The sequence below is a fragment of the Tachypleus tridentatus genome, chromosome 1 (assembly GCF_004210375.1).
Source record: "Tachypleus tridentatus isolate NWPU-2018 chromosome 1, ASM421037v1, whole genome shotgun sequence".
NCBI classification, from domain to species: domain Eukaryota; kingdom Metazoa; phylum Arthropoda; class Merostomata; order Xiphosura; family Limulidae; genus Tachypleus; species Tachypleus tridentatus.
Window position 1 is genome coordinate 111,112,370 of NC_134825.1, and position 288,358 is coordinate 111,400,727.

Below are 288,358 nucleotides of genomic sequence, written 5' to 3' on the forward strand. Positions count from 1 at the left end.
GAGTTATTCCTGCTATAAACTAAAATACGAGAAACTGTTCATGGTTTGTTCGAGTTAAAGTGAACTGATGCTATTGAGGTTAAAAGGTGATATGAAACATGGATGATGAACCAAGAACCAACGATAGCGGACGGACGCTACAGAATGAGCTATTATTTTCAAGTTATTCGCTAATAAAGAAACATAGAAGTTCGTACACAAGAATGAAACCTTGAACATTTGATACTCGTCAGTATGAACTATCAGTAACCAATGTGCTTAGGAATTCATATAGAAAAAGGCAACTGGAGCTTTGAACTATGAATAGGCTCACAAATGCCCCCTCCACTGGCATAAAAGGACCTGAAATAGACGATAGAATTAGAATACATATCTCAGATCTGATTTTCGTCAGAAGAAGAAGGGATCTCGGAACAAGTTTTGAAGACGTCTTTTATTGTTGGTAAAAATCAGGTCATTTCACGTTCAAGGTCTTTGTCAGTATTTTTAGTACCATTATTCCTTTACATCAGTCACCGTGTCAACAGAATTAAAAGGATTATCTGTGATAAATATTAATTATTTAAATTAAATATATATTTCAGGTGACAACAAGTGGAATCAGTCGAAACTCCAACGACTGAGACGGAACAATCCCCTTGGCCTGTCCGCAAAGTCTGCCCACTACCGTCACAAAAACACATTCTACATTGGAATTAAATTTAAAAACGGAGAAACTTTTAAATTAAATTTTGTAACACAGTCCGTACGTTATATTCTGTTTTCGTTTTTAAAAAGTAATAATGTACAGAACAATGAAAACCTAAAGACAACTGTGCATAAACAAAGGAACTGCAATTGAGAGGTTTCAAGTCACCAATGTCTGTGAGAGTCAGATGCGTAAGATTTCTTTAAACAGCATATGTCACGACCTTTTACAGATTCTTAAAAATACTTCCAAGTATTCAAAAGTCGATCCCACGAAATCTTATCTTCACCTTGTGCTACAGGAATCAATAATAACCCGAAACTCATGAGAAAACACGATTATGTTTTTGGATTTATAGTATTCCCAATTCTCAGTAATCTGCTGTGTTTAGACGTCTACTGGGTGGATCGCCGAATTGTATACATCAGCAGTATGTATTTACATAATTAATTGTCACGACATCAAACAATTTATACAAAGGTAAAACCCAACATCGAACCAGTACTAAGCTGTGTTGTACATTGTACGTCGGTTTCATATCACAAATTATTCAATACGAATGTTAACATAATAACCAGCATACACATTATCCATATAATTAAAATATGCTGTAAGTGTAATGTTTAGAACTTCTACTTTTTTTTTTTTTTCATTTCTGTTGGTGATGTCAGCCAACAACTTAGAAGAAAGAATGTTGAGAGAGATTAAAGGTAATTAAAATGGAACGTGTCATCTAAGTCGTATTTATTACAGCGTTTAAATTTGATGCCTGATTCTATCGAGTCTAAAACAACGTTTTTATGGTATATTTATCACAATGATTCATCTGATAGCGACTCCAGTATTTACGTTGTCAATTTTCATCACAGCAAATTTTTTATACGAATTTAGAAAACAGAAACAACATCGAACCGGTACTAAAGTTTATTGTCCATAATGTGTTTGTTTCTTATAATTCTGTAAATATTCATTACAGGCATGGTCGCTGTTAGAATAAACAATCAGATAAACATATCAAATATTCTCTACAGATCTTATTTTGGTCTTCATGAAATAAAACAGCTTTGTGTCTTTCTGTACTATAGTCAGGATTGTTACCAAGTTTGTCTCCGAACTTGTAGGCCCGGCATGGCCAAGCGTGTTAAGGCGTGCGACTCGTAATCTGAGGGTCGCGGGTTCGCATCCCGGTCGGGCCAAACATGCTCGCCCTTTCAGCCGTGGGGGCGTTATAATGTGACGGTCAATCCCACTATTCGTTGGTAAAAGAGTAGCCCAAAAGTTGGCGGTGGGTGCTGATGACAAAATGCCTTCCCTCTAGTCTTACACTGCTACATTAGAGATGGCTAGCAGAGATAGCCCTCGGCGTAGCTTTGTGCGAAATTTCAAAACAAACAAACAAACCGTACTTGTAATACTAACATCCAGGTTTCGATTCAGTGCAGATGGCAAATAGTTCAACTATTTTCACTATATGATGACTTCATAATTACCAATAAAGAAAGCGTTTTTAATGCTCATTTAGCAAATTAGTATGGTAAAAAAATGCAACATGTTAAGGTACAAATTCCACAAATCTTTGGTATTGCTTTAATATATCTTTCAAACATGCACTTTACATATATGTTCTAAATGTATAAACTTAAAATAGTTAAAAAACTCTAAAATGAGCGACATCTATCAAATAGTAATGAAATACCTCACGTGCGTTACTCTGAGGGAAAAGTACCGAATTAGGCCGAGCAAAATAATTTAATATTTTCTTGGAAGAGATAATGTTCTACAATGTTTATACATATGTCTAATTATCCAAATGTATAACTTGCTTAAGACTAATTTATCAATTTAACTTCACACAGTTTCAAAGTTTCATACTTCTCGTCCTTCTAATAGCATGAAATGATATCGAATGTCTCAAAATGAATTTAAAATATAATATTGCAGTTGTACCGTTACATTCTACATCAGTTTGCAGGCCTACTGTAAAGGGGGATTCCCTAATAGAAACTCGGGGACGTCCCGTCTCTTGTAAAATAAATAAGCTGACAACTACGATACCTCGATAATGAAGCATTCGCACCGTGGTTTTGTTTCGTTTAAAAGTTTCCAAAGTAAGTAGTTTCAGTTGTTATTATTGTTATCATAATAAATTACCGAAAGTGTAAATGCTGTGACAAAAGAGCTGACGTTTTATATTTCTCATCTTTGCGGTTAAAATTAAAGTTTTTAAAATTTGACAATGCTCGCTTTAGAAAATATGACTTAGATTCTTACCAAGACTTGCATTATAAGTTGGTCAGTGGCTTGCTTCGTTTTCGTGCTATTTTAACTGTGCTGATTAAATGTGTTTATTTATACGTGCATCGTTTGATACTTCATATTTAACGAATTTGTGACTAATGTGCTTTAGGTTTTATGAAGGTTTTGACAAATTTCTGTATTCACGCTTTTGTAAGTTGTATAAGTGAAAACGTTTAGTTCTAACGTCTTCTACATTTGAAACGTGTATTCCTATTGCACTTTAACTTTTCATGCATGTACACTCGGAGGGTTTCAATATACCATACACGTTAGAATACATATCACGCATTTAAGTTATAGTAATTCGGCTATAAGTACACAGTAACATACGGTTTAGGTTTAACATATAATAATTTCTAGTTTTCATCTTTGCTACAAACTGTGCCTGATTTTTCAACATAAAAAATTACTAGGTTGTGCACTGTGTCATGTTTTTCATATGACAAATATGCATTTTAGAAATGTAGATAAAAGGACGTAATATACTTTATATGATTGTAATTGACTGTTTGAAGCTTTAGGGTTCTTAGCCAAATTTAATAATCACTCTCAATGGACATCTACACTTTTATGTATTTATCAAAATTAAAATGTCACTATGAGTTAACATTTGAAGTACTGTTTAGTGGTTGCTTTATGCCAACGAACTTTATGGATTTTTGTTGTTTCTTTGTAACCTTTTTGTTTATTATTGACAGTTTATAAGTTCTCTTTGTAATAGTGCACACTAAGTTTAGAAAGTGAAAGGTGTAGAATATGATGGAACCTGTGTATATTCATAATTGACTGTACTAAAGTTTGTGTTGGTTTCTATTTGGTATTGTGACTTTGATCCTAAAGTCTGTAGTATTAATATACTTTTCCATTTCTACAGTTTAGCCTGTGATTGAGAATTCATTGAATTTTAATTTTTTCAGATGTGTGGAAAAGGACTGTATTTCCTGGATGATTTTATTATTCCATCTCTTGACAGCAAACGGTTCCCTTGTCTGAGTTGGATAGATAGAGATGAGAAACTTTATAAGGTCAAGTGGCTTCATAAAGGATCTCGCACTTGGAGAGAAAATGACTTTGATATATTTAGTGTAAGTTCTTGAGCACTTTGAAGTAGTGAAATTTTTTAAAATATTTATTCAAGTGTTATAATAAATTGAAATAGGTGAAACAGTTCTATCAACTTGGATGTGAACCTTGGGCAACTAATACACACAAGTTATTTTAGACCAAGACTGTGACTAATGAACTTCTGTGGTACAAACCTTAAAATAATCATAACTCATTCCAAATAACTTATTACATTCCTATCCATTTTTCACTACTTCTTAGGGATACCTTTGTTCTGTGTAACTTTATATTCCATGTAAAACATAATAGACTTACTATATTTAGTAATTTGCTTGCAAGATTAATGGAGAAAAGTGAATGTGTTTTTGTGTCCATCTTTCTTAATTTAAAGGTTTTTGGTAATCTTGCTATTACTATAACTTTGTCACATCCTTAGGTTGGATGAAATAAGTAGTTTCACATTTTGTGAAAATAATTTTTGTTTGTGATATGTTACAAACTACACAGCTGATTTATGGAATACATCTTATGAATTTAGCACATCAAGTTTTGTAAACATAAAAAAGTAATTTTGGTGATGATTGAAGAAACCATGAAAGTTGGATATTGACAGTATATTAACAAACACTTTCATCTTTTGTAACTGAAGAGTTAATCTGTATTTAATATAATTCTCATTCTTTACTGTAGGAATGGGACAGAATGAAGGGACATCACAACCCACAAATCCCTGGATACTGGACCTTAGCAAAACAAAGGTTTAGAAATGCTCATTCCAAACTGGAAAAGATTGGAAGAGTTAAGAGAGACAAATTAAAAGAATCGAAGGGATTTCGAGTGTATAGAATAACCGGTAAGTTTTAAATATAATGGAATATGTTTAATTTCACTTTCATGTATACACATTATTGTAGACACTTTTGTTGGTAAATGGTTTACATTAAGAAACAGAGAGACTGTCTCTCTGTAATTAATGGAGATATGGAAATTCATACTTATGTGATCTCTATATTTCTAAAACACTTAATTATTCACTTCTATTATCTAGAATTAACATATTACAAATAAGAAACTGAAACAGTTGTGATTTATGAACATGATGTAAAGAATAGAGTTCTATAGTCAAGGTTAAAACCTATTGTTGGGTTAGTTGTAACTTTGTATCAGGTAATTTAATTGGGTTACAAAATAGTTTAGAAGGAGACTGTATAATTTATGAAACTTTAGAAAGATATATATAAGTAGTTTGGGAATGCACAATGTTTTATCTGTCATTTTCATTACCCAGTTGGCAACACATGTATTCTTCTCTTCATTTGTTGTAATTTTATTCATAAAGTGTGAGTATTCACCTTCCCACTTATCTTACTTACTGCAGACATGCACGTTTAGCTCAGGAGTTCAACCCTTCTGTACCTATGTTCCCTGCACTTTTAAAAGAATTAATTTACAATGTTTGAAAACTACATTAATTGGTATTGAAGGAACCCGAGTTTTAAAAGAAAACAACTGTAGACTAGCTTTTGTCATCATTAGGAACAGAAAGTTTACATAGACAAATAATCATGTATACTGCATGGAACAGTGTGTTTGCATGATTATTGAATGCTTAACCACAAGGTAAAGTTATCTCAGTCATACAGTATTTTTAATAGATATACTGTTATTTTAAAGGAAGAACTGAATATAACCAAATGCAAAATGAAAGAATCTATCTTATTGGAACAAAATAAGTCTATCATAAACCCTGAGGTAACAAGATATATTTACTTAGCTGTAAAACAGTCGAGTCATATCACCTCTTTCTTCCATTAAGTCCATGCATTCCTTTTGTTTATTGTAATAACGTTTCTTGAATTATTTGTTCGAACCATCTCCAAACTTTATTTTCAATGAGTGAATTCCTGTGATTAAAACCAAACTTAGTTAAGTTCTTCTAGAACTCTGGGGTTTTATTTAAAATTCAAAACAATCCATTTTTAACCTCTTCCTAAGGTTACAATTTCTACTACGAAATGTCTTTTAAAAAGACGTATAATACTGAAAATAACTCGCTGATATTTTCGAGCTGACATACTAATAACCATGTTTACTTCCAGGTTCATTTGATCCACTACCACAACAAACTTACTGTAATTCACCTGACCTGCTCACTAAGGACAGTGAGAGTGATGTATATGTTAATATACTGTCCACTTTCCAACATGGAGAGTTATATTTTGCATGTCAAGATGGAATTTTTCCAGTTAAACTGGAATCTACTGAGATTGTGATTGACACTGGAATGATTTCCACAGAGATTTTGGAGGATTCTCACATACAGAATTCTGATGGGTTAATGAAAGAAGAATGTCTTGAGAAAAATGAATTTGGAGATGTTGATTGTGACCTGGTCATGCCCACTGGATATGAAGATGTCCTCTGTGACCCGGTCTTGCCCACTGGATATGATGATGTCGACTGCGACCCGGTCGTGCCCACTAGATATGATGTCGACTGCGACCCGGTCGTGCCCACTAGATATGAAGATGTCTGTGATCCAGTCTTACCCACTAAATATGAAGTTGATTTCAATACCAAGTACATAAATCCAAACCTTATCTTTCAAACTTCTGAACCAAATATCGTACAACAGAGCAACTGTAAAGATGATGTTTTAGATATAGATTCTGAAACTCTATCATTCTATAATTTTATGAATGATGAAAGAGAAAACTGGCAGTTATCTTTAGATTTAGGCTCTCTGGGGGATATATTAGATACAGAGGTGAGTTTATTTACAGCATGAATTGTCTCAACATACAAAATAACCTATATTTAAGATCAAATATATTATTAATGTTTAATAATTCATATTGTTATTATTTGTATTTTAAACTTCTGTATAAAATGTTAAAAATTTGATTAAATTAGTGGACTTGGTCTATTATTTTACTGAACCAAAATCAACTTTTGGAAGGTCAACTAATATAAATAAAATCTAGTTTTTGTTTTATGTTTAAAATGAAAGTTAAGACAACTTCTTGACATTAAATCAGATTTCTACCTTCATATACTCAGAGTATTATTTCCTAATGATTTGTAACTTGTGAGAAATCAATTACTTATTGTTATATTGAATATAAGATTTGTAACAATATCAACAAACACTTGAAATTGAATAAAGTTTTAAAATTCTGAAGTTTATTCTCTTTTGTACATATATTTGTTTATATTTTAGACACTTATAAAAATTATGTGTCTGACTATTCTACTTCTGAATGGATCTCTTTCTTCTTGATGTGTTTCTTACAATTCTTCATTTACTTTTACAGAACATGATGGAGGTTTTTGGTGATTTAAAAACTATGGCAATGAATGAGAAATAGAAGTTGGAAAGAAGACTAATTTAAGGGCCTACAGTAAATAAGCAATTGGAAATGTAGTGCATAGTAGTCTCACAAAAGAATTAAGATGAGTTTCCAACCTGTAATACAGAAATATGTATGTATCTGAAACTAATATTAAACATTGAAATGTTTTTATTTTATGATGAAACTTTGTAGAATGGACGGCAACTGCCTGTACTGGAGACACAAGTGTAGAGAACGACATTTTGAAAGTCTTCTGCATTTTGAAACTTTGTCCTCTTCACAACAGGCAGTTGCCATCCATTCCACAAAGATTCCATCATGAGTAATCTGCCAAAATAATCCATCAAAGCATTTATTATATGATTGCTGAAGCAAGTTGGTCTTTATGTTATGGAGAAATAAACAAATAAAATTGTTTTAGTATCTCCTAAACAATAACCCCAAGTCATGGGAGATTGTGCAGCGCAAGGACTGAGAAAACCACTGGTAAGTTGTCTGTAAAGGTAGAGTAAAAATGTTGTTAAAATTGTTACCATATTACCTTTTACTCTTCAAACATCATTTACATTTATATTTAATCTAGTCTTCACATGTCGTGTCTGCAGTTCTTAATATACCAAAGAAAAAAATTTTTTTTTCTGTTAATATTCAAGGAGATAGAAATTTTTAATGTAACAGAAAACTTATTAACACATTAAATTAAAATGAGTTGGTCAAATAAGAATTGATAGCTTTTGTTTGGAATTGGAAGACAATTTTCTGTGTTTTTGTTTCTCAGTCCTCGAATAGCGGTACCAGTGCTCTAAAGAAAGCACAGGTGAAATTTGAAGACACAGTTTGTAAGGATTTAAAATCCCTAAAATCTGTGGCTTTCCACTGTGTACTTATTTTAAATAAGTACAAGTATTTCTGTGAAGTGGATATATATTTTACTTCCATGAAAATTATATAGAAATTGTGAGTTTTAAAAGATTCATGGAGGAATACATCTTGGTTCATTCTGATGTTAGAGTTAACTAAACTAGTGAAACTAACAATCACCTTGTACAAATTATTAACGTGTACAAAATTATAATTGAGTTCATGGCTCAAGAAAGTTTTATGAAATATGTATGGCTATTTGATACTTCAAAATGAATGTTTGGTTAGTTAATTCCTTTGAAGGTGAAGTTATAACTCACAATTTTAATGAAGTGAATACATATATTTGTATGAATATATGTGTACTTTAGACCAACAGCTTGGGCAACATGAATTATTAATATTTCTCATGTCTCAACATGTATAAACACCGGGTATTTATCATCTCGAAAGTAACCCTGGACCTCTTATCTGATATCCTTAATTTGTGTACAATGATTGTTATAAATAATATCTTAAGCAACATGAGATTTTGTGTCAACTGATCTTTCAATTTATTATAGTTTTGAAAAGATAAAATATTCTTTGTTCTGTAGATGGCTGGTATTGATACACAACTTTAATTAAAATAAAATATAGAACAACATTTCAACCTTCTTAGTTCGTATTCAGGCTAACATCACAAATCCATTGTATCTGTATTAAACGTAGAATAATCTAGATACAGCTTTGTATTGTTCATTTGATGGTTTTTGTTGAATGAAAATTTGCCATTTTAATTGAAAATGAACTATACAGTGTGGTTGATTACTGACAAGAAATAATTCATTTTGTCTTGACATTTAAGGTGTTGTGCCTTGGTTTTAACCTTTGAAATGTATGTATTGAAGGAAGTACTGTTATTTGTGTTAAATAAGAGTTTTGCACTTACACACAAGAAAATATAACTTTTGTAGAATCTGTGAATTATTAGAAAGTTATTCATGTAGTCAGTCGTCTTTGCTAATGATGATGGAGAAATATCAAATTAATTAGGCTAGTTAATAATCGATTTTAGAAAGAGCAAAATTTACAAAATCATGTTCTTGTATGTGTGCTACATTGTGGTGTGTGCGAAAAATACATTTTAACCGTACAGTGTTTATCATTCACAAAATATGTAATTTAAAAACATTTTTATATTCATTTATGATTATCCACAATAATCTTTTAGGTCTTTAGACTATTATAATTATGAATTTCTAGTCACTTGAGGAAATTTTAACAATTATTGTGGAGCCTTAAATTATCCAGAATACAAAAGTATTTGTAGTAAATACTCGAAAAATACTGTAGCGTCACAAAATAAAATTGATTTTCAATGAAATTGAAGTTTCTGTTTATACGATAGATAGTCATGTGTTTGTAAAAAGATAAAAATAATGTAAGAGAAATAAAAAGTTTATTTTGTGTTGTATTGCTTAAAATATGTTATTTCGTTATATAAGAATTTACAAATAAATAATTATCTAATTATTGAACAAAAAGTTATATCCAAGATTTATATTCATTGTTTGAACTTTTGTATGTTCTAAGGACGGCTTTATTAATAAAAAAGAGAAGAACGTTTCGACCTTCCTAGTTCATTTTGTGAGGGAAAATTTATTTTATCGTTCAGTTATGGATATGCCAGATCAATGGTAATTTTGAGATATCGTATTCAAATGAAGTCTTATCACCAGTTTAGGTATGTTTTAAACTTATAGCAGAGTAACATGTATGATATATCATCATTTTGTTTTTTCTTAAGCAGTCTATGACCTTTGAGTACATTTTCCCTTTACATTTAGAAGAATGTGTTGTTGTTGTTTTCGTCTGTAATAAGATTTAATAAATTTTGATTTATTGAAATTCTTTCGTGTTATCTTTTTGTGTTTTATTGTTCACAAGGAAGTCAAACACAATATTTATACATTTCTCTGGTATTATCAATGCACGATTATTTCTAGTGGGTCTGAGGCATCGTTAGATATATTAATGCGTCGTATAACTATGTCTACTAAGAAGTGTGACACAGGATATGTAAAGTACAAATACACATGTATATAAAACGATGATTATAGAACGACAATGGCTCCAGAAAACACGCCGAGAAACTTACCGCCGTATGTTTAGTTTGTCTATTTTACGAAGAGCTGATGCTATCGCGGAAAATAAAGAGATTTATGGATTAAGAGAAACCTGCTAAGAAACTTCCTTCCTTTGTTTAGATTGGAACAAATAAACGCTATCAAGTTTGAAAGGAGTTATTCCTGCTATAAACTAAAATACGAGAAACTGTTCATGGTTTGTTCGAGTTAAAGTGAACTGATGCTATTGAGGTTAAAAGGTGATATGAAACATGGATGATGAACCAAGAACCAACGATAGCGGACGGACGCTACAGAATGAGCTATTATTTTCAAGTTATTCACTAATAAAGAAACATAGAAGTTCGTACACAAGAATGAAACCTTGAACATTTGATACTCGTCAGTATGAACTATTAGTAACCAATGTGCTTAGGAATTCATATAGAAAAAGGCAACTGGAGCTTTGAACTATGAATAGGCTCACAAATGCCCCCTCCACTGGCATAAAAGGACCTGAAATAGATGATAGAATTAGAATACATATCTCAGATCTGATTTTCGTCAGAAGAAGAAGGGATCTCGGAACAAGTTTTGAAGACGTCTCTTATTGTTGGTAAAAATCAGGTCATTTCACGTTCAAGGTCTTTGTCAGTATTTTTAATACCATTATTCCTTTACATCAGTCACCGTGTCAACAGAATTAAAAGGATTATCTGTGATAAATATTAATTATTTAAATTAAATATATATTTCAGGTGACAACAAGTGGAATCAGTCGAAACTCCAACGACTGAGACGGAACAATCCCCTTGGCCTGTCCGCAAAGTCTGCCCACTACCGTCACAAAAACACATTCTACATTGGAATTAAATTTAAAAACGGAGAAACTTTTAAATTAAATTTTGTAACACAGTCCGTACGTTATATTCTGTTTTCGTTTTTAAAAAGTAATAATGTACAGAACAATGAAAACCTAAAGACAACTGTGCATAAACAAAGGAATTGCAATTGAGAGGTTTCAAGTCACCAATGTCTGTGAGAGTCAGATGCGTAAGATTTCTTTAAACAGCATATGTCACGACCTTTTACAGATTCTTAAAAATACTTCCAAGTATTCAAAAGTCGATCCCACGAAATCTTATCTTCACCTTGTGCTACAGGAATCAATAATAACCCGAAACTCATGAGAAAACACGATTATGTTTTTGGATTTATAGTATTCCCAATTCTCAGTAATCTGCTGTGTTTTGACGTCTACTGGGTGGATCGCCGAATTGTATACATCAGCAGTATGTATTTACATAATTAATTGTCACGACATCAAACAATTTATACAAAGGTAAAACCCAACATCGAACCAGTACTAAGCTGTGTCGTACATTGTACGTTGGTTTCATATCACAAATTATTCAATACGAATGTTAACATAATAACCAGCATACACATTATCCATATAATTAAAATATGCTGTAAGTGTAATGTTTAGAACTTCTACTTTTTTTTTTTTTTTCATTTCTGTTGGTGATGTCAGCCAACAACTTAGAAGAAAGAATGTTGAGAGAGATTAAAGGTAATTAAAATGGAACGTGTCATCTAAGTCGTGTTTATTACAGCGTTTAAATTTGATGCCTGATTCTATCGAGTCTAAAACAACGTTTTTATGGTATATTTATCACAATGATTCATCTGATAGCGACTCCAGTATTTTCATCACAGCAAATTTTTTATACGAATTTAGAACACAGAAACAACATCGAACCGGTACTAAAGTTTATTGTCCATAATGTGTTTGTTTCTTATAATTCTGTAAATATTCATTACAGGCATGGTCGCTGTTAGAATAAACAATCAGATAAACATATCAAATATTCTCTACAGATCTTATTTTGGTCTTCATGATATAAAACAGCTTTGTGTCTTTCTATACTATAGTCAGGATTGTTACCAAGTTTGTCTCCGAACTTGTAGGCCCGGCATGGCCAAGCGTGTTAACACTGCTACATTAGAGATGGCTAGCAGAGATAGCCCTCGAGTAGCTTTGTGCGAAATTTCGAAACAAACAAACAAACCGTACTTGTAATACTAACATCCAGGTTTCGATTCAGTGCAGATGGCAAATAGTTCCACTTCTTTCACTATATGATGACTTCATAATTACCAATAAAGAAAGCGTTTTTAATGCTCATTTAGCAAATTAGTATGGTAAAAAAAAATGCAACATGTTAAGGTACAAATTCCACAAATCTTTGGTATTGCTTTAATATATCTTTCAAACATGCACTTTACATATATGTTCTAAATGTATTTAAACAACATGTTTTAATACCAGGGTATTTATTATCTGAGAAAGTAACCCTGGACCTCTTATCTGATATCCTTAATTTGTGTACAATGATTGTTATAAATAATATCTTAAGCAACATGAGATTTTGTGTCAAGTGGTCTTTCAAATTATTATAGGTTTGAAAAGATAAAATATTCTTTGTTTCTGTGGATGGCTGGTATTGATACACAACTTTAAAGTAATATATAGAACAACGTTTCAACCTTCTTAGTTCGTGTTCAGGCTAACACCATAAATCCCTTATATCTGTATTAAATGTAGAAGGATCTAGATATAGCTTTGTATTGTTCAGTTGATGGTTTTTGTTGAAAATTTACAATTTTAATTGGAAATAAACGATACAGTGTGGTTGGTTACTGACAAGAAATAATTTATTTTGTCTTGACATTTATTGTTTTTGGCATTGTTATCGTAATCTTTGAAATGTATGTATTGAAGGAAGTACTATTGTTTGTGTGAAATAAATAGTTATTGAACTTACAAGAACATATATATAACTTTTAAAGAATCTGTGAGTTATAAGAAATTTGTTCATTGTCACTAATGATAATAGAAAATACTATTACTACTAAAATAATTAGGGTAGTTAATAATCGATTTTAGAAAGAGCAAAATTTACAAAATCATGTTCTTGTATGTGTGCTGCATAGTGGTGTGTGCGAAAAATACATTTTAACCATACAGTGTTTATTATTCAGAAAATATGTAAATTAAAAACATTTTTATATTCATTTATGATTGTCCACAATAAGCTTTTAGGTCTTTAGACTATTATAATTATGAATTACTAGTCACTTGAAGACATTTTTAACTATAATTGTGGAGCCTTTAATTAACCAGAATACATAGGTATTTGTAGTAAACTCTCCAGAAATACTGTAGCGTCACAAAACAAAATTAATTTTCAATGAAATTGAAGTTTTTGCTTGTATGTTATTCAGTCATGTATGTGTAATAGATAAAAATAATTTAAGAGAAATAATAAGCTTATTTTGTGTTGTATTGTTTAAACTGTGTTATTTCGTTATATAAGAATTTACAAATAAATAATAATGTAATTATTGAACAAAGGTTTTATCCAAGATTAATATGCATTGAGTGAAGAGAACAATGTTTCGACCTTCTTTGGTCATTATTTGAGGGAACTTTTCTTCTCTCGTTTTGTTTTGGATATGTTAGATCAATAGTAAATATGAAATATCCTTATTCAAATGAAGTCTTATCACCAGTTTAGGTATATTTTAAACTTAAATCATTGGAACGTGTATGATATTTCATTTTGGTTTTTTTCTTAAGCAGTCTATGACCATTAAGGGAATTTTCTTTGTACATTTAAAAGAATGTGTTGTTGTTGTTTTCTTCTGTAATAACATTTAATAAAATTGTGATTTATTGAAATTCTTTTCTGTCTTTTAACATTCAAAAGGAAGGCAAAAACAGGACCTGAAATAGAGAATAAAACACATCTCAGATCTTATTTTCATCAGAAGAAGAAATATACGAAGAAGTATAGAAGATGTTTCTTGTTGTTAGTAAAAACCAGGTCATTTCACGCTCAAGCTTTTTGTAATGTCATTATTCCACGACATCTGTCCTCATGTTAATAGAATTAAAAAGATTATCTGTGACAGCAAGTAGCATTAGTTGAAACTCCAACGACTAAGCCATAATAACCCACTAGGTCTACCTGCTGGTCAGCCCATTACCATCAGAAAAACACGTAGAACACTGGACTTAAACTTAAAAACAGAAAAACTTAAGTTTTTCAATAAATTGGAAACCTTTTTTGTCAAAAACTTGTATTACACTCAGTACGATAGATTACAGATTAAAAAAAAATAGTATACATGTCATTGACAACGTAACAAAACTGTGCAAAAACCATGGGACAGTGTCAAATGTCTAGGAGAATCAGATGCATAAGCCTTCTTTAAAGAGCACATATCACCACTTTCTACAGATTTTTAAAATTGTTTCCGAGTATACAAAGGCTCGATCCCACGAAATCTTCCAATTCTAGAGATAAAAACTGACCACGCACTTAGTTCATCATAACACTTGGACATAACAGACTTACTACATTTAGTAATTTGCTTACGAGATTAATTGAGAACAGTGAATGTGTTTTTGTGTCCATCTTTCTTAATTCTTTTCAAGGTTTTAAGATATATCTTTGTTACTCTAACGTTGTGACAGTTTGATAAAGGATGAAATAAGTTAATTCACATTTTGTTGAAATAATTTCTTTGTTAAATGTTGCACAGTGCACAGTAATGTATGAAATACATTTTATGAATTTAGCACATCAAGGTTTGTAAACATAAAAAAGTTATTTTGGTGATGATTGAATAAACCATGACAGGTGGATATTGACAGTATGTTAACAAACACTTTCATCATTTGTAAGTGAAGAGTTAATATCTATTTAATATAATAATAATTGTTTACTGTAGGAATGGGACGGAATGAAGGGACATCACAACCCACAAATCCCTGGATACTGGACCTTAGCAAAACAACAGTTGACTGTGACCCAATCATGATCACTTGATACGAAGATTTTGACTCTGATCTGGTCATGACCATTCGATATGAAGATTTTGTCTGTGACCTAGTCATGCCCACTAAATATGAAGATTATGACTGTGATTTAGTTATGCCCACTGAATATGAAATTGATTCAAATATCCAGTACATGAATCCAAGCATCCTCTTTCAAACTTTTGAACCAAATAACATACAGCAGAACAACTGTAAAGATGATTTTTTAGATATAGATTCTGAAACTTTGTCATTATATAATTTTATGAATGATGAAGGAAAAAATTGGCAGTTACCTCTAGATTTATGACCTCTGGAAGATCTATTAGATACAGAGGTAACTCAATTTATTTACAACATGAATTGTCTCAGAATGCAAAATAAATTATCTTTAGGATCAAATATATTATTAATTTTTAAAAATTCAAATTATTATTTGTATTTTCATATTCTGTATAAAAATATGTTAAAAATGTGATTACAAATTGGTGGACTTGGTCTAGATTTAGGCTCTTATTTCATAAGTTTGTTTCTACTAAAACATCTTTTTCAGAATCCTATCATATGTTCTCCTGGATAAAACCATATTTAGCATATGGGCAACATAAAGAGCTTTCACAGATAGTGTAACATTAAGCCTAACTGCCACTGTTAGATCTGTCACGTCCACTGATAGCGTGTAGTAAAATATCTGTCAATTTTGGGATAGAGTCTGCGTCATTTATTACTCAGTAGTGATACTGATTTTAAGTGTCAACACAGCGCACAGAAACATTTACACAAAGTTTTTTGAGCTCTTCAGACATCTGTGTTAACTGCTGGGCAGAAATAATGTAAAGTTGACATAAACTCCGAAGTAATTTTATGTTATTATTTTAAAAATTATCTTTTCTGTCCCATGAGCCTATAAACTTGGCATAGCTTTCTACCTCAGTCTACAGATGCAGATCAATAAAATGAAACTATTTGTTAGGCTTATTATATCTTCCTTTTTTACTTAACCTGTTCAGTGCCGTAGACGAGATAACTCGTCCAAGCCAATCGGTAACACAGTGCCATGAACGAGTTAATTCGTTCTCAATAATACCTAACTTCAACACTCGATGTCAGCACCGTACATGCATTTGACCTACTTAGAAATTGTTTCACTTTCGATCCAAAATGGCGTCATGAAAAAGTTACAAAATGAAGAAACATTAGAGTTGTATATTGTAGCAGCTGAAATACTTGGCAGTCAACAGGTTAAATATAATTTTTTAGACGTTTCAAGGTCATAAGTTAGTAAAATATATGCTCTTTCAGGCTTACTCAAGTACCGTAACTGTTGTATTTGTTGCTTTAAGATTTAAAAGATTCTGTTGAATATAGCATATATCTAATTTGGCTGTTACTATGACTACAATTCTTATTAATATATATAACAATGCAACAGCACCTAACAGTTAACCTTACCAATAGTAGTTCAGCACCACTAAACCTTACACGAATAATTTCGTACTGATACAATAGGTTTAGCAGTAATATACTACTAGTATTAACTAGTACAATCTATTTTAATAATTTAAGGCCTTACTGTTAACATTATTAGATCTAGTTCTGCGTTAGTTCTACTTCTTGGCCATTTAAGGATGTTTTTGATGGCTGTTAACTCTGAAAGTACAGTTGTCATATGGTTTGTTTACATTTTCGAAAACAGTGAAGGTGTTTCCAAAACTTATTTTGAATTGTTTAATGCCAATATGGCATCACTTATTTCTTTACTTTGGTGAAAACTAGGGTAATATGTGCGAAGTAGCTGTACAAATGTTAAAGTAATGTTTTGATATTGGCTTCTGATGTAGTCCACTTAATGTGAAATCATGCACACTCAAGCGTATATAAGATGTGTGAGCAAATGTTTTTGCCACCAAAATACTATAAAAGCTGCCATGATTAGCTATTTTTTCAAATATTCTCATGAAGTTATCGTTTTGCATTCTATAAATAATACTGTAGTAGTTTTCCTTGTTTGTTCATTTCAAAGGTTCTATTCTTTCTACCATGATTCATGATTTTGAATTCCTGACCACAGAGTTGCACCTTCAACACGAAGTGTTGAGTTTCTAATTGTGAGCTTGCCTTACAAGTAGGCCTAAAAGTGTAACTGGTTGCTGCTATTAGCTGCAAAAATATAATTATGACAAAATAACTGATTAACCCTTAAACAGTAGCCATCATCAACTGACGCTGCTACCTACAACATTCCCACTGTTTAACAGTTGCCAATAACTTCAACATACCAGCTATTAAGTCTATCTGCTGATGTCACTCCTTTTGAACCACTCATCAGAGGGAAGGTGCTCAGTAAGCAACAATCAAGCGAGTGATTGTCATAGCTATAATGAACCCATAGCTTAAAGGGTAAGACTAATTTTGTATTATGGCCTGAAGTTTCTGTACAGAAGCTAATAAAAGCGAAAAAGATAATAAAATATGCAAATTCTTAAAGAAAACTCAGTGATAAAAATATACAACTCATAGGTTGTTTAGGGAAAGTTAATTGCTTCGTTTCCTGAACAATTTTAAGTAAATCATGAACCCATTCATCAGATCAAACATTCACGTGATACAAAACTTACTTTATTTGTTGGATACCTAATTGTTACTAATGAGACAAAGAAAAGAAAATCAGATTTATTTCTACGTATTAAAAGTAAGATAACCATCTTTTGCTAATCATTCTTCAAAATATGTTGTGATATTAGTTATGAATATGTGAAATTAATGTTTGTGTGTTTTAGAGCCACGTTGGGGCATCTTCTGAGTCCATCGTGGGGAATTGATTCTTGGATTTTAGCTTTGGAAGTCCTTAAACTTGCCGTTGTCCAATCAGAGTACATTAAATGTGAGTAAAATATTTTCAACAGTCCATGTCATGTTATAATTGAAAAGTTTATTTGAGATAGCCGGTTGTTTTTGTGATGGAGCAACCGACAGTAAGTCCACTACATTCCAATAGTAAGTCCATTACATGTGATTCATTTATGAGTTTTTCAAAATTCTGTCCCAATAGTAGATATCTTTATGGTAATAAAAAATATTTAAATGTACTACAGTGATATTTGGGTTAAAAATAAAATGGATTTCTAGGTCAGTATTTAGCTAAACTTATAACAAACCAAGGTGACAAATATGTCAAGAAAATGTGGAATAAGTGATATTTCACGATGAGATTCAGAATATGAAAAACATCGTAAAAATTTTCAAAGAGTCACAATTTTTACAACATTCTTGTATAATGTAGTTTATTTATTTTTATTATCACTATTTTAAACATCCATTCTTTATAAATCTACAGTTAATGAGATTGCTAATTTCAATGAAGTTGGACTTTAATTCTGAGATAGTACAGTATATCTTGGAACATTTGTTACAGGGTAGACATAATATGATAAGATAATTATTGTAAGATGATACTGAGTTACAAAAACCTATGGCTACAGGCCTAAAATATTCATATCTGTACACACTCACATATTATTTGAATAATACAAGTTATGTGTACTAGAAGTCGGAGTACTTGAACATTTACTTTGAATTACACATCCAAGTGCATTTTATGTATAAACTCCTGTTAAATTCAGTTCTTCAGTTATTTTAAACTTGTACTTACGTCTACTGTCACCACCACCTAGTGAATAAGTTTTATAATCACCTTTTAAGTGGAAAACTCTTTGGTTCTTGTTTTCTCTTTTTATTACAACTTGTATTATTTCCACATGTATAGTATAAAAATGCAGGGGCAAAAATATTAAATATTGATACAAAATTTGACTTGCAGTGTTCGAAAACGTGTGAAGGTGACTTTCTGTATTTTTTGAATCATCATTACTTGGGACTCAGCACATGAAACAAAACAAAAACTCAACATAGTAAGAAACCAAATAAACACAGACATAAAACTATGCTCACCAGATAAAATTAACGATGAATTAGACAAAAGAAAACAATACTTCATCAACATCAATAAGTTTCCTCCACAAACCGTAGAAAACATTATACACACACACCTAGACATAAAGCAAAATCAACCAACAGAAGTAAATATATCTCACGAATCAAAATATCACGAAGTCATATACTGATGCATACCATATATTCCCAACATCAGCAGAAAAATAACCAACATTTGGCAAAAACTAGTAACAAAATATGACATTCCAGTTAATACAAAATTTATTTTAAAACCATACACAAAACTGAGGTCTATACTATGTAAAAACTACACTGACAAACACCACACCAACATTATTTATAAAATACAATGTGATAACTACCACGACTTCTATATTGGAGAAACAAATAGAAAAATGGAAACCAGATTTAAAGAACATAAAAAGTCACCTCGACACGTTCCGAACAATGCAAGTCAAATAAATACAACATAACCACAGAAAACACTCAAATACTAAATAAAGAAACAAACATAAATGCAAAATTAAAGAAGCCTTACTTATATAACACCTCAAGCCCAAAATAAACCAATAAAAAGGAACACCTTTATACCTATATTAATAAATATAATCAAACATCTAAGCACGCCCTCTACATTCCTAAACTCAGTTACACAATCCCCTTCAAACATGCGGTCAGCTAACGGTCAGTTACCTCTTTTTTTCTTTGTGAACCTGACAATGACTGAAGAAGGTCGAAATATTTTTCGCTCCTTTACATAGTTTTCTCTATCCATACCAGTTGTTTTTACATTATATACATATATATTTCTTTACAAGTCATCATGAAATTTTAAAAATATGTTAATTTGAAAAGTGAGTTCACACAGAGTCACACAGAAGATATTACTTTTAAGAATCATTGTATACAACTTTAGGATACCAGAAAAGAGGCCCAGGGTTATTTACTAAGATAGTTTATATCTTTGTGAATATATATATCTTTACATAAAAAAATATGAGTACCTCATCTATTACTACAAGCTGATATAAAAGAACACCCTAAGAATATGACATAAAAGTTAAAACTTGTATCATACCACTATGGATTTTTAATGAAACTAATTATATATTTGATCCTACAGGAAACGGATTTTACTTCTGTTAAATTTTAAATCAAGTTTTTCAGGTAAATTCTATTGTTTGATACAAGTCATACACATAGTCCATACATAATTTGACCAAAAATTCTCAGTTGTAAGATGCAAAACTTTCTACTACGAAACAATGTATCACATGTGAACTTTGTACTCTTATAAGTGAAATTATCTCATTAAAATGTCAAATTGCTGCCAAAAATTACTTCTGGTGGACAAAAAGTGGAAGACAAATTCCAAGACACTCAAAAATGACCAAACCAATAGTTTTAAAACTAAATTACTAATTTTGCAGTGAAAATAAAACAAATAACTTTGAAACAACTTTTATGTAAGTAAATAAACTGACCTACTTCTGTATCTTATAGATTCTCCAGAAAGCCTAAATCCAGAAATAACTGCCAGTTTTCTTCATCATTCATAAAATTATAGAATGATAGAGTTTCAGAATCTATATCTAAAACATCATCTTTACAGTTGTTCTGTTGTACGTTATTTGGTTCATCTTCATATCCAATGGGCATGACCAGGTCACAGTCGACATCATATACAGTGGGCACGACTGGGTCACAGTTGACATCATATCCAGTGGACACGATCGAGTCACAGTCGACATCATATCCAGTGGGCACGACCGGGTCACAGTCGACATCATCACGTTCAGTGGGCATGACTAGGTCACAGGCAAAATCTTCATATCGAGTGGTCATTATCAGATCACAGTCCAAATCTTCATATCAAGTGATCATGACCAGATCAGAGTCAAAATCTTCATATCATGTGTTCATAACTGGGTCACAGTCAACTGTTGTTTGGCTAGAGTCCAGTATCCAAGTGTTTCATGGATTTACCTTCATTCTGTCCCTACAGTAAAGAAAGAGAATTATATTAAATAGATATTAACTCTTCAGTTACAAATGATGAAAGTGTCTGTTAATATCTGTTAATATACTGTCAATATTTAACTATCATGCCTTCTTCAATCATCACCAAAATTCTTTTTTATGTTTACAAAACTTGATGTGCTAAATTCATAAAATGTATTCCATAAATCAGCTATGTAGTTTATAACATTTCACAAACAAAAATTATTTTCACAAAATGTGAAACTACTTCTTTCATCCAACCTAAAGATGTGACAAAGTTATAGTAATAGAAAGATTACCTGAAACCTTGAAGTGAATTATTGATGGGTATAATCAGTCTATACAAAATTTAAAAATCATATTAATCTCTGTCTATCTTGTAAGGATTTTTTTTGAAAATATGGAACAAAAAACTTTAGATCAATGAATATTTTGTTTACCACAATGAATATTTTTATTATGCTTGTTGAAAAAAATACAAACAAATTGAAGAAAATTGAAGAACATTGATATCAAATGGATCATCGTTCATCCTGATTTTTGTGTGTAAAATTCACGTCTTTTAGACTTAAAACTACGTCTTGTGGTCCTTTTATGTACTGTATCTGGAGGATCTCGTTTCCATGACGAGCGGTAATCAGCCATCTTGCTGATGTTCCACCTTCCCTATTACATCCTCTCCATTTCTCTGATGTCTTTCTTCAGTGATGGCACCGAGATGTTTAGGGAAATAGTCGATATATGAGAGTAAGAAATGAACTTTCAAGTTTATATTTGGATTTATCCAACATGTTATTGACAATATTTTCATAATACAGATCTTTGTTTACTAACATTTATCAGTAATATCTTTAAAGGCAATCTACGTTTCGTTTCCAACCTTCCTCATTGTCTTCTTGAACTGTTTGTCCAAAATCAATGACCTAATCAGAGGCACAACAAAAATCCCTTGTTTAAATATCACTTCTGAAAAAGCTGAGAATTGCCACCATAGATACTTGAAACAGTCACTATCTTTGTTAAGGAGCTTTAGAAACTGCTCCTTCTAGCCCAGTTTTAGATTAAGTGGTGGTAATAGAACTTTTAGTGTTAACCAAAATTTAACATTCAATGTTTTCAATGTATGAGGTCGATTTTGTGCAGCCATTGCTTCTTTATTCAGTGCTGATTTTATGGTCTGCTATCCCATTCACATAAAAGGCATAAAAACTTTGTATAACTAGATTGTTGACAAGAACATACAAAGGACTTTTCAGTTTCAACAAAGTAGCCTATCATATTCCTCGTATTCGACAGTTTTAAGAAGTTTTTATAAGTTTCCTTCAAGTAAACTGACTGAGTAATAAAAACAGATGCACATGTTTTACCATTGTGAAGGTAAATACCTTTTATTAGATTTCTTTCTTTAGGAACCAATGAACAATCGTGGCTCACTTGACTTATAGACAGCAGGTCCTGGTATCGGTATTAATTTAGCAATATTGTTTCTATAAACCAGTGAACCTTCTTCGTGAAACGAATGGCACAGACTCTTTCTAACGATTTCTGTACCATTGAAATGATGTCCTTGCAGAAAGTAAGTTTATACCGAAGTGTGAACCCTAAAAATTCTTTGGAAATCCCAAATCTCTTTCTAAATCATTTAAGTTTACTCTGTGTGAAACTTTGAGGTTCACCGGACGTTTCAGGTTGAAAACAGTTTCTGGTGACATCAAATTCAGAATCAGATGAACCGAATGAAGAGTCTGCAGTGACGCAAGTACAGGTCCATCAGGTCTTACAGGAGAAGAAGGTTCGGATAAGAAACGTACTTTTTAGTTCAAGTGTTGTAGCCTTGTACGTTACGTGAGCAAAAATAGCGGTCATATTTTAGGTTTCCAGGCTCACAACAGACAATTGGATTTCCAAAAGGGAAATATTTGTTCTTACTTTCAGTACATTGTCTCGTCTCTTAGACACAAATGGTGCAAACTGTGTGCAGAGCACATGATTGGCCCCCAAGTTTTATTCCAAAATACACGTCATACCATCTTCGCTTATTGGATTAAACTGTTTTGAACGAAATGTTTTATTTCTTTGCTTGGTCCCCTGGTTTTGTAGTTTAATATCTGTCGGTAAATTGGAATGTCAAGAAATACTTAAAAAATACCAACAATAATTTTTATTGTTGGGAATAGAATAGTTAGTGTAGAAAATACTAAATAAATAAATAAATTTAATGTGACTTACGATGAAAGAAATAAACTGTTCTAAATGATTTTATTTTTTTAAATAACTATATTTAGAGTTACAAGCTAACACAGTAGTTGTATATTTGTAAACACGAATTTAAACTAATAATTACGTTATCCACAAATTATAAACTTGTATATAATTACAGCCTTCATTTATTCTATTATACACTTAGACACTATATTTAAATGTATAGTTATACCAGAGGCTATCTGCACCGTTCCTACCACAGGTAATTTTTAGTGTATGAATTCTCAAGCATACCTATAAGAGCCTGATGGTTAGGGACTCACAATCTCTGGTTTATGGGCTTGAATCTCCGTCACATATCGATTGTGCCGTTTTAGTCAAATTTAAACGAATTTTGCAGTTCAGTTTTGTAAAAGAGTTGGCTGGTGGTAGTATTGACTAGCTGTATTCCTTCTAGTAAAAGAGTTGGCTGGTGGTAGTATTGACTAGCTGTATTCCATCTAGTAAAAGAGTTGGCTGGTGGTAGTATTGACTAGCTGTATTCCTTCTAGTAAAAGAGTTAGATGGTGGTAATATTGACAAGCAGTATTCCTTCTAGTGAAAGAGTTGGCTGGTGGTAGTATTGACAAGCAGTATTCCTTCTAGTGAAAGAGTTGGCTGGTGGTAGTATTGCCTAGCTGTATTCTTTATAGTAAAAGAGTTAGCTGGTGGTAGTATTGACTAGCTGTATTCTTTCTAGTAAAAGAGATAGCTGGTGGTAGTATTGACTGGCTGTATTCCTTCTAGTAAAAGAGTTGGCTGGTGGTAGTATTGACTGGCTGTATTCCTTCTAGTAAAAGAGTTGGCTGGTGGTAGTATTGACTAACTGTATTCCTTCTACTAAAAGAGTTGGCTGGTGGCAGTATTGACTAGCTGTATTCCTTCTAGTAAAAGAGTTGGCTGGTGGTAGGATTGACTAACTGTATTCCTTCTAGTAAAAGAGTTGGCTGGTGGTAGTGTTGACTAGCTGTATTCCTTCATGTAAAAGAGTTGGCTGATGGTAGTATTGACTAGCTGTATTCCTTCTAGTAAAAGAGTTAGCTGGTGGTAGTATTGACTGGCTGTATTCCTTGTAGTAAAAGAGTTGGCTGGTGGTAATATTGACTAGTTGTATTCCTTCTAGTAAAAAAGTTGGCTGGTGGTAGTATTGACTAGCTGTATTTCTTCTAGTAAAAGAGTTGGCTGGTGGTAATGTTGACTAGCTGTATTCCTTCTAGTAAAAGAGCTGGCTGGTGGTAATATTGACTAGCTGTATTCCTTCTGGTCTGTTTCTGCTAAATTATAAACGGCTACTGCAGATAGTCTTTGTGTAGCTTTGAAAATGAATAATCAACCAGACATGGCATGGTCCATGTGTTAGTGTTTTAGTCTTTAGATGAATGATCAACCAGACATTACATGGTCCATGTGTTAGTGTTGTAGTCTTTAGATGAATGATCAACCAGACATGACATGGTCCATGTGTTGGCGTTGCAGTCTTTAGTTCGAATCCCATTACAGTTAAAACGCACACTTGATGACGACAGTATGCCATAACATTGACGGTAGAATTCTACTCTTCAGTTCCTGAGGGCTGTTGATGATCTGTATCTTAAGACAGCTGGTATGAGTATTGAAACTTTTATTAAAATAAAATAGAGAGCAACGTTTCGATCTTCTTCGGTCATCTTCAGGTTAATAAAGAGCGAAATAAAAGGTTTAATACCCATACCAAACGTCTTGATATATATTTTTACTTCAAGTCAGTTTCTCGTCATTACAAATGTTGACCATCTGGTTTCCTATAACGAATCAATTCAAAAATAGGCCTAGCTCAGATAACCCTTATATATATATTTGTGCGAGTTTCCAAAATAGACGAACAATTCTTCAACGTAAGCTTTCCTTTAAGAAATATGAAAAATGCTTTAATACATCAATACCGCTTGAAAACTAATTATTTCAAATTGAGCTTATGAATACTTATTATATTACAATTCAATATTGAGGATTTATGCAAGGCCTGACCTATCGATATTTAGAGGTTTACATGGAATTTAAGAGTAAATGCTGGCTTAACAACGCAAAAAGGTTTTTTTATTACTTAAAAGACTCGTACAGCGAGATAATTAATAAAATAATTCACCTTTTTAACACTAGATGGTGCCACTATGCAATATTACGATAATATAACAGGATATCCCTAAGATAGCTGAAATATATTTCAAAATTTGGTGCAGTAAAGTTCGTTTGCTTGTAGTTAAGCACAAACCTACACAGTGGGCCAGCTGTGCTTTGCCCAACACGGGTATGGGAAACCCAGTTTCTAGCGACATAATTCAGAAAATTTTCCACTGTGCCACGAGGGTAAGGAATATACGCCATAATTCACTATTCCTATCAGCTTTGAGACTATTTCATATTGTGAAGCACTACTACGTTTTATACACGTATAAAAGGCACAACTCGGAATATCATCTTTGTTTTTTAACTGCAAAGCTACACAATGGTCTATTTGAGCTACATCTAGCACGGCCATTAAGAAAGAGGGTTTTAACGTTGTAAGCTTTGTCTTATCGCAGAACCACTTGGTGGTGAAATATATATGTGGCGTGGTTTATTTTCAATTTCGCGCAATGCTACACGAAGACTATTTGCGCTAGCCATTCCTAATTTAGCAGAAGAGGGAAGGTAGCTAGTCATCACCACCCAACACCAACTCTTGGGCTACTCTTTTTACAAACGAATAATTGGATTGACCGTAACATTATAATGCTCCCCCGGCTGAAAGGGCAAGCATGTTTGGTGCAACGGGGATTCGAACCCACGACCCTCAGATTACGAGTCGAGTGTCTTACTCACTTGGCCATCAGGGGGCCTGTCTATATATGTGTATAAAACGTAGTAGTGCTTCACAATATGAAATAGTCTCAAAGCTGATAGGAAGAGTGAATTATGACGTATATTCCAGTTCTTTAAAACTTTGAATATCTGCCTGTAATATTTGTGTATAGTTAGTTTGATTTAACTTGTTCAGGCCTGGTTGGTAGGGCGCAAGACTCGCAATCTACAGGTTGAATATCTTCATTGAATGTCTCACCCGTTCAGCCGTTGGGGTGTCATAATATTACAGCCAATCTCATTTTTTGCATCCCAAGAGTTGGCGATGGGTTGTTATTGACTAGTTGCCTTCCTTCTAGCTTATAATTTTCAAATTAGATGTGGTTTGTGCAGATAACTGTCGAGGAGCTTTGCGTAAAATCCAAGAAACAAAATAATTCGTCTAACCTTAGGTTTCAGACTAAATGGTTTTTCCTTCATCACTGCCAAAGTCGAGTTCTTAAAACAATAAGCAGAGAAGAGAAATTAAAACAAAACATTCAAGTGTTTGTTTTTGAATTTCGCACAAAGCTACTCGAAAGCTATCTGCGCTAGCAGTCCCTAATTTAGCAGTGTAAGACAAGATGGAATGCAGCTAGACGTCACCACCCACTGCCAACTCTTGGGCTACTCTTTTAACAATGAATACTGGGATTGATCGTTACATTATAACGCCCCCACGGCTGAAAGGGCGAGCATGTTTGGTGCGACCGGGACTCGAACCCACGACCCTTGGATTACGAGTCGAACGCCTTAACACACTTGGATACTGTGATCCCTGTTTTTAAAAAAAATTAAACAAAATATCGTGGTAAGCTCTACTGTTTGTCACCAGGGGATTTCGGCATTAGAAAATAAATGAATTTATATCATTGTTTCGGCGTAAAATTAGATCGAGTCGTAAAAAGACACGAATGTAAATGACGAATTTTCATAACCTAGAATAATAACGAGGTAAAATGATAGCAGACGTCAGACTCTGCAAGTGAGTTTAATTTGTTATGCTGATTCAAAACCCTGTGATTAAAGCTAAAAAAACACATTTCTTTTGTTGACCAGTTTAATGAACAGCATAAAACTGCTTGTGAAATAAACACTCGTGTATGATTTTAGTCATATTATTGGGACGATAAATTTTAGCTGAGGGACATTAGGAGCTATGACACACACGTAACTACTAAGTATTGTTATCACACCTGTTTTTGAACAGTGCTCTCAACAACATGACCTGAATCATGAACAATTATATAATTCTGTCCGTATAACATGCGTATTACACCGTTGCACGCACGAAAGGGGAACGTGTCCAGGTCGTATTTTTGAGTGGTGGCAGTCACGAGCGAAAACATCGCGGTAACTTCCATGCTCTGTGAAAATGATAAACACATACATGTGTTATCACATAACCATGGACTGTGACCATTTTATACAGAACGTAACATAAAAATGCTTCTATTGATAATGGCCATGCCGAAGATGAAAGCACTGTATCATTTTAAATTCATATTTCTATATTATAAATATTTTTTATTGTCTCGTATCATAACTGTATGTGACACCAAAACCTAAAGGCCAACGTAGCACACACATGACTTTTTATTGACTCAGGATCGGCACCACGCTTTTCAAACGTGCTATTTGTTAAGTGAACCAGTCATAGCTGAATGATAAAATGATAAACAGTCATAGCGAAACTCTGTACAATTCGAATTACAAGTAACATTTTAGGTTATAGGAGTCACAGTTAAAAATTCCACCTGAAACAAAACAAAAAAAGCATAAAATCCATTTAGCTCGAAGATGTCAAAGTTCATTTCCCAATGATCCGGCTTCGCCAGGTGGTTAGGGCGCTTGACTCTCAATCTTAGAGTCGCGGGTTCGAATCCCTGTCCAACCAAACATGCTTTCCCCTTCAGCAGTGGGTGCGTTATTACGTTTCGATCAATCCCACTATTTATTGGAAAAAGAGTTGCCCAAGGATTGGCCTTCCCTCTAGTGCCTTGCTGCAAAATCATGGACAGATGGCCCTCGTGTGACTTTGCGCGAAATTCAAAACAAACCAAACTCAAAACTTCCTAATAGTACGAACCAGTTTTTAAAAAGAAGGGAAAACAGTTAGGATACTATATTTAATAATATAATGTTGTATGTGTGTGTGTGTTTGGACTGTTTTACATCTGAAAATCCCACTCATTTTCTAACTAGTATATTGTAAGTGCAAAAAAAAAAATTATACACCTTAAAAAAATTTCAGAGTTGTGCTTTAAAATTTAAGTTACCAGATCTAGTTTAGTAAGGCTTAGCTACACCTTAAATACTTTCAATGCTGTACCGAATTTAGTAAGGCTTAGGTGCACCTTGAATGCTGCCATGTCAGAACGAGTTAATAAAAGTTATATTTTTAAAATTATTTTAGATCGTAAAGCTTAGCTATACCTTAAATACTGTCATATCAGACCGAGTTTAGTAAGGCTTAACTAGGTCTTAAATATTGCCATGTCAGAATGAGTTTTTAAGGCCTAGCTCTATCTCAAGAACTGGTATGACAGATCGAGCTAAGTAAGGCTTAACTTTTTGTATTTACAATCTGGCTTTTTTGTGCAGGTCTTCTAGGTTCATTTGTGGGCGAAATGTTTGTTTTGAATTTCGCGCAAAGCTACAAGAGGGTTATCTTCGCTGGGTAAAATACAAGTAATAATATTTGCTTTAGTACACCTCTAACACTAATGTCATACTCCAATGGCTATAATATTTGCTTTAGTACACCCCTAACACTAATGTCATACTCCACTAGCCATTTAAGAGAGATTTCACTTGTTTAGCAAAATTTCTGTGTCATGCTCCAATGTAAGGGGTGGCCCAGAGTTTTGTACATGTAGAAAACTGAAATTTTAACTCTCCCTTAAATATGTGTAATGAAAATTGACAATTTAGGATTGTGGGATACCGACTAGGACTTGGCAATATGAGACACAACACGTGTTGCAAAATATTCTTCCTTTCGAACATTACCTGACTAAATATTTATTATCTGTTGACTCCAGTTTTACAACACCTTAAGAGGCCCGGTATGGTCAGGTTGTTAAGGCGTTCGACTAGTAATCTGATGGTCACGGGTTCGAATCTCCGTCGCACCAAACATACTCGCTCTTTCAGCTGTGGGAGCGTTATAATGTTACGGTCAATCCCACTATTCGTTGTTAAAGGAGTAGCCAAAGGTTTGGCGGTGGGTGGTGATGACTAGCTGCCTTCCCTCTAGTCTTACACTGCTAAATTAGTGATGACTGGCGCAGATAGCCCTCGTGTAGCTTTGCGCGAAATTCAAAACAAACCAAACCAATTCTTCGTGAGAAAAGCAGTCGTTTGCTAAGATATTTCCCAATAGAGTTTCATACATTAAGGGGAAATGGGGCGAATCACTCATTTTCAGACCCCAAGTGACACATACGTATGCGGACTGACACCGCTAAAATTCGGATTTCGATACCTGTGGTGGGCAGAGCACACATATCCCGTTGTTTAGTTTTATGTTTAATTCAATACAAAGCAAACGGAACACTTATTTTCTTCACGGATTTACAATGCTAAAATCAGGGATTCGATTCCCCTTGGTGGACTCAGCAGATAGCCTGATGTGGCTTTGCTATAAGAAAACACTCACTCACATTTTCATCAAAATAAGTTCATGGTGAAAGGTTAACAAATAATTTTTATTGCGCTTGCGTGTCATAGTATAAGTTAAACCTTTTTTATGTTTCGGAGGGTTTTCCGTTAGAAAGACAGATCAGAACTAAAAACTTAACCCAGTAATGAGTGAAGCTAAACGTACAATGATTAGAATACATCGAGTCATCAGTTGGATACTCTCGCATTTAGCGGTTTTCGGTCGTAATCCCAGAAGTAACAATACTAAGACAGCGATTCTGTATGGACGTGGTGTCAGCGAGTTAAGACTTGAGTGCGTACATCATAAATCTGTGATGTGAAGCTTTTGAGTTATAGAAGTAAAGAAGTAATATTGATATATTCATAATGTTGTCTTGATATATATATAGATATTATAGTGAGCAACTTCTTGGTGTGACATGACTAAGGTGTTAACTGGTACGCTTGATGCGACCTTAAAAACACCTTATAATTATAAAGATATGTGAACATGTGGTTTGTTTTTACAATTTCATTTTTAGGGATTAACGAATATGCACATCAGTGTTTTGTTTTAAAAAACAGACCTCCATAAAAATGTGTGGTCAGATTATTATCTTTGTTACAACAGCACAGATCTGCAGAGTAATACAAAATAATTCTAATTGCAGACACCGACATCTTCAAGTCCACTTGTCTTAGGCTTAACATCAGTTAAGCCTTTTGCAAAGCATGTCCCACGTTTGATAGAAAGATAAATTAACATTGAAACTTTTGTACGGCTTTCATTTTAGTTTACTTAGGGCTGAACTTTATCGTACTTAATATTATCTGTAAATAAAGTTAAAAGTTGTAATATTACTCTATGGCTTGACGTTACACCTTTTTAAAAAACTTTTATAAGCGTTTAATATATTGTTGTACAAAATGTCTATTGAAATATATTTGCACCCGTCTTCTGTTGAAATGAAATGCCTGCGCATATGCATTTAGATAGCAAGGTACGTGTGCATCTTTAGGACTAAAAAATAACTGAATATTATTATATTGGGTTGTCCAGAAATAAATGTTGGAATTCTCATGATGACATTTAGAAACTGAATATTGAGCAGCTTGTCGTTGGTTGGTTGGTTTAATCTAACGTTTGCTACTTACAATGTGTCTTAATCGGCTGCTGTTTAAACTTCACTCAGAGTACGTTTTGCAATTCGCAAGGCAGCATGGACAAGAAGGACTTTCGTCTGATTTTCCTCTACGATTTCAAACTTAGACGAAAAGCTACCGAAACTACACGGAGCACGAACCAAGTATTCAGCCATAGATCTGTTACTGAACGCACAGTTCAGCTTTGGTTCCAAAAGATTTGGACATGGAAATGAAAATCGTGAAGACTACGAAGGTCGTGAAAGGAAGGTATCCTCAGATGAAAACACATTAAGGGAAGCAGTTGAGACAAACCCTCACACAACAGTACGTGAGCTTGTAGAAAAGCTAGGCACAAGCAAATAGCATTGCCAACTACCTGAGTGTGATTGCAAAAACGAAAAAGTTGTATAAGTGGGTTTTGCATAAGCTGACTGAAGATCATCAAAATTGATGTTATAAGACCTGTCAAGGATGACACTCCAAAAATTGAATGAGTTGGGAATCGAGATTCTACCTCATTCACTTTATTTTCCAGGCTTTTTTCCTACAGATTTTCATTTTCTCTAGCACTTTGACGACTTTTGAACAATAAACGCTTTCAAAACCAGACAGTTGCAGTTCACTGACCACAGAAACTCTGATTTCTACAGTAGGGACATGAACAGCGTCGCTACACGTTGGCAGAGGTGTGTTGAAACAAGTGGTGCTTACTTTGATTAAAGCCTGTTTTACAACACTGGTTTATACTTTTCCAAACTTTGCAGCTCAAAAACATTTATTTCTGGACAACTTAATAGTAGCTATATTAATGATGTTAGAAAAACAGGTAAGTTCAAGAAGTCATGATAGACATGAAATAAAAACCCCCTAACCCGAGCGCTTTCAAAATGTGGACCTTTCTTCTTCAGGGGCACATTTTGATCACTCCCCTTTTGCCCTTGAAGAAGAAAGGTCCACCTTTTGAAAGCACTCGGGTTAGGGTTTTTTTATTCATTATAGTAGGCTCCCCAAGTGGCTCAGCGGTATGTCCGCGGAGTTACAAAGCAAAAATTGTGGTTTTGATACCCATGGTGGGCAGAGCACAGATAGCCTATTGAGTAGATTTGTGCTTAATTCAAGACAACAACAACATCATTATAGTAGATATTGTATTCTATAATATATTGGCCATTTATTGTATATTTAGTATCCTGAATTAACTTATTAATAGATATTATAATAAATTAATCAAAATGTTTACTTGTATGTTTTATAATAAGTTTATTAAACATTTACTGTTTACCAATACATGCACGTATGCATGAAATGGTTTGAGAGGGTTCACCAGAACCTCTGCTTTTGTGAGGTAAACAACTTAAGCTTCTGTAGCTATAGTACACTTGTTCATGTTATCTAACGTTTTGGTCAGGTGGGTTAAGGCGTTCGACTCGTGATCCGAGGGTCGCGGGTTCGAATTAAGGTCGCACCAAAAATGCTCGCCCTTTCAGCCGTGGGGGCGTTACAATGTGACGGTCAATCCCACTATTCGTTGGTAAAAGAGTAGCCCAAGAGTTCGCAGTGGGTGGTGGTGACTAGCTGCCTTCCCTCAAGTCTTACACTGATAAATTAGGGACGGCTAGCGTAGGTAGCCCTCGTGTAGCTTTGCGCGAAATTCAAAAACAAATACTCCTTGGATGGGTCAGTGATAAATTTACGGACTTACAACACTAAACTTAAAGGTGTGATTCTCTGCAGCAAACAGACCACAGATGACCTATTGTGTAGCTTTGTGCTGAAGGTAAAGAAACAAAAAACTTCAAATCAACAAAAATATTTTTTTCTTTTTCAAACTAGTAACAAAGTCTGGATGTTTCAAAACGTATACTTAAGTTTTCCACACAGTTATCAAAACTGGTCTGAATTCAGCTGGTTGGATTGTCGTTTCTGATAGTTTTAATTAATCGATAATTCCAGAGTTATCGTTATGTGGGCTTCACCCCATGGCCTTAGTGTATTACACAGAAGTATACTGTAACTTGTTTTTTGTTGTTGAACGTGCATTATGAGAGTCGTGCATGTAAAATGTGTCTTATTGAATGAAGCCCTAAGAAAAGATGGATTTGTTTTATACTTTAGGAGAATAAAAAATTGTGGAACAGCCACTGTTTCGAGTTGTTTATTGGCAGGTAAAGCCCCCAGTGGCTCAGCGGTATGTCTGCGGACTTGTAACGCTAAAATACAGGTTTCGATACCCGTGGTGGGCAGAGCACAGATAGCCCATTGTGTAACTTCGTGCTTAATTCAAAACAACAATTGGCAAGTAGAATCACATGATTGGTGCAATCCTCCACAGGGAAGCAACACTGCCCAGAGAACTGTTTTAGCAACATTACTTTTGCTCTGCTTCATTCTTCATGAACAGTAACCTTAATAAAAGACAAACCGATTGCTTTCCACTGAAAGTAGATCAAATTTCGAGGAAGCACACCGTGAAGCTTCATGCCCACCTAGCGACAGAGGCGAGAATGAGATCAGTGACGGACCATCCGTGACAGAAACGAGCTGATGTTGACAGGAGAACCACTCTTTAATTAAGTACTTTTTGCTGATGTTGACAGAAGAACCACTCTTTAATTAAGAACTTGGCTGTTTTGCTGATGTTGACAGAAGAACCACTCTTTAATTAAGTACTTGGCTGTTTTGCTGATGTTGACAGAAGAACCACTCTTTAATTAAGAACTTGGCTGTTTTGCTGATGTTGACAGAAGAACCACTCTTTAATTAAGAACTTAGCTGTTTTGCTGATGTTGACAGAAGAACCACTCTTTAATTAAGTACTTGGCTGTTTTGCTGATGTTGACAGAAGAATCACTCTTTAATTACGTACTGGGCTGTTTTGCTGATGTTGACAGGAGAACCACTCTTTAATTAAGAACTTGGCTGTTTTGCTGATGTTGACAGAAGAACCACTCTTTAATAAAGAACTTAGCTGTTTTGTTGATGTTGACAGAAGAACCACTTTTTAATTAAGAACTTGGCTGTTTTTCTTGGTTGTCTCATTTCAAGTTTCTTCTAAAGTAAAATTTTCAAATGTTTCATCTCTCGTGCTGTTTTTGTTTTAAACTTTTGGTTTGGTCGTGCAAACGTAAGCCTAAGCCGTAATTAGTAAAGCCTAGTAGCAAAAATTAATATTGTTAATAGCTATCCATTAATTGGAAGGATGTGATTAATGTTGTTAACACCTATCCATTAATTCGAAGGATGTGATTAATATTGTTAACACTTATCCATTAATTCGAAGGATGTGATTAATATTGTTAACACTTATCCATTAATTGGAAAGATGGGGTTATTTTTCTGGTACAGTCGAAGAATATAGGATGCGATTTATGCCAGTTAGAAGGAAAGAGAACACTAGAAGTGTTATTACAAAGAAGGCTTATTACACAATTTTTGAATTTTTAAATTACTATTTTTGTGTAGTGCCAACATTAGCTTTGTGTACTACAGTCTGAGAATTACAGTTCTGTATTATTTTGAAACCTGTTAACATAAACTTTGTCCGGAAATAATAATACTCTCTTATCTACTGGCGCTTGAGTATGTTAAAATGAGAGTTTATTAGAATTTCCCAGTCTGTGTTACACAGCCTATCTTTCCTAAGTATTGTACCTTTAGATTGATATAAAATAAACTAGAATTTTCTTCTTTTATCAAATGGTTTTTTTTTTATGGTAACTGTGCAGTAGTCTCTTCAAAAGACTGATTGGTTTTCTGACACACTTCTGTAGGTGATTACTTGATTTTGAAACTTTTGGTTTCTTAGCTTATTACTTTAATTTATTTGTAACTATTACACCTGGATCATTTGGATTACTTGAACTTTGGTGTCCTGCATGTGCAAATACGACAAAATAATTTTTGATGTGTCCGAAAGATTCCTCTTAATTTAACTCCAATGTGCATTCAACAGCCTGGTGATAAGATACACCAAAAGAAGATTCTGTGTGTCTGAAAAGCTTTAAGTATACTCTTGTAGCCAAGTTCCGTAGTGGCAGTAAGTTTTTAAATTCAGTTTTATTCAAAATAAAACAGACGTTACTAGACCCTGTAAAATCTTTTCAAGTTTTGGATATTTATAAATATGATTTTGTTCAGACTTTCGTCCATCTGTCTCATTCGTTTCTCTTCGGTGGATTCAGTAGACGGCCCGATGTGGCTTTCCTTAAAAAAAAAAAAAAACAGCAAAAAAAAACACCTTCTGTCTCTACATCGCCTGAGAGACTGCGTGTAATAATATTTAGTTATTTGTCAGAATATCGTATAACAACCTGGGTGTGAGAATATTTTAGTTATTTGTCTATACACTAACTAACAACCTGGGTGTGAGAATATTTTAGTTATTTGTCTGTACACTAACTAACAACCTGGGTGTGAGAATATTTTAGTTATTTGTCTGTACACTAAATAACAACCTGGGTGTGAGAATATTTTAGTTATTTGTCTGTACACTAGCTAACAACCTGGGTGTGAGAATATTTTAGTTATTTGTCTGTACACTAGCTAACAACCTGGGTGTGAGAATATTTTAGTTATTTGTCTGTACACTAGCTAACAACCTGGGTGTGAAAATATTTTAGTTATTCTAAAATAATATGAATAATTTTATATTATTTTATTTTATTCAAAATAAAACAGACGTTACTAGTCCCTCTAAAATCTTTTCAAGTTTTGGATATTTATAAATATGATTTTGTTCAGACTTTCGTCCATCTGTCTCATTCGTTTCTCTTCGGTGGATTCAGTAGACGGCCCGATGTGGCTTTCCTTAAAAAAAAAAAAAAAACAGCAAAAAAAAACACCTTCTGTCTCTACATCGCCTGAGAGACTGCGTGTAATAATATTTAGTTATTTGTCAGAATATCGTATAACAACCTGGGTGTGAGAATATTTTAGTTATTTGTCTATACACTAACTAACAACCTGGGTGTGAGAATATTTTAGTTATTTGTCTGTACACTAACTAACAACCTGGGTGTGAGAATATTTTAGTTATTTGTCTGTACACTAAATAACAACCTGGGTGTGAGAATATTTTAGTTATTTGTCTGTACACTAGCTAACAACCTGGGTGTGAGAATATTTTAGTTATTTGTCTGTACACTAGCTAACAACCTGGGTGTGAGAATATTTTAGTTATTTGTCTGTACACTAGCTAACAACCTGGGTGTGAAAATATTTTAGTTATTCTAAAATAATATGAATAATTTTATATTATTTTATTTTATTCAAAATAAAACAGACGTTACTAGTCCCTCTAAAATCTTTTCAAGTTTTGGATATTTATAAATATGATTTTGTTCAGACTTTCGTCCATCTGTCTCATTCGTTTCTCTTCGGTGGATTCAGTAGACGGCCCGATGTGGCTTTCCTTAAAAAAAAAAAAAACAGCAAAAAAACACACCTTCTGTCTCTACATCGCCTGAGAGACTGCGTGTAATAATATTTAGTTATTTGTCAGAATATCGTATAACAACCTGGGTGTGAGAATATTTTAGTTATTTGTCTATACACTAACTAACAACCTGGGTGTGAGAATATTTTAGTTATTTGTCTGTACACTAACTAACATCCTGGGTGTGAGAATATTTTAGTTATTTGTCTGTACACTAACTAACAACCTGGGTGTGAGAATATTTTAGTTATTTGTCTGTACACTAGCTAACAACCTGGGTGTGAGAATATTTTAGTTGTTTGTCTGTACACTAGCTAACAACCTGGGTGTGAGAATATTTTAGTTATTTGTCTATACACTAACTAACAACCTGGGTGTGAGAATATTTTAGTTATTTGTCTGTACACTAACTAACAACCTGGGTGTGAGAATATTTTAGTTATTTGTCTGTACACTAACTAACAACCTGGGTGTGAGAATATTTTAGTTATTTGTCTGTACACTAACTAACAACCTGGGTGTGAGAATATTTTAATCATTCTACGACTCCTTTTTACCATCTCGTCGAGTCTATCAGATGCTGCAGAATCATTCAGGTAAATCTTCATAACAGGATAAGAGCAACTGTACCGAAAGAACTTTACATTGCCGTAACTATCACGCACTCAAGACTTCACATATCCATTGTTACGGTCGAAAAGGTATAACTTGCATTATGTTTTTAAATTTAGAGAAAGAATTATGTACATCTTTTATCTGAGATGGGCGCCATGTTTGTTTGTTGTGTTTTTTTGGCGGGACGACTTCCTTGCCCTCTAGTGACCGAAGGCATACTTATATATATATGTGTAAAATTGCGGTGCCTATGACGTTTTATTTTCGGATGAGTAATTGTAGCACGTTCTCTACAATTATTATATTTTAAAACGTCGTGAAAAGAAATAATAAATTGAAGTTTCATGCCCTAGTTATTTTCAAAATGTTTGATATATAAAAAATAGCAGCCATATTTATATGTCTGTCTTCACTGGGCTACTGTTATTCATTTTGGATTATTTTAATAATTATATATCTTTATTCTAAGTTCTCTTTATCTATCGCACTTTAACTCGGATAAAGAGTTTAATTGAGTTTATTTTATAAAGAATACGCTCACGCAAATTATCAAACACAGTGTTGTTTATTGTTACTATTTGAGAATATAGTTTTCCAAGAAAAGATACACAACGCTCAGACAGTAATTGCCAGAGAACTCGCTCTTCTAGCGACGAAAGATTTTTTCGACATGTTCCACACAAGGAGCTGATTACGATTTGATTGTTTGCTTTCGCTTTATGAGCAAATAATGGAGGAATAAACCACTTGCAATGACTTTTCTTTCAAATCTTATTAAAATTATTTTATTTTTATGATCTGATTGTGCGATATTTAATCTAAAAGGCTAGTTTAGAATACTAGAGTTCGAATAGAACTGTCTCTAATTTAGAACTGTTGATCAGAAAGAAGGCAACCAATCAAGAGTACCCGCCGCATAGTGTGTGGGTACTCTTAACTGAATAATTGCATTGACTGCCATGGCTGTAATTCCTCAAAATATGAAAGCACGTTCAGTGATATATTACAGCTCGAACCTTGGACCTTCGATACGCAGTCCGGTACACTAACCACCAGGCTACTCTCCAGCGTCTCTTTGTACAACCTTTGTAAGGTAAACTTACGCGTTATCACTAAATATGTGTGTGTGTTTTCTTATAGCAAAGCCATATCAAGCTATCTGCCGAGCCCACCGAGGGAGATCGAACCCCTGATTTTAGCGTTGTACATCATAGTCTTACCGCTGTACTAGCGGGGGGGGGGCTCATCACTAAATGAAGTGTCTTTACGAATATAATTTATTTTATATTTTTCATAAAAAAATCGAATTCCTAAAGTTTTGTCCGGTTTGTTTGCAGTGCCATTTTTGGTATCGTAGTTTAAATGCAGTTTTGTTGTAAGTAAATTCTATTACAAGTGTACGAGTTTCAAAAACTTAGAATCACCAAGAAACATCGAGAAAAACGTAACTCACTGTGAGAGTCCTCTTTTGTCGGATGGTCGAACTGGTCGCAGACACGACTGTTTAACTTTCTCAGCTGAACTAGAAATATACATTCTTGCAAAGTTTCCTTTTGTTGAACAAGTTATTTTCGGTAAAACGATTAAGGTAAAGTCCAGCTCACTTAATGATGACAAAACAATTGTAGGATGTGACATGACCTCGTCGTTAGAGCACCTGACTTGCCAACTTGTCGCAGGTTGAAATCCCCGTCACCGAACATAGTCGCTCTTTCAGCCGTGATTGCTTGTTTTGAATTAAGCACAAGGCTACACAATGGGCTATCTGTGCTCTGACCAACACGGGTATCGAAACCCGGTTTCTAGCAGTCTAAGTCTGTAGACATACCGCTATGCCACTGAGCGGCTTTCAGCCGTGAGGGCGTTATAATGTGATGTTCAATCCTACTGTTAGTTGATAAAATAGTAGCCCAAGAGTTGACGGTGAGTGGTGATGACTAGCTGCCTTCCCTCTACTCTAGTCCTACACTGCTAGAGCAGATACCAATCGTGTAGCTTTGCGCAAAATTCAAGCAAGCCAAACTCTTTATATGCTAAATATACTTCAACACTGTGGCAGCTTTTAGGTCACGTTTACAAATTATGCTAACTACTCTGCACTAACATTAAAAATAAAATTGATTTACATGTATAAAGTAACTCAGTATGTGGTAACAAAAATCAAAACGTAGTATTTCACTAAGACACTGATTGATTAAATGTACAGACCAGAAGACAATTCTCTATCTTAATAACTCTGTTCTCGTTTCACTGATACATTCTGTAAGCTTACATAGCTTACGACTGACTAGCCCATATATATATATATATATATATATATAATCCTCGTTCTCGATATTTCGCAAAGTTACTAGGTGTTCATGATAACAGTTTAGAATTTTCGAGGCCTATACTGAAAAAAACGTAACTTCAGACGTGCTGTAGCTAACATCTAAATACAACATAAAAATATAGCTTATAACAGTGCGTGTAGGAATTCTGATTTTTTGTTGTAATGGATAAACACCTACAAACCACTCAAATATAAATACTAATAAGAATATCGATATGTAATCAATAAACATCTGAAAATACACCCACAGTTGTACCACAGCTGTTTTTACTTTTTTACATCCATTCGTTCTCAGAATTTTAAACGCAACCTTGTGTACGTAAGAGATGTTAAATTAAAATTGATGCTATTCTCAGAGGCCTGGCATGGCCTAGCGCGTTAAGGCGTGCACTTCGTAATCTGAGGGTCGCGGGGTCGCGCCCGAGTCGCGCCAAGCATGCTCGCCCTCCCAGCCGTGGGGGCGTTATAATGTGACGGTCAATCCCACTATTCGTTGGTAAAAGAGTAGCCCAAGAGTTGGCGGTGGGTGGTGATGACTAGCTGCCTTCCTTCTGGTCTTACACTGCTAAATTAGGGACGGCTAGCACAGATAGCCCTCGAGTAGCTTTGTGCGAAATTCCAAAACAAGCTATTCTCAGGCATATAATACATTATGTAACACTAATTAAAAATATCTTGCAGCGAAACATCTTGTGAAAAAAACAACAAAGATATAATTTTTTAAAGAATATACAGCATTCCTGGTGCGTCAACTGTAAGTTTGTTGAATTACAAGCTGTCATGATATAAAAGACTGTTTTGAATAGATATTATTAATTAATTTATTTTATTTTATTATTATTCAATTTTGTTCATAACAAGAGAGTTATAAGCAATTATTTTTAAAGTAAGCGTTATGGCAAGTTTGGTCACTTAACTCGGTAAGAGTCGTACGTTGTGTTTATAACTCATTGATGTAGAGATTTTAGAACGTCGCGTGAAATGTGTTAATGTCGAGGATACAGCAAGCAGACGAATAAGTAATGAACAGTGTGAGATGAGCATACGAGAGACAAAATAAGTTTACGTATGAGAGACGTTCGGACAAAAAAGGAAGGCCTAACTGTCGATATAAACATTAGATTGAAACTAATGGTGTTAAAAGAGATTAGAAGAAAAGTTTGTTTCGTTCTAAAGAAAATGAACCACCTGTGTGAACTTTGACACAATACAGACGTTTTTTGGATGTAGACCTTGTAACGAAAAAGGAGTAGAATATGTAGGAGTCTTGGATATAACCATGGTTACTCGACGAAACGTAAATAAACTATGCTTGGATAGTTTGATGACAGAAATAGAGAAAAATAATTTGGTTTGTCAACTGAAATTCTAAGCAATTAAATAGGCCTAAGCGAACATTCGACAAGAAGAAGGAAACTATATAGTGTTTATGATGTACCTGCGATCATCTATAGTGTAAGGAACATTATTTTGAAAACAAGTGAAGTGAGTGCTCTTCGTTTATTTTTACGACTTTATCGCCAACAGATCACAGACACTTCCTAGAGGAGAATCCTGAGCCCAGCAACGACACCCATATTATTCAGTCTACTTATTAAATATTACCACTATATATATATATATATTTATTGTATTAAGAAGAATAAACTTCATTATTTAGACAAACACTAAAATCCGGGGTTCGCTTTTCTGTGGTGGATAGAGCGCAGATGCCCATTATGCATATTATTACACTTAAAACAGGCAACAACAATATAAAAGGGGAATTCTCGAAAAAGTGATTTCAGTTTATTTTCATAAAACTCGAAAACAACTAAGAGTAAACACCTGAAAATATAGTCTCTGTCGTAAACGATTCACACTTCTGACATCCGTAGTTATTTATACATCGTATAAAAGGAGACAGACGCAGCTTTTTGTTGTTGTTATCTTTTTCAATAAACAAATACACTATGCGATGTGAAATGTGATTGGCTATTTCGATCAGGTGTTGAGTTAATACGTTATGAACCTCTTAGCTATCGATTTACAGGGCCATAAGCAATGTGGAGGCGTCATGTGACTGAAAACTGATTTCTTTGGTTTGTTCAGCAATTTGATTTTCGAAGGAGTTCGTTGTTATCCATTTATGTTATGTCATTTACATAACAGTGATTAAAACATAAGGCAGAAATCGCTGTCCCAGTACAAATCGTAACAAAAAGATTTGTTTATAAACTGGTTTCAACATGTTTTCTACTGCTTTTTGTTTTCTAAATGTAAACATCCGGTTCTAAGTGTGCAACGTTTGATTTTTTTAAACTTTGTTAAAACAATATTATCTTCAATATAAAACACTTTAGCATTTCTTGATGAAGAGAAACCCACTTGAAATAAAAATGCGTCTCAGAACGGCTGGTATGGGCATTAACACTTTTATTGATCCAACTGAAACGCCCCCTACAATACCGTACTCTTATACTCTCGTTCTAAAGACGTGTGCCCGGCAACGGTCAGTTGCAAACTCTCTCTTTGTTAAGCTGAAGCTGTCCTATGAAGGTCGAAACGTTGTTCTCTGTTTGTCAATAATGTTTTAAAGCTTTCTGCAACGCCTTTGTATCTGCTATTGTGTAGGAAGATCTTTAAACCTAACGAAGAAAGTTCAGTTTGATGTGTAAGAGAGGAACGTGTGTTTGATGTGTAGGAAAGGAACGTGTCCATCTTTTAGTGATAGTAAAGTTTGGAAAAAAATAAGAAAGGTCATAGGTTGAGATGTGTAAATAATATGGAAGTTTAGCTGAACCCTTAAGGTCAAAAGACGACCATTGAACCTGCTTTTGAAAGAGTCGCGGATAAAATACAAAGCCGTTCCTAATTTAGTAAAGACGAGAGGAAAGGCAACTAGCCATCACAACCCACCGCCAACTCTCGGGCTACTCTTTTACCATCGAATAGTGGGATTGACCGTCACATTATAACTCCCCCACGACTGAAAGGGCAAGCATGTTTGATGCGACGGGGATTCGAACCCGCGACCCTCGGGTTACGAGTCGAGTGCCTTAGCCACCGGGTCATTGAGAGAAGAAAAAGAGAGTTTGTTTTATGTATTTTATAGTTTACGGCAAAGCTATTAAAACTATCTGGCGTTGTCCTTTTGAACTGCTGAACAGTACGTATGTTCAGGGATCGTCTGTCATCCTTATAACACACCCACAGTTTAAATTGCGACAAAAGTTATGTGGATCGCCAGCTCCGAAATATAGTTATATTACAAAGCCATCTGTGCCCAAATTAGCTTTCTCGTCGTCCACCATTTGTAGTTATCACCAAGTCTTGGGATATTCTTTCACAAGCGAACAGTAGGATTGCCCGAAACTTTATAACGCCCCCACGACTGAAAGGGTGATCATCTTTGGTACATATGGGATTCGAACCCCCGATCCTCTGAGTGCGAATCAAGAGCCCTAATCACCAGAGAATTTTGTATATAACTAAAATGTTATAGAGAACTTATATCAAGGACAGTAACAACAATGATATGACAACGAACTTTCCTACGAAGTTTCATAAAAATAACACACTATCAGTTTGTTTTGAATTTCGCGTAAAACTACTCGAGGGCTATCTGCGCTAGCCGTTCCTCATTTAGCAGTGTTAAACTAGAGGGAAGGCAGCTAATCATCACCACCCACCGCCAATTCTTGGGCTATTCTTTTACAAACGAATAGTGGGATTGACCGTAACATTGTAACGCTCCCACGGCTGAAAGAGCGAGCATGTTTGGTGCCACACTATCAGAGCTAACGTTTAAATATACTGTTTTATCTAATATATGAATGTATAAACACGTACCTAAAACAATAAGAAGACACCCCGCCTTGCGGAAGGATGGATATAATTAGATTATCATATAATTTATTTTGATACTTTTAACGCGAAGTTTCTCCACACATAAATATGCTCCTAATTTCAAATGTTAGTCCAGAGGGAAAACATCCAACGAAGAGCACCGCGAACTCTTTCATGACTGAATCGTGGGATTTGACCATTTCTCTTATAACGCACCCATGGTTCCAATGTTTTGACAATGTAACGCTGACCATGAACCTTCAGATTGATAGTGTGGACAATGTAATCACCGGACCACGGTGGACCTGACATTTGTGACTTTTCGTATTTTATTGTGCCTATATTATTTTTATCTCTGACGTAAACAATTCAAAGTTGAGTTAGGTTAAAGCCCTGTTTTTAAATACTCGAGAAATACCTATCGTGAAACACAAGGCCAATTTGGTTTGTGTGCAACAAACGTTAGAAATTATTCCGTTTCGTTCAGCTGGTGGACCATCGCAAGGCTCCCGTTACATCATAATGTGGCGGGATGCTCCCCTATAGGCGAGATTAACAAGTTACGCCTCCAAGAAAACAATGAAATGTATGAGTACTTTGAGTCACACTACTAGCGCCCTCAGACGTCCTCCCCCGCCATTAAACGAAACTTCCTACCCTTCGTGATTGCCAGTATCTCCGAGCTACAAAGAGTGTAGGAAGTTTACATAACCAATTCGTAACAACAATCCAGATGTGTGATTAGGAAAGGTTATTCCAGGTAAGACCTTATTTTACTTTACTATTGATTTGGTTAATCTTGGATCGTAGGTAAACAAGAAAAACGTGTGGCAAAAAAAAACAAAAAAAAACACGTGTTCACTAATAAGGGTGTGTTTTTCTTCTTTGATTTTTATCCATCTTATTTCTTCGACAATTACCTGATATTTGATGCTGTCTGGAAGAACAGAGATGACAAGATAAAACGTTTTATTTTATCTGTTTATTTGTTAGAAGTTTTCCCTAAGGTGCGACCTCAGAATTATAATTTTATAGATGCACAAATTGGGTTTAACTAAACTAAATAAAGTTAGTAGAAATGTGTTTGTTATTAGTACAGGATTTGGCAGAATGTTGAGAATAGGATGTGTACAATTTTATTCGTTTTAGGCTTAGCTGTTTCAATTTTTTTTGAAACGTGTTGTTTGCGCTTTATTTCTAGACGGTCTTGTGTTCTATAAACCAGAAATATGGTGATCGAGTGACACCGTGTTAAGCAGCTCCACTGTTACTCCAGGCTGTGTTCTGGGTGGTTGAATTTCACTATAAAATTAGGTTAGATTATTTTAAATGTATCAATGATGACTAAAATACTCATGTCATTGTGTATTTTCTGATAGCAAAGCCACATCAGGCTAGCTGCTGAGTCCACTGAGGGTAATCGAACCCTTGATTTTAGCGTTGTAACTTCGTAGATTTACCGCCGTACTAGCGGGAGGACGTATGTCATTGTAGTACATGGCTTTCTTAAGAATTAAAATGTACTCTTGTTTTAGGATCCGGTTTTAGGACTCGTGCACCCCTAGTGTAAGTTTTGTTTTAACGTCGCCTATGTGTCGACAAATTGCGTTTCGGAAACACCTGTCGGAATATCTTAGTTGACATGCGTGACGGCGCACGTGCCTGTGACTGAACATAACCGTTCTGAATGAGTTTCTAATATCTATAAAAATCATAATTGTGGGTATAGACGTGGGACAAGTTTCGAAATAGAAATCACATTGAAACCTCAGACTGCATTTTAGAGAAGACGTGTCAGTAAACTCTCGCATAAATAATACGAAAATTTTTTCTCGTGCAAAAGTCTGTGCGTGTAAACTGAACTTTTGCGGGGGTCGGGCATAGCTTAACAGTCAGCGTGCTTGGACTGTGATTCCGAGAATACGTGGCTCGCGGACTGGTGCGTTATAAGAGTGACGGTGAAATCCAACTGTTCGGTCAGACAACAGCTGACGATAGGGTGTTGTTTGTTGCCTACTTGTCGTCAGAGTAGTTCTTGTCTATCAGTTCAAAGTTTTGCGAAGAATGAAACCCTGGACATAATAATTAATTTTATGCACAATGACGTGCCCCTTAGTGGTATATTTGTTGAATTACACTGCTACACACCGGGTTTCCTTGTTCTTTATACAGCTTTTGTGCTTAACTACAAACAAGCACAATAAAGTACCTGCTCGTGCGTGCTAACACTACTTCTGACTTGTTTTGGCCCCTTTTAGAACTTGAGCTTCTAAGCTGAAGGGGTTTACAGCCCCTCCACTCCCGTCTTGAAAGGGTTTCAGTACCATCACGTTGAATCTTCATACTGTAAGATACAGTGTTAGCAGCTTAAAGAAGTCTGTTTTAGTTGCCACTTCGTGATATAGTTTAGCCCTAAATCTCGCGAATTCACGTTTCACAAACATCATCATTGTTTCTTACTCGCAACGTGCGATGGAAACTTTTCAGTGGATGCCTAGTTCATTGGAAAAGTTGGTAGTTTGCATTTAACGTAGCGAAACAAAACAAAAAGATTAGGAATAGAAGTGATTTCAGTTTCTTAGAAGAGAAAGTACAATCAGTGACATAGTTTAAGAAGGAAGGTGGACACGTGTTTTAGGTTTTAAAGTGTTTTTCAGACAGTCTTTTGGAATCCCTCGACGGATCTGTGTCCAGTTAGGGCTAAATTAATTTAACAGTAGTTCCTGTTGTGTGCTGTTAGAACATTCACTTGGTGTCTTTGCCATCTTCTTACTCATTCTTTTCAGCTTGCTGGACGTAGATCACCGGAGTTTAAAAAAAAAAAAAAGTGAGAGATGTATAATCATGCTTCTGACGTCACGAGGGCTATTAAGTGGTCAGAAGTAGCCTCTCTGTCTCTATTAAAAGTTCAGTTTTACCGGTTAGATGATTTGTCATAAGAGGGGTGTGGCTATCTTCGGAGCGTTTAACGCCGTAAAGCATTGTGGGTTGGAGTGTAAGAAACTCACTTCCAACACCTCTCTCAATTAATCTGTGGGAAGGACATATTGGTAGATCCGGGAGTAGAGAGGGAGTGAGTGGGTTCTAAGTTAAACTCCTAGATACTGTGAGGCTTCATTGTATTGTGGTGAAGCCTGCTTTATTCAAACGTATTTCCAACATGCAATCCTTAACATGTTACTAACTTTGTAACCCATACTCTATAACACTTAGATATTATACATTTCGACAGCAAGCATTTATGGACCGTCCACACTTGTAATTATTTGCACAACATAGACAACGGAACACATTTATATTTCATAATGTGGAAGGTAACAGCAGTTAGGGTCACTTTATTTGTTGTGTTAACCGTAACTGTTGAATTCAAACCTGAAGCGGCGACTTTCACTACAGTTATATAGACGTCTCTATTCCCCATTCAAAATCAGAGGAACACTTCGCTACGAGGTTAAAATTTAGGGCAAATCGCCCCTCTGTGACGTCACTTATGCACGATGAATTGTACAAAGTATTCACAAGGGGGGACCGTTTTATATTTCCGCCCGATTTACTGGACTTCAGAAAATTAGATGACAATAGAATTTTCGAACACAACCAGGATGTACCAGTATATATTGTTGATGGGGTATTGTTACGACTACATTATATATTGTTGATGGGGTATTGTTAAGACTACATTATATATTGTTGATGGGGTATTGTTGAGACTACATTATATATAGTTGATGGGGTATTGTTGAGACTACATTATATATTGTTGATGGGGTATTGTTAAGACTACATTATATATAGTTGATGGGGTATTGTTAAGACTACATTATATATTGTTGATGGGGTATTGTTAAGACTACATTATATATTGTTGATGGGGTATTGTTAAGACTACATTATATATTGTTGATGGGGTATTGTTAAGCCTACATTATATATTGTTGATGGGCTATTGTTAAGACCTATTGTACTATGTATTTTTGATGATGTTTTTTTATTGTTGCCGTCGTATTATTGACTATACGTTTGTGGTTGATGAACAGTTTTAACATTACACGTCAGTGGTTGATAAATCATCTTTTCTAAGTGTGCAGCCTTCGAGTTTTATAGATGATACATCTTAGGAACGACTGATTCTAGAAAGCCTGTTTATTTGTTTGTGCGTGTGAAACTATATTTGTAAGTGCTTCTGACTGTGAGATTATTTATTTAGCACGAGTTTCCGGTTATAAGAGCGACCTTCAGTTTTGTTTTGTCGGATGTTATGTGTTCTTACGGCAAAGTGACTTTGATTCATCTACTGTGACCACCGACGAGAATCGAACCCTTGATTTTAGCGCTGTAAATCTGAAGACTTACCACTATCTCATCGTCGGAGGGAGGTCCTCTGGTGCAGACTGCATTATGGTGAGTAATGGTCAATCCGTACCACTGGCAGAGACCATATTATAGTAGGTAATGGTCAGTATGAAACCCATGGTGTATACCGTATTGTGGTAGGTAATGGTCAGTATGAAACCCCTGGTGTAGATCATATTATGGTAGGTAATGGTCAGTATGAAACCCCTGGTGTAGACCATATTATGGTATGTAATGGTCAGTGTTTTTCTTTACAACATTGTGTTGAGTAGAGTGTAACGGTTTCATACAAATTGAACTTTTTTGTTCTTAAGATATTTAGCAGTTTACACCTTGCTTGTTTGTTTGTTTGTATCATAACGTTTGTGCAAACCTACTCGGGAGTTTACTGTTCGCAATCATCTCTGGTTTTGAACTACTGAACAAGAGAGGTAGAAGCAGCTAGTAACCTACCTTCGACTCTTATCTCATCGAAAAGTAAGGTTTGACTGTCACTCTTATAACGTCTTGAATGTACAGAGTTTTTTTTCTTCATGTTTTTTTCCAGCCACGGGTCAAGAATCTCGAACCCTACAATTTACAATCCGGCCACAAGGCCACGCCTTGTTCATCCGTACTGTGTTGGTTTTGTGTCCGTCGCGCTAAAATGTAAGATTTTATGTGGTGCCATGAATATATTAAATTTATCGTGACTAACGTAAGAATGCCTCGTGACTCTTGTGACGTCAATGTGATGATACACAGAGTACAGTATTATTACAAAGTTATACTGTGTCGTGATATTACCAAAGAAAATTGTAAATACATTCATTGAGGTCAGTTTATTTAAATTAGAAAATATCCCGTTTCAGATCTTCTCCGTTTGATTGGTCCGCGCTAATCATCTGAGTCAAAAACACGACGGCAAGCGGCTGATGTTCTTTTAGGTTCTGATGTTAAACCTGTTGACGAAAGTCTGGGAAAGTGTAAAACTGTTTCAAGGAGCCAGCATGTTTCAAGGCTTTTTCACTCCACTCATCCACTTAGTCATTTAAACAGAGTGTATACGTATTAGCTTCATTTGTTGTGATGGACTGACTTCCTGTAATATTGTTATTGTATAGATTTCATTTTTCGTGTCCATCAAACAGCTAAGTGTTGTTAAAAGGCAATTGCACATTTTTTTAAAATATTTGATTTGTTTTTTAATGCATTCCAGTTGTGACGTTTGTGCTGGATAAATCTCTCTGTCTGTCCCTCTGTTATTTACTCTTATTTTTTGTACATTGTATTTCTGTTTATCCGTTTATCGAGGGGTTCTCAACTACTTCCAATCGCCGAAACAAGGTGTTGTTTTTTTTTTTTACTTTATTATAAGCACGTGATTTCGAGCACCAGCACATGTGCTTGTTTCTCTCTCTATTTGAACATCTCTAATGAGATTTAGTATCCATATCTGGTAGTTCCATTGGCGACAGGTTCATAAGAAGCATCTTATGTTGGAAACACAATCACGAAATTCACAAGTTAAACATAGTTAATTGTGAAACTGTTTTATACTTACTGTCTACATTTTAAAACGTTCAAAAACTATGTATCAGGAACCTAGGAAGAAAACTGTTAAAAGTGTGGGGGGGGGACTTTTGCAAATAATTAAGAGGCGAATCCGTGATGTGAATTCCGGGGAGCATGTCCCCTTGAATTTGTTTTTTATTTTCAATGACAGTTGTAGGTATTAGTGTGATTTGTAAATATTATTAAACTTCTAAAATATGTCTTACACACACGCAAGTTAAAAACATGCGTCGAAATTTGTCCCTTACTGAATGTACCAAATAGTACCACATACACGTTACCAAAAGTGATACCAAGTAGTACAACATACACGTTTCTAAACGTGATACCAAATAGTACCATATACACGTTACTAAACGTGATACCAAGTAGTACCACATACACGTTACTAAATGTGATGCCAAATAGTACCATATACACATTACTAAACGTGATATCTAATCATATCTTATATACGTTACTAAATGTTACACCAAACAGTACCATATATACGTTACTAAATCTGACAATCACTTGTTTGTTTTTGAATTTCACGCAAAGCTACACGAGGGCTATCTGTGCGAGTCGTTCCCAATTTAGTAGTGTAAAGCTAAAAGGAAGGTAGCTAGCCATCACCACCAACCGCCAATTCTTGGGATACTCCTTTTACCAACGAATAATGGGATTGACCGTCACGTTATAACACCCCCACGGCTGAAATGGCGAGCATATTTGGTGTGACGGAGATTCGAACCTGTGACCATCTTACACTACTAAATTAGGGACGGCTAGCGCAGATAGCCCTTTGCGAGAAATTCAAAAACAAACAAACAATTTTTGTAACTGGTTAAGTTGTTTTTTTTTTTGTTAGATTCACGTATAAAACGTTCAGTAACGCACACAAAGTGAAAATATATGCATTTATTGAATTTGTATTTTAAAGACGGCTTGTATTGATGTTAAAACTTAATTAAAATCAAGTACAAAAGAACGTTTTCACCTACTTAGATCGTCTTCAGGTTAATACATTTTTACTTCAAGTGAGTTTCTTGTTATCAAGAATTTATTGAACTTATTTCTGATGTTTTTACTCTCTATCAGATGATCTTGAGGATCTTTTTGACCGACTTCAAACATTCTCAAGCCCAGACAACATTCAACAGGGTCGTTATAGTTTAAACCCTTTCATTCACTGTTGTTATTGTAATGGAAGAACTGCGCATGGTTAAGCCATCTGGTGAGTGCGATGAGGTACGTAGCGAGATAACAGATGTTAATGGCGCCTTAACCTCTTCCATCGGTTCTGGACTGGAGAAGAAATATCGGTCTAATTACAGAATTCTTTGTGCCAAAAAGACCTTCTTTAACAACTGTACCAAGACGACCAAAAAAGGTATCGCTAAACCTTTTCAAGGTCATGACCATTGCTCATCTGAAAAGAGGTTGGATAGTTTATCTATCAGGCTAAAACTGGACAACTGGAGATTAGAAGAGTGTAGATCAAGAATCCCTGTCCAGCATATCACCACAAAATCAACATTCGTGTACACAGCAGAAGACGAATACCAGGGGTTAGAAAATCTACGAATCTGTAGTTTCATCACTGTGAGTAACTTCTCTTGATTTATTTAAAAAGTAGTAAGAATAATATATATATTTTTTTACTTTTGTATGTAGAGTTTAATCGCTACATCTGTCGGAAACATTCCCACTTTCTATTCTTATTAAGTACTCGTAAATTATTTTCATTAGTGAGAAACAATAAGCTTTGAAAAAATGGCCACCATAAAGCATGTTTATTACAGAGCCCTCTATGAAAGGTGTATAGAGAGCACTAGGCTTATTAATATGTGTTTATAGGAATAAGTAGAAAAATGAACAAGCAATAAGTCCATCGGTTCATACACTTACTGTAGGACTACGTCCCTGAAAAGACAATTTTTTCGTCTTTTTGCTAACTGACCCCTAACCGAAAGTTGTTTGGAAATTTACATCATCAGATGTCGCTGTTTCACCGATTGAATCTGTTTTGCTGAAAGTGAAGGCAGGGAAAGATCTGAAGCTGTGTCTGGTTATGTTTAGAACTTCAAATCATGTGCTAGGAATATAATTGTTGTAATTCTGTTATTCCAAAAATACATTTGGAATATTGGTTGGAATTAGAAAAATGGTTATATTCTGGTGAGGGTAATGTTGACATATTGGCTAGACTGTGGTAGGGAAAGATTAGACTTATTGGTGGAAAACTCGAGAGGTGGTTAGATCTTACTGTTTGGCTGTGGTAATGAAACATTTGTTTCAGTTGGAAACTTGAGAACTGGTTGTATATTTGGTAAGGAAACATTTGGTTTAGTTGGAATGTTGATAACTGGTTTATCTTTGGTAAGGAAACATTTCGTTTTATTAGAAACTTGATAACTGGTTGTATCTTTGGTAAGGAAACATTTGATATGAAGATCATAGGTCTAGAAATGTTGGACAGTATTTCACCAATAAGATACGAATTTATTTTTCTTATTTCTTTCAGATCTTTTACTAAGAAGTAAAATCTTAGTTATTGTAATATTTCAGCAATAATTATTTATTATTGTATATACACTAATGTTTTGTTTTTGAAGGTACTTCTATGAGTTATTACTTGATTTGTGTTAGTGACGATTCACACCCGACAGCCAAAAGGATTATATTAAAAGTAGGAGAAAATCACTGTGCATTGTTTAAACTTCTTCTATAAATATTTCTAATTTTGGTAGCCTTTCATCCAGTGTTGGATGTTGCAATATTTACAACAACTGTACTTTCTCTTTTCATTGAAGTTAGGCACAAAGCTTCTCGATTGTGGATTCCTGTACGTGGTGAGGGGACCTCCCAGAGAAGGTTCCGTTCTTTCAGTATACCTCCTCTGGGATTTAACATCCATCCACATGTTTGCTGTGTGTGAAGGGGAGGAGAGGATCCTGGTGGTTGAGGGGTCTAACCCCAATACACCACTTTGGCCTTAAGTTCCTGTAAACGGTGGTCCCCAGGGTCAATCGGCTAATCCACTTGAGCTAGGGTCAACCAAGTACCAGTGTTGGATGTTCTCAACAGGTTTTTGGACATTGTGTCTGATGTTGGTGTTTGGATATAGTGCTCACGAACTATTAGTTCGTGCATGACATTGTAGTGCGTCCCCTCATGGGGCTCAATTGTGGGTGGGATTGTAGTACGTCCTCTCATAGGGTTCCATTGTGGGTGGGATCAGTTGTCACCAAAATATTCTTTCTATGTTATGGATCCCCAAATAAAAATAAAGTAATGAAAAAACAGATTATAGGTAAACGACCATGTCTTAAAGATTCTGAATAGCAATTTTCAACTTTTCAAAACCTGTACCTCATTTTCTGATATTACATTCTTTATCAGACAAATCTTTAGGGCAAATATCTCCCTTTTTATTCAGAAGGGGCTTGTTGTCTCTCCTAAGTCAGTCAAAAAGTTACGTTCTGGAGGAATTTTGGTAGAAACATCCACTCCAAAACACAGTGAACTCCTCTTGTATTTGAAGGCTATTGGGGATATGAGATTACTCCCCATGCTACTTTGAATTCATCATGAGTAGATACTGTTAAGAAGGATTTGAGGAACATATCCGAGTCAGAGATCCTCGCTGGTTTCTCTACCCAAGGAGTTTCTCCATTCGCAGAGATGGAATTATGATGCTGACCAGTGACCTCATTCTCACATGTACATCACAACGTTCACCTCCTACCATCAAGGCAGGTTATCTAAATTGCAAAGTATGGTCATACATTTCAAACCCTCTCAGATGTTTCCAATGTCAACAGTTCAGTTACTCAAAGACAACATGTCGTGGTTTCTTCGCGTGTGCTCGTTATGATGACAAGGATCATAATGGTTACGAGTACAAAATGGACCATACTTGTGTTAACTGTAGTAACTTTCATTCATACCCTAGGTGGGTGGAGGTAAAAGAGATATAGCGTTTGAAAATGGTTCACAACATTTCTTACCCCGAGACTCGAAAGTTTCTGTCCACCATTCCATCTCGGACGTATGCTGCTGCACTTCGTTCCACTGTTGTAGTGAAAGTGCCGACATATCTCTCCATGCCTCCAACAGAGTCCTTTTCTAACTATGTGAAAAGTCTTTTGCCCTTTGTTGGGGGCCATAGCCATCCATATTTCCTTGGACTGCACCATCACTGTCTGTTCTTTCTACCTATCTCGTGGAGAGACCTATGATCAATCAGGCCTAAAAGCTCTTATTGAACAGTTGTTGTCTCCTTTTTTAATCATAGGGGAATTTGTATGGATGTAATCCCCTCTGGGGATATGCTGATATTGATGGGAGGGGTTTTTCCATAGAGCATATACTCTCAAATCACAACCTTTCTCTCTTCAATACTGGTGTTCATACATGTTTTCATGCACCTAGTCAGTCATTTACTGCTATTGATCCCTTTGTCTACTCCCCTTCACTTTTACCTCACTTTTCTTTGAAGGTTGACAGTGACCCACGGGGCAATCATTTTTCTATCATTTTGAGTTAAACTAGCTGTGGCCCATGCCACCCGACCCGTCTCGTTAGGTGGAAGCTGGACCAGGCCAACTGGTCTTCTTTCACTGCCCTCCTGGAACTTGATCCCGCTGTCATCTGGAAGCCATCGATTGACAACTGTGTGTATAGTTCTTTTCTCCTTTTGATCTTGCTCTCTGATGGCCAGGAAGTAGCTGATACTCTCGGTGAAAGCTTTTGCCGGGTATCTAGCACTTCTGCTTCATTCCCCACCTTTTTAGCCATCAAGACTCTGGCAAAGTGATCGCCTCTTTTATTTTGGGCTGATCGTCTTTATGACTATAATCGTCCCTTTACACTGGTGGAACTCAAACTGGCCCTTTATCTGTCTGGCAGTGCATCAACTGGACCTAACGATATAGATTATGAAATGTTGCGCCATCTCTCACCTGTTTCTCTTGCTATTCTTCTGGTTGTTTTTAACTGGATCTGGCAGGAGAATGTCTTTCCTGATGCCTGGCGCCAGGCTATTGTCCTACCTTTCTCTAAGTCTGGGAAGGATCCCAATATTTCTTCAAACTACCATCCAATTGCTTTGACGACCTGTCTCTGTAAGATCTCAGAGAGGATGGAGCTCGTCTTGTTTGATTCCTTGAATTAAACAACCTCCTGATGACAGCTGTCCATCATGGACCACCTGATTCGACTTGAAACGTCAATCAGAGAAGCCTTTCTCAAATGACATCTTGTATCAATACTCTTCGACATTGAGAAGGCTTAGGATACAATATGGAAGTATGACATTTTGTGAGACCTCCATATATATGGATTACGTGTCTATTTGCCTATTTTTATTTAAAATGCTTAATGGACAGGCGATTCCAGATTTGTGTGGGTTCGACACTTTTCCCTTCTATCCTTAAGGAACTTAAGAGTTCTTTACGACTGAGTCTTAAGTGTTACACCTTCCATCACAAATAGTAATGCCTTTACTGAACAATTCCCTTCTACTGTTGCAAACAGGCTCTATGTCGACAACTTACACATCTCGTGTAAGTAGTCGAGCATGAGGTATATTGAGCGGCAGCTAAAGAATGCCCTCAATCGTTTACTGAAGTGGACCGCAGCAAACGGTCTAACTTCTCTCTCTCTAAAACCGATTGCGTGCACTTTTGCAACTAAAGAGGTATTCACTCTGAACCCAAACTCCGTATCAGTGAAGTTGTGTTTCCCATGGTCCATGAAGCAGGGTTCTTGTGGCTTATCTTTGACCATAAGCTGATCTTAGTACCACACATCAAGCAGCTATGAGTCAAGTGTACAAGGGCACAGAATATCTTCCATGTCCTCTCTTCCACCTCTCTGGGAGTGTATCGATATTCTGTGCTAAAGATCTATTTGATCAAATTGAATTATGGGTCTTTGGTCTATGGCTCTTCCAGGACCTCAGCCTTGAAGATGTTGGACCCTGTTCACCATCAGAGGCTTTTCAAAGTCCAGAGTTTGTACTTTGAGTCTCATGAACCTCCTCTGCACCTATGCTATTTGCAATCAACTTTAATGTATGTGGCATAACTTCAATTCTTACAACAGCATCCCATCTGGTATTGTTTTCCCTCCTCAGTGAGCCATGTTTTCTCAGAAGAGACAGTCTGTCATTGCTTATTTTGGCCTTCATTTCCAGGTGCAGGTGAATTAATTGGATCTGTTCTTGGATGAACATTGCTGTGTCCACTGGTCAACTCATCTCTCCATGGCTTATTATAATCCACAAATGTGACCTTTCTTTGTATAATCTCATTGCAAGTACCGTCTTCTATTTGCAGAACGTCTTTTTAACAATTCTTCCATTCCTATTTTATACAGATGGTTCGAAATTAGGTGACTGTGTGGGCTCTGCTATGGTTTGTTGTGATTTGATGGCTGCACACAGAATCCTCTCTACAGCTTCTGTGTTTACTGCTGAACTGTATGCCATTTCTCTTGCCCTGGATCACATAGAAGCTAAGCAGTACACAAATTGTACTATTTATAGTGACTCACTTAGTTCTCTACTGATCCTGTAATCGCTTCACATTAGTTCACATCCTGTTCTCGCTGATATTCAAAACCGACTGGCCCATTTCTCATTAACATCTACTTCTATCCAGTTTTTTCTGGATACCAGGCCACGTTGGTATTTGCGGGAACGAGCTCGCCAACACCGCAGTTAAATCGATCTGCTCTGGCACTATCACTACTGTGCCTGTTCCATACATGGACTATGGTCCTATATTCAAGACTCGGTTCCGTGCCAGCTGGCTGTAGACTTGGAGTGAGCAACGTGAAAACAAGCTTTTCCAAATAAAACCCTATATTGGACTTTGGCCATCTTGTTACCATAAGGATCTGAAGGAGGAAGTTGTTCTAACTAAAATACACATTGGTTACAGTTTTCCAACTCATCGTTTTATTTTATCTGAAACTGATGCACCAGTGTGTACTATGTGTAACACTCAGATCACAATAAACCACATTTTACTTTGTTGTCATCGTTGGAAATCTCAACGACGGCACAATTTTAAACATGTTCTGTCCCAAGGTTTGTCCATAACATTAGACAGTGTTATTGGTGATGGTGACACTGTGTCCACCTTGGTAATGTTTTTACTTTTCTTAAGAGCCATTAGCCCTTAATTTAAAAATTGGACTAAGTTTTTTAACATGATTCGTTTTTACTAATTTTACACCATTTTTACTTTTTTACCTATTGTTTGATGCTGAAAACCTAATTGCTTCACGCTATATGAAACGCCAAACAAACAACCAATCAATCTTTTTTTCCATTGACTCAACTCTTCGACACAAATAGTGAAAACTCTGCGTGGAGCACATGATTTGTTCCCCCACGTTGTATTTCTTTTTCTATTTTATTCTGGTTTCTTTTATCCGAGACTGATGCACCAATGTGTTGTCTGTTACGAGCGTTAACAACGGCACTACTTCAGACATGTAAACACAAGGTAAATACCTTGGATACACCCCTGACGTTGAACAGTGTCATTGGCGATGGTGACACTGTCCACCTTACTAATGTTTTTAAATTTTTAAAGGCTATTGACCTTTTATTTTTACATTTTATAACGATTTTATTTTTATCTAATTTTTACCAGCTGTTTGGCGCAGATGGCCTAGTAGGTTTGCGCCAATAAATGCCAAACAACCAACCAGCGAACTTGGCACAAAGCTACACAATAGGTTATCTGTGCTCTGTCTACCACAGGTATCTGAACCTAGTTTCGAGTGTCGTAAATCCGCAAACATACCGCTGTGCCACTGAAGGCCAACAGTACTTACCAGTTAATAACTTTCCCACGCGAAATGATTCTGGTAACCTTGGACCAATACAAACCCAACAACAAACGTTGAGTTACTTACGTGAAGTAGCTACACCGGTTATTCTCGAAAGTTTGGGCTCTGCTATGGTTTGTTGTGATTTGATGGCTGCACACAGAATCCCCTCTACAGCTTCTGTGTTTACTGCTGAACTGTATGCCATTTCTCTTGCCCTGGATCACATAGAAGCTAAGCAGTACACAAATTGTAATTTTACCAAATAAAATCACTTTTTATTTGTCTATTCATTGCTTTTGTAACACCAACGGCATATTGGTTTTTCTGTAATTGAAGTGTCTCTGAGAACCATTGTCCTGTAAACAATTACAAATATATCCAGTTGTTCTTTTTTTTATTATCAGTGGTGAGTGTGGGGACTCACACCACTAGAAACCAGGTTTCGATACTCGTGGCAGGCACAACACACATAGCCATTTTGAAGCTTTGTGCTTAACTAAAAACAAAAGTTACGTAGTTCATTTTAACGACGTTTCGCTTCAGCGGATGAACTAATAACGTTCCCACCAGCAAAAATATTTTAACGCCTCAAAGACCAGGGAACAGTAATGTTGAGACAGTATTGCTGTCATAACTCCACTGTAATTATATATATATAAACACGTAAAGAAAAGTCACGCGCAGTGTTTAGGTTCTCTAAAGCCGTCAATGGAAATATACTTGGAAAACTTCAAAAAATTTGAAGTACGAACTTATCGTCTGATAACATATTTTTATACGTTGACTTTGACGTAGAAATGTTTAGAATAATAGAGTACGACCATTACGCCACAACAGGTAATCTTAAGTTTAGTAGTAATAAATAGAAGCGAGCGCCTGTCTTTTAGAAATTAAATTGGAGAATTCGTGTAAATTTGTAATTGAATACGTGCTAGTTGATAAAAACAAAAACTATTGGATGATGAAGAATTAAAAAGATATACGATGGAATGGTGATCTTTCATGAAAGAAAAATTAAATATACGATTGGATAGTGATTTTTCATGAAAGAAAAATAAAATATACGATTGGATAATGACGTTTTCTTAATAATTAAGTTAAAAATGTACGACTTGGTTGTAACCTTTTCTGAAATTAATGAAAAAAATTCGATTGGCTGGAAATCTGCAGTGAAAAACAACAAAAATACAAGATGGCGACACTTCAATAGTAATTACAAAATAAAAACTATTTTTATATAATATTTACCGAAGTAAATGTTCTAATTATAAATTCAGGAAAACCGAAACAAAAACTGGTATCCTTCATGACGTGTACTTTGCATATAATTAGTGTTTTCTCTCTTCACTGATATTATATTTGCTAAGCCTGCGAGTCACGTGCCAGTTCAAAGTGGCGGGAAGGGAAAAAGCTAGCAAGCACCTCCCGCTGTCCGATTGTTAAGATGGCCCCCTACAGATTAATGTAGTCAACGCAAGTAGAGTAGTGGATTATCCGTGTACTTATGGAATTTATTCACAGCTGTGATGGAAACAGTATAAGTCATTTCTGTACCAGTCAAGTCTTATTCTCCTTAGAATTGAGCATTATGATTTCAATGAACCATTATAACCATAATAATGACAAAAATAGGTTACTGGATGAACTTGTTAAATATAACATAATATACGATTTAATAAAGGCCACCTAGGGAGTGTTTCTTGCAACATTTTTTTTTTTTTTTTTCCCCTCTGCTTCGTTTATCTTTCATGACAATTGAAAAACTAAAACAATGTTGTTAACCAGTTTCACTAAGGTGACACATTTTCAAACTGAGTATTAATAGTAAGTATTATTAATAATTAACAGTAATTTAAAACAAAATCTAGTGTAAAGGATATTATCATTACCTTTGAAGTTAGGTTTCTCACAGATATTTGGTGTTCTTTTAGACAGCTGGCCTGGCATGGCCAAGCGCGAAAGGCGTGCAACTCGTAATCCGAGGGTCGCTGGTTCGCGCCCGCGTCGCGCTAAACATGCTCGCCCTCCCAGCTGTAGGGGCGTTATAATGTTACGTTCAATCTCACTATTCGTTGGTACAAGAGTAGCCCAAGAGTTGGCGGTGGGTGATGAAGACTAGCTGCCTTCTCTCTAGTCTTACACTGCTAAATTAAGGACGGCTAGCACAGATAACCCTCGAGTAGCTTTGTGCAAAATTCCAAAAAACAAACAATTTAGAGAGCTTAAGTACAGGGTGAAACATGAATTACTAACCAATAGGAGATAAACAATAAATATTAAAGTTGGAACCTGACTGTATTTAGAACTTGGTTATAAATACAGCCTTATTGTGTCTATTGTAACACTGTATTAAATAGAACAAGTACAGAAAAAACTTTTCAAAAGAGGAAGTAAATGTATGGATATCAAAAACAATATAAACAAGAGATGGTGTTCACAATAGACTTATATAATAAAATTAACAATTAGCAATATATATATAATTTGTTATTTTAACTCTAAAACAAGCCGAAACAAAAAACGCTGTATCAACTGAAAAGACCCCAGGGTACAAGATATAATATGGGATTATAAAATGAACCTTAGGTTTTAGAAGTGGCTGATAAAGTAGGGCCCACATAGCAGTGGGGATACGCTGTCTATCTCATCTCACATAAGGAATAAAGAATAACAATAAGTATTGAAATAGTAATCAAGAGAGCGAGATGTGATGCTGAAGCCCACAACGTTCCATGTCTCTATCACTCTTTACTGCCTGCAAACAGTTGCGAGAAGGTTTGTTTGTTTGTTTGTTTTTGAATTTCACGTAAGGCTACACGAGAGTTATCTGCGCTAGCTGACTCTAATTTAGCAGTGTACGACTAGAGGGAAGGCAGCCAGTCATCACCACCCATCGCCAACTCTTGAGCTACTCTTTTACCAACGAATAGTGAGATTGACTGAAACATTATAACACCCCAAGGCTAAAATAGCGAGCATGTTTGGTGTGACGAGATTCGAACCCGCGACCCTCCGATTACGAGTCGAATGCTTTAACCCACCTAGCCTTGCCGGGCCTAAACAATCTTTTACATGTTGTTTATATTCAGGCCATTTTATATAATATTTATAGAACTGAATGTCGAAAATTTATGTTTTGACTTCCGTCCTTTGTCGTATTGAAATGTTGTGAGTTTGGTGGGGGTCATTAACAGTTTCTGTGCGTGTTTTTAAAGTTAAAATTAAGCCATTACAGGAAGATGTGATATATTAAATTCCTTGTTTGGAAGTCGGTTTAACGAATTGGAAATATTTTTTACGTCGTAAGTTACAGGCTTTAACCTTGGATTTCAGCATGGTAAATCCTGAGGTTTATCGCTGATCCATCGAGTGAATAGTTTTAAAGTTACTTCTAAACAACAGAAGCCCGCGAACTGTATGAAACCATTAGGACTAAAAACTGTTATAAAAATGAAGTAAACTGCAGAGGTTTCCACATGTCTCTTACTTTACGTTTTGCAGTTCAAAATAATAGTTGTGTTTTCTTCGTAGACAGGGCAGGGCGTATTCCAGTCGTTAAGAATTCCAAGGGTTCATGGTTTGCGTCTCTTTGTCACATCTCTCTCCCTACGTAGACGCGTTATGAGTGAAGCAGTGTGAAAGTCAGCGATAGATGCTGTTTTCCGTTTAGTAATTCAGTTCATAATCAGGTACAATTATGAGATTTAGTTCCATACTAAACAAACAGCCAATAATTCGTACTCTAATTTGTTGTGGGAATCTTTAACATTAGTGTTTCATAACATTTTCGTGGCTCTAGATGTCCGCATAATACCAAGGATTAGAGGTTTTCATATTAATAAAAATACATTTACTTTCCATTAGATTTGAGCACCAGTAATAAAAGCTGTTTGTTGTAGGGTCTGGAGGTTCCACTAACAACGTTTATAATATCTGTCTGGTTTAAAACAAGTGCTGGCCCGGCACGGCCAAGCGTGTTAAGGCGTGCGACTCGTAATCTGAAGGTCGCGGGTTCGAGTCCCCGACATGCTCGCCCTTTCAGCAGTGGGAGCGTTATAATGTGGTGGTCAATCCCACTATTCGTTGGTAAAAGAGTAGCCCAAGAGTTGGCGGTGGGTAGTGATGACTAGCTGCCTTCCCTCTAGTCTTACACTGCTAAATTAGGGACGGCTAGCGCAGATAGCCCTCGGGTAGCTTTGTGCGAAATTCAAAAAACAAACTAAAACAGGAGCCAAACGGAAATGGGTCTCTTGCATCTTCTATGTAGTAACTCTCAAGTACAGAGATTTAAAAATTAACACATGCTTAACAAGAAAGAAGGAATTATTGAGATAATGTATTTTATTAGCTTGGTTTGAACATATTTACATACAGAGTGGCCCGTAAGTCTCTACCCATCCATATATCTTATGTATCCAGTGTATCTGTGTGCTGTCCCTCATTCTCGCTGCATAATATTATGCGACGCCATGTTCTGTGAGACACTTTCCTCAGCCATATTTCTGTGATAAAAAAGAACCAAATTTATAATACATGCGTAATTGAATGTAACATATTAACATATGGATGGGTAGGGACATACGGGCCACCCTGTATAGTTATTATCACGAAACGTTAGTACATCAACTATATAAACAACCTACGTCGTACAACACAGGAAACTGTCCTCGTTAACGTATCACGTATTGTACGCTTTATTTATCTCGTTTTCGGAAATCTGGCTACACGTGTGTGATCTTTAACTCCTGTTAACCCAAGCCAGGGTTTATTTGTCAGGCCACTTCAGGGAGACACGTTATTACAAGGTTATGTACCCTAACTGGCCTTCCAGAATACTCTAATTGAATCCTGGAACTGTTTCCTACTCAGGAAATATTGGGTAGTAGTTTCTGTGATGAAGCCCACGTTTGGAAAACTCTATTGTTATCGACAAATAGTTATTAATTGTTTCATTTCTCTATTGTAACCACTGTTAATGTTTCAAGTTCTTTCATGTGATGTTTTGTATTTTGATATTGTAGTCTATTTCACTGGGTGTGTTTATTTTAATATTGTAATTTATTTCATTAGATGTGTTGATTTTGATATTGTTATCTATTTCACAGGTTCTGTTTATTTTGATATTGTAATCTGTTTCACAGGTTCTGTTATTTTGATATTGTAATCTGTTTCACAGGTTCTGTTATTTTGATATTGTTATCTATTGCACTAGGTCTATTTATTTTGATATTGTAATCTGTTTCACTAGGTCTGTTTATTTTGATATTGTAATCTGTTTCCTTAGGTCTGTTTATTTTGATATTGTAATCTGTTTCCTTAGGTCTGTTTATTTTGATATTGTAATCTGTTTCACTCGGTCTATTTATTTTGATATTGTAATCTGTTTCACTAGGTCTATTTATTTTGATATTGTAATCTGTTTCACTAGGTCTATTTATTTTGATATTGTAATCTGTTTCACTAGGTCTATTTATTTTGATATCGTAATCTGTTTCACAGGTTCTGTTATTTTGATATTGTTATCTATTTCACTAGGTCTATTTATTTTGATATTGTAATTTGTTTCACTAGGTCTATTTATTTTGGTATTGTAATTTGTTTCACTAGGTCTGTTTATTTTGGTATTGTAATCTGTTTCACTAGGTCTGTTTATTTTAATATTGTAATCTGTTTCACAGGTTCTGTTATTTTGATATTGTTATCTATTTCACTAGGTCTATTTATTTTGATATTGTAATCTGTTTCACTAGGTCTATTTATTTTGATATTGTAATCTGTTTCACTAGGTCTATTTATTTTGATATTGTAATCTGTTTCACTAGGTCTGTTTATTTTGATATTGTAATCTGTTTCACTAGGTCTATGTATTTTGATATTGTAATCTGTTTCACTGTCAGTTAGTAATGCATAAGTTCTACTGGGTCAGTCGTTATTGAGCGGTTTCAGTTTTTAACCACTCTATTTCTGAAATTCTACCCCAGATGGCGTATGGATTATTTCTGAAGGAGATAAAGCACCTTGTGCTTATGATATTATTTGTTTTTACAAAGGAGCTAGTGTGAAAGACGTTTGACTCGCAATCTCTGGGTCGAACTTCCCTCACTTAATATACCGTGCTCCACAGTGGTGTGCGTGTTAAAAATTAAAGGCGAATTCCACTATTCGTTGTTGAAAGAGTAACCCAAAAGTTGGCGGTAGGTGATGTTGAAATCAAAGAAGTTCAGCTGTATGTTAAACACATAGAATAATGGAAATATTGAAAACAAATAGATTACAGCAAATAGATTAAAACCAGCTGTTTTGTATACAGATTTTACATTGTCTTAATGAAAGAAAAAATTAATCGTTTGAAACATAAATCAGACGTTCGAATTCGATTACACAGTCTGATAAATGAGATTTGTTTGTCTTCAGATTATCATTACGGGAAGTTATTACTGGGTCTTTATGCAGAGCTCTAGATACGTGAGACACATGTTTCGTTTCTCGATCCAGTGGAGTGTCGATTTAATAACACTCCAATTCCATCGAGTAACTCTTAGAATTAAACGCACGTGCGTAGTAAACCTCTTTATTTTTAAATAAGCAGAATCTTTACTGTCTCCCCTCGAATTAGTTTTGAACAAATTATTCCTCTTTGGGAGGTAAGTTTCCAAGCAAATTGGAGAACTAGAATATGGACCGAATTATTGAACCAAATATTTATTCAAGGTTTTCTAATGTTATAAAGGAAATGAATTCATTCGTATTAAAAACCAGTCTCTTGTTCCCTAACTTTTCCACGTAGGAGTGTGTTTTTTGTTGTTCGTGTTTGTTTTTTTTCGTTTAATACATATTGACTATCCTGAATGGTTTTTCATACATTAAGATCTACATCACAAACATTTTATTGGTTTTTAGTTAATTTTCGGTATTGTTAGTCTGTTTATGTTATTGTTGTGATTTTTTTCAGCCGCGGCATAACGGCTCATTGAATGGTTCTGAGATGTTTTTCTTTTCAGGTACAAACTTTTGGCTCATAACTCCGTCATGGCTTAACCGATTTCAGATCTAATTAAAGTTTTTTATTTATGACGTTAAACCCTTTAGAATGATGTATTTGATCACGCCCAAAATCTTATCGCTTAGTTTATTATAATCCTGTGTAAAGGAACTTCAATTTGAGAGTCGGCTGGTAGAGATTTGTGAAGAGTAATAAAATCGAATCTGGTATTGCTGGCGCATAAAAATATTGCTAAAGAAAAGTAGAAACATGGTCTTGTAAATTGGTGTACTCTAATCTTGCCTGAAATAATTTCAAGCACCGCGACTAATGACGAATTTCTCGTGTCTCTTCTGAAGTTATCTTTAAAACTTTTATTTATCAAGTTCCCGTATTTAATTTATTGTATAAATTATTTTATGTTATTTCTTTAAACGGCCCACCAGTGGCTCAGCGGTGTATCTGTGGACTTACAACGCTAAAAACCGGGTTTCGATACCCGTGGTCGGCAGAAAACAGATAGCCCATTGTGTAGCTTTGTGCTTAATTCAAAACACCACCAACAACAACTTCTTTAAACTTCTGTTAACCGATGTTATTATTAACTTATTGTTGCGCTAATTTTTTCTTTTAAAGTTGTCTTTAAAACATTTATTAATTAATTTCAGGTGTTGCTAATATATTTATTTTATTGTTGTGATGTTCATATGTATATATACATATATTTAATATTGTCTTTCGAATTATTGTCGAGTGATTAATTTTCATTGTTGTATTTAACTTATTGTGGGTATTCGATTTTCTGTCAAATTTGTAGGTCAATACATTGTCAATTTCAGATATATTTGCTTCTTTAATATTAATAAATAAATGTTACGAAAAGGTTATATTATTTCAAACTTTTTTATATGTTTTTTGGATTTTCTGCATTTATTTCAGAGAAGTGAAGTGGCGCTTTTAAGAGAGTTAGTTCTTAGCGCTATCCATCGACTATTTAACGCACTAAAGAGACCACTTAAACCCCAGGTGCCTGATATTCGTCTGTGCCGTTTCTTTGTAGACTTCCAAAAATTTACGAACGAATTTTTGCTGTCCGCAACTTTCAAACTCGGAAAGTTACAATCGAGGGTAAGATACGTTTCGAAACTCAGCAATGTTTTTGAATAATAAAATTAATATGTACTATTTCGCATGTTCATTTGGGTTCCCATATGTTACGAGATGCTTTATTGTGTATAACTCGGAGACCCCTTTACATTTGTCTACGAACCTTTTCAAATGTAAAAATCGAACAAAGTAAAAATAATTTCACGATGAAGTAAATGATCTGTTCGAATTTCTCAACGACCGTAGACATGTTTGTTTGTGGTTTACGTGAAGATACGTGAGGGCTATCTGCGCTATTCGTCCCTAACTTTGAACAAATGGCCTAGTATGGCGCTCGACACGTAATCCGAAAGTGCGGGTTCGAGTCCCTTTCATATCAAACATTTTCGCTATTTCAGCAGTGGGTGCGTTATTATGTGACGGTCAATCCCACTATTCATTGGTAAAATAGCAGCCCAAGAGTTGGCGGTGGGTGGTAATGACTAGCTGCCTTCCCTCTAATCTTACACTGCTAAATGAGGGACGGCCAGCGCAGATAGCCCTCGTGTAGCTTTGCGCGAAATTCAAAACACAAAGAAAAAAACCTAATTTTGACACGATACATCAGAATGTATGGTACCAATTAACGTCACCCACTTCCAACTATTGTGCTACTCTTTTCCAACGAAAAGTGAGGTCGACCTTGAGTAACTTTACGTTAATTTCAACAACGTCACCTAGTTAAGATAGACCACCCACATGTTTTATTTATTTTTATTTATTTCTACGCTCAAATGATCGAGAAATCTATGTCGAATTGGAACAGAAAATTTCTGTACCATTTGATAAAATAATAAGTAAGATTTATTTTTGTCTGTATTCCTCCTGAAGCATTGTACATAAAAAGTTGAGACATTCGTTTTATAAAAAAAACATTAGTGTTCAGTTATATTTAAATATCTGTTGTCCCTTGATGGGACAACGGTAAGCCTACGATTCCCCTCGGTTGATGCAACAGCTTTGCGCTTAAATAAATAAATATGTATCAATTTAAAGATTTAACTTAGTATGTCTGGAACCAAAAAATTATAAAGTGTTTTTTTAAGATAAGTCGTCTCTAATGTTATCTTCTTCTGTTTTAGTCTGTTTTTCTAAAGTACAGAATAAAATAGCAGACATCCACAAAACGGTTGCGGTGAATTTAATATCTTTACTACAACAGTGCTTCTTTAAATAAAGCTTTCTAGAATAATACAAAATAATTCCAACCGTAGACATCGAAATATTTAAATCAACTTGTGTTAGGCCTAACAGTAGAGACATTTTTTTTTTTAGTTTTGGTTTAGTTAAAGCTGAGCTGTACTACACTTAATATTTAAATCAACTTGTGTTAGGTCTAACAGTAGAGATTTTTTTTTTTTTTTAGTTTTGGTTTAGTTAAAGCTGAGCTGTACTACACTTAATGCTATCAGTAAATAAACTTACAATGTTATTCTACGACCAAATGCTAGACCTTTTTCAAAATGTGGAACAGTTTCTGATTTGCTGTCGTACAAAATGTCTGCTTAAGCATATTTACATTCGTAATGACAAGAAACCCACTTGAAGTAAAAATGTATTCTCAAGACAGCTGGTGTGGGTATTAAAACTTTAATTAAAATAAAGTACAGAACAACGTTTTGACCTTCTTGGGTTATCTTCAGGTTAACAAAGAAAGAGAAACAAAATGAATATTATTATAATAGAAGTTTGAAATAATTTGTTAGAACACATACGCTGAAGCCAAAAAATAATTTCAGATACAATTTCGACGATAGTTTATGTAATAACCCTCCCCTCATTCTTGGAAAGTAACCCTCAAAAAATCTCTGAAAGAAGGCCACTTTGTGAGTTCATATAAACCTGTTATTACTACAGAAATTCAACCTCCAGTTTTGCTAAAGTAGTGAATTTGTTGGCCCAGAGGAAGTGCAAAGAATCAGTCAAAGTAAGTGAAAAATTAGATTTCAGTCATGTCAAAGATAGCCTAGTGTATCCTATCCACTAAATTGTCCATATATCTCAGAGGGGCGTGATATTAATGCCAGATTGACAAGGACTGATGAGCTAAGGGCGGGGGAATAAATATTGATTAGATAAAGCTGCCAAACCACTGAGTGAACAATAGTTCCCTATTTGACTCAGGGCGTTGACCTCTGAGTATTACTCGCTCTGTCACTTGTAGAATGAACCACTCCTATCCAGAATGACCTGTAACTTGACCTCTATATAACAATGTATCTGTGTTTTCCTTCTTTTTTACGTGACATCGGTTGAACCAGCCAACCTATTTCTTTTCCTCTTCAGACCCTCACCAGAGGACTGTCTGTTGTTAGTCTACAAGGTGAAGATGAGTTGTGGTTGGACATTTAAAAGTTTTTCATTAACACTTGTACTAACTAAAGAACGTTAATATGAGCTTTCCTAAATCTACTGAACTAGTGTAATCTCGAACCAAGTCATGTTAATATGTAATGCGTTTGTTTTGCAATAATCTGGGTCCGGCATGGCCAGGTGGGTTAAGGCGTTCGACTTGTAATCTGAGGATCGCGGGTTCGAATCACCGTCTCACTGAACATGCTCCCCCTTTCAGCCGTGGGGGCGTTATAATGTACGGTCAATCCCACTATTCGTTAGTAAAAGAGTAGCCCAAGAGTTGGCGGTGGGTTGTGATAACTAGCTGCTTTCCCTCTAGTCTTACACTGCTAAATTAGAAATGGCTAGCGCAGGTAGCCCTCGTGTAGCTTTGCGTGAAATTCAGAAACAAAACAAACAAGCAATGACCTGACTGTGTTCCAGTTGGTGGTATCATAGAAGTATATTAGTAGTGAGTTAACCTTTGGGGTTGGGGGGGGGTGTGAGTAAACAAAGTTTAATTTTGGCAACAGTGTACACCATAAGTTAAATAAGGTAAGGGTATGTTAATTTACGTTTATACGGCCGTAGCTGAGAGCGCCATCTGTTACACTTGATCGGAGTTTTAGAGAGTGTCAGATGATCGGCGGACCTCTCCCTTTTACCTTCATAAGTTTTTTTCTTCACACAGATTCTATAACAGTATACTCAATACGCTGTTTCACAACTCACAATATGTTAATTTGCAAACGCCCCCTAATGTTTTAATTAACATATCCTTTTTGGCCGGTTCCAGTTATGGCGTTATGCGATCCTATTTGTAAGATTGCACATATAGAATTAGACCTGTGTCGCGAGTCAGTTTGTTTAGCACTAGGTGGCCTTCTAATATTCTAATTATTAATATGTAACGTAAGAGATAATTGAGCCATTTGTTGTGTATGATTTACCTAAGTTGTTTAAGAGTTTGTTTGACTACTTAAGGCTCTCAACCAGATCTGTCAGGAATCTGTCTGACAAGATGTTTCAATAGCCTTGTAGGAATATCATGCTTATTGACTTTAGAACTCTGTAAGCCTATTTTTAGTACACAATTTTGTGTTTTTTTGTAGTTCACATATTCGTGCTTTTGGCACGTTAGGCCACACAGGGCGTATCTGTTAAGTTACCGACCTTGTATATATTTTTATAAATCGTTAGTATATTTTCTAGCGAAGCTCTCCCCCTCGCTACAGATGGTTTGTTTGTTTGAATTTCGCGCAAAGCTACACGAGGGATCTCTGCGTTAGCTGTCCCTAATTTTGCAGTGTAAGACTAGAGGTAAGACAGCTAGTCATCACCACCCACCGCCGATTTTTGAGTTACTTTTTTACCAACGAACAATGGATATCTACCATCCCATTATAACGTCCCGCGACTAAAAGAACGAGCATGTTTGGTGTGACGGAAATTCTAACCTGCGACCCTCGGATTACGAGTCGAGTGCTTTAACCACCTGGCCGTGTCGGGCCTAGACTTGTAAAGAGGTCTTCTTTTAATTTTTGTTTGTTTCCAGCCTTTTCCACAAGAGACTTCCAATGCAAATTCATCAGGCCTAACTGTGCAAGGGCTGTTTCAGGTCTCATGTTTTCGTGACACTGATGTTTTTCATTTTTCATTTTTAACGACACAGTTTTGAAATGTGTTGCGTCATGTGAAATATAGTACGTTCTTACATTGTAAAGGACAGCACACCGTTATGTTCCAAACAAAGTACATCCTTATGTCCCCAAAACATGGTGAGCCCTAACCTTCTTAAAACATAGTTTATCTTTAAATTCATTGTTAAAAAATAAATAAAAAATTCAGGTAACCGTGACGTTAAATTCACGTGAGCAAAATGCGTGCAAAAAGACGTTAAAGTACTGAATTTACTACACTGAAGTTGTGGATAATATTTCATCATGCGTATGAATATTATAAGTTAGTAAGTTGGTTTGCCCATGAATGTATTGTGTTTACCTTCGTGTTTCGTATATATTTCCTATTTGTTTGAAACATTGCCGTAGGTCATAATTGCTCTATTCACTCTGAGGGGATGCATCATGGACGAAGAAACGAGCGTTCTATGCAAGTAATCCTGGCCGTGGTCATTTGGTCTGGAGTTGAGAGTAAAGGGAAGATAACCTTACCCCGCTTGCTGTGATTGGCGCTCTATATTTTACATATAAAAATGTTCTTTCTACAGCCGAGACCCAGAGCTCTACTTAGGTTTTGGTTTTATATTTGACAGTTCCCAACAGATGGCAGCAGTTTGAAAGACTGACTTAACCACCTTGAATCGGGAGATATGAAGTGGTTAACTCCGTCTCATCCACTTGAAGGGAACCAGGTGTTGATGTTTGATTAATTTATTGTTTTTAATTATCACGAGGGTTAAAAGTTGTGTCAGCATTTTACAGTCTTTACTTTTGAGATGACGTAAGACAGGGCTTTCGCCTGGTCCTTTTCAAGTCTTCCCGCATATGAAAAATTTATCGAAGATTAATTAGGGTTTAAATGAACCAACTAGTAGTTGTATCCGTCCCCCACGGAGCTGCCCTAATTACCTACCTACTTGTCTGTCAGCCCATCCCACGGAATATTATTCGGAGTGAATCATCTTACATCGATTATAGAACTTTGGGTCTGGGGAAAAACAACAACAAATTGTAATTAGTTTTCGTCAAAAGGAAAATATATTATACTAACTTGTATGTACAGATCAGGTAGTGAATCTGTCACTTGTGACTATTAAGAGTCACTTTCTTTCCATGTCAAAACCTACTGTTCTGTGTGGTTAAAAACCGTGGCTTAACTTCTGTGACGTCATCAAAACAATAGGCGATCTCATCGAATAATAAATGTATAAAATAAGTTTAAAACCATGTTACGTACCCGTGACGTCACCGAAGAGTTTATTCAGTAGATATTATATTACATAATCCAGACTTATTTTACTTTAATTGGCTGGTTGACCTGAGCTTCGTATCACGTGATTAATTTAAACAATACACGTACGTGTATTTATTTATTTATTTACCTTAACCAGTGATTCCCAACCAAGGGTGCTCGCACCCCCAAGGAAAGCGAGATAGCGTTCCAGGGGGTGAGAGATAACATTTGTTTTGGCCACTTTCACCTTTACTCTTAAATAAATAATTACTGTGAGGGGTGCGAGAACATATTAAATTTTTTTAGGGGTGTAGGACATAAAAAAGGTTGGGAACCACTGGCCTAAATCACATTATATTTATGTATTTCTATCGAGCTTTATAAAATCTAAATTCAGGTTTTGGTCCTTGATAGTCAGCGAAAGTCTTCATACTGAAATAACAGTCTGCGTTTCACTTACTGAAAAAAAAACAACACAATTGTATCTCCAGGGGTCCTTGGGCGTCACTTTCGTTATAACAAAAAAAGTGAAGTAGTGTGAGTTGTTTTCTTTGTTCAAAGCTACACACAACGGGCTGTCTGAGCTCTGTTCCCTGCTAACCCCCGGTTGTAAGTTAGGGGGGGGGTGATGTAGTGAGAGGGTAATAAGAAAATAATCTTGAATAAAACACAAAATTCCGTAAAAAAACAACAAAATGTAATCAGTTACGAAGCTCATTACAGAAGGTTGTTGTTGTTGAATAAATCACAAAGCTACACAACGGGCTATCTATGCTCTGTCCACCACGGGTATCGAAACCCGGTTTTTAACGTTGTAAGTCCGCAGACATACCGCTGAGTCACTGGAGGGCCATTACTGGAGATACACCGTATTATACGCCATCTACACTGAATATTGTTGTTGTATATTTGTAGTAATTATCTATGTTAATGAATTAACTTTATTAATAAAACATGAGTGAAGCAGGTTTTTAAAGTTACGACAGTATAATTAAAGAAAAAGATAATTAATTCGACAAATAATGGATTTTCGTTCGAACCGATGTCGTGTGTTTAATTTGATTTGATAAAAGGAAGTTGTTTACTTTTATGTTATTTGTTTGAAGTTAAGCACAAAGCTACACAATGGGCTATCTGTGCTCTGCCCACCACGGGTATTGAAACCCGGTTTTTAGTGTTCTAAGTCCACAGACATTCCGCTGTGCTTTCTTCCTGTTCACATGTGAATCTAATGTTGGGATGTACAGAGTTAATGTGATTGAATTAAGTGTGTGTTCTATAGATGTGAATCCCGCAATCGTGTCGTCTACATATCTAGCCAACATTTTTTATGACACAAGTTGAAATACAAGCAATTAACACAGCATTACATCCACCACTATACTGGTACAGATATGTAGACGACATGATTGCGGGATTCACATCTACAGAACACACACTTAATCTTTTCAATCACATTAACTCTATACATCCCAACATTAACTTCATATGTGAACAGGAAAAAAGCAATCACATATCATTTCTTAATCTCAAAATTACAAGCACCGACACACAATTTAAAACAGAAATCCACCGAAAAATCACCCATACTGGACTATACATTCCTTGGGACTCAGCACGTGAAACAAAACAAAAACTCAACATACTAAGAAACCAAATAAACACAGCCATAAAACTATGCTCACCAGATAAAATTAACAATGAATTAAACAAAATAAAACAATACTTCATCAACATCAATAAGTTTCCTCCACAAACCGTAGAAAACATTATATATACACACACACCTAGACATAAAGCAAAATCAACCAACAAAAGTAAATATATCTCACGAATAAAAAAATCACGAAACCATATGCTGCTGCATGCCATATATTCCGGACATCAGCAGAAAAATAACCAACATTTGGCAAAAACTAGTAACAAAATATGACATTCCAGTTAATACCAAATTTATTCAAAAAACCAGGCACAAAACTGAGGTCTATACTATGTAAAAACTACACTGACAAACACCACACCAATATTATTTATAAAATACAATGTGATAACTGCCACAAGTTCTACATTGGAGAAACAAGTAGAAAATTGAAAACCAGATTTAAAGAACATAAAAAGTCACCTTGACACGTTTTTGAACACTGCAAGTCAAATAAACACAACATAACCATAGAAAACACTCAAACACTAAATAAAGAAACAAACATAAACAAACACAACATTAAAGAAGCTTTACTTATACAAGAACTCAAGCCCAAAATAAACCAATACAAAGGAACACCTTTATGTCTATATTAATAATATAATATAATATAATCAAACATCCAAGCACGCCCTCTACATTCCTATACTCAGTTACACAATCCCCTTCAAACATGTGATCAGCTATCGGTCATCTTTCTTTCTTTGTGAACCTGACGATTGCCGAAGAAGGTCGAAACGTTGTTCGCTCCTCTATATAAAAGTTTTCTTATCTCATACCAGCTGTTTTTACATATATAATTTTCTCTACAAGTCGGTTTTCTCGTCATCACGGATTAGAAAATTTTCAGCTAGTTTTGAATGTATTGAAATCCGGTGTTTACCTGTAGGTGCATGCTGGGATTGTTTAAATTACAGCTGTGGTATTTTTACTAAGTTACCACACGAATATCGTACATCAGCAAATAACTTTGATACACGATTTATTACGTAAGTTACGTCACTTCCTTCTGTTATCAGTAGCACGAGCTGGGTTACGCATATGTTCTACTAGTAAACACTCACCTTTCATTATTACCTGTTTTAAACTCGTTTTAGGTTACCTTAGAAACGTTTCTCACTGTTGGGATAGTACCAGATAATGAAAAGTTAGGACTAGAATTATCATATCCTCTTAGGTTACGTAAGCGTTTTTCTATTTAATCTATTAAATCCGTCAGTTATCATTACTGCGTGTTTTAAAGTTGTGTTAGGAAGAACTTAGATACACTGAGGTTATTTCCACTAGAACGTTCTCCGCCTACTGTCTTGTCCGTGGCATGCTGCCATGTGATTATTAGTGTTACACGAGTTTAAATAAAGCTTTGTCTGGTGAGAGAGTTTTTTTGTTGAATTTCGTGGAATGCTAGTCGAAGATTGTCCGGGCTAAATGCCCATAAATCAGTAGTAATACACTATAAGGAAGTCAGCATCACCCACCGCCAACTTCTGGGCTACTCTTTTAGTAACGAATAGTGAGATTGACTGTAATATTATAATGCCTCCACGACTAAAAGAGTGAGCATGTTTTGTCTAAGAGGGATTCGAACCCGCAACCCTTAGATTAAGAGTTGAGGGCCCTTACCACGTGGTCATGCCAGTCTGGTTGAAGGAATGATAACTTTTGTTGAAGGACTTAAATAAATATTGTACGAGAGGACTCGTAGCAGGGCAAGTGATTTGTATTGCAACATTCAACTAAAAGTTAATTAACAAGTTTGTTTTCATAATTATAAATAGGGTCTTTGGACAATTAAGTTAAAGTATGAGTAATGTTAGGTTTGATAGCGTACATGAAATAATTATTTTGTTTCCATAATGTATATACACTTTTAAGACACCGACACAAAGCTCTAAAATTTACTTTTTTTAGGCCTAACAAAACTGTTCACCTTTGAAAACTTTTTAATGTAATGTACAATCCAACTATTAATTGATAACGAATAACACAAAAGTTGTCAGTGGATGGTGTTGACTGTCCGCTTGCCTATTTAGTCTATCACTTTAAAATTAGGGACAGCAAGCGCTGACAGTTCTCGTTTGGATACTTACAGCTAATGAAAAGTTAAGCCTAAAATTATTATAGTATCTTATAAACAGCGCCCATATTAGTTACACAGTTACAGCTGATGTGAAGTTAAGCCTATAATTATTATAGTATCTTATAAACAGCACTCATATTAGTTTACATAGTTACATCTGATGTAAAGTTAAGCTGTAACTATGTAAAGTTAAGTCTATTATTATAATATTATCTTAAAAACAGTATATTTGCACTACATGAATAATTAATAAGTGATGAAAAGTTAAACTTGGGATTGCTAGGTTACCTTAAATTAAAAACAAAACTTATGTAAATAGTTTCAGTTGTACTACCGTTTCGGGAATAAACAGGTTCGAGTCAATATGTTTTATATATATATGTTTTACTGGTTCGTTCACGGCGTGTTTCGACTACTGGAAAGAGGACATTTCCAGATAAAGGTTGTATTCATGTTGCCGCCTGGGAAACTTGTTAACTTAGAAAAGAGCCATAGACTTGTTTATCTACGCTCTCAGGGTTAACACCATTCACGTAGCGCTGAACCTGTCCTTCTGATAGCATTTAACAACATGGGGCACCACCATGCGAGTTCACCTGGTGATAAAACGACCGCGGTGGTTCAACTCGTTCGGTCAGGAAATTCTCTAATTCAATTTTGGGATACTTTTAAGTTTCTTTAAAATTTCTAGAAGTAATTGAATATTCCTGAAGATTCAACTGTTTTCATTTATTTTGTTTATTTCGTATCGAGATCACGAAAGGTAGGTTTGTAAATACTTAGGCATAATAATTAATTTATGATCAACGTTAATATTTAGCGAGTCTTAGCACTGACTATGTCATTAACAACCATTTTCATAATTCCATAGATTAATATAAATTTATTTAACAATTTAGTCAGACTTCTGTTGAAGTTTATATACTATTTGCCACAAAACTTAAACAGAATATATATACATTAGTTTTTCTCATTGAAATAAAAGAAAGTTTTTTTTTTTTAAATCATAAATATTTAAGTTTCCTTCTTCAATGGGTTAGCCGCAAGTTCACGGACTAACAATTGTAAAATGCGGGTTCGATTCCCTGCGGTAGACCGGACGCAGTATGTGCTAAGAACTATCTTTCAATTGTGTGTGTGTGTGAAACAACAAAACAAAAACGGTAATACGTTGTACGTTTTGAATCATAGAATGTTTTAAACTTTCACAAATGTTGAAGAAGGACTTAAACCAGTTCTTGTTTATTTGCTGTTGGAAGTTAAAAACAAAACTACACGATGGGCAGTCTGTGATCTGCCCATCACGGGTATCGAAATCTAGTTTCTAGCGTTGTAAGTCCGCAGACCATACCGCTATGCCATTGGGGGGGGGTGCTTAACAAGTCTTATTCAAGTATAGTAACAATGTAAGGTGGTTCGAGTATATTTGTTTTGTTGAATTTGGTACAGAGCTACTCGAGAGCTATCTGCGCTAGTCTTCCATACTTTTGACGCGAAAGGTTATGTGAAAGGCAGGTAGTAAGCATCAACCTCCGCTAACTGTTTATCACAAAATAGTTGGATTAAGCAGTACATTGTATCGCCCTCACAGCTGAAAGGGGTGAGCATGTTTGGTAAAGGGTTTCGGTCCAGCAACCCTCAGCTTGTGATTCGAGCGTCCTAACCACCAGGTCACGTACTCTCTGCTAGTTCAGCGGTAAATTTGGGGATTGTAACACCAAAAGTAGGGAGAACGCATACAGCCTATTGTGTATCTTTGCGCTTCACGACAAACAAACAAAATCAGGCCCCTTAAGTACTAGGAGAATGTGTATGTGAGAATATTAGTGATACACATTGTGCATAACCTGTCTCATTGTTCTAAACAAAGTATAATTAATTGGAATTAACAAAATTATAGCAGTTCATTATTGTGGAAATCGGGGATCAAGTGATTTGAAACGCACGTGATTGGTCATTTAGCTAATACTATAATCTTAAATGTACGTGATTGGTTATTTAGCTAAGATTATGGTCTGAAACGTATGTGATTGGTCATTTAGCTAATACTATAATCTTAAATGTACGTGATTGGTTATTTGGCTAAGATTATGGTCTGAAACGTATGTGATTGATCATGTAGCTAATACTATAATCTTAAATGTACGTGATTGGTTATTTAGCTAAGATTATGATCTGAAACGTATGTAATTGGTCATTTATCTAATGCTATGATCTGAAACGTATGTGATTGGTCATTTAGCCATCATTATGGTATGAAACGTATGTGATTGGTCATTTGACCGACATTACAGCTTTTTGTCAGTTGTCATTTTGAATAGAATTTGACGATTGAAAGCGTTCCTACTTTATACAGTTTGGAGAGTTGTTTGTTTTTTTATTCCCATGTCAAGATGAATCGAACATGTAGGAGTTAACCAATTATGGTTGACTGACGCGAATTTTCTCCAAATGTCTCAAGATCTGGTCAGTAGAATGTGGAACTGCTTTCCAGTCAATAGTACACTGCTGTTTAAGCATGAAGACGAGGAAGATTCTATCAGACGACTTATATCTCGCGATTCTGATTCGCTGCAGTTGTATGGTACAAGCTCCAAGGTTGAATCAAATGTTCGCAGCCACATCTGGATGTCGTTTCAGTGTATATGTGGTTAGAAATAGACTTCACAAGTCCAGCTTGCTTGCAAGAGTCTAAAGACATGTGGGACAACATTTTTAGTAGAGACAGATGGCAGGAGCAAGATCCATCCTTCAGGAAAGTGTGGCATTTTTGGCCATGTTAGAGGTATCAAGTAAGTGTTGAACACAGCAGCCTCTACAACCTGCAGAATGACGTCAATAATATCACATACAATACTTTCTGCTATCCTATGATAACACAATTGGCCCTGATTTCAGCCCAGTGTGTGATAGCTTCCCAAACAAACACATCCTGCTAAACTGATCGACATGCTCTTTCCAATGAGAAAGGTGGTCGAATGAATTGACTTTCGTGCTTCATTATTATCGATTGTATATAATGGAAGCTATTAGAACGTGTGTTATACCCAGCAAGTGACTCCACACATCAGAGATGGCACTAGCATCTGCTTTATCAGAGGATATCCCAGGATCTTATCAACTCATTGACTGTTCGTGCTGTTTCTGGTGACCACGCTTTTCATTTGAGTGGTTGAGAATATCCCAGGAACTTATCAACTCATTGACTGTCCGTGCTGTTTCTGGTGACCACACTTTTTAGTTGAGTGGTACAGGATATCCCAGGACCTTGTCAACTCATTGACTGTCCGTGCTGTTTCTGGTGACAACGCTTTTCAGTTGAGTGGTAGAGGATATTCCAGGACCCTATCAATTCATTGACTGTCCGTGCTGTTTTTGGTGAACACGCTTTTCATTTGAGTGATTGAGAATATCCCAGGAACTTATCAACTCATTGACTGTCCGTGCTGTTTCTGGTGAACACGCTTTTCATTTGAGTGGTTGAGAATATCCCAGGAACTTATCAACTCATTGACTGTCCGTGCTGTTTTTGGTGAACACGCTTTTCATTTGAGTGGTTGAGAATATCCCAGGAACTTATCAACTCATTGACTGTCCGTGCTGTTTCTGGTGATCACGGTCCGTATTGAATTGAAATATCATGAACTGTATAAATATAAATCCACGTATTACAAGTTTTATAGTTTAGGCTTAATGATCAATCATTTGACCTTTGATCGTGTGGCTAATAATTACCAGGTACTTGACTCTTACTAAAAAAAATAGCTGATGTGGGATTAATATTATCTGATTATTGTAATTTTCTAATAGTCCAAATATTGTAAAACTTCATTATTTTTTAACTATTATGGGAAGTGTATTGATATTATGTGTCACTTATGGGAGAGAGGAGTGTGGAGTGACATAAAAAACACGTTTTAAAATTGTCCGTCCGTTTGGTGGCGCACATAAGAACATCTCGTAATGTTTGTTGTTGTTTTCTTGCAAATGGTTTGACGCGACAAATAGCCACTGTCTAAATAAAGACCAGATTTTAATGCTCTAGTCGATCGATAAGCTAATTCTGTACTCTTAACCAGAAATTCAGGTGTATGGTTTTGACCAAGTGATCTTGACCTGCTCATAAGTGAGATTTTGACGCCTGTTAACATTCCCACACGCGATAACACGAGACTTAAGGGTTAGAAAGGCGTCTTCTCGAGTTTATCTTCTCTGTACAGACAGAGTTCGTTACTTCTCGGATTCGTGCTTTCCAAAACATTAAAGCAGCCTTTGGGCTATAAAACGTATAATCTATGCTTCATTAATTAATTCTCACGTAGTGTTTATACTTGAGACGAGAACTGCTGTCTGCTTACTTTAATTATAAAAGGATTTGTTAATTAATTAGTTTTGTAGAATAAAACTAGATTGGTCTGCCTGCTGTGTTCACCGCAGGGACTCGAACCCGGATTCTTACGTTATAAGTTCATAGACTTTCCGCTGTTCAACCGGGGGACACGTTAGGAGGGGAAATGAAACTGTTTTTTTAATAATCTTTATTCTAAACCTTAGTCTTCACCATTAATTTGTCTTTTTAAAAGTTGGTCACTTTCTATACCGTGAATATGTGTGTTTTTAAAAGTTGGTCACTTTGTATACCCTGAATATGATAGTTTTAAGGTTTGCTTCTTTCAAAACTTTGATAAACCGTGGTTGTCACCTTTTTGTTTGTTTGTAATTAAGCACAAAGCTACATCGAAACCCGGTTTTTAGCAGTGTGAGTTTGCAGACGTACCATTGTGCCACTGGGGGGCTTTTTTCTTAAGTTAATCATATGGTTGCATACTATGTGTTAGTGAATTAATATTACTCTGATTTTGTTATATCAAATTTTGTATCTGCGTTTTGAAGATTATAAGAGCGCTGGTGTTGAGATTATTTCGAGATTGTGTCTCTTCTGTTATGCGATTATATTTCAGCAGATCGTCTGGGTCTCGCTTTTGACGGGTAGGCATTCTGCTTATAACAGTACGGTGAGAAGAAAGGTAGGTCTGAAGTTACATTAGATATTTGTACATGTAAAAACGGCTTGATGACCGAAGAAGGTCGAAACGTTGTTTGCTCATCTATGTAAAAAAAAAAAAAAAATTCTCAACCCAAACTAGCCATTTTTACATATATACTTTTCTCTAGCAGTGGGTTTTCCCGTCATCACTCCATTAGATATTGTTTTTACCTTTGTTCTACGGGTCAACTTTCTTTGTTTGTTGGATTTCACGCAAAGCTACACGAGGGCTATCTGCGCTAGCCGTCCCGAATTTAGCAGTGTAGGATTAGAGGAAAGGCAGCTAGTCATCACCACCCACCGTCAACTTTTTTCGCTACTCCTTTACCAACAAATAGTGAAAGGGCGAGCATGTTTGGTGCGACCGGGATTCGAACGCCTTAACTCGCTTGGCCATGCCGAGCCCTTGTCATGAGAGAAAGATTTTGAACGTATCATTTTTGTTTATAATCATATAATTACTATTGGTAGTCTACTGAGATGTATCATTACTGTTTTTAATCATATAATTACTACTGGTAGTCTACTGAGATGTATCATTACTGTTCTTAATCATATAATTACTACTGGTAGTCTACTGAGATGTATCATTACTGTTTTTAATCATATAATTACTATTGGTAGCCTACTGAGATGTATCATTACTGTTTTTAATCATATAATTACTATTGGTAGTATTCTGAGATGTATCATTACTGTTTTTAATCATATAATTACTACTGGTAGTCTACTGAGATGTATCATTACTGTTTTTAATCATATAATTACTACTGGTAGTCTACTGAAATGTATCATTACTGTTTTTAATCATATAATTACTAGTGGTAGTATACTGAGATGTATCATTACTGTTTTTAATCATATAATTACTACTGGTAGTCTACTGAGATGTATCATTACTGTTTATAGACCTAGTATTAATGGTGAGTGGTTTATATAGTGGGTGTTTCTACCGCTGCTTAGACGATTGCATAAATGAAATCGAAGGTCTCATTGTTTAACAGTCCTTTGTTATTATAATGACGTGATTATTATCTGAAATGGTACAACAACAAAATGTTTGTAAAGGTCATCTTTTTATAAAATTTTGAACAAGTCACAGAAAAATGCACAGAGTCGTGATCAAATTCGGCCAGAAACCGAGGTTCACTACTTTGTGTCCATCTATTTCCTTTATATAACCGTCCGAACAGTGAAACATTGTTCCAAGACACCAAGTTAAATTCCATCCACTTTTTAAACACATTTTTCAATAACTGCTTATACCATGAACCACTTGCGAGTTTATGACTATTGTAGCATATGTGACAACTAAGGTAATCAAAGGTACCATTAATATTTCAACTATGATTAATTCATTCAAAAATACAACAATAACTTCGACAATAGACAAGTGCCAGTTCTGATAGTTATAGCGTTTTGAGCTATATTATAAAAATTTACCCAGCACCCAGTAAAATGGTTGTAATAATTAAAATGAGAACTTGGATACTGTACGGTTACTGAAATTTAATTAATTAATTAATTTAGTAGGTGATTAGTGCACTTGCCTCTAAAGCTCTGGGTCGCAGACTCGAATCCACGTCATACCAAACATGCTCGCCCTTTCTGGTCTGGGGGCGTTATAACGTTACTTTCAATCCCACTATTTGTTGGTGAAAGAGTAGTGAATGCATTCGGTGATAAAATTTAAATATATTTTTTTTAAATTCTGCATTCTACGTCAGATCACTGAAATTTGAATACAAACTGCAAAATTACAGGTGGAACTATTTGGAAAGACGTAGTAATACCTCTTACTACTTCGTATTACTGCGGTGTAAGAATACGTGCATTTCAATTAATTGTATAATTTGTCAGTACTGTTTGAAATTTTACTGCCTTTCTTCTTAAATATGAATATTTTTATTGAAAATGGTTGACAATTATACATACTTATGTTTAGGTTTTCGAAGTCTGTTTTGCTTTAAACTCGACTGGAATTTAAGATGTTGATATCTTGAAGAAAATATTAACGTGTTTTGAAACACGCACTACTTGTAGAGTATTTGTTACCCATTAAGACTTGAACGTTTGACAAGAATTTTGGGTGAAATGACAATATTTTTCTTGCTTTACTTTCTTCAAGCTTTGAGTGCTGGGAATGTATCAGGAACTGGGGATAATGAGGTACAGTAGTGCCCCTGTCTTAAAAAAACAGTTATGCTGTGCACCGACTCGTTTATTTTGCTTCTAAGTGTAGTGGGTTATTGTTCTCTGCTCACAACGGATAACGAAACCCTATTTTTAGCGTCATAAATGCAGAGAATTGCCGCTGGATGGTGCTGGTTTATTAGAAGAATTGTTGATTTGAAATATTTGTCGATGGTTCTCGATAAGCTATAACAAAGTAAACATAATTTTATAGAGATATAATTTCTGTGATTTTTAACAGTGTTGCGACGTTATTACGTAACACTTACTCGTAGTTTAATGCTAGTAACTACGACGTCAGCTAATACAAGAAGAAAGTTCGCTTCTGGTAGTGAACTTAAAACTGTCAAGTAGCCGGATTTACTTATCGGCTTGTTAACTTTCGATGTTTTATGGTAAGACTGTGTTAACTTAAATAGATAAACAAGTATTGGTGTTGGTTTCGTATTATTAACCTGTTGACTGCTAAGTGATTCAGCTCCTACGACAACTCCGAACCAAGTTCAAAATACAACTCTGATGCTTCTTTATTTTGTAACCTTTTTCGTGACGCCATTTTGGATCGAAAGTGAAATAATATGTAAGTAGGTCAAATGCATGTATGGTGCTGACATCTAGCGTTGACGTTAGGTATTATTGAGAACGAATTAATTCGTCCGTGGCACTGTGTTACCGATCGGCTTGGACGAGTTATCTCGTCTACGGCACTGAACAGGTTAATACTGTTTGCTTGGTTCTATCATATAGAGTGGTAAGACTTTTGTTTAGTGGTTCTCAACATCCCTACTATGACTGTTTCAAGGTCAAAAACCATAACTCAGACGCTAGAGTGAATAATATTAGATAAATTACCAACATTTATATTTTCCTTAAACTTTCCCCTCCGCTGGTGCAGCGGTAAGTCTACGGATTTACAACTCAAAAATCAGTGGTTCGATTCCTCTTGGTGGACACAGCAGAGAGCCCGATGTGGCTTTGATATAAGAAAAAAACAAACGCACACCCTTCTACCTATAGTACGGACACAAGGGTGTAGATAGGCATGTCTCAGCACTCACAACTCTCGTTACGATTGTGTGTGGTTAAGAGAGTAGACTGCCAGTAATTAATGAGATAAATTTACAGTATTATTACAGTATTACAGCACCGACTTCTAGTCACTACTAGCTATCAAAGGTTTACCTCATGGACGGATATCATGTACAAGTTGCTGATAATGCAGGAGTTATTGTTGATTAAGCTTCACCCCAGTAATTAATGAGATAAATTTACAGTATTATTTGTACATATTTTAGTTTAAATTTCCTTTGAGCGGCTTCTGTGTTAATGGGGTCCTGTAACCAATAAAATCATGAGTTCACAAGCAATTTGGTGCATAGACAGATTAATAGTTAAATTAATATTGTAATGGAAAAATTTAATTTATTCAATCGAATATAAAATATTCATATAAACAGTTTATTCAAGGATAGCCCATGTATATAGTCACTTGAGTATATTACATAATTAGGGTTAACTAAAATACTAGTGTAAATCAGTCATTCCATACAGAGTGGAACAATATATTACTGAATTAGGGTTAACTAATAATAGGTTCTTAGAATAATATAATACTAGTAATGTAAATATAACTCTTTATCCTAATTGGAGTTTAACAGTGTATTATCCAATTAGAGTTAGCTTAAATACTAGTGTGAATATAACTAGCCATCCCAAATATAGTGGAACAATATATTACTGAATTAGGGTTAACTAATAATAGGTTCTTAGAATAATATAATACTAGTAATGTAAATATAACTCTTTATCCTAATTGGAGTTTAACAGTGTATTATCCAATTAGAGTTAGCTTAAATACTAGTGTGAATATAACTAGGCATCCCAAATATAGTGGAACAATATATTACTGAATTAGGGTTAACTAATAATAGGTTCTTAGAATAATATAATACTAGTAATGTGAATATAATTTTTTATCCTAATTGGAGTTTAACAGTGTATTATCCAGTTAGGGTTAGCTTAAATACTGGTGTGAATATAACTAGCCATCCCAAATATAGTAGAGCAATATATTATTGAATTAGGTTAACTGAAAATAGGTTCTTTGAATAACATAATGCTAGTAACGTGAAGGCCACAAACGGAACTCAAATTAAGTGTATAGAATAAAATTAGGTTAATTATAATCACAATATGATGACGTTTAACTTTAAAACTAATGTGAACAATTTGTAGTTCCAACGTTAGCAAAATGAGCTGACTTCATAAGTCTCATGGAAGTGAAATTCTGTAATCCAACTAAACATGAATCTGTTAGGCTTAAAATGTGCACCGAATTCTAGTCAATACGAGCTATCAAAGAAAGTTTACCCCATTTACAAGTTGCTGATTAAACTTCACCCCAGCCTACGTATATGGGAGGGATCTTTTTTAACAGTCAGAATAATTGACACACCCTTCAAGTGAACTAGAATTCTGTAAGATGATATATAAAAAGTTTAAGAAAATCGAAGTAGGCCTTTATATGCACTGCAGGTTATTTCTATAATACTCTAACACTGTATTAATCATTTCTCTTAAGAAATAAGTGCTGATAAGCTGAGGTGTACATACTCACACACTTGTTGACTGAGCATTCGAGAGGAGCTAAATGATGAAGTTATATCCTCTCCAGATAACTGGTTGTCACAAACACACAGAAAAAAAGTAACTCGAACATCTGATCACTACTTCTGTATGTGTGTTGTTACATTTATGTCTGTGTTCTTGTTGATGTTGTTGTTACTGAAACTATCGGACTGACCTTAATCTTTAATTTCACAACAACAATATTTAATATCTACATCACATCTACTGAACCTAAAAAAACAAAAAAGAACATAACGCACTATTTATGTAGAAAGAAATAATGTATAATCAACGATAAAGAAAAAATGCGTTTTAATGTAAAATTAGCAGCAGACACTGACAAAATATTTGCAGTCAACTTAGTATCTTGACTACAACAGTACTTCTTTAAATACAGAATTTCTAAAATAACACGAAATAAGTCTAATTGCAGACACCGATATATGCAAGTCCACTTATCTTAGGCCTAATATTAGTTAAGCCTTTATTAACTACGGCCTATATTCGAGAGATAACGCCGTAACTTGGGTACGTTTTTAGCTTTAGTTTAGTTAGGTCTACACTATACCGGTGGTCCACTTGTCTTAGGCCTAATATTAGTTTAGCGTTTATTAGCTACGACCTATATTCGAGAGATAAATTAAGGCTATAATTTAGGTGCGTTTTTTGCCTTAGTTTGGTTGGGGCTACACTATACCGTACACAATACAATGAATAAATAGACTTATAATGTTTGAGAACCAGGAACACATTTTTTAATAAATAAATTTGATATAATCTTATCGAGACATTGTATATTTACAATAAAGTTTCTTTCATTACCTCTTCAAGCCGTCTCCAAACTTTATTTTATAAATGTATAATGTTATTCTACAACTCGGCGTTAGATCTTTTCAAAAACGTTTATAATACTTTAATATGTTCACATACAGAATGGCCACTGAGTTATGTATACATTCGTTGAAATGAAGTGCGTGCGCATTTAGACAATAAGGTGCGCGCGCGTTTTCATGACACATAAAATTGAGTGTTATTAAAATCGTTGTTTACCCTCACAAGTAAGCGAACGAATACAAACAACTTAATAAGGTCTGCAAACAATTGTATCTGAAGATAGCGCGACAGTAGTTTGTAGTATATGAAAATAACAGCTGTACTTTCACGTACGGAGACAAATATTTGTGTTTTTTTTTTTACTTTAAGATCTCAAATAAGTTGCTTAATTACAAAATCCACTGAATTAGCAAAATGTAGTACATTCTGTTAAGTTACCTGGTGTCACCCAAGTTATTTTGGTCAGTTCTTTGCACAAAGTGTTGTAACAAGCAAAAAATATATAAAATGACTTGCTGTGATTCAATACGAGGACATCATGGTGAAAAGACAAGTCGGTAATTTGTGGGTTAAAGGTTACTGTTCTTATTAATTTCTTCCTGCCCTACGATTAATATTCTATATGTGATCAAAACTATCAACGACGCTCTCTTTTGTCGGTTTTTGTTTTTATATTTTGTGGTATAATATCAAATAAATAGAAATTATTTCTATTCTTACCTTATATTGTAAACTGTTAAAGAACCTTCTGGAACTTAGAACACTGGACTGGTGGTTTTGTTTGTTTTGAATTTCGCACAAAGCTACTCGAGGGCTATATGCACTAGCCATCCCTAATTTAGCGGTGTAAAACTAGAGGGAAGGTAGCTAGTCATCACCACCCACCGCCAACTCTTGGGCTACTCTTTTACCAACGAATAGTGAGATTGACCGTCACATTATAACGCCCCCACGGCTGAAAGGGCGAGCATGTTTGGTGCAACGAGGATTTGAACCCGCGACCCTCGGCTTAGGAGTCACACGCCTTAACACGCTTGGCCATGCCGGGCCTACTGAGTTGTTGTGTGGGATAAAAAGAAAAGGTTAAAGGTTAAGCTAGAATACTGAAAGTTCAGATAATTCTAGAATTATACCAGACATTCATTTCAAGTGATTTCAGGTGAACTAAAATAACTTTTAATCAGGTATGTTGAGATATCGCTGAATCAAAGAACCGATGGCTTAGCTGCTTCGTAGAGGGTGGAAACTGAAGTTTTAATTGCGTGTTAGTGTCACGTGATGTAGAAATATACCGTTTTTTGCGTAACGTGTTTTAATTACAGAATATTTTTCTTTGCAATTCTAGAAGTTTGGGCGCCGTTTTATGGGACGTCGGATCCTTGGATGGTATTTATAGGAGTGACTCAATATTTGGGCGGCGGGTGCTGTTGATAAACTATCTTCCTTTTGGTTTATCAGCTCAAAATTCGGACTGTGAGCGCGCATAGCCCTTGTGCAGGTCTGAACGAATATCCATAACTAACATTCTTCATCAAACTTTACTTTTGTAAGTTGAGGGAGGGCACACATTTACGATTAACCTGAAACGTTAAATTTTAAAGTTTGAAAAACGAGTATAATATAAACACTAGTTATTTTGTTAGTTAGGATTTTAAATTTAAAATTTGCAATATTATCTGTGCGAAATGACCAAATGAAGAAACTGCATTCATTGTTTGACATGAGCATGCGCAGTTCTCTCCAGTCCTCTTAAGAGCATGCGCAGTTCTTCTGTCTTCTTGTTTGTTCTAAACAAATTCTTGTTTCATCTTCTCATCTATCGAATTTCCTGGTTTAATGAACTCGTTAGCTAAAAATGTGCTCAGAGCACTTTTAGATATTGTGTATAAACGAATTCTATATTGTTATTCAACGAGGCCTCGTGCATAACTTCAGTACTGAATACCAATGTAATTTGACCCCTGCTTGATATATATATATGACTGATCCATTTACTGTGCCCGAATGAAGGCGACCAGTTGCTGGGGTCAAAACACAGATTCGGTATATTTGACTTTAGTTTCAACTATGACCTTACGGTGTGAAAAAGGGGTGGTCTTGACCGTACTATACGACGGGTGTCAACCCTACGTGAAGAGGGGGAGAACAGGAGTACGCGTGAGAACGTGCGTCTCCTGTATGTTTAGAATTCCAATATTCGTCAAGTCCCGCGTGAGGTTGCAATATTGACACAAGGATATTTTCGACTGACTTGATAGAACCATAATAAACAGAGCTTACAACAGAAATGTGGGTATACTGTTTCTTAGGTAATGTTGTTAGTAAGAAACGGTAATATTTTGATACAATAAAGTACAAATAAAATAACTGAAAATTTTTGTTGTCTTTCAAAACTTTTAACTGAGAAGGACTGAGCTTAGGATGAAAGAAATACAATAAAAAATAGTTTTACAGTAAAGTTACTAAAGTGTGTAAATAGGAAAATAGTTTTACACTAAAGTTACTAAAGTGTGTAAATAGGAAAATAGTTTTACACTAAAGTTACTAAAGTGTGTAAATAGGAAAATAGTTTTACAGTAAAGTTACTAAAGTGTGTAAATAGGAAAATAGTTTTACACTAAAGTTACTAAAGTGTGTAAATAGGAAAATAGTTTTACAGTAAAGTTACTAAAGTGTGTAAATAGGAAAATAGTTTTACAGTAAAGTTACTAAAGTGTGTAAATAGGAAAATAGTTTTACAGTAAAGTTACTAAAGTGTGTAAATAGGAAAATAGTTTTACGTGTGATCAATCTGGAATGTACGACTGTGTAATCCACGTGTTGTAAGGACAATAACAAAGAGATGCAGACATGAAAGAACATTGTTTGCAACACTACTCGGTTCTGGATACGAGAATAAACAGCTGTACAACACGAACTGTGGGTGCATAGTTTAACGAAGATGTTTTTTGTTTTGTTTGTTTGTTTGTTTTTTTTTAATTTTGCGCAAAGCTACTCAAGGGCTATCCGCGCTAGCCGTCCCTAAAGTAGCAGTGTAAGACTAGAGGGAAGGTAACTAGTCATCACCACCCACTGCCAACTCTTGGGCTACTCTTTTACCAACGAATAGTGGGATTGACCGTCACATTATAACGCCCTCACGGCTGAAAGGGCGAGCATGTTTGGTGCGACCGGGATTCAAACCCGCGACCCTCACATTATGAGTCGAACGTCTTAACCCACCTAGTTATGCCGGGCCAGTAGAGCGAAGAATCGAGCGAGAAATGTTAGAGTATTAGTTTCAGTAACATCTAGACTCTAGAGCGTACGGTAGAGCGAGTGATATTCAGAATTGTAGAATACATCGAGAGACATCAGAGTATTTAATTTTAGCAATGTGTTAGAGCGTATAGATCTATATTTAGAGCATGGAGTAGAGGGAGTTATATTATAGTTTTAGGTTTAGCAACGTCAAAGTGTTTATTTCGAGCGATGGATAAATCGGAACACAAGATCACTTACAAAAGTTTGCAGTATATCCAAACGTCGAGAGCTTTTGAATAGTTTTCTATTGTTGTTATTATTCTCGTAAATAATTGGAAACATTACTTTTAGTGATGTTTAGAGCGGAGAGTAGGGCTATGTGTTAGAGGACATCGTAAATCTCGATTCTTAATGAACCTAATGTTAAGCCCTCTAGCGACAAGTCTGTAAGTTAAGCTAGTATAATTTTCCGTACTTTGGTTATTTGACCTGAAAGAACAATATACAATAGAGTAACTATTATAACAGGAATAATGAGTATATTTATCACCCAACTTTAATTAAGATCTACCCCCTTTTTCCCCAACAATCAAGCACCCTTTGTCGCACGTCACTACTTACTAACCTAGGGGTCTTTAGGTTACTGACAATGCTTTCTTGTGTTTGTGATGCGTGGGAATTTTTTTTATTGTTTTATTAGTTTAAACTAGAAAACTCTGTTTTCAATATTGGTGCAATGCTATACAAGGACGATTTATGTCTTTAAAGTTTGAGCTTCTGTACGAAGGTAGCTGGTTTGCTAGTCAACAGCTCCTGAGGTCAGTTTAAGACTTCCCTGACAGTGTTATGTTATAATGCTAAGCACGATATTTCTCCAGTGAGAAGCGAACCATGGACCCTTAAATGAACAGTCTGGCACTCTAACAATTAAGCTACGCCCGACAAATCTACAAATTAAACCTGGATATTTGTATTTGATTAAGTGTGTCGCACTTTTGAAGTGGCGTAAACCCACGTTTTACTTTTTTAAATAACTACTTATACAACCCCCGGGCAGGTGTAATAGTGCAGAGGGCGTCTGGGCTATGATAGGGATAAAATCACGTCAGGTGGAGTTGTTTTTTGGTTTTTTTAACTCTGTTGAACCTAAGGGGGCGGTTTGAGAATCTGATTGGACGACGTAGATGCCTGGAGCTACGCAGGTTCGGTGGGATGTATGCCATCACATACGTAGTTGACACGACGTTTGTGCCGGTTAGACGTGGGTTTAGTGTGAACATCTAAACTGGACACCAACCTAGAGAGCTCAATGTAAGTAACATAAAGTATTTTCTATGTAGATTATGAATCATTACCTTCAGACTGAGCTGAGCCTCAAGGCTGTATCATGAGTTATCAATGAAGAGTTGAATCATATCATGATTCTCTGCCTAACACGCAGTTGGCTTGACGCTAAGACAACGATAATTACAATGTATCATAAGATGAGCTTTTACAAATATAAGGACTGTACTGGCTCCACTGTAACGTATGTTGACCTGTGGTCAGTGCAGCACCATTTTGTTTTAATAAAAATGGACTGTGGTCACAGTAGAGTGTACTCAGAACGGCTGATATGGCGACTAACACTTTTATTGATAAGCAGAGAACAACGTTTCGACCTTCCTAGGTCATCTTTAGGTTAATAAGTTTTTATTTGTTAACCTGAAGATGACCTAGGAAGATCGAAACGTTGTCCTCTCCTTATCAGTAAAAGTGTCAATACCCATACCAGTCGTTCTGAGATACCTTTTTACTTCAAGTGAGTTTCTCGTCATCATGAAGTTGAGTGAGCTGTTTTATTGTAGTTTAGTCACCCGGCTACTGAAGTTACTTAGTGAACTCTGACCTCTGTAGAATTAGTCTGGAATCTGACAAGTAAATGTAGGATATATTATTGTTGTTTTTATACGATTTTTGAAAATCGTTACCAGATATGAATATGTATAGTGCGCGAACCAGATGTTTGATCCCTTTTCGATAAGGATGTTGTATAGTTTGTAGCATAGGGGGAAAACACTTCGAACATCTGGCAGAAACGTGCAAGCATGGCGCGTGCGTAATGTTGTTGTTAGCATTTAATAAACGACTGTTGATACGTAGTTTGTAGCATGCTGAAACAGTAAATGAAAATTGGGTCTGAGGGATAGTTTTCCAAATCATATTTAGTAGGAGAGAAAAATTTGACCGACATTGAATTTTGACGCGTACTTTTTGATGTTTTAAACATTAAAAAATGTTTTGTACTTTTTAATATATCTCAAAGGTTATCCAGTCCAGTGATATATCTAAAAGAAATGTCCACTCTCTCGGCCATGTTGACTTTTGATATGAGAGTGAATTATGTGTCTATAAAAAAAATGGATTTTTTTTTTTTAATTTTTGATAGTGTACGTTGTCCTAATCTAGCCCGACAGCTCAGCGGTAGTTTATAACGTTCAAAATTGGATGTTCGACCCCAGAGGTGGACACAGCCAGATCGCCCGCTATGTCTTGTTATTCCTCAATATTCCAACAATAAACCGAGAATTATTTGTATACGTGTGTCTCATGTAATCAGTTTGTCTTGTTCAAATAAACAATAGTTCATATTCTGACCTTAGACCCTTTCATTTGGCTGGCAAAGAGTGATTATTATAATTGTATTTGTATTAACCCAACAATACTTGGTTACGATCAGTTGTATTTGTAACAACCCAACAATAGTTAGTTACGATCAGTTGTATTCATAACAACCCAACAATACTTGGTTTATTACAATTTTCACGTAACTTTTTTCTATTCTGTTCCTTAAGGATTTTGTCTGAGAAGATGTTATATACCATAGCGTTTCAGTTCCGGTATATTCGTATTTTAGAACGCTGGAAATGCGTTTCGCTTAATGCTATAACTCGCCGGTTTGGCACAACAAATACCATAGTGTTTGAAACGCTGTTTATATAAACCATTTGCCAGAATAACAGTTTTTGTTGCTGTTGTGGTGTGAACAACCTTTTTTAAGTTGGCGAAGTGTGGTTATAGTCTGTTATATTTGTCATAAGACAAAACCCAGATGTTAACTTATTTCTCTTGTCTTAAGACAAATATTTCAGATAATAATTGTGGTCTGTGTACGCGATGGGACAGATGTAAGTTCACAGACTTACAACACTTAAAATCAGGGCCTAATTCATCGCGTGAACACATTGAAAGTGTAACTCTCACTGTGTTGTTTTTGGCTAAAAACAAATCAAATGACTTAAAACCGATTGCATGCACAAAGGTTGTGTACTATGACCTCCGTTTTCATTTTCCTTACACACTTACTGTAGAACGTTGGTGGTTGACGGTGTTCATGCCAAGTTACAGACATTAAGCTCGCCAGGGGTCGGAGAGAACTAGGCAGCCACACCTGTTGGTAGTAAAACTGGAAATGTTTCTCAAAATAAAGGGGCTAACAATCTTACCGGCTCAACCGTATGAAACTGTTGATAAGGGATTGTTGAGTTTGCATCTGATTAGAGGGTTGAGTATTTTTATAGCTGTGTTGGGAGATTTGGGCATTAACATGTCCGACAGGAACCTTTTATAAGTAGCTGGACATGACGGATAGAGAGGTGTCGCTGTGTTGAACTTCTGGACAATAGGGTAAATCAAAGCTGTCAGGTTTTATAAGGCTGCGATTCTTTAGAATAACTGCCTGTGATTTTCTGGCAATAAATTTCAACAGTAAATGGACAGTACACAATCCACTTATTTTAAAGTAGTATATTCAAATACGTAAGGTTACCACAGTTGTATCCAGTGTGTTGAATAATCTTCTCTTTTACATCATAAGTCCACACAGTCTGATATAGTTACTTTAGAACACAATTGACAAAACCAGTTCTACTCTACCCTGTTATCACAATACAATCTGTGATTATAACAATTTAAAAGCCACGGATAAACATTATTTATGGTTGAACTTGTAAACACACTCTAGATCTATATTTCTCACTAACTTTGTCTTCATCTTGACTAACTTTCACTAACTTGTTCGCGATTTTTCTACAAAATATTAGACGTTACTACACAGCAAATAATGGTAAAAAATTCACAAGGTTCGATTAACATGACGTCAATTCACAATTAAAATACACAACAAATGATTCATGAACAGTTAGGTAAGTGAACTTTCCACAAATATCACCTCAAAAAACAACTTACTTTAACGATTACACACACAGACTAAATAATAACCTTGTATTAAAGCTGAAGTGAAACAGTCGTGTATATCGAACAAAAGTGACCATGTTAAACTTCATAACAGAAATTATTCTGAGCCAGGGTATTTTAGCGAGAACGTTCAGAACAAGATAAACACCATAGGTATTTTTTTTTACTCTGTTCTGTTTCAGTGTACATACCAACACATGAAACGTGTGTTTTTACTTTAAACACGTTCACATAAAAGAAATAATAAATACAGTTTATTGTTTTATATTTACAAACTTTCGTTATACTGTTTGAGCATGAGGCGAAGAAGGCGCTTTTGTTCGTTTCGTTTCGAAAGGAAAGTTTTTACCCAGAGCCAAAAATAGGATCTGGTTGGAGTAATTGTCACCAGTCGTCTTTTTTTAAAAATTAACGTTTCACTAATTAGGCATAGCATAGCAAAAGAACTCCCAGTAGCACAGCGGTACCTCTACAGATTCACACAGCTAGAAACTGGATTTCGATACCCGTGGTGGGCAGAGCACAAATAGCCCATTGTGTAGCTTTGTGCTTTATTCCAAATAATCAACCAATCAGCATATCAAAAGAACCTCGCGAAATGTAAACAGAAATATATTTCTACGTAATTATAACCACAAACACTTTAAACTTATCACAACATGGTATGCTGTAAATTGGCCTGTTGAGATAAAGTTTACAGGTTCTTGTCTGGACACCTAGTTTGCTTATAGCGCACCCTTCAACAGTTGGTACAACCTATCGAGAAGTACAAAGTGACGTAGAAGGCTGCCGGTTTCTCAAGGAATGACGATATTTTGGGTTTACACGCACGATGAGTTCGGGTATTACGGCCCTGAATAGGGCAAACACAGTATTGTTGGCATTGTAATGTACACTCCCTAGTTACCAGTTAAGTACAAAACTATGTCGGGTTCACGTACACATATTTTCACGACCACGTTAATGTAATTGGCTGTCTCGCAGCTAGTTGTTTTTATTGAGATATCTGTTATTAAATCATATTTTATACATCGTTTAACTTCTTTCACAGATTCGGAGTTTCTCTGCTTGTAAATCTCTAATAGACCTATTTAACTCCAGACTGTGAACTTGGATATTTCGGAGATACCTAATGAACTACTAACATACATTTTTATGACATATTTATTACGGTAGGGAATTGTGCGCGCGCACACGCTTCCGTCGTTTTCGCAGTTGCGATATTTTGATGAGTTATCCTCAGCTGTCACGTGACATTGCCACGTATGTTGTACCACTGAGTGTATTGTTGGTAAAAAAACACTTCAGCATTGCGTCACGCAAAGTGAAAGATAAACCAATGAAAGAGAACTTTGCTTGTAATTACTTTACGGAAAACAAATAATAATTCTACAGTTTGATGATAACGTTAAGTTAGGGCTACACACTGTAGTCTGCGATTTTATTCAAATTCCACAAATCCTATTGTGAAATTCGTATTTGTTAAGCCTAACGTTGATTGCGTCAATTTAAGTAATGGCTTCCAGTAGTTGTTTAGTTTATTTATGCGTTGAGACAGTACATTGTCACATTATTTTTGTGCCTCTTTCACAACTCAGTTAAATTATCATTTCGTCCCTCCGGTGCCTCAACGGTGCCTGAGCTTACAATATGGGTTTCGATACGTGTGGTGGACACAGGACAGATAGCGTATTATCTAGTTTTGCGCTTTACTACAGACAAACAAAAATTATAATGTCATTTACTTGGACACTAACGAATGTGTACATTCTTAGCTGTTTAGTTTCATATATATGTAACTTGCCAGATTATCGGTGTAACATTCAGACTGATGAAACCGGTTAAGTGACATTCATCAGGGCGAGGTTTCATCTCCCAGATGTGTCTTAATGTGACGAGTGTAACGACTCTTTAGAGTTGGAGGATCTGCGAGAGGGAGCGGCCATGTTTCCCTACACGCGCAGAAATGTTATTTTTTAAAACAGCCGACAGACCAGTACTTTCGGCAATAATGTTATTTAATGTAATTTCTAGTTTATGCGTGAGTTTTAGTTTTTAAAAGAGCAATTTCCAATAAAACTAAATAACCTCAAAGTGGTGATAGTTTAAAACTTCCATTAAATTATTTGGTGGGGGGTCCAAACGCCAGAATCTCTGACGTCGTGGAAGACAGGAAGGGCTCCAGTTAAACAAATATTTTAACATGCCTGCTTGAATTCACCTGAGAGAATCTTTTCTCTCGTCGGTGGCCCCGGCATGGCCAGGTGGGTTAAGGAGTTCGACTCTTAATCCGAGGGTCGCGAGTTCGAATCCCCATCGCACCGAACATGCTCGCCCTTTCAGCCGTGGGGGTATATAATGTGACGGTCAATCCCACTATTCGTTGGTAAAATGGTAGCCCAAGAGTTGGCGGCGGGTGGTGATGACTAGCTGCCTTCCCTCTAGTCTTACACTGCTAAATTAGGGACGGCTAGCACAGATAGCCCTCGACTAGCTTTGCGCGAAATTCAAAACAAACCAAAGCCTTCTAGTCTTACACTGCTAAATTAGGAACGGCTAACGTAGATAGCCCTCGTGTAACTTTGCGAGAAATTCAAAAACACTCTCTCGTCGGTGAGTGACGAAACGTACATAATACATGGTAAGATAGTTTCGTTGAATACTGCTTTTTAAATCGCTAATGAACATTTTCCTGTATTTGACAGCCCTCACGGCTGAGTTTCACGTGTGTTTTCTCAAATCGCTAATGAAAATGTTTGTGTTGACAGCCCTCACGGCGTACATTTCACGTGTGTTTCTAAATCGTTTTGTACTTTTTTTTTTATGTGCTGACAGTCAGAAGAAAATCACCATCTCAGTTAAATCTAATTCATTAGACGTACTGCAACTAAAAGGGTTAACACGTGTTTAGTTTTGATGTTATTGTAAGGTTAATTATATGCATTAGATTTGGTCTGTTAAATGGACTGTCAGGTTTCTTTATTATGCCCGATTTCTGTTCATGTTTTCAGTCTTGTTTCTGAGGTGGAGAGTATTCCATGTTTCGAATTTTAATTCATGTCGTGTTTGTTCTTTTTTTTTAGGAAACAGACAATTTGTGTCGTGATTGTGGTGGATTAAGCTGGGAAAATCGGCCTCTTTGTGTCCACCAGAGGGCTTTAATTCAGCTGGGAGAGATAGATCGTGGCCTTCTGAGGCCTGGCGACTTTTACTTCAGCCTTCGACAGACGTTGGCTTCAACATCAAATTATATTATTTTAACAGTTGTATGCATTTATAAGACATGCCACGGTGTTAAAAAACGTGTAGCACATGAGAGTGAACTTGAAAATATTTTTACCATGAACTGGGGTCATAGTTCGTTAACACGGATTGCTCCACCTACCTTGTCAGATGAAGATTTGCCTCATATACTACAGAGCCACCTGGTGACAGTTGAACAAGGTGTCGAAAAAATTGAGTGGAAAAGCGTAACGAAAACCTGGTCGTGCTGCTGTCACATACGCTCGTTGCAGATTCCACCTTTATCCGACTCGTCTTGTTACCATGGGAACGACGCAGAAGGTATAAAGGTCAGCTCGGTGCAGATCAGCTCAGGTTCTGAACACCATCCGCAGATTCGTGTTATAGACTGTGCAACGACGGATGTTGATTGTGGAAATGACGTTATAAAGACAGGTAAGAAATGGGAAAATTCCTTTATTTAATAGTGCAAACTTTTTTTTTAAACCCGAAACTGTCTCTCTTGAGATCGTCTGGGAAAACGTATTACATATTTTTATTGATAATTTCAATCATTCAAAATACTGGTGTCTGGTGTAAGGTATGTCAGAAAAGCTAAGCCTACAATAAATAAAATGCAAATAATACCCTTGGTGATTATCGCATTCGTTTCTAATAAATAAAAAAACACCTTTTTTACCGCGGAATATAACTATTTTAAACTGAATTTATCGCTTCCCCAGATGGAGCACGATAATTTTTACATTTAAAATAAACAAATAAACAACATTTCAAAATTATTCTGTCTACAGGTCAGTGTCTCTGTTTTTTGGGTTTTTTTCACGACAACGTGCAGGTGTCGCTCGTTTTAGCGTACTTACATTGAACTGTTTAAACGGACTATCAAAGAATAGGCCTAAGATAATTTAATATGCTCAGACGACCATACTCGCAGTGTTTGATTTTGTGGGTGACGCGATATACTGTTTTCGTTTCTCACGTTGTTTTCAACATCATAAGTTTTATGTAAAAACTTGTACCAAAATAACAATATTATCATTTGTTTTTCATCATGAACCAAAGTGTGAGTATGTGATTAAACTGGTTTGATAGTGTGTGTTACGTGTTATACATTGAGATAGAGAGATGTAGAACACGTTTGTTAACACACTTTTCTTTTGTTGTAAACATATTATTGATTACTTTTAAGTTCTTATAATTACTGCAGCAAGCTTCTCCGTTAGCTCTTGGAACAAAAGAGCTAATAATAATAAAATGTTAAATAAATGTTAAGCCTAATTTGTAAATCATTCAATAATAATAGTAATCATAGTTGATGTTCGTGATATTTAAACAGCGTTTTAGTTACTACAGGGAATGTTGTGTCTTAGCTGGCATGAGTCCTGGGAATGTACGAAAGGCCTCATCGGCACTGGATATGGTAACTGTAGTGTTTGTTCCAAAGGACTGGTACATAAATTTGTGATAGTTTGTCGAAGTTATGTCGGATGAACTATGGGTAACCTCTTTTTTTTGTTTAACACATTACAGGCCCTTATTGCAGTCTAATGAATATCGTATCTGACGGGGGGTGCTGCTGACCGACTCTGCTCTGGTTCATAGGTCACACGTGGTGTTCTTTCCTGTCAACACACTAATACTTTAGATAAGCATAGTATAATTGGCTTCATCTGGTGCCCTATTTATGATATTCCGTTTTCGCATTTTTGATGACTCACACTTTAAAATTTTTTCTCACTTTCAAACAAATTTTGAGAGGAAAGTCTGGCCCTGTTGGTAACTTGTTAAACTATTCTGCTTCAGATAAATATTTCACTAAATATATTAAGACAAACCTAAGAAATTTTTGCGTGTAAACCGTGTTGTATGTATGTCATAAATTTTTTTATGTAATTAAATTTAACGATGGAATAAATCAATAAATAATCAGTTACTCTCGTATTTATTTTCTGTGACATAAATAAAAAAACGTAATTCTGGTTGCCAACAAAAATTATTAGTAGTTTTAAAAAAGAGCTTTTGTTAGGGAAAGAACATAAATAACCAATTTGCCGCAGTATCTTGTAAAAGATTTTTGTAGTTTTGGTGACAGGGTACAATGAATAATGATGTAGACATCTCTAGTAACAAGATAAACTGATGAGTTGAACCTGCGGTTAGCAACGCAGTGTGACGTGCTACATCCTGTTTTCTATTGGTTGTTTTCTCGATTGAAAACGTGATTCTTTTGATGCCTAAGAATATTGATGTGTTAACACCACGTGATTCAGAAGAACGTGACTAGGTCGTTCGTATATCTCGGTCATATAATTTCACTCTATTAATTTTGTTGGTTTTTCTTAGTATTTAGAACTCTATTTCTTGGAAGTTTTTGTTTGTAGTTTCCATTCAAATTATGCTTCATTGCTATTAAAGACAATTGTATTCTAGGAAACTTGTAGGGCCTGGCATGCCCAAGCGTGTTAAGGCGTGCGACTTGTAATCTGAGGGTCGCAGGTTCACATCGCGGTTACACCAAACATGTTCGCCCTTTCAGCCGTGAGGGCGTTATAATGTTACGGCCAATCGTTGGTAAAAGAGTAGCCCAAGAGTTGACGGTGGGTGGTGATGACTAGCTGCCTTCCCTCTAGTCTTACACTGCTGAACTAGGGACGGCTAGCGCAGATAACCCTCGAGTAGCTTTGCGCGAAATAAAAAAAAACACAAAACAAACTTATAACCATACTGCTCTGGAACTTTGAAAAAATTATGAAATTCTAATATTTTTTGATAAAAAGATCAGGAAAAACGACATTTATATAAACATTTGAGTGTAGTAACCGTAATGAAACCGGAAAGGCTAAACGTCGGTTTTATAAAACGTTTACTTTATGAATATCTAGAGTGTCAAATGATTAGAAGAAGTTTTAGTTTCTCTAATATTTTTGGTAAAATATCTGTAACCCCCCCCCCATAATGCGTTACGAATTTTGTAAGACAAAAATGCAACTTTTAATGTATATTATTTAGTAACACCGAAATTATTTTTGTCCCAAACTATTACGGAGGGAACATATTGAACTGTCCAATTCATGATGACCAGAAACCCGCTTGAAGTGAAAATGTGTCCTCAAGACGGCTGGTATGGGTATTAAATGTGTCCTCAAGACGGCTGGTATGGTAATTAAATGTGTTCTCAAGACGGCTGGTATAAGTATTAAATGTGTCCTCAAGACGGCTGGTATGGTAATTAAATGTGTTCTCAAGACGGCTGGTATGGTTATTAAATGTGTCCTCAAGACAGCTGGTATGGTTATTAAATGTGTTCTCAAGACAGCTGGTATACGTATTAAATATGTCCTCAAGACGGCTGGTATGGTAATTAAATGTGTTCTCAAGACGGCTGGTATGGTTATTAAATGTGTCCTCAAGACGGCTGGTATGGTTATTAAATGTGTTCTCAAGACAGCTGGTATAAGTATTAAATGTGTCCTCAAGACGGCTGGTATGGTTATTAAATGTGTCCTCAAGACGGCTGGTGTAGGTATTAAACGTGTTCTCAAGACGGCTGGTATGGTTATTAAATGTGTTCTCAAGACGGCTGGTATGGTTAGTAAATGTGTCCTCAAGACGGCTGGTATAGGTATTAAATGTGTTCTCAAGACGGCTGGTATAGGTATTAAATGTGTTCTCAAGACGGCTGGTATAGGTATTAAATGTGTCCTCAAGACGGCTGGTATAGTTATTAAATGTGTTCTCAAGACGGCTGGTATAGGTATTAAATGTGTTATCAAGACGGCTGGTATAGGTATAAAATGTGTCCTCAAGACGGCTGGTATGGTTATTAAATGTGTCCTCAAGACGGCTGGTATGATTATTAAATGTGTTCTCAAGACGGCTGGTATGGTTATTAAATGTGTTCTCAAGACGGCTGGTATGGTTATTAAATATGTCCTCAAGACGGCTGGTATAGGTATTAAATGTGTCCTCAAGACAGCTGGTATAAGTATTAAATGTGTCCTCAAGACGGCTGGTATAGGTATTGAATGTGTTCTCAAGACGGCTGGTATAGCTATTAAATGTGTTCTCAAGACGGCTTGTATGGTTATTAAATGTGTCCTCAAGACGGCTGGTATAGATATTAAATGTGTCCTCAAGACGGCTGGTATATGTATTAAAACATCAATTAAAACAAACTACAAAGAACGTTTCGACCTTTTTAGGTCATCTTCAGGTTAACAAAGAGAGGTTGCGGTACCATAAGCAGGTCGAAATGTCGTTCAGTACTTTAATGTTTTAATTTCCGTATCAGCCGTCTTCAGAATATATTTGAAATGGCCGGTGACTGTATTATAACTTTGAAGGTGTAACTGGTGTTCTATATCACGTATTGCATATCTAATTTGCTCAGTATACTGACTGTTTATTGAAGGAGGTAATTAAAAATATAACATCATACAACGTTTCTTCATCAGAAGCAAATGGTTTACCTTTCAATATCACCTGGGTTAGAGTTTAGTTTGTTTGAAATTGACCTTTTGAACCCGCATGTTTTCCTAACATCACAGTCAAGAAGGTCTGGTTTCGTTTTGGTTTGTTTTGAATTTCGTGCAAAGCTACACGAGGGCTATCTGCGCTAGCCGTCCCTAATTTAGCAGTGTAAGACCAGAGGGAAGGCAACTAATCATCACCACGCACCGTCAACTCTTGGGCTACTCTTTTACCAACGAATAGTTGGCAACATTATAACGCCCCCACGGCTAAAAGGGCGATCATGTTTGTTGCGACAGGTATTCGAACCCGGGACCCTCGGATTACGCGTCGAGTACTTTAACCACCTGGCCATGCCGGGCCCGGACAAGAAGGACGTGTCACTCCACAACACGAGCTGTGTATTTCAGTTCACTCATTTTCTTTTTCTGACAAATGTGATTAAAAAAACAAAACGGATTCTAAATAAGAGAGAAAGAACTTGGCAACTCTTTCACGAAATACAGACATTGGCACATGTGGATCTGGATGTTTGGAAAAGTTATTTCATACAGCTGTTAACTGAATATCGGATAACAGGCTTAGAAGCTCGTGGCATTGACAGGAAGTGCGGGCTTTCTGGTTCACGCAGTCTTAGGTGTCTCGCTATCCTGACGACTTGGTAACGTGGCGTCTGAGACGGAAATACACGGCATAATTTCAGAGCCTGTTTGTAAAAACGCATGAGAGTGAATCACGTGTGTCGTTTTGTGTTCTGGATCGTTGTTAGCGGTTTGTTAGTGGAATAGTTTCACCGTTTCGAATCAACAATTAACTGGTATGACCATTATTAGTGGATCGGACATTGCTTGCGGATATGTGTGTCGATCTTGGGATAGAAGGGTCCAGGGTTCGAGACGCAATGTTGTTGTTGCATTATAAAAGTGACAGGTAATTTTGGTTTGTTTTGAACTTCGTGCAAAGCTACACGAGGGCTATCTGCGCTAGCCGTCCCTAATTTAGTAGCGTAAGACTATAGGGAAGGCAGCTAGTCATCACCACCCACCGCCAACTCTTGGGCTACTTTTATTATCAACGAATAATGGGATTGATCGTAACATTATAACGCGCCCATGGCTGAAAGGACGAGCATCTTTGGTGTGACGGGGATTCGATCCCACGACCCGTAGTCCCGTTATAGTTCTTTGTGACTGTAGAGGATACTAGCTGACTATATTTTTCTCTGGTTATTAATTCAGCCAAAATTAAAGACAGCTATATCTAAAAGTCTCTAAACTCGTGTTTTATAAGTATTCTCAGAAATGCCCCTAAAAGTTAGACACATAGTCTTTAGGTTTCAGTGATAGTGACTACTTTTAAACTAATTTAAGGTAATTGATGTTGGATAGAAAAACACCCAAACGAATTTCTTAAATAAAACCAGTGATACTTGGCAAATTACACAGGTTTACGACGGTTTTATTGTCTTAATGTTTACATTATATGCAGTAATACTTGTAGTCGGAACCCGAGAATGATATCCGTTTTTACTTTTGTTATGCTTAAAATGTTGACAACCGCTGGCTATAGATTTCTCTAGACCAATCGTGACGTGAGAGTCTTATCGATTATTCTAGGCCCCATGAAAAACACGCCGTTAGTGTATTACCGGTTAAAAGACCACATGACGTGTAATTTCTGGATTTGGTGAGAGATTTGGGCCTTCCAAAGGATTCTTTAGAAATTTTGATCTCAGATCTCGGGCTGAGAGTTCATTTTACTGGCACAGAAATCGTCAGTTTTTACCACACTTTTTGCAAGAAGGAAAACTGGTTTATGGCAACAACATTACCAATGCTAGGAGATGTAGCCAATGGACAGAGTGAGTGGTGATTGCTCATTGGTTCTCACGAAATAAGTCTTAAAATTATTATCCTTCACAGTGGTAACATGTGCATTTGTTTCTATTTCTCATTTGGTTCACTTGAAGGAATCACACGAAACTCTCGAACTTCTTAATAAAGTCAAATACCAAGAACACGATTGGCGACTTTGTTGAGACTTAAAGGAATCGAAAAGTATTGAATGTGAAAGTTTGGTTGACACAAAGAGAAGTCCTATTATGTCCACTTAAAACTGGGCTTGATTGAGCAGTTTGTAAAGGCCTTAGACAAAGATGGCGACCACTTAAAGTATATATGTGGGCAATTCTCAGTCCTTTCAGAAGAAAGCCTTAAATATGGGACTTTTGTTGGGCCTCAGATGAACAGTTCAAGAAGACAATGAGCGTAGATTGCCTTTAAAGATATTATTGATAAATGTTAGTAAACAACAAAGATCTGTATTATGAAAATATTGTCAATAACATGTTGGATAAATCCAATATGAACTTCAAGGTTCATTTCTTACTCTCACATATCGACTATTTCCCTAAACATCTCGGTGCCATCAGTGAAGAACAAGGGGAAAGACTTCATAAGACATCAGGGAAATGGAGAGGATGTAACAGGGTGTTTAGAACATTACCATGATGGCTGATTAGTGCTGGTCACAGAAACTATATGTTCCAGATGTAATACATAAAGGAAAGACCACAAGATGAACGAGGTTACGTATTTATTTTACATCAATGTTCTCCCATTTTCCTCAATTTGTTTGTATTTTGGTTAATAAACATAATAATAAAAATGTTCAGTGTGGTGAACGAAATAATAACTTGAACTGAATAAGTTTCTTTTCTTCCCGATTTAAAAAAACACACGATTATTTCTGAAAGTAACGTAGCTGAATTGTACACAATCAGTGATTAAAACCAAACAGATCTGTTGAAGCTTTAACACCCGTTGGCCTGTGAACTTTTTGAATCCAAGAAGCAGTAATTTCGTTTTGAAATTAAACAGTAAAAATATTCGATATATTTATATGTCTTGCTATTACCATTATCTATTAGTCGATCGAACTTAAAACGTTTTTGTTTTTCATTTTCTGTAGGTGAAAGTAAACGTTTTCTAACGGATTTTCAGCATGATTCAGAAAACATCGAGTTCCCTGAAGTGCCTTTGTTCACTTGTCAGAAAGAAAAGTCTAATGATAGTTACCATGACAACCATCTAGATCTACCTGTAGAATACAATGACGATCACCATGACAAATTACTAATCCTAACAACAAATTCTGGCGACGGTAACCATGAGAAAGCATTATCTCAAACAACAAAACGTGACAACAGTTACCATGACAACACGTTATCCCAACCAACTAGTATCAGCGAGGTTGAAGGGAAGTTGCTAGATTCCGAAATCGCTGTTCTTCCTGGTAAGTGTGTGTTTGTTGTTGTTTTTTAAGTGTTAGTGTTGGGTTATTTTCATGAAAGTGGCAAGAAATACTGAATATAATTTTACTGGTATCTGTGTCATATTTAAAGTGGTTTTTAAAAGTCAGCGTTTAGTTTTTAAATTCAGAAAAGGTTTGTTTAGAGTTGGTCCTTGGTTGTAAACTCTAGAAACAATGGTTTCCTTATGTTCCAAGGTTAGTTTTATAAATAAACTTTAGCGTCACTGGCTGCGGAGATAGGCCAGGATTGTATTTTTTTTTCATAAACTTCAGTGGTTAGGCCTAACATGGCCTGGTGTTTAGGGCGCTCCACTCGCAACCTGTGGGTCGCTGGCTCGAACTCCATCACTCAAAACGTTTGCCCTTTCTGCCATGGGAGCATTCTAATGTTAGGGTCAATCCCACCAATCATTGGTAGCCCAAGAGTTGAGTGATATTGACCAGTTGTATCCCCTCTAGACTTACGCTGCTAAATTAGGAATCTCTGGAATAGCTTTTTATGAAATTCAAACCAAACAAACTTGTATCGAAACTACACGTTTGTTTTGAATGAAAAACTCATTTTTGCATGTAGTTAATACGACTTGATATGAAAGTTTTAAATTTGTTTCTCACGTGGAGAAATGACACTCCTTCTTCAGGTGTAAAAGTTGAATTTATATTCGAAAGCAACGAATAACGATAATTATATGCAGTTCGAAACCATGGTTTCATATTTATTCTTCAAATAATGGGTTTACAATCTACGTCAACGTCACTGCTACCTTAAACTTACGATGCTATCAGTGGACTATCTGTGCTATGCCCACTGTGTAGCTTTGTGTTTAACAGCTACTTAGCGGGGGAGACTTTCCTTCTTTTTGTGACTTCTTGACAGACTGTGTATAAAGCCAAAGAGTTTCAAGTATCGTATGTAAATAAATGTTATGAAAATGGACATGACAACATAATGAAAACTGTGGTTTTATTTGTATGTACAGGTTTTGTGTGTACGCGAGTTCACGTTTCAGGTTATGGTGTGCTACATATAAAGTGCACGTATGTATATGTGTGTATCTGGTCAGAGAAGACTATCTCTGTAGATAATATATCATCCCATTAAGGAATTTATCTTGTTACTTATAAACATCAGAATTCATTGTTTCATCACTTAGATACTCTAGTTATTAACGACATTTTCGGCCATAAACCTAATAATATCTTAGGAGGTTTGACTAGTTTCGGATATTTCATTTAGTCCTAACATCATAAGCTAACCCAACAACTCTATGTAGTCTTAAGATAAAATAGTATATACAAAAAGGCTACAAATTTAACTGATACTTTTAATCAAAGTAACATTAAGAGACAGAACACATAAGGAAAGAAACCTAGATACGCTACAACAATAGACTGTAACGCGAAGTTTGTAGACACCACTGTGTTGATGTCTGGTTCAAGAAGCGTTAACACTCACTACAAGGGGGGGGGCAGATTTTGGTTTACTTTAGAAGGACGGTAAGCTTCTGACAGAGGGCGATAGTTACTATCATACCAATCATGCTTTCAAAAAAAGATAAGATTATTGTAATTTATTTTGAAAAAAAATCTATAATCTATTAAAGAATATATACTGAGATCGGAAACTATGACAACAGGAAGAATTTCATAACTATAGGGCGGGTGAGTCTTCAAAGGCATATCAACAAAAACTGGAGTTCTGGCCAATCAGTACCTGATCACAAGGCTGTTTTATCTATCATTATGTATACACGTGCACACACACACATTATATATATGTATGTATGTATATGTGAGAGAGGGGGGTGTTTTTTACAATACAATTCTAACGAATTGTTCGACGATCAAATTTATTAATCGTTTGCTGTTTTCAAGTTGTCTTCACGATCACTTCCATTAAGTTTCTTTAAAAACACAAGGATCCACCTTTCAGCATTAATCATCTTATCACTCAGGTTGTACCAACAACAATAATTCGCTTCAGTGCATCAAAATAATGCTAATAAAACACTCGACTCGAATCGCGCGAAAAAACAACAAAAGTCCTGTCTGTTGCACGTGCTTTCTAATAACTATACCAAGGCCACGATTCAACCTTCTGCGCCTCATACCACGTGAAACACTAAAATGGTGTTTGACGCGTTAGACTTTTACCCTGACGAAAGTGAAACTTATTTATTCTGTCCGCTTGTCTTTCTTTTGTTGATTGTTATTACAGACATGGTTTTGAAACCTGACTTCAATCTGTTATTTAAATATAGTTAAGGAACATTGTGACCTTGTCTCTTCTTAGAAGTATTAATAGATTGTTTTGTTTGTTTCTCAATTTCGCAAAAAGCTACTCGAGAGCTGTCTGTGCTAGCCATCCCTAATTTAGCAGTGTAAGATTAGAGAGAAGGTAGTCATCATAAGCACCGACCGCCAAGTCTTGGGCTACTCTTTTACCAACGAATAGTGGGATTGACCGTTACATTATAACGCCCCCACGGTTAAAAGGGCGAGCATGTTTGGTGCGACGGAGATGCGAACTCGCGAACCTCAGATTACGAGTCGCACGTCTTAACACACTTGGCCATGCCGGGCCGAACACTAATACAGTAAAACTTAATAATTTGAACCTTGTGTTAATAACGGTAATACAGTAACACTTAATAATTTGAACCTTGTGTTAATAACGGTAATACAGTAAAACTTAATAATTTGAACCTTGTGTTAATAACGGTAATACAGTAAAACTTAATAATTTAAACCTTGTATTAATAACAGTAATACAGTAAAACTTAATAATTTAAACCTTCTGTTAATAACAGTAATACAGTAAAACTTAATAATTTAAACCTTGTGTTAATAACGGCAATACAGTAAAACTTAATAATTTAAACCTTCTGTTAATAACAGTAATACAGTAAAACTTAATAATTTAAACCTTGTATTAATAACAGTAATACAGTAAAACTTAATAATTTAAACCTTGTATTAATAATAGTAATACAGTAAAACTTAATAATTTAAACCTTCTGTTAATAACAGTAATACAGTAAAACTTAATAATTTAAACCTTGTATTAATAACAGTAATACAGTAAAACTTAATAATTTAAACCTTGTATTAATAACGGTAATACAGCAAAACTTAATAATTTAAACCTTGTGTTAATAACAGTAATACAGTAAAACTTAATAATTTAAACCTTGTATTAATAATAGTAATACAGTAAAACTTAATAATTTAAACCTTCTGTTAATAACAGTAATACAGTAAAACTTAATAATTTAAACCTTGTATTAATAACAGTAATACAGTAAAACTTAATAATTTAAACCTTGTATTAATAACGGTAATACAGCAAAACTTAATAATTTAAACCTTGTGTTAATAACAGTAATACAGTAAAACTTAATAATTTAAATCTTGTGTTAATAACAGTAATACAGTAACTTAATAATTTAAACCTTGTGTTACTAACAGTAATACAGTAAAACTTAATAATTTAAACCTTGTATTAATAACAGTAATACAGTAAAACTTAATAATTTAAACCTTGTGTTAATAACAGTAATACAGTAAAACTTAATAATTTAAACCTTGTGTTAATAACGGCAATACAGTAAAACTTAATAATTTAAACCTTCTGTTAATAACAGTAATACAGTAAAACTTAATAATTTAAACCTTGTATTAATAACAGTAATACAGTAAAACTTAATAATTTAAACCTTGTATTAATAACGGTAATACAGCAAAACTTAATAATCTAAACCTTGTATTAATAACGGTAATACAGCAAAACTTAATAATTTAAACCTTGTGTTAATAACAGTAATACAGTAAAACTTAATAATTTAAACCTTGTGTTAATAACAGTAATACAGTAAAACTTAATAATTTAAACCTTTTGTTAATAACAGTAATACAGTAAAACTTAATAATTTAAACCTAGTGTTAATAACAGTAATACAGTAAAACTTAATAATTTAAACCTTGTGTTAATAACAGTAATACAGTAAAACTTAAATAATTTAAACCTTGTGTTAATAATAGTAACTCAGTAAACCTTAATTTAAACTATGTTAACAATAATAATGCAGTAGAACCTAATACTGGTAAATTACAGTGATTAATACTGTAAGACACAACAAAAAATACGCGGACCAGTACCGTATAATACGTATGTAAGATGGCTCTGTAATAAATTGTCAATCCAACTTTTATAACTAGGAATGAAAGTAAGATGGCTCTGTAATAAATCGTCTATCCAACTATTATAACTAGGAATGAAAGTAAGATGGCTCTGTAATAAATCGTCTATCCAACTATTATAACTAGGAATGGAAGTAAGATGACTCTGTAATGAATCGTCTATCCAACTATTATAACTAGGGATGAAACTAAGATGGCTCTGTAATAAATCGTCTATCCAACTATTATAACTAGGAATGGAAGTAAGATGACTCTGTAATAAATCGTCTATCCAACTATTATAACTAGGAATGAAAGTAAGATGGCTCTGTAATAAATCGTCTATCCAACTATTATAACTAGAAATGAAAGTAAGATAGTTCTGTAATAAATCGTCTATCTAACTGTTATAACTAGGAATGAAAGTAAGATGGTTCTGTAATAAATCGTCTATCCAACTATTATAATTAACATAAGCTTATCAACTGATACAGATGTGTATGAAGTGTCCAGATGTGAAAAATGTGTGACTCCCTGTTTTTTTGTTTCTATAACCATCGTTGTTACGGCTGAAGAGTCTGTTTGTGTGATTGAAGTGTAGCACGATCTATACTGTGCCCACTGTGGGTATCGAAACAGGTTTCTGTCATCGTAAGGCCGCAGACGTACTACAGTGCTACAAAGGGACATTACGATTAAAACTTAGTATGTTTGTCCAGTAGGCCTACTCGAAGTCTCAACATGACGACAAGGCTAGATAGGTAATCAGTAGATGACAATGTACATAAAGATGTATATATATAGACAACGGTGTAATTTGAGAGGCACTGGACCATAGTTACAAGATCTTTATGGATAATTTACAGGATCTCGTGACGTCACCGGCAGAAGTGTTGTCGTCATCGACTTATCCAGGTGGCAGAGGCATTCTGAAATCACAGCGTTACAGGTGGCGCTGTTGCTGATGTACCTTCATACTATTCCCAAGTAAGTTTGCTTTGCTTTCTGACATATTGTTTTTTTGCTTGTTGCTAACGTGCTTTCTCAATGTGGAAAATTCAAACGTTGAATTTCCTAATAATAGAAAAAAAAAAGTCTATTAATAATAGGAATTAATAAATCTGCAAATAAACTTTCTATCTTATTTGCACTGTGCTGATCACGGCTACCAAAACCTTGTTTTTAGCGTTACACGTCTCTTGACTTACTGCTGAACCCCCGGGGGGGTTGCTAAACTACTTTACAGGTTATTTGTTTTCAGACCATTAATAATATTAAACTAAATACAATAATTAATCAAAGTTTCCACTTTAACAATGTTTCTTTTGACATATAGTCGTTTAACCCTATTTTATTTGTATCTTGCATCTAAGGAAAGAACTGAGCTGCCGAGGGTTTTTGGTAATGGTAGACAGTCGACAAGCTAGTGATGTGTACGTTACACTGCTGGACGAAGCTTTCTGTTATATGCAGGTAGGACATCGTATTCAACTACCTGTGTGTGTTTTGTTTATTTGTGATTACCAATATTATTTATCTGCTTTTCTTTCCCTCTTTTAATTAATTTCTGTCTATTGTTTACCTGCACGTATCTCTGTTTATCTCCCTTTAGTTCAGATACTTGATTTGAATTTAGGAATGTCTAAGAAATTGTAATGTTATTGAATACATGTAAATATTTTATTTTATGTTAAGTTGGCCCTGGCATGGCCAGGTGGGTTAAGGCGTTGGACTCGTCATCTGAGGGTCGCGGGTTCGAATCCCTGTCATACCAAACATGCTCGCCCTTTCAGCCGTGGGGGCGTTATAATGTCAATACCACTATTCGTTGGTAAAAGATTAGCCCAAGAGTTGGCGGTGGGTGGTGATGACTTGCTGCCTTCCCTCTAGTCTCACACTGCTAAATTAGGGACGGCTAGCACAGATACCTTTCATGTAGGTTTGGGCGAAATTCAAATAAAAACTTTTTTTGAAATTAAGTTTAAAGGGTGCCTATCGTGTTACTCAATGTTTTCTTTCCTATTAAATCCAAATTTTATTCAAATATTAATTAAATTAACTTATTAATTAAACTTGTTTTCATCTCTAAACTGTTGTTGTAGGCAAATTTGAATAATGCTATCAACACCGTATTGATTTGGACTGAGGAAACTGAATCGGGCGTTTACTTCCCTAACAGCAAGGTTAAGGTAAGGAAATAGAAGCGGGTCGCTTACACTTCCCTAACAGCAAGGTTAAGGTAAGGAAATAGAAGCGGGTCGCTTACACTTCCCTAACAGGAAGGTTAAGGTAAGTAAATAGAAACGGGTCGCTTATACTTCCCTAACAGCAAGGTTAAGGTAAGTAAATGGAAACGGGTCGCTTACACTTCCCTAACAGCAAGGTTAAGGTAAGTAAGTAGAAACGGGTCGCTTATACTTCCCTAACAGCAAGGTTAAGGTAAGTAAGTAGAAACGGGTCGCTTATACTTCTCTAACAGCAAGTTTAAGGTAAGTAAATGGAAACGGGTCGCTTACACTTCCCTAACAGCAAGGTTAAGGTAAGTAAATAGAAACGGGTCGCTTACACTTCCCTAACAGCAAGGTTAAGGTAAGGAAATAGAAACGGGTCGCTTACACTTCCCTAACAGCAACGGTTAGTTGATAATTCCCTAACAGTGAAGCTTTCGTATGGAACTCTTAACGTACTAGTAAGCGTTCCATGAACGTTTTATTTGAATGCCTTTTGTGTTTAAAAGGATGTTAAAAAAACAAACAAACGTGAACGTTGTCTGTTTGGTTTGAACGTTTATTTATGACCTTTAGTCACGTGTTTCTGTTAATAAGCAATTATAATTTTGTCTGTCACAGCATTGGTTTAATTTAAAAATCTATTGGTGTTAGAAAATGTTAATGCAAATTCTAACCACTAAATGACTAAATATGGACACTTGTGTATTATTTAAAACTCGTGAATCTCAATCGAAACTACTGTTTTTGTGACATTTTGAAAAACAAACAACGAGGTATTTTCACTTCACAGCACAAGTTGATAACAACCGAAGAAACGCTGAATACGTTTATCAAGAAAGAACAACTGCTTCCACAGATAAATGGTAGTTACGCTTATGACCACCAGGAGTGGGTAAACTTTAGAAAGGTAATATTTAATGTATTTATTTATTTTTGTAGAATATTAAGCTGATATTTAATATTTTGCTATAACAAAACCAGACATTTTTATTTTTAATAGTATAGTTCACGTTTTTTAGTTTTTTTAAATCAATAAATTTGAATTTTTTGTTGTTTCTTTCAGTGTGTTGAGCCTTTTATCAATGGTTGTCGTATTTGTGGCCGCCACCTAGTTAGTATTATGCAAGAATTTCGAATCAGTCGTCTGCCAACCTCGGCTATTTCAGCAAATCGTTTGATCGAACAGCATAAATTGATTATTGGAAAAACTTTTCAAGATGTACAAATGCGCCATCTAGAAGAGGAAGGAGATACTATTTTAAAAGAAATAGATTCTTTCCGAAAAAACGCCCCTCATAATGCAGACTACAGGTAGGCAAATGACGTTGTACGTGCTTGTTAACTGGACGATACAGATCATTGTGAATAGTTGAATGGTTCATGCTTCTTCCACTAGGGCCTTATACACCATGCCTTACGTAACATACTTGTCACAATCATTTCGTGATATAAGTTTGCCGTATTAAGGAGCTCGAGTTCGAATCCTACCACCGAAGGTGCACGTCCTTTCAGCCGTGAGAGCATTATGTGACCCATCAGTCATACTTTGCATTGGTAAAAGAATGTCCCAAAAATTGATGGTAGGTGGCAGGGCCAGATTATTTATTAGACACAGTGCCTAGGGTCTACGAACAGAATGTGCCTGGGCTCTACGATCGTCTTGATACGGTCACTGGTCTAATGAGTCTAGTCTATCACTGGTAAATTATGGACGTCTAACGAATATGGTTTTCGTGTAGCTTTACGCGAATTTTCAACACAAAAATCAAGTTTGTTCAATTATGTTTTCCTTTTTCTTCACTTGCTGGGCACAGTTTTCGAAGTTTGATCGAATTATTTATGAAGCTGTGCAGTACATATATTTAACACAAGTTTTTGAGAAAAAAATCGTAACTTGATCTGAAGTTACTTTTTATGATTACTGGTCACAAAAAGATTTGACTTTTTCAGTTATTTTCTACAGAATTATGTGTAATGCATAATTTTGGTAACGTTTGAATAAAAATTCTCGTTTTGCCCAAAATATCTCGTAAGCCTCCATTTTTATTAAAGTACAAAGTTAGGGGCCTAGCATGCCATGACCTATTAGTTAAGGCGCTTTATTTGTAGCCGTTGGGCTTTATAAAGTGATGGTCAGTCTCATTTGTAGTTGGCAAAAAAAAAGGAACCCAAGAGTTGGCGGTTTGTGATGTTGACTGACTTCCCTCTAGTTTTTCACTTTAAAATTAAATACTGCTAACGCAGGTAGTCCTTTTATACCTTTTTGCGAAATTGAAAATAAACCAATCTACTATTAGGGTTAGAGAAACTTCCTTAAGCTTCCATTATTACCTACGGTTGCTAAATAGAACTTTCCAGTGTGACTGACTGCCCAGAAGAAATATGTCGCAAGTAACCTGCCCATTTATCATATCGCTACGTTTTTATATTTAATTTCAACTTGTCTCAGCGTGTCATTTTGTCCTATGGTGGTAGGCGCGCTGACTACGAATTACTCGCAACGTTCTAGGTTTGAGCCTGCAACACGCTGTTTAATTTAGACTGTAGGCAGAGAGTGTTGCTAAATAATTGCCTTCACTCTAGGTGGCAGTTCTAAATTAAGGACAGCAATGGCTGTGACTGAACTGTATGTTTAGTATGTGTCGCATTTTAAAGGCGCCATTCGGGTTGAAATTTCTAAATTATATACGCACATTTACATACAAAAATATAAAATTTAAATCTAGGTTTCTTTTGGTGTGGCCTGTAATTGTCTTGGTTTCAAGTTCAAGGTTGTAATTTATTAGACTAATAGAAAAATGTACCGTACAAACACAACATTTAACCTATAAAATATACTGTATTTGTCGTACAACAAGAGATATTTGATCTCTAAGCGTATGATATAATAAATTAACATTTTTCACCGTTGGATTCTAAGTCATTAGAAAAATGGGGGGACAGGCTCTCTAAAATTTCACCAAAGTAATTAACATCAGATTACTTACATGGATACTTGAAAGAAACTGGTGTTTGATGACTATCTAAATAAGTTTAATAATCTATTCTGTTGGATTCTAAGTCATTACAAAAAGTGGGGGACAGGTCCTCTCTAAAATTTCACTTAGGGTAATTATCATCAAGTTCCTTAAACAAAATAATTTTATATGGATGCTTGAAAATTATGTTTGATGGCTAGTAAATGAGTTTAATAATATCTTCTGTTGGATTCTAAGTCATTGCTAAAAGTGGGGGACAAGTCCTCTCTAAAATTTTACTTAGGGTAATTATCATCAAGTTCCTTAAACAAAATAATTTTATATGGATGCTTAAAAAATGGTGTTTGATGGCTAGTGAATGAGTTTAATAATATCTTCTGTTGGATTCTAAGTCATTGCTAAAAGTGGGGGACAGGTCCTCTCTAAAATTTCACTTAGGGTAATTATCATCAAGTTCCTTAAACAAAATAATTTTATATGGATGCTTAAAAAATAGTGTTTGATGGCTAGTGAATGAGTTTAAAAATCACTTTTGGTTTTTGCAATGTCCCTTCAGTTTATGTGTCAAATTTCAATGTATGGAACTCGAAAGTCTTGTTTTTTAAGCTAATCTAGTTTTATCTCGTTAGTACTTGTACAATGTGTTCATGGGCATTAATTACTGTTCGCTTTACTGAACGACAAAATGAACAAAGGTTTCAGACGACTTCCTCTGACCAACAAAGAAAATTATGCTGTTGAAAACTCTAACTGGTCTTTATTTGTTGTTTAGTTAATAGTCTATCCTGTTTATTTCTGAAATATGATTCATTAATTGGGTAGGGACAGTATGGACATAGGTGCTGCCCTCTACAGTGAACTGCGACGTGTAGCCAGGAAGTTAGCCAAATTACAGGAGAAACGTCTAGAGAAACTAGAGACCTACCTTCACCTCAAAACATTTGAAGAAGAGTCTAACCAGGTTCGAATTTAAATAGTTTAATCTAACAATAGCTTCAAATCATCGCGTATTTCTGGAATATTGGTGGTCACGTGATCCTGATTTTTTTCAAGTTTTTAAATAACCATATTAACCGATTTATTAATTTTTGTATAAACTTGCTTTCAAAGACATTGTGCTTTACTGAAACAATTAATAAAGCTTTAGATATTTATATCTGTAAGTTACAAACTTAAACTTCACCAACAATTAGGAGAGCTGACGGTTTGTACTTCTAAAACAATTTAAATTTAATTGTTCATTAGTTTACATTGTTTTAAAAGAAACAACAGCTCTTCTTACAATAATACTTGGAACATCTTTCTTAAATGTGTGAACGTATTATTGTTTGACATAAAGACTTATTTTATAGCTAGGCCTAATACGTCATTACATCCGTAGATCCATATACTAAGTAGGCCTAACAAGTTAGAACATACGTAGGTACTTTTATTAGCTATGCCTAATTAAATAGCTCAACTGTGTCTGTACCATTAGGTTTGTATAAAATACGTTAAATTGAACGATAACTAATATTAAGTAACAGAATAATTCTTGTATTCATTTGTTACCGGAATTTGTTCAAGAATATTAATATTTTAATGAAGTTTTACTGCGTTAATAAAACGCAGTGGAAAAATCCAAGATGGTAAGCTATTTCAAAACGTTGTTAATAAAACTTAAAAAATAAATTTTAACCCTCAGTTTTTGTGCGGAATTACAATACTAGAAACTGGATTTCGATATCCGTGGTGTCCATTGTGTAGTTTTGTGTTTAATTACAAATTTAAAAATATCACTAACAATATAGCTCTTCAGTCTGATCATATGAGCTTTCTTTATTGTTTCATATCTGAGTAACATTTAACAATAAATGACAAAATTCATTTGAAATAACAATTAGAAACAGTACCCTGTTACCTAGACGTGTCACTGGCAGATATGTTAAGACAGGAGGATTCTCTGGCCACCCCTTAAAATCTACTGTTGTGTGTAATACTTACAGTTCTAAGGCCTTAAGTTACCTGGCAGATAACTTGCAAGACTCACACGGTTACTAAGCCTAAATATATATGTTAGTTGCAGACCAATAAGAGCCGGTGTGTTACGTCATGGTTCACTTGATATATAACATGAAGAAAAATAGATAAAACGTGCAGATAACAGAAAATATCTGATATTAAGAAGGAGAAAAGTCATATCTTCTAAAGAGCACTGTCTCATCACAAGTGCCCAATGATTTAAGACTTGTTCTTCAGGAGCATCGTTCCAAGTGATAAAGAGCTTGTATTTGTATTCCAATAGAATAAAACTATAAAACACATCTCGTTGTGACAAATAGTTTAAAGTCTCAAATAAGTTAGACTAATCAAGCAAAAAACAAACAAGGAACAAAAAATACGAAATACAACTTCCCGAAACTTAAAGTTTGCATAATATTTATAAGTTATAATAAGAATTCGACTGATTTCGGAACGGTTACGTGGTTTAAAACCTTACACCACTATGCATTAGTATGTTGTCTGTCCGTCAGTCAGTTGACAGTAAAATGACTTCACATAAGGGAACTTTAACACTACAATTTGTATTGTCGTGACGTCAGTGAACGTGCCCATGACGTAAACAACAAGAATTATAATGTTTTCTACAGGCTACATCACAGTGAACTTTTAAAGCAGGAAATAATAAAATATTTTTACTGTTAATTTTGGTTTCATTTACTCTTGAAACAGAACACTTTCGCGCAAGTACATATAGTTTTTATGGTATTTAGATAAATAAATAATACAGTATTAAATAATTATTCCGTAATTCTCATATATCGTGCCATGCATGTAACTATTAAAATATTACACTTGGTAAACTTGACCGTGGCGTTTCAACTCCATTATGTCTGCAATGTACCAGACCCAGCATGACCAGGTGGTTAAGGCACTCAACTCGTAATCCGAGAGTCGCGATTTCGAATCCCAGTCGCACCAAACGTGCTCACCCTTTCAGCTTGGGGTCGTTATAATGTGACGGTCAATCCCACTATTCGTTGGTAAAAGAGTACCCTAAGAGTTGGCGGTTGGTGGTGATGACTAGTAGATGCCTTCTCTCTAGTCTTACGCTGCTACATTGGGGACGGATAGCGCAGATAGCCCTCATGTCGCTTTGCGCGAAATTCAAAACAAACGAAACCTGCCACATACCAGCTGATCTGAAGAACTCTGGTATTGTGTGAAAGGCTTCGTCAGCACCGAATGTTGACATATCTTTGTACAATCTTGTATATAAAGCCCTTGTTTTCAAACGTATTAACAACAGATATGAATATTCAAGTGTCTTATTTTTTGATAAATTTTCGTATCTTCGTTTTAAAAGAAAAGTAGAATCTACATAACAAAAACGCATAAGCCTAAATGACAAATCACTAACCCTTTATTAAACTTTGCTTTGTGTAGTGAACTACATTAAATTTACTTATAGGATTACAGCTGAATTTTTTTACACATATTGTGAACGTTATAGGAGTGACAATGAATCGTTTAGAGTGGGTAGTGTGATGTAGCTACTCTTGTTGTCCTCAGTTTCTAACATTAGGGACAGCGGCAGAAATCATTAGTTTTCCCATAGATACAAAATACAATTGTTAGTGGATTTTTTTCTATTTTTTAATTATTATTCTGTTGTTGTCAATCTTATAATGAAATTCGTGAACTGTTAGAGAGTTAGTAAAGTGGTTATAATCACACCAAGAGGAATTATCTCGAAAACCTTAAGCGTAAGTGAAGTTGAAATTCTAATGTGGGATTCTATTAACTGAACACATGTTTTAGCTACAGCATCTCGAACGCTGCAAATTTTTGTTTTTAAGTTCATTGAGTAAAAGACTCTCAGTTGTGATAAGGTGTTTTTAAAATTCATAATCCTTTCAAATCGTGCCTTCAAGAGAGAAAATAAAAGTCAGGTTGTTCGTTTGTTTTTTGCACAAAGCTACTCAAGGGCTATCTGTGCCAGCCGTCCCTAATTTAGCAGTGTAAGACTAGTCATCACCACCCACCGCCAACTCTTGGGCTATTATTTTACCAACGAATAGTGGGATTGACCGTAAAATTACAACGCCCCCACGGCTGAAAGGGCGAGCATGTTTGGCGCGACGGCGATGCGAACTCGCGACCCTCGGAATACGAGTCGCACGCCTTAACACGCTCGGCCATGCCGGGCCTAAAAATCAGGAACCGTTGGAAATTTACGTAAATATGTTGGGCCTAATGAGTCCTAACGGTTAGCACGTCGTACTACGAATTGATATATCCAGGGTTTGAACCCACACTTGAACATGGCCTGTATTTTCTCTGTGGGCGTGTTATAAAAAATATAAGGGTGACAAGGTTTAAAGAAGAGTCGTTACCTAAGCGGTGGGTGCTGCTGAGTGGTTGTATCCCTCTGAAGTGGTTTTAACCCCATGTCATTCAAGATGAGTTGTTTTTGTCGTTTTTTTTATTTCGCTCAAAGCTACTCGAGAGCCATCTGCGCTAACCACCCCTAATTTTGCAGTGTAAGACTAGAGAGAAGGCAACTAGTTATCACCACCCATCGCCAACTCTTGGACTACTCTTTCACCAACGAATAGTGGGATTAACTGTTACATTATAACGCTCCCTGGTTCAAGATGAGAACATGAAAGTCTTACGTTAATAGGGCGAGTTACAAATTTCTTGGACGTAAAAGGGAAGTAATTTGTATTTGCTTTATGTAGAAATAACCAAAACTGCATTGAAAACAAAACAGTGACATTGATAGAGACCAAGGTTTGATACCTCGGACAATGATATTTCATAATAAGTTTAAATCTGATAATGTATGAGTCGTTTCGCTTAAAGGAGAAAACTGTCTTAAATAGTATTTTTGTGGATATTTAGTAATGTAGACATCTAAAATCAGTATTTTCGATTGAAAAAAAAACGGTTTTCTACATTTCATGTGTAACTAACTTTCATTAACCGTTCCGTCCTTTGGCTATAGGTTTCCCTAGTGGAGTAGTTAGGCTTTAACACCCATAGGCTGTAAATCTAGATTAGTGTTATGGATTTAGGCGTAAAATAGGGAACACTAATGTAGTTTTTCCTCTCTTATGCTCGAGGGCTTGAAGTTCGTTCTTCATAGCGAAAATTATTTTTACAACCCGTTGAACCCACAAAAGAAATACCCTGAACTTCATATTCTGTTTCTACTGCAACTAGGACGTCAACTATGTGAAATATTACACAGTCTACTAGTTTACAATACTGTCGGTTATGTCTTTTTATAGGTAATTGAGTTTGACGTCAAGACAACCAGTTTAGTGTAAACAACATTTTTATTTGTTGTTAGAAGGTGCCGATAATCAGATAACATTGCAAAATATTAAAAGAAAAAAGAACCAGTGTGTTATGTACGTTATATTTTCGTGTTTATCTGTAAAAAATATTCGTGTGTAATATGTAATGAATTTATTAGAGTACGTATAATACTTAGCTGAGAATGTTTCATTTTATGACGTCACTTTCGTGCTCTTATAATAAATCCACAAGGTCTGATGGGGTAAATACGGACCTTAAGAGGGGGGGGGACAAATGAAAGCTGTTCTAACATAACTGTTGAAAAGAAAACATCAACAATATGGAGCCATGTTGCACTCACGCTACTGTTCATCATCTCCATGGCAACCTCTAACATCGTGTATGTGTGTGACTTTTCTGTCGTGATTAATTTAATAAAAAAGACAAATTTCTGTGGCGTGTTTTAGGACTCTGTGTGAAAATATAAAACACATTACTTACGTGTGAAAATAAATAATTTAAAAACAAAATATCGGCTGCAACTACGACTGCTATATCTTGTGCCAAGGAGGCCTTTCGTACAATATCAGAGCTCGTCCGGCCTGTTGGTGTACAACAGACACAGAAGTGGTTTGAGACACTAACTAGTTGTACATGATAAATTACATGAACAGAACAACTGTTTCAAGGGAACTAGATTATCCTGGTGAACTAATTTTTATCAAATTTACTTGAATAATTTACATACCAGAATTAGGTTCAGGATTTTTAAAATTACAATCAGATTTTTAATTTACCATTAAAGTTTGTTTATTATTATATTATTTATACATTTTACTTGAATTAACAACACTAACCATGGGTAAGTATTGGGCGGGGCATCAAGCAGACGTCATTTCTGAGTTATTCCAATAATTAAATTGAAGAATGTACTACAACTCCCTCTTCAGTTTGTGGTTTTCAGTCCTCTGGTGTGAAAGTTGTAAGTTGTAAATTGCTTGTATCCCTAGAAACTGGTTTTCGATACCCGTGGTGGGCCATTACATATCGCCTATTGTTTAGCTTTGTACCTAACTACAAAGAATCGATCTATTGTTGGGTAAAACAATTAACTTTCTTCTGTATTCATAGTTTGTCTGAAACTACAGTTTTTAGTAATGTGATACAATGACGGCCTTCGCCGTTCCAAAGACATACAATATATGGATGTGATTATGTAACTTCATCTGGGCGTGTATTTATTTCCTGAACAAGATATGTAAGAATCTCAGGAACATTCAAATGGTTTAGTAGTGTTGGAGTTTCTGTGTGACTGATGTGCTAGCATCTTAACCAACAAAGTCGTGGACCTGTAAGCCGTGTGGTACACAAATATTCGCTTAACGATTTGTTTATATATACATAGGGCCCGGCATGGCTAGGTGGATTAAGGCGTTCGACTCGCAATCTGAGGATCGCGGGTTCGAATCCCCGTCGCACCAAACATGCTCGCCCTTTCAGCCGTGGGGGCGTTATATTGCTACCGTCAATCCCACTATTTGTTGGTAAAACAGTAGCCCAAGAATTGGCGGCGGGTGGTGATGACTAGTTGCCTTCCCTCTAGTCTTACATTGCTAATTTAGGGACGGCTAGCGAAGACAGCCCTCGAGTAGCTTTGCGCGAAATTAAAAAACAACGAACTTTTGCGAAATGTAAAAACAAGTAAACAAATAATTAATATTTGAGATCAAAATATAAAGTTGTCACTTATTTTATAAATGGTTTTGTTACTTCTTTGCAAGGGAGTTTCTGGCAGAACCAATTGTTCTGGTGCTGGTACAGACATGGGCTTTTCGTACAGTCAACGGATATATCTAAATGTTGACGTCACTACCCCAACATTTCTATTTGAACGTACAAATATTTACCACAGAATTAAGCTGTTAAGTAACTTCATGGCTCTAACCTCGCATGCTACCAGTCAGGCTAACATTTTTGTGGCTTTAAGCCGCTATGACTAAGTGTGTTCTCCACTATAACGTTCTATTAGATCTATCACGTTGAGCGTCGACCGTTAAGATTACCGACGTAATTTTGGTTCCAGTAATTAACTTTGACATTTTCCGGTCCGTAGTATCAACTTCCGTTAACTTGTATATTGATTCTCACCTATTTCTGAGACCTATATAGCAGCGATAACAGTAGTGCGAACTTAGGCCTAATGTAGGATGCTCACTCGGTAAGTTTTATGTATTTGATTGTTTCCGAAATTAATAAAATGTGTCAGTAAAACAGGCAATTAAAATACAAGCATAAATATTATTTTTTCTAGTCCTTTTTTAAGTTTGATATAACTGACCTAATTTTAATTAATATATATGCGGAAAAGTGTGTGTGTGTTGTGAATTTGGGTGTTAGTGAGATAGTCTTCATGGGCTTAAACCGTAACGTTTAGGTAAAGCGAATGTCACGTAAAAAAATTAGTTTCAAATAACTGAGTGTTTTTGTTTTGGTTCACATTATAGTGTTGCTATATTAAATTAATGTCTTGTAACAGTTTTAACTTTTTAAATGCAGTTCAGTTTATTATTATTTTGTTCATTTGTCGCGGAGAAAGAAAACGGTTGAGTTTGTTTTGAATTTCGCGCTAAGCTACATGAAGGCTGTCTGCGCTAGCCGCCCCTAATTTTGTTGTGTAAGACTAGAGGGAAGGTTGCTAGTCATCACCACCCACCGCCAACTCATGGGCTACTCTTTTTACCAACGAATAGTGTGATTTACCGTAACATTATAACACCTTCACGGCTGAAAGGGCGAGCATGTTTGGTGTGACGGGGATTCGAACCCGCGACCATAGGATTACGAGTCGAGCGCCTTAACCACCTGACCAGGTCGGACGTGAGTTTTATTTTGACGCTATGTTGTGCATTTTAGGGGGGGGGGTATTTTTTAGTAACGTATTGATACAGAATGGTTTAAGTGGGTGACTAGGTTATTGCTACTTTTTTAACATTTAATGTTTTGCAGAACTTCAAGACAAGTCGTTATTTTATTCATAATATTGTAAAGTAAATAACCAAACTATTCTAGTTACCTTCCGTTTCTTGCTTATGCTCAAAAATAAACCACAAACTGCTCATCAGATACGGTAGAGTAACCGTTATTTATTTTTATTTTCCTGATAAATATACTAGTAATGATCCCCTGGTGTGTGTTTTTTAAGACTTGCGCTACATAGCGATTCTTAGTCATTATTTGAAACATAAATACGAACTAGATTATTTACCAAAATTACTGACCTACTAGGCCATATGGACTTAATGCAGTAAAACAAAAAGGTTATCAGAACACGTGGTTACTGTTACCTCATATTATTTCGAGGGTTAAAACCAGCGAAGCGGACAACTATTTAGAAATTTTGTCACACTTCGAGGTTCTGCGTATGGGTTCCAGGCTAGTTTTTTTTCTTTGTTTTCCGCTGAGACGTAAGGAGGATGTTCGTGCCGGTAAGCCCTTGAGCATTTCATAGGTTTTTGTAATTTGGCGCCTAATAACACGATAGTATATGAGGTTTTGATTTCTTGCTATATTATTTTAAGGTTGCCAGAAGACTTCAGTTGTGGAATTTAATGACGTGATGTGTGTTTGTTTGTAATTAAGCACAAATTTACACAGTGGGCTATCTGTGCTCTGTCGCTTGCTGTACCACAGGGCGGATATTTATTGGGAGAGAAAACAATAGAATTAGTTTTCGCCAATTTCCAAAGCACTGTTGTACCTTTTTTTTGGCCCGGCATGGCCAGGTGGTTATGGCACTCGACTCATAACCTGAGGGTCGCGGATTCGAATTCCTGTCATACCAAATATGCTCGCCCTTTCAGCCGTGGAGGCGTTATATGTGACGGTCAATCTCATTATTCGTTGGTAAAACAGTAGCCCAAGAGTTGGCGGTGAGTGGTGATAACTAACTGGCTTCCCTCTAGTTTTACACTACTAAAGTAGGGGCGGCTAGCGCAGATAGCTCTCGTGTAGCTTTGCGCGAAATTCAAAAGAAATCAAACAAACCTTTTTCTTTTCTCTAAGTATGTAAATATGAAACAAAAATAGGGATTATATAACATTGCATATTTTATCGCACATACAATAAAATTTAAAATTCATTTTTAACTGGAGTTATTAAATACGCGACTTTTAAAATGTTGAATAATGGTTAAAGAATCGACATATTTGATTTACCTTATGCACATTTATTCAGTCGCTGACTGAAATTCTTCAGCAAAAAAAAAACAAAATCAACCATTAACTCAAATATATTTGAGAGCAAAAGCTATTAAATGTAAATTACCACTGTTTGTAATTTGCAAAAGGCTCCGAAAGAATTTGTTAAATTAATAATTTCCTCTGGTATTTTATAACACTAGACGGCGCGTAGCTTCCGTTTCCTGAAAACAGCGTCCGCAATGTTCAGAAGATGTCAAGGCTTTGTTTGTACTAAGTTAACAATGCCAAATTTAAACAAATCGAAGTATATAAAACATAAACAGTAGAATTATACCTTAATTTAAATAGACTTTCAGATCATATCAGTTAAACTTATTTTCTTATAACTGGTTATGAGTGACGTTCCTTTCCATCCGCCGTTTTTTGTTCATTATACGATTGTGTTTTTTGAGAAATGTGTATGACATGGTACTGTTTATGACTTACGTTTTAGGCCTGTACCGTTAATTGTAATTGTATGCATGGTAAGATACAATTATTCATGGATAATGTTATTTATATTTCATATTAGTAAAACAAATCGTGTGTTTTGAGATAAATTTATTTGTTTATGTCTGAATACAATTTTTTTTTTTTTAGTTTCGGAATCATGCGATAAAATAAATAGGTCTACGATTCACAAACGTATTTAAAGAATGAGTAAATATTAAACACAGTGATTCATATATTGTTCTTTTTTGTATTTTTTATATTAAAACAAATATTTTAGAGTACATTTATGTACGTATACGGCAGTACAGTTATTTGTAAAGTTGAAAAAATCTGGCGAACCTGTCACCCAGGCATTTTATCTAGAGAACAACGAACATTTGAATTTATTATTTAAAAAAGAAACATTTAAAATTCTTGTTCAATGGAAAGCTATATATTTATATGCAAAAACGGCTCGTTTGGGCTGAGAAAACACTTTTACATAGAAGAGCGAACAACGTTTCGACCTTCTTCGGTCATCGTCAGGTTTGGAAAGCTATATAGATCGAACCGCCCAATGAAGATTCCAAGTGACATACTTTGCTACTGTGTGAAATTAGGGGCAGAAGAGAAGAGAATTCTTAATGAAATTTAAAGGAGTTTTGCCATTATGTGATATGGGGGAAGACAAATCCCAAAAGCCCACTTAAATCATAATGGGTTAGGTTTGTGATTCAAGTTTAGTAACAGTCCATCTGGCTTTGATTGGCTGTATTTTCTGCAGTAAACCGCAGTTTTGTCTGTTTAAAGCCTATTAGCACAACATGGGTCAGCAAAACGAAGAAATAGGATTAGGCCTCTTATATATAATGGTGATTTGTATGTAATACCTGTGGGATTTTTTATATTAATTGAGCTGTTAATGTTTCATTTGTTCCAAAATGGCGAGATGCATACGTCACTAGCTTTAGTGAATATTGCATTTTACAACGTCAATGTGAAATCAGACATTATCTAGTATTTATTTTAAAATAATGATTATTACGTTAAAATTGTGAAATAATGTAAGCAATGTAATTAAATTATGTTATGTCCACAAAGTTATTAGTTTGATAGTTCATTAGCTAAGCCTAGTAAATGTTTTCTAGCCTGTAAAAAGTCCACAGAAATTACCGCTAGGACTCTACCTGTAGAATATTAAGGCAGCTAATCGAACTATAAATTCATTTAAAAATGAAACATAGGGATAAAAAATAATTTTTTACGATATTTCTGCAAAGCTACAGAATAGCTATCTAAACGTAGTTCTCCAATATTTAATTGATAGACTAAAGGTAAGGCAACTAGTCAACATAACCTACCGCCTACTCTTGAGACACTCTAGTCTGACCAAATTATAGATTTTGACCATGACTTTGGTATCGCTCCACGTTCAAAAGTTGCGGAGCGTGTTTTTGAGGCAACATGCCTTAAACCATGAATCCTTAGATTCACAGTTCACTGAGTGTAGTTAATAAGCCACGCTTGGTCCAAGTTACTCCATCGTTCTGGGTTAATCCCATTATATTAATACTGAAGCTATATTTGATTGAAAGAACATCACTACAGAATGTAGTATACATTAGAAGCTGTTAATTACTATGATAAGCGAGAAAGCTTCTAAACAATGAATCGCAGTAGAATTACTACGATTTTATATCTTTTTTCCATTTAACTATGTCTATATTTTGTTTCTTGTGTTAGAATACTTGTTTTGATCTGTTCATTGGCCTCGTACGGTTCTGTAGTATTTAAATTTTATGAAGTGTTTCCCTTGGTGTCAGAACTTTTGATGTTGACGGACAAAAATGTTAATGTTATGTTTCGTGAATAAACCTGTTAGCCACGAAATGCAAGAACTGCTAGTCTCGTAAACGAGAATTTACGAAGTTATTTCTTCACCACATTAACATGTTAATTAACACGTGATTAGGTTACATTGTTAGTTATTTCTTCACCACATTAACATGTTAATTAACACGTGATTAGGCTACATTGTTAGTTATTTCTTCACCACATTAACATGTTAATTAACACGTGATTAGGCTACATTGTTAGTTATTTCTTCACCACATTAACATGTTAAACGTGATGAGGCTACATTGTTAGTTATTTCTTCACCACATTAACATGCTAATTAACACGTGATTAGGCTACATTGTTAGTAATTTCTTCACCACATTAACATGTTAATTAACACGTGATGAGGCTACATTGTTAGTTATTTCTTCACCAGATTAACATGTTAATTAACACGTGATTAGGCTACATTGTTAGTTATTTCTTCACCACATTAACATGTTAATTAACACGTGATTAGGCTACGTTGTTAGTTATTTCTTCACCACATTAACATGTTAATTAGCACGTGATTAGGCAACATTGTTAGTTAGTTCAGTAATACACTGAAGGAAACAGTAGTGGTGATTGTGAACCAGTTTACACAAGGAAAGTTTCAAGCGGTATTTCACAAGATTTGTTCAGACCTCTTCTCTTAGACCGTGCCCGAACCCTTAACTTTATTCACAGCGGTTGTCAGGGTTTGTTTCAATAGGAATTTGTATTTTTAATTAAACTGAAGTTTGGACAGCAATGTCTCCGAGAACTCTTGGATATATTGTCAAAACTCCGCTAATTTTTTTCAAATGTTTTTTTTTCAAATTCGGTTCACTCTTTTTTTTATGTTGATATTATATACATGTATGATTTTATTGTACCATGTCGAATAAATTGAATATCTCTCCTTTGACGTTTCTTATAGAAATGACAACTGATAAAAAGCTCTCACTCCAATAATAGTCTTTCCTTGCACTCAGTTAAATTACAAGGAACGGTAGCATCGATCGGAAGTAATCCAAGCGACTACTTAATAAAGTTGACTGCTCTAATACACCCTTTGCGTTGAAAACCAAAGATGTCCTGACAAAGCATTCTATTCAATCTACTCTGCTTAAAAACAAAAGCAATGCAATTTTCTTTATTGAAGTAACACGTGAAATGACAAAAGACGTTTGTTTGTTTGTTGAATTTCCCACAAAGCTGCTCGAGTATAAGACTAGAGGGAAGGCAGCTAGTCATCACCACCCACCGCCAACTCTTGGGCTACTCTTTTACCAACGAATAGTGGGATTGACCGTAACATAACGTCCCCACGGCTGAAAGAGCGAGCTTGTTTGGTGCGACCGGGATTCGAACCCGCGACCTTCAGATTACGAGTCGAACGCCTTAACCTACCGGGCCTAAGACGTTAGTGAACAGCCCACTGGACAATCATATTGAATACACACTCTGATCCAAGGGATACGATAGGGGTGACTACATTTTTCACGTTTGTTTTACACTGTTTTAAATAAATTAATTGTTTCAATGGGTTTTTGTTGACTTCGGAATAAACAGAAATAAATGAAAAAGCAAATAATATGCACAGCATAGACAAAATAAAATTAATATCTGTAAAACATGAGTAGGTAGTAACTATATACAAATAAACAAAGATGTAATAAAACATGTACGAAAAGAAACAGTGAAATATGCAATAATTTGTTAGGGTAATTGTAGTTTATGCTTTTAAGTGAATAAGTCTTCTTGACCATATCTCAGTTTGTTTGTTTTCCAAATAAATTCGGCATGTTTTGAAATTTGTCAGTCAGTCATGGGTTGACGTTGACGGTTCTCCTGTGTCTTTTATTCTTCGTTGTCTTCATCAATTTTCTTACATCAAGCTTTTCGTCTTCAACCCATTTTTTTAGCATCATCGAGTCACGTGAGTCTCTGTCTTGGTGGGTGTTACACCTTCCACCATCACTACCATTTTTAACTGTTTTGTTATATTTCAAAGATTCAAGGTCGTTCAGTTCGGCCTGATTAACTCGTTCTTTGACCTTCTTGAGAGACATTCCATCTCTGTCCATGTCACGCAAGGCTGATTGTTTTTGGTTTTTTTTCTGCAGCAAAGTTTGTTCACACCGTATTGTTAAAACAAGAACAACTACGTTTGACTCTTATAAACAAAACACGTGACAATCTATCAGGCTGTACAGATTAATTTATTGTTCAAAGTATACTATAATCTTATCTTTTGAAGTACCAATGAAGTCGTCCACGTTTAGAACCAGTCATAGCCTAATGGTTGGCTTGCCGAGCTGCGAAGCATACTGTCCATGGTTCATGTACTGTTGATGCAAAATGGCATTCTGCACTTTTGGGGCTTTGGGTGTATTATGAGATTAATTGGGTGTATTAATGGTCAAATTTCACTATTCGATTAGAGTAGCCCAGAAGTTGACGGTTAGAACTGCATGACCCAGCTGTCTTCCCTTTATTTTATCAGTTCAAGGATCGCGGGTTCGAAACCTGTCCTACTAAATGTGCTCGCCTTTTCAGCCATGGAAGCGTTATAATGTTTCCGTCAATCCCACTATTTATTGGTAAAAGAGTAGCCCTACTCTGGGGGCCTTACTGCAAGTCTCGTGGTAAGAGGAGATCGGAATATGGGGAAGTACTCGTTACCAACAGACACAAGTGCTTAATCTTGTAGATAATGTTTCTCAATTATAGTGATAGATTTATAAACGTATCTATTAAGTTCTGATAAGTTTCACGTATTTTTCAGCCTTGCTGTTCTATTCGGTTCATCTTTGGCAAGTGAATCAATGCCTATTTTGAACTTTTAAAAACGTCATTTTATATTTTAACCAATCATTTTCCCGCTCAGTTTCATAACAGAAGGACATTTTTTTTAAAATTATGTGCAATATGGTATGTACAGAGATTGAGGTGTGTGTATGTGTACAGATATGTTTATTAATTAATTGCACGGACATCTTTTTTCATGCAGGTCATAGGATGGCTGTGTCGAGAAGGACAAGAGACACTAGACAGATATAAGAGAATGACCGATTCACTGGCTACAGTGAAGGAACACGAAGAACTAGACAGTTACAAGAGAATGACCAACTCACTGGCTACAGTGAAGGAACACGAAGAACTAGACAGTTACAAGAGAATGACCAACCCACTGGCTACAGTGAAGGAACACGAAAGGGAATTTGAGAAGTTTTATTTTCTGGCTATGGTGAGGCTTATGAATGTATTGTTCAGTGAATCTAAAATCATTGAAGGTATACAGACTCTGTCTATTGTTTTAAACGTACTTAAGTGTCTAAACACTAACCTGTTATTGACCAATGACTGTATAGATTAGAAGATCGATGATCCCAACTGGTAAAGATATAATTCCACCATTATTTACAGCTGAGTCAACACTTTCCAATTGATGACTTTCGTGTATGTCATAATACACGCTGTTTTTTTTTGCAGTTCTTTACGAGTGGGCTCGACATGGCCAGGTGGGTTAAGGCGTGCGACTCGTAATCTGAGGGTCGCGGTTTCGAATCCCGGTCGCACCAAACATGCTCGCTCTTTCAGCCGTGGGGGCGTTATAATGTGACGGTCAATCCCACTATTCGTTGGTAAAAGAGTAGCCCAAGAGTTGGCGGTGGGTGGTGATGACTAGCTGCCTTCCCTCTAGTCTTACACTGCTAAATTAGGGACAGGTAGCCCTCGTGTAGCTTTGCGCGAAATTCAAAACAAACAAACGAATCTTTACGAGTGAGTCAATGTGTAAGTCAGGATAGTATATGAAGGAATTCCTAATGGACAAAAGCTTCCCCTAGAGGATGAAGTATTTGAGATACAGTATTTTCGGTAGAAAGACGTAGATTCAACACTGCAGTTCGTGTTGTAACTAACAACACAACAAAAACAAAATATAATCACTTCATATGATGCAGTATATAGACCCCTACCGGTACTTGACGTTATAAAAACAATTCGGTGATTTAGCGGTTAAATTAGTGCCAGAAGTAATTTTGTCACGGGACAGGGTTTACCCCTGGTGTGATGTGTTGTAACGATTTGTTACGCAGCAAGGCTTTCATCTCTATAATTAGGATTCAAAGATCGAAGGTTTTATATTATTTGTAAAATTGAATATAAAAGTAAACTTGTGTCGTTTCACTTGTTCAGCCAACCCAACTAAAGCAGTTTCACGAACAAATGTTCACCCGTTTTAAATCAACATGTATTATGTATGAACCCGTACACTATTATATAAAAGTTTTCAAATTTATCTTTTACAGATAAGTGTGTAGACATATCTCGTTAGAATATCGATATTAAAAAATAAACTGTAGATATGCCTGGAGTTTGGTAAATACGCGTGTAGTAGAATCGTTACAATTTTCACCGTTATGTGGTTCGTTAAGATTTGTTTGTTTGTTTTGAATTTCGCGCAAAGCTACTCGAGAGCTATCTGTGCTAGCCGTCCCTAATTTAGGAGTGTAAGACTAGAGGGAAGGCAGCTAGTCATCACCACCCACCGCCAATTCTTGGGCTACTCTTTTACCAATGAATAGTGGGATTGACTGTTACATTATAACGCCCACACGGCTGAAAGGGCGAGCATGTTTAGTACGACGGGGATTCGAACCCGCGACCCTCGGATTACCAGTCGAACGCCTTCACACGCTTGACCATGCCGGGCCCAGCTCGTTAAGAAAAGAAAACAAATCGCCGATAAACTGAAATATGTGTGAATTACTGCCTGAAATGACGCCCATAAACCTTTTATTGGGTTGTAATCGATATTTTTATCATAATTTGTGTTTGTTTATATTGCTCTCAATGAACAGCTCTCCGCTGGTATAGCGGTAAGACTACAGATTTACAACGCTAAAAATAAGGGTTTCGATTCTCTTCGGTGGGCTGAGCAGATAGACCGATATGGCTTTGCTATAAGTAGATATATAGACACACAATGAACAAGTGTTTAAGGTTGCGAACATTAATTCAGTGTAATTTTAAAGTTATTGTTCTTTACGTGAGCCCATAATAACCCAAGAAACATTGTGCTTGTATAATACAAAATCATGAGACTATTAAAAACATAAGAAACTATCATTTTCACTGTTTTCAAGATCAATTGATAAACAATACATTTAGGTCTGACATAATAGGTGTATTGATTTTATTAATTCGAAATCACGATACTTTGATAACTTGTAAAATCCTTCATATAATTTTTTCTTTATATATATATCGTTTCAGTAACGTCGATAATTTCTTTCGGGTTTACTTTCCTTTTCTTTCGAGTACTAATGTATTTAATTTAGCAAATAATTTATCTGTGTCACTTCGTTATTAGTCACATGTTATATACTTAAAATGTTCATGTAATATTTGCGAAAACTAGTTTTAAGTAGTGTTATTCTAACTCACCAACATCAATAAACATAACCAAGGTGGTGATAACATGTGAGTCATGTGGTGCCATCTATTGGCACTATAAGGTATAACTGTAAGAGAGAATAGAAACTCGTACCAGATAAAAAACATATCAATAGTTAGCTGTTCTGAAACCTAACCTTTCTTACTATAAAAGCTGTAATGTGTAATAAAATTCGTTTTTTTCATAAACTTCAGTTTTATTTCATTTTTCGCGTACAACCACCTGAAGTTTTAACAGTAAAAGACAGGTAACAATGTTTCGTGAAGCAGAATGCGTTAAAGTGCGTATTTTATGTTTTAAACGAATAAGACCAATTGGAAGCTGTTGTTATTGTATGATCAATCTAGAAGAGAAACAGAGTGTATCTTTACAGAAATCTGGGGCGAAATAAGACCGTCACCAGAACGTTTCATCTTCCTTTTGGACAAACTTTAAGTTGTCAATAGTAAGAATGGTATATGTTTGTAGTTCCGTGTATCTAGAAATTACAACCAACTGTTGTCCCTTTATACTGAACTGTTGTGGTAGCTCATAAATAAGTAAACCTGCCACCCCTTTTGAAGAAACGGTAATTACAAATATTTTCCGACTGACGTCATCGGAATATTTAAGGTCTAAGTTTCAAATTTTATTGTTTGTATTTAACACAAAATCACACAGTGCAATGTCAGAATATTTTCCTCCGGAGAGAATACAACCTCTATTTTTAATATTATAAATTTGGAAACTTAACGCTGACTCCTGTTGTTGTGAGCCCAAAATTTCGATTTCAAATTAATAATAAGGGCTGGATATCAAGCGGTGTTTAAAGTCAGCTTAATTAGATATACTTAACAGTATTTGGTAACGTCAGTAAATGGTGTACGTGTTGTTGTAACGGTTAAAGGAAGTTGGTTTTTAGAGACCAGCATCAAACTGTTACCGAGTAACAAATGTTAAAGTAGGTTCTCAATAACTAGAGATCAGTTTGTTGATACTGTTAGTAGTAACTGATTAAAGTAGGTTGACGGTAGCTAGAGATCAGTTTGTTGATGCTGTCAGTAGCAACTGATTAAAGTAGGCTGACGGTAACTAGTGATCAGTTTGTTGATTCTGTTAGTAGTAACTGATTAAAGTAGGTTGACGGTAACTAATGATCAGTTTGTTGATACTGTTAGTAGTAACTGATTATAGTAGGTTGACGGTAGCTAGAGATCAGTTTGTTGATACTGTTAGTAGTAACTGATTAAAGTTGGTTGACGATATCTAGTGATCAGTTTGTTGATACTGTTGGTAGTAACTGATTAAAGTAGGTTGAAGGTAGCTAGAGATCAGTTTGTTGATACTTTTAGTAGTAACTGATTATTGTAGGTTGACGGTAGTTTGAGATCAGTTTTTGATACTGTTAAAAGTAACTGATTAAAGTAGGTTCAAGGTAGCTAGTAATCAGTTTGCTGATACTATTAGTAGTAACTGATTAAAGTAGATTGACGGTAACTAGAGATCAGTTTGTTGATAATGTTAGCAGTAACTGTTTGAAGTAGGTTGACGGTAACTAGATATCAGTTTGTTGATACTGTTAGTAGTAACTTATTAAAGTAGGTTGACGGTAACTAGTGATCAGTTTGTTGATACTGTTAGTAGTAACTGATTAAAGTAGGTTGACGGTAACTAGTGATCAGTTTGTTGATACTGTTAGTAGTAACTGATTAAAGTAGGTTGACGGTAACTAGTGATCAGTTTGCTGATACTATTAGTAGTAACTGATTAAAGTAGGTTGACGGTAACTAGAGATCAGTTTGTTGATAATGTTAGTAGTAACTGATTAAAGTAGGTTGACGATACCTAGACATCAGTTTGTTGATACTGTTAGTAGTAACTGATTAAAGTAGGTTGAGGGTAGCTAGTGATCACTTTGTTGACACTGTTAGTAGTAACTGATTATAGTAGGTTGACGGTAGCTAGAGATCAGTTTGTTGATACTGTTAGTAGTACCTGATTAAAGTAGGTTGACGGTAGCTAGAGATCAGTTTGTTGATACTGTTAGAAGTAACTGATTAAAGTAGGTTAAAGGTAGCTAGTGATCAGTTTGTTGATACTGTTAGTAGTAACTGATTATTGTAGGTTGACGGTAGCTTGAGATCAGTTTGTTTTGTTTTCAACATCTTTATTAAAACTGCAAACTTTCCTGATAAACCAGGAAGTGTCACATAATCATTGTGTGCACTGTTAAACTTGCTATTGAAAAAAGACATGATTTCTACTGGGAGGTTTAATATAACAGAATATGGAATTTACTGCGTCCTCAACATGCGACAAAAACAAAATTTTGAAACGTCTTATATATATATTATGATGTTTATTACTCGAGATTTTATTTTATTTTTTATTTCACGCAAAGCTACACGAGGACTATCTGCGCTAGCCGTCCCTAATTTAGCAGTGTAAGACTAGAGGGAAGGCAGCTAGTCATCACCACCCACCGCCAACTCTTGGGCTACTCTTTTACCAACGAATAGTGGGATTGACCGTTACATTATAACGCCTCCACGGCTGAATGGGCGAGCATGTTTGGTGCGACGGGGATTCGAATCCGCGACCCTCACATTATGAATGGAACGCCTTAACCCACCAGGCCATGCCGGACCTTATGATACATGATCGTTGAAACTAAAAAATATGTCATGTATGTTATAAGGGTTCAGAATATTTTAACGTATTCTCAAGTGTTATTTGATCCGTTTCAACTAGTGTCATTTCAACTGTTTCAACCTAGTTTTTAACTCTTCGCACACTTCGTGACACGTTAAGAAAGTTCATCATTACCAGTTGAGGAAGGGATGAAATCCTGGGGTCAAAGGTCGAGGCACCAAGGAGTGTAACTTCATTATACTCAGAATAACCACACAGCACTGACAATAATACTTGATAACTCATTGTCGAGTGCTCTGCTCATCACGGGTATCGAAATCCGAATGAAACTGTTATAGACCTTCAGACTTACTACAGTTTTTTAGTACCTTGAATTCGCCCTTCCCCCACTCCAGTGGCACAGTGGTATGTCTGTGTCCTCACATTGCTAAAAACCGGGTTTCGATACTATTGGTGGGTAGAGCACAGATAGCCTATTGTGTAGCTTTGTGCTTTAATTCTAAAGAAGCAAACATCACGTTCCAACAGAGCTAACCACATAACTTCAGAAATCGGGACAGTGTATATACTAACAAACTGGGACAGTGTGTGTACTTACAAATAGATGAAAGGAAAAAGTCAAAGCAGATGGAAAACCCTCTAGCGGTAAAAAACAAAATTGATTAATTTATTTTCTCAAAGACTCCTGTGGAGACATCTGTGAGATATTGATGTAGAGGGTTAAAGAAGTGTCAAGGCAAACCACAGAACGAGAATACCTGTGTTTCATTTTCTTGTTTCTTTTATAATAAATTCGGATGTTTTACGCCCCCAACACGAGTTAAAAAGGAGTTGGAATTAAAAAGGAGAAGATATTTGACTGAAATGTCTGCTTGTTAAAATTTTTTAGGTTGTGTTTTAACTATTGGAAAATTTAGTCGTAATATTTCGAATATCAAATAACTATTGATAAAATTTATCGTAGTTGGGGTAAAACGTAGTGTAAGAAACTTGCTGTTTTCGAAGCTAGAACTAACATGTTCGAAACTCGCTGTTTTTGTGATTAATAATAAAATGTCTCAGAAACTTCCAGTTTTCATAGCTATTAATAAATCGTAGTGTACAGAACTTAGTACCTCTTTTCACAGTTAACCACAAAAGGTGGTGTACAGAACTTAGTATCTGTTTTCACAGTTAACCACAAAACGTGGTGTACAGAACTTAGTATCTGTTTTCACAGTTAACCACAAAACGTGGTGTAGAGAACTTAGTATCTGTGTTCACAGTTAACCACAAAACGTAATGTACAGAACTTAGTGTCTGCTTTCACAGTTAACCACAAAACGGGGTGTACAGAACTTAGTATCTGTTTTCACAGTTAACCACAAAACGTAATGTACAGAACTTAGTGTCTGTTTTCACAGTTAACCACAAAACGTAATGTGCAGAACTTAGTATCTGTTTTCACAGTTAACCACAAAACGTAGTGTACAGAACTTAGTATCTGTTTTCACAGTTAACCACAGAACTTAGTATCTGTTTTCACAGTTAACCACAAAACGTGGTGTACAGAACTTAGTATCTGTTTTCACAGTTAACCACAAAACGTAATGTACAGAACTTAGTATCTGTTTTCACAGTTAACCACAAAACGTAGTGTACAGAACTTAGTATCTGTTTTCACAGTTAACCACAAAACGTAGTGTACAGAACTTAGTATCTGTTTTCAGTTAACCACAAAACGTAATGTACAGAACTTAGTGTCTGTTTTCACAGTTAACCACAAAACGTGGTGTACAGAACTTAGTATCTGTTTTCACAGTTAACCACAAAACGTAGTGTACAGAACTTAGTATCTGTTTTCACAGTTAACCACAAAACGTAGTGTACAGAACTTAGTATCTGTTTTCACAGTTAACCACAAAACGTAGTGTACAGAACTTAGTATCTGTTTTCACAGTTAACCACAAAACGTAGTGTACAGAACTTAGTATCTGTTTTCATAGTTAACCACAAAACGTAGTTTACAGAACTTAGTATCTGTTTTCATAGCTAACTACAAAACGTATTGTACAGAACTTAGTATCTGTTTTCACAGTTAACCACAAAACGTAGTGTACAGAACTTAGTATCTGTTTTCACAGTTAACCACAAAACGTAGTGTACAGAACTTAGTATCTGTTTTCACAGTTAACCACAAAACGTGGTGTACAGAACTTAGTATCTGTTTTCATAGTTAACCACAAAACGTAGTGTACAGAACTTAGTATCTGTTTTCACAGTTAACCACAAAACGTAATGTACAGAACTTAGTATCTGTTTTCACAGTTAACCACAAAACGTGGTGTACAGAACTTAGTATCTGTTTTCACAGTTAACCACAAAACGTAGTGTACAGAACTTAGTATCTGTTTTCACAGTTAACCACAAAACGTAATGTACAGAACTTAGTATCTGTTTTCACAGTTAACCACAAAACGTGGTGTACAGAACTTAGTATCTGTTTTCACAGTTAACCACAAAACGTAATGTACAGAACTTAGTATCTGTTTTCACAGTTAACCACAAAACGTAGTGTACAGAACTTAGTATCTGTTTTCACAGTTAACCACAAAACGTAGTGTACAGAACTTAGTATCTGTTTTCACAGTTAACCACAAAACGTAGTGTACAGAACTTAGTATCTGTTTTCACAGTTAACCACAAAACGTAGTGTACAGAACTTAGTATCTGTTTTCACAGTTAACCACAAAACGTAGTGTACAGAACTTAGTATCTGTTTTCACAGTTAACCACAAAACGTAGTGTACAGAACTTAGTATCTGTTTTTACAGAACTTAGTACAGTTAACCACAAAACGTGGTGTACAGAACTTAGTATCTGTTTTCACAGTTAACCACAAAACGTAGTGTACAGAACTTAGTATCTGTTTTCACAGTTAACCACAAAACGTAGTGTACAGAACTTAGTATCTGTTTTCACAGTTAACCACAAAACGTAGTGTACAGAACTTAGTATCTGTTTTCACAGTTAACCACAAAACGTAGTGTACAGAACTTAGTATCTGTTTTCACAGTTAACCACAAAACGTGGTGTACAGAACTTAGTATCTGTTTTCACAGTTAACCACAAAACGTAGTGTACAGAACTTAGTATCTGTTTTCACAGTTAACCACAAAACGTAGTGTACAGAACTTAGTATCTGTTTTCACAGTTAACCACAAAACGTAGTGTACAGAACTTAGTATCTGTTTTCACAGTTAACCACAAAACGTAGTGTACAGAACTTAGTATCTGTTTTCACAGTTAACCACAAAACGTAGTGTACAGAACTTAGTATCTGTTTTCACAGTTAACCACAAAACGTAGTGTACAGAACTTAGTATCTGTTTTCACAGTTAACCACAAAACGTAGTGTACAGAACTTAGTATCTGTTTTCACAGTTAACCACAAAACGTAGTATCTGTACAGAACGTAGTGTACAGAACTTAGTATCTGTTTTCACAGTTAACCACAAAACGTAGTGTACAGAACTTAGTATCTGTTTTCACAGTTAACCACAAAACGTAGTGTACAGAACTTAGTATCTGTTTTCACAGTTAACCACAAAACGTAGTGTAGTAACTTACGTAGTGTCTGTTTTCACAGTTAACCACAAAACGTAGTGTACAGAACTTAGTATCTGTTTTCACAGTTAACCACAAAACGTAGTGTACAGAACTTAGTACTGTTTTCACAGTTAACCACAAAACGTAGTGTACAGAACTTAGTATCTGTTTTCACAGTTAACCACAAAACGTATCTGTGTACAGAACTTAGTATCTGTTTTCACAGTTAACCACAAAACGTAGTGTACAGAACTTAGTATCTGTTTTCACAGTTAACCACAAAACGTAATGTACAGAACTTAGTATCTGTTTTCACAGTTAACCACAAAACGTGGTGTACAGAACTTAGTATCTGTTTTCACAGTTAACCACAAAACGTAGTGTACAGAACTTAGTATCTGTTTTCACAGTTAACCACAAAACGTAGTGTACAGAACTTAGTATCTGTTTTCACAGTTAACCACAAAACGTAGTGTACAGAACTTAGTATCTGTTTTCACAGTTAACCACAAAACGTAGTGTACAGAACTTAGTATCTGTTTTCACAGTTAACCACAAAACGTAGTGTACAGAACTTAGTATCTGTTTTCACAGTTAACCACAAAACGTAGTGTACAGAACTTAGTATCTGTTTTCACAGTTAACCACAAAACGTAGTGTACAGAACTTAGTATCTGTTTTCACAGTTAACCACAAAACGTAGTGTACAGAACTTAGTATCTGTTTTCACAGTTAACCACAAAACGTAGTGTACAGAACTTAGTATCTGTTTTCACAGTTAACCACAAAACGTAGTGTACAGAACTTAGTATCTGTTTTCACAGTTAACCACAAAACGTAGTGTACAGAACTTAGTATCTGTTTTCACAGTTAACCACAAAACGTAGTGTACAGAACTTAGTATCTGTTTTCACAGTTAACCACAAAACGTAGTGTACAGAACTTAGTATCTGTTTTCACAGTTAACCACAAAACGTAGTGTACAGAACTTAGTATCTGTTTTCACAGTTAACCACAAAACGTAGTGTACAGAACTTAGTATCTGTTTTCACAGTTAACCACAAAACGTAGTGTACAGAACTTAGTATCTGTTTTCACAGTTAACCACAAAACGTAGTGTACAGAACTTAGTATCTGTTTTCACAGTTAACCACAAAACGTAGTGTACAGAACTTAGTATCTGTTTTCACAGTTAACCACAAAACGTGGTGTACAGAACTTAGTATCTGTTTTCACAGTTAACCACAAAACGTAGTGTACAGAACTTAGTATCTGTTTTCACAGTTAACCACAAAACGTGGTGTACAGAACTTAGTATCTGTTTTCACAGTTAACCACAAAACGTAGTGTACAGAACTTAGTATCTGTTTTCACAGTTAACCACAAAACGTAGTGTACAGAACTTAGTATCTGTTTTCACAGTTAACCACAAAACGTGGTGTACAGAACTTAGTATCTGTTTTCACAGTTAACCACAAAACGTAGTGTACAGAACTTAGTATCTGTTTTCACAGTTAACCACAAAACGTAGTGTACAGAACTTAGTATCTGTTTTCACAGTTAACCACAAAACGTAGTGTACAGAACTTAGTATCTGTTTTCACAGTTAACCACAAAACGTAGTGTACAGAACTTAGTATCTGTTTTCACAGTTAACCACAAAACGTAGTGTACAGAACTTAGTATCTGTTTTCACAGTTAACCACAAAACGTAGTGTACAGAACTTAGTATCTGTTTTCACAGTTAACCACAAAACGTAGTGTACAGAACTTAGTATCTGTTTTCACAGTTAACCACAAAACGTAGTGTACAGAACTTAGTATCTGTTTTCACAGTTAACCACAAAACGTAGTGTACAGAACTTAGTATCTGTTTTCACAGTTAACCACAAAAACAGAACTTAGTATCTGTTTTCACAGTTAACCACAAAACGTAGTGTACAGAACTTAGTATCTGTTTTCACAGTTAACCACAAAACGTAGTGTACAGAACTTAGTATCTGTTTTCACAGTTAACCACAAAACGTAGTGTACAGAACTTAGTATCTGTTTTCACAGTTAACCACAAAACGTAGTGTACAGAACTTAGTATCTGTTTTCACAGTTAACCACAAAACGTGGTGTACAGAACTTAGTATCTGTTTTCACAGTTAACCACAAAACGTAGTGTACAGAACTTAGTATCTGTTTTCACAGTTAACCACAAAACGTAGTGTACAGAACTTAGTATCTGTTTTCACAGTTAACCACAAAACGTAGTGTACAGAACTTAGTATCTGTTTTCAGTTAACCACAAAACGTAGTGTACATAACTTAGTGTCTGTTTTCGCAGTTAACCACAAAACGTAGTGTACAGAACTTAGTATCTGTTTTCACAGTTAACCACAAAACGTAGTGTACAAACTTAGTATCTGTTTTCACAGTTAACCACAAAACGTAGTGTACAGAACTTAGTATCTGTTTTCACAGTTAACCACAAAACGTAGTGTACAGAACTTAGTATCTGTTTTCACAGTTAACCACAAAACGTAGTGTACAGAACTTAGTATCTGTTTTCACAGTTAACCACAAAACGTAGTGTACAGAACTTAGTATCTGTTTTCACAGTTAACCACAAAACGTAGTGTACAGAACTTAGTATCTGTTTTCACAGTTAACCACAAAACGTAGTGTACAGAACTTAGTATCTGTTTTCACAGTTAACCACAAAACGTAGTGTACAGAACTTAGTATCTGTTTTCACAGTTAACCACAAAACGTAGTGTACAGAACTTAGTATCTGTTTTCACAGTTAACCACAAAACGTAGTGTACAGAACTTAGTATCTGTTTTCACAGTTAACCACAAAACGTAGTGTACAGAACTTAGTATCTGTTTTCACAGTTAACCACAAAACGTAGTGTACAGAACTTAGTATCTGTTTTCACAGTTAACCACAAAACGTAGTGTACAGAACTTAGTATCTGTTTTCACAGTTAACCACAAAACGTAGTGTACAGAACTTAGTATCTGTTTTCACAGTTAACCACAAAACGTAGTGTACAGAACTTAGTATCTGTTTTCACAGTTAACCACAAAACGTAGTGTACAGAACTTAGTATCTGTTTTCACAGTTAACCACAAAACGTGGTGTACAGAACTTAGTATCTGTTTTCACAGTTAACCACAAAACGTAGTGTACAGAACTTAGTATCTGTTTTCACAGTTAACCACAAAACGTAGTGTACAGAACTTAGTATCTGTTTTCACAGTTAACCACAAAACGTAGTGTACAGAACTTAGTATCTGTTTTCACAGTTAACCACAAAACGTAGTGTACAGAACTTAGTATCTGTTTTCACAGTTAACCACAAAACGTAGTGTACAGAACTTAGTATCTGTTTTCACAGTTAACCACAAAACGTAGTGTACAGAACTTAGTATCTGTTTTCACAGTTAACCACAAAACGTAGTGTACAGAACTTAGTATCTGTTTTCACAGTTAACCACAAAACGTAGTGTACAGAACTTAGTATCTGTTTTCACAGTTAACCACAAAACGTAGTGTACAGAACTTAGTATCTGTTTTCACAGTTAACCACAAAACGTAGTGTACAGAACTTAGTATCTGTTTTCACAGTTAACCACAAAACGTAGTAACCACAAAACGTGTACAGAACTTAGTATCTGTTTTCACAGTTAACCACAAAACGTAGTGTACAGAACTTAGTATCTGTTTTCACAGTTAACCACAAAACGTAGTGTACAGAACTTAGTATCTGTTTTCACAGTTAACCACAAAACGTAGTGTACAGAACTTAGTATCTGTTTTCACAGTTAACCACAAAACGTAGTGTACAGAACTTAGTATCTGTTTTCACAGTTAACCACAAAACGTAGTGTACAGAACTTAGTATCTGTTTTCACAGTTAACCACAAAACGTAGTGTACAGAACTTAGTATCTGTTTTCACAGTTAACCACAAAACGTAGTGTACAGAACTTAGTATCTGTTTTCACAGTTAACCACAAAACGTAGTGTACAGAACTTAGTATCTGTTTTCACAGTTAACCACAAAACGTAGTGTACAGAACTTAGTATCTGTTTTCACAGTTAACCACAAAACGTAGTGTACAGAACTTAGTATCTGTTTTCACAGTTAACCACAAAACGTAGTGTACAGAACTTAGTATCTGTTTTCACAGTTAACCACAAAACGTAGTGTACAGAACTTAGTATCTGTTTTCACAGTTAACCACAAAACGTAGTGTACAGAACTTAGTATCTGTTTTCACAGTTAACCACAAAACGTAGTGTACAGAACTTAGTATCTGTTTTCACAGTTAACCACAAAACGTAGTGTACAGAACTTAGTATCTGTTTTCACAGTTAACCACAAAACGTAGTGTACAGAACTTAGTATCTGTTTTCACAGTTAACCACAAAACGTAGTGTACAGAACTTAGTATCTGTTTTCACAGTTAACCACAAAACGTAGTGTACAGAACTTAGTATCTGTTTTCACAGTTAACCACAAAACGTAGTGTACAGAACTTAGTATCTGTTTTCACAGTTAACCACAAAACGTAGTGTACAGAACTTAGTATCTGTTTTCACAGTTAACCACAAAACGTAGTGTACAGAACTTAGTATCTGTTTTCACAGTTAACCACAAAACGTAGTGTACAGAACTTAGTATCTGTTTTCACAGTTAACCACAAAACGTAGTGTACAGAACTTAGTATCTGTTTTCACAGTTAACCACAAAACGTAGTGTACAGAACTTAGTATCTGTTTTCACAGTTAACCACAAAACGTAGTGTACAGAACTTAGTATCTGTTTTCACAGTTAACCACAAAACGTAGTGTACAGAACTTAGTATCTGTTTTCACAGTTAACCACAAAACGTAGTGTACAGAACTTAGTATCTGTTTTCACAGTTAACCACAAAACGTAGTGTACAGAACTTAGTATCTGTTTTCACAGTTAACCACAAAACGTAGTGTACAGAACTTAGTATCTGTTTTCACAGTTAACCACAAAACGTAGTGTACAGAACTTAGTATCTGTTTTCACAGTTAACCACAAAACGTAGTGTACAGAACTTAGTATCTGTTTTCACAGTTAACCACAAAACGTAGTGTACAGAACTTAGTATCTGTTTTCACAGTTAACCACAAAACGTGTACAGAACTTAGTATCTGTTTTCACAGTTAACCACAAAACGTAGTGTACAGAACTTAGTATCTGTTTTCACAGTTAACCACAAAACGTAGTGTACAGAACTTAGTATCTGTTTTCACAGTTAACCACAAAACGTAGTGTACAGAACTTAGTATCTGTTTTCACAGTTAACCACAAAACGTAGTGTACAGAACTTAGTATCTGTTTTCACAGTTAACCACAAAACGTAGTGTACAGAACTTAGTATCTGTTTTCACAGTTAACCACAAAACGTAGTGTACAGAACTTAGTATCTGTTTTCACAGTTAACCACAAAACGTAGTGTACAGAACTTAGTATCTGTTTTCACAGTTAACCACAAAACGTAGTGTACAGAACTTAGTATCTGTTTTCACAGTTAACCACAAAACGTAGTGTACAGAACTTAGTATCTGTTTTCACAGTTAACCACAAAACGTAGTGTACAGAACTTAGTATCTGTTTTCACAGTTAACCACAAAACGTAGTGTACAGAACTTAGTATCTGTTTTCACAGTTAACCACAAAACGTAGTGTACAGAACTTAGTATCTGTTTTCACAGTTAACCACAAAACGTAGTGTACAGAACTTAGTATCTGTTTTCACAGTTAACCACAAAACGTAGTGTACAGAACTTAGTATCTGTTTTCACAGTTAACCACAAAACGTAGTGTACAGAACTTAGTATCTGTTTTCACAGTTAACCACAAAACGTAGTGTACAGAACTTAGTATCTGTTTTCACAGTTAACCACAAAACGTAGTGTACAGAACTTAGTATCTGTTTTCACAGTTAACCACAAAACGTAGTGTACAGAACTTAGTATCTGTTTTCACAGTTAACCACAAAACGTAGTGTACAGAACTTAGTATCTGTTTTCACAGTTAACCACAAAACGTAGTGTACAGAACTTAGTATCTGTTTTCACAGTTAACCACAAAACGTAGTGTACAGAACTTAGTATCTGTTTTCACAGTTAACCACAAAACGTAGTGTACAGAACTTAGTATCTGTTTTCACAGTTAACCACAAAACGTAGTGTACAGAACTTAGTATCTGTTTTCACAGTTAACCACAAAACGTAACCACAAAAGTGTACAGAACTTAGTATCTGTTTTCACAGTTAACCACAAAACGTAGTGTACAGAACTTAGTATCTGTTTTCACAGTTAACCACAAAACGTAGTGTACAGAACTTAGTATCTGTTTTCACAGTTAACCACAAAACGTAGTGTACAGAACTTAGTATCTGTTTTCACAGTTAACCACAAAACGTAGTGTACAGAACTTAGTATCTGTTTTCACAGTTAACCACAAAACGTAGTGTACAGAACTTAGTATCTGTTTTCACAGTTAACCACAAAACGTAGTGTACAGAACTTAGTATCTGTTTTCACAGTTAACCACAAAACGTAGTGTACAGAACTTAGTATCTGTTTTCACAGTTAACCACAAAACGTAGTGTACAGAACTTAGTATCTGTTTTCACAGTTAACCACAAAACGTAGTGTACAGAACTTAGTATCTGTTTTCACAGTTAACCACAAAACGTAGTGTACAGAACTTAGTATCTGTTTTCACAGTTAACCACAAAACGTAGTGTACAGAACTTAGTATCTGTTTTCACAGTTAACCACAAAACGTAGTGTACAGAACTTAGTATCTGTTTTCACAGTTAACCACAAAACGTAAGTGTACAGAACTTAGTATCTGTTTTCACAGTTAACCACAAAACGTAGTGTACAGAACTTAGTATCTGTTTTCACAGTTAACCACAAAACGTAGTGTACAGAACTTAGTATCTGTTTTCACAGTTAACCACAAAACGTAGTGTACAGAACTTAGTATCTGTTTTTCACAGTTAACCACAAAACGTAGTGTACAGAACTTAGTATCTGTTTTCACAGTTAACCACAAAACGTAGTGTACAGAACTTAGTATCTGTTTTCACAGTTAACCACAAAACGTAGTGTACAGAACTTAGTATCTGTTTTCACAGTTAACCACAAAACGTAGTGTACAGAACTTAGTATCTGTTTTCACAGTTAACCACAAAACGTAGTGTACAGAACTTAGTATCTGTTTTCACAGTTAACCACAAAACGTAGTGTACAGAACTTAGTATCTGTTTTCACAGTTAACCACAAAACGTAGTGTACAGAACTTAGTATCTGTTTTCACAGTTAACCACAAAACGTAGTGTACAGAACTTAGTATCTGTTTTCACAGTTAACCACAAAACGTAGTGTACAGAACTTAGTATCTGTTTTCACAGTTAACCACAAAACGTAGTGTACAGAACTTAGTATCTGTTTTCACAGTTAACCACAAAACGTAGTGTACAGAACTTAGTATCTGTTTTCACAGTTAACCACAAAACGTAGTGTACAGAACTTAGTATCTGTTTTCACAGTTAACCACAAAACGTAGTGTACAGAACTTAGTATCTGTTTTCACAGTTAACCACAAAACGTAGTGTACAGAACTTAGTATCTGTTTTCACAGTTAACCACAAAACGTAGTGTACAGAACTTAGTATCTGTTTTCACAGTTAACCACAAAACGTGGTGTACAGAACTTAGTATCTGTTTTCACAGTTAACCACAAAACGTAGTGTACAGAACTTAGTATCTGTTTTCACAGTTAACCACAAAACGTAGTGTACAGAACTTAGTATCTGTTTTCACAGTTAACCACAAAACGTAGTGTACAGAACTTAGTATCTGTTTTCACAGTTAACCACAAAACGTAGTTGTACAGAACTTAGTATCTGTTTTCACAGTTAACCACAAAACGTACGTGTACAGAACTTAGTATCTGTTTTCACAGTTAACCACAAAACGTAGTGTACAGAACTTAGTATCTGTTTTCACAGTTAACCACAAAACGTAGTGTACAGAACTTAGTATCTGTTTTCACAGTTAACCACAAAACGTAGTGTACAGAACTTAGTATCTGTTTTCACAGTTAACCACAAAACGTAGTGTACAGAACTTAGTATCTGTTTTCACAGTTAACCACAAAACGTAGTGTACAGAACTTAGTATCTGTTTTCACAGTTAACCACAAAACGTAGTGTACAGAACTTAGTATCTGTTTTCACAGTTAACCACAAAACGTAGTGTACAGAACTTAGTATCTGTTTTCACAGTTAACCACAAAACGTAGTGTACAGAACTTAGTATCTGTTTTCACAGTTAACCACAAAACGTAGTGTACAGAACTTAGTATCTGTTTTCACAGTTAACCACAAAACGTAGTGTACAGAACTTAGTATCTGTTTTCACAGTTAACCACAAAACGTAGTGTACAGAACTTAGTATCTGTTTTCACAGTTAACCACAAAACGTAGTGTACAGAACTTAGTATCTGTTTTCACAGTTAACCACAAAACGTAACCACAAAACGGTGTACAGAACTTAGTATCTGTTTTCACAGTTAACCACAAAACGTAGTGTACAGAACTTAGTATCTGTTTTCACAGTTAACCACAAAACGTTAACCACAAAACGTAGTGTACAGAACTTAGTATCTGTTTTCACAGTTAACCACAAAACGTAGTGTACAGAACTTAGTATCTGTTTTCACAGTTAACCACAAAACGTAGTGTACAGAACTTAGTATCTGTTTTCACAGTTAACCACAAAACGTAGTGTACAGAACTTAGTATCTGTTTTCACAGTTAACCACAAAACGTAGTGTACAGAACTTAGTATCTGTTTTCACAGTTAACCACAAAACGTAGTGTACAGAACTTAGTATCTGTTTTCACAGTTAACCACAAAACGTAGTGTACAGAACTTAGTATCTGTTTTCACAGTTAACCACAAAACGTAGTGTACAGAACTTAGTATCTGTTTTCACAGTTAACCACAAAACGTAGTGTACAGAACTTAGTATCTGTTTTCACAGTTAACCACAAAACGTAGTGTACAGAACTTAGTATCTGTTTTCACAGTTAACCACAAAACGTAGTGTACAGAACTTAGTATCTGTTTTCACAGTTAACCACAAAACGTAGTGTGTACAGAACTTAGTATCTGTTTTCACAGTTAACCACAAAACGTGGTGTACAGAACTTAGTATCTGTTTTCACAGTTAACCACAAAACGTAGTGTACAGAACTTAGTATCTGTTTTCACAGTTAACCACAAAACGTAGTGTACAGAACTTAGTATCTGTTTTCACAGTTAACCACAAAACGTAGTGTACAGAACTTAGTATCTGTTTTCACAGTTAACCACAAAACGTAGTGTACAGAACTTAGTATCTGTTTTCACAGTTAACCACAAAACGTAGTGTACAGAACTTAGTATCTGTTTTCACAGTTAACCACAAAACGTAGTGTACAGAACTTAGTATCTGTTTTCACAGTTAACCACAAAACGTAGTGTACAGAACTTAGTATCTGTTTTCACAGTTAACCACAAAACGTAGTGTACAGAACTTAGTATCTGTTTTCACAGTTAACCACAAAACGTAGTGTACAGAACTTAGTATCTGTTTTCACAGTTAAACAAAACGTAGTGTACAGAACTTAGTACAGTTAACCACAAAACGTAGTGTACAGAACTTAGTATCTGTTTTCACAGTTAACCACAAAACGTGTTTTCACAGGTGTACAGAACTTAGTATCTGTTTTCACAGTTAACCACAAAACGTAGTGTACAGAACTTAGTATCTGTTTTCACAGTTAACCACAAAACGTAGTGTACAGAACTTAGTATCTGTTTTCACAGTTAACCACAAAACGTAGTGTACAGAACTTAGTATCTGTTTTCACAGTTAACCACAAAACGTAGTGTACAGAACTTAGTATCTGTTTTCACAGTTAACAAAACGTAGTGTACAAAACTGTTTTCACAGTTGTACAGAACTTAGTATCTGTTTTCACAGTTAACCACAAAACGTAGTGTACAGAACTTAGTATCTGTTTTCACAGTTAACCACAAAACGTAGTGTACAGAACTTAGTATCTGTTTTCACAGTTAACCACAAAACGTAGTGTACAGAACTTAGTATCTGTTTTCACAGTTAACCACAAAACGTAGTGTACAGAACTTAGTATCTGTTTTCACAGTTAACCACAAAACGTAGTGTACAGAACTTAGTATCTGTTTTCACAGTTAACCACAAAACGTAGTGTACAGAACTTAGTATCTGTTTTCACAGTTAACCACAAAACGTAGTGTACAGAACTTAGTATCTGTTTTCACAGTTAACCACAAAACGTAGTGTACAGAACTTAGTATCTGTTTTCACAGTTAACCACAAAACGTAGTGTACAGAACTTAGTATCTGTTTTTCACAGTTAACCACAAAACGTGGTGTACAGAACTTAGTATCTGTTTTCACAGTTAACCACAAAACGTAGTGTACAGAACTTAGTATCTGTTTTCACAGTTAACCACAAAACGTAGTGTACAGAACTTAGTATCTGTTTTCACAGTTAACCACAAAACGTAGTGTACAGAACTTAGTATCTGTTTTCACAGTTAACCACAAAACGTAGTGTACAGAACTTAGTATCTGTTTTCACAGTTAACCACAAAACGTAGTGTACAGAAAATCTGTTTTCACAGTTAACCACAAAACGTAATGTGTACAGAACTTAGTATCTGTTTTCACAGTTAACCACAAAACGTAGTGTACAGAACTTAGTATCTGTTTTCACAGTTAACCACAAAACGTAGTGTACAGAACTTAGTATCTGTTTTCACAGTTAACCACAAAACGTAGTGTACAGAACTTAGTATCTGTTTTCACAGTTAACCACAAAACGTAGTGTACAGAACTTAGTATCTGTTTTCACAGTTAACCACAAAACGTAGTGTACAGAACTTAGTATCTGTTTTCACAGTTAACCACAAAACGTAGTTAACCACAAAACGTGTACAGAACTTAGTATCTGTTTTCACAGTTAACCACAAAACGTAGTGTACAGAACTTAGTATCTGTTTTCACAGTTAACCACAAAACGTAGTGTACAGAACTTAGTAGTATCTGTACAGAACTTTTCTGTTTTCACAGTTAACCACAAAACGTAGTGTACAGAACTTAGTATCTGTTTTCACAGTTAACCACAAAACGTAGTGTACAGAACTTAGTATCTGTTTTCACAGTTAACCACAAAACGTAGTGTACAGAACTTAGTATCTGTTTTCACAGTTAACCACAAAACGTAGTGTACAGAACTTAGTATCTGTTTTCACAGTTAACCACAAAACGTAGTGTACAGAACTTAGTATCTGTTTTCACAGTTAACCACAAAACGTAGTGTACAGAACTTAGTATCTGTTTTCACAGTTAACCACAAAACGTAGTGTACAGAACTTAGTATCTGTTTTCACAGTTAACCACAAAACGTAGTGTACAGAACTTAGTATCTGTTTTCACAGTTAACCACAAAACGTAGTGTACAGAACTTAGTATCTGTTTTCACAGTTAACCACAAAACGTAGTGTACAGAACTTAGTATCTGTTTTCACAGTTAACCACAAAACGTAGTGTACAGAACTTAGTATCTGTTTTCACAGTTAACCACAAAACGTAGTGTACAGAACTTAGTATCTGTTTTCACAGTTAACCACAAAACGTAGTGTACAGAACTTAGTATCTGTTTTCACAGTTAACCACAAAACGTAGTGTACAGAACTTAGTATCTGTTTTCACAGTTAACCACAAAACGTAGTGTACAGAACTTAGTATCTGTTTTCACAGTTAACCACAAAACGTAGTGTACAGAACTTAGTATCTGTTTTCACAGTTAACCACAAAACGTAGTGTACAGAACTTAGTATCTGTTTTCACAGTTAACCACAAAACGTAGTGTACAGAACTTAGTATCTGTTTTCACAGTTAACCACAAAACGTAGTGTACAGAACTTAGTATCTGTTTTCACAGTTAACCACAAAACGTAGTGTACAGAACTTAGTATCTGTTTTCACAGTTAACCACAAAACGTAGTGTACAGAACTTAGTATCTGTTTTCACAGTTAACCACAAAACGTAGTGTACAGAACTTAGTATCTGTTTTCACAGTTAACCACAAAACGTAGTGTACAGAACTTAGTATCTGTTTTCACAGTTAACCACAAAACGTAGTGTACAGAACTTAGTATCTGTTTTCACAGTTAACCACAAAACGTAGTGTACAGAACTTAGTATCTGTTTTCACAGTTAACCACAAAACGTAGTGTACAGAACTTAGTATCTGTTTTCACAGTTAACCACAAAACGTAGTGTACAGAACTTAGTATCTGTTTTCACAGTTAACCACAAAACGTAGTGTACAGAACTTAGTATCTGTTTTCACAGTTAACCACAAAACGTAGTGTACAGAACTTAGTATCTGTTTTCACAGTTAACCACAAAACGTAGTGTACAGAACTTAGTATCTGTTTTCACAGTTAACCACAAAACGTAGTGTACAGAACTTAGTATCTGTTTTCACAGTTAACCACAAAACGTAGTGTACAGAACTTAGTATCTGTTTTCACAGTTAACCACAAAACGTAGTGTACAGAACTTAGTATCTGTTTTCACAGTTAACCACAAAACGTAGTGTACAGAACTTAGTATCTGTTTTCACAGTTAACCACAAAACGTAGTGTACAGAACTTAGTATCTGTTTTCACAGTTAACCACAAAACGGTGTACAGAACTTAGTATCTGTTTTCACAGTTAACCACAAAACGTAGTGTACAGAACTTAGTATCTGTTTTCACAGTTAACCACAAAACGTAGTGTACAGAACTTAGTATCTGTTTTCACAGTTAACCACAAAACGTAGTGTACAGAACTTAGTATCTGTTTTCACAGTTAACCACAAAACGTAGTGTACAGAACTTAGTATCTGTTTTCACAGTTAACCACAAAACGTAGTGTACAGAACTTAGTATCTGTTTTCACAGTTAACCACAAAACGTAGTGTACAGAACTTAGTATCTGTTTTCACAGTTAACCACAAAACGTAGTGTACAGAACTTAGTATCTGTTTTCACAGTTAACCACAAAACGTAGTGTACAGAACTTAGTATCTGTTTTCACAGTTAACCACAAAACGTAGTGTACAGAACTTAGTATCTGTTTTCACAGTTAACCACAAAACGTAGTGTACAGAACTTAGTATCTGTTTTCACAGTTAACCACAAAACGTAGTGTACAGAACTTAGTATCTGTTTTCACAGTTAACCACAAAACGTAGTGTACAGAACTTAGTATCTGTTTTCACAGTTAACCACAAAACGTAGTGTACAGAACTTAGTATCTGTTTTCACAGTTAACCACAAAACGTAGTGTACAGAACTTAGTATCTGTTTTCACAGTTAACCACAAAACGTAGTGTACAGAACTTAGTATCTGTTTTCACAGTTAACCACAAAACGTAGTGTACAGAACTTAGTATCTGTTTTCACAGTTAACCACAAAACGTAGTGTACAGAACTTAGTATCTGTTTTCACAGTTAACCACAAAACGTAGTGTACAGAACTTAGTATCTGTTTTCACAGTTAACCACAAAACGTAGTGTACAGAACTTAGTATCTGTTTTCACAGTTAACCACAAAACGTGGTGTACAGAACTTAGTATCTGTTTTCACAGTTAACCACAAAACGTAGTGTACAGAACTTAGTATCTGTTTTCACAGTTAACCACAAAACGTAATGTACAGAACTTAGTATCTGTTTTCACAGTTAACCACAAAACGTGGTGTACAGAACTTAGTATCTGTTTTCACAGTTAACCACAAAACGTAGTGTACAGAACTTAGTATCTGTTTTCACAGTTAACCACAAAACGTAATGTACAGAACTTAGTATCTGTTTTCACAGTTAACCACAGTTAACCACAAAAAGAACTTAGTATCTGTTTTCACAGTTAACCACAAAACGTAGTGTACAGAACTTAGTATCTGTTTTCACAGTTAACCACAAAACGTAGTGTACAGAACTTAGTATCTGTTTTCACAGTTAACCACAAAACGTAGTGTACAGAACTTAGTATCTGTTTTCACAGTTAACCACAAAACGTAGTGTACAGAACTTAGTATCTGTTTTCACAGTTAACCACAAAACGTAGTGTACAGAACTTAGTATCTGTTTTCACAGTTAACCACAAAACGTAGTGTACAGAACTTAGTATCTGTTTTCACAGTTAACCACAAAACGTAGTGTACAGAACTTAGTATCTGTTTTCACAGTTAACCACAAAACGTAGTGTACAGAACTTAGTATCTGTTTTCACAGTTAACCACAAAACGTAGTGTACAGAACTTAGTATCTGTTTTCACAGTTAACCACAAAACGTAATGTACAGAACTTAGTATCTGTTTTCACAGTTAACCACAAAACGTAATGTACAGAACTTAGTATCTGTTTTCACAGTTAACCACAAAACGTTGTACAGAACATCTGTTTTCACAGTTAACCACAAAACGTGGTGTACAGAACTTAGTATCTGTTTTCACAGTTAACCACAAAACGTAATGTACAGAACTTAGTATCTGTTTTCACAGTTAACCACAAAACGTAATGTACAGAACTTAGTATCTGTTTTCACAGTTAACCACAAAACGTGGTGTACAGAACTTAGTATCTGTTTTCACAGTTAACCACAAAACGTTAACGTGGTGTACAGAACTTAGTATCTGTTTTCACAGTTAACCACAAAACGTAGTGTACAGAACTTAGTATCTGTTTTCACAGTTAACCACAAAAACAGAACTTAGTATCTGTTTTCACAGTTGTATCTGTTTTCAGTTAACCACAAAACGTAGTGTACAGAACTTAGTATCTGTTTTCACAGTTAACCACAAAACGTAGTGTACAGAACTTAGTGTCTGTTTTCGCAGTTAACCACAAAACGTGGTGAACAGAACATAGTATCTGTTTTCACAGTTAACCACAAAACGTAGTGTACAGAACATAGTATCTGTTTTTACAGTTAACCACAAAACGTAGTGTACAGAACTTAGTATCTGTTTTCACAGTTAACCACAAAACGTAGTGTACAGAACTTAGTATCTGTTTTCATACTTAACCACAAAACGTAGTTTACAGAACTTAGTATCTGTTTTCATAGCTAACTACAAAACGTATTGTACAGAACTTAGTATCTGTTTTCACAGTTAACCACAAAACGTGGTGTACAGAACTTAGTATCTGTTTTCATAGTTAACCACAAAACGTAGTGTACAGAACTTAGTATCTGTTTTCACAGTTAACCACAAAACGTAGTGTGCAGAACTTAGTATCTGTTTTTACAGTTAACCACAAAACGTGGTGTAGAGAACTTAGTATCTGTTTTCATAGTTAACCACAAAACTTAGTGTACAGAACTTAGTATCTGTTTTCACAGTTAACCACAAAACGTAATGTACAGAACTTAGTGTCTGTTTTCACAGTTAACCACAAAACGTGGTGTACAGAACTTAGTATCTGTTTTCATAGTTAACCACAAAACGTAGTGTACAGAACTTAGTATCTGTGTTCACAGTTAACCACAAAACGTAATGTACAGAACTTAGTGTCTGCTTTCACAGTTAACCACAAAACGTGGTGTACAGAACTTAGTATCTGTTTTCACAGTTAATCACAAAACGTAATGTACAGAACTTAGTGTCTGTTTTCACAGTTAACCACAAAACGTAATGTACAGAACTTAGTATCTGTTTTCACAGTTAACCACAAAACGGGGTGTACAGAACTTAGTATCTGTTTTCACAGTTAACCACAAAACGTAATGTGCAGAACTTAGTATCTGTTTTCACAGTTAACCACAAAACGTGGTGTAGAGAACTTAGTATCTGTTTTCATAGTTAACCACAAAACGTAGTGTACAGAACTTTGTATCTGTTTTCACAGTTAACCACAAAACGTAATGTACAGAACTTAGTGTCTGCTTTCACAGTTAACCACAAAATGTGGTGTACAGAACTTAGTATCTGTTTTCACAGTTAACCACAAATCGTAATGTACAGAACTTAGTGTCTGTTTTCAGTTAACCACAAAACGTAATGTACATAACTTAGTGTCTGTTTTCACAGTTAACCGCTAAACGTGGTGTACAGAACTTAGTATCTGTTTTCATAGTTACCCACAAAACGTAGTCTACATAACTTAGTATCTGTTTTCACAGTTAACCACAAAACGTAGTGTACAGAACTTAGTGTCTGCTTTCACAGTTAAACACAAAACGTGGTGTACAGAACTTAGTATCTGTTTTCACAGTTAACCACAGAACGTGGTGTACAGAACTTAGTATCTGTTTTCACAGTTAACCACAAAACGTAGTGTATAGAACTTAGTATTGGTTTTCACAGTTAACCACAAAATGTGGTGTACAGAACTTAGTATCTGTTTTATAGTTAACCACAAAACGTAGTTTACAGTACTTAGTATGTGTTTTCACAGTTAACCACAAAACGTAATGTACAGAACTTAGTGTTTGTTTTCATAGTTAACCACAAAACGTAGTGTACAGAACTTAGTATCTGTTTGCACAGTTAACCACAAAACGTGGTGTACAGAACTTAGTATCTGTTTTCACAGTTAACCACAAAACGTGGGGTACAGAATTTAGTGTCTGTTTCACAGTTAACCACAGTACAGAACTTAGTATCTGTTTTCACAGTTAACCACAAAACGTAGTGTACAGAACTTATTATCTGTTTTCACAGTTAACCACAAAACGTAATGTACAGAACTTAGTGTCTGTTTTCACAGTTAACCACATAACGTGGTTTACAGAACTTAGTATCTGTTTTCATAGTTAACAACAAAACGTAATGTACAGAACTTAGTATCTGTTTTCACAGTTAACCACAAACGTAGTGTACAGAGCTTAGTATCTGTTTTCACAGTTAACCACAAAACGTAGTGTACAGAACTTAGTATCTGTTTTGACAGTTAACCACGAAACGTAGTGTACAGAACTTAGTATCTGTTTTGACAGTTATCCACAAAACGTTGTGTACAAAACTTTTAGTGTGCATTGTTAACGTTTTTCAGAAACTTGTCGTCTTGTGTCGTCTTGTTGTTAGTATTTGTAAATCACTGGTTTTCTTATTTTACGACTGGTTTCGACAAGTAAAACGTTTAGCTTAGTGGTTAGTTAGTGCATTTGACTGACATCTGCCGGTTTCGGGCTTGAATTCCGTCACTGAATACGTCACGGTGAATCCCACTAGTCGTCAGTAAAAGAACAGCCCAAGAGTTGGCGGGGAGTGATATTGACTGGCTGCCTTTCCTCTTGTATACCACTTGAAAATTATGGACGGCCAGCTTTGTGAGATATTCCGCAAAGAAAAACTATTTGATTGTAATAAAGTTGCTTAATGGTTGACGGCGGGTGCTGTTGACTACTTGCCTCACCATTAGCTTGTTAATATTAGATTACGGACGTCCATGGATAGATAAACTTTGTTTAGTTTTACGCCAAGTTTTGGAAGAAACGTTATACGCGCCAACTTCTGAACCAAACATCGTAAAATTCAGCACGTGGTTTACTGTAGAATGTTTATTTAAATAGTTCTGGAACTAGTGATTATAGGCGGAGGAGTGATGCTTTATGACAGACGGTAACACTGAAGATGTAGTTCTCGTGTTTTGAACGAGTGATTAAACAGAAAATAAGAGTGAGTGAACCACTATATCATCTATAAAATATCAACTTTCGTGCATACGTGTTTAACCTTTTATTGATATTATATAAAATATCTTAGTATGGGGATGATCCAGTACACTGCAACGACCCTTACCTTGGCTATTTTGGTTTGCGGTTTGTTTTTCGTCCGAGAAGAGGAACAAAAATAGCCCCTGAAATAGAACACGTTTACACTTTATAGTGACGAACCTTGAAATTTAAACACAAATACTATGTACGTCATATAGTATTTTCCACAAAACAGAAGATGTAATTAACATATTATAAGGTCCAAATTGAGGACGAGTGGAACATTATGTAACCTTTTATATTGTGTATTTGGTTCCGTAACGGGTTCCTTTAGCTCGTATTAATCATATAGGAAACTAGCCTGCTTGTCGTGCTTATTAAACGGATATGAAGTGGCCTTAGTTTTTCGCATCCATCTGTCACTGCCATTACAGCATGGTTTCCGTTACTAAACTGAAGGCTCTTGACCAGTCAGGTGTGGAGTTCGGTTGCATCACGTTGCCAGTAGGTATCTCAGATAGTATAGCACTTCTCCTAGTTTTAAACCACCGACTACAGGGAGGCAACTTATCAGTAGCATTCTGGTGTTTTATATATATATGGTTTGTTTATTTTAACTATATTTGTTATTGTTATGTATAATATTTTTCTCCATGTTCCAAGGGTAGAAAAGAAGAGATCGCGCTTTTAGTACAATTTTAAAAAAATGGAGACTATTCGACCCTACAGATCAGGACAAGACAAACTCAAGCTAAGCCTAACGTCGCCAACCTGGTGTTTAATTATACAAACTAAGCAGACTAATCACGACATTATCGGATCAGGACAAGACAAACTAAAGCTAAGCCTAACGTCGCCAACCTGGTGTTTAATTACATGAACGAAGCAGACTAATTACGACTCTACAGAATCAGGACAAGACAAACTCAAGCTGAGCCTAACGTCACCAACCTGGTGTGTAATCACATGAACTAAGCTTGCTAATCAAAGTTTTCTATTGTTTTCGCAAAATTAACTTCGACAATTGAGATAACTTAAAAAGAATGTTGAAATTTGTAATCACTACACAGGCGCAGGAGACAAATCAATAATGGAGAAGGGCAAAACGCGGGAACGTGAGTCATTAGACACACCAGTCTTGGCCAGAGTCCAAGGTTCGCGTTAAGATCTTGAAATTAGGGTCCTGAATTAAATATTATACCTTCTCCTGCTTTTCCTGAAGGTAATTTTCCAAATTTAGGGGCATTTTTTTTTTTTTACTGGGACAGGTTGAAAAGTAGGACCTCGGGTTTCCTACGCCACTGTAAAGTTATCAAGGACAAAATCTGTGTGGGCTTTAACAAGTAAGTTCATTTTTATCTTGCATTTCCTAAGACGTTAAAGCCTGTAATAAAAAAAAGTTAAAGTGTATTTGTAGTTTAACCATAGAGCAACTGGCCTTCTGTAAATTTTAATAATTGTGGAACAGAGGTTTTTTTCTTTTAAAGCTAGGAAACCCATTAGTTCTGGCACTGTTGATATAGATTTTAAAATGTAGTAGTGATATACAGTTCTACAAATATAGAAGAGTTACTGTAGAAAGATGAATTTTTCTTCATCATTAATGTATTTTCAGCTTCAATGTAAATCAGCAAGTCTGACATTAGAACTAAAGGATTGTATTTGCATATTACAGTTGTCTTAATCTGTTTTGGAATTTTTGCACCAGTCTAAACAGAGGCTATCTCTTTGTAACTGTAGCTACGTTTCAACTCTTGGGCTAATTCGTCATCTCACCCCCCCCCCCAATTGTCGTGGTTCGGCTGTAAACCTGAGGACTTCCAATACTAAAAATGAGGTTTTGATACCTGCAGTGGGTATAACATATCCTAAAGTGTAGCTTTGTGCTTAAGAGTAACAAACCAACAACTGACTGTCTCTTTTATAATACACCCATACCTCCAGACTGCGGAGTGTGGTTTTCCGGCAACAGGACATAAACCATAAATTTTCGGATTCACAGTTCGGGCATGCTAATAACAAGGCCAAGCTCTGCTCTCTCTCTCGGCGGTTTTGAACGTAGATTAATATGTTTCAATTTAAAGCCAACGTTATTGTGCCTTTAATACGGAAAACCCGTGAAAATTTTTCTCGCTGTAAAAGCAAAACACTTAACTACAACGAGAAAGTTTAAGATCTTAAAAGGCACTCTATTTAAATTCCTTCTTGTACTGCCACTATAACAGACTATAGTTACGATTAATTTTAAACTTTACCGTGCCGTGAACGATAGTTGTGTTTGTTTTATATAAATGAAATACTTGATAAATACAAAACAAAGAATGATCCTTAACCTTTAAACTTATCTTTCTCTAATAAAAGCAAGATGTTATCGTATAAAGAGATTTTTTATTATTATTATTGGTTCAAGAACGTACTGCTTTGTACCGCGTGCTGTGACACTAGACACAAGTGTCAGTTTATCTGTGAAATAGACGTTATCGGTGTTATCAGGTTCACTTGATAACATTTCTGTTTCCATCTTGTAACTTCATTTTCTCTCTACCACAACTGCTTCAGATGTATCATTTGGACGCCATTTTGCAGGAAGAGTTGTTGTTTAGGGTTTGCTCGTGCCTTACGGTTATTTTGTCTGGAATCTGTATCGAACGGACGACTGGAGTAACTTGGTGTTCCTGATTGAGGTCTGCTAATTTTATGACTTCCTCGCTCGTGATACAGTTTTAGTTAAGGTACGTCCTGGTAAGTGTGTAATATTTTGAAGTTTTATAACAGCCTTAACAACTCGTGAAAATCACCTGATTTCCTAACTTGGCAGTATGGATAAATATATAAAAACTTCGTGTCCACTTGCGGGTTAACAACCCAATATCCTTAGCACAACCACTACGTGTTCAAACGTATTAGGCCCGGCATGGCCAGGTGGATTAAGGCATTCGACTCGTAATCCTAGGGTCGCGGGTTCGAATCCAGGTTGCACTAAACATGCTCGCCCTTTCAGTCGTGGGGGTGTTATAACGTTACGGTCAATCCCACCTTTCGTTGGTAAAAGAGTAGCCTAAGAGTTGGCGGTGGGCGGTGATGACTAGCTGCCTTCCCTCTAGTCCTACACTGCTAAATTATGGAGGGATAGCGCAGATAGCCCTCGTGTAGCTTTGCGCGAAATTCACAAAACAAACAAACAATCAAACGCACTGAACGTCCTACCTCCCGTTTCTCACTACAGTTTGAATGTGTAAGTGTATATACTGTAAGGTTGCATACGTAGAGACCAGGCAAACGCTGTGCTAGAAAGTCATGTTCTGGTCTGGGTAAATCATTCATATTTATGTTTTTTCTTCAGAAAGCTGTGACTGTGTGGTCAGTCAGTGACCAGTGATAGGCCTTTATACACCGAGCTAGTTATAAGGATCTTAATTACCTGTAAAACTACATAATATAATATAATAATGAGTTAATAAAAATTGATTTACAGAGATATAATTGTGACGTTAATTAAGGTAAAAGTAAATCGTATTTAGTTTATTTTAAAAGAAATTTGCATTAATGTTTATTTTGTTCTAACTTGTTCCTCATAGAATTTCGGTCTTAGCACGTGCTGTTTATATCTTTCTCTAGTAATAATCCTCAGTTCACCAAGAAGTTAAGTCTTCAAGATCGCCTTTGTAATTGATAACTTTGAAGTATTACTAAGCCTACAATTGTGTGTGACATTTATGTGCAAATGTGTAAGAAAGATTCGCAACCAACAGAGATCTATGTGCAAGTGTATAAGAAAGATTCGCAACCAACAGAGAGATCTATGTGCAAATGTGTAAGAAAGATTCGCAACCAACAGAAAGATCTATGTGCAAATGTGTAAGAATGATTCGCAACCAACAGAGAGATCTATGTGCAAGTGTATAAGAAAGATTCGCAACCATCAGAGAGATCCATGTGCAAATGTATAAGAAAGATGTATCATTAAACAGAGACGTATCCCCCAGAGAAAAACAACCCCCTACCCAAAAAGAAATTCCTGACGACACTCAAAATGAGAGATTTTAACGGATCTCTTCACGCATGGACAACGGCACATGTTTGATGGACTTCTTCGGACCACACTCCTCTTGTCGTGTAATTTTATTGTAAACGGATTTGGTACCTCCATTATTATCGCTCGATTTTTTTCCAAATAGTTATATCAGAACAAAGATTATTTCATCGAGTAGAAGAACATTTTAATCAGTAATACCAGTGTCGAGAAGTGGTTCAATATGAACAGTGTATAGGGAGCTAAATCGTGTAGGCGCTCTGTTCTTGATCCAACAGATCTGGTGAAAGTCTTCAAGTAAAACTAAATTCTCAGTCCATAATGGACTCTCATTTTTGAAACTTCTGTAATACAATTTAAATGTCTTACCTTAAAGGTAGTTTGAAGAAGACTGCAAAACTCCATCTTTTTTTATTGAAAAACACAAATATGCCTAAAGTGAGCAAAATCTCCGCAAGGATTTTCAGTGGCGTTCATTCTCCAAGAAAGTTGTTTGAATTAGAACTGGATACGAAATAAGGAGGCGTGGCAGTGGAGTCGAGAAACTTTGCAGAAATTGCAAAACAGTTACGTCACTTCTTGTTCAAAGCTGCCCATTTTGTAGTAGAGATGTGGTCAAGATTTCTACTGTCTAAACTTAATATATTTAATGAATTGAATTTAATAATAATCTTGAGTTTTGCTTCAATGGAAAAATTGTAGTATACATCAAGAATTAAAAAATATTTTAAAATATTCTAATTATAAAATACTTTTATAATTTAGGCTTAATCAGTCATTCTGACCCTAATACAAATTAAAAGTTAAATGGTGTTAATCAGAAAAGAGCGGGAAACTGAAAGATATGTTTATTCTACGCATTGTAACTGGTTTTCTTGTGAACTACTAACGTAGTATGACAAGTTTGGTCTAGGTCAGTCAACTCGTTTAGGACGAGTTGCGTCGTACCCAAAACGTTTTCATGATATTGGATACTTACCACAACGGTAAGGCTTAATATGTGCTGAGCACAAGTGAAGAGCGCGTGTACCCGGATCTTTGTACTTCTCTACTGAGCTGGATAACTAAAAAAATTACACTGCTGCGAAGCACCTCACTACAAGAAACATTCAAACAGTTTATCAGTTTGTTGGTAAAAATTAGTGTTTATGTTGGTGACGAAAGAAATTTCAACTACTTTTACCCATTTAAAAAAAAAAAAAAAATCAAAGAGTTTTACCCGTGAGCGAACTGAAATTCAATCAATTATATAATGTGTGTTTGTTTGTGTTTTTATAGCAAAGCCACATCGAGCTATCTGCTGAGCCCACCGAAGGGAATCGAACCGCTGATTTTAGCGTTGTAAATTCGTAAACTTACCGCTGTACTAGCGGAGGGCCGATTATGTAGTGACTGAAATAATGTAATATATATATTTATCTCCGCCTTCTTCCTTCCTCCGCGAGACACGAGTAATAACTGGTTTTAAATTAAGATTTATATTACTTTGTTTAATAATTAGGAAGTCATGGAAAGACTCGTCGCCTTGATATGTGGCGCGACGGTCGTTGTGTGATTATGAATAGTGTACTCAGAGAACACGTGTATATAAAATAAGAAATTACAGAGTGAATAGCTGTGTGTGCGCTTTAAAAACTAAGACGCGAACAACAAGAGAAACTTTACTGGGAAATAATGAAACTTTGACGAATTCTCAACAAATGAGAAGTCGTAGAACAACACAGCGTCTTTTTGATGTTCCTACATACATGTAGGTTAACTTATAGAATCCCTCTGGTTTGCTCAGATGTAAGCTTAATATCTTATAACGCTAAAGTTCAGGGTGAGATCCCTACAATGTATATAGCTCATGGAGCTCATTGCGTAGCTTTGCGAACTGAATAAGCCAGAATACGTGGGGCAGGCAGCCAGTCATGCGTGACGCACCATTTGGGCACGTGACTCTTTGGATAGATTCCGTATTTCGAAACTCACCCTAACAATCAATGTGTTGCATTTATATAATATTTAAGCCTTTTCAACTCGCTATTCAGTAATCTAAATTTAGGTAGATGAATAATACTGTGGTAAATTCGTTATTCGGTGTTATACAATGGTTCTACTGTGTGATAATGATAACACAGAATTGTTTTATTTTCACCAGAGCTCCAATAGATAACGTTATCTGTGGCGTATAATCTCTACAGATTACCCTGTTACAAGGCTAATAAAGACAGCTCGAGTCAGAAAACCCAAGAAATATTGTGAGGTTTCTTTAAAATGGTGAAAATTTGTGGGATGTTTTAAGTTTTTGTAACTCGCTCTTTAATAACCTAAATTAATGACTATAAATGTATTAGTTTTATACGTCATAGACTTTTTAAAATTTTGCCTTTGGTTAAAATAAATATACTTTATTATTATTGTTGTCATCCGCTACAGAAAAAAAGGGTAAGAAGTGAGGAAAAAAATGACGTACTTTCGAATTGGACCATTAAATTGACCCCAAATCAAATGGGACAAAGTTACTTTGTAACAGTTACCTAGTAACACAGACGTTCGCTGGTCAGCAGTCGACAACGTGGAAATTAAAAGTCTAATTTGTTCTTAGAAGAAGTTCTAATATTCACTTTATAATTAACGACAGGGGTTTTGTTAGATTCTAACTTAAAGCAGTGCTCACTGTAAGAAATGTTGGTGGACTTTATCAACGAAAGCTTGAAGTTGATTTGTCGAGCATTCTGAAACGCGCGTTGTAAGAACGTGTCAAACTTTCGCTCAAATCGTAAGAGAACGAAACCATGACCATGTGCACATACAGTAGTTGAATTGAATTAATCCGAGGCCTCGAGCTCACGGTAGGGCGGGGATCGAACTCTCAAATTGTCGATTTAATTTTTAACGTGTTTGATAAGTTGCTTTGGGAGATATTTGGACTAGGTCTCGTGGTTAGTGTGGCCGGATGGTAAGTACTATCATTCCTGTTTGTGCCCCGTTGCCGCAAAAACGTTTTGGCCACGTTTAGTCACAAGAATGATATTCAAATCTCACTATTTGGTCAGTTGAGAGTAGCCCAAGAATTGGCGGTGGTTGCTACTAACTAGCTTCCTTGTTTTTAAGTTCAAAATTAGGTATGGCTACGTGCAGAGAGTCCATCGTGTAATAGTGCATGGCAATACTGGACAGAAAATTTTGAAAAAAAAAATCGAACGTTGAAGTGATTTCAACTTACGTGGTTTACAAATTTATCAACGACAGTTTTTCTAATCGGTGTTAGTAATTATTAAACACATGTTATTTTACTCGTTTATCCGTCCTACAGTTGACATATTGTGAGAATATTCTAAGCCACTATGAAGACATTTGGTTATAGGTAACCAGCTGAAAGTGTATAACCTAGTAGCCTTGTTTGGTTACCAAACTGCTAGAGGCTAATATAACAGCTGTGAGTATACGGAAAAACCTTCTAAACTGTCACCAACGAGGCAGGTGGACTTGCATTCTATCGAACCAGCTAATTCGCTCGAGCTTCTCTTTGGAAGCCACACATGATCACAGTTTAAAAATACTCCCGCCGCGGGGTCTCCAATTCGCCGGGTTAAAAGCTTTGACTCTCGTAACCCTGTCTCTACTCAGTTCATTATGTGGGATGTGAGGTGGGGAGATTAAGGCGCCAGCGTGACGTCTGTCAACAGCTGACGCCTCGTGGTTGTGGCACACGTGCATTTACTGAGTTTAAACACAGAACCGATATTCAGTCGATTATAAACCAGTGGCTAGAGAAGAAAGGCTTAGTGACACTTCACAGTATACATATACAGCAGTGTTGTGATAAGAAATGTACCGTAGGTAAGGATTGATTCGGTTCTACTCCATTATTAAATACTCTAAGCCATAATATTGAGGTGGTGGTCTTGCTTTTTATTGACACTAAAGATTAAACTCAATACTAACAAATTATAATGTGTAATTATATATATGCTCAAAATTTCTCAGATTTTAAATCTGTGGTTCAACGATGCAGAATTCTAAATGTTGTGTCATAGTTGTTGCACGTGAGTTCTAGTTAGTACCTGTTCCTTGGCATTTAAAGTTATTACAGAAAGTTACTGTAAACAATCCCAAATAATTCTTTCTAAAAGAAACGATACTCAACCTTATTTTACCCTAAGTAATTCTTAAAAGAAACGATACTCAACCTTATTTTACCCTAAGTAATTCTTAAAAGAAACGATACTCAACTTTATTTTATCCTAATTCTTAAAAGAAACGATGGTCAACTTTATTTTATCCTAATTCTTAAAAGAAACGATGGTGAACTTTATTTTATCCTAACTAATTATTGTGAAAGAATCAGTGTAATCACAGTACACGTACGTGTCTCGGCAATGAATGAGTGGTGAGGATGATCTATGTGTGTGGTGACACAGTTCTTTCCAAGACAGGAAATCACATTTCAGTAATTAACTAAATATTTATAAGGGCTCCAACAGTATGGTGCATGTTGTATTTGTCAATAGGAACGTGTTTCCTGTTTTAAACTCACTTTTTGTTTTATATCAAATACTACGTGGAACATTAGGTATATTGCAGGATTAAGGGTTGGGGGCAAGTAGAAGGCTACGGTTGGTTTACTGTAACCACCAAGTAACGTGGACTTCACAAGCCCGTGCAGATTTGCTTATCTTCTCCACGCGATTATCTCAGTCTATGCACCACGATATAATGTTTTTTTTTATTATAAACATTGGTAATCGTGTAATGTGGTGCACGTACTTTGCACGTGGACGAGATTAACACGCGTCTTAATGACGTATCAGAAATACGTCACGGATTTGTGGTTAAGAAGTTAAAATTTCAGTAGTTAGTCCGATATCCACGGGCCAGAAGCTCGAATTACCTACATGCTTCGAAAGTGCTGCCCTCTAACTTGTGCTATTTAAGCATTAGATCTCTAACTGCCTAACTCTCTCTCTCTTCGTTCATAAGCCACTCGCGAAAAATTTGCAGTAGTTTTCATTCTCTTCTCTTGAATTTTCCATATTCTATCATTTTCACACACGCCATTTAAGCTAGGCTTTACAGGCATTACGACTTAGATCGATAAGTCCTGGTCTGTTTGAAAACAAACATTATGCGGTTAGATAAACAAACTTGTGTGGACGTAAGTTTATTTAATAAAACTACACGTAAATTAAACAATAAAGTATATAATGTTTATAATAGTGTGCACATTGTGAAACACCAGTGTTCAGTTCATGTCACGATTATATAAGTTGAAACTTAGAAAAAGGAAATATGAAACCTGTGACAAAAAATAAACGTAGTTAAAAGGTCAGTGATGTCTGAAGTTGAAAGGTCAGTGATGTCAGTAGTTAAAAAGTCAGTGATGTCAGAAGTTAAAAAGTCAGTGATGTCAGTACTTAAAGGTCAATGATGTCAGTAGTTAAAAGGTCAGTGATGTCAGAAGTTGAAAGGTCAGTGATGTCAGTATTTAAAAGGTTAGTGATATCAGTAGTTAAAAGGTCAGTGATGTCAGTAGTTAAAAGAACAGTGATGTCAGTATTTAAAAGGTCAGTGATGTCCGTAGTTAAAAGGTTAGTGATGTCAGTAGTTAAAAGGTGTTTATAGAAAACGAACCGAAGTTAAATTATCACAAAGTAAAGTAAGTGTAATGTTGTGATGAAGTCAAATCTAGTAAATTATGTAGAATCGTCTGAAGGCTTATTCACTCACAAAGTGAGAAACATGTTGTTTTAAACCAACTGTATATGCCTGTTTTAAACCTAAATAAGTCGAGAGAGACCTGTAGAAATTGTATCTAGTGTTTTGTTTTGGAAATTATACGTGAGTTAAGGGTTGTTTGTGTGAAATATTTTGTAAAAAAAACAACAACAACATAAAATCGAAGCCAGTCGTCTCGTGATGACAACAATATTGTGTCATTCTGTACTAAACCCGGCCCCGGCATGGCCAGGTGCGTTAAGGCGTGCGACTCGTAATCTGAAGGTCGCGGGTTCGAATCCCGGTCGCACTAAACATGCTCGCCCTTTCAGCCGTGGGGGCGTCATAATGTGACGGTCAATCCCATTATTCGTTGGTAAAAGAGTAGCCTAAGAGTTGGCGGTGGATGGTGATGACTAGTTGCCTTCCCTCTAGTCTTAAATTGCTAAATTAGGGATGGCTAGCGCAGATAGCCCTATAGTAGCTTTGCGCGAATTTCTAAACAAACAAACAAACTGTACCAAACCCCTCACGTTGGCAAGTGTTGCTAAGCACAAAAGAAAAAAGAAAACAACAGTTAATGTGATTCTTAATTGAAAAAAGTAATCCGAACTTCTCGAACCTTCGAAGAGTAGATCATAAAATTTCCAAACAGAAAAACGTTTAATGTTCATTAGAGTGCAGTATTGTTTGAAGATTAGTTCTTGAGTGCGATTATAGACAATTGTGTTGGTTGGTGCAACTACCGAGTAGAACATTGACGTAAATGATGTGTTAGAACCAGAAAAAAACCTTTTATGATTCGACAGAATTGATAAAAACATAAACTGTTCATTCTACTGTCGTGTTTAAAAGCTTTTCAAGGTCCTCAAACGATGCGATAAGACCTAACATACACGTCAAACTTGTACAGTTTCATGTTAAACAGTTCCTTTGTGTCATAGCGGATTTGTGTTGTGAAAATATGCTTTTTTTTTTTTGTCCGGGAGCACAATTTAACCATCATAATTTAATTTTATAAGAACAAACTTCAAGTTTTATTCGTAATATAGTGGTGCTACTAAAACCATCAAGGGATTTGTTACAGCGAGAGTTGGGAACATTCATTGAATTTTCTAAAACACAGATATGTTTTTAAAACAACAACAAGTAACTTGAGTGCAGGGAATTTGAACTCTTTAGACAACTTGTGCATCATAATTAGTTCGATTTTTGGAAATCCAACGAGCTCCAAACATCTAGAGTTGTATTGACTGCATATTTCGTGTTCGACTTGCGATATTTTTGTTTTCTCTTTTACTGACTATCAAAACGAAGACATTTCTACAAACAAATAAAATCACGATCTATATATCCAGAATGCGACTTTATTACCTCACTATTTCACTCCTGCAGCATCTTCAGGTACTCTCGATGTCCTATAAGTTCACTAATTTAGATTTAATTGAATTAATGAACTTGTAGGATATCAGTTGCTTCTGACGAAGCTGTAATATTGAAAAATTGAAGTACTAAAGATACAGGTTGTGATTTTATTTACGTTTGTAGAAATGTCCCATAATTAACTCTAGTTTTCGTTAAACAAACTTATAAGAATAATAGAGTGAAAACTTTACTTCAAAACTTCGTAAAGTGTTTTGTACTACAAGGTAAGCTCGTGTTTTACAAATCTTTGAATAACTTTCTATTCCCACAACTAAAATTCAGGTAACATGTAATAGTAAGGAGGTAAACACGATATCTCAGGATGCCAGAAGAGTAAGTTACCTTTCTCATTAATCAAACCCTTCAACTTATTATCTCTTATATTCTGAACGATATTAAATCCATGGCTACACTTATTTCCAGAATATATTTTTTCTTGAATATTTTTTTCTTTTTTTTTTTTCTTGGAAATAGCCTAATTAGACTTAGCTCTTCCATTAAATTATTCACTGTTGTTGTCTGATACTGGTTAAAAAGTTTATCGTGTAAATAGCACGTAAAATATTGTACAAACGGTTAATAATATTGTATGTATATACACGTATTACGTTGAAACACATGTCATTCTTTCTGCTTACGTAACATATATAAATAACACTACGTAACACAAATTTTGTTTCTGGATAGTATGTGTTATTTCTTAATTGCTTATGTTGTAAAAGTACAGAAAATGTTCATTATTCCCTTCAAACTGATTTTGTGACCTGGATAATGAAATTTAGAAATTAACCTATTTTCTATGTAAAAACGGACAAATTTGCACATTTTCATTTACATAAGGTCTGAATAAAACAACGTATGAATCAAGATTTACATGTATTTATGCTGAAGCTATACATAAATGTTTAGAAGTGAGTAGTTTTCTCAGATTTGCGACTGTATTATAAATCACTTTCACGTATCAGCCACCAGATATAGTCTGCCATCATGTTTTCGTTATACGCTCCCAGGTCAGAAAAGCAAAGTTTGAAGAGAAAAATAGGTCTTTTCCACTTACTTTAGGCATAAGTAACTGTGAAATAACACTTTCTGTCCAGGAACAAGAAAAAGTAAAAATTTTCTTACGTAGTTTAATTCATAACCAATCACAGTCTTTACAATGTGTATACTTGAAATTTGTATAATGTGATAAATAAATGTTTGTTTTTTAATATAGCGTCAGATAGAAAAGGGTAATGATCTGATGGAAGAAGCTTCCACTTTGGAATCGCCGTCAGCGCCCCATATTGCTGGGCACCGTGACATACAAGCTATGACGACTTCCCTGACGAAGCATCTTCACAACTTCACGGCTCGTCTTGAAGACACACAAGAGAGGTTGGAAGATAGTGCGAAATGTTTTAGCCTTTTGGACAGGGTAATTAACTAATGTGGTGGCGCTTTTCTTATATTTATTATATTTTAGTCTTTATTTACGATGACAAGAAATACCCGAATTATATAACTAAATAAAACTGAATTGAGAAGTCGGGAACCTTATAGGTCAGATAAACATATCTAACAAACTGTTGAGTGAGTTTTTGGTTTTTTTAACGACGGTTGATAAAAGTTGGGTAACAATAAGTTCAGTTTTAATTAGAACGCGAATATTCAAATATTTATCACGAAGGTATCTGAGGCCGCCCTTAATTTTAACTACTTACCAGGCTAAGGAATTGACTATTACTCTTATAATGCACCCAGTGCGTAAAGTGCAAATAATATTTTAGGGTGTCCACGTATTCTCTATTCAGAGACATGACCAGGTGGTTAAGGCGCTCGACTCCTAATCTGAGAGTCGCTGGTTCTATTCCCCCCCAAACCAAACATGTTTGCCCTTTTAGCTGTGGAAGCGTTATAATGTGACAGTCAATCCTGCTATTCATTGGTAAAAGAGTTGCCCAAGAGTTGGGGGTGAGTGGTGATTACTAGCCGCCTTCCCTCTAGTCTTACACCACTAAATTAGGGACAGCTAGTGCAGATAGCCCTCAAGTAGCTTTGCGCGAAATTCAAAAAACAAACAAGCAATTCATCATGAGATTTCAAAGTCAAATCTTTCTGTTATAAAAATGTGAGCATGAACCAGACACTACAAATCCGCATTTTTCTTGACGAGTAAAGACGCTTGCGCAGAAGGATGACAACAACAGAATAATAATAAAAGAATAGAAAATAAAATCCACTAGCATTTGTATTTTGTACAGGGTGGACCGTAAATCCCTACCCATCCATATATCTTATGTATCCAGCGTATCTGTGTACTGTTCCTCATTCTCGCTGCATAATATTATGCGACGCCATGTTCTGTAAGACATTTTCCTCAACATGGGCTTACATCGGCCATATTTCTCTGAAAAAAAGAAACAAATTTATAATACATGCGTAACTGAATATAACATAATAACATATGGATGTGTAGGGACTTACGGGCCACCCTGTATGCAGTTTTCATAGCTTTGTAGTAAAAAAATCAACCCGAACTTCCAGCATTTTACCTTACTTAGTTGCTGGAATGACTACAAAAGAGATTTCGTGTATCTTGTAACGTCAACCTTACAAGAACAATAGAAAAGCTTCACCCATGATAGAAGTGGAAAAGTCGCAGTAAGTTCAAGCATTTCAAGGAAAACTACATGAACTTCTATAAATTACACTTCACCAACGTGTTGTAATTGTGTCTTTTGACACAGGCATCCCGAACCAACAAGGCACTTCATGTTAACGTATTGGTTACTAACACTAATAATATTGTCTTTCTTCTTCTTTAGGCCTATGAATGGGCATTGGAGACCATGAAATTCGTTTCTAGCCTAAAGGCTGACAAAACAACAAATCGTAAAGAACTGATACACTTAACCAAGGCTCTTCAAGATTATATAGACAGTAATCCACCAATCACAGAGGAGACATTTCAAGAGATGATAGACTTGGCTACAAGATTGGAGAATGAAAGCTTGCTTGACCAGTGTAAGGTAAATGTGGAAACAGCTTGCACTGTTGCCTTTAATGACAAACATTTACAAAAATAAAATCCTACTGTAACAGTACTTAGGCACTGGAATCAGATAATTTTAATTCTTACGTAGCCCAGAACAGTGCTGAAAAAACTGACATGCCAACCCTGACATGAATCATATACAACAGTAAGAAATTATATCGAGCTGTTATTAACCCTAACCACTGAGAAACTGTTTGAGAAAAATATCCCAGAAAATTCTGCATTTGATTTTAAGGAAGTTCACATTCTGAACTAAAAAACTTTGATTTACTTATGTATTTTTATTAAATTTGTGTGAAGTATGTATAGTTGATTTGGAACTATTTATCAAGTATTGTTTCACTATTTTCTGGCTAGGTTTGGCCTAATGGTTAACATGGTTAGACTATGAATTTCAGGTTTTGATAGCTTGCCCGAATTGCAAAATATTTTTGGCCAGACAAAAGTAGCCCAATTAATAGTCAGTGTTACAGTTGATTTGCTGCTGCCCCTCTAGTCTGTTAGCTCAAAATTAAAGATAACCATATGTGGCATTTCTCAGAAATTGTCAAAGGAACATTTAACACTTTGTTGTACTAGATGTTAAGAAAACCGAAACATTTATCATGGTCAAAGGTTAAAAAAAAATCTTTCATTGGATATTCTGTGTTGTTTCATCTACTATAATGTTGCCAAACTTTGAATTATACACAACTGATTTTAGTACAAGCATTTATTCCTGATTTTGTTTTATTTGTCATTGTGAATGCTGTAACATAAACTGTATTCAGTTTGACAAATGCTGGTAGTCAAATGTAGAAGTAGTCTAATGTACCAAGGTTTTATTGGTCAAATTTATTGGGTGCTAGAAAATAATTCACAAAAAAATCCCAAGATAATATTTTTACATTGTTGAGAAATTTTTCTTTATTTTGTAAACAAAATTAGGAGTTATTAGATGTTTCTTGTTTTTCCCTCTTTTTTGTTGAGTTTAATTTAGTTGGTTTAACTGTTTTATAACTATTATAACAGCAACAGCATAAAGATATACTTGTCATGTTGTTTTACAGACAGCACAGGCTCGTTGCCAAGACACAATTGATTTGATACAAACTAGACAAGCCACTTTAATGAGAGCTAAAGAGCAAATGGAATTGGAATCTTTACAATGGAGTTCTCATTTACCCATTGGATCACGAGCCTCCCATCCGAGTACAGTTCATTCCCAGTATTCCTTGATCCCACAGTGTACCAGTACCCCCATAAAAAGAAACCCTGGCTTCTCCTGTCAAAGGTCAACTTCCAACTACAGTTTTCCTGTCGGATCTTACACTTCATTTCCTAGTAACCATCCTTCTGGACCAGCAATGATGGATAGTTTTCAGTTAGATCATTACATGGAAGAGAAGGAGGAACAGTTACTTAGCCAAGGCCTCATAACAGATGACCTTACCACCCAGGGTCCAGTTGCAACCATCTCTCGAAGCAAACTTGAAGCCAGGGCCAGCATCTCCAACCTGAAAGAAGCTCCTCCTGGTGGAGTGATAAAGAGCCATAATGGAGGAAGCTTTGTTGGACTGAAAGATAAAATAATAGGTGGCATTGTGGCTGGAGCTGCCTCAATTCACAATTCGGCTAAAGATGGGCACTTTTATCACCGACCAATCAGGAAGCTGATGCGTCACAGTCAAATGTGGCAACCTGGTGAGGCAAACACCTGGCATTCGAGGTCAGATAGTCAAAGCTCTGTTAGCCCAAACCTCCAGCAAGTAGTGTGTGACAAGGATAAGAAATATGAGAGGTGAGAAAGCTTTTTAAATATTTAAATAAGATATTGTAACTTATGTCTTCTGCCCTGTTTTACGTTCAAACAACTGACAGTAAGCACATAGAACAAACTCTTTATAAGTGTTTTATAGTGTTAATGAGACTATTCTATACAAACGTCTAGTAAAAACTGTTAGCACATCAATACTATAATTTATATTAATCAAAGATAACTTTCATAATCGATTTCAGAACACATATTTCAGTATTGCATAAGATTTTCTAACTTTGTTACATAGTAGTGATACAAACAAACCACGCTTAGAAAAGTTGCATTTGTCATAAATTTCTTGTAAGAGTTGGTAAGACTTTCTTGTGGTTACAACTTGGAAATCAAGAGATGTATTTTTGTTGTTATAAAGCCTGCTTCCTTTCTGTAAGATGTATAACTTAACATAAAGCCTGCTTCCTTTCTGTAAGATGTATAACTTAACATAAAGCCTGCTTCCTTTCTGTAAGATGTATAACTTAACATAAAGCCTGCTTCCTTTCTGTAAGATGTATAACTTAACATAAAGCCTGCTTCCTTTCGGTAAGATGTATAACTTAACATTAAGCCTGCTTCCTTTCTGTAAGATGTATAACTTAACATAAAGCCTACTTCCTTTCTGTAAGATGTGTAACTTAACATAAAGCCAACTTCCTTTCTGTAAGATGTATAACTTAACAAAAAGCCTATTTCCTTTCTGTAAGATGTATAACTTAACATAAAGCCTACTTCCTTTCTGTAAGATGTATAACTTAACATAAAGCCTACTTCCTTTCTGTAAGATGTATAACTTAACATAAAGCCTACTTCCTTTCTGTAAGATGTATAACTTAACATAAAGCCTACTTCCTTTCTGTAAGATGTATAACTTAAAGCCTGCTTCCTTTCTCTAAGATGTATAACTTAACATAAAGCCTGCTTCCTTTCTGTAAGATGTATAACTTAACATAAAGCCTGCTTCCTTTCTGTAAGATGTATAACTTAACATAAAGCCTACTTCCTTTCTGTAAGATGTATAACTTAACATAAAGCCTACTTCCTTTCTGTAAGATGTATAACTTAACATAAAGCCTACTTCCTTTCTGTAAGATGTATAACTTAACATAAAGCCTACTTCCTTTCTGTAAGATGTATAACTTAACATAAAGCCTGCTTCCTTTCGGTAAGATGTATAACTTAACATTAAGCCTGCTTCCTTTCTGTAAGATGTATAACTTAACATTAAGCCTGCTTCCTTTCTGTAAGATGTATAACTTAACATTAAGCCTGCTTCCTTTCTGTAAGATGTATAACTTAACATAAAGCCTGCTTCCTTTCTGTAAGATGTATAACTTAACATAAAGCCTGCTTCCTTTCTGTAAGATGTATAACTTAACATAAAATCTACTTCCTTTCTGTAAGATGTATAACTTAACATAAAGCCTACTTCCTTTCTGTAAGATGTATAACTTAACATAAAGCCTACTTCCTTTCTGTAAGATGTATAACTTAACATAAAGCCTGCTTCCTTTCGGTAAGATGTATAACTTAACATTAAGCCTGCTTCCTTTCTGTAAGATGTATAACTTAACATTAAGCCTGCTTCCTTTCTGTAAGATGTATAACTTAACATAAAGCCTGCTTCCTTTCTGTAAGATGTATAACTTAACATAAAATCTACTTCCTTTCTGTAAGATGTATAACTTAACATAAAGCCTACTTCCTTTCTGTAAGATGTATAACTTAACATAAAGCCTACTTCCTTTCTGTAAGATGTATAACTTAACATAAAGCCTACTTCCTTTCTGTAAGATGTATAACTTAGCATAAAGCCTACTTCCTTTTCTCACTATTTCAGGAAAGATGCTGGTGGTAGCACCAAGGCCCGAGATGCCAAGAGCTTTCCACAGCCGTGTGATGGCCCTGTTCCTGTTAACAGTCACTTAACAAAAACACTGAGTTTTCGATCCAGTCAGAGAGGTGGTCGAGGAGCAGAGAAACAACCAAAAACTACAAAGTAAACGCTTCACAAAGTGTCCTGTCTGTGTGAATATGTCAGAAAAGAATTTACTGTTTTTGTGACTTAACACACTAACCTTTACACAGATTAATTTAAACAGTTAATAATTCAAACTATTTCTGTTATGTAAATATATGTATATATCTTGTCAAGATAGCTCTATATAATATAGTTAATAGTATTAATTTTAGTCAAAATTTCTAAATCATTTTTTGGTGAACAAGTGACAAGAGTTTTAAGTGATGTTTGTTTTCCTGATGCTGTTTTGAAGATCAGTTTTGTCACTCTGTTTTTATAACGGCCAATCATGAGTTGTGCTTCCATTATGCAGTAGTTAAGTTAATATGTTCCGGACTGTAAATGGTTGGATTGTTTGAAATGAAATTTTATATTCTGATGAAAATAGCTGTTCTCTGTTGTCACTGTGAAGTGTATTTTGTCCAACAAGTACTCAGGTTTCTTATTATTCATTATAATCTGTTGTGAAAACATGTAAGTAAATTCTTTAGTTTTATTAATAAGATAAAGGAAATGATCTCATAGTAATCAAGAATGATATATTATTATTGTTTTTCTATGAATTCAGACAACTGATGTTGATTATGCGAGAGATGATTCAGACAGAAAAAGATTACGTCAGGTCTCTGGAATACATAATTGAGGTAGGAACAACAGATGTTATGGGAGAAACATTGGTCCTTTTTAATTACATCAAGTGGTAGTCCAACTGCCCTTGGTGACTGAGAACAGATGGTGTGGGTGGTGTTGCTTGAAGCAACTTGATTTGATGACGTTTGTTTTGTGAAGTTGAATGGAGTTAGGAATTGTGTACAATTTGTTTCAAAATAAGAAACATAATTAATCAAAATCTTTATTGTCTCTGTCTTTCTACAACCTTCAATTTAATCAGTGTTAATGATTTGAAGGTTAACACATTATGTTTTGAAAGTTCTTTAAAGTTGTTAGGTTGAAAATGTTTCACTTCAGTTACGTTTTGAATAAAGTGACAGAATTGTTAAATAGTAATTACCGTGTAACATGTTGAAATGTGTATGTTCAGTTGGTATTATGATGAACCCCTTCATTGTGTTTTTATACATCTATAGACGTATCTTGTTCTTCTACATAGAACTATATCCCAGAGCTTCTACGGGAAGACATACCACAAGCATTGAGAGGCCAAAGAAATGTTGTCTTTGGTAATATAGAAAAAATCTTTGAATTTCACAAACACCACTTTCTTAGTGAACTAGAAAAATGTGACCCTTCACCATTTCTTGTTGGCCAGTGTTTTCTTAAATATGTAAGTAGTTCTGTTTGTGTTTTAACACTGTCGTTTGAATGTAAATAAACCTAACATTTGAAGCTTTATGTGTTGTCTTCTATTTATATCAATATCATTTGATCTGTTCATTTGTTCCACAAGTTTATATGAAAATAAATCATTCTTAATTACAACCATTGTAACAAGAGTTCAGGATAATTCTAGTGCACTTCACAGGTTCAGTTGTTTTGTAACCAGAGTTCAGGATAATTCTAGTGTACTTCACAGGTTCAGTTGTTTTGTAACGAGAGTTCAGGATAATTCTAGTGTACTTCACAGGTTCAGTTGTTTTCTGACTAGAGTTCAGGATAATTCTAGTGTACTTCACAGGTTCAGTTGTTTTGTAACAAGAGTTCAGGATAATTCTAGTGTACTTCACAGGTTCAGTTGTTTTGTAACGAGAGTTCAGGATAATTCTAGTGTACTTCATAGGTTCAGTTGTTTTGTGACAAGAGTTCAGGATAATTCTAGTGTACTTCACAGGTTCAGTTGTTTTGTAACGAGAGTTCAGGAAATTCTAGTGTACTTCACAGGTTCAGTTGTTTTGTAACGAGAGTTCAGGATAATTCTAGTGTTCTTCATTGATTCCAACAGCACGTGGGTGTATAATATTTAGTACCCAATTGCTTTGTAAAAATAACTGTATATTGTAATTAACTTATGTATTGAGAAAAGTTTATTAATGTCTAAATATTCAAAAGATTCTATTTGTAAGAAAGATTTTTCTTTTTACAGGAGACACACTTTTACTTGTATGCTTTGTATAATAAAAATAAACCCAAATCAGACTCATTAATGGTGGAATATGGCAACAGTTTCTTCAGAGTAAGTGAATGTCTGTCATATATCTTTGATGTTTTCTGACTCACCATTTTAAAAATGAAATAAATTTGTTTTACAGTTGTGTTTGAAAAACTGCACATAGTAGGGAAGTGTTTTCTAATCTTTCCTTCCTGAGTCACATTTAATTATATCCATTTATCCAACATGCTTCCTGTAAATCTGAGAATATGGACCAGTAATCTATCCATTTCTTTATTGGTCATTCTTATACTGTAGTCAAACCAAGAAATTTTGAAGAGGATTTCTTCTTCTTTATAAATACACGTTGCATTGTATTCCATAAAGCAAGTTGTAGCATTGTTGTAAATAACAGAATATTAATGATTGATTTTGTATGTTGATCTACAAAAATATGTGAAAAACTTCTACATTAAGTATTATAAAGCATTAGATAAATAATTAGGTACAATGATTTAACAATGTATTTTATGTATGTTAACGCTGTTAATAAGTCGTTTTAATGTTGTAGAATAAACAGCTGGAGTTGGGTGACAAAATGGACTTATCTTCTTACCTGCTTAAACCTGTACAAAGAATGGGGAAGTATGTCCTTCTATTGAAACAGTTACTAAAGGAATGTCCAGAGAAGAACTCTGAGTTCCAGGACCTGAAGGTTAGTAAAGATGTAATAAACTACTGTCCAAGTGTTGTGTGTTAGAACCAGGACCTGGAGGTTAGCACTGGTGTAATAAATTACTGTCCAAGTGTTGTGTGTTAGAACCAGGATCTGGAGGTTAGCAGTGGTGTAATAAACTACTGTCAAGGTGTTGTGTGTTAGAAGCAAGATCTGAAAGTTAGTAATGGTGTAATAAACTACTGTCAAAGTGTTGTGTGTTAGAACCAGGATCTGGAGGTGAGTAATGGTGTAAAAATACCACATTTTTTATTGTGTTTGGTGTGATTACTACCTTCTCTTCACCTTCCAATGACCATTAGTTCCAAAAGAGCATTACAAACTATATTCACTCCTACAGGCAGCAGAAGAAATGGTCCACTTTCAGTTGTGTCATGGGAATGACCTGCTAGCCATGGACAGCCTACGAGACTGTGATGTAAGTGCTATAATTCATTTCACTAAATATTTCTAATTATAAAAGTGAATTACTTATTTATATACAAACAATCGTGTATCATTTTTTGGGAAAATGTTGTGAAAATTCTTGTTGCATATTATATCGGCATTTGTTCCAGGTAAATTTAAAGGAACAAGGACGGCTTCTGCGTCAGGGTGAATTCATAGTCTGGCAAGGGCGATCACGCAAGTCGTTACGCCATGTTTTTCTATTTGAAGACCTTATACTTTTCAGTAAAGCTCGAAAGGATTTCAGTCAAAATAGCCACGATGTTTACCAATACAAGCACAGCATAAAAGTGAGTATTATAAACCCACCTGATACACAATCATTTGTAGAATTCAGTCTCTTTTATCCTGTAGGATTACTACTACACTTCTTTTATTTAAGTGGATAAATCATGATAAAATGACACTTTTAGATTGCAAGAAATGAACTAGTTTGTTTATTACTTGTAGAACCAATCTAATAATTCATGATAACTATTCTATCACTAATCAAGGGACTTTTATAAAATAAAAATTTTCTCCTATGACTGTTTTAGACATCTGATATTGGAATGACAGAACGTGTAGGCGAGAGCATTAACAAGTTTGAAATTTGGTTCCGCAAGAGAAAACTGAATGACACATATGTGCTTCAGGCACCAAGTTCTGATGTCAAGGCTGTGTGGGTCCAGGAGATCTCCAAGCTTTTGTGGAGGCAGGCGTTAAGGAATAGAGGTCAGACATTTTTGTTGTTTCAGAGTTTCTCTTGTGAAACAGGTTAATTATTTTGTGCTAAAAAGATTTATTGTAATTTGAACAATAACCAGAAGAGTATCAAATGTGTTCAAAGATTTCTGGTTTTCTTTCTTCCTTCAGAAATGCGGTTGGCAGAAATGTCATCAATGGGGATTGGTAACAAACCGTGCTTAGACATCAAACCTAGTGATAATCAGATTAATGATCGCTTAGTAGCGATCCAGCAGAACCACAGAGGTAAGTTTGTTGTACCTTGTGCTGCTGCTTTATACAAAGTGGTCCAAAACCAAGTTCTTTATATGGTGTAAAGCTATACAATGTCCATCACTTTTTCTTGCTATTACTTAACTGTATGTTTAAGCAAGAGGAAAAGATTTAAAATAACTGAAAAACTCCACAATAATCTATTAAATTGCTTCAAGCTCACTGGACACCCAGAAGTCCCTCAATAGTATTGACACGACCACGGTCATCATGGCAGGATGGAATACAGTTCTGATGTTTAATGTATTTAGTTATTAAGATAGATGATCAGATAAACAGTATGTATATTAATATATTCTTGATTTATATATCTTGTTAACATATAACAGCTTAATATTATATTTCTGTTTTTAGGTTTAGTAGTAGACGTCATAATGTTGCCACTCATGAATTGGACATAAACGAGGAAATTACTGTGCAAGAACAAAAACCCATTATTATGTTTAGTATTCTTATAAGATATATATATATATATATTGTTTCAGACTTATTGTATCTTTATGCATTAATTACAAGAGTTGAGAGGTGCACTTGATAATTTAAAGGTGAAATTGTTTGATTTCGTTTTTTTTTCTTCAGTTCCACGCTTTAGGAGTTCGATTGCTATGCCACCTTGTGATCAACTAAGGAACAACAAAAGACCTCATTCTATTATTTCTGTGAGCAGCGCTTCATCATCGGGAAGTAGTCAGTCTTCATATACTGGTTACGGAGCTGCAAACCTTAGGTTTGAACTGCCGAGCTCTGTTGAAGAAGATTCCATAGGTGGGTGGTTCATGTTCTTCTGTCTTAAAATTTTGAACCTTTGTTTGTGAAAGAACACAGGTCTTATAAGCTCTATGCAACTGGCAACATTTGATTAAGCACAAGGAAGTCAGGCAAATCTTTGTTGTAAATTTTTTTTACTTTAACTTTCTTTGGTAAGATTTAACACGCTTGATGTTTGGCTACAATAATTGATGACATAATGTATATTATTTTCAAAGCATAACATTAAGAGTAAATGTTTCTATAATGTATTTTTGTCATAATCAATTTGTATCCATAATAACCTATTCTACACTTATTTCTGGTGTAACCAACATCTGCAAGTTTCATTTTTGTTTTACTGTTGAATTGCCAGACATTTCACCAGAAATTTATAAACTGATAAAATTTGAAAACTTGTAGTTTTAGAAATAATTATTTTATCTGGAGTTAACACAGTAAATTTTGTATTTCTTTCCCTATTGTGTTACTTGATTGTAAAACATATGGTTTATCACTTGAAGGTGTAACAATAAAATATTTGCAATGTTTACAGAGAGTGGTATTGGTACGGATATCAGTATGTCATCAGGTGACTCTTCGCTGGACAGGTCCTGCCACAAGAAGCCAGAACGTAGTGACAGCATTCTGTCTAATGACTCTATAATTACAAATTTACCAACTCCAGGAAATTATTTGTTTGAGGAACAGCTACTAGAAGAGGTAAGTTGTAGTTCCGCACTGGTGATTATTCAACCATCTTCAATCTTATAACTGTTGATTCATCCTATTATCGTGTGTCTTTTATAGAAATAAAGTTCAAAGTCTAAAAGGTTATTTGTAAACCACAACGTGTCAATATTTCTTCTCTAACCTCAGTACACAATGTTTTTACACAGCCCGAAGAAACTACCACGACATGATCAAGAGAACCTCGTATCCTAGTCAGCCAAGACTTGTTAGACGAAAACAAAAATAAACAAAACTGTGCCAAACTATCGACCGAACAAATGAAGCCATACTAAGCAGAGTTGAAAGGTTTCACGTAACTCAAGGCTGTGGATTAATGTTCAGAAAATTCATTTTGTGATGTAATTGAACTATAAAGGTTACGATCCTTTAAATATAGGATACAGCAATACTTAAACTTTTCTAATTTGTGTAATTTTCTCTTGTATAATGAATTTAATATTTTGTACAGGATTTTAGTATTACAAGTTTTAAACATACATTATTATAAAATATTAATTTCAATATCTTATATTTAAGGTCATTAGCATAGTTACAATGACTTGGTGTACACTACAGCATGTTTAAATATCGTAGAAACTGTTTATATTAATACCGTTTCGCGTAACTTGATTCCAAAGAGAAGTTAACAGAGAAACTTGAGAAGAAAACTAAACTTCCTATAACGAAACTCTTCGCTGTGTATGAATAACTATTACACACATTCTACGCAAAAGACGAAAATTATACTAGCCCTAAGATTCTTAAACTAACTAATACACAATACCTAGGGGACATAACGTCAGTTCTTAACTTAATTATACTCGCTAACATTTGTACAATAATATAACGTGTAGAAACACACTGTTTTTACTCTATTTACATAATTGCCCAATTAGGCCTAAACTGTCAGCGTATTTTATTTTATACAGTGATAGTGTTAGCAGATCGGGACGTACTGTAGTAGGCTTACGTTACAAATTGTTTATTTACCTTAACTTGAAAAAACGTTACGAATAAAACAAATCACAAAAGTACGAACGATGTTGGACAGTTCTTAAAGCCAGTAATGATTTTCTGACATTAGCACCAATACTGTTGATTGTACCCTAGTGACACCTATTGGGACACTGGGGAAAATAATATTAACTATTTTGTTAGTTTGTACGTTAAATAAAGAACTGTGTTATTATTAAAATTGTGATGATGTGTATTTACTTTAATGAGATGTGTATATAAAGTCAGCAGACGACCGGCAAAATAAATAAAGTAACATTGAAGGTTTATGTTCAAAGTTTAATTTAATTATATCTATCGAGCAAAATTATCAGAACCGAGTCCAACTTATAAACGATTAGTTCTCTCTTACATTCGTTCGTGCAGTGACAATAGTTTACGAGGTTTTATTTTAAAGAGATTTTTGTGAGTACCCTAAAAATAATTAATATTAATTAACGACTTCCCATATCTCGAAAAGCGGGTTTAAATTTGGCATCTCTTTTTATCAAAGGTAAGAATTCTTGTATTGGAATGTCTTAAGAAGTGTATTTCTTAACTTTTATAATGATATTTTTACACGGTCATTTTACTTTTGTTTTTGTAGGGGGATAAGTACATTTCAGACGTACTTTCAAATTATCAACCGATAAAAGAAACCACTTTCTAGAGTTTTCAAGTATAATATTTCATTTGAATATATTTTTAAACACTACAAAAATAAATTGATCCAAACGTTTCTCATCGGGAAATACAGGGTGTTAAGAGTCGCTGTGCACTTATATATACAAAACTGCACAATGACTTTCCGAACACCCTGTACTTTCTCAGACAAAATTGGTGTTCAGAATTTGTGTACAGATCATACCTAGGTTTGTAAACCACCTGTTTCACCTACCTTTAATGTTGACTCTGTTTTTTGCGTTTTTAAACTTCCGTGTTCAAACGTATTAGTGTATTTTGCATATTCAAATAAGTTTCGATTCTTTAAAAGTTTTTATTATACAGTTTTCAAAATATTATAATATTAATCAAATGTACAACTTATTTCGTAATGCAAGTTGAACCAATATATTTAACTTTTAAAAATTAAAAACTAGATACAAATATTTTATTCTTCTGTTTAGTTATTAGAATTTTATTATTAGCTTGGCATTACCCACCGAAGTTAACAATTCATATTGTTGTAATAGAGGGCGCCAGCTGATGTTGTCCTTTAAGAGCTTCGTTTCCGTGTTTTGCTACAATCAAACCGAATTTAACGAAAATATTCAGTTGAAACTGATAATTTGAAGGTAAAACGAATCAATGATAAATTAAATGTTTATTATTTACAGATGTTATTCCTATCGGTTGCAAAAGAGCATGACAAAACACATTCCTTGACCAATTGGACTGGAGTTTTTACCATTCCTCAAAAACAAAAGACGGAAACATTGTTAGGGATTTTAAACCATTCAAAATCATATTTCAAATGATATTAACGTGGGTTACGAGGAATGTAACGAAGTGGGTCGTTAGGTACAAAAACTTTTTTTAGGCCTAACAAAAATGATTAAAAACGCACTTTACAACAAATGACTTTCAGATCAGAAATGTAAAATTAGAATCTCATAGCTATCTCTTGTCTTCCATACCTCATTGTCGAGGTATTCTTTTCTTATAAACCAGAATAAAAAAAATGCTGAATGAGTTATTAAGATGTTCTACTATCGATAGACGATATGAACATAAATTAAAGTTTTAAAGAAAACATTGAGTTTAAATGAACTATTTATTTTTGTGCGGAAGAATACAATTTATTATACCACTACCATCCACAACGTTCTCGGAACAAGTGTGATTGGCGAGACTAGTTTTTTGTTGTTTGATTTAATAGCAGGAAATCGTTAATAAGGTTTTCAGACATTACGTACAACAGAAAGACTATGTTAATGTCTGGTTTGGAGTTAAGCAAGCTGTTTTAAACAACATAAACTGACCCTGTCATTAAACCTCTCGTACATTCTTACACCACGTTTCGTTTCTACTCGTGCCTTATGAAGTAAATAAAGGCGAGAAGTCATGTAATAATAAATAATTCTAGCAACAAAACAAAGTTTAAAAGTTCAAGAACGCAACCATCTTGTTACGCCCTTATAAGTTTTCAAGGTTTTGTCTGGATTAGCACGAGATGAGTGTGTTCCCACAGCACGGCCGTTAGAAAAGAGCGCTATTTTAATACATGTTTGTTTTTGAATTTCGCGCAAAAACTGCACGAGGGCTATCTGCGCTAGCCGTCCCTTATTTAGCATTGTAAGACTAGAGAGAAGGCAGCTCTTGGGCCACTTTTTTACGAACGAATAGTGAGATTGACCGTTACATATGACGACCCCACGGCTGAAAGGTCGAGCATGTTTGGTGCGACGGGGTATTTTAATATAAAGATCCTGTTAAATGAAGCAAATAGAATTACGAAGTTACACGTGTATTTAATTGAATCAGTAATATCGCTAATTTATATCCATTTTGTTGGAAAAACGAAACTGAAAGAAACAGCTTAATTTGATCGTCTTCTCGTGAATTATATGTGATATTTTGGTACTTTATACCAAAGTCGAGCTTGTCTTAATGACAACATGATTCCAGGATCAGGTGTGGCTTATTATGCCGGTCGATGCTGCAAAACCGTCATTCTACACTTTGGAGTCATGGATGCGTTAGTAGTGTAACAGTTAAATTTAAGTCATGCTATTTAGTCAGATAACAGGAACTCAAGACTTGGTGGTTCATTGAATCTATCTTAAAGGCATTAAAATCTGGATCACGTGCCCCCAAGTTCTAACCCCTTAGAGAAATGCCCGTATGAATGTCAAACAGTGACTTGCATTGGCGGAGTTCAGGTTATGCGGGCCCAAAAGCTTATAATTTTTGTGTGCCCTACATTCCCATGTAATTTTACACAGTGGCGTATTTATATAGGGGTTAGAGGGGTCTCAGCCCCACAGCCTATGATCTTAATGGGGGGTTATTGATAATTTTATTTTGTGTAATATTACTTCAGATGTAGGGTCCATCAAAATTATTGGTCCAAGTGCTCCCATAACCTGAAACTCTCCACTGAATTTAATTAACAATGGGCTCCCGAGCTGAGACTCCTGCAGCCCCTGATAGCATGTGCATAATTTGAAGGTAAGTCACTGTTATAAAAAAACGTACGAAATTCACCCCCTCCAAAAAAAAATGTAATTGTCTGCCGCCTGAGAACTTACCAGTCCAAAATTAAGGACTTTGGGATAAACTTCTGAGACAACCAAACAATCAACCAACGAATGTTTTTGGTAATTCAACCTGAACGTCATTTTAAACAAAGTCTGAACTAAACGGCCAGGTCAAAGACCCCGAATTCAGGCATAGTTGTCCCAAATTTAGAACTTTGCATCTCTCCTTTCTGATGAAACAGTTGGCAGCACCTACCGTCTACACAGCTATTATAAATCAAATAACACGACTCACTGTTAGTTTTATCATGTGTTCGTAGCTCAAAGTGTGAAATGTGTAACGGAGTATTTTTGACTTAAACCTTTGAACCTACAGTCCGGCACAATAACTACTAGGCTGTGGTCCGCCTTTAAAACGCCTTTTACAATAAAAAACCTTACAGCTGTGTGTTTAAAAAATCTTCACCAACCTGCTGTTGTTTAACTTACGAAGACAAGGATGATAATATAATTTTCATAGTAACATGTTTATGAGAAGCCATCTTAATGGAAACATTTTGATTTATTCATAGTAACATGTTTATGAGAAACTATCTTAATGTAAACATTTTTATTTATTCATAGTAACATGTTTATGAGAAACCATCTTAATGTAAACATTTTTGTTTATTCTGTGGCAAAACATTTTATTACACTCGAGTGAAATTACACAATGTAACACAAATTTTGTTCCTGGATAGTATGTGTTATTTCTTAATTGCTTATGTTGTAAAAGTACAGAAAATGGCCATTATTCCCTTCAAACTTTGCTTTTGTGACCTGGATAACGAAATCTAGAAATTAACTTATTTTCAATTTACATTGTACATTTTCATTTACATGAGGTTTGAATAAAACAACATATGAATCAAGATTTACATGTATTTATACTAAAGTTATTCAGAAATGTTTAGAAGTGAGTAGTTTTTTCTGATTTGCGACTGTAATGTAAATCACTTTCACGTATCAGCCCCCAAATATGGTCTCCCATCATGTTTTCGTTATACGCTCCCAGGTCACAAAAGTAAAGTTTGAAGAGAAAAATAGGTCTTTTCCATTTACTTTAGGCCTAAGCAATTGGGAAATAACACTTTCAGTCCAGAAACAAGAAAAAGTAAAATCTTTGTTACGTAGTGTTATTAAACTGATAATAAACATATAATATTGACTACAACGTTTATGTATAGAAATAGGCCAAAAATCATACAAGAGAATAATTAGAAACTGTGTACTAATAAAGTTAAAAAAACAACAATGTTATATATGCAGATATACTGAAGGAAATCTGCAACAATCACAAGTATACAAAAGTTTTATTTTTTATAAAGATGGCGTAAATCATTCTCAGAATTACACAAAGCCTGGCGTATTTGTTGAAACCAAAATATTCCCCGCAAATTTACAAAAGTTTACAAACTTAGTGGCAGTGATAAAACGTGTAAAGTACAAGAATATAATAAAAATAATGTTATTTAAAGACGAGACGTGTAAATAATTGTATGCACCAAAAGTTATAAAGAACTTATGCCTTATTTTATTATTTGCTAACTTAAGTCTGTTTGCTTACGATCCAGAAATCAGCGATAACTCGAAGTTAAACAATAATTACTTGTATTATTTATTTATTTGTTTATTGTATGCTAACTGGAGTTGTTATTAGAAAGATTTTTTTTGAAATAAATATATGGAAACTAAACTTTTGTTATTATAATAAGAACAGTAGACTGGAGATACACTAGAGGTCGCGATATATCAGTTTCAGAGGAAGTTGTAGAAATAGTGTTCTGTGGTAAAAAATATAAAACTTGTGATTGTTCTATAGAAAATAAATATATAAAATCAAGAATATTTTTGCAGTAAAAAAATGCAAAATTTAAAATTGTTCTATAGAAAAAGAGCAAATAAGAACTGTTATGTAACAAACAAGGCGTAAAACCAAGAAATTTTATGTTTAAAAAAGGAATAGTAACAAAACGTTGTTACTAAAAACATATAGCAACCATAAGAACGTATACATGTAAAAACTGGTATTTTAAATGCTTTTAACACCAACCGATGTTTCGTATGAGGCATAATCTCCAAAAATAATAAACGCACAACGCGATTGTTCTATTTCGTTTAAAATATTTTCCTTACTGCGTGTGTGTAAGATGGATTAGAGATGTCAGTAGTCGGTAAGACAAAACGGGGAAGGTCAGTAATGAGTTGCAGAAGAACTGACGACGAACATGAAATGATTGGAGGAAGGAAAGACGCGCGAAAGACAGCGATCTCTGCTGAAAAAGTTTGTGTAAGTTGAGTAAAAGAAGAAAAACTGATATATTAAAAAACTATGAAGTATTAGCTACACAAACTCTAGAGGTTGAAGCCGTGTATCTATTATTATCTTAAAATTAACTGTAAAATATATAGTTACTTTTCTTTTATCCACCTGGTGAGAAATACAAGCTTATCAGACACTACATGTGCACACAACTCTCTCACTATAAAACCATTAATCGCAAATTGTTCAGACAAACGCCGTACATCATTCGTTGACAAATTGTCTTGTAAGATCCACTTTGGTGTTTCTGCGCGAGTAAACACAGCCACTAATTTCATTTTGCCCCAATCGGAATTCTGTGACCAACAGTATAACTTCTTCAGAAAATAACCTTTGTTTGTATAACTCGCGATTGTGTGTCCTAATTCCCTCTGAGAGATGTTCACAACTTCTGGATCACAGGAACTACGTGCAGCACTGCAAGAAGAGGTTCCAGTGGTGAGTTCGTTCTTCTGGATTATATCTGTAATGGTTAGACAGCTTCCATTTTGAAAGGACCTCACGAACGTCTCGAGATTTATGGAAAACGGTTCTGGACCTTTTTGGGATAACGTGTTGTCTTGGTACAAGACGAAGGAAGTAAAATTACACTTTTTGTACACAAAATAACTCACAAAAGTAACAGTTAGTTGTGATTGGTCGACGTTACGGAGATAGGTTACAACATCACTCGCGTGGACCCGAAATTTAATAATTACTTTTTGAGACTTATCTTTTGTTTTTATTAGTAAGTCTGCTACATCGGGATACACAATGAAAGGTTCAGCTGGCATTCGGATGCTTTCAAACACATGCTTAAACTCGTAAGTTAACCCGTGGTTTTTCTTTTCTCCAAAAACTACGACCCAACAGCAACACCTTTTTTTACCAGTTTTGTCTTTACTTTGTACTTTATAGCGATTATTGCGTAAAACGTTGTCGCAAGCGATTACGAAGTCATTTGAACTTGCCCTCCGATTTGATTCTGTCCACAGCTTCTCGTGGCTGTTGACATGGAACCCTAAAGCAAGCCACTTCGTAACGAGCTGTGGACAACCGCTAGGTGGTGTACTGAGCATTGCTGAAATTGTTGCATTGGATATGGACAGGGTAGAATGAGGTGAACAATAGGTGGAAAACAATCGTAGCAAATCAGTGGCAGAAAACTTCCATGAAAGTATACTGTCGATGTATTGTTTCCTGCTGACATCATGATATCCATCATTGAAGGACTTAATATTAGGATGACGTGTGGGCTGAATGGAATAAACATATTCATCTGGACGACAGGGACTTTCTTTTTTTAAACTGGTCCACATTCCTATTGGTTGAAGAACGTATTGATTTACGTAATCTTTCCAAGGCATTAAAGTTAGTGACTGTAGAATGTAGGCCAGAATCAAGAAACCCTCGAAACCAGGGCATTGCTGAAAGCCGGGTGGGTGCGGCAGAGGTTCTCGTAACAGAGAGTGTAAGAAGTTCGTGAAGAACGTTTGAATTAAGGTTTCACTTGTTTGGAAATTCTCCGATAATTGCCGAGTTACTATGTTTATCCGACTTCTACTGTTTCTTAAGCATTCGAGTCCCGATGTTTGGTCTAGGAGATGACGAATTCTAATTTCGTACAGTCGTGAATCATTAACTTGACACCTGAAGCGTTTCCAATGTAAAAAAGAATTAATAATCCCTCTGGGACCAAAAACTCTGTCGTTCATATTTATCTGCTGTGTCTCCACAAGTTTTAGAATCGCCAGTCCAATCAGATGGCTTGTTACACTAACCGAATTGACGTAAGGTGTAGTTGGTTCAGAGCCATTGCACATTTGTTGATACACGAGATCGCCCTCTAGTGTTACCCCTAAGAAAGCTTCAGAATAATTATAGTTTTGAATAACTTCATCATCGATAAGAAGGGAGTTGTTGTCAGAAAAATAGAAAGGACGAATTATTTTTCCTGCACCTATAAAACACCATTAAATAATATAGACTAATGAACCAGTCTACATGAACAGTAACCAGCAACTGTTAGGCTTAAAATAATTTTAACGTGCCAAATAGTATACGAAAATTATCACAATAATTAAGTCAGATATAAGAATCAGGTTAAGACATAATCCTAAGACAGGTGAACATACAAAAGAAATTATAAGAATACATCAACCACGATGGATATGGCAGATATATGAAATCAAAAAGAACTTGAATTCTTGTGTAAGCTACAGAGAAGACAAAAGCAGTTCAGACTTTGTTTCTATTATTCCCTTTCATGAAAAACGACAAACGTGACCTCTTTTGTTCCCTCTTTCTCTGCCTATTTATACTTCTGCATATGTACCAACATTAAACAGAAGGGCTGAAATTAAATTATGTTTTAGTAACATCCACCGTGATGGTTCAGACGATGTAAATTCGAGTTGAAAGAATTGTTTGACAATTCTATTGGCTTTATTTGTTTGAAATTTACCTTAATTTTTACATGACAATAAACAGATTAATCGAAAGTCGCATTTCGTTAAACATTGGAAATGATTTGTTCGACTAAATATATGTATATATTAAGTTAAACTCTATGTGCACGCAGTACCCTGAATTATGGTTTGATTTAAATTTCGCATAGAGCTACCCGATGGCTCTAAAGGCTAGTCGTCCCTAATTCACCAGTGATAGGCTAAAAGAAAGACAGCTAATCAACAGTATCCTCCACCAACTCTTTCACCAACGAATAGTGGGATTGACCGTCACTTTTAACGCTCGCAAAGCTTAAAGGACGAGAAAACTTGTTGAAGGGGATTCGAATCAGCGATCCTTAGATTGAGAGTCAAGCGCCCCAACCACCAAGACGTCCTAAATTGTGCACATGTAGTACACCCAATTGATACATGATTTTGGAGTTAAGGTAAAAATGTCTTACTACTTCATATCGTGTTGAAGTTAAGACATGAATGCGTACTATAAACCCCTATTTAATTGCTATTAATTAAGAATATTAATTAATGTTTTCTTACGAATAACTAAACTAAAACGATCACATGTTAAGAACGTCTAAAAATACAAGGTAACCTGTTTAGTGAAGTATTTTTATACCACACGTATTGAGAGAGATATGTCGTATACACCGAAAACCATGTGCAGTGTCATGTCTCTCTAATATAAACGAATGCGCAGGATGTTTAGTGAAGCAGGTATAACATTTGTAATTTATCAAACGGAATTCACACGAGAAAACGTTTAGCGAAGTACAGCTACAGAGCGCTTAGTTTTTATTGTAACAGTTTTTCCACGTTAAAAGATAGCGCTTCTCATGATTAAAAATAAATGGAAAAGTATATAATTAATTAAATTTAATAAACAGATTGTTCTTCCCTTGATAATTGTATAATTTAAAATTATACAACGAATTATATATATATAAACAGATGTTTCTTCTCTTGAATAAACAGAAATTTAAAACCATAAAACTAATTATATATTTAAAGAAAGAGAATATTTCCCTTGATTAAACAGAAAGTTAAAATTACAAAATTAATTATATATATAAACAAATAGCGCCGCCTTTTATTATTAACCAGAAATTGAAAAGCATGAAATTATATATATATATATATATATCCACACAAATAGTGTTTTTTCCTATAAAGAACAATTATAAAACTACTATTCCCTATATTAAACAGAAAATTCAAATTTAGATGCATTAAGCTATCTATTATCTCCGTTAAACATTAGGAATTTTAAGAGAAATCTCACGTATACAAATAATACCTACCTCGTTTAAGCAGAAAATAGAAAATTACACCAGTAACTACGTTTATCGTACCAAACATTTTCAGTTTGTTTGTTTGTTTTTCAATGTGCCATAGAAAGTGACATCTTCCATCAGATAAAATTCCAACGATTATTGAAACAGTTGCGCGAGGTTTGCGTTTGCACTAGTGGATGACCGTTGTGAGATTTCTACATAATTATACGCTACGTGAAGAACGCCTAGTCCTGTGATATGAGCCAGTTCTTTTTACGGGCGACTTGGAATGAATGTTATACACCAACGAATGGCTATTGGACAAGGACAAAATCCCTTAAACAAACGAGTACTTTTAATGTGTTGCACGTATACATGTCGAACGTAATAAATTAACAAGTTTAGGCCCTTATTTATACGAATCACACTACACCTCGAGGGGCGAGGTTTTAGCGCTTTATCGTTTTACATTAAAGCTAATAATTCATCACAAAGTGGTTGGCGATGAGATGAAAGGTTTAGCTTGAGATTAACGGGAGGCGTTTTGAGTTTCATAACTACCAGGTTATTTTAGCATTTATATATCTGGTTCTGGGTGCGAAACCCTAGTGGCGAATTCGTGGTAAAAATTAGCCAGATGGCGTCTGTCTATTCAGAAGTTTGGCGAACAGAGTGTGGACATAATAGATCCGAAATAATGGGGAAGATAGGTTAAGATGTAGTGTTACAAAAAATATTACTGACAGTTTAAATCGGTGAAATAATTCTTACGTCTTCCGCCACTTTGTAATCCAAGGACAACAAAATATCAAGTAAGAGTGCTTTGTCTTAAATTCACGCTATCATTAATTAATACCCTACATTTCTCGAAAGAAAGAAATTATAATTAAAAGTAAAACGGAAGTTTTTACTCAAACTTATGCCCCAAAATATAACCACAGTCGCTGTCACTTCAACCCTGTTTCGGTTTTGTTTACTTGTTAGGTTTATTCCACAATAGGGTTTTTAGTTTGTTTTTCATTTCGCGCAAAACTACTAAAGAGCTATTAAGGCTAAACCGTCCTCGACTTACAAGTGATTGACCAGTGTGAAGGCAGTTTATCAACGCTACCTACAGCTAAATTGTGAGCTATTCTAATCAAATAGTGAAATTAATCGCCCGTCTACCCAGTTACGGATTTGGTTTCTTTTTTAAGTGTCGGTTAATGATAAACTTCTAAGTAAATTTTAGCTTAAACGTCTTCGTTATTTTTATCGCAAATATTATTCCTTTTGGTTTAAAAGTAATTTCTTAGAAGCTTCAACTTCCCCCCTACTTCTGAGCGCAGTTGTAAAAACGCTAATTACTTTGCATATGTATTTTAATTTCTTTGTACTGAAAACACAGTTCGTTCCTTATTTCACAATTTATAACAACTCTCGATTCTGTAGTAAAGTTGTTTTCAAAATGTTCCTTCAATGCACTATTCTTAAATTGCTAATGGTTTTTGTTTTATTAACACTTTGTTTACACAAATTTTTCAAACACATACTTTATACAAACAGGCCATGGCCTGGCATGGCCTAGCGCGTAAGGCGTGCGACTCGTAATCCGAGGGTCGCGGGTTCGCGCCCGCGTCGCGCCAAACATGCTCGCCCTCCCAGCCGTGGGGGCGTTATAATGTGACGGTCAATCCCACTATTCGTTGGTAAAAGAGTAGCCCAAGAGTTGGCGGTGGGTGGTGATGACTAGCTGCCTTCCCTCTAGTCTTACACTGCTAAATTAGGGACGGCTAGCCCTCGAGTAGCTTTGTGCGAAATTCCAAAAACAAACAAACAATACAAACAGGCCACTGATTCCATTTTTTTCTCTTTCGTTTCTTGTTCACTCTAACGAACCTAAATAATTAACTTTACACAGAAAGGGAGGTTATCAGTGAGTGTTCTCTATTGTAAGTGTGTATAACGGTAAGTCTACGGATTTGTAACGCTAAAATCAGCGGTTCGAGTCCCCTTGCTGGACTCATCAGGTAGCCCCATGTGGCTTTGCTATAAGAAAACGCGCATACACTATTATAAGTGTTAAGTGATAACACATTTAAAACACATTACAAACAGCTTTGCCACACTATATCTTGTCGTCGCTTCATTTAGAAGCCCGATATAATTATCGTTATGGCCAGGTGGGTCAAGGCGTTCGACTCGTAATCTGAGGTTTGCAGGTTCGAATGTCAGTCGCACCAAACATGCTCCTCATTTCAGCCGTGGGGGCGTTATAATGTTACGGCCAATCCCACTATTCGTTGGTAAAAGAGTAGCCCAAGAGTTGGCGGTAGGTGGTGATGACTAGCTGCCTTCCAACTAGTCTTACAATGCAAAATTAAGGACGGCTAGCGCAGATAGCCCTCGTGTAGCTTTGCGCGAAATTTAAACAAACATTTATCCTTACCAGAATAAACATCAGCAAAATCGTAAAGTTACTTTTAACACTAGACATACTTTAAAAACATAACTCGTGAAATCATAAAACATCTCGGTGTTTTTATAACCCACTGAAATTTATAGTAGCTTGAAATCGATTTGAATCGTATTGATAACTGATATATGCCGTAGCCAGAAATACTTTCCAACCAATATTTTAGCAGTGTTATATCAGATTCAATCGAAATAATTTGTACAGATTTGTGTAAGTCTAATCTCAAATTGAAATGATTTTATGTGGATTACTAACATTTGTGGTGGTTCAATTTCAGTTTTAATGGTTGTTTTTTTCTAAATATGTTACTCGTCAGTTTTCTAACATAAACTACACTACACCACACTAAACACGGTCGTCAGTTTGGCATCATAACTTAGTATGGGTGGACACAACATTATTTGGTAACATAATGTTTTTTGGAATAATCAAATAAACAAAATACAACATTTCTTTTGTACGCAGTTGAAATATATTTACTGAAGTTGTCAACGTCATTAAAAAACAACAAAAAATACGTTAAAACATTAATACACTACAATCAAGAATGACTTAGTCTTAAAAGACAACAGTACAATATTTATAGATTTATTAAAACTTTCAAACTATATAATATAACGTTCTGTGTTATTTCTTTAACTTGGTGGCTAACTGTTAGAGGAGACCAAGTCATGTATTAACACAATGATTTAGCTGAACCTTCATCTGTGTTCAGTACTACATATTATTTCATTTTTTAGTGTATCATTTCTAACGATTCTTCGATATTTCTAGAAATCATACTCTAACTTTAGCCTCAAAAGTCAATCCTGTGGATATCGAAAGGTAAGTTTTTAAAAGTAGGCAGTTTACATCTCTTTTTATTTTCCTTTATACACAGAAAGACGTTGTTTATTAATTACGTATTTGATTTTAGCTGTCACGCAAGTGTCATCATTCATGTTTTTCTAGTGTAAGCCTAAACACCGTTGCTCATCATAACATAACGTTTTTGCTGTAAGCCTAAACACCGCCGTCAATTCCGCAACTTAAATTTTTACTGGGATAAGCCTAAACAGTTTTGTGACCTAACCTTTTGCATAAGCCAAAATGTCGTCTTCAATTTTGCAAACAGCTCGTTATTATATTATCGTGTATTCAAAACACATCGTTTAAATTTAATTATACTTTGAAAAAGTGGATGTTGGTAAAATGTGTAAGTTAAGAGTTGCACTTCTATTCAGAATTACAGTTCAGCCATTTTGATATCTATGGCGTGTCATCGTGTAAATAAAGAAAGTTTGTTTGTTTGTTTGTTTGGAATTTCGCACAAAGCTACTCGAGGACTATCTGTGCTAGCCGTCCCTAATTTAGCAGTGTAAGACTAGAGGGAAGGCAGCTAGTCATCACCACCCACCGCCAACTCTTGGGCTACTCTTTTACCAACGAATAGTGGGATTGACCGTCACATTATAACGCCCCCACGGCTGGGAGGGCGAGCATGTTTGGCGCGACTCGGGCGCGAACCCGCGACTCTCAGATTACGAAGTGCACGCCTTAACCCGCCGGGCCGAGTGTCATGAGACAGACCCTTGGGCACTGAAAGTTGTAATTATTTTTGTATACCTCGCAATTGGATCTTCTTCTAAATGAACTGGGTCAAATCGACCCCAAGGAAAAATCGCCCGGCTGCCCCATGTATGTGTATGCCACCGACTAAGGCGTTCTTGCTTATGCATTTTCATTTTCACTCTCTTGTTTTGTGGAAATATTCATGGCGTAATCCTGCCATTTGTTGGGAGAAAAACAGGATGGCTTTTTGTTGTTGTTGCTTCTCCCTTTCTGGAAAAAAGGAAAAGACTTGTAAAATGGAAATGGATATGGATTCAACGATTGAAGATAAGTTGAACCTCACGAAACTCTCACATTACTGACTCGCAAAACTGTCTTGTCTGGCCTGTTACTAGATTTAGCGCCCAAGTCGTTTGAATTAAACAAGAAACCGTGTTTGACACAGTTATTTCTAGTGATGTAAATTACTTGTCGTGCTTATTGGCCTGTATGATTACTGTAGTCTAATTATTAATTATTCTATTTCTATTATCACTAGTTAATAATTAGTGACGTCATTTAGGTTATGTCTGTGATGAAAGTTACTGGATTTTTATATAAAGTTTTTATTGGTGACATCGAATAAACTGTCTATAGGAATGTTTTTAAGAAGGATATCCAGGTTTTGATTTCTATATTAGGTTTAAGTAGTTGGGTGTGTTATCAGTTAAGTGGGCGTAGGGTGGTTATTTGATCTTTTATTTTCTCGTGTGTGGTTCGCAGCCCATCTTTTTTGCATCAGGAAAGAAACCCAATGGTGTCAGCTCTTTGGGAATGTGGTCTTTCTAGCATATGTAGATATTTATGGGTTACTGCTGATTGTTCGGTATTGCAGAGTCTTGTATGTTTATCAGGTTACTGAATATGATATTTGCTAGTTTGTTTAAAGTAATGAATTAATGTTTAGACGTAGGTGGTCATATTGTCATGAATATAAATCAATTTTTGATCACTGCAACTTTATTGTAACCGTGTTAATTATCTCGAGGTTGTGCATGTAGCTAATACAGGAAACAGGGAAAATATGATGTGAAAGGTAACATGTAAAACCTGAAGTTTCAAGATAGAACTGTTTGACATTTTTATGGATTAATTCGCCGCTGGAGAACTTCCACCAGAGACAGAGATACGATCGTTTTCCTCAAACGGTGTACAATTAAATTAAAACATTTCGTAAGGCCGACACTTACCGAACGATATATCATTTTCACTGTTTAACAGCGTGACTAGAAAACAAAATCTAGTATTTCGTCTAACCCTACAGCCACTCGTCTTCTTAAACACGTTTTTTCTAACCTCATCATGCACTAAATTTGGCTCGAAGATCCACGGTTTTGTTGGAAGCTCCATACGAGCTTCGCCAAAGAATGTTAAGTAAAAACGCCATCAGAACTGAGTTCATTACGCTAATTAATTCTGGGCTATTTCAGTTTTTTTTTACAGTAAAACTACCTGATTTGTCCCCCGCTGGTACAGCAGTAAATCTACGGATAGCCCGCGTGTAGCTTTGCGCGAAATTTCAGTAGAAACCAAACTAAAACGAACTTCTTTATAGTTTCAGTTACGAGGACCTTACAAAAGTGATAACCAGTCCTACTGTTCAGTCAAAAGCAACCATTAGACGACAGGTGCTACCGAGTGGTGGCCCATCCTGTGGTCAACAGCTCCAAATTTGGGACAGGTGTGCCGGGACCTTGAAGTCTCTGACTTGGTCATGTATCACTCGTGTCGCCTCGGGCTCTGCCTAGGTACGAAAAATACAAAAACACTTGTATCAAGTACCAGAAACTTGGACTCAAATTCCACTGAGACAAAACAAACCAGAAGTGTATAGATTTTTCGCTGGAAGAACAGTAAATTAATTTATTTAAGACAGTGGTTCCCAACCAGGGGTGCGAGATAGCATTTCAGTTTGTTTTTTTGTTTATATTTAGGGTAATATTTTTGTCTTTCCCAAAATTTCGTTTTTGTTTATATATCATTATAAACTAATTATAACAAAAGTATTTTGGCCACCTTCATCTTTTTTCTTAAATAAATAATTACTGTGAGGGGTGCGAGAACATATTAAAATTTTTTAGGGGTGCGGGGCATAAAAAAAGGTTGGGAACCACTTTGTTAAGAGAAAGACGTGTTCAAAATTAATCGAGCACTAATATTTCTCAACTGACCTATAATTTTATACAGAGCTAAAAGTATCAACATACGTTGTAAAAAATATATGTACTGTCTTGTGACAATGCTCCTGTTAACAAGGACAAGGTTTTCTCGTCTATTGAAATATTGTTGAGTATGTGAAACGCGATGAACAGGTAGGAACGTCTGGTGATATATTGTTAAGTATGTAGAATTACGTAAAAGGTAAGATTGTATGATTAGAAATTATGATTAGGAGTTGCTTTATAAAGGAAAACATCTATTAAACACGTAAATATATAAAGTGTTTAAAACATAAACGCGAACAAAGTCTGCTAAACAAGACAATTTACGAAATGTGAAGATAAAATGACAATTATTGACAATTTAGTCTCGCATCTACAGAAGATGAGACTTTTGACCTAGTAGCCGTAGGAAAATGTGACCATCGGCTATTTCCTGACCACATTTTTCACTTGGAAACCTTGAATGGGAAGTAGAGTTGTTGTGCTCTTCCCAAAACCTTTGTTTATTAAGATAACATCTGATCCTAGCTAGGCCTTAGGTTATTTGTTTAATATCACACAGGGCTATCTGTGTCAACTGTCTCTAGTCTGGAAGAGGTACACTTGACGGAAAGCATCTAGACAATGCCACTCAGGACCAGTTCTTGGCCTTCTCTTTAACAACGAATAGTGGAGTTTATCGTTATATTATTAACACCCCCTGGGCTGAAAGGGCGAAAATGTTCAGTGACGGCATCCGAACTCCAGACCATGCCAGCCCTGAAGCCCAGAGCTATCAGTAATAAAGTAAAACAATGAAGGTTCCTTTTAATGTAAGAATATCTTTAAAAAAATATTTCTCTGTCCGTTTGTTCGTCTGTTGTTAAGCGCTGAACTACCCAGTTGGCTATCTGCGCTCTGGCCATCACGGGTATCGAAATTCGGTTTCTAGCGTATTAAGTCCACGGACTTACCGCTGTGCCACTGGTAGGTTTTGCATCTGGTGTATATTTTTCGAACTTTCGACGGTGCTCGATAAAATATTAAAGTAGTTACAACTATCTTGTTAGAAATAACTAGTAGTTGTATTTAATGGCAGAAATAAATAGATAACACTTTAATGAAGTTGTCACTTTGTGAAGAAAATAGTTCATGCGATATAAATGCTTTTGCGTTTTTTTAGTACAACGTTTTAGCTGGGAGCTCCGTCATCTCTTGACCGATTTGAGACCAAATTACAGTTTTGGACGTAGAAGGTCAAACCATTTCGATTAATGTATTTGACCACATGCAAGGACTCGTTGATTAATTCACTTTTATCCTACCTAAGATAATTTCAATTTGAGGGTAGGTTGGTAGAGATCCTCATGAGTACTGATGTGTGTTCACCTCACTTATGGTATTACTGATGCACACAAATATTGCTAATAAACAAGGAAAACTTGTTTTTAGGTTAATTTACTATAGTTTTGTTTAAAAGAATTTCAAGTGTCACGGCTATTGGGGATTTGGTGATCTTTTGATACACTTGAATTATATGTGTACATAAATTGAAATGTAACAAGTCAACTTTCAATTCCTTTAGATGTTATAGTTGAAAATGTAGCCTTTATAATATCAGCGTATTAATTTATTTGATTATTTCTCTAATCTTTTAAAATGAATTAAAGTTTTATTAGTACCGGTTCGGTTGATTTCTTTTTGTCTTCTGCATTGATTTGTTGTACGCGAATATTTGAATTTTATAGCTGGCTGATATGCTTGTATCTCTGACAAATCTAAACAAACCAGTTCAAGACAGGCTATAAGGCAGCTTGAAAAACACACACAAAAAAAACACTTAACGTTGATAACCAGATTCCAATTAGATTAACGCAGTTAAATTTACACTTGCCCTTGTGAACAACAGATAAAGAACTAGGATAAATTATCCCTCCCTACCTCCTAGATGCACAGCGGCAAGTCTGCGGATTTATAACGCTGAAAACCGTGTTTCGAGACTAGTAGGGGGCACATCACAAAATAGTCCATTGTGTAGCTTTGCGCTTAACAAAAAAAAAACAACATTAGCTGCTACTTCTGTGCGTGTAATAAATCGAAAATTTAACAAAGGTAATCTAATTAGCAAATATTTAATATACAATTTGAATAATAGCAATTACGTGCGATTAAAATGTCGTGTTGGTTTTTATTTCTAAAATGGTTTTGTTGATAATACCAATTTAGGCCATCACTAAATTCTGTAATTATATATTTCAAATACCACTAATAACATGATAAGGGACCGTTCGGTATTCACCCTTCAGGGCTTCATTCAGAAGTTGTTAACCAATGGGCTTTGAGGCTTGAGTCTAGAGCGCAACACTTTGATGGTATAGCAACTTTATCTTTAGTTAAATGTAAGATTTTGATGTGTTTTCTTTTTTCTCATCAGTTGGCTTTAATATTATCGGGCCTTATCTCAGTTTTCTATAATATTAAACGTAACTTCACTGTAGAATGTTTTACACTATTGGTATCGGTATTAGTAAGTTTTTACACGGCATGGCCAGGTGGTTAAAGCGCTTGACTCATAATGTGAGGGTCGCGTGTTCGAATCCCCGTAGCACCAATCATACTCGCCCTTTCAGCCGTGGGGGCGTTATAATATTACGGTCAATCCTACTATTCGTTGGTAAAAGAATAGCCCAAGAATTGGCGGTGGGTGGTGATGACTAGCTGTCTTCCCTCTAGTCTTACACTGCTAAATTAGGGACGGCTGGCGCAGATAGCTCTCGTGTAGCTTTGCGAGAAATTCAAAAACAAACAATAAACTTTGATCACTTTACATTTCAAATTCAGTTGTTTTTCTAACCGTTTTTAATATAATCAGAGTATATTATCACATCTTTTTGTTTAAGAATTATTATGTTAATATTTAACCGTTCTAAAATTGTTTAATAGCCGACGATAACGTAAATAACTTAATGGATAATTACATATAGTTACTATCGAATAACAAACTTCCAAGCTCACTTATGACAGTAACGTTTTCATTCTAGAATAGACATATTATCGTCTTTTATTTTTGTGCCGCGGATTTCTCCACCTATATTGAGAAAACATCGAAAATAATGCAAAATAATTATAACGCTTAATTAAACGCAGGCTTTACAAGTATAATAAATTTTATCGGGTCGTACGAACAGTTTTTTCCCAGCATTTCTATCACCATATCATCTGAGGCATATTTTTATGGCAAATCAAAAATAAACATATAAAGGATAAAACAATATTTATACAGAATGTTAACTGTTCTGGTTCGTGCATGCCAATTTTCATATATTTTCTGTAATAGTTGTTTTGAATTAAGCACAAAGCTACACAATGGGCTATCTGTGCTATGCCCACCACGGGAATCGAAATCCGGTTTCTAGCGTTGTAAGTCCGTAGACATGCCGCTGAGCCACTGAGGCGCTTCTGTAATAGAAACATCTATTTTGTCAATAAATAAATTGATTGTTTGTTTTTTAATTTCGCTCAAAGCTACGCGAGGGCTATCTGCGCTAGCCGTCCCTAATTTAGCAGTGTAAGACTAGAGGGAAGATGGCTAGTCATCACCACCCACCGCCAATTCTTGGGCTATTCTTTTACCAACGAATAGTGGGATTAAGCGTCACATTATAACTAACGTTACCACGGCTGAAAGGGCGAGCATGTTTGGTGTGATAGGGATTCGAACCCGCGACCCTCAGATTACGAGTCGAACGCCTTAACCCACTTGGCCATGCCAAAAAACTTGATAAAAACAAAAGTAATACATGCGTATTTTTAAATACTAATATTGACAGTCGTAGAATTTGTTTCAGTGTTTCCAGGATATTTTTAAGTCTTGTAATAAAATACGATTAAAATTTTCTATTAATATTTGTTTACCGTCTTTCATCGCGTTTTCTGTATAGTGTATGTTGAAACTTAACGCAACTGTTGTGTTGTGCTATTTATCATACGTAAACCATGTCTTGAAAGTTAGGTTTAAGTAAGTTGTGAAGGCATTTTTGTATTTGTAACATAAAGTGCACATTTTAAATTTAAATCGGCCTTTGAAATTAAACTTAAAGGTGAATTTTACAGAAAAAAAGAAAACTTTGCAGTCAAAAGAACTACTCATACTGATTAATTTTGCAGGTTCACAGTTTTTATAAAAACAAAATTTGCAAAAAATGGAACATAGAACTTGGTGCAGAAAGAGCGGCAATCCGAACATTTTAGTTTTTACATTTGCCGCTAGGAAAAGCACTGTGACGTAATAGTTGCCAAACAAACCGCCAACGCCAGCGCGTTGAATACAAATAAACATGGCCAGTGCATACTGAGAAACAGAGGCGGAGTCTGTTTTGACTTTGTGTTCTGAACAGTGTCGAGTAGCACCATATCAATTCGAACCTACTCTGAACGAACCTAGAACAGTTACTTTTGACACAGATCTGGCAAGTTCTAGTGATGAGGACAGTTCCACGAGAGTAGCGGAACTGTGAGTGATACTGATAGCGCCCAGGCCGGTTGCGAGTCGGTCATACCTCCAGTGGAAGAATGGTAAGCCTAAGTCATGACAACAGATATGGTCTGTATTATTTCACGTGTAATTTTAAGCATCTCGAAACCTGTCTGGTGTTTATAAATTATTGGTATCACAGACTGGGGTTTATTTGTTTATACTTTGCCGACTATGGTAACTTATACTCGGCCCTTCCACAATCATTGTACCGGGTATTTATGTCTCGTAACAAGATGGTGGGGACGATCCTGTCTACTGCCAATGGTTTTTTCAGTCTCAACCTGCCTGTCTTGAAACCCACGGAATCCAAAACAGTGGGATCCGACACAAAATATGAGCGTTCAAAGTGATCTTGACAAAGCTTTGCATGGTGTGAAGGAGTCCAGTTCTTCCTATTGACCATCCACACCCACTGTCGCCACCTTGCCGGTTCCTTCTCCTTGCACGGAAACGAAAAGAAGCTTTTGCCCGATGCCGAACCGTTTTTTACAACCATAAGCAACGCAGTAAACCATGTTATCATAAAACAAACATAAAGTAGCAATATCGAGACAAACAATAGTCTTACAAAGTTTGTAATCCGAAAAAAGCGCCGATAGATTTACAGGGCTTACCCTGGACTAAATTTTTCTGTAGCCAGGCTATTAGCGAAATGATTTTTTTGGTAGCCAATTTTAGCCAGTGTTTTAGCCAGATAGGTTTGATCTGTATCCAACCATCCAGCCAGTTACATACCGGTACGATAAGAGAGTCAAAGAATAAATGACAACTAAGTTCTTATCATACATTTTATTTCAATGAATTTATCATTTATCAAATTTATTATAAAACAACAGTTTCACAGTTACAAAGTTCAATGTTTTTCACACACAAATCATTACAATAATGACATGGGAAGACGAATCACTAAATTAAAAGTAACTGTTATTACATGCTGCTAAACAGGGGTCTATCTAGACTTGCAAACCAGGGAGAAGTTTTGCTCTAATTTTACAAAATTATGGAAAAAGTTTACAGTCAATAGCATTCTTTTCTTCTATAATATAATCTGTATAAGATGACTTTTCCTTGAGCTTACGAAGGGTGATGTTTGGTCTATTTTGGGAGACCACTTCTCCCAAGTCTCTCTAGTGAGAGCCCTGCTTAATAAAATATATATCATCACTCAAACATCACCAAACTAAACTTGACAAGTTTCAGTAACATTCATGCTGAAAATCTGAACACAAATTCATGACAAAATGAAAATATATACATGCCTTGAAGCATGTCATTTTGTTGTGCCTTAATACTCATTTACAGTTACAACTGGTGCCTTTGTTTCAATGATTACATTAGAATACGTCTGTTCGTTTTTGTACTCCAGATCTTAAAGGCACGTTTAAAATAAAAAATGCCCAGTGTTTGGACCATCTATTGACAGACACATGATATTTTCCAGGTTTCTAGTACTCATTAAATTCCTCAGATACGTTTTTATCAAATTCTGCTTACTAAAACCTCTCTCACAATCAGCTGTTGAAACTGGAGCTACCAGCAGTCTCTCTGCCAGTTCTACACTTGCAGGAAAGGACTCTCTGTATTTTACTGTAGAAACTTTTAATGTCTGTTACAGACTTGTTTCCACTTTCAAAAGTAGATGTAGCAAATTTTGAAAATGATTTCAAACCTTGTTTTGTTCCCTCGTGGCCAAAGGTTGACAAATAATCATTGATTGTGTCAATGTCTGCTGAAATGTCTGTGTCTTTGAGCAGTGGGCTGAAGAAATTTGTGAGGGAAGTCAAAATAGCTGCATCATCATTATCTGAAAACCTATCATACAGACTTCTTATCATATTTCTGTGAACTTATCACATATGTTTTCTGCCTCAGACCTTTGAACTGCACTGTCTCTTATGGTATGCCCACCAAACTGAAAAGTGTACAGTCCATCTGAATCTAACTGAGGCTCAGTTGGCACCTCGTTCAGAAATTTTGACAGCATTTCACCAGATTTGTTTTGTTTCATTTCCTCCAGACACTCAATAGTTGAAGCAAGCAGTGGGTGAACTTCAGAGAAATTAAGATTTTTCCTCTGAAATGTTTTTGACAAAATGGCTTCAAACAATCAACCAAGTAATGTGACACATACAGAAGTGATGGGTTTATACAAGCTAAGAGCTTTACCAGAGGTCTCTTCCATAAATACAGACACAAGGCTGGAGTAGTTGGAAAGCAGTGCATCTACTGCACCTTCAAAACTTAACCACCTGGTGTGAAAGATCTCTTTAAACCTCTTTCCTTTCTTCTGTATTAATAATACTCTGCACTGCAGTCATAGCTGCCATATTTTTGGCGAGTACTTAAAAAACTTAAAGATGGAATTCATAATATCCTGGTACTTGACAAGATATGGTATACTGTCAGCTCCTGTGGCACAACTCAAAGCTAGTTTGTGTGCGATACAGTGTGTGGCTAGGACACCTGGTACAAATTGATTTAGTCTAGTAACTACCCCAGACTTTGACCCAACCATCACAGCAGTACCATCAGAGCTGACACTACATAAATTTTTCACTTCAATACCCTTCTCTGATAACATACTAATGACTTTTGTAAAAATGTTCTCAGAATTAGCTTTGTAAAGTTCACAGATTCCAAGGAAATAGGTCTGTGGTGTCACTGTACCGAACTGATCCATCTCTAATACACGGATGTAGCTGACAAGGTTCTGCTTTACTGAAATGTCTGTACTTTCATCAATCATGATGCTGAATTTTCCATTTTTGGCTAGTTTGTTTTTTAAATTTTCTCTCAACACTTCTGCCATACAATCTTGGAAGTCACTAATACTAGTGTTGTGTTCATAGGTAGTATGTTGGTCTACTACCAGATGCTGGAGCTGTGTTGCACCCTGGAATTAAAACAAAAAGAATAAATACATAAATAACTAATTTGTGGGAGTAGTGACTCTAGAACATGAATACATAAATCAGTAACAAATTTCATCAAGAACAACGGAGAAATTCTACTTGTAAAACATTAGCTGATAATCCTTCGACAATTTAAGAACATGAACTCTGTATTATATACATAATAAATAATTTGTGAGATTAGTAATTGTGGAACATGAATACATAAATCAGTAACTATAACAAAATTTTCATTAAGAACAACAAATAAAATCCACTTGCGAGAAGAACAGAAAAACTGTATTGTATACATAATAACTTAACTGCATCATACATAGTCTGTTTAGATCTGGAATTAGGGAACCTACCAAGATCATGCTTTGCTGCAAAGTAAACATTGTGCATTGCAGCTATGATGGCAGTCTCACTTTTGTTTGTGGCTGAGACTATGGCCTTAGTCATCGCTGTAGACAGCTTGGACACCTCCATTGCATCTCTGTGGTCTGAAATAAATAATAAAAAAATGAATTACCTCATGCATCACAACATCTTTTTAATGTAATAACACTGCTAAAGTATTAGGAAATAAATTGACATGAACATATTTTTTTATTATATTTAATAATTTTAACTATCCAAATAAGTCTCAACATTTACTCAGTCAATAAATACCTTTTGCTTTCTGATGCTTGGTTAGGTTGTCTTTTTTCATCACTGCACAATCAGTTGTGAAAGTGTTTGAGTTCTGTACTTTAATGCACAATGTGCAAAACATTTGTTTTGTAGAGGCTTCATATTTGAGCCAGTTAAATTCATTCAACCAGTTTTCTTGGAATGATCGTGAACTATCAGTTTCAGATTTGGATTTTTTTGATGGAGGCATTAGACAACTTTCGCTGTCTAAGGGGCGTTTGGCCTGCGAAGAAGCCATTCTGAGATCTCAGTGATGTCGAGAAAACCCACTTGCAGAGAAATATATATGCAAAAACGGCTCGTTTGGGTTGAGAAAATATTTTACATAGAAGAGCGAACAACGTTTCGACCTTCTTCGGTCATCGTCAGGTTCACAAAGAAAGAGGTAACTGACCGGAAGCTGACCACATATTTGGAAGGAGTTGTGTAACTGAGTGTCGGAATGTAGAGGGCGGTGTTAGATGTTTGAATATATAATTTTATTTTATTATATATAAAGGCGTTCCTTTATACTGGTTTATTTTGGGTTTAAGTTGTTGTATAAGTAAGGCTTCTTTAATTTTGCGTTTGTTTATGTTTGTTTCTATATTTAGTAGGTAGGAATAAAGAACATCTTATCAGACACGAACAAATTTAAACCAATACACACAAATCCAACAAAGACACACGAGACGCAACTAAACAAATTACTGCTAACAATGAAAAAAGCCAATACAATTTCACAAACACTTTATTCCTACCTACGTAAAACCGACTCACGCACACCACAAATATACAGCATTCCCAAAACTCATAAACCAGATTGTCCATTACGACCAATAATGTCCACATATGAATCGTTTAATTACAATCTTGGTAAATACATAGCATGGGCATTCTCCAAATATGTAACATCAGCCATCTCATTCATCAAAGACTTTTAATTTCAAGTCTGATCTTTGTTTGTTTGTTTTTTGAATTTCGCACAAAGCTACTCGAGGGCTATCTGTGCTAGCCGTCCCTAATTTAGCAGTATAAGACTAGAGGGAAGGCAGCTAGTCATCACCACCCACCGCCAACTCTTGGGCTACTCTTTTACTAACGAATAGTGGGATTGATTGTCACATTATAACGCCCCAACGGCTGAAAGGGCGAGCATGTTTGGCGCGAACTCGCGACCCTCAGATTACGAGTCGCACGCCTTAACACGCTTGGCCATGTCGGGCCCAAGTCTGATTTAAATCAACTTAATCATAAAGCCATAATGGCCAGTTTCGATGTTATATCCCTCTTTACAGAAGTTCCAACCAGTGAAGCCTGCAAGATAGCCTTAGAAGTCTATATCCGATACCCTAACCCAACTATAGACATTCCCAGCAACCAATTAGCAACCCTCATAGAATTCACCACGATAAAGACAAACTTCATGTTCAACACCCACAACTATATACAAACAAATAGCCTAAGCATGGGCAACCCAGTATCACCAGTTCTAGCCAATATTTTCATGACACAACTTGAAACACAAGCAACTAACACAGCATTACATCCACCACTGTACTGGTACAGATAAGTAGATGACACGGTTGCGGGATTCAAATCTACAGAACACATACTTAATTTTTTCAATCACATTAACTCTATACATCCCAACATTAACTTCACATGTGAACAGGAAGAAAGCAATCAAATATCATTTCTTAACATCAAAATTACAAGAACCGACACACAATTCAAAACAGAAATCCACCGAAAAATCACCCATACTGGACTATACATTCCTTGGGACTCAGCACGTGAAACAAAACAAAAACTCATCATACTAAGAAACCAAATAAACACAGCCATGAAACTATGCTCACCAGATAAAATTAACGATGAATTAGACAAAATAAAACGATACTTCGTCAACACCAATAAGTTTCTTCCACAAACCGTAGAAAACATTATACGCACACACCTAGACAGAAAGCAAAATCAACCAACAAAAGTAAATATATTTCACGAATCAAAATATCACGAAACCATATACTGCTGCATGCCATATATTCCCGACATCAGCAGACAAATAGCCAACATTTGGCAAAAACTAGTAACAAAATATGACATTCCAATTAATACCAAATTTATTCAAAAACCAGGCACAAAACTGAGGTCTATACTATGTAAAAACTACACTGACAAACACCACACCAACATTATTTATAAAATACAATGTGATAACCGCCACGACTTCTATATTGGAGAAACAAGTAGAAAAATAGAAACCAGATTTAAAGAACAGAAAAAGTCACCTTCACACGTTTTCGAACACTGCAAGTCAAATAAACACAACATAACCATGAAAAACACTCAAATACTAAATAAAGAAACAAACATAAACAAACGCAAAATTAAAGAAGCCTTACTTATACAACTTAAACCCAAAATAAACCAATATAAAGGAACGCCTTTATACCTATATTGATAGAATAAAATAAAATTATATATTCAAACATCTAACACCACCCTCTAAATTCCGACACTCAGTTACATAACCCCTTCCAAACATGTGGTCAGCTTCCGGTCAGTTACCTCTTTCTTTGTGAACCTAACGATGACCGAAGAAGGTCGAAACGTTGTTCGCTCTTCTATGTAAAATATTTTCTCAACCCAAACGAGCCGTTTTTGCATATATATTCTAAGATCTGATGAATTCGCTGCATATTGGCTCAATTTATAAAGAATCTTTCCACTAATTAACATTTAGCTTTTTTTAAAGTACGTGTTTATTATGGTACTAATCCAGTAACCGCTTTTAATTAAACTTACCGGCCAAGCCATGCGCCATTAGATAATGTAATTAATTACAGGTGTGAAAGCCATCACAATCTTCGTGGTCGTCCTTTAATTATTGCGCCGCTAATCAACCACATATAAATGAGTTATTCGTGTCAAGCCGTTAGGTCGCTGTTGATTGGACAATTTTTCACACGTTTGTCGATCCTGACCATAACCTTGCATGAACAGACGGGTTATTGATTTTTATCTGCTTACAGCATACTTGCATTAAAAAAACGTTGATGTAGTGAACCAGTCTAGCATTTTGTAAACAACAGTGTTTCGCCGGTATATTCGCCAATTACAATTTTTCTTCGCCAAAAAACAAAAATAATAGCCATTGGCGAATATGACGAGCGACAGCGTGAGCTTTGGACTTACATGAAACACCAACCCTGAAAGGAATAAAATGATCGGTGCGCAACGAAGCGTGTTTGGCAACTACTACGTCATAGTTGTAAAACGTCACGGAAACAGCCGAACGACCGAGAGGAACTTGAGTTCGAGGACCCGCATATTTTGTTTCATTTTTTACTCAAAAACTAAAGTGTTTAAAAATGTGGCAACTACACAGGAATTATACCTAACCAAAGTACAGTTTCTAAGGCAATTATTAAATTTGTTGAAAATTCACCTTTAATAAAACATATAAGTGCAATTCATTATTAATAATAATATTAGTAGTCTAAACCTAAGACTAAATAGAGTAAATTTATCATTTTATGTCAGAAAACAGTTCATACTACTATAATACGGTATTACTAGTGATAGTAATAGTAATGTAGGCTTAGATCTTATGTTCACCGGTAGTACAATGAACTTAAGACCCAAATTACACTACTGTTACTAGTTCTACTGATAGTAATGTTTAGTTATACTTCTACTATTAATACCAGTAATTGTATTTAGGCTTAATGCATGTAATAATTAATATTATTATAACAACAGTTAACAGTTGTTCATGAAAACTGAAGATCTCATTAGAATGGTGTACCATTGGAACTGTTAGTGTTCAAGTATGGTGAAAGTTAACACATAATAACAGGAGATTGGGATAGAATTTTGGTGATTAAAGTTGCACATAAGAAAAGGGGTTCCTCTGTGTAACTTGGAGTAAGATAATGGGCCGAGTATCTCTCTTGGAACTGTTTTCATTAGGTAGGTTAAGGGATGTTGTAGCTTATCTATGATGGTAGGTATTATCTTTACCTGCTTTTAAATATTAAATAAAATTTTGTTACACTGTGCAAATTTGGAGGCTTCTGTAGTTTACACTTCCCAGTGACACAGCAGTATGTCTGCAGACTTACAATGCTAGAGACTGGGTTTTGATACCCATGCTAAGCAGAGCTCAGATAACCCATTATGTAGCTTTCAAGGAATAATTTGTCGTAAGTTTTATTACATTTTTCAAAGTAGGGGGTGAAATGCTGTATATATCATTAAAAATATCAGTTCTTTACATGACAGATACTGTTTCAAGTACATCTTGTACCAGTAACAAAAGCTAGAATGTTCCTTTTATTAGACATAAGAATAAAGGCTGAACAAATCAAGGGAGAAAAGTCCCCTAAAGCTCCTACATTTTTAAAATAATACAAGAAAATTACATAAAATGTAAAACAAAGTTAATATATTTCCAGTTTCCATCAAAGTTCCAGCACTCTGATCCACATTGTTTTCCTATCACCATTGATACACTGCAAATGTTTGTGAAAATATTAGCAGTTGTATATCATCAGATGAGGCACTTACTGTTTTACTGTATAAACCTAAACTTGTTGTTGGCTCAATATTCTGACATTTTGTCATCTGTTAACATGGCACATTGAGAAAAATGAAAGAACAGTATGGTCTGGATTTGTGATACTTGTTCTGTTATTGACCTGATTTTAATCTACACATTTTTTTTTACTTCAGTTTCATACAAGATCACACTGGGGATAGTAAAAAAAAATGGAATTCTACTGATTGGTGGAAAAAAATATCCTTGTTTGGTTTTGAACTAAATCAAAAAGCCTGATGAAATTCTTTGATAGATTGTTTAGGCAGAGTATTCATGATGAAACTTTGTAGAATGGATGGCAACCACCTGTTGTGGAGACACAAGTGTAGAGGACGATGTTTCGAAAGTCTTCCGCCTTTAGTCTTCAGACGGGCGGTTGCCGTCCATTCTACAAAGCCTTGTGAAATTGTTTTTATTTAAAGCAATGTGAAATATGTTTAACTGTGATTAATGTAAATCCTTCATGAAACTTGTCTGATTTCTACTCTCCAACGGAGAATCTTACAGCTTTTTAATTTCTTGTACTTTGTATGTGTTACTTGTTTGTTTTTCTTTAAACAGTGGAATGAACTTAAAGCAGTGACAGTAATGAGTTTGTTACTAATTTTAGCCACCACTGTTAATGGCCGAACAGTTATGTTGGAGAGAGAAACTACGGGTATGGGTTTTAAACCTAAACCTCCGTTCACTAATCATTTATTAGTTCCATAACATTACTGTGGGTTGTTTAATTAACATGGTATTATTTTGTAGTGTTATAAATGGCATCTCACTTGTCTTAAAACCTTGAATATTAAATTTGAAGCTAAAAATTGTTCTGCCTGTTGTACAGACTGTGGGATAATGGCTTTACTGGTATATCACAGTGTTTTCAATACTGCCTGCAAATGAAACAATTTGTAGGATGGTTTTTTTTCTTTGGGGATTTATATGTTTGAAACTGTCACAGGTGGTAACTGTTAGCTGAATATTGATTGATAAAAATATTTTGGAAAGGAAAAATGTTTATTTTGTGAACAATCACTTGATGTTACTCAAAGTTACTTTAACTTTGTTAATACAGACTTTAATTATAGTTCCCACCATGTTAACAACACAAATATATTATACCTGAAAAAATACTTTCCGATAAAGATTATTTTGAAAACATTTGTATCGCCGGTTTAATATACATACAGGGTTATTGCAAAAGTCATGTACTTCCATGACTGATGGTACATAAGTATTTATCACGTTTTGTATACTTTTTAATATTCTACAGATTTTAGGCAGTGGTTTCTGATAAATGCTTGTATTTAGTTAAATTTTAACTAACTAAGAAGTCATATTAAGAACGACTTCAGAGGTGAAATTTCTATAAACAACATTGCCTAACCATGTTTGTCTTTGGAACATTTTCTTATATTTTTTATATGGTTTTATTTTTCTGTGTTAGCTTTAGATTAGTGGGAATCCTTACAGTGTTTTGTTTTGACAGTGGAATATTTTCATGAATACAGTTACATCAGTAATGCTGAACCTAACAAGTTATTTTCTATAATTTTTTTATATAGTCAACTTGTATATTTTTTATTTGATATCTGGCTGACTTCTAAGGTTTCTCGAGATCCACTTTCATGAAAGATAGTAAATTTAATGAGATGAAACTTTTATGAGCATTAAGCCTAACATTTCTACCATGGTTCTATAACCATTTTTTTTATATTTAGTGGTTTTTTTTAAGTATTTATTTATGTTAATATTGTGTTGTCTTTTGATACTTGTTTAGGTGTTTCAGTGGTAACAAGTGATACAGTTTCCCCTTAGAGTATATAAAGTTGTTTTTTTTATGATACTTGAAGAATTGTATTTAAACAGCTAATAGCCTTTAGTAATTAGTAGTGTTATTAATGTCTTGAGCAAGAATAAATATATGTTACATTTTAGTAATGTATCAACACAGTTTTGGGTGTTTGTTTTTTTTATAAATCAGTATTTTATCGTGAAAATAGGTGCTACACCAAGCACAGAGGTTGAAGTGAAACAAATATGAAGTGGGTTTGAGACTGTAATTAAACCTACTTGTGTATGCTGTGATTTCTTTTGCTCTTCATCACCTGGTATTAATTAGATTAACTTGTTCAGTGCCATGGACGAGATAACTCGTCCAAGCTGATCGGTAACACAGTGCCACAGACGAGTTAATTCGTTCTCAATAATACCTAACTTCAACACTAGGTGTCAACACTATGCATGCATTTGACCTACTTACAAATTGTTTCACTTTCGATCCAAAAAGGCGTCACGACAAAAAGTTACAAAATGAAGAAGCATTAGAGTTGTATTTTGAACTTGGTTCGGAGTTTGAAGATAGCAGGTTAATTTATTAAGTGTTAAGTTTTAATATCATATGGTGTATAGGGTCTCAATACAGTGTTTATTTGTCAGTTAGCATTCTCTTTTACAATGCATTTTTCTAATTATTTTCTAGTCAGGTAACACACTTGGCAATGTTGACATCAGGAAGAGAACAAAACCAGCACACTACCATGTGAAGATAGTTGATATCTAATTTATAAATGACTGTTGTTAATTGGCAGTTCTTCTGCTTTTTTGTTTCATCAGTAAACAGAAAGATACCAAACTTTGATTTTGAACCAGTCTTTACCATGCTCACAAGTTTTATTCCCTCAAACTCTATACTTTTTCCACTAATATCATTTCATGCACTTGGAAACTGGTTTCTCTCACTACATGAATTTTAATGTTTCTTAACTTGATATATTTTGTGGTCCTAGACAAAATTAACACTGTTGGTAAACGAATAAAGTGTCAACATCCACTAATATCTGTGTACAAAATCCAGTGACTGTATAAACACACTAGGAACTTCTGTTTTTGTTTTAATACAATAATGTCAAATAGTAAAACATAACCCTTGGATTGCTTTAGATGGATGTTGTTTAAATGTTTCAGTTTGTAAAGAGTTCACATGGTCTATAAGATTGTAATTTGGATAAGTTGTGAATCCACATGGTCTATAAGATTGTAATTTGGATAAGTTATAACATGTTGTAGCTCTTTAGAGAAATGTAGTTCTTAAATTTGTTACTGAGGGGGGCTGTGTCATATTGAAAATGTTAGCACTTCATTTGTGGTATCTTATTGGACTTAAAGGTGTAGGTAATTTGAATTTGGAACATACTGTTTGAATACATGCTTTAATTGGTGTGAATGGTTTAATTAATCTTGCATGAAACTTCAATTAATAAGTGAGTTTGATGTTATATCAACTGTCTTAAGATAAAAATCTAGCTGTGATGTTACTATTGTGTAGTATAGAATGAATTTTATGTAAATATTGCTGGTTGCTAGTACATTAACAGTTGGTCTGTAATTATTTCAACAAGACCCAGCTATAATTGTTGTCTTATGATAAATATACAGGGTCATCCAAAAAGAAATATCCCAGTGATTTCTAATGAGAAGAATATAATACACTGTGATAAATGATGTTGTAGCAACCCAAGTGCTCTGACATTGTTCCAAGTCAAGTCTTCTATATAAATAACATATTTATATCATTAATATGTTATATTTTTCTGATAACAAAAAATTGGTGGGATATTATTTACTGAATTACCTATGTATTATTTATTTATTTATTTTTAGAATAATTTTATTCCATATTTAGTTGCTAAGAAAATGACTTGTTTTAAAATTTAGGTTAATGTTTAAGTGAGATAAGGATTTCTAGACTCCCAGTGGCACAGCTGTATGTCTGCAAACTTACAATGCTAGAAATTGGAATTTCAATACACACAGTGGACAGAGCACAGATGTTTTTTTGCTTACATTATAACCCAATGAACAGACAGACTCCTGGGTTCTGAGTAAGTTCAAGATTGTTTGTTTTTTATTTCCCCAAGTGTTTCCCACAGTTTTGGAGTTTGTTTGACTCAAGATTCTTCTTGATGTTAGAAGGTTTTTGGATATGAAGTAGTCATGTAACACATTAGGTACTATAGGTTAGAAATATTTGTGTTAAGAGTTTCACAGTTTATTCATAAAATTGTAACAGGTTTATTAAAATCACCATGGTACCAGTAACGTAATTATAGTGTGATAACAGTAGCTGTTAGCAAGGTGCTAAGGTTGATCAACGTCTAATGTGTGTTATGTGTTACAGAATATTAGTGTCAAGTAGAAATACTGTGAATCAGAGTGACATGGAGTGTAACAACACGTATGAACAGCAATAAAAAACTTTGGGGAACATGTTTACCAGAAGTCCTCACCAGGTATATGAATGAAGGTTCGAAGCAATCAAAGAGTTATTTCTTTACTTACAGAGAATAGTATACAGTGAAACCCCTCTAAGTGGCCACCCCTTGAAAGCAGTCATTCAATCACAGTCCCTTTTTTTACATAATCCCAAATTATGTACAGTGAAACCCCTATAATCAGGTCAGTTTGTCTCAGTCCCGAAGGTGGCTGCTTTAGAGGGGTTCTACTGTGTATGTTACTATAAGCTCACTTGGAGAATTAATTACATGGGATCATTAGAACTGGGTAAGTTACTGTTGTGACAACATCTTGAGGTTTTGGTTCACTATTACATGTGCAATAGAAACTTACATGTGATGATTATTTATGTATTTTGTCTTTTTAAAAGATGCTTAGTGGAATGTTTTAAATTAACACTTGAACCAAGGCCTTTAATATCTGAACAATTAGTATCTTGGTTGTGTAAATTTTGAAATAACATTACATTCTAGGCTCTGTTAATAGTTTTTAGAGAATTCTAAACTCGAACACATCAGTGTTCATGTCAGGATTAGAGTTTAATGTTTAACTGACAAAAATTATAACTCAGGTTTCTGCTAACTTGAAATAATATCTTATTTTCATGTCTTCAAAGAGTAAAGCTAAGTTATGAATGTAATTTCTTTGTTATTTCTGACAAACTTTCCCCATTAATTTACTCCATGTTTTTTTTAACATTTATGTTTAGCGAAGCATCGTCCTTTACACGTGTCTCCACAACAGGCAGTTGTCGTCCATTCTACAAAGTTTCATCATGAATCCTATGCCAAGACAATCTATCAAAAAACAATAGGATCCGATTGCATCCATAAACTGATATTTAAGATTTTGTCATGTTTGGAAAATACTACATAAGTTGAAACCATTGCAGCCTGAATAGTGCATGAAGGTTCTCAGAAAAATACTGGAAGCTTCTTAATACTGTAAATTACAATAGTGACATTTTGCTACAAAGTTTCTTTCTGAAACTGTATTTTTTGTACATAAAGTATTTCAGAGATGTATTGAGTGAACATAGAATAGTGAGATATCAGTTATTTATGAGAAATGTATTTAAATTATATTTATTTATTACATCTGTATTTGGACAGAATCATCTGGTTGTGAAGATAAGGAAATTTCTAGAGTTAGAAGAAACCCAAGAATCTGCTATCTTCAGTAATCAGATCCCTTTAAAGTATACTTATTAATATACAGAAAATCCCAGTTATTCTGACTATATACTTGTTTTAATTTTTAACCAATTTTTCACTTATTAACCAGTAATATTTCTCTAACTTCATGTCAGTATGTAGTCTGTTAATGTGGGTGTTTAACTTGCCACTTGAGGGTCATGGCTTTGAATCCCTGTCTCAAAATATGTTCACCCATTCAGTCTTATGGAGATTACAGTATCATTATCGTTGGTAACAAGAGTTAGCAATGGGCAATGTTTAGCAGCTGTCTTCTCTCTAGTCTGTTCCTGCTACATTAGGGACAACTATTGTGTAAATATATCTTGTGTAGCTGTCTGCAAAATTAAAAACTAGCAAACTTGTCAGTGTGGTTAACATGCTAATATTGTTTGCATACCTTTTAATGTCATTAACAGTGAAAGGCTTGTACTTTGGTTTAGATAAAAAATATATACAGTTTTGATGAAGTACTTTTCTTGAAACAACAGTTCAGTACATTTGTGGGTATTAAACACACACGAGTTTAACAAGTTTATTTATTTTAATGAATGGATTAAAAAACAATGTAATAACAAAGAAGCTAAGTTGAATCATTACAAATTGTACACGTTGTTAGTTGTTCTTCAGCAGGAAGTAATTCCATTCCATATTTTCGTCAGTGTTGTTGCCTCCTATTTTGGAGGTTCAAAGTGGGTGAAGTCTCAGGTGCTTGTCTTGCATCACATCAGTTAGTACTTTCTTCTGAAAACAATTATCTCTGTCTCACGAGATATTTAAGAACAATGGAGATGTGCCAGCTTACGGTAGACTTGGCAGACTGTTTGTTAGTTGGTCTGAAGATCCAGAGAGTTCAGTTACTCCAAGATTGGATGAGGTGCAGGAAGCGTGTATTACTTGAAATCCTGTTTCCAGTAAGGAAACAGTTGTGACTCATTCTGGTAACAGAGGTTCCAAATGGTGGGATGATCAGATGTTCTGTGGTTACAGATGACAGTTTGGAGAATTGGATCTTGGATGATGAGGTGATAAAGGCCAGGTACTCAGACTTCTTGTACTTCTTCTGTTTAAATGTTTACCAACTAATATGGATGATTAACCCTTAAATGGCAGTTATCAGTTGATGCTGTTGCACCTACAATATTCCTGCTGTTTCAGGATTAGATCAATTGGTATTTTGATGATGAGTGTATAGCGTACAATATTAAAGTAGTTTATTGTGTTCACTATACAGCTGCAGGTATTGGCACTTTCATTTTATGAGTTTATTATTGTAGCTGAAACAAAATTAATACTTTGGACAAGGCTTAGCAAATGTAATATGTTTATGTAATAAACAAATATGTAATATGTTATGAGATTAGTGAAAATGTTCATAATTTTTCCATGGGTTTTACTTTTAATGAGACAGTTTGTTTATTAAGCCAAATGTCCAGTTTCAGTTTCTGACATTTCTCAACTATAGGAACAAAACTTCATCTTTTTATTAATGATAAACTTTCAAGATTATGTATTGTTGAAATCTTACATTTCTAGCTTTGTATACTACCTTAATCTAAATTATAGGCTTAGCTGTAATCACAACATTGAAAATTAGGCTTAACAGTTGACACCAGGTGTTAAGGAAAGTAAATAATGCATTTATTAGTTTGTAAAAATAACAAACATGGCTGTTGTGGTGGTTTGGTCTTTGTCAGGTATAAAATATAGTACAATTTTTAATGGCTGGGCATATGTATATGTTCCTTGAATTTATTAAAAAGGTTTTGTACAATGAGAACTGACTTGTAAAAAAAAAACAAATTGGCTACATTTTATAAAGGTTATAAGAAAACAAAAGTACAAATATTACATTATACAGTTAATGTTCTGCACATTCTAACCTAACCTTAATGACCATTGTTTTAACTATCATATGACCAGTATTACCATCTCAAAACACTGAACTTTTATTCAGCTGTATTTTAGCAGAATAGAATGTAAATATTGTGCATTATTTACTCAACAGGCCTTCGTGTTTATTGCACAAAAGAAAAGAATTCCAACTTTAAATATGAAACCTGTTCCATGTTAGCTTTAATTGGTACAGATGCACCAATTCTCAAGTAACTTTATTTGTTACCAGATCTTAAAGCTCTCCAGGATCACCTAGTGGTAACATTTAGTAATGCTTTTCTCAAGTCCAGCAGAATGTCGGTACTGTTTTCCCCATGATTGTAAATATTGTGTTGTTTCCAGCACGTTAAACCAACGTGTTTGTATGTGCTGTGTGACTAATGGAAGATTTGTCAGTTCTCTAGTGAAAATCCTCACCGTGCACACACTACAAGTAATAGAACCTGATGTCCTTGTTTTGTGGTATACAAAGGTTTTCAGTTAATAAGAAAAATTTATATTTTATGTAACTGTTTAGTATGTATGGAAATCTGCTATAGAACCAAACACTCTAAGTACAAAGGAAGTTTTAACTCAGAATTCTACAACTTTAACAGTTTTTAAACCTGGGGCTTTTGGCACCTTAGAAATACATGTACGTTTAATTTGCGTCAGCGTTATCGATTGCTAACACCAGGTGTCAATCATATTGTGTTTCAAAGAAAAAAACATGAATCATAAATTGTGGGAATTGTACTGTTAAGTCAGGTTTCAATTGGACTGTGTTATAATGTAACCGTGCCTTTAACTGTAGTCGATAGAAAGTCGTGTGAATCGTGCATTAGAATTATTGTGGAACTCGTACCATTACACTGGCATTTTTATTAATAGCAGATAACTTACAAACCTAAGGAAGAAATCTATTGATGGTGGAACATATTACATTGGGTTAAGAGAACATCTGTCTGTCTTTTTGAGACCAGTTTTCTGTTGTGACATAGTATGTTCCACCACAGATAAATTTCTTCCTTAAGCTTATAAATTGTTTGCCTAACAGTTATTACATTAGTGTAATATACTTCATTTTCTAACTGTAATATGGTTAGTGTTCAAGATAAATGTAATTACAACAAAGGTTTCATATGTTTTTCTATTCACATCATTATAAGTGTGTTTAACAGCTTAATCTAATTTCATTTGTTGTTGTTTTGTTTGTTTCATAATAATATGAAAGTTATTTAAGTGGTTCAAACTAGGACATTTAAAACAGCATGATGTAAACTATTGTGCTTGTAGGTTACATTACTTACTGCTGTATGGTAATTTAAGGGTTGTCTGATTCATCAGGGTTATTGTTACACTTGTAAACAAAGTTACAATGTTTACTTCACTGCCATATATAGCTGAGTAATGTAGCACTTCATTATTATAAGAGAAGATTTAAAGACTGTTAGATTTATTTATTATTACAGTATCACTGGTGTAATGTGATATGTTTAAGTCATTATTGACTTGTATCAAGTTTTAAAGTTTCTGATCCCCTGGTATGGGTATTAACACTTTTAATTAAATTGACTTTCTTAGGTCGTCTTCACATTAACAAAGAGAGAGTTTGCAACTGACTGTGGCCAGGCACATGAATCTAGACCACCAACTGGTGTGTTGTATTCGACCAGACATTTATGGACTCGTGCATCGTAGCATTGATCAAATCAGTTATAAGAACGACAAGGAAAATATCTGCCAGCATGACAAACCATCAACCAACTTCATAATTAACAGATCCAACCTCATAGTTAAACAATGAAGAAATACATCTCCTCAACAAATTGGCTCAACTTTCCAGCAACACCGAGAAATATTCTGTCCATTGAGATGAAAGTTTGTCTGGAAGACTTAATTAGAAGAGTAGTGATTCATTCTACACAAACAAAACAATTGTGACAACCATCAGGAAGAAAACAACTTCGATAACTATTCCATCAAACAAACCATCTTTACAGGTAGATCTGAAACACCTCAAAACAGTTTCTTAATTTTTCAAAGAATTTTCACACAAAACCATCAACATAATTTTACAGAAAAGAAAACTAAAAAAACAACCTCACAAGGAAATATATTAATTCTAAAAGCAGATAAAGGCAATGCTATAGTTATAATGAACACGAATACATTAAAAAAAATGAACAACTTACCACATACAACCAAATTTAAACCAACAAAAACACATGAAAACAAATTAAACAAACCAACACAGTCTCAGAAAACCTTACTCATGCACATCACAACTACAGGGAATCTCTAACCCTTTCAAACCCGACCTATGAATCATTCAACTACAACCTCTGTAAATATATTGCATGGCCATTTTCTAAATATGTTATATCAGCCAGATCCATTTTTAAAGACCTTTAACTTTAAATCTATTCTTAATCAACTAAATCATAAAGCCTTATTGGCCAGTTTTGATGTGATCTCCCTCTTCACAGAAGTCCTAACCACTGAAGCATGCAAGATAGCTTTAGAACTTTATATCCAAAACTTCAAACCAATGATACACATCCCAATTAACCAGTTAGCAACTCTTGTAGAATTCACTACCACCTAAACTAACTACAAATAAACTGCCTAAGTATGGAGAATCCCATGTCACCAGTTCTAGCTGATATTTTTGTGACACAGATTGAATCACAAGCGATCAATTTAACCTTACACCCACCACTATACTGGTACAGGTATGTTGATGATACAATTGCTGGATTCACATCTACAGAACACACACTTAGTTTTTTTTCAATCACATTAACTCAATACATCCCAACATTAAGTTCACCTGTGAACAGGAAGAAATTAACCAAGTAGCATTTCTTAACCTCAACATCACAAAAACCAATACACAATAAAAACAGAAATCCACAGAAAAATCACACATTGGATTATACATTCCCTGGTATCAGCACGTGAAACAAAATAAACAAAAAAACTACACTGACAAACACAACGCAAACATAATTTATAAAATACAATGCAACAACTGCCAGGACATTTATATTGGAGAAACAAGCAGAAAATGGACACTAGATTCAAAGAACACGAAAAAGTCACCTTGACACGTTTTTGAACACTGCAAGTCAAATAAACACAACGTAACCATAGAAAACATCCAGATATTAAGTAGTGAAACAAATGCAAAATTAAAGAAGCCCTACTTATACAGCAACTAAAACCAAAATTAAACCAATATAAAGAAACATCTTTATACCTATACTAATTAACAACCTAACATCCACCTGCAGCACCACCTACAATCCTGTACATGTTTATACTTTTGTCCCCGAGATGTGTCTGGTGAAAGTCAGTTGCAAACTCTTTGTTAACCTAAAGATGACCTAAGAAAATTGAAATGTGGTTCTCTACTTTATTGTAAAAAAGTTAATAGCTATACCAACCATCTTAAGAATACATTTTTACTTCAAATGAGTTTCTCATCATCACGAACTTCTGATATTGTTGTGTTGTTGTTTTTAATTATCCCAAGGTTATCATCTGTTAGTAAAAATGCAGTTTGACACAAACATCAAATTACTGGTTTTCTAAACCCTTTGTTTATCTATGTTAAAATTTTGGTTTAAATTTCAAAGTGATGTTAGAGAGATTAAAATCACAAAGGTAATTATAATACTTATCAGTATTATTTTTATACATTAGAGTCGTACAGGCAGTAAGAGCTATGTAATGAGTGTTGGTACATGTTTGTTTTGAAGCCACCTACAAGTACACGAATTTCTATTGCCATTACATATGCATGTTGTGTAATTGAAATCATGCAAGTTAGAAATTTTGTTTTATTTAATGAAGTATGACTACCATGACCTTGTATCAATAAATGGCACCCTTCCCTGTTAACAAGTGTCTACAGACTGGACTGATGTCACTCAGTGGGGTTTCATAAACAGAATATTCACATGTAAATATTTATGGTTTTTGTTGTGTTTGTCTGCTGTAGTGTTTTCTAACAATTACTCTGTTACATACATAACATTACATATTAAGCACATCCACAACAGTAAATATGTTTTTTGAACAATGTTTATTAGATTTACCTTAACATTTTTGTTTCTGGCTTCTCCCTTCTTGGTAAATCATTTTATTACAACGATATCACATTAACACCAATTTGCTTAAAAATTGTAATTAAATTTATTTTCTTAGAAACTGTGTGGATATTTTTATGTATCAAATGAAAATATGACTGTGTATTTGACAGTGTAAGTAAGTTAAATCCCATTTGTATATGGTACTGAAAAACAGCTAGACTTATAAAAATATTTACATCAAATACAGCTGTATTAACCCTAACTGTTGCTCTTCAATCTGGGTTAAATTAGACCAAACTTTCACCAACTCTTCAATCTTAATAAATGTTATAACAACCTCAACATACCAATCGATCACTCCGACCCCACAACCTGAGAAACGTGATTCCGTACAGCCTCGTCTAAGATCAGATAAACGTCTTTACAACCTTTAACTGCAGTCTTTAGAACTTTGTTCAGATAATCAACGTGAAGCCTCGAAGTCATTTCCAGAAGAACTATCTGTTCAGACTTTGGAAGAATAGCGACGGTCAACTGTGGACCTCCTAAGGATTCTTCTACAAAACTTATATCCACAAGTGCTGCATCATTTACAAAACCAGTAGTACAAGCACAGACGTAGTCCTTAATGGGTATTCCAGCATCTACAAGTGCAAGAGTTGCTGCATTGACACATGTACTGTAGTTTCCACCATCTGCTTGGAGAACCTAGTCCACAGAGGGAAAATATATCTAGTTCTGTCATTTAACAAGGGTTACTAAACAAAGACTTAAGTTCCCTTAAACATTAATGGATGTGGTTAAATTTTTCTTACGAGTGAGCCCAGCTGAATATATTCATAAAAAAATTTTCATGAAAGCTGTACAACCAAATAAAGTGAAATAAGTGTTTCTAATATTTAAAACACTTTGTATTTCAACTTACCATATAAGGACAAAACCATTTTTTAAAGAAACTAACATGTATCATATGGTCACTCTTTCACTGTCATCGAGCAAGCATTAATTGTAACCTAATGAAAATAAATTACGGTAAATATTTTTTGAAACATGAAAGTGCCAAAGTTATCTTTCATAAATCAGCAGTGATAAAAACAATTCGTAACCTTCAATCTTATCTTTGGATCAAAACTTTCATTCAAATAAAAACTGGAATTTATACAAATGGATGAAATAATAGCAGTAACCTGAGCTTGTCAAATCTTCAGGCACTTACAAAGAACTGAACATTCTTTGTTGCATGAATAATTTAGTGAATGTGTTTTTGAAAACACTGAAAATTAACCCTTTATAGACTGAACTTATTTCCAAAACAACAGCATCAGACTATACTAATGCACTTTGAATTATGTTAAAAATCCAGAATACTCTTCATACAATAGTTGTATTTTAGTGGCAGGAAAAAAACTGTATTGTAATGAATGTTAATTCCAGCTTGTTCAACTTACGGGCAGAATTATTTCATGTGTAAAGTTATCAATAACTAACACTGTTCACAAGCTAGGTAACAACATTGTCCAGATACTGTTGTAAAGTTCAGCCAGCTCAGAATATTGAAGTTAGTCCTAAATCTACATGTTAAAGCTAACAATGGAAAGCCATTTCTAAAAGTTTAAAATATTAACAGATAAAATTAAAATTATAGAAAACATTGGACCCAATAACCTTAATAACCACTGTTTAGTGTTAAACTGCTTGATCAATACATCAAGTATTCTACAGTAGACCAGTTGGGGTTACCTATAACAACTGGAAAATGTTCTTGCTTCTTCCAAAATATGTTCAAGTGGGGTACCCCCTTCTCCACTTCAAATGGTTTTTTTATTTGTTAAAAAAAAATCACTACTTATTTATTAATAAATTTGAAAAATATATGAACAACAAATTATTTCTTCTATCAGAATCAAATTAGTCATTTTTATTGCAATGTCTTCACACATAAGGTGGTGGTTCCCTCTTCAGAGTGATTCCTAAATAAGAATTGATAAAGTGTAACCAATATTATATTTCAAACTTCATATCTGTATTAATTAATTTACCACCCCATACACTTAGGCCAATAACTTTTTTTATTTTTATAGTGTAGGGTACTAATAATTAACATTAAGTTAATCACTGTTGGAATAAATGAATATCAAATCATTCAACTTACTTCAACAAAAATATCTATCTGAGACTTGGGATACAGTTGTGTCAAGATGGCTGCCTCAAATGTTTGTTGAAGGTGAAGTGTCATTTCTTGTGACTTTCTGTCTCCTCTAGGTCTCCTTTTCCGTTCTCCTGTGCTGAACGTGGCCATGCTGTACTGACAGTTGATAAGAACCTTATCATGAAGGCCTTTCGACTTGCTACCACGAATCTGCCAAAAAAACAACACACAGTTAATAACTGTCTATACAAAAAGTTTATTTTTCTTTATGTTCTGTTCATATAGAATATTATAGTTCATGTGTTTTAGTCAGGTTATAACAATCGCATTAGTAGTGTATAATTTTTTTATAACTACATACTAATTATTAGCCAGTTATATTGCACGTTTTGGCTTCTAATTTAATGCAGACAGTGATGGTTGATATAAATATGGGATGTTACGGACTTGAACCCCCACACCTTGTTTTATTATTTTCTTAACTTGTGAGGCTTTGAAACGGAGATTAAGGTTGACATGTCCTCCTTGTTACGTGGGTTGTACTTTCACAGTCATCTTTAAAACTTCTGCTCAAATTTTGTGACCAACATTACAGCCTCTGCTGCCCAGGTAACTTCCTTTTGTTGTGCATCATTTTAAAGCTCATTTTGTATTATATACACACATAATACAAATTTAACTGTCCATTAATCAGTTATTAATTAGATCAAAATTAATATTTAACAATAACATTTCATGAAACAAACGTAAGATCAACTTTACCAATTGTTGATGAAGATACCCAACACAGAATCAATGACTGAATTTGTTATACACCTCATCTGAGGCTAAAATCAAATACTGACTCCTACTTTCTCATGCACCACATTGATTTAAACATTGGCAACAGAATTTACCTTAAACAGTATTTGTTAGTTAAAAATAATAACCAGTTGCTTTTTTTTGAAATTTTAATAAATTTGTTGAGTCGAAAATATCTAGAGAACTGTAGATTCGGCCTAATAAAACGAAACCATACAACTTCGTTATTACAGTGGTGGTAACTAACTGTAACAGTCAATAATATTTAACTACAGTCATTTTAATTTTCGTGCTTTTAGAAAACAGAGAAAAAATAACATGTTGACAAGTCGCAGAAACTACTAATTTTGACTTAATTTCTAAGACTAAAATTACTTTCCTAAGCGGGTGGTTAAATCAGGCTCATGACCGAATGATTAGTACCAGTACACTTGTAATACAGCTAAACCTTACCAGTTACCTCGTGTGGTCCGTATACCGCTGCAAGAACTTTGGTGTTTCCTTGTTGTATATACGCAGAACCATCAGCTTGGGCAAATACACCCATACGACATTCTATTTTCCGTAATTCATGAGGTCGTCTTCCATCTAGTCGAAATCCTTGGTCAGAAAGTAATTCTAAACCCGCCATTCGTAACTTTGAGTTCACATGCGACGAAAAGCTCTGAGTAAAGAGTTTTAATGAAACCTCTATAGGTAGCGCTACCGTAATACTTTTTTTTTTCTGTCTTTAAAATATTTTTATACCTGTAATAAAAATGCGAATATTAAAGTCCAGATACAAAATCTCCATTTTGTTCGTTATTGAAAGGCTATTACATTAACATAAGAATTAATATTAATGAATTTCTAATCTGGCGAAGCTATGTTACCGAACCTCTAATTTTGCAATTAATAAAACAAGAAAGGCGAAAAAGAATTTCATTTTTTTCCAATTGAATTTATGATTTTTACAAAAAAAATAAGGTTTTATACTGTATTATTTACAGAATAGTAGATTTGATTATAAACATTTTATTTTAATAGTAAAACCAAATTTTTAAAACACCTGCCTTATCGTTAAAATAAATTTTATCTTGTTTCCATGATGTGTTAACAATTGGTATAATATATAATGAGCAATACGAATATACAATGATAAAAAAAAAACACCTATAACCCAGGCACTTCAGGTCTTTTATGAGATTGTCTAATTTACTTAAGAGCCAATAACCAAATAGTTCATAGCATTAATCTTGTTACCCCATCTGTCGGATATTACTATAATATGTTGTTTGTTTTTGAAATTCGCAAAAAGCTACTCGAGGGCTATCTGTGCTAGCCGTCCCTAATTTAGCAGTGTAAGACAAGAGGGAAGGCAGCTAGTCATCACCACCCACCACCAACTCTTGGGCTACTCTTTTACCAACGAATAGTGTGATTGACCGTCACATTATAACGCCCCCACGGCTGAAAGGGCGAGCATGTTTGGCGCGACGGGGATGCGAACCTGCGACCCTCAGATTACGAGTCGCACGCCTTAACACGCTTAAGGTGGCCAAAATTAACTGCTGATGGAAACTCTCGGTTAAAATGTCATGAGTAACTGAACATCAAATTGAAGCACATTCTTTTAAGTATAGACATGGATATCGTTTAAAAATTAGTTTCATATTTGTTGTTTTTATATTTTTAGTAATAACTGTATAAATTAATTTAATAAATTTGTTTTTATTGTAAATATAAAAGCAACAAAGAAATACTAAGCAATTGAATACAAACACACTAAAGTAAATGCGTGTCTGATATAACATGTAGCATAAGCTAAACCTTTCAACCTCAGATGAATAAATACATCAGATCACCTGAAGTAGGTTTAGGGCCAAAACTTATATTTATGTGAAATTTTCTCTTTTAAATACTTTAACTGTGTTTTAGACCTTTTATAAATTATTAGTGCATTTTACTTTAGTTTTTTTTCAGTGATTATCAGAAAATGCATTTAAACAATTAGTTAAATACTTGTTTGTTTTAAAGTGAGGCTTCCATTAATTTTTATTTTAACACAAGATGTTGCTTGTTTTGCTTAACCACGTGTGTTCTTTATTTGTGTAGTGATATTTCGCAAATATATCCAGCTTTGTTTGATCTGAGTAGGGCGCTCTGTTCATAATTTGCGGGTCGAAAATCCAGGTTTTCGTCACATTGAATACGCTTGCTTTTGCAGGGGTAGGAGCATTATAAACTCACAGGCAATCCTACTATTCGTTGTTAAAATGTGATCCAAGAGTTGATGGCTAGTGATGCTGACCTTCCCTTGAGTCTATCAGTGATAAATTAAAAACGGTTAGTGCAGATAAGTCTCGAGTAGCTTTGCACAAAATTCATATCAAACCCAAATATATTTTGTTTTTCTTTTATATCTGTTTTATATTCAAAAGTTTATCCGTTACTTTCAGTAACTTTCATATTCATTATTGCAGTGTTTTTCGACACAGTAATCAAATAATTCTGTTGAAATAGCAATACTTGCCAAAAGTAGTAGTGTGATAATTATTTCGCAACCAGGATAGCTAAACTAGACGATAATGTAACTAGTGCTGTCACCTATTTTTGCTTTCTGAATTCTTCATTGTCAATAAAAACCATAACAAAAATAATGGTGAACTTAAAAATTAGTTTGTTAACAGATAACAGTAAAGTTCTTTTAACAATAATACTCGGTTAGATCAGAGATGCATGGTTCTGAATACGTAATTTAAGGCTAGAAAGTATGATTTAACCACGAAGAAAAAAAACAAGAGGGAATCCTCAATAGTCACGGTATTTGAAATCCTTTTATACAGGATTAGGATAAATTAACCTGTTCAGTGCTGTAGACGAGATAACTCGTCCAAGCCGATCGGTAACACAGTGCCACGGACGAGTTAATTCGTTCTCAATAATACCTAACTTCAACGCTAGATATCAGTACCATACATGCATTTGACCTACTTACAAATTGTTTCACTTTCGATCCAAAATGGCGTAACGAAAAAAGTTACAAAATGAAGAAGCATTAGAGTCGTGTTATAGCAGCTGAAATACTTGGCAGTCAACAGGTTAATCTATGAGTACTACTTCTTTTTACATTATTAGTTTTATTATTGTGCCCTAGCATTACTAAGCTTGGGGTACGAGTATACTCGAATTGATTTTATTACTTCTCAAGATCTCTTCCAGTCTACCCAAAAATTGAATTTTTTTTTTTCACGAGTAGAGTACATAAATCTGTGAAACCTTGGGTTTGTTCAAGTACATCAGTCAGAAGGGTTTGACCTCTTGATCTTAAAACTGTAAATAGATTTTGAATCAGTCAAAAGATGATGAAACAACTAACTAAAGTTTGTACTTGAATAAAAACAATAAAAATAAATCAGAGCAGTTCTGTGAGCTGCTATGCTGGGGAAATATATATAACAGTATGCCTCAAATATGATTTGATAATATAAACGGCTCAACAGTTTTCACATAGGAAAGAAATTCCAACATAAGAGAATCAAGAACGTATCATATTTAGTGATTTTCAGAAAAATACCTTCTGGCAGCTCAGTGGGGTGGGGCTTCAACGTTAAAAATCAGTGTTCGATAACCGCACTAGCAGTGTAACAGTTCTGAGCTGAACAACAAATAAAATACAAAGAGTTATATACATTTCTGTCTAAGCTTTTCTTCTTTCTAGAACTTTCTAGTAATATTACATGAGTTGCTGAAACGAGACATTATGGACTAAATAAATATGTAATAACTGTGCATAAGTATATTTATTTTTATTATATTACAGTTGTGTTTAGAAATATTTTGTGTGTGTGTGTGTGTGTGTGTGGATATACTTCTTTTAGTGTCTTGTATTTTTTTTTTATATAAAATCTCTTCCTTTGCATGAAATTTTGATGGATGTTTATAAAAATTGTACTCATATTTTATTTAAAATACATTTCTTTTATTCTAAACTAATTACCATTAGTTGAAGTTAGTAAAATAAACGTTTATTGTTTTTCACTTCTAATTGAATTTTTCCGTACTTTTATGTCGAGCAATGGCCCGACATAGCCAGGTAGGTTAAGACGTTTGATTCGTAATCTGAGGGTCGCAGGTTCGAATCCCCGTTGCACCAAATATGCTCGCTCTTTCAGTTGTGGGGGCGTTATAATGTGATGGTCAATCCTACTATTCGTTGGTAGAAGAGTAGCCCAAGAGTTGGCGGTGGGTGGTGATGACTAGCTGCCTTCCCTCTAGTCTTACACTGCTAAATTAGAGACGGCTAGCGCAGATAGTCCTCGTGTAGCTTTGCGCGAAATAAAAAATAAAATAAAATCTCGAGTAATAAACATCATAATATATATATATATATATAAGACGTTTCAAAATTTTGTTTTTGTCGCATGTTGAGGACGCAGTAAATTCCATATTCTGTGATATTAAAACCTCCCAGTAGAAATCAGAAGTCTTTTTTCAATAGCAAGATTAAACAGTGCACACAATGATTATGTGACACTTCTTGGTTTATCAGGAAAGTTTGCAGTTTTAATAAAGATGTTGAAAACAAAACAAATTGATTACCAGTAATATTCAATCAATCATCGTTATATTAACTTTATAAAGCTATGAACATTTGATTTTGTTGGTTAGATATAAAAATTAATATAATGTTTATTCTTGTCATATTATTTAATAAACCTTCTATGAGTTGAATAACGGTAATATGATATTCTAAGTTAAGAGTTTCAAACTTCACTAAACTAGCTCCCACCATGCCTATTTTAATACAGTTATTATGTCATAATCCGATTTATCTTATATTCATTTTTTTAATATCCCTACTTAGTTATGCTATTTTAACGTCTGGTGGTTACTGTTGTTCGCTATATTTTTTGATATTTTAAGTTAGACGTCATCTAGAAATTTCTTAAAATTAAGAGTCGAGAAGTTTCGTACAGGAAGTAGAAAATGAAAATTAGGTAAAAATGAGTGTTTGTCACTGAATATATTAGTCCATTGTTTCTTAGTGTGTAGTATTGTGGTAAACCGTTCACAGAAGGTGCACGGTATTGTGTTAAACTGTTCACAGAAGGTGCACGGTTTTCTGGTAAACTGTTCACAGAAAGTGCACGGTTTTCTGGTAAACTGTTCACAGAAGGTGCACGGTTTTCTGGTAAACTCTTCACAGAAGGTGCACGGTATTGTGTTAAACTGTTCACAGAAAGTGCACGGTTTTCTGGTAAACTGTTCACAGAAGGTGCACGGTATTGTGTTAAACTGTTCACAGAAAGTGCACGGTTTTCTGGTAAACTGTTCACAGAAGGTGCATGGTATTGTGTTAAACTGTTCACAGAAGGTGCACGGTTTTCTGGTAAACTTTTCACAGAAAGTACACGGTTTTTTGGTAAACTGTTCACAGAAGGTGCACGGTATTGTGTTAAACTGTTCACAGAAGGTGCACGGTTTTCTGGTAAACTGTTCACAGAAGATGCACGGTGTTGTGTTAAACTGCCTACTGATATGAAAAATTACTTCTTCGACTTTAAAGCTAAACTTCGACTGGATTGAAAGACACTGAATGTAGAGATTACATCAGGGAGATAAGAATACACTCACGATAACAAGTATATGGGTGCTAGTGAATTTAAAGGTCTCTGAATCTGGCATCACGTTTAACTGTCTGCTACACAGAGGTATCTAACGGTCATAAACTGTTTATAAGGTCTATCGATTCTAGACTCACGTCATACACGAAAGCTGAAAGAACGTTCACATAACAAGTTGGAGCTCTAAAAGTAAGGATTTGTTTTATATCGGGGGGTGGGTCGTAGGGGGGGAGCAGTATAGGATAAAAAGCAAATAGTTTCAAACTTATTACCTTCGCTACCGAAGGCGGATGGAAGTTATGTTTTCGTCTTTGTGTTTGTTCGTCTGCAAAGTTTCTCAAAAACGGCTCAATGGATTTATACGAAACTTGGTAAACATTTGTGATGACGAGAAACCCACTTGAAGTAAAAATTGTATCTTTATTAAAATTTATTCAGGTTAACCTGAAGATGACTTAAAAAGGTCGAAACGTCGTTCTCTGCTTTATTTTAATAAAGGTTTTATTACCCATACCAGCCGTCTTGAGATACATTTCAACATTTCAATTGTAACTCTTAAACATTCGGACAAAAACCCAACATAAAGGTTAGTAGATTTTGAATAGCAAAGTCACAGCATCAAGTATCACGAAAATCCAAAGAATCCCTGTCTGGTAACAAAGGGACAACTTTGTCGCTGGTTTTTACTCTATAATTCAATTTAAAAATATATCAAATTTTGATGAAAATTGGTGGACATAAGTAGAATATTATCATTGTCCCGCCAAAATAATGGTCCTTATACGGACACATTTTTGTATTTTTCTAGAGCCAAATATGATCAGCACCATATGACGGAGGTATGCCTTCTGTTGATGGAGCTCTACTCAGCACCATATGACGAAGGTATGACTTCTGTTGAGGGAGCTCTAGTCAGCACCATATGACGGAGGTATGCCTTCTGTTGAGGGAACTCTAGTCAGCACCATATGACGGAGGTATGCCTTCTGTTGAGGGAACTCTAGTCAGCACCATATGACGAAGGTATGCCTTCTGTTGAGGGAACTCTAGTCAGCACCATATGACGGAGGTATGCCTTCTGTTGAAGGAACTCTAGTCAGCACCATATGACGAAGGTATGCCTTCTGTTGAGGGAACTCTAGTCAGCACCATATGACGGAGGTATGCCTTCTGTTGAGGGAACTCTAGTCAGCACCATATGACGGAGGTATGCCTTCTGTTGAGGGAACTTCAGCATCATATGACGGAGATATGCCTTCTGTTGAGGGAACTCTAATCAGCACCATATGACGGAGGTATGCCTTCTGTTGAGGGAACTCTAGTCAGCACCATATGACGGAGGTATGCCTTCTGTTGAGGGAACTTCAGCATCATATGACGGAGGTATGCTTTCTGTTGAGGGAACTCTAGTCAGCACCATATGACGGAGGTATGCCTTCTGTTAAGGGAACTCTAGTCAGCACCATATGACGGAGGTATGCCTTCTGTTGAGGGAACTCTAGTCAGCACCATATGACGGAGGTATGATTTCTGTTGAGGGAACTCTAGTCAGCACCATATGACGGAGGTATGCCTTTTGTTGAGGGAACTCTAGTCAGCACCATATGACGGAGGTATGCCTTCTGTTGAGGGAACTCTAGTCAGCACCATATGACGGAGGTATGCCTTCTGTTGAGGGAACTCTAATCAGCACCATATGACAGAGGTATGCCTTCTGTTGAGGGAACTCTAGTCAGCACCATATGACGGAGGTATGCCTTCTGTTGAGGGAACTTCAGCATCATATGACGGAGGTATGCCTTCTGTTGAGGGAACTTCAGCATCATATGACGGAGGTATGCCTTCTGTTGAGGGAACTCTAGTCAGCACCATATGACGGAGATATGTCTTCTGTTGAGGGAACACTAGTTGTTTTTTTAATCCTTCCTTATGATGGTTATTGTTATTGAAGATGCTAGAGGTAGTTCTGTAGACGTTAGTGGATAAGTTCCATGTGACGCGTCACACCGCAGAAACTGTATTGTGTTGTCGGTTGTCCCCAAGTAAGACAATGGTAAGTCTACGGACTTACAACGCTAAAATCTGGGGTTTGATCCCATCACGGTGGACATCTCAGACTGCCCAGCGTGGCTTTGCTCTAAAACAAACGTTGTTGTTTTAAGCGAAAAAGTACACAATGAGCTATCTTCTGTGTCCATTGCAGGAGATCGAACCCTGAATTTTATGGTAGTAAAATCACAGGCTTACCGCTGTCCCACTCGGGAGACGAACTATTGTACTAGAAAACAAAAACGAACTAACGTTCGTGTAGAAATGCGATCTTTGATATGGAATAAATGGCGCTAGAAGTTAATCCATTCGTGTACCACGCAGAGGCACGGATCTTTGGTGTTAATAGGCTTACGTAATTTATCTAGTACAGATATTAGGCTTAATCTTTGAATATAAATGCAAGCTACATTTTGCATGTATTAACAAAATCGGAAGAGTCAATGATATATATTTATTCAACGTGTACTTGTACCACAATGTGGACTAAAAACTATGAATGTTTATATTGTTTCCCAAAAGAGTTAAGTTACATAAAAATAGCCAGGTGGCGTGCTTAGCTGGAGATTTGAATGAAACGTCGATTACTTAATCAGACGGTACAGCTTCAGAAAAACACGGGTTTTCATATAGTCGATAAATTGATTGATTTGTTAGGAGAGTTTCTTTTATTCAACGTTTTTCTCTATTTTTATTGAAACGAGAAGAAATATATGTTAACTGGCTAAAGAAAGGATATTATATTTAATATTAGATCGCATAAATTATGTGTTAATTCTTTTATGTTGACAATAATTTTCGGATTTGTTAAATGTTTGGTTGTTTTAGGTCAAAGCCACATTAGGCTTATCTGCTGTGTCTACCGCATGGAATCGATCCTTGAATTTTAAGCTTGTGAAACTATAGACTTACCGCTGTCCCGCTAGGGGACATTTTCTAATGTTCACTTGTGTAGCAGTAGCTTCATGCTACAGAGAGATGTTTAGTCGTAATAAAAAACGTCTGTTAAACACAAAGCTACAAAATGTGTTGTGCCCACTGCGGGTATCTAAGCCAGAAGTTTAGCACTACAACTCCTCAGACTTCACGTTGAAGCACCGTGACAGTGATTGATTTTGCCTATTAGTCATTTAATATGTTATTGGAAATAGCAGATAATGTTAAAGAGAGCTATGAAATTATTATTATTATTATTACATCAAACATGAACAACAGGTTAAAAACATGAAAGTGTTGAAGGAACATTTTGAGTATATAATTAAATCACACTTTCACCTGTACACGTTGGAAAATGCTTTAAGAAACAAACGGTAATATTGAGCACCTTATAAATAAACTTGTCTCGGTTATTTCTATGTGTTTTGAATTCGCGCAAAGCTACACTATCTTCACTAACTGTCCCTGATTTAGTAGTGTTAGACTAGAGGAAAGGTAGCTAGTCATCACCACCCACCACTAACTCTTGGGCTAATCCTTTACCAACGGATAGTGGGATTGACATTATAACGCCCCTTCAGCTGAAAGGGCGAGGAAGTTTAGTATGATGGGGATTCAAACCTATGACCATCGGATTACGAGTCGAGCCCCCCCCCTAACTACCTGACCATGCCTTGACAGAGCTAAAATATATTTTTTGACCAGCATCACGTGTATAGTCTAATGATAATGTATTTTCTAAAGCTGTAAAAAAAACAACAATGAAACCTTTTACTGACCATTTCATTCATGACTGTCGGACTTTGATCCTTCTGGATCGATACATTTTTGATAATATACACGTTATACCTCTTGTAATAAATTTCTTAAACCAAACTAACGGTTGTTTATTTGTTGTTACTTTAGGGCCTTGGAAAAGCATGCGACCAGTTAAGCCTAACTATTTAAGAAAGTATACTAACAATGTCTTGTTTTTTGTGGACATATTATAGGAGTGGTTGGTGTGTGTGTGTGTGTGTGTGTGTGTTCGAAGTAATTCATGGATCAGTTTTAAACTTTGGCAACCATCGTTTACGTAGTTCACAGGTTGGTTTCAGTTTCAGATGTTCCTATTTGAGGGTTTCAGACAAGAATAGCCATTCAGAATTGGACAATTAGCTCTTTAGGGTCAATACCAAACTTTCGTAATTATCAAAGACTGATTTTCTCTTCTTCTTTACGTTAGACAGGAACCAGGATCAGAACTCCATGATGTAACGTCTCTTGGTTTATGCCCTGGTGTTTGTTCGACAGGTACGAATCTCGGAATATAAATATTTGGACTTCATTTAGGCAGTTCTCTAAAAGTATGGTTTCACAAACACCGAGCTGAGATGAAAGAGAAACTTGGAAAGTGTACAATAGTTTTAAAATATTTTCAACCTTATTTTTATTGTTATTATTGTTAATAAACTTATCAGTTGTGGTATGTGATACGGATTGCAGCTATTACGACGTCTTAAAACTTGAGTACAATTTATTTGGAGGAAATTTCAATGGGTAAAGAAACATCTTATTTATCTTTGGAAGAGACTCCAATGAATCTTGTATTTGCGAGTGATAAATTAATCCTAGTTTTTCGCGAAATTGAGCAAAAGACGAAAAATTGTCATTTATAGAATTGGGTTTCTAAAACCTTCTCGACTTGTTTGTTTGTTTTGGAATTTCGCACAAAGCTACTCGAGGGCTATCTGCGATAGCCGTCCCTAATTTAGCAGTGTAAGACTAGAGGGAAGGAGCTAGTTATCACCACCCACCGCCAACACTTACGAATAGTGGGATTGACCGTCACATTTTAACGCCCCCACGGCTGAAAGGGCGAGCATGTTTGGCGCGACCGGGATGCGAACCCGCGACCCTCAGATTACGAGTCGCACGCCTTAACACGCTTGGCCATGCCGGGCCGAAACCTACTCGAATTGGGATTGAAAATATTTTTAATAGAGTATATCAGTCTTCTGATTTCCTTAAAGTTCTTTCAATGAATGAAATGGGACCACGATAAAATATTTTGAATGCTTTATCAGTCTACTTTGATGCTACGGTGTCAATATGACACGGACTAATTGAGAAATATTCTGTTAAAATGCTTCTCAGTGAATCATCTCGTCTCGAATTAATATTTACTGGATGAAATAGGATTTTGTAAAAACAGTTTCTGTGGTTATAAATAGTATTGTAACAGCGTCAGACAAACACGGAAGTGTATAAATAACAGTTCAATCTTGCCGCTATACTTAGATAACATTGAAGTTGTAAGTGACTGTTCTTTACGTTGTTGGTGTAACCAAGTGCCAGTGAAAACGTAACCAACAAACGAAGAAGGTAACGCACGCATGTACAACTACGTGATGTTCGTGGACAGTTTTTCTTATCTCCACTGTAGTTTGAAACTATATGACCAGCGGATAAAACTCCTACCGTTTACAATAGTACATTTTCTATTGCAGCACCGGTTTCAAAACAGGATGTGTGATAAGAAAAAAATAGTTTTAAATAAATAGTGTCATATAAACCTGCGAACCTGTTGTTGTTTTTTTGGAGGAGGTGTTTTTGATATACAATGGTTTGTTTGTTTGTTTTTGAATTTCGCACAAAGCTACTCGAGGGCTATCTGTGCTAGCCGTCCCTAATTTAGCAGTGTAAGACTAGATGGAAGGCAGCTAGTCATCAACACCCACTGCTAACTCTTGGGCTACTTTTTTACCAACGAATTGACCGTGACTTTATAACGCCCCCACGGCTGAAAGGGCGAGCATGTTTGACGTGACGGGGATTCGAACCCGCGACCCTCGGACTACGAGTCGAACGCCTTAACACGTTTGGCCATGCCGCGCCCTATAAAAATTACAAAAATATTAAGTTTTAATGACCTACATACAGTATTCATTTGACTTTGGTAAATACTAGTTTACTAATGTTTTAAAACTTTTGCTGTGTACACTCATAAAAAAATAAAAATTAGAAATGACTGATTGTATCAGTTATAAAAACCGAGACTTAGTATTTAAATAGTTTTTAGACTAATTTATCTTTGTGGTAATTTCATTACATTACACAGAAAAGAAAGATCCAACTATAATTTTTTCATCATCCGCATGAGTTCTGGTTTTACAAAAAATCACACAAGTATTCAATCAGTAAAATGCCGATGTAAATAACGTGAATTTTTAAAAGTGTCACAGGTTAAACCAGCATTAGGCCAAGAGTTGCTCAGCTGGTAGAATTAGGCTTACAAGTACTAATTTACGACTCCCTCTCAAGTGGCTCAGAGTTAGGTCTGTAGACTTATGGTGCTACAAATCGAGTTTCGATACCCGATACTGAACATAGACAGCCCATTGTGTAGCTTTTTGTGCTTGAAAATAACCAAATAAAATCACATTGATTTACTGGAAGTCTAATTAAGTCTCCCGTCAACTTAAAATAATACTTAAGTTTAAAAATATGGAAAGAACGTCAGAAAGATGTTTAGTTTTCTTATATACCCATTCTCTTTCAAATATTAGCCTGAATTTTTTCGAAAATTCACATTGAAGAAAGAGAGAAAAAAAACAACAAAATTTTGTCACTTCTAATTTACACACCTCATAGTCTTGTTATCCAATGCATGAACTGTTTATACATTCATTTTAGTGCAAAGCCACTTTAGACTATTTACCGTGTCTTCTGTAGAGAATTGGACCCAGATTTGAGCGTTTTTAACCCATGAACTTACTGCAGGTCCACCGATGGATATTATCTAGTACACAATACAATAGAATAATGTAAACATATTTTTTCTCTATATTTAAAGAGGCAACTATTGTTTATTTAAGAAAATAATACATTTATTATAAATGTTAGGCCTAATCCCATCTCCCCTGAAGTTGTATTAATTCATTTAATTTGGTGCCATTTCAAATACTTTTATTATAAATTTTAGGCCTAATCCCCTCTTTCCAGAAGTTGTATTAATTCGTTTAATTTGGTGTCATTTCAGATTCGTTTATTAGAAATATTAGGCCTAACCCCTTCTCCTCAGAAGTTGTATTAATTCATTTAATTTGGTGCCATTTCAGATACATTTATTATAAATTCTAGGCCTAATCCCTTTTCTCCAGAAGTTGTATTAATTCATTTAATTTGGTGCCATTTCAGATAGTTTATCATAAATGTTAGGCCTAATCCCTTTTCCCCAGAAATTATGTTGATTCATCTAATTTGGTGCCATTTCAGATAGTTTATCATAAATGTTAGGCCTAATCCCTTTTCCCCAGAAATTATGTTGATTCATCTAATTTGGTGTCATTTCAGAATTCAACCATCCTTTAACTTGAAAACACACGAAACCTTCAATTGCTAATCTTTCTCAGTCAAAAAACATATTTTTACAATAGACTGTCTCAGTTTTAATGTTATATTTATGATGGTAGTTTTTTATTTCTTTTACTAGACTTTGCGTTTACGAATAAGACTTTTTTTGCGTGTTTTAGCCTAACATTTTTCAAGTCATTGAAACTTACTAACGGAAATGTCCGATGCATGGCATTTTCATCCAAACCTAGATTTTGTTTATATTATCGTTTCTTTATTCGTGTGTGTATGTTTTCTTTTCTTAAGTTTTCAATGGAATTTACGTTCATTGAGGCTTATCTAATTTAGGTTATTTTCATTTAAAAGTAATATGAAAAGACTGCTGTAATTAATTGTACGCCACTCGTCTCTTCCATACACATAAAACAATGGACACTAAAGTTACTTTTGTTGTATCGTTTTATCAGTTCTGAATTAAAATATTGCTACATTTATTTTCTTTATCAACCATTGCTCTTTAAAAATTTCAAAGTGATCGACCAGTAAACTATAACAATATAGAAATAATACAATCTACGGTTGTTTGTTGTAGTAGAAACCACGTTAATTTGTCTTGTCCACGAAAAAGATAAATCAGGCAAACAGTAAACACTACATTTCGTGATAATACTGAACTCGTGAAGGAAGAACCATGGAAACAAAACAAAGGAATTTCAATGTTAACGTTAATTAGTTGGTAGAGTATGTGACGTAATACTTCGATAGCAGCAACTTCTACTTCGATAACCTTAATTCTTTATAATACGACAAAGCTCGAGTTCTGTTATAGTATAGTCAAGTACAGCCAAGTTGTTTACGGCAGGTTCGAATCCTCGTAGCACCAAACATGCTCGCCCTTTCAGCCGTGGGGGCGTTATAATGTGATGGTCAATCCCACTATTCGTTGGTAAAAGAGTAGCCCAAGAGTTGGCGGTGGGTGTTGATGACTTCCCTCTGGTCTTACACTGCTAAATTAGAAACAGCTAGCGTAGATAGCCCTCGTATAGCTTTGCGCGAAATTAAAAAACAAACCAAATTGTTTACGTTCTTTTCTCTGTACCCTCCAGTGGCTCAGCGGTATGTCTGTGGACTTACAACGCTAAAAACCGGGTTTCGATACCCGTGGTGGGCAGAGCACAGATAACCCATTGAGTAACTTTGTGCTTAATTCAACAATATCTTTTCTCTGTTCAAAGAATTTCGCGCAAAGCTACTCGAGGGCTATCTGCGCTAGCCGTCCCTAATTTAGTAGTGTAAGACTAAAGGGACGGCAGCTAGTCATCACCATGGGCTACTCTTTTACCAACGAATAGTGAGATTGACTGTCACATTATAACGCCCTCACGGCTGAAAGGGCGAGCATGCTTGGGGCGAGAGGGATGCGAACCCGCGACCCTCAGATTACGAGTCGTATGCCTTAACCCACTTGGCCATATTGGTATTGAGGTCACAATTATATTAAAAAAATCGTTGTTTCTGAGGTAACAGAAGTGTCACGTGACTGAAGGAAACAAACAAAAGTGAACAAAATTGCAAGGCTGTTTTGTCTTGTACATTGGAAATAGTAATTATTACTTAAATAGCGAAATTTTCAAAAGGCAAAGAAACTCCAAATAAATACGCATTTATTTTAGCAGCGCCCACTGGTGGGGTATTAATGCACATAACGACTTATTAGCATTCAAATGTTACAGGAAAGTTTAATATAGACTCTTAATTAAAACCAAATTCGTGAATCAATTAAATCATAAAGTACTAGTTCTTAGCGCACCCTGGTGATAAGTAAATTTATAAATAACATGGAATTATTTTTAATACCGCACATACTAGTGTAGATATTACCATGTTTAGCCTAAGCTTACGTACAACTACACAAGGATTATGTGCACATAACTGTCCCCTAATTATTAACTGATAGACAATAGGAAATGGAGCTAGCCCACAGCCAACGTTTGGACTATTCTTATCTGATCGAACAGTGGGGATTCAACGTTTATTTTATAGAGGGCTCATGACTCCAAAGCGCAGAGTGCGTTTTGTGGTATTAGGAAATGAACCATTATTATTTTGGATTTACTGTCTGGGCAGGCAATTATCAGGCCACGCCTACTCCCTTCTTAGTATTGATTTATCAGTTTATTGTTGATAGAACTCTTTACTATCTGATTTCACTCTAAATGTATAATAACTTAAATAAACGATCTAAATATTGACACTTGTTTTATTTTGCTGGTACCTTTATATTACATACGTTAAACATTTCGGAACGTTTGTTTGACATGTAACAAGTTCATCTATAAAGTTTTTTTACTTTTTTCAGTCTGCTGTTCTGTAGCATCAAGTGTCGTGTTGCTACTAGCGCCTCAAGTGAGAAATAATAGAAGTTTTTTAAAACGTTACGGGAATTTTTGTTGTGTAATCCACTTCACAAGACTAACAGTTGTCTTTGTTGTGAAACCCTATTATCTTTATTTTCTGTCTCTGAATTCTTACATTGGTACAGGAACAAAGAGTTACTAAACCAGTAATTAACTTGTTACTTGTTCTGCTTGCTACGTCTAAAAATATTCTGGAGAATCGCGCTGTTAGTCATGGTACTGCGGCATTCGAAACAAGAAAACTGTTTACCAGGCTTCACATTAGAATCACGAGACATTTCAAAATATGACAGAATCTTTATCCGTCTGACTATTTTAAAATTACACGACATTATAAAAGAGAAAGCTACCGTTTATCAGGTTTCACGTTATCACAGGACATTCTAAAACATTGTGTGCGTGTGTGTTTTTCTTATAGCAAAGCCACATCGGGCTATTTGCTGAGCACACCGACGGGAATGGAACCCCTGATTTCAGCGTTGTAAGTCCGTAGAGTTACCGCTGTACGAGCAGGGTGCTTCTAAACCAGAAAGTTGTTGTTTGTCAGGTTTCACGTAATAATAAGACATTTTAAAACTCTAAGTATGCTGTGAAAACAACACAGTTAATTGGATTAAAACTGAAACAGATGTGGTTCTTATGTATCGGTACATTAAATAAAGCAACCACACTGAAATGGATAATACTTCGACGTCTCTACCAATTAAATGGAAGCAGCACGTGGAACGAGCATCCAGGAGCGAGCTAAACAACTTTGATTCTATTTTGTGAAGGACTTTTAATATTCTCAGTGACAGTGTCACATCTTATATCTGAGCGAAGACCACGTCTTTGAGGCAGGTGTATTATCGGATTCACAGTTCGGGCACCCACGCTATCAGTTAGGTCACGCGTGCAACTAAAATCATATACGTCACAGGCAAATACTCACTTTTGGCATATGGCAAAATACGGTCATTTTTTTTCTATGTTGTACATTACCCAGACATTTACTAAAAACACTTGTCAGGCACTTGTTTATATTCAAAATGGACTACTATGTTGTGCACACCACGGGTTTCGAAACTCTATTTTCAGCTCTGTAAGCTTCGGACTTATCGCTAAATCACGGGGGGGGGCTTATTACTTGGTAGAGAACATTTAAAGCGACTTCAAAATGTATTCATTCAATCTACGTTAAGTTTACGGTTTGTTTGTTATTAAACATATAGCTACACAGTGGGCTATCTACTCTGCCCACGACGAGTATCGAAACCCAGTTTCTCGCGGTGGAAGTCCGTAGACGTATCGCTGTGCCACTAAGGGAAGAGGGCTAAGTTTAAGGAAAGCTAAAAGTTCGGGGTTAGATTTCCTACAGAGGAAAAAGCGCAGATAGTCCGCTGTGCTAAAACATCACACACACATACAGGTGTACTTACAAATGGTTTTCTATAGTCAGTTTAATTACGTGAAGTGTAGAACTAGTATGAAATACACAGATATTTTTTTTAAAACTTTATGAAAGTGAAGTGTTCAATCAATACCCTAAACTTTGTGTATTATCTTGTTCTCTGTTGTAGACGTTTAAATTTATAGCACAACTTTCGTATCCACGTCACAGCCAAAGCGGAATATTTATAACTGATGTTCTGTTCTTTTACTGTATTGTATATAGTTTGTCCAGACTCCGATCTATAGATGTACTCAACCTGAACCACCGTGTTCTTATAAGCTTAAATCTTGAAAGAAAGACGATATGAACTCACTTTAATAAACAACAACTCGGTAGGTGTAAGACCCGAGCTGTTATAAACTCCTATATATATATATATATTTAAAGATATACAGGATTTCAAGACATCACTTTGTAAGTCAAACATAGAGGTTTTAGAAGACTTGAATCTGTACGAGCATAATACATAAACAACGAGTGATCTAGATTGTTGTGTCTTTCATCAACGTATTACTTTCTGTAACAAGAACCACATTAGGCAGCGTCCTATTAATGTTCCTTGACCAGATTGGAAATATATTTCTCGTGTTACCAGCTGTTACCGTCCTCCCTGGAGAATGAAGTCCATTTTTACTCGTCGGAAGAGATATTGTTCTGTAAGTACAGATAATATTCTGTGCGCTCTTCACAATTGGAAGGAACGTATGGAAGGTTCTAGGAATCTGACACTTTTCAAGACAATCATTTAACGACAGTAGACAGTTGATTAAAAAGGGGAGTCTACAAGCCCTGGTGCTGTCATTGAATATTCTAACTTGTTAGTTTCACGAGATTTATATCTTTACCACCACGTTTCGCCGTATCTTCACAAACTACTGGTTGTATTGAACAATAGGTGGAGCGTATTAAATAGAAACTAGTGAATAAATCAGTTCTTATAACACAAGAATAGACTTTCAATATATTATTTCCATACTTTTAATGTTTTCAACTAAGCCTAAATAAGAACAAAACAATAAACAATTGAAGTTGCTTCAAGTGAGATTAATCCGATGCTACGACTGTAATACAGACGTAACAACAGGTTTAAATACTTCGATATAACTAATAGACACGTAGCAGTATGTTTATTACATGTCATATGACTCTAACACAAACGTAGCAGTAGGTTTCATACATGTCATATGACTAACACAGACGCAACAGGTTTGATACATGTCATATGATTGTAACACAGACGAAACAGTAGGTTTCACACGTCATATGTCTAACACAGACGCAGCAGTAGGTTTCACACATGTCATATGACTAACACAGACGAAACAGTAGGTTTCACACGCCATATGTCTAACACAGACGCAGCAGTAGGTTTCACACGTCATATGACTAACACAGACGCAGCAGTAGTTTTCACACGTCATATGACTAACACAGACGAAACAGTAGGTTTCACACATGCCATATGACTAACACAGACGCAACAGTAGGTTTCATACATCTCATATGGCTGTAGCAATAAGTTTAAAGTGTCCTTACAAACAGCTTTGAATCGATAATGTTGAATAAGAGTGAACGCAAGATTTTGGTTGTTACGGTGAACTTTGTATAGATTAGACCCGCAAATTAAACACTTATTTTAGCATGCCATAAAAGGGCACTTAATTAAGAGGAAGTTGGAAAATTCTGTAAAGATATTGATTCTGTTGGAACAAGTTCGTATTTTTTCTAGAAATATGGTGTCGGATTTAAGGGAAACATTCAAGAGGTTTAGAGGTGTTTTGTTGTCACGCGGAAGTCTACAATCACATAACGGTTTGTTTACTTTCGAAGATTTAATGATGGCCTTTTTTAAAATTCTGTCGTAAATCAGTAAACGTTAAGTGATTAATTAATGGAAACAAGGCAGTAAATTATTATTGTAATTAAGAAACAAGATGCGACATTCTAGTCACTCAATGCTAAACTTTGATTGGTTGAAGTTCTTATAACTTCCGCCAATGTGGTGGAAAGGTTAGACCTTGACCTTCGTGGGTTCAACCTTTACTCACTGTCTGTATCTGCTTCTTCAGAATATTTCATTTATTTTTTTGTAGTTCTTTCTTATACTTTCGAGAGTAATAAGGCAAAACTTTTTTTTTTTCTTTTGAAGTGGAGGGGGTACATTTTAGGGGAAGCTAGAGTAGAAGGAAGCGAGTAGCAAACATGTTATTTTTATTACTACTTGAAGTATTCTTATACACACTTTATTATAGAAAACTAAGCACTGAATGTTTGGCTATTAACACTTAATACAATTTAATTTTTTAGTGTGAAGTTCTACAAGCACAGGTGTGTCCTTCAATTCAATGTTTAACTAATAGCTCACTTTAAGCACGATGTGGACACTCAACCCGTGGGTTTTAGTAGGTATGGACAATTTTTATGACTAAGAAAAAAAAAAGCGTCCTTTACGGCCATAAGAGCATTAAAGCACGTGCTCGAACCCCATCTGCACCTTACCGTAGAAGCGGGTTAAATTGAACAGCATACATTAAAGTAACGTGTGAGAGAAATACAGTTAAGAACAAAATAAGTCCTTCGTAACGGACATGCACACAGGCATTTGAATTATTGTTGACGAAAGATATTTGTATCGATTTGTGAAAGTTAAAGAACTACTTAACGTTGTTGGTAATAATTTTAAACAGGTGAAGAATTCGAACAAAGCATGACACACTATTATCAGTTCTCGGAAAAGTTTGTTTATTAAAACAGCCTGAAATTTCTGCAAGATAATTCTATAAACTAACAAACACAAAACACTAACTTGTACGGAAAGTTCTTGATTCTGGGTTTGATTGTTTCACGGCAACAAGAAAGAAAAAAATGAAAACGTTTAGCGTCTAGTAATACCGACAAGAACGTTGGTTTGTTTATTCAAAAGGAAAGCCAATATTAGGTTACCTGCCATATTCGTCGTGGAGAATCGAGCCTCGGATTTTAGTGTTTAAGTCCATAGGCGCACAGCTGTCTCACCTTGGAACCAAGAAAGAGGGAACAGTTGGGGTAAGTGTTGGTAAGATTATTTGATAACTTTGACCTAAACAACCTTACAGCTGGTAATCCTGGAAGAGATTTTAGTACTCCTGTTAGAAATAACTGTACGGTTACTTGGTACAAAATACTGAAGATGTTTCCTGTTAGAGGTAACTGTACGGTTACTTGGTACAAAATACTGAAAATGTTTCCTGTTAGAGGTAACTGTACGGTTACTTGGTACAAAATAGTGATGATGTTTCCTGTTAAAGAAAACTGTACGGTTACTTGGTACAAAATACTGAAGATGTTTGCCTAGATTGTCTTCTTCAAAATACGAGAATACACACATGATGTTTTTCATGACCTCAAGATTAGATCTCACCTTACAACCTAGAATCCTCGGCATTATATTTGAAGCTGAGTGGCCTTGTGAAGCCTTTTTAACCTTTCTACAGACTTCAATCGTGAGCTTATGTTTTCATGTTGAAGGCTAGATGTAATCTTTAACCTTAGGTTCACATTGGTTTCAAGTGCTGGAATCTATAAAATATAAATATTAATTTCAGTTGTTTCAAATTCCTGACTAGGTCTTTTAATCTCAACTTCAGTAGTTCGAATTTAAGACTATACTATCTTTAAGTGTCAATGACTTCTAATTTCAGGGTATTTGGTCATTAAACCTGGAGGCTAATCGACTTCGAGTCTTGAGTGTGTGCAGTTTAAAAAACAGCTTTCCACAGGTTTTACTTCATGGCATCAGAACGTCGACTTAGAAGTGTTCTCGCTTTCCACTGTCTTAGGAAGTTTGACCCTCGAATATTATGCTTATGAAGCGAGGTATTTCAAACGATTTCCAATAAGCTACTTCTTTTTGCGTTGTGTTAAATGTTAGATTCCGGTCAAAGTTAAAACTAAGAACCTATTTTTTGAAGTCAAAATTTACCACTTCTCCGGGTTATTTTAATTTTAAAATAAACACTTAAGAAAGATATGGAATGGTGCCGATCCAACATCAAAAACATAGCCAACTCTAAGGAGTGATGATGGGGGGGACATCCCCCCAAATTAGATGTTTGTTTTTACACAAATAATTAAAGTGCTTTAAATAAAACCCAGTTTTTATTTTTAAAAAGATCAAAAGCTAGTTTATCTTTTACGTTAGAGTTTTTTAGAATACGTGATTGTAGTGGTCAGAATATTTATATAAGCTGTTTATTACACAAATAATTAGGGGTGTTTTCCTTTTAATTTTACAAGCCGTCGAAGACTTTAAAATTATACTTATGAAACATCAGTATTAGGCCTAAAGGACTACATTAAGAATGTATAGTTTAATAGGCCTGATGCTAATGTCTTACAACATAGTAGGTTGATACTGAAACATGTTTCATTAATGAAGTTTGTGTGTTTTGGTTAATCAAACAATAATCCAAGAACAAAATTCAGAGACCTCGCAAAAACAATAATAATAATAAGAGCCTAATTAGAAATTCAGTACTTACGCAATACAAATGTAGGGTTCATGCATGTGGCTGTACAACTGCTGTGAAAACACTAGAAACCAAAACGTTTAGAAGACAAAATGACAAAAGAAATGACTTAAAGGCACGTGTTTAACCTACACAGACTAGCAAGTAATATTCGCTAAACAAGAGATAGCATGTCGAAATCAAGTTATGTCTCGGGTGTCGTATCCTAAATCGAATCGGGGGGGATATTATTTTTTATCCTTTAATTGTATTCACATGGTGACCAGTTAGCGAACTATCAACTACTAAAAGTGTTGGTAATTACGAGTTTTACAGAGCGAATATTGAGCACAAATACAATATTTTAGGTCACGTTATTTGAGCATCATCTATGTTTTTTTCTCCCTATCAACCACTAAATATGATTTGTTTGTTACTAAACAAAAAAGCTACATCATATACTGCGCCCACCATGAGTATCCCTCCTTTTGTTTAAACGTTATAAGTCTTCAAACTCACCGTTTTGCCGCGGGGTGGGGGTACCAAATATGAATCTTATTTAGAGGAGAGTGGGGTACAGGGACTCACTAGCATGATTTGTCACCCTAACTTTCTTTATTTAGAGGAGAGTGGGGTACAGGGACTCACTAGCATGATTTGTCACCCTAACTTTCTTTATTTAGAGAAGAGTGGGGTACAGGGACTCACTAGCATGATTTGTCACCCTAACTTTCTTTTCAAATTAAGACTTGCAGAAACGTAATATTACCGAGTCTCGTTCAGCATGGATATAGGCAGTTTGTTGAAGAGATCAGTTGTTTGGCACGTGCCGACCAGTAGTTCTAGACCCGCTGGCGACATTCAACCTTTAGAATAGACGCGCACTGGTGTCGAACCTCGGCCACTTGAGGTTCGAACGGTCGACTTATCTACGCTTAACGCAGTATCATGTTAGGTGATCGTATCTGTGACGACAACCCCCTGGACTGTCAGGGTAGAGCTCGACCACTGTTTCTGTGAGCTCTGGTTGAACTCCAATAGTTGTTAGTCTGTTGTGTTTAGGGCAATGATTGTCGGTGAGAACAAAACACTCCAAGGGATCGACTTCCTCCCTGGGCTTGCGGAGGTGAGGAGGCGGTGGAGGCGGGGGAAGTGGGGGACTACCCCTCTGGTGGTGACTACAGAAAGGATGGTGTTGGCTACCATCAGGTAGAATTGTAACCGCGGCTTGTCTAGTGGGCGGAGATCTTGGGCAGTGGTCAGCTGCCCTGGCCACCGAAGAGCCACCGTTAGGATATTCGTCATATGTAGACAGGTCTATTTCCGGAACGTAACACCCTTCATTCTCCTCTTGAGCCACCCCGCCTCCATTATTTCGATACTCCACCGTTACGTTGGTATTGTGAACGGTCTTCATTGACCCCAGGTCTTTTTCTAAGCCACTGACCTTCTGGTCCAGACCTGTCTCTATCGAAACGTCTTTGGAACGACGTAGCCTAAGCTCCTGTTCTTCCTCTTTCCTCTCCTTTATCTTGTTGTAACAGGAGATGGATACTGACAAGCACATTCCAAGCACCAGAGCGAAGAACACCACCAGAATAATAATCATGTGTTCCGAGGACAAGACCACGCTGGCAGTGGACCCTGACAGAAGGGAAAAGAAAGAATAACCTCGATTAGCAATTTCCACGTTTTACTTTTTACGGTTAAAGAGTTAATTTTATTTGTGGTAATTACTTTCCAGTTCGCCACAATTATTTGGAAGCGTTTCAGTTTAATAGGTAAAGATCTAAAATTCGGGTTCGGTTCCATCCAGTGGCACAAACAGCCAGTGGTGTGGCTTTGTGCTTAATATAAAGCAAAACTTAAACAATGTTCACACTTGGACCACAACCTATTAGTTTCTTGCCAGGAATCCTGTGTAGGGATGATCTTCAGGGCTTGATTAAGGCAATAATAAAAATGATAACGACCCACCCTTGTCATTATTCTGCTAGTTCTACGGACCATATTTCTTTTTACTCAGGTGACTGGCGGGGCACCTGTTTGGCCACGGCCCTAGATGGCTTGTGCATTAATCCGATATTAACTCTATGGTTTTGTTTTTAAGAAACAAAATACTAAGTCTCTTCATAAAGTCATGAACAATAAAAAGGGAAGACGGTTCCTGCATGTTTATTTTAAGAAGTTTGCGGAAAGCTACACGAGGGCTATCTGCGCTAGCCGTCCCTAACCTAGCAGTGTAAGACTAAAGGGAAGGCAGCTAGTCATCACCGCCAACTCTTAGACCACCTTTTTATCAACGAACAGTAGTGGCACTGATCGTCCATTATAACACCTCTATGTCTGAAAAGGAGAGCATGTTTTGTGTGACGGGGGTTCGTACCCGCGACCCTCATATTACGAGCCGAGCGTTCTAACCAGTGGCCGTCCCTTGCAATAATCCTGTAAGAGATACGCTATAATGTTTGTAAATTATTGAACATTAATACATTTCTGTGTTTTTTTAATAACGTAACATAAGTTCAGGAACCATACTGGAGATATGCGAGCGCGAATGAGGCACGTGACTTATGTTATTAAAGCTTTTTAGCTACAGCAACGTTAAGAATTTCAAAATGTACATGCACGTGCAAAATGTAAAAGCCATTTACGTTATAGACGCTAAAAAAAAGCACGTAACCATAACAACATGGATAAATCAATAGTTTGGTAAAATAACGACTAAAACCAGATCACGTGAACTTAACCGCCAAAAGACAGATTATCAAGATAACTCGATACACATAACCATAACAGCATGGTTAATTCAGAACCCTGATAAAGAAAGACCAAAAACCAGATCACGTGAACTTATCTGAAAAGAAATACACACACATGCATCTGCCTTTGTCTTTAGAAAAAAAACAACATATTTCATAATTCTGTTGTATAATTACTTGGTCTTATAGTGGTTTAAAAGCTTTCAAAAAATTCGCAAACGTTCGACATCAAAGATGGCGTGCACAAGCTTCGTAAAGGTCGGGAAGTTTCGGGAACATTCGGAAGGATGTTGAAACCCGATTAAAATATGGAGGCTAAAAATGAATTAAATAAAGTAAAACCTGAAAATATTATTTCGACACTATTAATAGTGCAGTTTAAAATTTTGTGAAAGGTATTTTAGTTCTGCTGCCGAATTTTAAAAACCAGTTTACTGAAAATAGCGAAAAGGCTCAATTTTTTGCAATTGGATATATCCTCGACTAACTAAAACTTTGATTTATACTTGTTACAACTGGTTATTTCTGGAATTAAACTACTATCGGTACTATGCGACAATTATGTCACATTACGTTCAAGTATAAATGGGCTTACATCGGCCATATATCTATAAAAAAAAAGAAACAAATTTATAATACATACGTAACTGAATAGAACATAATAACATATGGATAGGTAGGGACTTACGGGCCACCCTGTACAGTAATGCAATAAGTAAGCTTTTATATACTGACCAACGGAACATATCGTGTCCTCTTCGTCGTATCGGTATTTACAGTTAAAGTGTCCATTACACTTGAGGGCTTGATCCACGCACGTTCCGTCTCCACAGTCGAATTCTTTGATTTTGTCACACTCTTCTGAAGGGAGAAATGTTTCGAAATCGTGTTAATTTTCTAATATATTAATGGAAATAACCACGAAATACACAAACAACCACACATATATGTGTTCTAGAGCGGTTTATTTTTACCACGATAAACATATAACGTTTCTGTAGACGTTTTCCCTCAATGCTTCTATAATTATATACGAAACCGAACACAGTACTCGATTGGAAGTTAGATTTGGAACACTGGAAACTGTATTATGTTTTGCTATTAGTAAACTGAGTTACTTTAATGTATTTTTTTATTGGAGCCGTTTATAATACTCTAGCAAAACATAATAAACAATGAATTTGATATTTATTCAAATTAATTATATTTATTTTACTTGGTGTTCCCTCGGCATTACCTGAGAAAGTTAGATGCGAGTTTTGGCTTGATTATAAATATAGTGAACATCGATGTTTTAGGGTTAGGAGCCTTCAGACTTCGTAGTAAGATTCAATTCGAAAATTATTATTTTTGTGAAGTCACCGAAAAATTGGGAAATAAAACATTCAAGTTTGAAAAGTAAAGAAATTCTTTAAATCTAACACTTTTTTAAATCCACTTGTTTGAAATTTATAATACGTTAAGATAAATAAGGTTTAAACATTAGAATTTAGGCCTAACACTTTCGATACCGTCTCTTTACATATTTTGGATCACGGATAAGGTCTCACCTTCATAAATACAAAGTTTAGCAAACCCATGGCGTTACTTTGATAAATCAAAATATGCATACTGCTTGAAAAATTATAAGACTTGAATGTGGTAATAAGATGAAGTCAACCACCAAACTTCCCCTAACTTACAAATATACAAGAACGTTTTTTTTTAATGACGTTTCAGTTGTGGGCAGTTCCTGTAAGTTTTTCTTTACGTACATTTAATCGTCATATTTTTTATGTTTTCATACAAAATTTAGCATAAGTATGTATTTTCAATTCTTAAATCAGTTTTCAAATTTTTAGTCTTTTGTATTCGACTAAAAAGTGTATTTGACAATTGTTTTATTGAAATAGAACCATTTCTTTCCAACGAGATGCGAATTTTATGTAACAAAGCATTGATTTTTTGCAACAGTGTCTAATTTCTCATCTTGAAAAATACAAGTTATAATCACCGAATTACCCGTCGGTAGCAAATAAAAATAGGCCCGACATTGGCCAGGTGGTTAGAGCGCTCGACTCGACTCGTAATTTGAGGATCGCGAGCTCGAATCCCCATCACACCAAACGTGCTCGCCCGATTAGCTGTGGGGGCGTTATGTGACGGCTAATCCCACTATTCGTTGGTAAAAGAGTAGCCCTAAGGCTGGCGGTGGGTGGTGATGACTAGCTGCCTTCCCTCTGGTCTTACATTGCTAAAATAGCCCTCGTGTAGCTTTGCGCGAAAATCAACACACACCAAACAGAATAATCTAACTCGTTAGAGTCTCACTTGGGAACAAACACTCTTTTGAAGTCATTTTTCTGACATAATTAAGTTCTCTCTTTGAAAGAGAGAAAGAAGGTTTTCAAGATGTCTTCACAAATAAAAATAAATAAAAAGGTAGTATGACATATTTGGATAAAACTTTGACCAATTTCCAAAACCTGGTGAGATATTGTTCGTACCCCTAACATTTTATGTAAATACGAAACCCACATATACATCGTGTATATCATGCGTGATAATCATGTGATATCAACACAACTCTGATATACCTTTGACCCTTCTGAATAAGAAATAAAACAGACCAGAATTATTTCCAAATACACTTCATTTTAGTACTTATAAACATTTACATTATTTTCATTAAACTTTGTATTAATCAACGAATTAACTGATTCTAAAGCTTAAAAGCATTCTGTGGTTGTCAAGATACACGTGCTTGTTTGTGTAAACGTCGTATATTTATTACGGTTTTAAATTTAAATATTTGTTCCCGTCAAAAGGAATAACGTGTGGTTTGAATTTCGCTCAAAGCTACACGAGGGCTATCTGCGCTAGCTCTCCCTAATTTAACAGTTTTTTTTTAATTTCGTGCAAAGCTACACGAGGGCTATCTGCGCTAGCTGTCCCTAATTTAACAGTGTTTTTTTTTGTTTTTTTAATTTCGCGCAAAGCTACACGAGGGTTATCTGCGCTAACCGTCCCTAACTTAGCAGTGTAAGATTAGAGGGAAGGCACCTAGTCATCGCCACCCACCGCCAACTCTTGGACTACTCTTTTATCAACGAATAATGGGATGAAACAAAACATTATAACGCCCCCACGGCTGAGGGGCGAGACATTTTGGTATGAAGGGGGGAAGGCAATAAGGACATCACCTAGTGATAAGAGACCATGAAAATATATGATACTTTATTTTAGCAAATTGGAAAATGGATTTTTAGTTACTTGTTATTTACTTGCTGGGAATTTTGATAATTTGATGCAAACGTCAACAGATGCGGGTTACAAAATATAACTTTCTTTTCTTAGTTCTGAGAAATTTTTATTTGTTTATATAACTACTTAAATATGTAAGTCTGTATGAAAATTGTATGGCGCTTTATTGTTTTCGATATTTTGTATCTAGTCAGAACTTTCTATCGAACACATCAATAAAACATGTTGTGTATTCTAGTAATTATCCTTCCATGGAAATTTTGAGAAAAAAAAAATGTAGAAATTTCAGTCTGGGAATCGTCGCAATTTGACTCCAGGTTTTGAAGTTACGTGTTCTGAATCGTCGGAATATTGACTCCAGGTTTTGAGGTTAGGTGTTCTGAATTGTCGCAATATTGACTCCAGGTTTTGAGGTTACGTGTTCTGAATCGTCGCAATATTGACTCCAGATTTTGAGGTTACGTGTTCTCGACTCTCGTGTTATTGAATGTTGCGGATAGCAACTTCTGGTTAAAACCCTAGCTGGTGTTTTGTTTGTTTGTTTTTGAATTTCGCGCAAAGTTACATGAGGGCTATCTGCGCGAGCCATCCCTAATTTAGCAGTGTAAGACTAGAGGGAAGACAGCTAGTCATCACCAACCACCGCCATCTCTTGGGCTACTCTTTTACCAACGAATAGTGGATTGGTCGAACATTATAACGCCTCCACGGCTGAAAGGGCGAGCATGTTTGGAGCTGGTGCTTTAGGAGCGTGGGTAACCATCGAATGAACAATTATATTATAAAATGACGTCATGCGATTTTGAATTCGCCGTACTAATTATCAGCGTATTAACAAATCTTTATAGAACTGCGACTCAAAATTGATCACAGTATTGTAGCCTATTGCTTTAGAAGTGGCAAGTTATGAAAGTCGGTTGTTAGGCTAAAAATGGTAATCTTGTGTAAATTTGATTCATGTTAATGTAAGCGTTATGAGGGTGTGGCGAATTGGTAACTTTCTAAAGAACCAGACAATACTGTGTTCACGAAAACAGTGTTACAATGCCACCAGTGTAATTTTTGTTTAATAAGTTTTAATTATAAGCATTAGGCCTAGAGATGCGTACTTAGGTATACGAGTAAAATCCTTTCTGCAACATGTCCCTTGTTTCTCTTCCTGGTCTCGTGTGAAACTAATATAACTAGGTAAATAAGATTGTTGAAATAATCCACTTGCATTGCAGAGAACGTGAAATTTTGCGACGTCTTGTCTATCTCGTGCTCCATCGACGTCTAGAAAATCATCTTGAGTGCGAACTTGTACTATTAGTACTTTAAAAACGGTCAAATCAAATATTTAGTGACTACAATTAGATCATTGTTAACCCATAAAAAAACAACCAAAACAAACCCGTAACACTTTCACCATTAGTTATGATGTTTCTCCTAAACCTAATGTCGAAAATGAAGAAACTGCAAATATAGTAAATTCATTGTTGAGACGCCATATTTGATACTTTCTACAGCACGGTGATTACAGAACAGGAAATTCATATCGTCTGTTTTGAGATATAAATTTGTTTAAAGAATGTTTGTGATTGTAATTTATTTTGAAGGTTAAATAAATGCCAGCTTGACAGCTGTCAAGCCAGGTTCTTAATAATCTTTAAAACGAAGAATTTTAATACAGACAGCACGTTTGATTGGTCCGTAGCATTTTCCTGCGCATGTAAAACCACGCGATTTTTAAACCGGAAATTAAACTACTCTTTTACGCGCGCGAGGCCCTGGAGATAGTGACATTAAATAATGTGAATAGTTTCAGAACAGAGTTAGGTTGCTGAAAGTGGGCGTATTATTGTGGGGTGATGAACTCACTGCAGAAAGACCAAATCCAGTATAAAACTGATGAACACAAGATCACAGAAACTTTCGTGGAGTTTCTTATACCCTACATTAACAATAAGTTTTAAGTGTGGTCCGGTTAGTTACGTGCTCGGGCTATATAGCCGAGGGTTTATGGTTTACGGCACGCTGCCGCTACGCTCTTTGGGATTATTGATACGTTATGAGAATGACAGTCAATTCCCACTACTCGTTCAGGTAAAAGAAAAAAAAAAGCTTTGAGAACTGACAGTAGATTTTGTTGACTACCTGTTTTTCTCCTGCAGTATGTTTTAAAGCAGGGACGGCTCTGTGCAGGTAACAGTTGCTGTAGCTCTGCGTGAATATTCTAGAAACAATAACATTTATTTTGACAGTTTCTTCTCTTTTTTTCTAGTTTGTTTTTGAATTTCGCGCAAAGCTACACGAGGGTTATCTGCGCTAACCGTCCCGAATGTAGCAGTGTAAGACTAGGAGGAAGAAAGCTAGTCATCACCACCTACCGCCAACTCTTGGACTACTCTTTTACCAACGAATAATGGGATTAACCGTCACATTATAATGCAGGCCTGGCATGACCAGGTGGTTAAGTCACTCGATTCGTAGTCTGAGGGCCGTGGGTTCGAATTCCCGTCGCACCAAACATACTTGCCCTTTCAGCCGTGGTAGCGTTATTATGTGAAGGTCAATCCTACTTTTCGTTGGTAAAAGAGTAGCCGAAGAGTTGACAGTGGGTGTTGATGACTAGCTGCCTTCCCTCTAGTCTTGCACTGCTAAATTAGGGACGGTTAGCGCAGATAGCCCTCGTGTAGCTATGCGCGAAATTCAAAACAAATCAAACCCAAACCATTATAATGCCCCCACAGCTGAAAGGGCGAGCATGTTTGGTGTGACGGTAATTCAAACCCGCGATTAAGAGTCAAGCGCCTTAACCACCTGGCCATGCAAAGTCCATTCTTTTAGATACGATATTTTCAACACACTAATATAAACCGTTTTCTTCCATAATCTAAGATTGAGCAGCTGTTCCCAAACTATATACGTTTGTTTTTTATTTTTATATGTTTAAAGATGGAGTTTCGGCAGTTTTATATTGACCAAAAACTCGTGATAATATGAATCGCATATATTACGTGTTATGAAGGTACATAGGTAAAAACAACAATAATTTGAAGAGAGAGTGCATCGTGCGATAAGTCTGGAAAATACGATAGAAATTCGACATTTTATCCATTCATCAAAACAAAATAATGGTTCAGCACCAGTTGAACTTCTGATAGAGCGCGTAAAATCACATCACATAAAATATGGCGCTATTTCTTATCTGTTCAAGAGTCTTTATTTTGAATAAGCCAGGAAACGAACCATAGGTGGAAGTAACGTTTCAAAGTTATGTTGTTCTGTATGTTACATCTATTTTGTTTTCTGTTTTGTGTTTTGCTCACATTTCTAAGCCTATAAATACTGATGATCAATTAGGTTTTAACGATCATTGTTGGAGCCTTAGGAACTATGAATTGTTGATCAACTAGGTTTAACAATCATTGTTGGAGCCTTAGGAACTATAAATTGTTGATCAACTAGGTTTTAACGATCGTTGTTGGAGCCTTAGAAACTATGAATTGTTGATCAACTAGGTTTTAACAATCATTGTTGGAGCCTTAGGAATTATAAATTGTTGATCAACTAGGTTTTAACAATCGTTGTTGGAGCCTTAGAAACTGTGAATTGTTGATCAACTTGGTTTTAACGATCGTTGTTGGAGTCTTAGAAACTGTGAATTGTTGATCAACTAGGTTTTAACGATCGTTGTTGGAGCCTTAGAAACTATGAATTGTTGATCAACTAGGTTTTAACGATCGTTGTTGGAGCCTTAGGAACTATGAATTGTTGATCAACTAGGCTTTAACGATCGTTGTTGGAGCCTTAGAAACTATGAATTGTTAATCAACAAGGTGCTAATGATCATTATTGGAGCCTTAGAAACTATAAATTGTTAATCAACTGGGTTTTAATGAACAATATTAGAGTTCTGGATTTATGAATGTTATTGATCATATAAATTGTCGCAAAGAACTTGTGTCAGGGGTATTTTCGGCCACAATGTGAGCCATAATTACATATAATAGTTATATAGAAACGGAAATTATGTCTAGTACTTTAAAAAGCAAATATGTTTTATCATACATTTTACGACTAAAAGCAGTGCAAATTTACCATTTGCATCTTATCATTTACATTGGATAAACCGTTTTTTAAAACAATTTTTTATAGTTCGAGAGTTAAACCTTAGATGATTAGTAACAAAGGTATTTAGAAATTAGTGCTAAAACGAATTTCTGTTTTTGAATAATATGATTAAATACTTAGTAATACATTCAAACTCTTTTGACAAAACTAATAACTTTTGCTCTGTAAAATAATTCAGACTTAAAGTAAATATTCTGTTCTGGCCTGTCTGGGTGTGGCATTATTGGAATTATGGTCGAAAAGACTGCTACGCCAAGTTTTATGCTATATGGTTAGTTTACAGGATTTATTGTATTATCCTACTATTAGAAATATTGATAGCTCTTTTAAAGTAATGTTAGGCGATAAATCTAGTTTTAAATCATCATTTTGTATATCTGCTATACTACCAATAAACATATCAGCAAAAATGTACTTGATTTTATGAAATTAACCTAATTAAAGAGCGTTTAGCGTCACGTGCTGTTTGTTTAAGCAGTTAGCATAAATAATGATGCTTGATACGGCTGTACCGATTGTATAGGGGCGATAACAAGAAACTGTTATTATAAATTCCATGGCGTTAATATATATAAAGCTTTTAACACTGTTTTAGACAAGAAAACTACCGCTCTATATCAGGTCATCCCATAAGTAATGTCCGGAAATTCAATACAGAAAGTGCATCATCACTTCTGTCTTTGTAGAAAGTTTTAATGGTTAAAATATATATAGGACGTGTATAGAAATGTTTAGACAAATAAAAGAAACTATCCCAACTCCATTTTTTATATCATTAATCAAATAAATCCTTATGAAGATGGATGTGTCTGAGCAGCACATTAGGCATATAATGTTTTATGAGTTTAAAAAAGACAATAGTGCAGTAGAAACTACACGAAACATTCAAGGTGTTTAAGGTGTGGAATCTCTCAGTGAAAGAAAATGTCGAAGGTGGTTTCATAAGTTCAGATCAGGTCACTACAGTTTAAGTTATGCGCCACATTCAGGTCGTCCTGTTGAGTTTAATGATGACTTTCTGCTGGCTGCACTGGATGAAGATTGTGCTGTAACAGTTGAAGAACTAGCACATAAGCTTAATTCAACACATTCAACAGTTCACCGTTATCTGCACCAGCTTGGAAAGGTGTCAAAACTTGAAAAATGGTCCCTCATGATTTGGTAGAAGCCAACTTTAAAGCAAGAGTGGACATTTGCACTTCTATGCACTCTCATGAACGTAACTCACCTTTTTTGGACAGATTATTGATTGCAGATGAAAAATGGATGTTTTATAAGAATGTTAAGCGCCACAGACATGCTCATTGGAAGTAAACTGGCTAAAGCACAGCCCAAAATGGACCTCCACCCTAGGAAAGTCTTGTTAAGTGTTTGGTGAGATATTGTTGGCATGATCCACTTTGAATTGCTGCCACTCAATGTAACGATTACACCAGACTTCTATTATCGACTCTTAGAGCGCTTGAATGTTGCACTGAAAGAAAAGAGGCCTGCTTTGATCAATCATAAAGGTGTTGTGTTATACCAGGATAATGCACGGCCCCATACAATAAGGATCACATCTGCAGAGATTGAAGAGCTAGACTGGGAAAAACTTCCACGTACAACTTATTCTCCAGACCTTGCTCCATCTGATTACCATCTATTCCGAAGTTTGCAGAACTATCTTGATGGAAAATAACTTGGAGGACATGAAGATGTCAAAACTATCCTCTCTACATTCTTTTCCTCCAAACCCCAATAATTTTATAGAAGTGACATTCAGAAGCTTGTGAATCGTTGACAGGAAGTAATTAATAATCATGGAACAAACATTATTGATTAAATAACATTAAAAGGGTTTGAAATACTTTCTTTTTTGAACCTAAAATCGGACATTACTTAAGGGATGACCCGATTCTCTAAAAATCATGATGGTTCTATAAAGTATAGGCCTGTTTCAAATAACATGATTGTGATCCTAAAGCAAATGTTCGTTACTGTCGACTGTCACTTTCTTATTTGTTGTGTTTTGTTAGTGTGTTATTAACAAAAAGTCGTATATAACCAAAACACGTTGGGTTTGAAACAAGTTGCGGTCAAAAAAAATTCGGGGTACGACTTAAAGGAATGAAATCAAAATTGCAAGACTTTTATCTGTAAGGTCTCCATGGACTATTATGCTTGTATGCTATTGTTTTGTCAAAATAACGTAATGATCTCTCAGTCTTCACGAAAAATAGTAATACAGAAGTGTTATCCATCGTTTCGTACACTCATCTTTTGTTTGGATTATTCAAAAACGCTGTTACTATTCAGTTTGTTTTACATTGTGTTTACTTATTCTGATCATTCCTCCGGTTATTGTGGTTACTATCCGAAAGGTAAATTAGCGAAACTGAAAGCATCACAATCGATCTTAGAAAATACAAGTTGTACGTTGAAACGTCTGCAAGGAGTTTAGTTCTTTAACTGTGACAAATATTTCAGAAATATTCAAGACATTTCCCAGGTAATAAGTTTCCGGTTTGAATCACGTCTTACTACAATCTGAAAATGACAGACATTGTTTGCTTCTAAGTGGCCCGGCATGGTCAAGCGTGTTGAGGCGTGCGACTCGTAATCTGAGAGTCGCGGGTTCGCATCCCCGTCGCGCCAAACATGCTCGCCCTTTCAGCCGTGGGGGCGTTATAATGTTTTAGTCAGTCCCACTAAGAGTTGGCGGTGGGTGGTGAAGACTAGCTGCCTTCCCTCTAGTCTTACACTGCTAAATTAGGGTCGGCTGGCATAGATAGCCCTCGAGGAGCTTTGTGCGAAATTCAAAACAAACAAACAAATGCTTCTAAGTGCAGTTAACCAATCGCTCCTGATGTAAACTTGTTTAACATGAACATAGCTGTTCGTGTGTAATTGTATTTCGCCAAACACCTCTGAAGAATACTTTTCGTACATCTTACAACTGGGCGTATAAGATGAACGAATTTATTTTTTTTATAAATACCTTATTTTGTCTCTAGTGGACAGCTCCTCTATGTTTCTAGAGGTCAAAGAAGTTGTCACTATAGAAGTCGAAATGTCATACATTCCAGAAACTGTCAGGAGCAGTCCACAAATATCAAACCTCCACTATGTTTATACTTCCTGAAATACCCTCGAAACAGGTTGTTTTGATCATAAAAACAGACGAATGGAAAAATCGGGAAATTGCCGAGATATATTTAATACAGTTAGTGAAATAAAGTGAGTAAGACCATAGGTGAAGACTCATTTTGTTTTGGAGTTCAGCTACATTAGAATCATCCATCTAAAATCTGACCCTAATTTTGAACTGCGAAACAAGATATACGACATCTAGTTAACAGCGCGCGCCGTCAACTCTTGTATTGTTCTTGTTTGACCAAATCGTGAGATTTGATAGTCATTTCCAAAGCGCACCCACCCATGTCCCCAGAAAGTGCAGAGGGTAAAAAGGACGCGAGCCAGAAATACTAGGATTCACAGCGCGGCCTGTATAACCACCAGGCTACGTCTAACCCTTGGCTAAACTATTTATAAAGGACAGAATAATGGATAATAATCATTCTACCAACTATGACATTCTTTGTTTAATTATTTTAAATTTACTTAAAGCTATACCAAAGCTGTCAACGTTAAGCCTTCCCGAATTCAGAATTGATACATTAGAGAAATGCAGCTTGTAAACAGTATCCTTCGCTAATGCTTGGGATACTCTGATCGAATAGCGTGATTTAACTGTATTTTATAACGTACTCACTACCCTGAAGTGGGAACAGTGATATTTTTAAATTAATTATCAAGGGTACGAAGCAGAGATTCATAAGTTCACAACCCGGCACATTAAGTTATGGTTCGGTATTGTGACGTCAAAAGAAGACCACGTGATACGTCACGATTACGAATCGAAACGGATTTTAAACAAAATAATTAATTTTTAAGCGTGTCTTAGAAGCACAGCTGTTGGCATTCACTGAAAACGCCCCCTTTTGAAAATTTCGAGAAAATTATTCCAGAGTTGTCGACAACTTTTAAATGTTAATACTGGAGAAACTGGACATTTCAAGAATTACAGTGCCCTGTTTAACTACTTACCAAAGAGAAGACAGTCAACCAGGCGACACAAGGGCATTGTCTGGTTTCATAAACCAAATAAAAGGATTGTTTGTCATCTTAATATTCATCCACGACTGAAAGTGTAAAAAGCGCTCAGTGATGCTACATTTCGAGCCACGGTTTGGTTTGTTTGTTTTGAATTTCGCACAAAGCTACTCGAGGGCTATCTGCGCTAGCCGTTCTTAATTTAGCAGTGTAAGACTAGAGGGAAGGCAGATAGTCATCACTACCCACCGGCTACTCTTTTACCAACGAATTGTGCGATTGACCGTAACATAATAACGCCCCCACCGCTGAAAGAGTGAACATGTTTGTTGCTCCCGGGATTCGAACCCGCGACCCTCGGATTACGAGTCGAACGACTTAACACACTTGGCTATGCCGGGCGCTCGAGCCATGGACCTTTCGATCTTTAATAATATATTTTTATACAAGAGACGCATGTTACAGTCACGATATGCAATCATACACTCCCGTGGCCACAAAGTGGAGGTTTTGCTGACAAAGAGACGTTACCCTTCCATTGTTGGGTTTTGGGTCTTACAGACCTGGAAGGGTCAAGTCTGTTCGACCTCTTCTTCCTTCGCTTTATGGATGATAGTGGTTTCGGTGCAGTGGCTGTAGGTATTGGAGAATACTAAAATAATCACGACAAGAGGGTTAATAACCTTTACTGTTACCCATGTAAGTAATTATTGTAACATTACTTCCAATTTCAGAAGCAGTATTTCTAATCTTTCCATACACAAAATCTGTTTCACTTCACGTGCAAACAAACGTCCGAGCGTTTGGTTGACAGGACAGGTAGGGTAACCCACTGTAAGTTAATCAGTGCAATTAATTACTAATTATTTGAATTAAATGTTTTAGTCGGTTTGTTATGGACATTAATTAATCCATATGTATCCGTTATTACAAAGGATGGTTAACCAGCAACGTAAATATATTGAGTGATATATAGAAGCAGTCTGCATAACAATGTGTCGTGTCACACTGCATATTCGTTTATGAATGTTCGAAAGTGAACCTCGTTATATAAACGACCATTTATTTCACAAAGCGCTGTTTGACACATCTTTAAAACTAGATAAACAAAAGTATAAAGGTATAAATAAATTTTGATCTATTTCAGTTACTATACGTATGTTTCTAATGGCAAACGTCAACTGTGTTAGACCTAAATTTAGGTTCGACAAAACCAAGAAGCTAACGAGATTTTAGGAAGATGTTCGTGACAAAAACAAAATATATTAATACAAACTCTCAAATATATGTAATAATTGCTAAATATAGTTGCCCAAATGGATTTTTAATTAATTTGCAATATTTGTATAAATATAAATGTAGGCCTGCCCTCTGGTGAATAAGATAGAAAATGTATGTAATAATGCGTATGTTATGCCTGGTGTTGTGTAAATAAAGCTATATTGTATGAGGTATATAGAAAATAAGAGGCGTCTTCTGGTGGGCAGAGGAAGGGCGAAAAACCTTCTCACGTCCACCCCAAGAAAACAACACGAAATACAAGGATATGTGTGAAATATGAGGCAAAACGAAAAGTTGCACCTTCTCTGAAAGGCTCTGAAAAATTTCAATTGTTATTTTGTAAGTAAGTATGAAAGCAATTGCGCCTTCCCGTGGAGAAATAAAAAAATATTTATTATAAATATAAATTACCACCTTATGAATAACAAGAAACATGCCTGATTCTCTGAAGCCGGTGAAAAGGATTCTGAAAATTCCGTCCAAGGCCTGTGATTGGGCAAAATATCGAACGTGAAGAATGTTCTTTTCTGACCGCTGGGGTTCTGTCGCTGTTCCACAGAATCTATCAAGTCTGGCATCCACACTAAGACTTTCTCCGTATATATCGATGTAGTTAAGGTCACAGTTATTTGGATGTGCAAGCTGATATTTCTGGAAAGTCAAGTACATCTGAAATAATAATTAAAAAGAAAGATGAAGGTTGTTGTGCGCATAATGTTTTCCTCTTCTTGATGTGCACAGTTTTACTGAAATTGACACGGACAAAATAAAAAATTCAGACCTAATACTCTTATAAAACTGAATCTTATCGATAAAACGAGAGATATGGAATTTTCAAACTGAACATCCATTATGCAAGCGAAGCCTAAATGAACAGGTCAGAGGTTCCAGTAGCTTTGAATTGCTGACCAGAGGGAAGGCAGTTATCCTGCAGCACCAGTCACTGTATAGGGCTTTGTCTTGTTCTTTAAACTGAATAGCCACAGTATAGCGGTTGATAGAAGGACTGAGTTTTTTGTTTTTTAAGTGGAACATTTAGCTTGTAACTCCATCTCTTGACCATTTTGAAATCTAATTACAGCTATGGCTATTGAGGATTCCCTCTTGTGTTTCTTTTAAAACAGCTCGAAAACAAACTACTACAGCGCTATCTACATTCTTTATAAAATAATAAATTGCTATTTCAAGAACTCATTGTTAAATCGTTGGCGTCAGCACCTGATTGTTTATCGTCAGTTATAATCCGGATTTTGACTCGTTTGATCTACAGTATTTTGTCTGGATTACGTACCTTCCAAGTAGGGTAAACTTCGATAGCCCACGTGCAATCCAAAGACACATTCCAGTTTAACGAGTAGTTTAACATACTCTGTGAAATGTCGCTGTTACTAATGAAGCCATCGGATCCGCTCTTGTGGAAAATACACTCTACAAACAAATAAACGAGTAGGGTAAACAAATTATGTTATAAAGATACAGACTATTGTCTTTATTTTCAAACTAGCATTCTGTATAATTAAAATGTACACTAATTATAGTTCATTTACTTCACCAAATCTAACTTGCTAAAAACTAAAGTTTGTTTGAGAATTTCGCGCGAAGCTACACGAAGGCTATCTGCGCTAACCGTCCGTAATTCAGCAGCGTAAGACTAGAAGGAAAGCAGCTGGTCATTACCAACAACCGTTAACTCTTGGGCTACTCTTTTATCAACGAATGGTGGGATTGACCGTCATATTACAACGCCCTCACGGCTGACAGGGCGAGCATGTTTGTGATGGAGATTCGAACTCACGATTCTCAAACTACGAGTCGAGCGCCTTTACCACCTGGCCATGCCTGGGACAAAACTACCCTCAACACACTTTCTTTTTGTGTGATTGCTCTTTCATAATTGTATAGTAGTTCTGCCCTCTAGTGGATGTAAGTTAAATATCCGAGTAAATCGCGACTGCAAGATATTCAAATACCAAATGAAGAATTAATCCATTGATGACACCTAGCGGTATAATTTAATGTAATTTATTTATGCTTATCAACTAGTTACACCTGAAAACTTCCTTCCATTTTTTATAATATAAAAGTGTATTTATTTTATAGTTATAATTAAATACTTAGATTCTTAGAACTAAATATATTATAAAAAATAACCTTATCGTAATTACCGTGCCAAGTTAAACAAGGGTTAATTCCCTGGTGCGTTTACAGACATTCATTGTTAAAATCTGGGGCTCATTTCTTTGCGATGGGCAGAGCACAAGATAGTTTATTGTAAATCTCTGCGTTAGAACAAACAACGCAAGAGCTACCCATACTTTTGAACTAAGACTAAATAGAAGGGATCGAATCATTAATGCTAACCTTCACCTCGTGGGCTATTCGTGTCTGATAGAATAATGAAATTTGACCATAAAATATGGGCCAATTTTTCTTTCTGTCTTTCTTTTTTTTTTTAACGATAAAGGGACTCAAACCATGAATTTTCGGATTCACACGCTGGGTATGTTAACCACTGCGTCACGCTGGCTTTTATACACAAATTAGCACGAGTTTCTATTCGTAAAGATTTGAATGTGACGAATATTTGGTGACTTAAAACCGTTAAATATAGCCGAAAATGTGAGAAATCAGTTTAGGTTTCGAAACTTTTTTTCAAGATAAATAAAAACGAAACTAACCAAGTTAATTCTGAAATACACAGCTATGTGAATTGTATGTTTTATTACCTTCTTTGTCACAACTGATAAGTAAAAGCGTTTGAACGTACCTTCAGGCGGAGGGCGATGAAAATCTGTGAAAGAAAAATTTTAAATCTATCATTTTTCAGGTCCAGAGAGTTGTATAAAATTCATTACTTCTATCAACTTATCAACTTCAGTCAATCATTCTGAGCTCCAGCACTGCACTGTTTAAAGAAACCACAACTGTGGATCTGTCAAGTCTAATATTTAATGATATGAAATATGTTAAACAGAATCTGTAAGCAACAGTTTCACGTTTTTTTAACGCTTCTGTTTAGCGTTAATAAACACAGACGTTTCATGACAATGTGACTTGTAAGAATAACCATTGTTTCACGTTAAACTAATTATTGGAAGTTATGTTACTTGAAATCGTGTGTACAATTTGTCTTCCAACTGGTACCAGGGATTCCAATGGTAACTAAGTTCGGCCCACAACTCGCAAGGTTATATCTGTCGGACTTAAATTTTCTTACGTGATAGATATTAGTAAGAAAGACCAGTACAAAGATTTGTATGTCAGTCTTACTTGTAGATATTAATATAATAGTGTTAAACCTAGTTACCAAGGTTTTACAGACACGGTCAAGCAAATGTAGCCACCAGAACTGAGTCTGTAACAAAGTTCATTGTTTGGGTTCAGGTCACGGCATCGTTAACAAACAAAGTTGTAAACGAAACACATACTTTTAACTTCGGAGTTAAAATTGACGTGCACCACAAAAGGTGGTGTATAACTTATAGTACTAAAATGGAGAGTCAGTTAGACCAAGTCCACAAAAGGTGGTGTATAACTTATAGTACTCGAATGGAGAGTCAGTTAGACCAAGTCCACAAAAGGTGGTGTATAACTTATAGTACTAGAATGGAGAGTCAGTTAGACCAAGTCAACAAATGGTGGTGTATAACTTATAGTACTAGAATGGAGAGTCAGTTAGACCAAGTCAGCAAAAGGTGGTGTATAACTTATAGCACTGAAATGGAGAGTCAGTTAGACCAAGTCAACAAAAGGTGGTGTATAACTTATAGTACTGGAATGGAGAGTCAGTTAGACCAAGTCCACAAAAGATGGTGTATAAGATATAGTACTGAAATGGAGAGTCAGTTATACCAAGTCCACAAAAGGTGGTGTATAACTTATAGTACTAGAATGGAGAGTCAGTCAGACCAAGTCCACAAAAGGTGGTGTATAACTTGTAGCACTGGAATGGAGAGTCAGTTAGACCAAGTCCAGAAAAGCACACTGAGCAGAATAAACTTTAAGACTGCTCTATTATTTCTTTAGAACATAATGGTGAACAATTCTCCAAATTAAAATATCTTTGTTAATAGAACGAGAAATTGAGGTTTCGGGAGACAGTTACTGGTGGTAACGAAGCTGTTTATTTTAGGGTTAGGTTGAAAGAATAAAAGCACGGGGCTTGAAGGCTGGAGAACACGTTCCTGAAGTTAGAAATGAGTTAATCACAGTAAATTAGACTAAATAAAAATGTAAATATATAAGAAAAAGAGACAAGGATGTGATGAATAGATATTGTTCAATGGGATACAATAATGGAAGGTGCGTGAACGTAATAGGAGTGACAGTAAGAAGAAATGAATATAAAGGTAACAAAGAGTAACTGAAGCGAACAGACTAGAGAGGAAAAACAGTACGAACCTTGAACGAAACGGTTGTAAACACTAAATAGCAGTGTCAAAAAAAATATTGGGAGGTATTAAAAGGATAAAACTAATCCAGCGAGTTTTTACCAGTACATTATATTAGGTTTTGCACTTTGCTATTACCTCGCCTACGCAATTATTTTACTTATTGATTTAGGTGTTCTTCCTTTAACAATGTAGTGATGTATTTATATTGTTAAGATTGGCGTTGTTAGCTCAGCGGTTCTCCAGTAATTTATCCCTTCTGCTGTTGACAGTGTTAGCTCTGCGGTTTTCCAGTAAGTTATCCCTTCTGCTGTTGACACTGTTAGCTCAGCGGTTCTCCAGTAAGTTATCCCTTCTGCTGTTAACAGTATCGTTAGGAGTGTTTAATACTCTGGGTTATCAACTGCAACCTATTTTTTTACTTTTATTATAATGACGATTTTGCACTGTTGGCTTAATATATAGATTTATGAGTAACTAAATTACTTTAAACTGACCAAACCTTGTAAATTTTGCTGGGTTTACGCCCGAAAATGTCGTTAACAACTGACGAGGTATTGCACCAATATTTAAGGGGTTTTTAGTTCTTTTTCAGTCACCAGTAAACTAACCTAAAATAATTTAGGTATATCAGTAATGTTACGACGAATTATCTGGTGATTGTGTTACAGATTTATGTTCCTTCCCACGAAAGGTAATATGAGACGTAGAGGCCTAACTTCCCACGAAAGGTAATATGAGACGTAGAGGCCTAATTCATTTTTTAAATTGGCCGTGCCCTTTACTGTGTACTTCAGTTTCGTCTATTCAGAGCTCATCAGAACAACTAAACTGATTTTAAGTTACTTTATTGGGGATTGTAAAGGAGTTAAACACATAATTATTACATAACTTCACCATTATAAAAGGCCTAACTGTTTCTTTGGGTTCTGACCCACGCTGCGCATCAAGAGCCAGCATTCAATAGGTGAAACTGAAGTCTACAGTAGAGGATCTGGCCAATGAAAGAAAACATTAGGCCTCTACGTCACAAATTATTCTTTCATGTTTGTACCTTTGGTGAGAAAGGAGAGAAACCTGTAATACTCACACATGTATAACACTTCGTTATTCGTTACCTGTGCATTATTTCAGTGTTTTTAAGTTTGGCCGATAGGTTGATATTCATGGAGGTTAATTTCTCTGTATATTGGGTGCATGTATATATAAATATGAGCAGTTTTAACACTTTAATATTAAGTTATTTATTTATGTTTGTTTAATACTAAAATAATGGAGAAATTAAGTTTAACAAAGCAGGAAAAAACTTTGTCATAAGTTGACATAAGAAGTGAATATTCCCTGAAATTGAAAGCTCCGAGACTTTCTGTTTCTATTCCAACTCACCTTCAAGTGGAAAAAACTGGTACACAGCTTTGAATCCCAGGTATTCTATACTGTCATCGGAATGAAATTTCAACCAGAGGTAACGACCAGAAGATTGTGTGAGTGGTGGATAGGTGGCTCCACAGTAGCGCCCAAGAAGATTAGAATATCCGTAGGGACCGTCTAGTATTTCCAAATAATCGTACTCACAGTTGGTACTCTCTTCAAGATGAAAGTTGTCACGGAAGTCGAGTACTACATAGTAGCCGTATGGCGCTGGTTGAAACATGTTAGAAACTTTAACTTACCCTCGGACACAGTAAATATAATTAGATATTAGTTTGAACAACAAAATACAGACTTTATAACAATGTTCCCTCGGACACAGCAAATTAATTTACTGAAAAAAAAAAAGAAGGCTCGGCACGGCCAGGTGGGTTAAGGTAATCCGAGGGTTGCGGGTTCGAACCCCGTTTCATCAAACATGCTCGCCCTTTCAGCCGTGGGGGCGTTATAATGTCACGGTTAATCCCACTATTCGTTGGTAAAAGAGTAGCCCAAGAGTTGGCGGTGGGTGGTGATGACTAGCTGCCTTCCATCTAGTCTTACACTGCTAAATTAGAGACGGTTAGTACAGATAGCCCTCGTAAAGCTTTGCGCGAAATTCCAAAAAATAAACAATACTGAAAAAAAGGTTTTTTTATTGTGGTAATTTTATGAATTTATTGTAAATTTAACTATGCAAATATGTTTAAAGTAAATAAAGATAAGAAAAGAAGGTTTACCTCACACGGATTATAATCTAATTTTGATTAAAAAAAGTCATAATATTTGGTTCAGTTTTCTCTTCAAAAATTTCAGTTTATTTTCGTACCACCGCGCAATCTCGATACGTCTAATTTTGACACCAAAAAAATAAAAAACTGTCTGTATTACACTTTGGAACTACAAAAAGGTATATTTGTACCAAATCCCATATAAATTCGTAGATATACGCATTAATAGTTTATGAAAACCACAAATTGTGCCATCCTCGCTGAAAGAAATTGTTTTTATCTCTGTGTGTACCTGTTAAAAAAAGTATTTTTATTCAAAATTTCGTTTAAATTGCTCCAAACAAAAGTTGATTAATTGACCTCAAGCTCCAAAAATATGACTTTTTTTTGTTTGTTCCAAGCCCTCCCTACCCCATACCCCGAAAAGGCTAAAACAAAATCTAACATTTTTGTATGTCAGCGTGTTTGTCAAATGAAAATTTATATTTGTGCTAGTTTTCATCTTGAATGCTGTGAATACGACCACACAGAAGCCTAAAATATATATTTTGGAGTTGTTTGACCTTTGACCTCATACAGTCTTTAAGAGGCCTTAAAAAAAGAAGAAATGTGGGTGCATTGGCTGAACTCTTGCCCCCCGCTAATACAGCGGTATGTCTCCGGATTTACAACGCTAAAATCAGGGGTTCAATTCCCCTCGGTGGGCTGAGCAGATAGCCCTTTGTGGCTTTGCTATAAGAAAAACAAACACACAAAAGAACTCTCCCAAATTTCAAGTCAAATCGCCGAGAAATGAAAGAATGGTGGCCGAATTGAAGTGTTTGTAAGAAGAAACAATAGAAAAACAGTATATATATATATATATCTGTGTGTGTGTGTATGTATGCCGAGACATAATTGTTTAAATGTGTAATATTATAACTATTAATTAGATGATTTTTTGTAAATATTTTTATGGGTGGAGAATGCTTCACTTAGAGCGACATCTGTCTGTGTGAAGAAGTGACATGATAAGAGTATGATAAAGCAACATCCTAAAGTATTTTTTTTCGTAATAAAAAATAAAACTTTGAAGACCCATAGAAGTCTCAATATGACATTTTTAAACGAAACAAACGATGATTTATGAAACGACCGAACTTTGAAGTGAGAGGGTTTATCTTTAATAACGACGAATAAAGCACACGTTTATCACACTTGTCAGAGAAAATGTTTTTTTATAGTGTTGTATGACTTTCGTGGTCAGTGTTAATTACTCTCAAAGAGCTCAGTGCTGCCATCTACACTTTCGTAAACGCTGAAATTTGACGAAATAAAAAATGTGGTTTATTAAGCCTAAGATTATGTGATATGTATTATTATTAATTTTACTTCAATGAATATATTATTTTCCACCTGACGAGTTACCTTCTATTTGTTTGATGCAGTCGGTGTTGTTCGGGTATTTTTTGGGGTAATGGGGCGAGTAGAACTCCTTTCTGTCCGGATTTCCAACGGTAAAATTGAAACATGCCTTGGCTTGGTCAAATTCGTTCATCTGAGTAGCTCGGAACCCCAAAACGTCTTTGGCTGAAAAAATAAAAGAAAATGGCCTGTTGAGTCTGCCATTAAGGGGATACTATGGCCACTTTAAACATGGTTGTTTGTTGTTAACGGATACTATAGTCAATTTCAACATGTTGAGCCTTTGTTTAAAAGAATAGTACGGTCTGTTTTAATATTAAAGGAACACTGTCTTCTGTGTTAAAGAAACTGTTATCGATAGGCGATAGATACCCTTTACTCTTCAGGGGCTGTATCCTTAAAATTTGGGGATCTATTCCCTTGAATGACGTAGAACAGATAGCCTCTTGTGTAGCTTTATGTTGACCTAAACTGTCTTAACGCGCACGCTACGCTGAATGAAACGCGCTTTCCTAAAGCTTATAATTTGATCATATTTACATATCACAGGTAATTTAAATATTGTTAAATAGAGACGTGATTTATATTTGTCAAATTTCGCCCAAAGCTTGCGCTAGTCGTCCTTAATTTGGACTATATTTGCAGTACTGTTCTCATGTGAAGTGTAGAAACAAAACATAAAAAATATATTTACGATCAAGCCAACATACCAAAACCATTCATACAAAAGTAGAACATAAAGGATGAAATTAATTCATTAGGAAGAACAGCGCCTAACAGTTGTAACACTAACCGATTAAAACTGTGTAGACCATCTCTGTGATCATATACAACAGAGGTACAACGATAACATACGCACTATACTGTCAATCGTATAAACGGTCACGTATGTGGCTGTGGGGACCCGGTATGGCCAGGTGGTTAACGCACTCATATCCTATTCTGAGGGTCGCGGGCTCGAATCTCCGTTATACCAAACGTGATCGCCCTTTCAGTCGCGAGGGCATTTTAATGTTACGGTCAATCCCACTATTCGCTGGTAAAAGAGTAACCCAAGAGTTGGCGGTGGGTGGTAATGACTAGCTGTCTTCCCTCTAGTCTTACACTGCTAAATTAGGGACAGATAGCGCAGATAGTCCTCGTGTAGCTTTGCGCGAAATTCAAACCAAACCAAACCAAAACTTGGTTGTGATGGACGCCATGTTGTTTTCGTTGTGACCTAGTGAAGAGAAAATCGTACAGCCACAAGTTCGTTATTGCACAGGTGTAGTGTGTTGATGTGACTAGGGCGCTATCTGGTGACTATAAATTCTACCCATTAGTTATAGTTTCTATACCATAGTTTTACTGCGTTTTTTTTTTAGGTGGATTAAGTATGGATATGTTTAACACATCCTGTACCTGATTAAACAAACAACCATTTTATGAATAATTAGCCCAGAACTAAACTTCACTATGAATAGGTGATAATCGTTTTTACTATTTCTGGCATTACTAAAACTGTCCTATTACGTTTAAATAAATGTGACGTTTTATGAGAATAATACAAGATATCGCATAAAATGACCAAAGGTTTCTCACAAAATTGATACAGTGTTGGCATGGCAGTTAAAATACTAACTGATCTTTCTCGCTCAACAATAAAGACTTTAGTATTGTTTCTACGTCTCTTCAAATACGTAAACGTAACAATACTACAGTGTCCGGTTTATAACTATTTAAGAGCGTTACTGAGCAACCAAGTATTGAAGGCGTAAACAATGATGATTGATCATTTTTGGGAAGTAACGCAGAAATCTTAAAAATTACACTAAATGTAAGGCGCCTTTAGAATTTAGTCGAAATGTTAAAAAAAGGAAACTTTCATTTAAAACGGCATTCGTTTCCAAAGTAAATCTATGTGATTAAGAATACTGTTTCGGTGACGCAATTGTTTTCAGTGAACAAATGCCTCTCGCCTCATTAGGCCTAAGAAAGAACTAAAGGTACAGGCGTATTATTTATTGTTTATAATAGGCTTAACATTTCTTGGACTGGGCTGGAGATGAGAGGAACTTTTATCCGAAAGGCTATACATAAATGCTGCATATTAATAAGTAGTTTCAAATTTAAACACTTGAAAGTGAGGAAGAACTGATCACTGGAAAACTAAAATCCAATACGGAACATTAAGAAAAATTATACGTAACGTTTCTTCAGACTTGTAGAGTTGCATTGTAACTTTGATAATCTTGTAATATTTATATAAATAATGTTTTTCATTCGACTTTAATTTCAAGAAAAAACTCGGAAAACTCGAATGCAGTTTTCACATCACCATTGTGTGAAATACCAAAAGCATAAATTAATGGAAACAAAAAAAAAAATGTGCAGATTATGCGTTATTTTTTTATCAGAAATGTTAGGCCTATTTCTCTCAAAATATTCATTTTTTTTTTAAAGTTTTAGTAGCCATAGTATGTTTGTTTCATTTTTGTGATTTATAATTTTGGAGGGTCGTGCTTCAACTTTTGTATCTTTGTAATTTTATAATGTTTAGGGTTCATGGCATTGGATATATATACAGGGTGGCCCGTATGTCCCTACCCATCCATATGTTATTATGTTATATTCAATTACGCATGTGTTATAAATTTGTTTCTTTTTTTCAGAGAAATATGGCCGATGTAAGCCCATTTACACTTAAAGAGCGTATTGTGACAAGTACATGGGTACATGAGCGCAAGAATACTGGTAGCCACCCTGGATACATAAGATATATGGATGGTTAGGGACTTACGGGCCACCCTGTATATTTGTCAATTTGTATACATTTCCTCAGTATTATTGTTTACCAGGTTTTTATTTATTTTTGAGGTTTCGTAACCTTTTATTTTACAGGAGGGGGAGGTATATTATAATACCCTTATAATATTGTGTGTGCTTTCTTATAGCAAAGCCACATCGGGCTAATCTACTGAGCCCACCGAGGGGAATCGAACCCCTGATTTTTAGCGTTGTAAATCCGTAGATTTACCGCTGTACTAGCGGGGGGCCTTTTCATATTCATAAATGTCCACAGCAATGATTATTGCCACCCCCACCCCCCCTTACCGGATGGCTCAGTGGTCAGCGTGCGATTTTATAACTAAAAATTTTGATTTTAATATCCACGGTAGGTGGAGCGCGGCGATCGCACCGTGTAATTTAACGCTCAGCAACAAACAAACTGATTTTTCTCAAAATGTATCTGTGTTTCCATGACAACTTAGTAACAGACTTCCAGTGTAAGGCTTACTTCAACGCTTCTGCTGTCTGAGGTGCAACTCTGTAGTATTTATTTTGTTACACTTGAATATTCATTAAACGTAGTATGCTACTTTCACGGCTTCTCGTGTGGACACGAAGCAAATATATATATATATATTACCATGTTTTGATTTCACTTCGAAATGACTCGGGTCGTATGGCTCATTTATGGGAAAATATCTCGTGCTTGCTCTGTACAAACGAACACCATAAACAAAAAATGTACCTATAAGATGGACGTAAAGGTTGGAGCACTTTTTTTTTTTTTCGCATTCTCCACGAGCTCATCAAAACGCAAATACTGTCACAACGAAAACACCGAACCACAATGGTTAAATAGACTTCACAGAAATCAACCATCGGCCAAAACAACCGTTCGTTTCCTACCTTTCGAAAATATATTGATGCACTCATTTCATCTGTGCTTTAAGAAATGTTGAATAAACCCATGCATTTTATAGTGGCTGTGTTTTTAATTTAATAATGTTCAATCAAACTGCTCAGTTTTTCACCAAACAAAGAGTCCTCTCCCCTACCTCTGTAGCTCAGCGATAAAACTGATATTTCAGGTTGAAAACGTGAGGTATACTAGAAGGTTTATTAAAAATAATTTTGAAGTTTAAATAATTGAAAGCGAGACATATAAAATTATCTCCATTCGAATAATTTAGTCAAGATTTAACGAGCTTCTGTTAAACCTAGAATCGAAGCTTGAGGATGTTGTTGAATTTAGGTGTATAGGTAGAGAAGAAAAATAAACAGACCAATCATATCAGGAGTTTTCCTTAGTAAAATCAAAATTAAAGATACTGTTTGTTCTGACCTACTTTACTGTGATGGTACTAACGGCCCAAAAGCGATACAGAAACATTAACTGCAATATATAGTACTTCACTTCTATATCAGGTGTTATTGGTAAAAAAAATATTATTACTATTTATCCAAATAAACTGGACTATTGAGATTTTATTTTTTGAAATATATGTTTTGAAAAAGTAAAAGACACTTTGTGGAAATTGCGTCAATAACTCTAATTATTTCTCGAAATGTCCCCCGCCAGTACAGCGGTAAGTCTACGGATTTACAACTCCAAAATCAGGAGTTCGATTCCCATCGGTGGGCTCAGCAGATAGCCCGATTGTTATAAGAAAACACAAACACATTTTTCGAAATTTTCTAGCAAAACTACGTAAAGGGTCACCTGCAGTAATACTTTGTCTTTAGGTTGTTGTTAAGCCTAAATGGTCGTCAATTTACAATATATCAATGACATACTTTCAAAATGGAATGAAACTTGTATTTAGAGAAATCGTTTTGTAAACTGTTTATACATGAAGAACGTTTTATACAAAATTGAACGTACTTTCTCAATTACAAGTGAAAAGTTGATAAAAATAAGGATTTGTGTCAGTGATAAAATAATATGGTAAACCGTTCAAATCACTAATGTGTAGTAAAGCGAATTAAGCAAAATCAGTTGTACCACTAGGATAAGTTATTTAAGGAAATCATATATTAATACTAATTTATTCCAAAGATAATACTTTTACATAATATAAGGAAAAAACTTTTGTACGTAACTTAAGTTTGGCTTGGCCAAATAACCAAGACGCTCGACTTGTAATCTTAGGATCTCGGGTACGGATCCCTGTCGCACCAAACACGCTCGCTCTTTCAGCCGTGGGGACGTATAATGTGAAAGTCAATCCTACCATTTGATGGTAAAAGAGTAGCCCAAGAGTTAGTGGTGGGTGGTGATGACTAGCTTCCTTCTCTCTAGTCTTACACTGTTAAATTAGGGACGGCTAGCGCAGATAGCCCTTGTGTAGTTTTGCGCGAAATTCAAAAACAAACAAATCTACAAAAGTTCCCTCAACAATAACGTTTTAAAATAATAAATTAAAAATATAAATGAAACATAATCAAATCAATTTTTTAATATAAAAATTAGACAAAAAATAAATTTATGTTTGTGTGTGTGAAAGAACTGTGGCATATAACAGGGGAACCTGAAAATACAAATAATAATAAAACAATGTTTAAAGCACTCAATAAATATGGTAGAAGTTAAATGTTATTAACGTAATTTCCGAGAGTAAATTAGGGTTTGGTAAAAATAAGCCGAACATTAATGTGAGTGAAATATTCGATTTGGGTTCTCTCTGATGATGTACGAAACTGAAAATATTCGATTTCATGAGTTCTATGTTCTGTACTGTCAGACACAAATATAATTACCCAAGATTCTAGAGCAACTATTCAACAGCGCTATCTATTGAGCTATTGTTGTTAATCCTACTTTCACTTTTATAGCGCACTCGCGGTCTCAAAACAAGAACTGAGTTTTTGTGGACATTATTTATGAACCACAAATTCTTAAGATTTTGAGGCTGGGCACATTAATCAATAAGTTAGGCCTAGTGCCTAACACTACTATATGTAGGAACATCTGTGAGAATTCCATTTGGATAAAATTAATTATATGTACGAAACCTAAGCCTGATTCGCTCAGGGTGTATATTCCCTTATAACAGTGGTTTCCAACCTTTTTTATGCCCCGCACCCCTAAAAAGTTTTAATATGTTCTCGCACTCCTCACAGTAATTATTTATTTAAGAATAAAGGTGAAGGTGGCCAAAACAAATTTTTATAATTAGTTTTTAATGATATATAAACAAAAACGAAACATTTGGAAAAGGAAAAATATTACAAGAAACTAAAAGTTGCATAAACCCTACATGGCCTACAAAAAATAAGTTTTCATCCATGCATGAAATGAAATTTCTTTGAATTTGAAATGTTCAAATGTTCATAAACCAATATAAATTAAATGACTCTTTTGTTCCTGTTTAGTTATTATGAGTTTTTCAAAGCGTGGCACTTTGTTGTTGATAGCAATCCGCAAGTCTGACTGTGCACCCAAGCGATTTCTATATTTTGTCTTGATTGACAAAAAGACACTAAATCCAAACTCGCATAAGTATGTCGTCACGAATGGGATGAGCACATTTAGTGCTTTTTCAAGAAGTCTTGGAAACATGTCCATTGCAGAACATCAATATTGTTCCAAAGTTTTGCTTTCAAACTGCATTTCAAGAACTCGATTTGTGCACAGTTCAATAAGATCTTCCTTCAGTTCTTCATCATCCGACATATTATCCAAACTGAAGGAGGATGGATTCATAATCCATTCTTCAGGAGTTTCCACTTCTCTAACAAACTATCCATCAAATGACTTTGACGGTATTTCCAAATGATACACAATTTCTTCACACACACATGGAATTAGGGACTTATCCTCACCTACCATTTCTTCGAGTGATGGAAAATTTGAAAGATTCCCTCTTAGAGCTCGTCGACACCAAACATGTTATTTTTCTTTGAAAGCATTTAACTTTTCCCAGCATTTCAATAAGTTTATGTTTTTCTCTTGAAGAGATACACTCAGGTCATTCATAGGTTTGTTTTTGGAATTTCGCACAAAGCTACTCGAGGGCTATCTGTGCTAGCCGTCCCTAATTTAGCAGTGTAAGACTAGAGGGAAGGCAGCTAGTCATCACGACCCACCGCCAACTCTTGGGCTACTCTTTTACCAACGAATGGTGGAATTGACCGTAACATTATACACCCCCACGGCTGGGAGGGCGAGCATGTTTAGCGCGACGCGGGCGCGAACCCGTGACCCTCGGATTACGAGTCGCACACCTTACGCGCTTGGCCATGCCAGGCTCATTCATACGAGTGAAAATACCACTCAAATAGGCTAGTATTTGGTTGGATTCTTGTGATTCTATTTCTGTAACAAGAAAAATAAGAAATAAAAATCGAACGTAATTTTTGAATATATAGGACAGTACCCTTAATATAAAGAAAAAAACAACTGGAATGTTATCTCGCACCTCCTGGTTGGGAACCACTGCCTTATAACAAAGCTATATTTGGCTATCTTCTGTGTCTTTTCCGGAGAATGGAACCTCTGGTTCTAGTATTAATAAATCTGAAGTCTTACCGTCTCACCAGAGGACGACTCGCTCAGGGAATAAGACGAGTTGGCTTTTTGAAGACACCAACGTGGAGATTCGGGGCACGAACCCCGTGTGTTTTTCTCAGTTTCGTACTTGTCTGTTTATGATAAATCAAAACAAACAGACCGCGGTTTCTCCGCTTTCGGATTTTGTGGCGGTTCTGCTAGAATTAGTAACCGATATTACAGACGCTTGCTGATAAAACCCACGGGAAATTTCATACTTCACGTAGTAATTAGAGAATGGAACACGAACAGCCACTACTGGTAACCTTTAGTGGCACGTGATACGCCTCCTGCCACTTCACCAAAGGGAAAAATGATCTTCCAGTTTGGTTGAGAATGAAGTGATACTGTCTGGATGGCGCGTTGATGGAGTATAATAGAGGGGGAAACATCGTGAAATAATATGAGCAGTCTACAAGAAATCATTGTATGTTCTTAGTAAATTTAGGTTGTATAGGTATGTAAAAATACACAATTTCGAAAATCAACTTTAAGTTGTTACCTGATGCTCAGAAGAGTGTCAAACTGAACGAATATAACATGTTGTGCATTCAGGTGATTTGAAAGTTTCACCTAACAACAGATAAAAATTTCTTACCCATGTAATAAAAAGTTCCAATATTAACAGCCTGAATGATACTGTAACGTTTTACTGAATCAAACAAAAGACTTGTTGTGACGTCACACAAACCGCACGCACAAGTGGTCGCGTGATTAAAGTTTATATAGTTACATAAAAAAAAATAGTAACACGGGTGAACATTACGCCGTTACTTTTTTGAGGCCCCATCAGTGACACAGCGGAACGCCTGCGGACTCGTACCGCTCGAAACTGGGTTTCGATACCTGTGGTTTGCAGAGCACAAATAGACCATTGTGTAGCTTTGTGCTTAATTTCAAACAAACAAACAATTTTTTTTTAATTTTTTTTTTCAGAAAAGAGAAAACATACGTCACTGGCCCACAAATATTTTGTTGTCGCTTAATCATAGCGAACTGAGAACTGAGGAAGGAAAGAAAGTTGGGTGTTAGTGAAATGAGTGAACAGTATAAATGTTGTGTGTCAAATTTAATGATAACGGTTTAGTGTTGTAATTTGGTTGATATGCCGAACCGTGGTTCAAAGTTCGTGTCCCGCTACCGTAAAATTGCATCTCCCATTTTGGAGCCCTTGCATGTTTTATACGATCGAGGGTCTAATTTTACTAGTTGATAAGATTAGCCTAGGAGTTAGCGGCGGATGGTGTTGACCAGCCACTTTCTCTCTAGTCTTATAAGTTAAAAAGCCCCTGTGTAGCTTTGTGCGAATATAATAAACAAACATAAAAACAAATGTTCAGAAAAATATTTTTTTTTACAGAGAGATTTCGAATTTCAAACCAAAATTTATTCGATATCTTACAAACTTTATAGATACTAACTTGTTATTTATGTAAAGTAAAGAAACCTTAAACGTTGAACAGAGAAAAGAACGTAAACAAGCTGGATTGTTTTGGAATTTCGCGCAAAGCTACATGAGGGCTATCTACGCTAGCTGTTCCTAATTTAGTAGTGTAATACTAGAGGGAAGGCAGCTAGCTAGTCATCACCACCCACCGACAACTCTATTCTACCAACGAATAGTGGGATTAACCGTCACATTATAACGCTCACACGGCTGAAAGGGCAAGCATGTTTGGTGTGACGGGGATTCGAACCCGCCATAAACAACTTGACTGTTGATGGTATTTAGATCTTAATTCTAAACTATAATAGAACTCGAGCTTTGTCGCATTATAAAGAATTAGGGTTATCGAAGTAGAGGCTGCTGCTATCGAAGTATTACGTCACATACTCTAACAACCAATGAACGTTAACATTGTTTGAAATACCTTTTTGTTTCCATGGTTCTTCATTCATGAGTTCAGTATCATCACGAAATGTAGTGTTTACTGTTTGCCTGTTTTCGTGTCAATTTGCGTAAGAGACACCTGCCATGCAAATAGCCGTTTCTGACTTAAAACTGATTCACTATAGGTAAGGCAACTAGTCAGTAGTACCCGCCGTCAACTATTGACTCATTCTTACGTGATTAACTAGGTGGATTTTTAAAACATTATCACAGCTAAACGAGTGAAGTGTATTCAATATCATTACGTCTCGAACTTTAGACCCTGCGATCCAAGCACAATATCTGCTTGGCCACGTCTAACCCAACGGCTTGAATAGTTTTTTAAGTAACGATTAGTAAATATATTTAGTCCTTACTTGAAAACAACAAAAATAAAGAGCGCAAATGGAAACTAATATAACACTTTGGAAAAAAAAAACAACAACAAACAAATAAACAAGTGTTGCCTTATTGAGGTGAGTATTATATAACTAAAATCGTCTAACTCTTGAAGACTGAAACATAAAGTTTCCATCAATTGTTATTATTTTGTTTTATTGTGGTGTTCGTCAAACACTAGGTTATTTGGAAAAACGAGACACGACATTTTGTCTCAATCGGTCAATATTTTTAGGGTAAAAAGTCTTCAGACTTGCCGTTAAGCAACCATAAACATTAATATTTCCACTTTTATAATACGACTCCACGTTACCCGAGAACACGTGTGTAATTGAAAACGAGCACCGCTGATCCGTGAAGGTTTTAGTTTCGATTTCTGTGAAGTTTTATGTAATGAAGACGTCACAAAAGCCAGTATTGAGCACGCGACACGTTTTGACAAGAAATGAATCTGTGTGTACAATATGTATAAACCTGTTTCAGGGTCTAATTAAAACCCTGTACGACTTTTATCGTGGACGCTGAAGGTGAAAAGGCCTCGAAAGAAGAAACTAGAAATGTATACATCTGCGAATGTACCGTCAATGGTAACATGTATTACTTGAAATGTTAGAAACATTTTTAATCTGCCATAAGCTAATAAGTTCGAGTTAGTGGTGTATGAAAACATGTATGAGAATGAAGTGTTCTGAGGAGGGTAGGAGGGAAGAATATGGATACGAGATGGAGGGACAACCACGTGGTTTTTTTCATCAGTTCAAGGGAAGACAAAAGTTTGATAAAGATGTAACGAATGCATTATTTACATGCGAATTGAGCCTAGTTCGATACACGGGTGACTTAGTTCCTGGGTTGTTATGACGCCCAATACCCAGTGATCTATTGTACAACATTCCATTCCGATAAGAATTTGCCACGCTTGGTGAACTTTGTACTTATCCAATCTTTCGTTGTTTCTCTTGGGTTGGATTTCCAGTCGATTGGTTTCGTTTGATCCGTTTTGGATATTCACGCAAAGCTACACACGGGCTATCTGTGCTAGCAATTTCTAATTTTGAACTCATGGACTAGATGGAAGGCAGCTAGTCAATAGCACCCATCTCAATTATTGGACTACACTAATCAAATAGTGAAAATTGATCTTAACTCCTGTGAAGAGTTCATAACCTTAAAGTGTGGAATAAGATTATGCTGCAACGGGACGCGAACCATGGGTCTCCGACCAACAGCCCAGTACTCTTTAACTGTTGTGTCATATACAGTAATTTTACGTTTGATCATACTGATTTGGTATTAAACGCCCTTTTCTTGTATGCTTGGGTAACAGCAAAGAAAATGAAATTCATAGATTTCGATGTTTATAAAAAAAAACATTTTTTATTTCACTTCTAAAACCACCTTGTGTACAAAATAAGAATTGAAATAAATCCAGTCCCTTACTGTTTGATTGGAATTTCGCGTAAAGCTACACGAGGGCTATCTGCGCTAGCCGTCCCTAATTTAGCAGTGTAAGACTAGAGGGAAGGCAGCTAGTCATCACCACCCACCGCCAACTATTGGGCTACTCTTTTAACAACGAATAGTGGGGTTGACTGTCACATTATAACGCCCTCACGGCTTAAAGGGCGAGCATGTTTGGTGCTACGGGGTTCGAACCCGTGACCCTCAGATTACGAGTCGAATGCCTTAACCAACCTGGCCATGCCGGGCCTTGATAAAAGATTATAATGACCTCATATTTTCACATTTACAGTTTTTGTCGTAAATATTCAACTATTTTACGGATGGTCAATATTTCACGAGTATATGCGTGAATGTGTCACATATCAAATTTTTGTGGAACTTCACGACTATATGGTGAATGTTTCGTATATACGTGTGTGTTTTCTTTTCGCAAAGCCACATCGGGCTATCTGCTGAGCCCACCGAGGGAAATGGAACCTCTGATTTTAGCTTTGTAAATTAGGAGACATACCGCTGTACTAGCGGCTGGCTCGTATATACGTATTAGATGTGTGTGTGTGTGTGTAGACATACAATTCACGAGAATATGGTGATTTCACGTACACTTGTAGCATTTCCCAGTGCTTTACGTATATAAGTAGCATATCACTAGTATTTGGCAATTCTTTTGTCTGTATGCATTTGATTTGTATATATAAGACATTTCACGAGTACATCGCTAATATTTTATACACACATATATGACATTTCACGAGTATACGAAGAGCGTGCATAATGTATTCAGATATTTAAATATGATGCAATATGTACAGAAGGTCAAACTTTATGTGAAAACAGATAGGACACGAACCATGTCTGTACTTAATTAGTAATTAGCTCTCAGCTGTGATTTAAAAGGTTTCGATAAATCAGCGTCTTCAGTCTCTCACTTGTACGAAAGTCAGTGACTAGCGAACAGCGATATGTTAAACAAGACACGCGTTATCCGATTGAGTAATTCTGGTCGTTATGTGAATTATCGAAGTGCATTTGATTATCCAAATCGAAAGAAAAAAAAATGATAACGTTAACTCCTAATCAAAATCTTCTTATTAATTTAAGGGAAGAGGTCACATAGCTAAAGAGGTAAGACTCTGTGTTGAATTATAAACTTACAACTTTGAAGTTCAAGGTTCGATTCCCTCCACTGCACACAGCAGATAGCTGAATGGGCCTCATCGTTTTTTTTTTTTTTTTAAGTGAGCAACACAAAAGACAATTGGCCCTAAATCGAAAACAGATAAACCTTTTTACCATTTTGATTTTCTTTCACTGACAAACTACACAATTTGTAAAAAGATGTTTACATGGAAAAGGCCTAGTAAACAGCAGCCAATGAGACACTTAAGTTTGAACTGCAATCGGTGGTACATATTATTGGTTCATCGGATTTGACGCTCAGGCATGCGTATCTTAGAGCGACGCCAGACTTTTAGATTAGTACGAAAATAAATGTTTTGTAAACGACTTCATGGTAGAGGTATTGTCAAACAGAACTCCACATCTTCGGTATAAATGTACGAGATATTTTTACAACAAAAAGAGAAAAAAAAACAACACCAAAACAACTGGTTTAAATCCGAATGAAGTACTTATTGTCAACGGTAAAACTTGAATTTGTTATGAGCCGTTTCATATTAATTTTGTGTTGAAACTCGGGTTTCGTTTGATTTTTTCTTCAGTTCCGTAGTACTGAAGTTAAGTACGTTATATTAACGCTGCTCATATAAATCTATCTACCACCCCAACATTCGCGAATTTCTGTAACTGCTCGTTCAAAATAGTGCGCGCAAAATGTTTCTACCACATGATTTTAACCGCAGTTGGAGATTTAAAACGATTCTGGAACCTCTCCACGTCGTTACATTACAAGTCTCTAAGTTTGGTTGTGACCTGACGACCGTGCTTCGTGACAGAAGCTCTTCAGTATAATTTTAATAGCATATATCTCCATTGTAACGTGGCCAGGTGGTTAAGGCAGTTGACTCATAATTCGAGGGTCGCAGCTTTGAATCCCCGTCACACTAAACATGCTCATCTTTTCAGCCGTGGGGCTGTTATAATGTTACGGTCAATTCCACTATTCGTTGGTAAAAGAGTTGGCGGTGGGTGGTGGTGACTAGCTGCCTTCCCTCAAGTCTTACACTGCTAAGTTAGGGACGACTAGGGCAGATAGCCCTCGAGTACCTTTGCACGAAATTCAAAACAAACCAAACCAAACTATTATAACGCTGACGTCCACAAAGGACATCACTCTTCCCTGAAAGTTTTTTTATAATTATATTGTGTACTGTTGCCACTGGCATTTGTAAATCCGTAGACATACCGCTGTACTAGCAGGTGGCGCTAATAATAGAATGAATTGAGACTTACTAGCATCCATCATTATTTGATTTTTCATAGACAAAGAAGAGAAAAAGACTTTCTTTAATAAACTAACATGCAAAATTATCACTAGCAAAATTATATGGTAAATACCAGTTGGTTTAACAACAGTGAAATTATCCTTAACAAACCTTTGTAATAAATACAAGTAGGCCTAACAACAGTGAAATTATCTTTAACAAACCTTTGTAATAAATACAAGTAGGCCTAACAACAGTGAAATTATCTTTAACAAACCTTTGTAATAAATACAAGTTGGCCTAACAACAGTGATATTGTCCTTAACAAACCTTTGTAATAAATACCAGTAGGCCTAACAACAGTGAAATTATCCTTAACAAACCTTTGTAATAAATACAAGTAGGCCTAACAACAGTGAAATTATCCTTAACAAACCTTTGTAATAAATACAAGTAGGCCTAACAACAGTGAAATTATCTTTAACAAACCTTTGTAATAAATACAAGTTGGCCTAACAACAGTGATATTGTCCTTAACAAACATTTGTAATAAATACCAGTAGGCCTAACAACAGTGAAATTATCCTTAACAAACCTTTGTAATAAATACAAGTAGGCCTAACAACAGTGATATTACCCTTAACAAACCTTTGTAATAAATACTAATATAATGCCTAATAAACCTCTTTAACCATACAAAATATAATCAATGATCGACACCTAGAGTTTCATGTAGAATTAGAGTTTTTACCATTGCCGAATGTAAGAAAAATACATAATTCATCCGAAGAAAAGAGTGATTTAAGGTTACTTATAATAATCCGTTTTGAAGCTAGACGATTATTCCATAGAGAAATATATATGTGGTTTCGAAACTCACTTTAAAAATTTTTCATTCGAAACGACACAGTGTCCTCATTCAATGTGATACGAATATAGAAACGTAACGTCAATTCCATCAAATGCTTTTGTCTAAATCTAAGACAAATACAATCAGATTTTGCTCTGATGTTTGTCAAAAAATCGTGTGTGTGTCAATCTCTCTCTGTCTACAAAGTGACTAAACATTTTCCAGTAGGCTTAGTCAACTGTTAGCAGCTACCGTTAAGTACAAGGGGTCCGTAAGTCCCTACCCATCCATATGTTATTATGTTATATTCAAATACGCATGTATAATAAATTTGTTTCTTTTTTATCAGAGAAATATGGCCTATGTAAGCCCATTTACACTTGAAAATGTCTCACAGAACATGGCGTCGCATAATATTATGCAGCGAGAATGAGGGACAGCACACAGATACACTGGATACATAAGATATATCGATGGGTAAGAACTTACGGGCCACACTACAGATTTGCTTGCTCTGTAAAGTTGCAAAAATACCATGTAAACCTTACCTCGTTAAAATCTAGTTTTTCTAGATGTCAGCTCGGTGCTTGTTTGAAACTAAATAACCTGAGAGAAGAAGAGTTATTGACACAACGAAGAGTTACTGAGTCGGTGAAGAGTTATTGAGACATTGAAAGTTATTGACACAACGAAGAGTTACTGAGTCAGTGAAGAGTTATTGAGACATTGAAAAGTTATGGACACAACGAAGAGTTACTGAGTCGGTGAAGAGTTAACGAGACATTGAAGAGTTATTGAGACATTGAAGAGTTATTGACACAACGAAGAGTTACTGAGTCGGTGAAGAGTTATTGAGACATTGAAGAGTTATTGACACAACGAAGAGTTACTGAGTCGGTGAAGAGTTATTCAGACATTGAAAAGTTATTGACACAACGAAGAGTTATTGAGACATTGAAGAGTTATTGACACAACGAAGAGTTACTGAGTAGGTGAAGAGTTATTGAGACATTGAAAAGTTATTGATACAACGAAGAGTTACTGAGTCGGTGAAGAGTTATTGAGATATTGAAAAGTTATTGATACAACGAAGAGTTACTGAGACAAACCTAGTTAATTAAATATTGTTTTTAACTAATAAAGTAATTTACAAGAAGCTGACTAGTTTAGTATGTACTTAAAATAAATGAGGTAGTGTTGAAGTAACGTGATTTAACTAACTGCTTGGGAAACATAGAATACACTAAACACATTAAAAGGGTGCCTAAAGAATCGTCATGTTATGAAGGTAGCAGAATAAAGTAAGAAAAGTAGTATAATATCTTAAGTAGCCGAAAATAAATGATGCATTCTAAAGCGCCCCCTAGTAGGGGGCACAGCGGAATGTCTGCGGAGTCACACGCTACAAACCGCATTTTGATACCCGTGGTGGGCAGAGTACAGATATCCTATTGTGTAGCTTTGTGCTTAATTCAAAACAAACAAACGACAAATAAAGAACTATTTTAAAGCGCGTAATGTTACAGACTATGATAAGACACAAAGTAGAAATCATGTGATGTAATATAATTTGTTAAAAGATAATATTACAAATAAGAATTTGACAATACAATAATTTTTATTTAAAAATAGTTTTTAGTGTCACTTCTACTCGACTGTAAGTGTGTGTTTTCTTATAGCAAAGCTACATCGGGCTATCTGCTGAGCCCACCGAGGGGAATCATCGAACCCCTAACTTTATCGTTGTAAACCCGTAGAATTACCACTGTATTAGCGGGGGTCAAAACCATCCGACGTTCGACTACAATAGTCGTTTGTCAAAGTAACAAAATTTAAAACAAGGCTTTCTTGATGTACCCCGACGCCAATAATTCTTGAAAGAGTTCTACAATATATTAAACACACTCATTTCATAACTTTTTCATACAACGGGGCCCAGACCTGACCAGGTGGTAAGGGTGCTCGACTTGTAATCTGAGGGTCGCAGGTTCAAATCCCCGTCGCACCAAACTGTTCGCCTCTTGAGCTGTGGGGGTGTCATAATGTGACGATGAATCGCACTATTCGTTGGTAAACGAGCAGCCCAAGAGTTGGTCCTCTAGTCTAAAACAGCTAAATTAGGGACGGCTGTTGCAGATAGCCCAAATGTAACTTTGCACGAAATTCCGCATAAACGACACTCCAGAGTAGGTCGGCGGAAAGACTACGGACTTTACAATGTTAAAATCCGGGGTTTGATTCTGCGCGGAGAAGCAGAGTGCAGAAAGCCCACTATGTATCTTTGCGCTCGTGCGACAACAACTTTGTTTAAAAGTTAACTCTCTACAGTAGCTTTGATTTAGAATAAAAACTGAAAGCAAAAACCATTTTCTTTTCAAACATATAGCAGTAATTTTATTTATTAATATGCAGAGTTATTTTTACTTTCTTCTTTCACCTACCGTACCTTCTCAGAACTAAAATAATTTCATTTGTAAATCCGAACGACTAAACGGTTCCTTGTGTACATCTGTGTGTGAATCGTATGTGTGTTTTGTTATGGTAAAGCCACATCGCTTTGTACAAAGAGGGGACTGTTAATTGTAATTAGACGGCTTGTTTTTGTGAATTATCGAACAAATGTGCTCTTACGTTTACGCTTACAACACGAACTAGAGTAGAAAACTAGTACAAAATTATACACCCAGTTTTAACAACGCAACTGACAAAGTCTGCTTTGATATGATTGGACTTCCTGCAAAGCTTCGCGAGGGTCATCTGTGCTAACCGTCCCTAATTTAAAAGAGATAGGCTAGAGGCAAGGCAGCTAGTCAACAATACCCACCGCCAACTCTTGGACTACTGTTTTTACCAACGAATAGTTAGATTGATTTTCTCGGCTGAAGGGGCAAGTATGTTGGATAAGAGGGATTCGAGACTGGGATCATGCCGGTTAAAAGGAATCCCAACAGCAGTCAACAAAAACGAAACTTCTTCCACATCGGGGTTGACCAGGTGGTTAGGGCACTCGACTTGTGATCCGAAGGTCGCGGGTTTGAATCCCCGTCACACCAAACATGCTCGCCCTTTCAGCCATGGGGGCGTTATAATGTAATGGTCAATCCCACTGTTTGTTGGTAAAATTGTAGCCCAAGTGTTGGCGGTGAAGGGTGGTGATAACTAGCTGGCTTCCCTCTAGTCTTACACTGTTAAATTAGGGACTGGTAGCGCAGATAGCCCTCGTGTAGCTTTGCGCGAAATTCAAAACAAACCAAACAAATTCACAGGAGGTAATTAAAGCTTTGGGACCGTTGAAAATGAACTACAAGTCATCAAGCCAAGGACAGCGCAGTGGCTTTCGACATCCGATTTTTAGCGTTATAAGCTTTCAGACTTTACGCTGAACAACTCGGGGGGGGGTCAAGGGTCAAAGAAACAAAGAATAGGAACATACAAAACGTTCCCCTGTGTAGTTAACCTTCACGTGCTGTCCAAATGTGTGTGATGTGGACGCTCTTCTGTCAGAGTCAGATCAGGTGTTACAGTTCTAACATTGCTTTAAAATGTTCTTTTACTTCTGTCAGTTCTTCCAAACTACCTTCAACTTATTTCGACACGTAATCGCTGTTCTTATCGGTGTTTTGAATCGTCGTAGTGGACACAGCAGGTAACTGAATAAGGCTTTGTTTAAATCACCTGGCTTTCTAGGCGTTGTAGTTATTGAGATATAAGACAGTACAAATGGTAAAGAATATAGAAATTAACCTGTCTTTGTGAATGCATCAATAATAACTACCACGTGTATTGCATACATTTTTGTATCCATTGTTGATGTCTGTTGCAGTTTATATCCATTGTTGATGTCTGTTGCAGTTTATACCCATTGTTGATGTCTGTTGCAGTTTATATCCATTGTTGATGTCTGTTGCAGTATTATTTAATGAACCAATAACATTACTGATAGTGTCTCAAGTGACAGTTTGATCTGTTGTACGATCCTGTTTCAAAGATTATCGCCTCGTGATGCTTGGTAACGTATTTACCCATAAATAAAATATTACTTAGTCTAAGAAGCTATTTCTGCACATTATACCAACAGATATATGAAGTGTAGCATGGCAAAGAGGAACTGGGCATTAAAACCAACTATTACTCCAGTAAGTAACTATCGTTAAGAGTTGAACACAAAGTAAAGCCTTCCCTTCATGCTGGTATGATAGTTAATAGTGTATTATAAGAGTAATAAACATCCAGGATTAACCACGTCTGTGAGGAAAAGATCGTTAATTTTGAAGAATGTCCACGCCCGAGAGATTCCAGAAACTGTGACAGTAAATCAATTGATGAGCCACTTGGAATCACTTCTGACCAATTAGTAAGACATAGGGGATATTCACTGAAGATGACACTCTTTGTAGTTCCATATCAAGTCAACCTTTTCACGTCACCGTTTTATCGGAAAAGTGAAATCAATACCGGCCGGTAGGATATATGATGTTTTTGAGCATCGTGTAGCGATCGAAAGAACTGGAAGGAATTTTTATTAACACAGTAGATGTATTTTCGTAACTTAGGTAGTTGTTTACACTTTCGCCTTAGGTAGTTGTTTACACTTTCGAGTTAATGCAAATACGTCAATGTAGGTTCATACGTGCAGCGCCCTCTAGAAGTTTCACTGAATATAACTATATTCGGTTGAATAAAAAAAATTGAACCAACATTACTGTATACTTACTGCGCCTTCTAGCGACTTCATTAAATATCAAACTACTTTTCGTCAGTTGAAAAATAATTTGAACCCATATTACAGTTTAATATAAATTCATTCATACAGCGCCCTCAAGAAGATTCATTGAGTACGCCTACGTTCAGTTGCATGATAGAAATCTTGGGCTGCACTCTTGTATGTTAGCGTTTACTTTCTTCTAAAGAAACTTAATATTTCATTACCGTCTTTTATATTTCGTAATGAAAACTGTTAATATATTGTTTTCTGAGTAAATTTGCCAAATATTACCTTGAATTTTGTTTGTTTTTTTGTAATTAAGCACAAAGCCGCACGATGGGCTATATGTACTCTTCCCACCACTGGTATCTAACTCTGGTTTCTAGCTACTTTGACTTCACATGCTTTTATAGACTTTTTTCTTCATACTTTATAATTAAAAAAGTAATATCCTGTAGTCTATGCCTTAAATTTATGGCTGTACCAGTTTCTGTATAGTTGGTATAGATTACTGGGTCCAAGTCTTTCTAAACGAAGGAATACTAAATTGGTTCGCGTCAATTTTAGTACCTCTAGTAGGCCTAACAACAATGATTTTATGTCTAACAAAAGTAGGCGTAACAACAATGATACTATCTCTAACAAACCTCAAGAGTAAACACCTGTAGGCCTAACTACAGTGATATTATGCCTAACACATTTCTGTAATAAATACCAGTAGACATAACAACAGTGATAGTATCTCTAACGAACCTCTATTAATTACCAGTAGACCTACCAATAATGATATTATGCATAACAAACTTTTGTGGTATACAACAGTAGAACTACCAACAATTATATTATCCCTGACGAACCTCTATAAAAGATATTTGTAGGCCTAACAACAATTATGTTATTTCTAATGAACTTCTATGATAGATATCAGTAGGTTTAACAAGAATTATATTATCTCTGACAAACGTCTTTGATAAATACCAGTTGCTCGAACGACAGTGATATTAACCCTAATATTGTCACACACCTATTCACTCACATCACTGTCTTTTCATGTTGTTTTTTTCATTACGAATCGATTCAACATTAAGTTACACTTTCTTACAATAAACATCGCAGTCGAGATACTTCAGACTGAACTCGAATAGAAACGAGTATCTACAAGTATATCTGGCGAACGAACCAGTAGCAGAGGATGGAAGTGTGCTACAAATCCTCGGGTGGCTCCGTGGAAGTTACTACAATTCATGGTTCGAACTCCGTAGTAAGCACAGCGAATGTAGGCCACTGTTCAGCTGGAAATAAAAAAATATGCACTTGGTTGGTGTTCTGGGTGTGCTGTTGTTTCCAGGATCATCAGGGTCTAAACAGTTGGTTTCGAAGCTAGTTGTAACGTGTAAGGGAGACTATTACAAGTGTTCAGATAAGAAAATACACAAACATTCCGTTTTAATTAACAACTTAGAGATCTCACAGGAACTGTTCAATTTATGCGGCCCGGCATGGCCAAGCGTGTTAAGGCTTCGACTCGTAATCCGAGGATCGCTGGTTCGAATCCCGGTCGCACCAAACATGCTCGCCCTCCCAGCCGTGGGGGCGTTATAATGTGACGGTCAATCCCACTCTTCGTTGGTAAAAGAGTAGCCCAAGAGTTGGCGGTGGGTGGTGATGACTAGTTGCCTTCCCTCTGGTCTTACACTGCTAAATTAGGGACGGCTGGCGCAGATAGCCCTCGAGTAGCTTTGCGCAAAATTCAAAAACAAATCAATTTATGTTATAGCAATTATAAAGAAGGTTTATCAAATATATGTCCTTCAGTGACGTAATGGTTTGTCTGCGGACTTGTACCGCTAGAAACAGTGTTTCAATATCGGTGGTGCACAGAGCACAGATAGCCCTTTGTGTAGCTTTGTGCTTAATAACAAACAACAACAACAAGAATGTGGAATTAGTTCGACTGGGATGTATTAAGTCTAGTTCTTTGCACAGATCGATAGACGTCATAATGACGTCACTCTGACAAACCCTTTTATGCAGTTATTTAGTAATTTTGTTGTTTTCTTCTGATTTACTCATTTCAATACGTATATTAAAAATATTAAATACACTGTTTCACAGGTCTCCATTGTTTTACTTTAAACTTCTTATCTCGCGTATGTGCACTAGCGCTCAGCATTCTCCGTCGCGGGAAGATACAATGGAAGATTGTTTATTGTTTATTTGTTTTTGAATTTCACGCAAAACTACACGAGGGCAATCTGCGCTAGACACCCCTAATTTAACAGTGTAAGAGTAGAGGGAAGGCAGCTAGTCATCACCGCCAACTCGTGGGCCACTCTTTTACCAACGAATAGTGGGATTGATCGTGACTATATAATGCCCTCACGGCTGAAAGGGCAAGCATGTTTGGTTTGACGGGGATTTGAACCTGCGACCCTAGGATTACGAGTCGAGTGCCTTAACCACCTGGCCATATCGGGGCCTTATTCTTTGCTATAAATGCCTTTTTACTCGACTAAAGTTTTAATATTTTTTGTATGTGACATTTTGTTTCTTGGTAATACAAAAGTAATCGTATAAGTACAGCTTTTAAGTTCAGGTTATTTAAAATCACTTATTTCAGGGTCATCATGCCTTTTGAGGAGGTTATCTAATTTCTCTTTGCTCTAAGTGACCAGTTGGTAGACCTTGCCATATGGACCACAGCTATTAAAGGTCGTCATATCAACTGAGTAAATCTTCCACTAAAGTGACTAGATGTAGTCAATGCCACAGTTTCATAATGTCTGACTTTGGAGACTTATCAAAAGGCAGCTAAGTGTATAAAGATTTGTGACAACTTAGTTGATTAGTTCGGTTTTTCTCTTCCATAGACTTTTTTATGGTTTCAAAATAAAGCCAGTATCACCTCAGGTCGTCGCTGAGACACCAAATACTTGCTGTATAAAGTACAGATGGCAGAACAGATAAGAATTAATACGTTTGTTTCAAACAGTAGAAAATGAACATTTTAAGTAGTAGGTTTTGACAGCCCATCTCGGCTCGTGACGTCCTGTCTGACATTCTAATTGGATTTTCAAATACACGAGCTGTGGAATGAACTGCTTCATCAAACCAAATTAAACAGTGACGTCAGACGCAGTCGTTTATTTGTTGTAGTCATTTTTATCCCCATGACCAAACACATTTAGAATTTGCACAAGCCCTTGTTCGACTCTTCTAATCATGA

General features: G+C 35.5%; 5 protein-coding genes and 1 long non-coding RNA gene across 26 annotated transcripts in view; 3 read left to right on the top strand and 3 right to left on the bottom strand.

The window, feature by feature from the left end:
- Positions 1–2,656: 2,656 nt before the first annotated feature.
- Positions 2,657–10,155, top strand: LOC143258431 (uncharacterized). The gene is made up of 5 exons (XM_076517361.1): positions 2,657–2,796; positions 3,904–4,071; positions 4,742–4,904; positions 6,151–6,818; positions 7,366–10,155. The coding sequence occupies exons 2-5, from the start codon at positions 3,904–3,906 to the stop codon at positions 7,417–7,419; spliced, it is 1,053 nt and encodes a 350-aa protein (XP_076373476.1). The 5' UTR covers positions 2,657–2,796; the 3' UTR covers positions 7,420–10,155.
- A 33,786-nt stretch (positions 10,156–43,941) lies between these two features.
- On the top strand, positions 43,942–179,078 carry LOC143258442 (puratrophin-1-like). 5 transcript variants are annotated; one of them, XM_076517386.1, is made up of 27 exons: positions 43,942–44,076; positions 50,304–50,807; positions 64,975–65,163; positions 95,475–96,069; positions 103,075–103,398; positions 108,462–108,582; positions 108,969–109,068; positions 109,698–109,784; positions 110,617–110,733; positions 110,890–111,137; positions 113,627–113,765; positions 127,638–127,874; positions 166,543–166,743; positions 168,134–168,337; positions 169,413–170,143; positions 171,996–172,154; positions 172,744–172,819; positions 173,287–173,460; positions 174,217–174,306; positions 174,794–174,937; positions 175,299–175,376; positions 175,516–175,695; positions 175,942–176,119; positions 176,261–176,377; positions 176,984–177,169; positions 177,708–177,874; positions 178,051–179,078. In XM_076517386.1, the coding sequence occupies exons 2-27, from the start codon at positions 50,409–50,411 to the stop codon at positions 178,072–178,074; spliced, it is 5,265 nt and encodes a 1,754-aa protein (XP_076373501.1). In that variant the 5' UTR covers positions 43,942–44,076; positions 50,304–50,408; the 3' UTR covers positions 178,075–179,078. The 5 variants fall into 5 exon arrangements, with proteins under 5 accessions (XP_076373501.1, XP_076373512.1, XP_076373521.1 ...); XM_076517397.1 differs by lacking the exon at positions 109,698–109,784; XM_076517406.1 differs by lacking the exon at positions 64,975–65,163 and having other exon boundaries at positions 43,949–44,076.
- Positions 179,079–182,723: 3,645 nt separating this feature from the next.
- Positions 182,724–188,900, bottom strand: LOC143258436 (uncharacterized). Its single transcript, XM_076517376.1, has 2 exons — positions 188,184–188,900; positions 182,724–186,377 (listed from the first exon to the last, which is right to left on the bottom strand). The coding sequence occupies exons 1-2, from the start codon at positions 188,239–188,241 to the stop codon at positions 184,528–184,530; spliced, it is 1,908 nt and encodes a 635-aa protein (XP_076373491.1). The 5' UTR covers positions 188,242–188,900; the 3' UTR covers positions 182,724–184,527.
- A 16,392-nt stretch (positions 188,901–205,292) lies between these two features.
- On the top strand, positions 205,293–214,299 carry LOC143258455 (uncharacterized). Of its 16 annotated transcripts, XR_013032298.1 has the most exons (5): positions 205,298–205,854; positions 206,211–206,420; positions 210,754–210,920; positions 211,217–211,328; positions 212,042–214,299. It is a non-coding gene; the product is annotated as an uncharacterized LOC143258455 (long non-coding RNA). The 16 variants fall into 16 exon arrangements; XR_013032308.1 differs by lacking the exon at positions 206,211–206,420 and having other exon boundaries at positions 205,293–205,868; positions 212,047–214,299; XR_013032302.1 differs by lacking the exon at positions 206,211–206,420 and having other exon boundaries at positions 205,296–205,868; positions 211,217–211,342.
- A 4,172-nt stretch (positions 214,300–218,471) lies between these two features.
- On the bottom strand, positions 218,472–222,129 carry Ski6 (exosome complex component Ski6). The gene is made up of 3 exons (XM_076517441.1): positions 221,908–222,129; positions 220,650–220,856; positions 218,472–219,205 (listed from the first exon to the last, which is right to left on the bottom strand). The coding sequence occupies exons 1-3, from the start codon at positions 222,076–222,078 to the stop codon at positions 218,852–218,854; spliced, it is 732 nt and encodes a 243-aa protein (XP_076373556.1). The 5' UTR covers positions 222,079–222,129; the 3' UTR covers positions 218,472–218,851.
- An 18,818-nt stretch (positions 222,130–240,947) lies between these two features.
- LOC143258480 (neuropilin and tolloid-like protein 2) overlaps positions 240,948–288,358 on the bottom strand; it is a 118,065-nt gene continuing 70,654 nt past the window's right edge. Inside the window, exons 3-10 of one of the 2 annotated variants that reach the window (XR_013032313.1) lie at positions 266,146–266,307; positions 263,984–264,238; positions 260,974–260,997; positions 259,498–259,634; positions 258,644–258,875; positions 246,207–246,332; positions 243,479–244,353; positions 240,948–241,780 (exon numbers count right to left, since the gene is read on the bottom strand). Coding sequence is in view for 1 of the 2 variants with exons in the window: in XM_076517528.1 (XP_076373643.1) it covers positions 243,656–244,353; positions 246,207–246,332; positions 258,644–258,875; positions 259,498–259,634; positions 260,974–260,997; positions 263,984–264,238; positions 266,146–266,275 (1,602 nt within the window). In the remaining variant the exon portion in view is untranslated. Of the gene's footprint in view, positions 244,354–246,206; positions 246,333–258,643; positions 258,876–259,497; positions 259,635–260,973; positions 260,998–263,983; positions 264,239–266,145; positions 266,308–288,358 lie in introns of both variants that reach the window. The other variant, XM_076517528.1, reaches the window with a different exon arrangement.

Coding starts and splice junctions, on each gene's coding strand:
- LOC143258431 (XM_076517361.1), top strand. CDS start 3,904: ATGTGTGGAAAAGGACTGTATTTCCTGGATGATTTTATTATTCCATCT. Junction 4,072..4,741: donor ATGACTTTGATATATTTAGT/GTAAGTTCTTGA, acceptor TCTTTACTGTAG/GAATGGGACAGAATGAAGGG. Junction 6,819..7,365: donor GGGATATATTAGATACAGAG/GTGAGTTTATTT, acceptor TTACTTTTACAG/AACATGATGGAGGTTTTTGG.
- LOC143258442 (XM_076517386.1), top strand. CDS start 50,409: ATGGAAGAACTGCGCATGGTTAAGCCATCTGGTGAGTGCGATGAGGTA. Junction 172,155..172,743: donor AAACAACCAAAAACTACAAA/GTAAACGCTTCA, acceptor CTATGAATTCAG/ACAACTGATGTTGATTATGC. Junction 175,696..175,941: donor AATACAAGCACAGCATAAAA/GTGAGTATTATA, acceptor TGACTGTTTTAG/ACATCTGATATTGGAATGAC.
- LOC143258436 (XM_076517376.1), bottom strand. CDS start 188,241: ATGTTTGGTACGATAAACGTAGTTACTGGTGTAATTTTCTATTTTCTG. Junction 186,378..188,183: donor CTATTTTCTGCTTAAACGAG/GTAGGTATTATT, acceptor GGTGTTTTATAG/GTGCAGGAAAAATAATTCGT.
- Ski6 (XM_076517441.1), bottom strand. CDS start 222,078: ATGGCGGGTTTAGAATTACTTTCTGACCAAGGATTTCGACTAGATGGA. Junction 220,857..221,907: donor CGGTATACGGACCACACGAG/GTAACTGGTAAG, acceptor TTTTTTTGGCAG/ATTCGTGGTAGCAAGTCGAA. Junction 219,206..220,649: donor AGATAGATATTTTTGTTGAA/GTAAGTTGAATG, acceptor TCTGTGGACTAG/GTTCTCCAAGCAGATGGTGG.